The sequence below is a fragment of the Somniosus microcephalus genome, chromosome 24 (assembly GCF_052327205.1).
Source record: "Somniosus microcephalus isolate GS21.2 chromosome 24, FLI_Smic_1.0, whole genome shotgun sequence".
In the NCBI taxonomy this organism is placed as follows: Eukaryota; Metazoa; Chordata; class Chondrichthyes; order Squaliformes; family Somniosidae; genus Somniosus; species Somniosus microcephalus.
In genome coordinates, this window is record NC_141010.1 from 37,159,928 (window position 1) to 37,403,720 (window position 243,793).

Genomic DNA, 243,793 nt, shown 5'->3' on the forward strand with positions numbered 1-243,793 from the left:
AAGCGCTTTACAACCAATGAAGTATTTTTTTTTTGAAGTGTAGTCACTGTTGTAATGTGGGAAACGCGGCAGCCAATTAGCGCACAGCAAGGTCCCACAAACAGCAATGTGATAATGAGCAGGTAATCTGTTTTTGTTATGTTGGTTGAGGGATAGATATTGGCCAGGACACCGGGGATAACTCCCCGAGAGAGCAGACGGGGCCTCGGTTTAACGTCTCATCTGAAAGATGGCACCTCCGACAGGGCAGCATTCCCTCAGTATTGCACTGGAGTGTCGGCCTAGTTTTATGTGCTCAAATTCCTGGAGTGGGACTATGAACCCACAACCTTCTGACTCAGAGGCAAGTGTGCTACCAACTGAGCCACGGTATAAGGGAAATAAAAAGTGAAGCCATCCATGACAGGCTGCTTGTATTGAGAATATCCTGCTGTCGTCATAACATGACGCAACTTGGTGTCACACCTGAAACTAGTGTGGAAGTGGGCTACAAATATTCAGAACCTCACAAGTGGGAAAACTCAGCTTGGCTGCTATTGTAAATGATCGCAAGTCCCAGCCAGAATAGAGATAATTGGGCAATTCACTCATCAATCATGACTGGAGACCGCACTGCTGTAAGTGATTATTTTATTCACCTCATTTGTATTATGTAACTGTCCTCCACTCACTGCATTTTGCTGGCGAAACAATCCTGCTGTACTTGGGAGTCTCAGTTTGCTGACGTTTATGAGTAAACTTAAACGACAAGTTCCGCCTGTAGTGTATGTACCTTTAAGGGGAGAACTACTTTTTACAGCTCCTGTATACTGTAGTACCGGCAGTGACCACAACTGTATATAAACCCTGAGTAGGGATCTGTACAATTAGTTTTAGAGTAACCCTCATCCAGTAAACACCTGTTGATTGTTCCTCTGCAGTCTCTTGTCTAATTATTGAAGGACACACAACATCAAGATACACGGATCTAACATTGGCGACGAGAAGATTCAAACCTACCTGCAACTCTGCATCACCTCCCAGGAATTTGCTCCTGGAGAACAGTGAAAGAAGAAGGCCGAGTCCAGAAGCACGGGAGTCGACCATCCAGCGGAGACTTCAGCATCGCAGGGGAGGCTGTTGAGAGCTGGGCTTGGTTGTCCAGTCACGGTGGTCCAGCGAAACGGGCTGGCAACAGGTACGGCGCAGACCCTTCCCGGACAGCGGCGGCTAGAGCCGACCGACGGCACAGAAAAAGGCCGAGCAGCGTCGACGGGAGAAGAGAGAGGGTAGAGCGCACAGGGCGCAGCCGGTGTTCAGGACCGAGCGGCATCGACGGGAGAAGAGAGAGGGTAGAGCGCACAGGGCGCAGCTGGTGTTCAGGACCGAGCGGCATCAACGAGAGCGAGCAGAGCGTAGCCGGTGTTCAAGGGCCGAGCAGTGTCAACGAGAGAGAGAGGCACGCAGGAAAACGCGCAGAGCGCAGCCGGTGTTCCAGGGCCGAGCAGCATCAGTGGGGAAGAAAGGAAAGCGCGGGAGACGCCATTTTGAGCCACAGCGGAGAAGAAGGGAGAGCGCGGGAGACGCCATTTTGAGCCAGTCTAACCACACCCAGGGATGCCGAAGAGTGGCAGTGTCACAGCGTTCGACAAAGAAGTCGAAGATTGGACGACATATGTCGAACAAATAGAAGTGTACTGCAAGGCGAATGAATTGCCAGATGACAGGAAAGCGCTGGTATTGTTGAATTCAATGGGTGCAAAAACATATGGCTTACTGCGAAACCTAGTAACCCCAGAGAAGCCATTGGAAAAGGATTTTGAAAACAGAGTGTCAATCCTACAGGGCCACTTAGACCCCACACCGCTGCTGATAGCGGAAAGATTTAAGTTTCACAAAAGGAACCAGCATAAAGATGAAAGTAATGCTGAGTTTTTAACGGAACTGCGCAAGCTATCGAAACACTGCCAGTTTGGAACGGGACTAGCAGATACTTTAAGGGACAAGTTTGTGTGTGGGCTTCAAAGTGAAGGAACCCAGAAACGGCTTCTATCAGAAAAGGATCTTACGCTGGACAAGGCTTTCAGCATGGCAGTATCACACGAAGCAGCAGCACGGGGTGCGGCAGAGATACAATGGAGACCGCAAGAATATGGCACAAATGAAATGTCATACGGAACAGTGAAGTGCTATCGCTGCGGCAGAACAACACACGACCATAAGGATTGCTGGTTCAAGGACCAAGTGTGCAGACAGTGTGGAAAAGTAGGACACATAGCAAGAGTCTGCAGGTCGGAAAAGAAAACCAGCAGCAAGAAATCACCACAGGAGAAGTACAAGAAGGTACATAAGGTGACGGAGAGTAGTGCAGATGAACAGAAAAGTGATACAGACTCTGGAAGCAAGGAGCTGGGTTGTCTGAAACTACATAATGTAATCAAAACGGAGGATCACCAAACTATCTGGGTCACGCTCAAGATAGCCGGAGTCCAAGTGAAAATGGAATTGGACACAGGATCAGCCCTAACAGTCATAAACCAAAGGGACTACAAGCGGCTATTCTCACATATACCCTTGAGAGATACAGAGATTGTCTTGAAGACGTACACGGGGCAAAAAGTCTACCCCAAAGGAAAAATAAAGGTGAACGTTATATATAACGGCAAGGAAACACCAAAAATGGACCTATATGTATTGCCAGATGGAGGACCACCACTACTAGGACATGAATGGATCTGGAAGATACAGCTAGATTGGCATTCCATACAAGCACTCACTGTAGATGCCAAAAAGGATGACGACGTCACACCTGGACGACTGTCAAAAATGCTAACTGACGCACAAGAAGTGTTCCAGGAGGGACTCGGAACACTAAAAGGCATAACAGCGACGATCAAAATAGAGGAAAATGCAAGCCCAAAGTTTTTTAAGGCCAAACCGATACCTTATGCGATCCGCCCAGCCGTCGAAGCAGAGCTGGAAGGTTTGGAACGTTCAGGAGTACTGTCCAAAGTGGACTGGAGCGAGTGGGCTACACCCATCATTCCTGTAATGAAGAGGTCGTTGAGTAATACGCCTGGGGAACCAAAGAAGGTTCGCATCTGTGGGGGCTTTAAGGTGACAGTGAACCCAGTCCTTCACACTGTACAATATCCGCTTCCGCGGATTGAAGATATTTTCGCCTCGCTATCTGGAGGGAAACGCTTCACTAAGATTGATCTGGCCCAGGCGTACCTGCAAATGGAGGTAGAAGAAGCCTCGAAACAGTACCTCACGATCAACACTCATAAAGGTCTCTACCAATACAACCGGCTGGTGTTCGGGGTAGCATCAGCTCCGGCTATTTGGCAAAGGGCAATGGAACAAGTCCTGCAAGGGATTCCAGGGACCCAGTGTTATTTGGACGACATCCTGGTCACGGGCGAAAATGACAGTGATCACCTCGCCAACCTGGAGCAGGTGCTCACTAGATTGAAGGAATATGGGCTCCGAGCTAATCGCCACAAATGCGAGTTTTTCCAGAAGCAGATCTCGTATTTGTTAAATCTGGGTATCTTTAGGTAGTGTGTCCTTCATATAATCGACAGAGACTGCAGAGGAACAATCAACAGGTGTTTACTGGATGAGGGTTGCTCTAAAACTAAACAGTACAGATCCCTACTCAGGGTTATATACAGGTGTGGTCACTGCCGGTACTACAATATACAGGAGCTGTAAAAAGTAGTTCTCCCCTTAAAGGTACATACACTACAATTCCTCCCCTTTTAGATTAACAGTACCATAACATTCATTTAACAATTAACACTTTTAACATGCAACATTAACTGAAAATAGTCCATTTATAAATTCAGTCTTTGGGGCGGCTTCCTGATCCTTTCTGGATAGCGCCTTTCCTGAGTGTCTTGCTCTTGGTGCGGAGGCGATTCTGGCCCCCTGTCGTCGGTTGGTTCATCAGCTTCCGATACTACTGTTTCTGAGGTAGATGCTACCTGTATGTCGGGTTCATCACCAGGTACGCGAGACATGGGGTTGACTCGTTCCTGTGACGCTAGGATCTGGTCGACATGGCATCTCACAATGTTCTCCCCAACATCCACTGTGTACATTAGTGGCCCCTGCCGTGTGCATATCATTCCTGGTTGCCATTTCTCTGTTCGGTAGTCACGGGCCAAGACTGGTTGCCCTACATTGAAGCTCCTTGTCGGCTTCTCATTGATGTGCTGGAATTGCTTATTCTCAACATTTCTTCGTACATTTGGTCTGAGCAAATCCAGACGAGATCTCAACCTTCGGTTAAAGAACATCATGGCCGGGGTCTGGTTGGTAACTGCATGTGTCACATTTCTGTAGGCTAACAGGAAATTGTCCACCTTATGCTGCAGTGGAATGTCGCCATCGCACATGGCCCTTACTGCTTTTTTGAAGGTTTGTACGAACCTCTCAGCCAATCCATTTGTGGCTGGATGATACGGGGCGGATGTGTAATGCCTTACCCCATTCCTTCTCATAAATTTCCGAAACTCTTCGGACACAAACTGTGGTCCGTTATCAGAGCAAATCTGCTCTGGCAAGCCGTTCCTGGCAAATGTGGTCCATAGGACTGCAATCGTTTTCTCCGTGGTGGTGGAGGACATTTTGATCACCTCAGGCCATTTCGAGTGCGCATCCACGGCTATTAAGAACATTGGAGGAGCGCAGAGTTCTTGGAGGGCTCTAAGGCTGAAGGAGGTTACAAAGATAGGAAGGGGTGAGGCAATGGAGGGATTTGAACACACTCCATGGTCCCATGAATTCTTTTCACAGGTGCAGGTCCACAAGACCAGTCGCTTGCACCTCCCAGGAGCAAGAGGCACAAGCCACTGGAAAAAAGAATAAATGTGATCCAGTTTACAAACTTCAACAGACAGATACAGCTAGCTTAATCAATGTTAAGCAGACAATTTAGCTACAAGGACAGATTACATTTGGACAGCCTGCCCCTGCACTCACTTGCGTGTGATACAAAACAAGATTGGTGGATGTCAGGAGCAGATCCCCAGTCATCCGCCCCCAAACCCCATCCGCCTGCTTTCTCATGGCCCGAGGAGACTGAAGTGAAAAAAAATGGCTGGTAAATTCCTCAAACTATAACACAGAGTACAGAACAACAGAAATCAGCCAGGATTCTGGGTTAGAATATTCTTCTTGGACCAGTTACTTGCTATAGAAATGATACCTAAAAGATTCTGAATCATCACATTGAACTCACTCATTTTCATTTCCCTCCCTCTATTGCTCTGTTCAACTGGATGTAGCCTGCAGAATTGATATGTTTACTCTGACTAAAACAACATAAGGAAAAGCCTCCAGGCTCCTTTTGTGTTCAAATATAAAATATCTATTTTGTGAGTAAAACAGATTCTTTCTCAACCCTAAGGGATTCAAGAACCATCTGAAGATTTGCAATCCAGCCAATCTTACCCCACACATTAATTGCCCTCTGTCTTTTCCAATTTCATCTTTAACATCCATTAATGCTCATATTGAAATGCCCCCACGGGGATGCAGTCATCTGTTGACATGTGAAAGCGCTGGGGATGAGAGAAGTGGAATGTCTATTCATTGCGTCCTTATGTGAAGCCTCATGATCAACCAGCCATGTACAGGCAGGACTATTTTTAGCCCTTACAGATCTATATTTCAATGAGTGACAGTCAAAACAACAGATAGACCAGCGCATAAAAGCATTCCAATCGGATACCCGCCTAAAAATGTCCAGTTGTCACAGATTGTTCCTGTCCATGTGCAAACCGCATTCGGCATCAATATGGCTGGACAGGGAAATAAGGTACAGCAATATTTTTAAAGGAGTCCTGTCCCAATTTTAAAAAGTGTTTGTCAAGCACACTATGCAATGATGCACTTCATGTCAAAGCATGTTTATCAGGTTACTTGCAGCCAATATCGCTGCCAAAAAGTTATACTTGGCTGTTTTAGTCCTTCTCTCTTCCTTTGACATGCCCCTCTAAAACTATTTTTTCATTTTTTTTTGTTCCTTTTCCTAAGGCTTGCTAGTTGAACCTAGATTAGATTTATACTCTTGTCAGCTTGGCATAGCTGGTAGCACTCTCCCCTCTGTATCAGAAAGTTATGGGTTCAGCCCCCACTGTCCACTTGAGCACATAATCTAGGCCGTCACTTTAGTGCAGTACCTAGGGAGTGCTACATAGCTGGAGGTGCCATCTTTTGGATGATACACTAAATTGAAGCCTGCTCTGCCATTCTCAGGTGGGCGTAAAAGGTCCCATGGCACTATTTGAAGAAGATCAGAACCAGGAATTTTCCTGGTGACCTGGCCAAAATTCCTCCCTCAACCAACATCACCAAAGACAGATTGTGATCATTCATTCAGGTGCTGACTATGGGACCTTGTTGTGTTTAAATTGGCTGTCACATTTGGCTACATTACAACAATGGCTACACTTGAAAGTAATCCTTTATTTGTAATGTACTTTGGGAATTCCTGATAATGTGAAAAGCTCGATATAAATGCAAGAGTTTTCTGTTTTTCTTATTCAAACCATGAGCACTGCAAGGAACACTATCAACACTGCAAGGATCCTCTTAGTCATATAACTTACAAGTAGTAGTTACCTACTCTTCCCAGCTGTCCTTCTCTGCCTATTCTAATTTGTATCTCCAATTTAAAGCAAATATCTTAAATTATCAAAAGTAGAACAGTTATACTATTCAAGGTGTATTGACATCATTAGAAAATCATCAGCTTAACTTGCCAGTGTAGGTTGACTACACTTAACATTCTGACATAGTTTATGTTGCGATGAAATAATTAGCATCAGAAAATGTCATAACAATTGAAAAACATAATTCTGTCAATTAAATGTCATGCAATTGCAAAGAAAATGCCATCTGACTTTTTGGGTTCATTCCCTCCCTGAAATAGTGAAAAGCCCCTTTTAAAATATTTGATTCTTATATACACACAGCAACATATTGGGCTCTCAAGATCTATGTATTTACAAAGAAAGATAAATGTGATCCAGTTTACAAACTTTAACAGACAGATACAGTTAGTTTCATCAATGTTAAGCAGAGAATTTAGCTGCAAGGTCAGATTACATTTGAGCAGCCTGCCCTTGCACGTACTGCTTGGTGTGTGGTAGAAAGCAGCATTGGTGGATGTCAGGAGCAGGTCCCACCATCCGTCCATCCGCCCCTTTTCTCGTGGCCCAAGGAGACTAAAGTGAAAGTATAACACAGAATGCAGATCAACAGAAATCGGGAGAGATTCTAGGTTAGAATAGGATCAGCAACACAGTGCTGAGAGTTCATGCAGCACCAACAAATTAAAGGTCCAATATTCATGAAGAGGTGTAGCCAAGAGCAACAAAATGAATTGAATATCCATATGGCCTGCATTATCAAATCGTCTCATAGAGGAATGGTGTTATACCTAAACGGGAAGATTATATTTGCAACACGGGACACATCAACAACAACAACTTGTATTTATATAGCGCCTTTAACATAGTAAAACGTCCCAAGCGCTTCACAGGAGTGAGATAAGACAAAAAATTTGAAACCGAGTCACATAAGGAGAAATTAGGACAGGTGACCAAAAGTTTGGTCAAAGAGGTAGGTTTTAAGGAGTGTCTTAAAGGAGGAAAGAGAGGTAGAAAGGCAGAGAGGTTTAGGCAGGGAATTCCAAAGCTTAGGGCCTAGACAACAGAAGGCACGGCCACCAATGGTTGAGCGAACAGTAAAATACTAAACACACTAAAGTATATAGCACTATTGCTCCTGCTTTATTATAACATTGTAAATTGTTGCAATTGAAAACATATCTCCATATACATGTTTTTCCAGATATATATATTCATATAAGCATATTCATATAAATATATAATGAGGGCAGTGACTGCAAGATGGACATCTGATCACCAGAAGCTGTGTCATATGGGAAACAGCAAAGCATAAGAGATGATGCAGACAGAGGGAGGAGTGAGGTGAACACAAGCAATCAATCACCTGGTTGGGGAAGGATGTTTTGGAGGAAGTAGAGGAGCCCTTTGCAGGACTGAGAACAAGAGTTGCTGAAACTATTGGTTGATATAGGTTCCATAGCAAATACCTTCTCAGTTATTGGTGCCATTCCTCATTCGTGGACTGGTTTTGGGAACCTTTCTTTAAACTTACCCCACAAGTTTGCCATTACTGAGACAGTTAGTCAACATTACAATTCTTAAATCAACTGATGCTACAACAAACAATTGTCTAATGTGAGAACACTCCTGGATTACATTTTGGCACAGGAACAATTGTTACATAACTGGCTTCTCTCAATGTGGAACTACAGATAAAGACAGTTAATATGAGTGTTTGCTTGCAGAAGCAAAGATCAGATGGAAATGCAAGGTCACCTTGGAATATAAAATTTGATTATCAATAAACAAAATAACATAATCTTTGTGAAAGTGCTTAGCAGATTTGAGATCCCAAACTGCCTGTTAAGCTCCCTTCCCCTCTGTTTTTCAAAGTCCTATAAAAAGTTTTCCTGAACTTGCCCATGCCGGTCCCATTGAAGGGTCCCGCCTGAAACGTTAACCTGTTTTTTCTCTTTCAGAAGCTGACTGACCTGATGTATTTTTCCAGCATTTTCCATTTCAAATACAATGAACTGTCCCTTCCAACAGATGGCTTGATTTGAAACTATTCACACTGAAGCTGTTTTGTGTTTAATTACCTTTTTTTTATTCTCCCTTTTATTCAGGGTGGGAGCTGTGGACGATCCTTTTGCTTTCAGCTTCACAGACCTAAGAAACTGGCAACACTTGTGAAGCCACGACAAAGAACGCTCTGAAAGAACAAGCCATTGCACACATGCATTGAGATCTCTCCCCTTCCCAGCTAACTAGACACCGAGATCAGATGTATACTTAAACCAGACTGCTCTGAATTAGGAGCACACCTACCACGAACTGGTGACATACACCAGCCCACTAATTGCCAAGCATGAAATCGCACCTACTGAACTACCAGGGAAAAGATGTGTGTCCTCAACCTTTTGGTTTCACTGACAGTCCATATCCCTATGGATTAGCAGCACACCCTGTGCTCCTGCAAGCACTTAATCCCACAGTACAGCATGTGGACCATGTACAGCAAGCACCTCAAAGCACTGGAGAGGTACCACCAACGCTGCCTCCGCAAGATCCTGCAAATCCATTGGCAAGATAGGCGCACCAACGTCAATGTTCTCGGTCAGGCCAATATCCCCAGCATCAAAGCTTTGACCACACTCGATCAGCCCAATACGAGACTCCCAAAACAAGCGCTCTACTCGGAGCTCCGACACGGCAAGAGAGCCCCAAGTGGGCAGAGGAAATGTTTCAAGGACACCCTGAAAGCCTCCTTGAAAAAGTGCAACATCCCCACTGACACCTGGGAATCCCTGGCCCAAGACCGCACAAAGTGGAGGAGAAACATCCGGGAAGGCGCCAAACACCTCGAGTCTCTTCGCTGGGAGCAAGCGGAAGCCAAGCGCAAACAGCGGAAGGAGCGCACGTCAACCCAAGCACCCCACCCACTCGCCCCTTCAACCACCGTCTGCCCCACCTGTGACAGAGACTGTATGTCCCACATAGGACTCATCAGTCACATGAGAACTCATTTTTAGTGCGGAAGCAAGTCATCCTCAGTTCCGAGGGACTGCCTAAGAAGAAGAATCCCACAGAAAGCACAACAATTTGCTGCTCCCCAACCTGCAAGATTGAGAAACTTAAGTCGCCTCCGATGATTATAGCTTTAGCCAAAGACAGCAATTGTCAGGTTAACAGATAACATGAGGTAAAATTATGGAAAACAGCCATTCACAGCTAAGGCAATACTGAAATGATCTGATTTGGCCCAATTTCTGGACTTTTGCTATGAAACGAGGCTCCTTGAATATTAACATTCAAACACTTAGCTCATTCATCCTATCTTCTTTGTTTAAAACAAACAGATGAACATTTCTTGTTAAAATAAGAATTTAGTTGTCAGTGTAAATATTTAGACAGACATTCATATTGGAAGTGTCAAATTTCAAGTCACTTTGGTCACTTGACCTGAATTTGTACAACTCCAGGTTTTTCAGTTTTGATCAGCAAGTGATGTGAAAGTCAACTGCTTGCCAACTGTCAGAACCTCTTGGCACCAAAAAGTAAATCAGAAATAAAATGAGCAACTCTTGCAATCTTCCTGCCAAGAGAGTGTTGATTGAGGAGGCGTTTCAGAACCATTCACAAACTGCTCCATTCGCCAACATCACTATTTACTCTCACAGTAAATATAAATACTAAATACTCTGACAGGGCCCGAGATTTTTTTGGCTTGACTGAAATGCAAAAGGATGTCGGCATGATATTTTCAATTAGCCGTAACAATTCCTAAACGAAATACAGTAAAAGGACATGTTAATTCTATCTCATAGTTGCACATCTCTGAAAATTAGTTTCTGTGCATTCGGCTATTCAGAAATCAGGCTGACGGGCATTTACATTCTTAATTTTTTAACAGCATCCAGTGTAGCTCAGAGGTGGGTGGAAGCTGAATCATAAACTGCTGGTCCTCACTACAGCATTAACAGCCCAGGTCTGCAAAAACCATATCTATTTAAGCGTCACTACATTCCAGGCACAACAACTAGGCAGATCTCCAAAACATTTTACAAGAGCTTTGCTAGTCCATGCCACTTGCCTGGCCCAGATCCCATTATTGGGACCCGCATATGCCCTTATGGAGGCCGGTATGCCTGCACAGACACATTGTACCAGCTGCCACACAAACTTGAGTCCCGATTGTGGATCAGGAGAGGGAATAATGAGTCTGTCCTCCAATCCATCATTTGCCTTGTAAGGGGTGGATAGAAGTTCTGTCCCTTGTAAGGTGCTGAGGAAACCAGGGGCAATTATTGGCCGGGCGCAAAGTTTAGCACCTGGCGCTAATTATCGCCTCCGACTGCAAACTTGGCCTTTATCGCCCCTGGAGGTGATTTGAGCACTAAATCAGGTGCTTCACTCCTGTCTTAAGGCGCTAACGCCAAGGAGCGAGGCACTACCTCAGAGTGCAGGCGAAGCTCAGGTGATGTCAGTTAGCAATGGAACACAGACAGACTGGCGACGGCCAGTTCTTAAAGGGGAGGGTCGATCTTGCTCTCCAGCCACACCCTGCTCATTGTAGCCTTGAATCTCGGCCTGGAGAGACCTGTACATCAATTCTGCTGGAACCACCAATGGGGAGGCCCAGGGAAAGAACTCAGCGCTTCAGCGACCAGGCCTTGGTGGCTCTGGTTGGCGCTCTGGAGCGGCGACGGGCAGTGCTCCACCCACAGAGTGGCAGGAGTCCATTGCCCCGCGATTACAGAAGAGTCTGGAGGGAGGTGGCTCAGCACGTCTCCTCCAGGAGCCTGGTGCCGAGGACCCACACCCAATGTCATAAGATGTTCAACAACCTCACTCGGGTGGTCAGGGTGAGTTGCTGCTTTTCAATACCTCTCCATCCCTCCATCTCAACTTCACTCTGTGCCCAGAGGGTTTAAAAACCCCAAATGCCCAACACTCATCCAAGACCTATGGCCATCTCATAAAACACACACGCACATTCCACACCTTGCATACATTAAGGGCTATTCAACTATGGGAGGAACATCAGGCAAGCACATGGCTGCATACATTAAGGGCTATTCAACTATGGGAAGAACATCAGGCAAGCACATGACTGCACATTCACTCAGACGCCGTCCTTTTTCTTGCAGGCCAAGCTAACTCATAACAGGCGCCAGCAGCAACGCACGGGAGGAGGACCGGCTGAGCTACACACCCTCAGCGATTTGGAGGCGCGCGTGCACAGGATCGTTGCCAGCCAGGTGATAGGTGCCGTGGCTGCTGGAGAGGTCGACCTCCTTGGGGACAGCAATGGTATGTTCATCAGCTTTCTCTCCTCTCTCATTCCACTTGCCCCTCACAACGCCAGCCTTTTACACTTTCAATCCAACTTACTAAATGTCTCCAGTCCTTGCTCCCTTACTGCCCCTCTTGTACCTCCCTGCTTTCAGATAGTGAACCACCAGATGATCAGCCTGTCCCTCAACCAACCAGTGGCAGCGACGCCCAAGGCGAGGAGGATGAGGAAGCAGGAGCCTCGCCACCTGCGTCTCCCAAGGGAGCCCATGCCGACACTGGGACCACGCCTTCCCTGGAGGGGAGCAGGGGGGTAGGGTCTGATGAGGACCAAGCTCCGGGACCCAGCGGGCTGCAGCAATGCCATGGGGGTAGGGAAGCTCGGGGGCTATCCCCCTGGAGGGCAAGTAGGCAAGCGAGTCCTGCTGCACTGGACTCAGAGGAGGAGCGTGTCATCACGGCCATGAATAGCCAGGCCTTGAGCATGCACACTGAGCTCATGGGTGCAATGGCAAGGGTGCACGAAAGCATTGATGGACTGACTAGGAGTGTGGAGCAATGGCTTAGTGCTGCAATTCAGTCACTGGCTGCTGCCATCCAGTCTCAGACTGCTCTCATGCAGTCTCAGATTGATGTCACGCAAGCATTGACTGCTGCCATCGTCGCTGGGTCGGCCAAATTGCCCCGGGGCTCTCACGGTGCCGCAGCAGGCCAGCAATCTGTGTTCGAGCAGATTGCTCTGGATGCTGAGGAGCTGCCCCGTGGGAGTGCCAGTGTGTCCGTCAAGCAGGAAGGTGCTGACCTCTCTCAGGATGACAGCATTCCTGCTCCCACCACTGGCACTTCCCCATTGCACTTGCCACCGCCTGCAACACAGCCAGCCCAGACTGCTGCCGCCCATGCAGAGTTGATGCAGTCTGAAGCCGGGCCCTCCAGGCCCAGAGCTGGTCGAGGGTGTCCTTCAAGGGCATCTGTAGTCTCAGCATCTGACATTCAGCAGCCTTCCACCAGCCTTGCTGCAGCCACTGGGGCCCCATTATGGAGGAGCAGTAGGGTGGGAAGGGGGGAAGTGCACAGGGGATGGAGATCACCCTCGAAGGGCAAACAGTAGGAGGTCTAAGTAAATGGTGGGAATGTTTGTAGTAAAGGTCGAGGTTCGTGTGATTACATTTGTTTACTGTTTTGTCGTTTATCTCCATCTTGTGAAAACCAGTTCTGTTAATTCATGATTTGTTGTGTTTGTTTCTAATTGTTTGTCCTGAATAAATGACACACACAGAGTTTGTTAAAGAAAAAAGTTGTATTCAAAATTTACATTTTTGGCCTTTGGAATCATTCCAGCTTTGGCCGGCAATAGGGGGTGCGGGTTGCTTTCCATGATGTTGTTCTCCATGCCAGAAGCCATCTTCTGAGTAGGGGCCTAAAAGCGGCTTGTTATCAGCCGTTGACAGACGGCCCTTGCAATGGCAACATTGTGCGCCTCTCTCGCACGTTGGTGCTGCTGCTGATCATCCTCCTCCTCCTCAGGTGGTGCACCAATTCCTGGTGGCATTGGCTGGGTCCTCAGGATTGCCAGGTTGTGAAGCATGCAGCACACAACTATGAAGAGGGAGACTCGCTCAGGAGAGTACTGCAGGGCTCCTCCTGAGTGGTCCAGACAGCGGAACCATTGCTTGAGCATGCTGATCGTCTGCTCAATTATGTTCCTGGTGGCGATATGGCTCTCATTATACCGCAGCTCGGCAGGGGTGTTGTGGTTAGGAGTGATGTCATCAGCCAGGTGCAGAGTGAATAACCCTTGTCCCCGAGGAGCCAACCACTTGGCTGATGCGGTGCCTGGAAAAGGTCTGGCACACCAGTCTGCCGCAGGATGAAAGCATCGTGGCTGCTGCCAGGATAGCGGGCATTGACGGCGAGTATGAGCTGTCTGTGGTCACATACCAACTGCACATTTAAGGAGTGGCAGCCCTTGCGATTTTGGAATACCTCTGCATTTTCATGCGGCGCCGCAATGCCAATGCGCCCTGCACCATGAGGAAGTCCACTATCCTAGCAAAGCCACATGCGCGTTCATGCTGTTTGGCCCGGGTCTTGGGAAAAGAGATGTACTGGTGTCTCCTTTTATACAGGGCATTTGTCACCTCCCGGACACAACAATGGACAGTGAACTGGGAAATATTGGCGATGTCCCCAGTAGATGCTTGAAAGGAGCTGCTGGCATAAAAATTCAGAGCCACTGTGACCTTCACTGCCACCGACAGAGACGTCCTGGTCCTCAGTTGAGGCTGCAGATCTGGTTGCAGCAGGTGGCATAGCTCAGTGACCACCTCCTTGCTGAAGCGCAGCCTGCGCAAACACTGCTCCTCAGACAAATGAATGTAGGCGAATTGCTCCCGGAATACCCTGGGAGGGTAAAGTCTCCTGTGCAGATGCCTGTTGGCCCTCCTCCCTCTGGCCATGTTTGCCACTCTCTCTCTGCATCTCTGATGCCTCCGATTCTGCAGGTGCAGGACAATGCCCCGAATCAGTGCAGCCCCCATAGTCTCTTCTAAATCGATGCAAGGGAGGTCAAATCAAAATGAACCTGCAAAGTGCTGCTCAATACCCAAAACTCCTTCACACAGCATTGAATCTCTCCAGAAGTCTCTCTCTCTCTCTCAGAATGCGTGGTGCAAAAACATCGCCGATAAAACAAGCAGCCGCCTTTAAATAGCGTTCCCCCAGTCCCTTCCCGAATGCAAAACATTCCCCTCTACCTGTTGTTGCTAGCGGCAGGCGGAAAGGCAGGGGGCGCCACTCAATATCCAGTCCCGGGCGCTACATGCTTGACTAACGTCACGATCTGCGGGCGCAGAAGATCGTGGCGGTAGTGTTTAGCGCCGCCGCAAAATGTCTGGTCAATTTCACGAGCGGCGCAAACATCGCCGCGCTCGGGCGCTAGTTGCTTTGCGCCCCGTTACCGCCCTCTTAGGGCGCTAACGGGAGGCGCTAATCAACTGAATTTTTCCCCCCAGGTCTCTGTCAATTTTTGGGGGGCCCCCAGGTCTCCAGTCAGAATTATGGTGGAAGACAGGTAGAACCTCTGCAGAATCTCAGGGCCTACAAGGATTTGGCTCAGGAAGTTGTCCATGCATTTGGATGAATCCCTGTAAAGACTCCACTACCCTTTGTGGCCTGAGATGCTTTGCCAGGAGGATCCTGGCTAGTCAGAGCAGAATCACTTGGTAAAGTAAGTTGGGACACAGCTGGAGGATGTGGAGAATGCCAGCAAGTCTAGTCATTGTTTATGCAATCAGCCAGATGCTGCCCTGATGTGCTGTATAAACTCATTCCTAACCTCCAGTATGCCTCCGACCATTTTCTTTTCTCCAGCATCTTTCAAATTATCTAACCTCTCTTGTGCTATTAGTGACCTCCTTCATGCCTTTAACTAAGCCTTTCTATATCTTCCTGCTTCATTTCCTTGCCTGTCCCTACCCTCAGCTATTAACTCATGTAATTCTTTCCTCTGCAAATAGCTTTAACTCCAGTCATAGGTCCAACTGCTTCATGCTTCTCTTTCACAGGTCCAATCTTCCTAATAGTCCCAACTATCCCTCAATTGTCTGCTCTCGTTAATTATTTCCTCCCTAATTAGCCTTAATTGAGAGGACCTCTTGCATGGCAAGTCTTCCAGTTCTCTGTTGAATCGATCTATCTATGCCTGTTGCAGGTACAGACCATCAAAAGATGTTCACACAATGTTATTTGCACATCCTTATTGACCTGGCTGCTGGTTATCAGATATCACCCAAGGAATCTTCAAGAAAAAGTTGTGCAAAGGCTGGCCGTATATTATCAAATTTCTTAGGACACGGAACCTACATCAGGGTAGCAGTTGGCTGTATTTCCAAACCTATCAAGTAATTAAAACAATGATGTTTATATTCAACTAGCTGGTGTGCCCGGCAGTGCCAAGGGTTTTTTGAGGGCATGTTGTTATGAAAAAAGTAGAAATAATTTTTATCTATATATATCAATGAGTCTGTCTGTCTGTGTGGGGGAAGGAGAGAGAGAGAGTGGGAAGGAGAGAGAGAGAGTGGGAAGGAGAGAGAGAGAGAGGGAAGGAGAGAGAGAGGGAAAGAGAGAGAGAGGGAAGGAGAGAGAGAGAGGGAAGGCGAGAGAGAGAGAGAGAGAGAGAGAGAGAGGGGGTGAAGGAGAGAGAGAGAGAGGGGAAGGAGAGAGAGAGAGTGGGAAGGAGAGAGAGAGGGGGAAGGAGAGAGAGAGAGAGAGAGGGAAAGAGAGAGAGAGAGGAGAGGGAGAGAGAGGGAATGAGAGGGAGAGAGAGGGAAGGAGAGAGAGAGGGAAGGAGAGAGCGGGAAGGAGAGAGAGAGGGAAGGGGAGAGAGAGAGAGAGAGAGGGGGAAGGAGAGAGAGTGGGAAGGAGAGAGAGAGAGAGAGAGAGGGGGAAGGAGAGAGAGAGAGGGAAGGAGAGAGAGAGAGAGAGGGAAGGAGAGGGAGAGAGAGGGAAGGAGAGGGAGAGAGAGGGAAGGAGAGAGAGAGAGGGAAGGAGAGAGAGAGGGAAGGAGAGAGGGAAGGAGAGAGAGAGGGAAGGAGAGAGAGAGGGAAGGAGAGAGAGAGGGAAGGAGAGAGAGGGAAGGAGAGAGAGAGAGAAAAGAGAGAGAAAGAGAGGGGGAAGGAGAGAGAGAGAGAGAGAGAGGGGGGGAAGGAGAGAGAGAGAGAGGGAGAGGGAAGGAGAGAGAGAGAGAGAGAGAGAGAGAGGGAAGGAGAGAGAGGGAAGGAGAGAGAGAGAGAGAGGGAAGGAGAGAGAGAGGGAAGGAGAGAGGGAAGGAGAGAGAGAGGGGGAAGGAGAGAGGGAGAGAGGGAAGGGGAGGGAGAGAGAGAGAGAGAGAAGGAGAGAGAGAGAGAGGGGAGGAGAGAGAGAGAGAGAGGGGGGGGAAGGAGAGAAAGAGGGGGGGAAGGAGAGAGAGAGGGGGGGAAGGAGAGAGAGAGAGGGGGGGAAGGAGAGAGAGAGAGAGAGGGGGGAAGGAGAGAGAGAGAGAGAGAGAGGGGGGAAGGAGAGAGAGAGAGAGAGAGGGAAGAAGAGAGAGAGAGAGATGGGGGAAGGAGAGAGAGAGAGAGAGAGAGAGGGGGGGAAAGAGAGAGAGAGAGAGGGGGAAGGAGAGAGAGGGGGGAAGGAGAGAGAGGGGGGGAAGGAGAGAGAGAGGGGGGGAAGGAGAGAGAGAGAGAGGGGGGAAGGAGAGAGAGAGCCGCCGCTCCTCCAGTCGATGTGTTGCGGGCCGACCCCTGATGAGCGCCCGATCCGCTGAGCCAGAGCCCTCACCGCTGCTCCCCTCCTCGCTGTCTCTCGGGCCGCGTGGTTCTCTGTTTTCCCGCGCAGCCGGCCAGAGAGAAGAAAAACAAAAGAGATGAAGAGAGACGCGACTAAGTGAACGATCTAATTTAAAGCAGCCTCTCCCCCGCTAAAAGGTGAGAGCCGGAGGGAGATTTTGCGGGTGAAGAAGGGTGGCCGCCATTTAATTTCCCACTCGGGGAAGGGCTTGGAAAATTGAGCCCGGCCGCGGTGGCCATGCGCGGCCTTGCGCTTCAGGCCCGGCCGGGCTCTCGGGCCGTGACTCACCTCAGCTGAGCTCCCGCTTCAGGAGAGAGAGAGGGAGGGGGGGAAGGAGAGAGAGAGAGCGAGAGAGAGAGAGGGGGGGGAAGGACTTAGAGGCAGGCCGCGGTGACCGTGCGCGGCCTCGCGCTTCAGGCCCGGCCGGGCTCTCGGGCCGCGACTCACCTCAGCTGAGCTCCCGCTTCGGGAGGGGGGGGGTGGGGAAGGAGAGAGAGAGAGAGAGAGAGAGAGAGGGGGAAGGAGAGAGAGAGAGAAATTTCTGAATCAATACTAATGAATCAACAAATTCCTCACCTCCATTACCATTTTTTTAGGTTCAGGCCCGGCCGGTCTTTAATGGCCGCCACTCACCTCAGCTCAGCTCCCGCTCGGCAGTTTGAAGGATTAGGCCCCGCCCACAAACACCATGAAACGCCCCCCCGTGCCCCCGTAGGATTGGTCAACCATCAGGTCACTCAACGCTAGTGAGCGGTAGGATTGGTCAACCGCTAATGAGCGGATTTTGTCTGTTTTTTGAACGTTTTTTGTATACTGTCCGAATAATTTTTGTCTGACTAAAAAGTAAATACGCCTATGAGACTCCCCTAATCATAAGCTTTCTTTTGATATAACATATGTGTAGTTACGCTCTATAACTTTTGAGTGATGCCCCAGACAGACAGACAGAGACAGACACCACGATCCTTTTATATATATAAATAAAAGAAGATAGATGAAACACTGAGAAGACCAAAGCCATCGTATTTCTCTTCTGCCATGAACTCCGTACTGTTGCCGCCGATTTCATCTTCCTCCCCAGCCACTGTCTCAAGCTGAACCAGTCTGTTTGCAACCTCAGCATCTTATTCAACCGCGACCTAAGCTTCCGACCCCATTTTCTCTCCACCACTTCCACTTCCGGAACACCACCCACCTCCGCCCCCACCCCACCTCAATTCATCTACTGCTGAAACCATCATCCATACCTTTGTCATCTTCAGACTGGACTATTCCAGTGCTCTCCAGGCCAGCCTCCCATCCACCACCCACTGTAAACTTCGCTTATCCAAAACTCTGCTACCCATATCCTATCCCGCACCAAGTCCTCACTGATCCTCACTGATCTACATTAGCTCTCAGTCCTTTAATACTTCTAATTTAAAATTCTCATCCTCATGTTTAAATTCCTCTAAGGCCTCTTCCTCCCTATCTCTGCAACTTTCTCCAGCACTATTATCCCACCCTAAACTCTCTGTTCCTCTGACTCCAGCCTCTTGTGCATCCCCCCTTTCACCCCACCATTGGTACCCATGGCTTCAGCTGCCTAGGCTCCATGCTATAGAATCCCTTCCCTAAATCCCTCCACCTCCAACTCCTCCTCTAAGACCTTCCTCAAAGCCCACCTCCTTGACAAAGCTATTGGTCGACTCTCCTAATATCTCAAAAGCAAAATACTGCAGATGCTGGAAAACCTCCTAATATCACCTTTAGTTTTACATCCTGTTTTTTTCCTACATATGTCTGTAAAGTGTCTTGGGACGTTTTTCTACATTAAATCCACTATATATATTATGCACAAGTTGTTGCTGTAAATAGTCATTGAAAAATTATACTGGAGAGTAAGATGCATTTACATGTGTACCTGCTCTTCTATGGATATGAATGGACTTCATTGTGATAACAGAAGCATTATGTGCTATATTTCTCAGGGCACTTCTAGTGGCTTGTTGTTAAGTTTACATAGGATTACATAGGATATATGGCACAGAAACAGGCCATTTGGCCCAACCAGTCCATGCCGGTGTTTAGGCTCCACTTGAGCCTCCTCCCGTCTTTCCTCATCTAACTCTATCAGCAAACCCTCTATTCCCTTCTCCCTCATATGCTTATCTAGCCTCCTTTTAAATGCACCGATACTATTTGCCTCAACTACTCCCTGTAGTAGCGAGTTCCACATTCTCACCACTCTCTGGGTAAAGAAGTTTCTTCTGAATTCCCTATTTGATTTCTTGGTGACTATCTTATATTGATGGCTTCTAGTTATGCTCTTCCCCACAAGTAGAAGCATTCTCTTTGTATCCACTAAGAACATAAGAAATAGGAGCAGGAGTAGGCCATTCGGCCCTTCAAGCCTGCTCCGCCATTCAATGAGATCATAGCTGATCTTCTGCCTCAACTCCATTCACCGGCCCTATCGCCATATCCCTTGATGCCCTTACTAGTCAGAAATCTATCGACTTCTGTTTTGAATATACCCAATGACTGAGCATCCACAGCCCTCTGGGGTAGAGAATTCCAAAGATTCACCACCCTCTGTGCGAAGAAATTTCTTCTCATCTCAGTCCTGAATGGCCTACCCTTTATCCTGAGGCTGTGGCCCCTGGTTCTAGACTCCCCAGCCAAGGGAAACATTCTCCCAGCATCCACCGTATCAAGCCCTGTAATAATTTTGTATGTTTCAATGAGATCCCCTCTCATTCTTTTGAATTCAAGAGAATACAGGCCTAGTTTACTCAATCTCTTCTCATACGACAGCCCTGCCATCCCAGGAATCAATCTGGTGAACCTTCGTTGCACTCCCTCTGTGGCAAGTATATCCTTCCTTAGGTCAGGAGACCAAAATTGTACACAGTACTCCAGGTGTGGTCTCACCTAGGCCCTATATAATTGGAGTAAGACTTCTTTACTCCTGTACTCAAATCCTCTTGTAACGAAGGCCAGCATACCACTTGCCTTCCTAATGGCTTGCTGCACCTGCACATTCACTTTCAGTGACTCATGTACAAGGACACCCAGGTCCCTTTGAGCATCTGCATTCCCCAATCTTTCACCATTTAGGAAATACTCTGCCTTTCTGTTTTTTCTACCAAAGTGGATAACTTCACATTTATCCACATTATATTCCATCTGTCATTTTCTCACCCACTCACTGAGCCTGTCGAGATCCCCTTGAAGCCTCTTCACATCCTCTTTGCAACTGACACTGTCACCTAGCTTTGGGTCATCAGCAAATTTGGAAATGTTACATTTAGTCCCCTCATCCAAATCATTGATGTAGATTGTGAATAGCTGGGGCCCAAGCACCAATCCTTGCGGTACCCCACTAGTCACAGCTTGCCATCCTGAAATAGACCCGTTTATCCCTACTCTTTGTTTTCTGTCTGTTAACCAATTCTCAATCCATGCTAGTATATTACAGGTACCCACAATTCCATGTGCCCTAATTTTGTTCACCAACCTCTTGTGTGGGACCTTATTGAAGGCCTTTTGAAAATCCAAATACACCACATCTACCGGTTCCTCTTTGTCTACTCCACTAGTTACATCCTCAAAGAACTCCAATAGGTTTGTTAAACAGGATTTTCCTTTCATAAATCCATGTTGACTCTGCCCAATCTTACTATTAGTTTCTAAGTGCTCAGTTATTGCATCCTTTATAATAGATTCCAGCATTTTCCCAACTACTGATGTGAGGCTTACAGGTCTGTAGTTCCCCGTTTTCTCTCTCCCTCCTTTCTTAAATAGCGGGGTTACATTTGCTGTCCTCCAATCTGCAGGAACCATTCCAGAATCTATAGAATTTTGGAAGATGACAACCAATGCATCCACTATCCCAATGGCCACCTCTTTCAAAACCCTAGGATGTAGGTCATCCGGTCCTTGAGATTTATCGACTTATAGTTAATTTTGCTCGTACTGTTTTTTTACGAATAATAATTTCTTTAAGGTCTTCATTCTCGGCACACCCTTAGTTTCTCATATTTCTGGGAGGTTTTTTGTGTCTTCCTCCGTGAAGACAGAAACAAAGTATTTATTTAATTTCTCTGCCATTTCCTCATTCCCCATTATAAATTCTCCCATCTCTGACTGTAAAGGACCTACATTTACCTTCACCAGTCTTTTCCTTTTCACATACCTATAGAAGCTTTTACAATCCGTTTTTATATTTTTCACTAGTTTGTGCTCATATTCCATTTTCCCTTTCTTTATCAATTTCTTGGTCCCCCTTTGCTGATTTCTAAAAAGATCCCAATCCTCAGACTGACTGTTTTTTCTGGCAACTTTATAAGCTTCCTCCTTTGACTTAATACTAGCTTTAATTTCTTTTGTTAGCCATGGTTGGATCACATTTCCTTTTGGGTTTTTATGCCCTAGAGGAATATATGTTTGTTGCAAATTATGCATTATTTCCTTGAACTCTATCAAAATCTTTCATAATTTTAAAGACCTCAATTAGGTCACCCCTCAGCCTTCTTTTTTCAAGCGAAAAGAGACCCAGCCTGCTCATCCTTTCCTGATAGGTATACCCTTGCATTTCTGGTATCATCGTTGTAAATCTACACTGCACCCTCTCCAGTGCCTCTATATCCTTTTAATAATATGGCGACCAGAACTGTATGTAGTACTCCAAGCTGGTTAGGCCACAACTGGAGTATTGCATTCAGTTCTGGTCACCACACTTTAGGAAGGATGTGTAGGCCCTTGAGAGGGTGCAGAGGAGTTTTACCAGAATGGTTCCGGGGATGAGGGATCTTATACAAGGACAGGTTGGAGAAGCTGGATTTGTTTTCATTAGAGCAAAGGAGGTTGAGGGGTGATTTGATAGAGGTGTACAAGATTATGACGGGTTTGGATAGGCTAGACGGGAAAAGGCTGTTCCCATTAGTTGATGGTACAAGGACCAGGGGACACAGATTTAAGGTTTTGGGCAAGAGATACAGGGGGGATATGAGGAGAAACTTTTTTACGCAGTGAGTGGCGAGGACCTGGAACTCGCTGTAGAAGGAAGTGGTGGAAACGGACACACTCAATGTTTTCAAGGGGAGACTGGATAGGCACTTGAGGGAAATAAACTTGCAGGACTACGGGGATAGAGCGGGAGAATGGGACTGACTCAATTGCTCTGCAGAGAGCCGGCACAGACTTGGTGGGCCGAATGGCCTCCTTCTGTGCTGTTATAACTCTATGTGGTCTAACCAAGGTTTGATACAAGTTTAGCATAACTTCACCACTTTTCAATTCTATTCCTCTAGAAATAAACCCTAGTGCCTGGTTTGCTTTTTTATGGACTTGTTAACCTGTGTCGCTACTTTTAGTGATTTGTGTATTTGTACTCCGAGATCCCTTTGCTCCTCTACCCCACCCAGACTCGCACCCTCCGAGTAATAAGTGATCTCCCTATTCTTCCTACCAAAATGTAATACCTCACATTTATGTGCTGAATTTAATTTGCCAATTATATGCCCATTCTGCAAATTTATTAATGTCTTCCTGTAATTTGTTGCAGTCCTTCTCAGTATTAACTATCCCCCCCAATTTGGTGTCATCCGCAAATTTAGAAATTGTGTTTTTGATTCCAAAGTCTAAATAGTTAATGTAAATTGTGAACAATCCCAGCACTGAACCTTGTGGAACACCGCTACCCACCTTCTGCCACTGTGAATAGCTACCCTTTACACCTACTCTCTGCTTTCTGTCTTGAAGCCAGCTAGCTATCCATTACTGGGATTGCAGGAAGGTCTTCATTTGTGTTGATGGACGGTCCATATGTAGATGCGAGTTACACTGTGCTGCCCAAGCAGAAGTACCAGGATGACGGACAGGTTCCTTCAAGCTGGTATGGATACAGAGGCCAGAATTTTCCAGGGTCCATGTGGGCGCAATCGGAGATGCGTCGGGTGGGAAAGTTGACATTTCTTGGAGCAGGTCGGGAACCCACCGTCATCCCGTCCCCACGGGTGCGTTTGTCAGCGCTGAGCGACCAGACCGCAGAGGCGGGCGACCCAATTTAAAGCATTATTAGCTTGTTCTCAGACCCTTAGGAGTCTTTTTAACATTACCTTTCCAATTTCACTGGCTGCCCACGGGACTCACGCTGCTCGGGAACCACATCTGTCAACCTGAGGCGGGAGTTCAGTGGCCATTGATCCAGCTGATTAGTTGACAGCATCAAATGTGGTATAAAAGCTCCCACCTGTCAGCTGATCACTTTCCTCAGGCAGAAGCTGTTACTGACTGCATTCCCAGCAGATTGAGCTTTCTGCAGGCTTCAACTCTTTCCAGCAAAGTCTCCATCCAGTGTCACCTCATTGGAAGAACCTTTCTCACCATTGACAGATTGCTTCTGTCAACTCTACTTGACCTGCCATCTATTCCATCAGCATGGGTGGTGTTTATACTGTCTCACCTTGGTCCTCAGAATCTGACCACGATGAGCCCCAACATCAGCAGCACCAGGCACACCAGCAGCACCAACAACACCACCACCAACCTTCTCCTCAACGCCCTGATGCTACACAGGACAGAGGGCATCAGCGCAGGGCTGCACCGCACCAGAGGTGATAGCCCCAACACAGGGTATACAGGCAGAGGATTAGCTTCCTCAACATGACAAGCAGCAGTGCCAAAGGAGGCTCAGGCTATCGCGCCAGGTCATCGCAGACATTTGCGCTTTGCTGGAGCAAGACCTGCAGCCCAGAGGAGCAGGTGGACATGCCTTACCAGTGGCTGTCAAAGTCACCAGCACCCTCCAATTCTTCGCCTCAGGCTCCTTCCAGGGATGCACAGCAGAAATCTGTGGCATCTCGCAGTCGGCCGCCCACAGATGTATCACACAGGTCACCAATGCCCTCTTTGAAAAGTCAGCCAATTACATCAGCTTTGCCACTGATGAAGCCAGTGTTACTGAGCAGGCGCTCGGCTTTGCTACTCTGGCTGGCTTCCCACGGGTGCAGGGTGTCATCGACTGCACACATGTGGCCATCAGGGCACCCCATCATTTTTTTAAATATTCGTTCATGGGATGTAGGCATTGCTAGCAAGGCCAGCATTTATTGCCCATCCCTAATTTCCCTTGAGAAGGTGGTGGCGCTGCAGTCCGTGTGGTGAAGGAACTCCCGCAGTGCTGTTAGGGAGGGAGTTCCAGGACTTTGACCCAGCGAGGATGAAGGAATGGCGATATACTTCCAAGTCAGGATGGTGTGTGACTTGGAGGGGAACTTGGAGGTAGTGGTGTTCCCATGCGCCTGCTGCCCTTGTCCTTCAAGGTGGTAGAGGTCGCGGTTTTGGGAGGTGCTGCCAAAGAAGCCTTGGCAAGTTGCTGCAGTGCATCTTGTGGATGGTATACACTGCAGCCACTGTACGCCGGTGGTGGAGGGAGTGCCAATCAAGCGGGCTGCTTTGTCCTGGATGGAGTCAAGCTTCTTGAGTGTTGTTGGAGCTGCACTCATCCAGGCAAGTGGAGAGTATTCCATCACACTCCTTACTTGTGCCTTGCAGGTAGTGGAAAGGCTTTGGGAAGTCAGGAGGTGAGACACTCGCCACAGAATACCTAGCCTCTGACCTGCTCTTGTTGCCGCAGTATTTATGTGGCTGGTCCAGTTAAGTTTCTGGTCAATGGTGACCCCTAGGATGTTGATGGTGGGGGATTAGGCGACGGTAATGCCGTTGAATGTCAAGGGGCGGTGGTTAGAATCTCGCTTGTTGGAGATAGTCATTGCCTGGCACTTGTGTGGCGTGAATGTTACCTGCCACTTATCAGCCCAAGCCTGAACGCCATCCAGGTCTTGTTGCATGCGGGCATGTACTGCTTCATTATCTGAGGAGTTGTGAATGGCAATGAACACTGTGCAGTCATCAGCGAACATCCCCATTTCTGACCTTATGTTGGAGGGAAGGTCATTCATGAAGCAGCTGAAGATGTTTGGGCCTAGGACACTGCCCTGAGGATTTCCTGCAGCGATGTCTTGGGGGGGGTGATGATTGACCTCCAACCACCACAACCAACTTCCTTTATGCTAGGCTAGATATGACTCCAGCCATTGGGGAGTTTTCCCCCCGATTCCCATTGACTTCAGTTTTGCTAGGGCTCCTTGATGCCACACTCGGTCAAATGCCCTGAGGCCTCAGCAGAGGTAGGAGCAGTCTGCTCACTTCCCTGCTGCGACTGCTTAGACACTTTTGGTGGTCGTCCACTGGTTTTGTAGCCTGTGATGTTCCCGATAAAGTCTGCTCCTCCTGCGACTGTGCAGGGACAGATTCGGCCATCACTGTCCGGGGAGGCATCTTGGGCTCTGACCGAGGGGGTGGCAACAGGGGAGAAGTGTGAACACTTTGAGAGGAGCCCCCACTCCCATATCCCCTCTCACCATCATCCATCTCATGGGCCACCCACACTTCCCTGCTAGCAAGGAGCTGGAGAGCACCTTGCTGCACATCAGTGGGGCCAGGAGGACCCACGTCTACACTGACATCCATCGTAGAGAGGAGGTCTATGACCCTCTGCCATCTATTCTCCACAGATAGCCATCTATGCTCCATAGAGACCATGTGCTCCTGTATGTGGCACATTAGCCGCTCCATGTAGGTGGCCATCCTATCCAAGGAGGAGCCTACAGTTGCCATCGCCTGCGACACGGTGGTGCTCATGTTGGAGATGCACTCCTCCATTCTCTGAACATTTGCAGACATCACGCTTACATAACCTGTCAGAGCCTCCTGCACTTGTTCTTGCAGCTCCAGGATCGCCCTCTTTGTGGATGGTCCCCAAGGCTGTGTCTGCATGCAGCTGAGCAGAGCTGGGAGAGTCCTGCGCCCTCCAGCGAGGAGTCTCCACTGCTGTCCCTGTCTCCACCATCTGCTCTTGCTCACTTGTGACAGACCCAATGACAACACTACTCTATCTGGCGAGGGACCCACCAAGGTGTGCGTCTCTGCGCTGGTGCTGGGTGCGTTTCTGTCTGGTGACGCTGTGCCCTAAGAGGCTGGAGGCTCCTCTGAGGAGTCGTCTTTCTCTTGCTCCTGGACAGTGCAGGAGGGCTCTTGATGGACCTGTGGGAGAGTAAAGAGATGTCATATGCAGATTGGCTACAGATACCATTATGCACATGATGACCATTCAATGGTTGCTGACATGAATCTCCATATGAGTGACTGATGTATGCCATGTGGCTGTATGATATGTAATTCTGTCACCAGGTTGCTGAGATGTCCCCCTCTTTCCATCTCCCACCCCCAGGTGCTCGGCAATTCTCGACAGCTCTAATGCAGCCTCATCTGCTGTTGCGAGCATAGCCATTGATGGGGTTCCACCACCAGTTCTCTCCCTCTTACTGTGCGCTCTCTTTTCCTGTGAGGAGGGAAAGAGGTTGAGTGAGAGTGATGAAATGAGTGTAAGGAATGGATGGGTTACATCTGTAGAGGGTGACTATGATGGATTGGGGTGGCAATTCCAAGTGGCCTCCTTGTGTGTTGTTAGTTGGTATGATTGCCTTAGGATGAGGGTGAATGTGAGGGGTGGCTAGTGAGATGGGGATGTGATAATGTAGATAGAGAGAGAGGGATGGGTGGAGGTTCAGGGTAAGTTGGTGTGAGTAAGGATGTGCAGGAGTAGGGTTGGGAAGGCAGTGATGGGGATGTGATGAGAGGCACAGCTGAGTGTGGCTTTGTGCTCACCTTTCCTGATCTAACAAGATCATTGAAATGTTTGCAGTACTGTACCCAGGTCCTCCTGATGACAAGCATATGGAGGGAGTCATCAGAGAACCTGGGTGCAGCCCTCTGCCTCTGCAGTCAGCTTTGCTGGTCTGGGCAGCAGTGGAATTGTGCAGTGCAGTGTCTGCACTATCCTAGATGAACCTTCAAGTGCATCGTGGCCACGGCGCTTTTAAATATTCCAGCTGAAAACGCATCATCGATGACGTCACCAGACCCACACCATTTAATTGGGCCGGGTAACACGTAGGGCGGGTTTAATAGGCCCTATTAACGTAAAGTCGTTTTGTGGCGCGGGATGGAACCAGCAACGGGGTCGCGATCACCATGGCAACCACCCGCACCGGACCCGCCCAGGTAGGCATAATTCCAGCCAGATAGTGCTCCTGCTCCCCTGGTGTAAGTGCTCCTGCTCCCCTGGTGTAAGTCCAATGAATGAGTGTTGGCCCCCACCAGTTCCAGCAAGTTTCCTTTCGATGTAACTAACTTTTCTCTTTCATTTCTGATCATTTCAGCAATTTCTTACCCAATCCTCTTTACGTGAGTGTGTTCATTTACTTGTTTATTAAATGTAAATGGGGATTTTCACTAATATCGTGGACATAGAGCAAATTCTTGCTGTACCAATGGAGCAGCAACTTTAATTTTGAAGGCTATTATGTAAAACTCATGAATCAGTGAAATAGTCGACCTAAGATGTGGCACACTCGCCACTGCTGGCAAAGTCAGCCATTTGATTCCAACATTTGGATATATTAAAATACTATTTCTGTGTCACAAGTGATTGGATAATACATGTAGTAGCCAGTTCTATATGCACCAAACAAGGTAATAAACCACTGGATATGCTGTGCAGCACATGTACTACCACACAATTGTGCACTGTACATTGGCTATGTGTTAGCATTGAAAAAAAAAAACCCACACACTTCTTTCGATATTTTGCGCCTTTGAATTCCTGGTGCTGTGGGGCACTTATTCCTTGCATGGCAGCAGAACGAAAGCATGACCATATCTAAAGTCTTAAAGAGTGATGATACCTCTGGATTAGTGCCAACATCAAATCACATGGAAACAATTGAGAGTCTACAGTAACCTTTCATTGCCAAGGGGATGAGAAGGCGGCAGAAAAGAACTTCCTACTGACATTAATTATTCAGTGGAAAGACACCAGGGCCTTGGCAATGCATGACACGTGGAGAAAGGGGATAATAATTCCTGTGTTGCATCATAAGTTTGGCCTGATAATACTGGAGATGGGAATCTTACTGTCAACAGACTAGATGGAAGAACGGTCCAATGTCACTTCACTTTTAATCTTCTTTACCCAGTGGCATCTGCAGCTCCAGCAGTGTTTTTATCCTCCTGCTTGGTACTTTTACTTCTTTACAAGATAGTCTTGGCTCTGGCAAGTCTCATCGATTTCTGTGGTGATTCTGACCGATCCTTGAGGTTGCTCATTGCAATCTCAGAAACTACCCCGAGTCGTGTTGATTTATCAAAAAATATATACAGCTGGTTTTCACCCGGGGGTTTCACCGGGAGGTGATCGGGGGGGACCCCCCAGAGAATTGGTGCAAATGCCTAAAAACGGCTGTTTACACCATTTTACATGGGGATCTCCCATCGAAGTTAAGGCAGGCGATTGAGAGGACCTGGTGGAAATTTAGGGCGATAGTTACACTGTGTGACCACTGAGCCGATTTAATGTATCGGCTATCTCTGTAACCTCCTCCAGCTCTACAACCCTCCGAGATCTCTGTGCTCCTCTAATTCTGGCCTCTTGCGCATCCCCGATTTTAATCGCTCCACCATTGGCGGCCGTGCCTTCAGCTGCCTATAGCCCATGCTCTGGAATTCCCTCCCTAAACCACTCCGCCTCTCCACCCAATGCTCCCTGTAAGCTGCGCTTTGTTCTGCGGGGCCTGTTTCTTTTGCTGCGCGATCCCTTTAAAGTTATGCGCAGGCGCGGTACTTCCAATGGAAAAGCCTGTGAGTGGCCTGCGCGGGACCTTTCTCATTACTGCTCGACCGCGTGGCCTCGCAGCTTAGAGGGAACATTGTTTCTACCTTTCTCCTTTTATAAGACGCTCCTTAAAACCTAGCTCTTTGACCAAGCTTTTGGTCATCTGTCTTAATATCTCCAGTGGCTCGGTGTCAAATTTTGTTTGATAACCCCTCCTGTGAAGCACCTTGGGGCGTTTTACTACATTAAAGGTGTTATGTAAATGCGAGTTGTTATTGGTGTTGTTGGTATCAATATGCAGCATAATTAAAATTGCAATAAAACCAATTCATGTTGTGCAATACTTTTCTTGTCTGAAGCCCATAATAAATCACTTCAATTGCTCCCACCACTGCCTCTAATACAGTGGTTCTCAAACTGAGGCCCGTAGAGACTTTCCAGGGGATCCGTGGAAGATTGTGAAAGTGCAGCCGGAGGTGGGAGTGGAGTGCGGCCGCCACATGTGCAGCGCAGGCTGTCTCACCTAGGAGGATAGATGCCTGAAGATTACAAACCCGTTTTAGAATCAATTCCCAAATTGTTGTTTACCAACAAAATAGCTTTCCTCGTTGTCCCAAGCTAAAAAAAAAACACCAATAGAATGCTTAGCTTCAGGTTGCAGTTTAGAGGCCAATCAGACCTCCTTTAAATCTGAGGGGTATGGCTAAAAGTTTAATCAGTTCTCTTCCCTGGATAAAATCTCTATTTTACAAAGAAGGAAAACAGACTGGCTCAGCTAACCCATTCGAAGAACCCTCTTTACAACAGATCACAGACTGTGCAATGACACAAAGCAGTACATGGCCAAAACCGTGCCACCTTCTGCAGCTGATACTTTAGCACTGCTATACCAACATTTTCAGGAAATATGGTGGTAGAGTTTAAGCTGTGGAATTAGGGACACTTTCCCCCACTCACCTGGGGAAAAACATCACACCAAGAATAGACAGACTCTGCAGTGAGAAGCAGGCGCACCCATCTCACCGATATCTGTAAATAAATACCTGTTTTCTTAAAAGCATTATTAAAACACTCTTTACATGCAGCACTTTCATATTATGAGTGTTATATAGTATTATAATTTAGATGGGGAGTCCTTGATTACTAATCCATTTGAAAAGGGGTCCTTCAACCGAAAAAGCTTGAGAATTACTGGTCTAATAGACCTATAATTATTAATACTTCATCCTAGTGACTGAGCTACAGTTCAAAATCCTCTCTAAAAGCACAACCTCGGAAGCACAAAGGAATAGGAATTAGCTTGGGCCTGTTTTCGGGCCCGGACTCACTCCATATTGCACTGATGGTATTTGTCATTTCCCATCCCAGCCACAATGTGGCCTCTCTGTCGGAGACTGCCAAACTTGTACCAATCAGTGCAGAATACAGGGGCAACTTTGTGCCCATTGCTAACTGCCTGCCTGTCCTAAGAAAACAGTGTGTGTGACTTGAGGCCATGTACTGTACTGAGAAAGGGAAAAAAAATTAAATCCTTCAGCAAAAAAACGACAACTTGTTTTAGAACTGGAGTTATATTTGAAGAAACAAAATCAGCTGAGCGCAATTCTTCTTTGCATTACGGTGGACTCTAGACAAACAAATAATCCACTCGAAGGAAAATTCCGATCCAATTGCAGAATCCCAATAGACCAAACCGCTTCCCATTTTCTCACATTGTATAGACTTCCCAATCCAAGTATAATATTTAAATACAAAATCTTGACCCTGGCAGAAAATGCTTACTCCATTTTATTAGTGCTCAGTAGGCTGCACAAAGGATTGAATCCACTTCCACAGTTCACCCAAAGTCAACAGGACATTTTAGAACTCTCATTGATTGTGTGTAAAATATATATTTTTTCCCGTGTTTGCTGTTGGTTCAGTTTCAATTGATTTGCAAAACAAATGATTAAAGAGACTGCTGTACAACGACTTGCAAATGGCACTGACAGCAGGCTGGATTGGAACCCAAGTTGCAAAAAATGACGAAGAGTTATCGACCTGAAACGTTGGGGGGAATTTTGCCAGCCCTGGGGAGGCGAGTTTGGACGCAGGACTGCTGGGAAAATGGCAGAATCTGGGGGTGGCTGCCCACCCCGCCCCTAACCCGCCTCCGTGCCATCTTCCCAGGAGGCGGGTACCTGACCCGTGCTGGGAGCCGCCTCCCACTGGGCGGGCTTAACAAGGTCAATCAAGGGAAAATAGCGTGGGTTGGCCAGAAGTCGATGAAGACGGGACTAAAACCCAACAAGTGAGAGTCCCGCCTCCAAAAGCTCCTCATTGGCAAAATCCAGCTCATTGACTCTGTTTCGCTCCCCATGATGCTGCCTGGCCTGCTGGGTGTTTCCAGCATTTTCTGTTGTTATTTCAGATTTCCAGCATCCGCAGTAAATGATTGTTAGCACCAGTTTTTGATGCAACTTTTTTGCCCCATCTCCTGCTCTGTGGTAACAAAGGTGTCATTTTACAAGTGCAGCATTTTCAAACAGGCATGTGCTGACTTCTATTAACGTTTCAGGTCAGTTAACTTTTGTTTCTCTCTCCACAGATGCTGCCTGACCAGCTGAGTATTTCCAGCATTTTCTGTTTTTATTTCAGATTTCCAGCATCCGCAGTATTTTGCTTTTGTATTACTGTAGTGTGCTGACTTCTGTCCAATTGTTCCTTTGGTCTGTGAGGAATGCCTGCTAATACCACAATATCAGATGTACCAGATCCTGTAACTACATCAGTGAAAATATCACAACTCAAGTTATCTGGAAACACTTATCTTTAATATGTACACACATTCCTCCCACCCCCAACAACAGCCCACTGGACTACCAGTGAATCCTGTTCTATGGCAGATGTGAATTATGCATGTTCAGCCTGTGCAATTGTATGTGATGAGAAAACTCTTGTCCCTATTCCACCACCTTTCCCAGCCTTATGTCCCCTTCTGTGCTCTCTACTTTTCTGATTCTGGTCTCATATGCATGCCACCACCAGCCCCCACCCTCCAGCTCTCTTCTCCACTGTAGGTGGTAAAGCATTTTCAATCCCCTCTCTGAAACTCCCTCCCTAATCCCCTTCACATCTTTCTACTTCCCTCCCTACCTTTAAAAGCCTTCTCAAAACCCAGCTCCTCAACCAAGTTTTCAGTTGCCTCGCTTAACTCTCCCACAATGGCTCAACATTCACGTCTTTTCATCCTCTGTTAAGCGTGTTTGAGTTTTTTTAATGTTAAAGGCTGCTGCTTCGTAGGATTGAGGGGAATATGCACGGAAACACATTGGGCTGTATTTTGCGACCCTTACGGGTGCGTACGAAGCGCATGCGCTAAAACCTGGCACTTGCGATCTGTCAATCTTGACAGATCCTCCGCATCCCCGGGAGATGGGCCTCTGCAGGTGGAGAGTTGCGCTATTTGCCCAACTTCCGCCCGCTGAAAGGCCGTGGAATAGTTACGCCTGATAAAAGCAGGCCTGCTTTTACCAGCATAAGAGTTTTAAAAAATAGAAAAATAAAATGTTATCACTCACTTATACGTTAAAAACCCTGTCCAATAAGGTAAGTTTATTTTTAGCCCCATTAAAATTATTTTTCCAAAAAATTAAATTTGTTTAAAATATTTAATTAAATGCCATTTTAATTAATTTTATATATGTAATTTTTTAATTTATTTGATGTGTTCATGTATTTTTTAAGTCATCCCCATTCATCCTTAAGACAGTTCCGTATGTACGGAACTCCAATAAGTATGAATGGGGATTCCCTTCTTTCATTGGTTGGGCTGGCCCACGTGATCCCATGCGCCCCCGGGATAAGTGGGCCTCTACGCATTTCTACCAGGAGAGGCCCAGGATCGCAAGCCTCCGTATCCCCCGAACCACCAGGTAAATGCACAGAAAATCTGATGATCGGAAGCATCCGTCCGCGGGAAGCCTCCGATTGCAAATTCAGGCCCATTATTGTGTCACTTGCACGTACCTTAATTCTGATGAGAATGGCACATAGTTCTTCTAAAATAAAAACAGAATATTCTGGAAATAGAGTGGGTCTGTTAACACCAGGTTAGTGTTTCAATTGCAGTCCGCCAAAAATTCAACACTTAAAATTTGAACCGGTCTGTTCTCTTTTCAGATGCTAATGTCTATATCCCCCAATTTCCGTTATTATTTCAGATTTCTAGCATTTGCAATTTTCACCCTTTATATCTACACAGCTCTTTTAACTCTTGGGCCTTGTAGAATACAGAATGGTTTACCAAATAAATTTAAAAAAATAGAAACATAGGAACAGGAGTAGGTCATTCTGCTCCTCGAGCCTGTTCTTCCATTCAATTAGACCATGGCTGATCTGTAGCTCAACTCCATTTACCCGCCTTGGTCTCACAACTCGTGATTCCCTCACCTAACAAAAATCTATCAATCTCAGTGTTGAAAATGTCACCTCACCCAGCCTTTTGGGGGAGCAAGTTCCAGATTTCCACTACTCGGAGTGGAAAAAGTGCTTCCTGATTTCACTCCTGAATGGCCAAGCTCTAATTTTAAGATTATATCCCCCTGTTCTAGATTCCCCCACCAAAAGAAATAGTTTCTCTCTATATCTATACTATCGAATCTTTATCATTTAAAAACTGCCATCAGATTCCATCACCAGAGGAAATACATTCTCTTTCTCTAATCGACAGTGCCCTTTTTAGAATTAGCTACTGGAAGCGCCCCGCCTCCCTCTTGGGGCGCTGTGAGGGAATATCGCAGTGCTATGTGCCGCAGCGTCATGCGCCGCGGTATTGCAGGCCTTCCTCCCCCTCTTAAAGGGGAGGGGCCTTGCGCAGCGCAACCCGGGGCCCAGCTGGACCACCAGGATAGGAGTGCCGGCAAAAGAGCCCGGCACTCAAGAGAAGTTCCGGGCTCATGGAGCGCAGCTGGCACTCCGCGGCGGGTGGGGGGTGGGGCTGCTCAAGAGGCCGGGGACGGGAGCGGAGGCAGGTGCTGGCAGACGGCCAGCAACAAAAATGTCCGCCCGGCACCTCGCCTTTAATTAGCGTCCGGCGGTAAGTCAGGGGGCGTTACCAAAGATCGCGGCTGGGGCGCAGGCAGGGCGCTGCGCACGGCGATGACGTCATCGACGGCGGCGCAGTGCCACAGGGCGCTAATGGTTACTGCTGCCACTAACCTCCCGCTGAATTTCGCAGGAGGCGTTGGCGGCGCCACGCCCGGGCGCGAGTTGCTTTGCGCCCCGTTAGCGCCCTCTTAGGGTGCAAAGCAACCGAATTTCTCCCCCACAGAATAGTACAGCACAGCAGGATTCTGCTCAGTCGGCTTATCGAGTCTGTGCCGACTCTTTTAAAGAGCAAATCAGTTAGTCCCACTCCCCCGCTCTTTCCCCATATCCCTGCAATTTTTCTCCTTCAAGTATTTATCCAATTCCTTTTTGAAGGCTACTATTCAATCTGTTTCCACCATCCTATCAGGCAGTGCATTCCAAATCCGAACCACTCATTATGTAAAAAAGTTTTTCCTCAGGTCGCCTCTGGTTCTTTGGCCAATCACCTTAAATCTGTGCCCTCTGGTTAGCGGCCCTTCAGCCATTGGAAACAGTTTCTCTTTATTTACTCTATCTAAACCTCTCATGATTTTAAACATCTCAATCAAATCTCCTTTTAACCTTCTCTGCTCTAAGGAGAAAAAGCCCAGCTTCTCCAACCTATCCACGTAAGTGTTTGGAATAGTTTGCATAAATTATAATTCTGTTGCAGCCCAGAAGACAGCAGATCTGAAGTTGCTGGGGTGCAGAGTTCAAGTCATGTTCTGTACTCTGAGAATGATCAAATACTGTTAGCGCTGAATTCACGCCATGTTGTGCTATGGTCCCACGCCCATCAGGAACTGGGCTGAGACTGTTCAACTTTGTTTCAGGTGGGACCCTTAAAGTCAACAGACAGAAAAAGGAGCCTCTCATCCCATCAGACTGGGTTGGTTATAAATCCAGGTCTCGGGAGGAGAGAGGCCAGTCTCTAATGCTTTCCGTGGATGTGAATGAGCACACACACTGCATTCACCAAAATGTTTGCCTATACGGAACATGAACGCAGGATATTTTTTAACATTTTTCTTTTTCAGAAAGAAATGATTGAAGTCAGTGAGCGGCACAGGGGCAGCAATAGGTGATAGTGGGGCGACATAGCGATCAGGAAGAGCAAGCGTGCGATGGGGGAGGGGGGGGGCTTGCTGTGGGCAGTATTCAAGTTGTGATTTCACTACCAGTTTGTCCTGGCATCCATCCGCAGCCATACAAACCCGCACCTGATCTGTGCCCGGTCTGGTTTCTGTGGTGCCAAATTTGAATTTGTAAATGAACGGTTTATACAGTAGCAGCAAACAGGAGGTTCGATTTGTGGGTGAGTCTGAGCTCCGGTTGTCTCTTTCAGTGGGCCACAGTGGGGGTTGATACGATCACTGCTGTATTGCAATCAACTGCTAGACTATCCACAAGATTCTCTGTAAGAGGTGAATTTATCCTGCAGCCCAGGTCTCAACAAAAATGGACTTAGCGGCATCATTATCTCAGAGCGTCACTGCAAACAAGGCGAGCACGCAGTCACCTCCTGGTCAGCAAACTGTAATTTGATGTCATTTAAATGTAAGAGATTTGCTGGCACTGTGATCAATAAGAATGCTACTTGGGAGGACAGACGCAGTTGTGTTCAACACTCCACCCCCACTAGGATCCTGTTTTACATTAAGATTTCTTGGATTCTTTTCGGCAGACACTGGAAACTCCATCTATCTTATACGTGTTTACTCAAGAGTCTCAGTGCGGTAATCTGGGCTCAATATGTGGATCTATGTGTGTGGATTGAGTAGAGCTGCCCATTTAGATATATATATATATATATATCTATTATATATGTGGCTTTCCGCAGAGCAGCAGTACGAATGCTGTCACATTTTAAAGCTCCACCTCCTCTCTCCATTTCCGATGGACAGAAGACAGAGCGGGCTGTAGGCGGCACAGGGAGAATGGAGCCGATGTGGCAATCAATCTGTCAACCATTTTGGCTGCGCTGCATACCAAATTCCTGGGATGAAACTCAGCACGGAAATTGAACCCGTTTGGGAGTGCGAAACTCACAGTGTCGGCATTGTGATTGGATTTTTGCAGCTTTCGCATCCAGCCTGAACTCCCATTGCCCGTAGTGATTGAACTAGAGAATCGAAGACAAACGGAACCCTCCGATATGATTGCCAACACGTACCATCGAAGACATCAGCAGAAGCAAAAACTCCTCTTCAGCCTAACAGTGAGGTGAGAAAGCAGAGGTTGTTGGCATGCCAGCCACAGAGTTGCCAATGGCCCGTGTGCCAGCCTCAACAGAAACACTGTGAACTTCCATGAGGTCAAGATGAATAACATAGGGTTACAACAGCTGGCTTTGTACGGGGCCATATTAATGGGCAGCTAGTATCCATCTCAATGGTGCTTGCTCCTGAAAGATGATAGCTGGAAACCAACTGCAACCCACCTTCCAGTTACGAAATGAAAACTGCAACCAGTAGACATCCCTAACATTGCTGGAAATAAAGGAACAAGACTAACAGTTGAAGGCTTGGAAAAAAGGAAAGCCTTGGATGAACTTGGAAGGCATACATCCCATATAGAAGATGGGTGTACGCTAGAGAAATTGCTCGACATCTTTTATGACAGGGTAGCTAATATAAGAAGGTATACATAGGAAACACTTCTCCACACAAAGAATGGTAGAAGTGTGGAACTCTCTCCCACAAAAAGCAGTCGATGCCAGCTCAAATAAGAAATTTAAATCTGAGATTGATAGCCAAGAGTATTAAGGGATATGGAGCCAAGGCGGGTGGATAGAGATAGGGTACAGATCAGCCATGATCTTATAGAATGGGCAGAACAGGCTCGAGGGGGTGAATGGCCTACTCCTGTTCCCATGTTCCATGTGGAGAGTCAAATATGGCACAGTATGGTTGAAACTCGAGATATAGTGTGGCAATATACCACACCAAAAAATTAGCCAGGAAATTCCTTGAAGCTGCTCCGCTGACGTTACTTCGCCAGAAGTGCGGTGAAAACCCTGTTTAGGGCCATTATCACCTCCGAGGTTGTAAAAGCATTTACAGCAAGTATTGTGATACAAGAACACCTCTTCACAACGGTGCACAAACAGACTCATAAAGGGGCACCGTTGCAAACTATACAAAGTAAAACTATGTGGGATGCCCAGAGGGGCGTGTGCAGATATGGGTGGTGAAGAGCATCCTCCTGATGCCAAATTCTGTTATTGTCTTCCCATACAACTAATTAACGCTTAAACTGTGGCAAATCTGTCCAGGAGTGCAAAATGCTTCAGAGAGCACTCAAGAATTTTCAGGTCAATACAACCCAAACCTAGAACCCAGAACATTCCATAAATAAGCTGCTGGCCTGAATGTTAGGGAAAAACAAACCACATCTGCTGTTGGTTTTGCAGACAGCCAGACCAACATCATTTGTAGTAAGTTAGGTCAATCCATACAAACTAGTACGTACAGGTAGGTTTGAATGTGTATGTAGACATAAGTTTTGATATATTTAAATGAGACCACAGAGACAAATTGTATGCATGCGTGTTTGGATTCAGATGGGCCATTATGCATATTACAAAAGACAGAAAAATAGGTAACATATGTTAAGTGTGGCTCCATTTCGTTAAAAATTAGAATATCAAAATCAGACCACCTTGGCCTTCAGGTTCAGTTCAAGCTTGTCCCCTTGGAGGACAGTGAGCTAGAAATTGCATCTCGCAGCGTTCGTTTTTCAGGACGCCTAAGGTCCTAAAATGACGGGCTAAATGTGTGCCGCCCATCATATTGGGTAAGGACAAAGAAGAGGTGTCCTTTACCCACAGCTGAAGCAGGCGTTACACTCTGCATATGCAAATAAGGGGCCTACGGCTTGCTTGCGCTCCCCCCTCCAAGATTGGTTTGCCCTGAGGCAGCCAGCACCATTGTGGACTGCACTCAGGGAAACCAACCCTGCGGAAAGCCCGTACAGAATCATAGAATGGTTACAGCACAGGAGGCCATTCAGCCCGTCGAGCCTGTGCCGGCTCCCTGCAAGAGCACTTCAGCTAGTCCCACTCCCCTGCCCTTTCCCCGTAGCCCTGCAATTTTTTTCTTTCAGGTACTTATCCAACTCCCTTTTGGGAGCCATGATTGAGTCTGCCCCCACCACCCTTTCAGGCAGTGCATTCCAGATCCTAACCACTCGCTGCATAAAAAAGTTTTTTCTTATGCCGCCTTTGGTTCTTTTGCCAATCACCTTAAATCTGTGTCCTCTGGTTCTCGACCCTTCTGCCAATGGGAACCGTTTCTATCTACTCTGTCCAGACCCCTCATGTAACAAAGAAGGTAAGCAACTTACCAGAATGTGGAGCCGGGAGGAGCAGGAAGGTTCCTTCCAACCCAACATTAAAGGACCCCCGTGATCTCTGCAGCTTCTGTGCCCCGCCCCTGAGATGCCTGACTCTCGATCTCCCATCACCTGGCCCACGCCACCCCAGCTCATTGACAATGGGGTCCAAATAAGGTCCAATGCCCAATATCAGGGGCGTCTCAGAACTCACCATTTTGGCGCAGGGCATTTATCCTGCGCCCCAAGCACCCAAAAATGGGTGATCCTGAATTTTTGGGCCATTACGTGCGGGGAGTGAGATAACATCCCAGCCAGACTCATTCACTATGCCCCAAAGATCACAAAGTATAGATGAGGGAGGTCGTTTGGCCCATTTAGCTCATCCTCCCACAGAAATCTATGATCCTTCTCTCAAAGCATTTCTGTAACGAATCCACTACCCCACTTGGAAGTCCAGTCCAGGTCTTCTTTTTCTTTGAGAAAAATTCTAAAGCATTTGGTTCACATCCAATGGAGGAAAAGAGAAACATGGTTGCATAGAATGCTAAATGTTTCAATGCATAAGAAAACAAAGATGATTTCTGCAGTTAGCCTTTTCTTTTTGAAGTCTTTCAACTTTGCAAGAGGCCCTGACATATGACAAATCCTCTGATTTTATTACAAGGCCACGTCTTACCAGTATCAGGGCTGGAGGAATGGAGATCACCTGTTAGTCGTGGCTCAGTTGGGAGCACTCTTGCCTCTGAGTTCAAAGGTTGTGAGTTCAAGGGCTGGATTTTGCCAATGGGGAGCTTTTGGAGGCGGGACTCCCACTTGTCGGGTTTCAGTCCCGCCTCCATCAACTTTTGGCCAACCCACGCTATTTTCCCTTGATTGACCTTGTTAAGCCCGCCCAGCAGGTTTAGCAGGCCAATTAAGGGAAAGCCGGTTACAGAGAACGTCAACGTATGACGTTTCATCTGTCAAAAATTTTTGACTATGAAGTGTCATCGTTTGACAGCTCTGTGAAGCTGTCAAACACTGTAGTTTGATGAGTTCTTGAATACAAGAACTCATCAAATCTCTTTCTTTTGCAGAAATTAGATGGTTGTTGCATTGGAGAATGCAACAGCCATTCTGTCATCTCTGCCATGGAGGTGCGAGATTCTCCGCATACCCACCGATTGAAGCCTGCAGGAAGAAACAAAGGTAAGTAAACTTTTACTAACACTTTCCACTCATCTCACATACTCACCTCTCCACATTTGCACCCATCACTTACCTTCACAGCGCACTTTTGCACCCCTCCGACCCCGCAGACCCACTACTCGCCTCAGTGACCCTGGCGGGGTTCGCAGCCTTCGGGAAGCCCGCACTTGTGTGGGTAAAATGGGGATAATCCTCTTATCTGCCTAGTAACTACCTGTTAACAGGCAGTTAAGTGGCTGTAATCCCTTCCCGCCTCCAAGGAGACGGGACCCGGCGCAGGACGGCTACCCGCCTCCTGGCAAGATGGCACGAAGGCGGGTTGGGCACCTGCCCCCAGATTCTGCCATTTGCCAACTGTCCCGCCTCCAAACCCGCCTCCCCAGGGCTGGCAAAATCGAGCCCCAAGACCCCCCTCCAAGAATTTAGCATAAAATCTCGGCTGACACTCCAGTGCCGTACTGAGGAAGTGCAGCACTGTTGGCGGTGTCGTCTTTTGAATGAGAAATTAAACTGAGGTCCCCCTCTGCCCTCTCAAGTAGACGAAAAAGATCCCATGACACTATTCCGAAGTTCTCCCTGGTGTCCTGGGGCCAATATTTATGCCTCAACCAGCAACACTAAAACAGATTATCTGGTCATTATCACATCATTTCACATCCGTTCTGATGAAAGGTCATCGACCTGAAACGTTAACTCTGTTTCTCCCTCCACAGATGCTGCCAGACCTGCTGAGTATTTCCAGCATGTTCTATTTTTATTTTACATCACTGTTTGTGGGACCTTGCTGTGCGCAAAGTGGCCGCCGTGTTTACAACACTTTACACTTCAAGAGTACTTCATTGGATGTAAAATGCTTTGCGACGTCCTGAGGTCGTGAAAAGTGCGATACAAATGCAAGTCTTTCTTTCAGAATGGGGCTAAAGCAATATTGTGTTTGCCCTGAGTACAAGCGCATTTTGCCGAGTTTGCCGGATTGTACTGACAAACAAAACTAGGCCCAGTTTACAGACTATGGGCCAAGCAGGAACCCTGCAAATGATGAAAGGATATTTTGGAGGAACACCCTCTTCATGAATATGTGTTTGGCAAGCCTTATTTTTGTTGGAAAAGGGAACAGACCTGAGTAGCTGTGTACTGTTTCAGCAAAGGCCTCACATATATGCATCATGCAATTTACCTCACAGCATCATAGGATTAGAAATTGAGGATATTAGTGGATGAACACTTAACGGGGTAGATTTTGGTCTGGGCCCGTTTTCAGGCCTAGACTCGTCGCTGAACGATCAGCACATGCCCGAGCCGAGAGGCCTGAGGATCAATGGAATTTGTTCCTTGGGCCAAATCAGCATGCTCCGTGTGAGCTGCCGGCGCTGGTCGCATCTGGTCGGAAGTGACTAGTCATGAGGCTCCAGGTATCATGAGTGTGGGGCAGATGTGATGGGCTAGCTGGTCTTTTCCTGCCCGTCATCTTTGTACATTTGTAAGTGTCCCAAGGCACTTAACAGGAGGGGAGGAATCGGACACCAAGCAGGAAATGGGAAATGAGTTACAGGAATTCCTCAGGGCAGTGTCCTAGGCCCAACCATCTTCAGTTGCTTCATCAATGACCTTCCCTCCAACAGGTCAGAAATGGGGATGTTCGCTGGTGATTGCACAGTGTTCAATGCCATTCACAACTCCTCAGATAATGAAGCAGTCCATGCCCGCATGCGACAAGACCTGGACGACGTTCAGGCTTGTGCTGATAAGTAGCAGGTAACATTTGCGCCACAGAAGTGCCAGGCAATGACTATCTCCAACAAGCGAGAGTCTAACCACTGCCCCTTGACATTCAATGGCATTACCATCGTCGAATCCCCCACCATCAACATCCTGTGGGGGTCACCATTGACCAGAAACTTAACTGGACCAGCCACATAAATACTGTGGCAACAAGAGCAGGTCAGAGGCTAGGTATTCTGCGTCGAGTGTCTCACCTCCTGACTCCCCAAAGCCTTTCCACCATCTACAAGGCACAAGTAAGGAGTTTGATGGAATACGCTCCACTTGCCTGGATGAGTGCAGCTCCAACAACACTCAAGAAGTTCGACACCATCCAGGACAAAGCAGCCCGCTTAATTGGCACCTCATCCACCACCTTCAACATTCACTCCCTCCACCACCGGCGTATCGTGGCTGCAGTGTGTACCATCTACAACATGCACTACAGCAACTCGCGAAGCCTTCTTCGGCAGCATCTCCCAAACCCGCGACCTCTTCCACCTAGAAGGACAAGGGCAGCACTACCTCCAAGTGCCCCTCCAAGTCACACACACCATCCTGACTTAGAAGTATATCGCCAATCCTTCATCGTCGCTGGGTCAAAATCCTGGAACTCCCTACCTAACAGCACTGTGGGAGTACCTTCGCCACATGGACTGCAGCGGTTCAAGAAGGCGGCTCACCACCATCTTCTCAAGGGCAATTAGGGGTGGGCAATAAATGCTGGCCTTGCCAGCGACGCCCACATCCAATAAACAAATTTTTTAAAAGGTAACCGTTGGGACGGGCTTCACTTGGCCAGTGCTGGGACTAGAGTCCTGGCGGATCATATAACTAGGGCTGTAGAGAGGGCTTTAAACTAACTAGTGGGGGGGAGGTTCCTAAAGAGCAAATAATAAAAATAACAACAGAGAAGGTCATAGACTTAGGTAGCAGTGGGGAAATTAAAAACCAGAGTGTGTCAGGAAGGGGCAGAAGGTATGGAGTAAAAGGTAAAGTAATAAAAAGGGCAAAATCAGGAACTAAGTGTCACAAAACATATTTGAAAGTTCTCTATCTGAATGCACGTAGCATTCGTAACAAAATAGGTGAGTTAATGGCACAAATAACTACATATGGGTATGATCTTGTGGCCATTACAGAAACATGGCTGCAAGGTGACAATGCCTGGGAATTAAACATACCAGGTTATTTAACGATCAGGAAGGACAGGCAGGAAGGAAGGGGAGGTGGGGTGGCTATGTTAATAAAGGAAGGAATCACTGTAATACAGAGAAATGATACTGGGTCAAAAGATCAGGATAATGAAACAGTTTGGGTGGAGATAAGGAATAATAAGGGGAAAAAAACACTAGTGGGCGTAGTCTATAGGTCTCCGAACAGTTGCAACTCGGTTGGACGGAGTATCAATCAGGAAATAGTTGAGGCTTGTAATAAGGGAACATCTATAATTATGGGGGATTTTAACTATCATATTAATTGGACAAATCAAACTGGGCAGGGCTGCCTTGAGGATGAGTTCATTGAGTGTATTAGGGATGGGTTTCTTGAGCAGTATGTAACTGAACCGACCAGGGGACAAGCAACCTTAGATCTGGTCCTGTGTAACGAGACAGGATTAATTGAAAATGTCCTAGTAAAGGATCCCCTTGGAATGAGTGACCATAACATGGTTGAATTCCATATTCAATTAGAGGGTGAGAAGGTTGGATCTCAAACAAGCGTGCTAAGCTTGAATAAAGGAGACTATGAAGGTATGAGAGCGGAATTGAGTAGAGTGGATTGGGAAAATAGATTAAAGGGTAAGACGATACATGATCAGTGGTGTACATTTAAGGAGTTATTTTACAACTTCCAAAAAATATATATTCCACTGAAAAGAAAAGGGTGTAAAAGAAAAGACAGCCATCCGTGGCTAAGTAAAGAAATTAAGGATAGTATTCGACTAAAAACAAGGGCATATAAGGTAGCCAAATCTAGTGGGAGGACAGAGGATTGGGAAAACTTTAAAAGACAGCAAAAAATAACAAAAAGATTGATTAAGAAAGGGAAGATAGATTATGAAAGTAAATTAGCAAAAAATATAAAAACAGATAGTAAGAGTTTTTATAGTTATATAAAAAGAAAAAGGGTGGCTAAAGTAAATGTTGGTCCCTTAGAGGATGAGACCGGGAAATTAATGGTGGGAAATATGGAGATGGCAAAAACACTGAATGAGTATTTTGTATCAGTCTTTACAGTAGAGGACACTAAGAATATCCCAACACTGGACAAACAGGGGGCTATGGGGGGGAGGAGCTAAACACGATCAAAATCACTAAGGAAGTTGTACTCGGTAAAATAATGGGACTCAAGGCGGATAAATCGCCTGGACCTGATGGCTTACATCCTAGGGTCTTGAGGGAAGTGGCGGTAGGGATTGTGGATGCATTGGTAATAATTTTCCAAAACTCCCTGGACTCAGCAAAGGTCCCGGCAGACTGGAAAACTGCTAATGTAACACCCTTATTTAAAAAGGGCAGTAGACAGAAGGCTGGAAACTATAGACCGGTTAGCCTAACATCTGTGGTAGGTAAAATTTTGGAGTCCATTATTAAGGAGACAGTAACAGGACATTTGGATAATCATAATTTAATAGGACAAAGTCAGCATGGTTTTATGAAGGGGAAGTCATGTTTGACAAATTTGCTGGAGTTCTTTGAGGAAGTAACATATAGGGTGGATAAAGGGGAACCAGTGGACGTAGTGTATTTAGACTTCCAAAAGGCATTTGACAAGGTGCCACACAAAAGATTATTGCTTAAGATAAAAAATCACGGGATTGGGGGTAATATTCTGGCATGGATAGAGGATTGGCTATCTAACAGAAGGCAGAGAGTTGGGATAAATGGTTCATTCTCAGACTGGCAATCAGTAACTAGTGGTGTTCCGCAGGGGTCAGTGCTGGGTCCCCAACTGTTTACAATCTATATTAATGATTTGGAGGAGGGGACCGAGTGTAACATATCAAAGTTTGCAGATGATACGAAGATGGGAGGGAAAGTAGTGAGTGAGGAGGACATAAAAAACCTGCAAGGGGACATAGACAGGCTAAGTAAGTGGGCAGAGATTTGGCAGATGGAATACAATACTGGAAAGTGTGAGGTTATGCACTTTGGCAGGAAAAATCGTAGAGCAAATTATTATCTTAATGGCAAGAAACTGGAAAGTACTGAAGTACAAAGGGATCTGGGGGTCCTGGTGCACGAAACTCAAAAGGTTAGTATGCAGGTGCAGCAAGTGATTAAGAAGGCCAATGGAATGTTGGCTTTCATTGCTAGGGGGATAGAATATAAAAATAGGGAGGTATTGCTTCAGTTGTACAAGGTATTGGTGAGACCGCACCTGGAATACTGCATACAGTTTTGGTGTCCATACTTAAGAAAGGACATACTTGCTCTCGAGTCAGTACAAAGAAGGTTCACTCGGTTAATCCCGGGGATGAGGGGATGGACATATGAGGAGAGGTTGAGTAGATTGGGACTCTACTCATTGGAGTTCAGAAGAATGAGAGGCGATCTTATTGAAACATATAAGATTGTGAAGGGGTTGGATCGGGTGGATGCGGGGAGGATGTTCCCGATGATGGGTGAAACTAGAACTAGGGGGCATAGTCTTAGAATAAGGGGCTGCTCTTTCAAAACTGAGATGAGGAGGAACTACTTCACTCAGAGGGTGGTAGGTCCATGGAATATGCTGCCCCAAAAAGCTGTAGAAGCTACATCATTACATAAATTTAAAACAGAAATAGACAGTTTCCTAGAAGTAAAGGGAATTAAGGGTTACGGGGAGCGGGCAGGAATTTGGACATGAGTCTAGGTTCGGATCGGTCATGGCCCTGTGGGTAGCGGAGCGGGCCCAGGGTTCGTGTAGCCTGATCCTGCTCCTATTTCATGTGTCTAATTCTGTTAGATTCAGGAGATAGTTCTGTGATAGTAGATTGGCGGTTAGGATCAGATCAGCCATGATCTTATTGAATGGCGGAGCAGGCTCGAGGGGCCGATTGGCCTACTCCTGCTCCTATTTCTTATGTTCTTATGGCTTAGCAGGTAGATCTTTAGGAGGCTTCTGAAGATGTTGAGAGATATAGCACAATGGAGGAGCTTAGCTACAGAATTCTAGAGTGCAAGGTTTAGTGGCTAAAGACCTGTTGTGGAATGAAGGCAGTTGGCACGGAGGGAGAGGAGGGAGGAACACAAAAATTAAAATGCACAATTCTAAACATGGAAAAAATATTTTTTTTTGCAGGAGTTAACAGGGTCAGTCATTTATTTTTCCTTAGGAAAGAGACTGCTATTAATACAGGTAGACTATCCTTTATCCGAAAACCTCGGGACCAGCCGTGTTTCAGTTTTTGGAAAATTTCGGATTTCAGAAGATATTTTATAAGACTGGGAAATTTGTCGGGGGTCGGGGTCGGCGGGGGGGGTTGGGGTCGGCGGTGGGGGTCGGGGTCGTGCGCACGACTTACGCTGAACGAAAAAACTTTCGGTTTTCAGAGGATTTCGGTTAAAGGAAGTGCGGATAAAGGATACACTATCCCTTATCCGAAAGGGTGGGGGTCGGGGGGGGGGGGAGAAAAGAATATCGGACAGGCCGCTGCAGCTATCGGACGGGCCACTCTATTGTTGGGTTCACTCTCCCGGTATACCTCCTTCACACTGCCCGGCTCGGCCTGCAATCTCCTACCCAGGAGGGAACTCAGTGACCCTCTGCCCTCCTCAGCGTAAGTCGTGCGCCACTCTGGTCATGTCGTGCGCACGACTTACGCTGAACGAAAAAACTTTCGGTTTTAGAGGGTTTCGGTTTTCGGAAGTTCGGATAAAGGATAGTCTACCTGTATTGCTAGATCAAGCCCTCGTGAGACAAATGACATGACCCAGTAATATCTTCAGATATGCGCAAAGGCCTTCATTGTTTTCTTGGAGACCAGAACATGAAGGAAAATGAGCAATTTCTGTTTGAAGGGTGCGCTCACAGGGGTTTTCAAAGAAATTAGCCAGCTTGAAAATAAATTGCAGAGCAAAGAAACCCATCAATCAGCAACTAACAGCAACCTGTAGTGTTGTCACGTTTAATATGACTGCTGGTAATTTGCAGAGTCAACACAACTTAGAAGTTTTTCATCGGGGAATAAACATTTATCTCTCCCTTATCGTAGCTGCAGCATCCCATTAGTCAATAATTAACCCAGACACTGTTTAAAACTCTTTTCCCACTTGGATGTGTTGAGGTGTATCTCATTTCTCAATTTTTTCTTTGTCCTGCAATTCCCCGGCAGGAATCAGGAACAGGAACCTCGTGCAATTCCCGGCAGGAATCAGGAGCAGGATTCTCGTGCAATTCCTGCCGGGAATCAGGAGCAGGAACCTCATGCAATTCCCAGCAGGAATCAGGAGCAGGAACCTCCGTACATCAGTGTTGCTGATGCCAATTATAGCGTTCCAATTGTTGCTCCAGTGGCAATCTGCTAATTCAGCAGTAAAGAGGAATGAAATCGAGAACCTTCTGGTCTCTATGGCTTTGCACTAAAAAGACTTGCATTTATATAGCACCTTTCACGACCTCAGAATGCCCCAAAGCGCTTTACATCCAATTAAGTTCTTTTGTAGTGTAATCACTGTTGTAACGTAGGAACGCTGCAGTCAATTTGCACACAGCAAGATTCCACAAACAGCGATGAGATAATGACCAGATAATCTGCTTTAATGATGGTTGTGGGATAAATATTGGCCAGGACGTTGGGGAGAACTCCCATGCTCTTCTTCGAAATAGTGCTGTGGGTTCTTTTACGTCCACCTGAGAAGGTAGACAGGGCCTCGGTTTAACGTCTCATCCGAAAGACGGCACCTCCAACAGTGCAGCACTCCCTCAGTCCTGCACTGGCATGTCAGCCTGCATTATGTGCTCAAGTCTCTGGAGTGGGACTTGAACCCACAACCTTCTGACTCAGGGGAGAGAGAGAGTAATATCGACTGAGCCACAGAAGACACTGTAACAGTGGTTAAAGTCTCACTACACTACACAAAACACTGGTTTACCTCTAGGTCATTGAGGAGCTATACAAAAATAATCCATTGACTACGACCGGAAAAGAGGGAAATATAATTAATTAGTCTCCAACCACGAGCCGGTAGAAGTCCCACCCATTATACAGCCATAGATGATTCATTACTAGTTGCTACATCGACAGCACGGTGGCATAGTGGTTAGCACTGTTGCCTCACAGCGCCAGGGACCCGGGTTCAAATCCGGCCTCGGGTGACTGTCTGTGTGGAGTTTGCACATTCTCCCCGTGTTTGCGTGGGTTTCCTCCGGGTGCTCCGGTTTCCTCCCACAGTCCAAAGATGTGCGGGTTAGGTTGATTGGCCATGATAAAAAATTGGCCCTTAGTGTTAGGGGGGGATTAAATACGTGGGGTTATGGGGTTAGGGCTTGGGTGGGATGGCTGTCGGTATAGGGACCGGGTGCTAGGGTTTGGATGATCAGCCATGATCTCGTTGAATGGCGGAGCAGGCTCGAAGGGCCGAATGGCCTACTCCTGTTCCTATCTTCTATGTTTCTATGTTTCAATAGGTACAGTCAGAAGAAAGCTTGTGTGAATGTACAGTTGGTATCCGCATGGGAAGTTGTGTAGCGCCGGGTTCACTGGCTCCCTGATATTCACGAGTATGATTCACAACGCTAGTGTTTAGAGTTAACTGGTATTGGCTAGGAAGGTAGTGGGGCACAATTGCCCCAATGTTGTTAGTCTAAAGGGAAGCAAAGTTAAATCAAATTCTAATAATTGACCAGCGAACCCCACTTGGAACTGGGAACAGGAGCAGATTCAGTTATGATTCCAAATGCAGTGGTGGACTAGCTCACTGTCGAGGCCTACACGTGAAAAATATAGACGGTTGTATGGTACTGAAGGGCTGCCGGTGCCTGTGGAATTGTAACACAGTGAATCAGCACCTTCAGGAGAGAAAGGGAGAAATACAAAGGGGGCGGGGCGGGGCGGGGGGGGGTGCGGTGGTTGGAAATCGGAGGAAGATTCAATAGTGATCACAGAGCAACAAAACAGGGAGAACTAACACAGATTTAAAAACAGAAAATGGTGGAGATACTCAGCAGGTCAGGCAGCATCTGTGAAGAGAGAAACAGAGTTAACGTTTCAGGTTGATGACCTTTCGTCAGATGTTTTTATTTCAGATTTCCAGCATCTACAGTATTTTCTTTTTTTACTATAACAGATTTGTTTTGATGGACACATTTAGAAGTGTGATGCGTGTTATACTTTCAAAATATAACTGTCAGATCTCCGTGCTGCTGCTCACAGTAAGTTGGAGAATGTGCAGTTTTGTAAGGAAAGGCGTATTGTACTATGTAAAAAACATTAATCTGCTGCTAAGAGGCAGCTGTATTTAACCTTTTTAAGGGTGCACACGCTAATTGCTGTAAATAGGAACATCATGAAGTCAATTAGAGGGTAGCTATTTTCTTTGTAGATTGACAAATTCTTGTAATTCCCAAGGTCAGCAGAAAGCAGTAGGAATTATAGAATCATAGAGCCCAGGAGGGGGCCATTCGGCCCATCGTGCCTGTGCCGGCTCTCTGGTAGAGCTATCCAATTAGGCCCACTCCCCTGCTCTTTCCCCATAGCCCTGCAAATCTTTCATTTTTAGGAATGTATAACATAACATTCCTACAAACCTAAATTGTAAGAGCAAGAACGTAACAGTCACAAAGGCAAGTATTAGTGAGGGAGACCATTCAGCCCATCTAGTGCTTCCTTCCAATAGAACCCCCTCCCCATCACAGCATCTGACACACTTAAATTATTGTTTAGTGACATAGAATCATAGAATAATACAGCCCAGAAGGAGGCTATTCGGCCCATCGTGTCTGTGCCGGCTCTCTGGTAGAGCTATCAAATTAGGCCCACTCCCCCGCTCTTTCCCCATTGCCCTGTAAATTTTCTCCTTTCAAGTATTTATCCAATTCTCTTTTGAAAATCACTATTGAATCTGCTTCTGCCACCGTTCCTAGCAGTACATTCCAGATTGTAAAAACTCGCTCCGTAAAAAATTTCTCCTCGTCTCCCCCTTGGCTTTTTTTGCCAATTATCTTAAATCTGTATCCTCTGGTTACCGATCCTCATGCTAGTGAAAACAGTTTCTCCCTAGCTAATCAAACTCCCTCATAATTTTGAGCATCTCTTTCAAATCTCCCCTTCGCTGCTCTAAGGAGAACAATCCTCGGCTGTCTTTCTTTCACAGAATCACAGAAACCCCACAGTGCAGATAGAGGCCATTTCGGCCCATCGAGCCTGCACCGACACATATCCCACCCGATCCCCGTAACCCCTACACCAACACATATCCCACCCTATCCCCGTAACCCCATGTATTTAATCCCCCTAACACTAAGGGTCAATTTATCATAGCCAATCAACCTAACTCGCACATCTTTGGACTGTGGGAGGAAACCGGAGCACCCGGAGAAAACCCACGCAAACACGGGGAGAATGTGCAAACTCCACACAGACAGTCGCCCGAGGCTGGATTCGAACCCGGGTCCCTGGCGCTGTGAGGCAACAGTGCTAACCACTATGCCGTGTTAACATACACAGTGGTGATGCACAGTGGACCTATAGTTCCAGTTGAAGCTGCTGTTGGTGTGACGCTGCTCAGAAATGAGCCTCCAATGACCAACATCTGAAGGCATGGTCATTGGCCATAGTTTAGGTCCGGCTGACTGATGGCCATTGCATTGCCCAAGGTTAGCATCGAAGCATTTCATCAAAACCTCTGGTCCCAGGGCAAACACCATGGGCTGGATTTTCTCAGCCCCGAGGAGGCTGGTATGGAGGTGGGACTGTCGGTAAAGTTGCAGAAAGTGGGGGCGGATGGCACACCAGCCCCCATGCCCTTTTGCCAGGAGGCGAGAAGCCGTCCTGCCCCGGGTCCCTGTCTCCTCAAGGTGGGAAAGGGATTAAATCCTTTTAACTGCCTGTTAACATGTAGTTAACAGGCAGAAAAAGGATTAGTCCCATTTTACCTTTTCGGGTGAAGGCTTCCCGACCTCAGAGAACCCCGCTGGGTTGAAGGAAACATAGAAACATAGAAGATAGGAGCAGGAGTAGGCCATTCGGCCCCCCGAGCCTGCTCCGCCATTCAATGAGATCATGGCTGATCATCCAAACTCAGTACCCGGTCCCTGCCTTCTCCCCATATCCCTTGATCTCTTTAGCCTTAAGAAATATATCTAACTCCTTCTTGAATATATTTAATGAATTGGCCTCAACTGCCTTCTGTGGTGGAGAATTCCACAGGTTCACCACTCTCTGGGTGAAGAAATTCTTCATTTCTGTCCTAAATGGCTTACCCCTTATCTTTAGACTGTGACCCCTGGTTCTGGACTCCCCCACCATCGGGAACATCCTTCCTGCATCCAGTCTGTCCAGTCCTGTTAGAATTTTATAAGTTTCAATGAGATCCCCTCTCATTCTTCTAAACTCCAGTGAGTATAAGCCCAATCGACCCAATCTCTCCTCATACGCCATTCCTGCCATCCCAGGTATCAGTCTGGTGAATCTTCACTGCACTCCCTCCATGGCAAGAACATCCTTCCTCAGATAAGGCAACCAAAACTGCACACAATACTCAAGATGTGGTCTCACCAAGGCCCTGTACAACTGCAGCAAGACATCCTTGTTCCTGTACTCGAACCCTCTTGCTACGAAGACCAACATACCATTTGCCTTCTTAACCGCCTGCTGCACCTGCATGCTTACCTTCAGCGACTGGTGCACAAGGACACCCAGGTCTCGTTGCACTGCCCCTTCTCCCACTCTATTGCCGTTCAGATAATAATCTGCCTTCCTGTTTTTGCCACCAAAGTGGACAACCTCACATTTATCCACATTATACTGCATCTGCCATGCATCTGCCCAATCACCCAACCTGTCCAAATCATACTGGAGTTTCTTGGCATCCTTCTCACAGCACCCTCGCCCACCCAGCTTTGTGTCGTCTGCAAACTTGGAGATAGTACATCTAGTTCCCTCGTCTAGATCATTAATATATATTGGGGGAGAAATTGAATATAGCCCCGTTTGGGGCGCCAGCCTCGCCAGGGCGCTAAAAGTAGCGCCCCAGAAATATTTGCACCCTCGCACCGGAAGTTGAGTTGTTGCGCCTCAAAGGGAAGCGCGGCGCTACTGGAGGCGCCCCGCATCCCTCTTGGGGCGCTGCGAGTGAATATCGTGGCGCAACGTGCCGCAGCGCCACACGTTGCGGCACGTCGCGCTGCGGTATTGCAGGCCTTCCTCCCCTTCCCAGCTGGGCCCCCGAGGATCAGGAGTGCAGGCAAAGGAGCCCGGCACCAAGGAGAAGTGCCGGGCTCTTGGAGCGCAGCCGGCACTCCGCGGGGGAGGGGGGTTCAGGAGGCCGGGGACGGGAGCGCAGGCAGGTGGCCAAGAACAAAAATGACCGCCCCGCACCTCGCCTTTAATTTGTGCCTCCCCGGCCGCAGGTAGGCCCCCCTGAACCGGTCGGACATAGCGTCCGGCGGTAAATCAGGGGGCGCTGCCAAATATTGCGGCGAGAGGCATGGGCAGTGACGCGCCCGGGCGCCAGTTGGCTTGCGACCCACTTAGCACCATCTTAAGGCGCTAACGGGTGGCGCAACCTACTGAATTTCTCCCCCATTGTGAATAGCTCGGGTCCTAGGACCGATCCCTGCGGTACCCCACTAATCACTGCCTGGAGTGAGTAGGTGGTCTGCGGGGGTCGAAGGGGCCTGAAAGTGAGATGTAGAGGTGAGTGATGGGTGCAAGTGTGGAGTTTTAAGTATGTGAGGTAAGTGTTAAGTGTTAGAAAATGTTCACTTACCTTTGTTTCTGCCTACAGCCTTTAGCCGCTGTGGCTCCGGAGTCCCCGACATCTCCATTGTAGATTTCACAGACTGGCTGTTGGATCCTCCGAACCAACAGTCATCTGATTTCTACAAAGTTGAAAGGTTTGATGAGTCTTGAACACAAGGGCTCATCAAACTACACAGAATGTCAGTGTTTGACAGCTTCACAGAGCTGTTAAACGCTGACATTTCTTCTTTCAAGAAGTTTTGACAGATGGCACGTCAGACGTTGATGTGCGCTGTCAGTGACTTCCCCCTAATTGGCCTGCTGAGCCCGCAAGGGCGGGCTTAACAAGGTCAATCAGGGGAAAATCCCTCTGGTCGGCCAGAACATGATGGAGGCGGGACTGAGACCCTACAAGCAGCAGTCCCGCCTCCAGCACGTCTCCATTCACAAAATCCAGCCCCATCTCTCCCCTGCGATACGGAAAGAACAAAATCACCCAAACAATACCGTTAGTTCAACATTTTTTAGGTTAATGCCGTCAACTGTACAACATGCTGGAAAAAAATGTGGAAAATCTTTTTGCTTTGATTTTTGTCCCCTGCGGTTCATGCCTCACGGTTGTTATTTGTAAATCCTGCTTGGTTACAAGACACTCTTGTGTATTGTCGTTCAACAAGGGCCCCAGTGAAAATGACAGCTCCCATTAGGCTTTATTATCTTTCTCACATACAAATTTCACAATATCCAGTGCAAAAAAGTAAGAGTCTATTCTGTCCGGTTTGTCACTGGCTCAGCTGATCCCTGCGTCAAAATCCTCTCTCTGATTGAATGACATGACGTTACATTGCAGTTCCACAGGTGAAAGTGACAACACCCGCGATGCATCACACACACCAGCTGGAAGTGAAATTTCCATCTGAAGCCCAGGCTCTAGAGAGAAGGACAGGCCAATGTGGAGCAATTCCTCACAGGCATTTCTAACATTAACCAATTTTATGCTTATGGTTTAGTGATTTTATTTCCCCACATTTATGTAACCTTATTGGGATTTGTCAGGTTATAAATGTTATTTGTAGTTCTCACTACTAACCTGGTTGAAGAAGGAACGTGGAAGTGAAAGATAACTGATGTGATTTAACTATTCAGGTTTGTGTTGAAACATGAATGCAGCTTTGGAAAAGAAATTGAACAGTTTTGTTTCTTTCCTGGTAATTTGTTTCTCAGTACATTTTATTACTTTTTTGATTTGTTCACATTTAGTCAGTCAGATATCTGATTGGTTACTTAACAGGTAAATGGTTATTTAAGACAATCGTTACATACAGCCCCGTAGATATAACGCTTGGAAGGAGTAACACTTGGGAGGTGTGGCATGTGAGGTATGACACGATGGTCATTTGTTAGATGCAAGACTTTCATTAGAGAGAGATCTTGTAGAATTAAAAAATCTGGCAGAGTTGCCTCAAGACTGAAGATGTTATGCACTCAGTAATTTTAGACAGATCTTGCTGTGCGCAAAATTGGCTGCCATATTTCCTACATTACAACAGTGACTACACCAAAAAAGTACTTCATTGGCTGTAAGGCGCTTTGGGACATCTCGAGGTTGTGAAAGATGCTTTATTAATCCAGGTTCTTTCATTCTTTCTCTTTAAACAGATTTTTATAAGATTCAAGTCTGGAGTGTGACCAATGTGGGACCATGTGACCAGGGCGATGTACTGTATGTCAGAGGGACAAAGCTGACTGCATTTCTCCACAAACTGAATTAAAGTAATGCTGCCACCACACCAACTGTGGAGAGGCAAATCAGCCAGATCACCTTCACTAATATTATCCAACGATCTATGCTGAGAGGTGTGCCTGTACCGACATCAAATAGTCTGCCGTCATTCATTGTCAAGACTTGTACTTGATGAATGGCCACTTAAATACCAGCGAATTTTGATATCTGTGGAACCGTACCCCAGGGCCTTTAGAAGAAAGAAAGTGGAGGGTAAAACAATACTATGCTGGTGCCCAGGTGCAGTACTGATACTGTCTCCAACCCTTCCTTAGTGGCACACCACAAACATCTGCAATTCATGATAGACATGCATGGTTTGCACACTGCACTGCATGAATGCAACACACCGCCATCACTAGAAGAACAACTTATATAGGTCAGAATTGAAAATGTTGCCAGTACCGTTTCACTGCAGTCACAGTACATTGCTGATACCAGCAGTTTTGCGTGACAGGCAGTGACCCTTTGGTCAGTCATGATAGTGCTCACACCGGGTTAATGGAACTATAGGCTGTTCACCTCAATGGAGGTTACATACAGCTGAAGAAATGGAACTCTGACACTGGAGAATGACCAGAGTCAGCAGAATGGCAATATACTAACAGCGATATACTGAATGTTCGCTGCAATGCTTCACTGTCAGTGGACCCAGCGCTAATAGTCATCAAAGTGCAGAAGGTACTGCACCACATCAAAGCAGCCCTGTTGAAAAAATCAGACTTTGACTGCAGTACAACTAACCGTTAATATCTTACATTTATATCATAAACTTCCCCCTAACGTTAGTAGATTTTACTTGAACTTTAGTTAACAGGCAGAATAACAATGTGCTGTAAATATTCCAAACTGCATTTAGGAATTTTAGAATCTAAATATAGTAACAAAGGAATGTACATGACCAGAGGAAGCCATTTTGGTCCATCTGATTGGCCCCAACGTTCAGAAACAGAAAACACAGTTCACTGCCTACATCCCCCAATTGATCTTCTCCCCAAATGCCTGTCCAACTCCCCCTTAAATTACTGATATTAGCAGCTTCATTCACCTACACCTACTCCAAAACATCCACCACCCTCTGTGTGAATTAGTTCTATCTGATCTGTCCATTAACCTTCCTCTTCTGAGCTTCATCTCTTGCCCCCTTGTTGCCCCTCTTGGGGCAACAGTAAACAGTTTCACCTTGTCAATACCATTAAGGATATTGAATACCTCAATGAGATCCCCCCTCAATCTTCAAATTTCTAAAGAACCAATTGATTTCCTCAGGAACAAAAATTATTAAACAGAATATTAAGAATAATCTAACAAATCTATTAAGTTTGGCACCGACGGTTTAAAATAAGTCCAATTGTGCAAAATGACATTTGCCTTTGTGTTTAACAAGGTCCCAGAAAACCCAAGGGTCAGCAATCCCAGCAATTATGTCTCCACTAGTGGGGGAAGGTAATTACAGTGTGACAAGTTTACATACCCAGTTTCCATTATAAATATGGACATAGGAATTTATTATGGAAAAAGTGGCTAGGAAAGCTCGCAGATGTATGTTTGTTTATATATAGACATAGATAGAGATATGCTTACTTTCTTCACGGAATAAATTGTGATTAAATCTAACTTTTTTATTCACAACAACTTGTACTTAGATTTATATTAAAGTAGTCAATCTGTTCACTATACTTTTCAAATAAAGAGAGGGAAAGGACTGAGCGGTGCTGTCTGGGTCATGTGTGGGGCCGGGAGGGAGGAAGGGAGTGGAGTGAACAGTGAAGTGTGGAGATGAGGCTGGACCTGATGCTGAAGAGGGAGAAGTGCTGAGAAAAGGATAGCAGAAAGCAGTCTCGAGTTAATCTGCCAATGAAACAATGAGAGCACAACAGCAGATTAAAAAGTGACAACTGTAAACTGCATACTCAGGGATTCAAATGTTTGAACCTCACAGTTAAAGAAAGAAGAAAGAACTTGCATTTATATAGCATCTTTCATGACCGCAGGACATCCCAAATTGCTTTACAGCCAATAAAGTATTTTTTTGTTGAAGTGTAGTCAGTGTTGTAATCTAGGAAATGCGGCAGATAATTTGCGCACAGCAAGATCCCACAATCCCAATGTCAAAATGACCAGATAATCTGTTTTTAGTGATGTTGGACGAGGGATAAATGTTACCCACGACCCTGGAGAACTCCCTGGCTCTTCGTAAAAGGTCCCACAGCACTATTTCGTTCACCTGAGACAGCAGACGGGGCCTCAGTTTAACGTCTCATCCGAAAGACGGCACCTCCGGCCAGTGCACCATTCCCTCAGTACTGCACTGAAGTGTAAGGCTAGATTAAGTGCTCAAGTCTCTGGTTTTGTTTGATGTATTCATTACTTGTTGGAATTTTAAGGCTTGCCATTAATTCATTCACCTAGGAGTTTACTTTGTGAAGCACCAACCAGGGGAATGAGAAGAATAGAAACATACGAACATACAAATTAGGAGCAGGAGTAGGCCACTCGGCCCTCGAGCCTGCTCCGCCATTCAATAAGATCATGGCTGATCTGATTACTCCACATTCCCGCCTACCCCCGATAACTTTTCACCCCCTTGCTTACCAAGAATCTATCTACCTCTGCCTTAAAAATATTCAAAGACTTTGCTTCTACCGCCCTCTGAGGAAGAGAGTTCCAAAGACTCATGACCCTCTGAGAAAAAATTTCTCCTCATCTCTGTCTTAAATGGGCGACCCCTCATTTTTAAACAGTGACCCCTAGTTCTAGATTCTCCCACAAGAGGAAACATCCTCTCCACATCCACCCTGTCCAGACCCCTCAGGATCTTATATGTTTCAATCAAGTCACCTCTTATTCTTCTAAACTCCAGCGGATACAAGCCTAGCCTGTCCAACCTTTCCTCATAAGACAACCTGCCCATTTCTACATTTTGATAGTAAAACATAAGTGACAGGTGCACAGCACTGCCTTAACCTTCATAAATAGTTAACATTTGTAAAAGCTGGATGCATGCCTACCTCCATCAAGTAACCAGCGCCTGCAGAATTACAAGGGAATCCAACTGCCTGTAACAGTACCTGAAAGATCCGTTGCTGAATTTCAATGTAAATAAACACATGGGGCTGGATTTTGCCAATGGGGAGCTTTTGGAGGCGGGACTCAAACTTGTCAGGCTTTAGTCCCGCCTCGATCAACTTCTGGCCAACCCACGCTATTTCCCCTTGATTGACTTTGTTAAGCCCGCCCAGCAGGCTTAGCAGGCCAATTAAGGGGAAGCTGGTTATAGAGAACGTCAGCGTATGATGTTTCATCTGTCAAAAGTTTTTGACAGATGAATTCTCATCATTTGACAGCTCTGTGAAGCTGTCAAACACTGACATTCTCTGTAGTTTGATGAGTTCTTGAATTCAATACTGATCAAACCTCTTTAACAGAAATTAGATGGTTGTTGCATTGGAGAATGCAGCAGCCATCTGTCATCTCTGCCGCACAGATGCGAGACTCTCCGCATCCCCAACGTTTGAAGCCTGCAGGAAGAAACAAAGGTAAGTAAACATTTTCTATCACTTTCCACTTACCTCTCCACACTTGCACCCATCACTTACCTTCACAGCGCACTTTTGCACCCCGCAGACCCCCGCAGACCCACTGCTCGCCTCGGTGACCCTGGCTGGGTTTGCAGCCTACGGGAAGCACGCATTTGTGTGGATGAAATGGGGATAATCCTCTTAATCGCTAACTATCTGTTAACATGCAGTTAAGTGGCTGTAATCCCCTTCCCACCTCCAAGGAGACGGGGCCCAGCGTGGGTCGACTACCCGCCTCCTGGCAAGATGGCACGGAGGCGGGTTGGGGGCAGGATGGGCACCCGCCCCCAGATTCTGCCATTTTCCCGGCAGTCCCACCTCCATACATGCCTCCCCAGGGCTGGCAAGATCGCGTCCATGGTTTGAGAAAGGCAGGTGACTTGATGGAATAGCTGGAACATATGATCCTTCAGGGGAATGGAGTGCTTAGAAGGGCTGACACCCAAACCCCTTCCAGGAGTGGCACCTATAGGGAATGCAGGCGAGGAAATCAAGGCCCACAGTCGCTGATTTTCTTACCATTCCAAATTAGTAGATGGAATATTAGGTGCTGCAAGGCTGTAATTTCCCATCCAGCGTTCCTTGTGTCCCTGCGCTTCACTAAATCAGCCCTATAGAGTGCAGTCCAGATTCACTTGGATGTTACCAGGGATGAGAGGTTAGAGTTATGAAGAGAGGCTGGAGAAGTTAGGGTTTTTTTTTCCAATAGAGCGAAGAAGCTTAAAGGTTCTTCAGGATTATGAAAGGTTATAAGGCAGATAGTAATAGCTTGTTTCCACTGGTTGCAAGATGGTAATGAGAGGGCACAAGTTTAAGATAATGACAGAAACTAAAGGAGAGGTTAGAAGACATTTCCATACACAGAGGGTGATTAGAATTTGAAATTTTCTACCGCAAACCATTGTTGAAGTTAAGTTATGGCGGGAGGCTAAAAGAAGCTCCATGGATTTTCGGCACCGCTGTGTTCAAAAATGAATTTTATTTCTGGCTTAATAATCTCTTTCCTGATTAATATTTGTCAATAATTTTCCATATCCTTCACCATTTTGACTAGCATTGGTACATCAGGCCATCTCCAAATTCTTGACGATTTTTCCATTGATATTTACTCCATTTTATTTTGCTTTTTACATAGTATCACGTAGAAGTTACAGCACAGAAACAGGCCATTCGACCCAACTGGTCAATGCTGGTGTTTACACTCCACACAAGCCTACTCCCACCCCTCTTCACCTAACCCTAACAGCATAACCCTCGATTCCTTTCTTCCTCATGTGCTTATCTAGCTTCTCCTTAAATGCATCTATGCTATTCACTATCAAATCCCTTCATAATTTTAGAGACCTCGATCAGGTCTTCGCTTTTCTCTTTCAGCTTTCTCTTTTCTAGAGAAAATTTCCCCAGCCTGTTCAGCCTTTCCTGAGAAGTATGACCTCTCAGTTCTGGTATCATCCTTGTAAATCTTTTTTTCCATCTTCTCCAGTGCCTCTATATCCTTCTTATAATATGGAGACCAGGACTGTGCACAGCACTCCAAGTGTGGTCTAACCAAGATTCGATACAATTTAACATAACAGTCGCTCTGGTCAAAATATATTCTAAGAATATGTTGCAGAGGTCTGAGTAAAGTAGAAGATCTGGTGACCTCCAGAAGTCGGTTCAATCTTTGTCAATTCGTCGTGCTCCCTGACCGTTCATACAGAACTTGAAAGATTCCAACACTGTTGGTAGCACATCGCAGCTTAAACAGACCTTGGTCTGACGCAGTGTCAGACCTTCTTGGAGACAGCACAAAAACCATTCAGTTCTTCAACATTTTTTAAACAAATGGTCTTGTGAAACAGCATTATAAGTACGGGAGAGAGAGTGATACTCTTTTTTGAACTAACCTGGTGATCTCATCGTTGTGACAGGGATCTCAACCTGATTACTCACAAAAATGGCTACTTTGTAGCGATGGAAAAAGATGCATTTTGTATTTTAAGATATTTGGTGAGCTTGTATTTTACATTCAGGATAGTGGAGGATCACCGGTAGATTGTGTTTTATTCACATAGGGACCTTTGTTTAAGAGGAACAAAACTAGACAAAGTACCAAATGCCTATGACTATAGACTGGGATGGTTCCGAGGAAGCGTCTCTGATGGTGCAACATCTTGAAAGGTGCAACATCTCAACCCCTTGGAATGAGTGACCATAACATGGTTGAATTCCAAATTCAGTTGGAGGGTGAGAGAGTTGGATCTCAAACCAGCATACTAAGCTTAAATAAAGGAGACTATGAAGGTATGAGAGCAGAGTTGACTAAAGTGGACTGGGAAAAGAGATTAAAGTGTAAGACGGTACATGAGCAGTGGTGTACATTCAAGGAGATATTTCACAACTTTCAAGAAAAATATATTCCACTGAGGAAAAAGGGGCGTAAAAGAAAAGACAGCCATCCGTGGCTAAGTAAAGTAATAAAGGATAGTATCCGACTAAAAACAAGGGCATATAAAGTAGCCAAATCTAGTGGGAGGATAGAAGATTGGGAAGCATTTAAAAGCCAGCAAAGAATAACTAAAAGATTAATTAAGAAAGGGAAGATAGATTATGAAAGTAAACTAGCAAAAAATATAAAAACAGATAGCAAGAGTTTCTACAGTTATATAAAAAGAAAAATGGTGGCTAAAGTGAATGTTGGTCCCTTAGAGGACTAGACCGAGAAATTAGTGGTGGGGAACATGGAGATGGCAAAAACGCTGAACAAATATTTTGTATCAGTCTTTACAGTAGAGGACACTAATAATATCCCAACACTGGACAAACAGGGGGCTATGGGGGGGGGGGGAGGAGCTAAACACGATTAAAATCACTAAGGAGGTGGTACAGGTACTCGGTAAGATAATGGGACTAAAGGCGGATAAATCCCCTGGACCTGATGGCTTACATCCTAGGGTCTTGAGAGAAGTAGCGGTAGGGATTGTGGATGCATTAGTGGTAATTTTCCAAAACTCCCTGGATTCAGGAAAGGTCCCAGCGGATTGGAAAACTGCTAATGTAACGCCCTTATTTAAAAAGGGAAGTAGACAAAAGGCTGGAAACTATAGACCAGTTAGCCTAACATCTGTGGTTGGTAAAATGTTGGAGTCCATTATTAAGGAAGCAGTAACAGGACATTTGGATAAGCATAATTTAATCGGACAGAGTCAGCATGGTTTTATGAAGGGGAAGTCATGTTTGACAAATTTGCTCGAATTCTTTGAGGACGTAACAAACAGGGTGGATAAAGGGGAACCAGTGGATGTGGTGTATTTAGACTTCCAAAAGGCATTTGACAAGGTGCCACACAAAATATTACTGCACAAGATAAAAAAAAATCACAGGATTGGGGGTAATATACTGGCATGGGTGGAAGATTGGCTATCTAACAGAAAACAGAGTTGGGATAAATGGTTCATTCTCGGGTTGGCAATCAGTGACTCGTGGTGTTCCGCAGGGGTCAGTGCTGGGACCCCAACTCTTTACAATCTATACTAACGATTTGGAAGAAGGGACCGAGTGCAACGTATCCAAGTTTGCTGACGATACAAAGATGGGAGGGAAAGCAGTGAGTGAGGAGGACATACAAAACCTGCAAAAGGACATAGACAGGCTAAGTGAGTGGGCAAAAATTTGGCAGATGGAATATAATGTTGGAAAGTGTGAGGTTATGCACTTTGGCAGAAAAAAATCAAAGAGCAAGTTATTATCTAAATGGAGAGAAACTGCAAAGTGCTACAGTACAAAGGAATCTGGGGGTCCTGGTGCATGAAACACAGAAGGTTAGTATGCAGGTACAGCAGGTGATCAGGAAGGCCAATTGAATCTTGGCTTTTATTGCAAGGGGGATGGAGTATAAAAGCAGGGAAGTCTTGCTTCAGTTATACAGGGCACTGGTGAGGCCACACCTGGAGTACTGCGTACAGTTTTGGTTTCCATATTTAAAAGATATACTTGCTCTCAAGGCAGTTCAGAGAAGGTTCACTCGGTTGATTCTGGAGATGAGGGGGTTGACTTATGAGGAAAGGTTGAGTAGGTTGGGCCTCTACTCATTGGAATTCAGAAGAATGAGAGGCGATCTTATCAAAACATATAAGATTGTGAGGGGGCTTGATCGGGTGGATGCGGTGAGGATTTTTCCACTGATGGGTGAGACTAGAACAAGGGGGCATAATCTTAGAATAAGGGGCTGCCCTTTCAAAACTGAAATGAGGAGAAACTTCTTCACTCAGAGGGTAGTAAATCAATGGAATTTGCTACCTCAGAGAGCTGTGGAAGCTGCAACATTAAATAAATTTAAAACGGAGATAGACATAGCTGATAAGGGAATTAGGGGTTACGGGGAGCGGGCAGGGAAGTGGAGGTGAGTGGAGGGGGTGCTCCGGTTTCCTCCCACAGTCCAAAGATGTGCGGGTTAGGTTGATTGGCCATGATAAAAATTGGCCCTTAGTGTTAGGGGGGATTAAATACGTGGGGTTACGGGGTTATGGGGATAGGGCTTGGGTGGGATGGCTGTCGGTGTAGGGGCCGGGTGCTAGGGTTTGGATGATCAGCCATGATCTCGTTGAATGGCGGAGCAGGCTCGAAGGGCCGAATGGCCTACTCCTGCTCCTAGTTTCTATATTTCTATGTAAGTTCGGATCAGCCATGATCCTATTGAATGGCGGCGCAGGCCCGAGGGGCCGTATGGCCTACTCCTGCTCCTACTTATGTTCTTATGTTATCATAGCCTAGAAACTGGATTCCGCAGCCTCCATTTTTCAGCGAAAAATGGGCGCTGAGCGATTCAATATGGCATGCAGCATTGCGCCACGCTCATTCTGCGCCGGGAAAGGGCGATATGCTAAATTGGTTAGGGCCGCACTAGAATCGTCCTGAAACTAGCGTTAGATGCATTTCCTATGCAAATCCAGAGCCCTTTCCGATATTCGATCGCGACTGTCCACCCACCCCCCCATCTCATTGCAGGCTGCGGGCATTTTTTTCCTCGTGGCGGATGTTTTGAAGTGGACTACAGTGTCGGTGAGTTAGAGGGACGGCAAAAAAAAAGGGAAGTTAAAAAAGTGTGTACTTTCCTAAATGTACTCCTCCTGGCTCAATATAGAAACTGCGAGTAGCTACTGGCCACCGATCGCCCTCCCCTGCCGATTTCCTCGAACGGGGCACCGGCCAACCTTTTTCACCCTCGGGCGTCAGTCAGGCTTTTAAACCCCCAGCACGGAGGCCGCGTCCTGGTGACGCACGAGGAGCGGTTGTGCCGTTGCCTCTGGGTTGGCGCCCGAACTGGAGCCGCGAACCAATATCCACCCCTATCCCACCGCGCGGCGACAGCTGGCAGAGCTGTCCGCACCCCTACTCGCTGCCCGCCACTCGCAAAGCAGGGGCGGGGGCATAAGGCGGCCCGGCTATCTGGGCTCAAGCCCCACCTTCTGATCTTAAATCTACTTTGACGGAACGCCAGCTGAAAGAGGTGAGATTTATTTGCGGCGGCGAAATGCGTGGCTTTTAAAAGACACGTCGAGGTTTAAAAAAAAATTCACTCCATTAAAGCTTAAATAGTCCGGACCGATTTTCAAGGCGAAATTATTCAATTGCGCTCAATAAAGCTGTCGTCCCTGCACACCTGCCTCTCGCCTCTTTTGGGTTCTGCGCGTCCACAACAGCCCTGTTCCCTGCAGCCAGCAAACTTACTTTTCAATTCAGCCAGATTTTGTTTTTGCCCAAAGCTGCCTAGATTTTCACAGATTGTCACACAGAAGGCACCAAAAATTATAAAGGTTTGAAAAAAGTGAAAGGAAATTTAGCACTGTTTACCTAAATAAAAGCTATTGAGGTGACAATTTAGTATTGTTCATGAGTGATCAAAGAACTGGTTCGAGTGCATCTGTAAAATCCAGGAGGAAGACAGATCCGATGAAGAAGACCGAAGAAAGAAAGATGGCACATCAGTGGTTTTCTTTTCAAAAAAGGACATGCCTGTTTACAAAAGGAAGCTATTTTCAGATAACGCGGTGTCACAAGAAGTTTAGCTAAAGTCTGAAAATAAAATTTAGAATTCACAAGGCTGATATCCATACACACGCAATCAGACAAAGCATACACCATAACGTAAGTCCCTCAACATCATCAATTCTCCCATCCTCCAGCACCACCAACCCTCGGCATGATGTGCAGCTGCTCTCAAAACTCATTTTAGCCTTTCAGAGCCCACACTAGATTCGTAAGTCTTTTCATTAAATCAGAAAGTCATGTTTTCAATCAATTTTTAAGTCAGTGCAGCATTCAAAAACCTTTTGAGATTCAGTAAGAAGCATTTTATTATCCAACACTAGATAGACTGATGGAAAAAGGGCAGCTTTCTACTTCTGAAATGTATCACTAAAATAAACAGCTTGGGATTTGACACAAACAAACTGATTTGCTTACAAAAAAATGTTTAGTCTAATTGTACTGTTGTGTGATTTGATTACACTCACTATACGGTAAATACAATTAGAAATGCATTCAGTATAAGGGATAATCCATAAGAGACTGCTGTTTTCACCCAACTAATAGATCTCCGGTGACATTGCTCATAATAAGTTGGAGAATGAATTGTATTATAACGACAGAAGCATTACATCATGTAACACATAGGCCTAGAAATTAGGGCTCAGGGAGCTTGGAGAAATCCCTGTGCCATAAATGGTGAGGCCCAAACTGCACCCAATATTGGGCCTCAGGCCTCATTGACATCGAGCCGGTGAGCTGTGGACAGTAAAAGACCTTAGAGTATTATTCTGCTGCTAGAACATAGACGTATATCCCTTTAAGGCTGCAAGGTATAATTACTCAACGTTCTTGAAATCTATGTTTGGATCAGTTACAGGGTACACTGGCTTTCTCTTTTTTTAAGTGTGAGTGTTTATAGAACATTTAGGAATTACAGAAATTCAGCAGGTAACTTTCAACTTACCACTGGAGCGTAAACACGGTTCGGGTGCCTCAGTGGAGGGTATAATCGAACGGTTTCTATAATGGACGCCCGATGGGCAATGCCAATTTGACTCTGTAGCGGTAAGTTGAAAATCACTCCCTCTGACTCCCGCGTCAATGAGGTTTTGTGTATGTTTTTAGTTGTTTCGATTTGTTTTGGCACCACCATCGGAAAAGACGAAGGCTTCAGGAATTTGACTCAATTTGGAAAGAATGGACTGTTAGCTGGTTGCGGACATTGGAGTCCACAGCCAGGTGCATTTACTTTAAAAACAACAGACAACGTATCTTCTGTGTGGGTTTGCCAACTGTCTTGCATGGACGCTGTAAACTGGATAAGCTTGGCTTGCAAAGGGAAACGAGCCAACATATGATAGTGCCATGAAAGTGGCACGCTTCCTGAACAAGTGGAGCATGCCACCAATGCAAATGGTGCACCTGCCACTGTCAGCTTTTACAAGGTGTGTAATGCAAGCCTGAGGATGCCTGCCTTGCCCCAGCCCTAATCCTCCTTCAATTCCACAACAAGCAACCCAAGACAACCAAACAACATTATATTGTTTGGATACAATAACCATCATTATTCAACGGGAAGTGGCTCTGAAACTCGGGGATCTTATTCTATATGAGCCAGCAATATAAGCAAAAATAATAGATTACTTTTAAGATAATAAACAAGAAAGCAGCTTATGATGTCAACTTTGCAACAGAACACGTTGATTCTGAACTAATAGATTCCACTCAGGTCAAGGTAGCCCAAATGGAATTAGATCAATGTACTTATGTGCTTCGGCAGTACCTTAACATTTACATAGAAATTTGGGCATCTGTGGAAATCCAGCTGCTTCTAAATCCATTGTCTGTGAGTGCCAAGCATGTCGCTGTGGTGATCGTGCCAAGTGTGTGGGCTGATGTTGGTACCTTAACTGCACCAACTATCCTGCTGTTCCATTAGTGCCAGCAGTGCTGGTTAATGAGTTAGCGGTATGCCAACTTCACCCACTTCCATCTACACTTCAAAGAGGTGTACACCGAGGGAAAGAGCAGGGCTAAAAAGTGGGGTGAAGGGTGCAATTTGCTTTGCTTAGATACGCTCGCTGTATAATCCATTTGATTTTATTGTCTGGTTTTTGATGTACATAATGCAGAAGAGCATTTCTTAACTTCTTTCAGGTGCTGATTGTCTTGCAGATTTAGTAAAGTCGTGGGGAACTGGGTGGTACAGTGGTCTTTGACCTCTGGGATCTTAGTTCTAATGCAGCCCAGACTGAAGGAATCAATGTTTCCTCAGTCTGCTGGATGTGAGGGGTCACATTGAAATGAGTTTGGGGAATCAGTTCCTTGTGGACATGGGGCCTACAGTACAAAACTGCACTAATTGGCAACCTCACTCAGGGAAGGCATCAGATGGCTGGTATGGGAAATAGAAAAATGTCAGACTGGTGTAATAGGGGCAAGGGATGTTGTTGAGGCAGGGTGTGGAAGCATTTTTACTTTGTAAGGCTCCAGTCACAATGTACAACCTTACTAGTGGCAACCAAGATAGGGCAACAACATTGTGTTCCTGATTTTCCTATCGGTGCTTGCCTCTAGCAAGACTTTGTACTGGGACTTGAACCTTGCAAAATTATCCCTCATCTCTCATGGTGCTATACCTGACATGAGACCTTTTACTGGTGAAGCTGAGCGCCTGAAAAGGAAAATACACCATTCCCCAGCACTAATGTCCCTCACCTTGATGAGCACAAAATTCACAAAAAAGGTCATGATTAGAAATTTTCATGTTGTCATTCAACATCTGCAAGTTTGATTTTCTGGAGCCTTCTAGGAGCAAGATTGTAACCTTGCTATGTGTATCTCTGCTATCATCGACACCAATGGAAAACATGGGTCAAAAATTATGCCTTTTTACATTTGGTTTATTAAATGATTATAGAGAAATCAGACTTTATTTCAAATAAATTATTTACAATAGAACACTACTAGCTGGTCCCTTTGCACAGGCACTTTTTCTCTCTTCAAAAGTACCATTATCGCCTCTTTCCCAAAAATCGCAATCTTGACCTTTCCATTCTCTTCAACTATTGCTCCAGCTCTTACCTTCCTTTCCACTCTAAAAGGTGCTCGAACACATTATTGCTACCCAGTTCTCCACTCTCTGGTAAAATCCTTTCAGTTCAGTTTCTGACCTGCCTACAGCACTGAGACCATCCTGGTGAAATTCACCAATGACATCCTCATTTAAGCCTCTGTCACCTCCCGTCTCAGATTCTCCATTACTCTCCTCACCATTCTATCCTGCACTATACACACTCAACTATCAATCCTGTCCTTTCCAACTTTCATTGGTTCCCCACCTCCCAATGTATTGACTTCAAAGTACTTGACCTTGTTTACAAAGCCCTCCATGGCCTCACACCATCCTACCTCTGCAACCTCCTTCACATCATAAGTGGCAGAAGGAACTATCTTGGCCTTGCACTTTACAACTCACTCCCTAAACCCTTGTGTCTTCCTATCTATCAAAAGCCTCCTCAAAATCTACCTCTTTGACTAAGTCTTTGGTCACTTCCGCTAACTCTTCCCAGAGTGTCTAGATTCCTCTTTTTTACTCCTATGAGGTGCCTCGAGACATTCACTGCATTTAAAGCATAAATACCCTTGTGGCTGTTACTCCCAGCACCCTCCCTCCCTGCATCACAGGGGTCAATGCTATGTACTTATGTATTCACAGGTAATTGCTCAGCCTGTGCTGTAGATGGCACTGTACTTCAGAGTCAATATCTAAGCTAAGTGCTTTAACCTAGCAATTCACTCCTACAGGGACCACTTGTGCCCAGATGATTATTTCATTCTTATGTTTTGCACCAAGGCAAGTGTTACTCTACCAAAGAAGCCATATATTACAACAGTGACTACACTTCAAAAGCACTTCATTGGCTGTAAAGCGCTTTGGGATGTCCTGAGGTCGTGAAAGGCGCTATATAAATGCAAGTCTTTCTTCCTTTACATGGCACCAGTACACACTCAGGCTAAAAACAAAATTAAAAATAGGCACTGGGACCGTTACCCAGTCAAGCATAGGAATTGTTACGCTATGACTTATTTATGGTATTATGGCCTTCTAAATATAGAAATTGCTATCTAGCACCACGATGTGCTCACTTCAAGATGGTATTAAGATTCCCAGGCCCTTGCTAAGCCATAGAACACTTAAAAATATTGTTTTTGGCATTACACTGAAGGGAATTTCCTCTCCTTAAGCTGTCTGTAGTGGCACAGTGTGGAAATTGAGCAGAATGAAGTTCAGTGCTGTGGTGGGTGTGCCATGAAGCAGAATTAGCCACATAACCAGGGATACTAATATACACTTGACTGCAAGTGAAAAAAATCATACGCTACACAAATATTCTGGAACCATCCTTATATAGTAATATATTCATTGTCTGAAATCTGTTTGGCCTCGATGACTTATTTGATCATACTCAAATCTAATGTGAATGTCTCTCTAGTTTATGGGCGTTACCAGGTTTTGCATCTAATTTTTACTAAACAACAAAGGAAAAACAGGTGACACCAGTCAAACCAGAAGATAGTGTCTTGTGCTTCTCTTCTGTGACCTGACCACTGGCTCGAACCCCACTGTGCAGTGAATTCCAACCTAATGGGCAAGCCCACGTACCATCATTCACTGCACCTTTCTCTGGTCGTCTCATTCTTTCTGGGACTAAACACTACCTCGAACCAAAGCCGGCAGGCAGTATAACAAAAATGGCTAAAATTGTCAGCTTCTCCTCTCCGCATGAAATAATGACATCGTGCACGGTTGCAGCAATATCTTGACATATTTTGATCACAGGTACCACAGTTCCAGAGCTGAATTGTTTTCAGGGTATTTTTGATTCCCTTTGGCCAAGAAGTATCTGCAGCCAGGATAGCAAAGGGGACAAAATGTTCCTATGTCTCTGATCGTGCGGCTCAGAACTGACCAATAGAAGATAAACGAGAGTAGCATGCGGAAAACTCTGTTAATGGCCCATATTTTCCGATCGCAGGCCTCCCGCGGGATCTGGAAAAATCTGCGCTCCCGGGACGCGCACAGTTCCGATGCTGGGCCTCACCAAACTTGAAGTATGCAGGACCCGCATATTCCAGAGGCGCATGTAGTTCGCAGCATCCCTGGGATCACGTGGGCCATGGGGAGCCAATCACAGAAGGGAATCTCCCTTCATACATTTGACAGTCAAATATATGAATGGAGATCAATGAAAAAACATTTTAAAACTTTAAATACATTTTTTTTTAAATCACATTTTTAAAATGACTTGAAATTACAATAAATTAAGTCTTTTAAACAAAAATTTAATTTTTTGAAAAAAATAATTAACATATTTTACAGGGCTGAAAATAAACTTACTGTTTTTTTAAAGTATTTTTAAAAGATAAATCAGTGAAATTTTTTTTTAAAACTTTTTTTTTTAACTCTTATCCTGGTAAAAGCAGGCCTTACGCCTGCTTTTACCAGGCGTAAGAATTGAAAGGGTTTTCTGCGGGTGGAGGGTCTCCAAAAAGCAGAACTATCCGCCCGCAGAGGCCCTTCTCCAGGGCAGCCGGAGGATCTGTCAAGACCATTGTTGACAGATCTGAAATGCCGGTTTGCAGTGCATGCCTGAAACCGGCATTGCCGATGTCCCTACAGGTGGGTACACAGCCCGTACTCATCCGTAGGGATCGGAATATCCGGGCCATTATGTTTTTGGATCATTTTAAACTTTTCTACCCTAGATTTTGTTGGCTCTTGTGTCTTAAGTCACTCTCAAGCGTGAGTCCCAACACCCTGTATCTTCAATCGTGTCTAGTTATGTCTTGAGGTCTAGAGAAGCTTTCAGTAACATGCCCAGAGAAATAACCAGTACACCCACTTTAGTAATTATAGGTACTGGACCATCTTATGCTTTCATAACATCTTACTTCAGTCTTTGAAAGTGATAGTACATCACATCAGACCTTGGGGGGGGAAATTCGGCTGGTTAGCGCCTCCGGGGGGGGGGGGGGGGGCGCTAACGGGGTGCTAGGAACTTAGCGCCTGAGCAGTGCGATTTTAGCGCCGCTCGCGAAATTGACCAGTTGTTTTGCGGCAGCGCTAAACACTACCGCCACGATCTCCTGTGCCCACAGATCGTGACATCAGTCAAGCGTGCAACACCCCAGACCGGATATTGAGTCGCACCCCCTGCCTTAGTGCCTGCCGCTAGGAACGACAGGTAGAGGGGAACGTTTTCAAGTCGGGAAGGGGCTGGGGGAGTGCTATTTAAAGGCGGGCGCTTCCTGCCTTTTCTTGTCGGCAAAATTTTTGGTTTTAATGCTGTCCTAAGGAGTTTTGGCCCTCAGCACCACTTTTGAGGTTCCTAAACGCCGAGCTCTTTCCCTGGGCCTATCCATTAGTGCTTCCAACACAATTGCTTTTGAGGTTTCTCCAGGCCGAGATTCAAGGCTGCAATGAGCAGGGTGTGGCTGGCCAGCAAGATAGCCCCTCCCCTTTAAGAACTGGATGGCGCCAGTCTGTCTGAGTTCCATGGTAATTGACATCGCCTGAGTTTCGGTAGCATTGAGGTAGCGCCTCACTTCCTGACGTTTGCGCCTTAAGAGAGGTGTGTAGCACCTGATTTAACGCTCAAATCACCTCCAGGGGTGATAGAGGCAAGTTTTGCAGTCGGAGGTGATAATTAGCGCAGGGCGCTAAACTTTGTGCCCGGCCGATATTAGCGCCCCAAAATGGGCGATAACGACGTGTTTAAATTTAAAATATCAAATAAAGTTATTGAACAGTGAACAAGTGATTAGTCTACAGTGACATAATAGTTATACACCAACAGTAAGAAGTCATATCTACCTCCTTGAGTAGACAAAATCAGAGTCTCAATCTAAGATTATGCTATTCTTTTATAAGTGACTTTTATAAACGTAGTCCTTGCCTTTCTTACAATTTTTTCCTGATTACAGGATTGTTAATTAGTCTTTTCCTGTAACGGTTCCAGCTCACTTCAAACTACTTACTGAGAACTCAACAGATCCACCCACTTAAATAACCTTCCACTAGTTTCCGTTGCTTGTTTAGATTTTGCATAGCTAGAAACATAGAAAAATAGGAGCAGGAGTAGGCCATTCGGCCCTTCGAGCCTGCTCCGCCATTCAATATGATCATGGCTGATCCTCTATCTCAATACCATATTCCTGCTCTCTCCCCATACCCCTTGATGCCTTTTGTGTCTAGAAATCTATCTATCTCCTTCTTAAATATATTCAGTGACTTGGCCTCCACAGCCTTCTGTGGTAGAGAATTCCACAGGTTCACCACCATCTGAGTGAAGAAATTTCTCCTCATCTCAGTCCTAAATGTCCTACCCTGCATCCTGAGACTGTGACCCCTCGTTCTAGACCCCCCAACCAGGGGAAATATCCTCCCTGCATCCAGTCTGTCTAGCCCTGTCAAAATTTTATGGCCTAGAAATTCAGTTGCTTGCGCCAGCCAGTAGCGCCTTAGGAGGAGGAGATGTTGGGCGCTAGGCGGCTAGCGGCCGGGCGCAGCGCGATCTGCGCCTCTCCCCTGTAGTGTATGTACCCGTCTATCTTTAAGGGAACTATTGAATGTAACCGTTCACCTTTAAGGGAACTACTTTAGGTGTGGCACTATTTGTTTGGCTTCTGTATACTGTAATACCGATAGTGACCACACCAGTATATAAGTGTTGTAGCAGGATTGCTGGGGCAGATTCGCCCGGACCTTCGAATAGTAAAGACCTGTTTGTTTGTTACTTCTGAAGTCTGTGTATTTATTAACTGCACAACCCACAGACTTTACAGTGGCGACGAGTCCGATCGTACCCTGCGGCAAGATTACCAAAGCAAGAAGAGCGTCGAAGAGAGGCAACCGCCCTCGTCGTGCTGCTGGAAGAAAACACGAGGCTGCAGCAGGAGAAAGGTGGAAGACTTTAGCAACAAAAGCTTCCATTAGCAACAGGCACTGACTACCCTTCTACCACGGTGCGGAGTGAGCCGATCAGCAGGGAACAAGGCGGCCGAAGAGACTGTGAGTAGGGGAAGGTGTAGAAGTATCCGGAGGATAAGGGCAGAGCACTCGACCTCGGTCGAGGGGGAGCTGTGCCGGCCAAAAGTCGGGTCCAACGGCGTCGGGTGACAGCCAGACCGCGATTGGCGGAAAAAATCCGGGCAGCGACCGCAGCCACGAAGCGCTGAGCCTGCGAGTAGGCGCGGGAAGAGAAACCCAGCCGCAGCCGGGGAGGGTAACACCGGTCTGCGAGAGGGCTGGGGAGGCGAACGGGAACCGTGCGGGTGAGAGCCGGGTGCGGAGAGAGAGACTGCGAGGAGCCAGTCCAGCGGCTGAGCTGTTCTCCACCAACGGGGTACTCAGAGCCGGCAAAACCGAACGTGCGGGAGTGGGTGAGAGACACAGCCGAAAACGGGGTGAGAGACTGCGCGAGAGCCAGTCCAGCGGCTGAACTGTTCTCCACCAACGGGGTACCCAGGGCCGGTAGCACCGAACGTGCGGGTGAGAGAGCGACAGAGCCGGGTACGGAGAGAGAGACTGCGCGAGAGCCAGTCCAGCGGCTGAACTGTCCTCCATTAACGGGGTGTACCCAGCGCCGGTAGAGCCGTGCGGGCGGGAGGAAAAGACATAGCCGAGTAAGGGGAGCTGTGCGGAAGCCAGCCAGCGGCTGAACCTGTCCGCTGTGGGGGAAGCGTACCCCTTCCACCGGGAAGAAACGCGGGAAGCCGCCATTAGGCGGAGAAGACGCCAGAAGCGGGAAACCGCCATTGAAGTGGGCGGGGCGAGAAAGGAAGAGCGGGAAACCGCCATTTTCGCGGGAAAACCGCCATCTTGATTGACATACCGCCATTGAAGTGGGCGGGGAGAGAAGGAAAGAGCGGGAAACCGCCGATTTCGCGGGAAAACTGCCATCTTAGAAACAAACAAATAAATAAGAATACTTAAAGAAATACTGGTGCTGCTCCCAAGGGAAGAAAAATGCCTAAGCGAGGGAATATTAACGACTTTAATTCTGAAATAGAAGACTGGGCCACGTACGTGGAACGCATAGAGATCTATTGCGAAGCCAACAAAATAGAGGAAGACGACAAGGCGATAACATTGCTAAACTTGATGGGGGCAAAAACATACGGGCTCTTGAAGCATCTAATAGCACCAAATAAACCAGCAGATCAGACCTTCGAAGAGATTGTGGCTGTGCTGAAGGACCACTTGAACCCCACACCGCTGATGCTGGCTGAACGATTCAAATTCTACGCAAGAACGCAGAAGAAAGACGAAAGCAATGCAGAATACTTGGTCGAACTGCGTAGGCTAGCGAAATACTGCCAGTTCGGAGGGAATCTGACAGAAGCGCTGCGGGACAAGTTCGTATGCGGATTGTCCAAAGAAGGGACGCAGAAGCGACTACTGGAAGAGAACGACCTCACACTGGACAGGGCTGTCCTTATAGCTGCATCGCACGAAGCCACAGCGAAAGGAACGGCGGAAATGCAACTAAAGGCAGCGGCACTCGGGGTGGACCAAATTACTTCAAGCACAACAAAATGCTACCGTTGTGGGAAGACAACGCATGACCAGAATCAATGCTGGTTTAAGAACCCAGAGTGTAGGAAATGTGGCAAACTGGGTCACATCGCGAAGGTATGCCGGTCTGGGAAAAAGACCAATAATCAAAGAAAGCCACCACAAGAAAAGTACAACAAGGTACACAAGGTGGCTGAGAAGAGTTCAGACGAACAGAATTCAGACTCAGACCCAAACAACCAGGAGCTGGGTAGGCTGAGAATCCACAATGTGGGTAAAGAAACGGATTTACAGGCCATCTGGGTCATACTAAAAATAGCTGGAGTCCAAGTAAGAATGGAGCTGGACACTGGATCAGCTCTATCAGTCATCAACCGAAGGGACTACCACCGGCTATTCTCTCACATACCTTTAAGAAATACCAAGTTCGTATTACAGACATACACGGGGCATAACGTATACCCCGTGGGGAAAATAAGAGTCAAGGTGAGAGATAGGGGTAAAGAACACCCAAGAATGAACTTGTACGTATTACCTGAGGGAGGACCACCACTTCTAGGACGGGAGTGGATTAAGAAAATAGACATGGAATGGCATTACCTAAAAGCCATAATGAGGGAGGACTCGGTGCAAGCTATTAGCTCAGATTCTGAAATGGATGATGATAAGACCAAGTCGAATATGGAAGACAAGGCTAAAAGGGACTTGCCGACGATGGGAAAGAAAACGAAGACATGCAGAAGGACTTATGGTACCAAGAAGAATAAAGCTGCAGAGCAGAACTCCAGGTTGACAGAGAATTCTGAGCCTGTTCAAGCAAAGGATTCATCCATGACGGAAGAACACCGAGCTCGGACGCAAACTTATGTCAAAGTACGACAACAATTAGAACAGTTGAGTGACCGTCTCGTACAAGAGATGAAAAATATGGAAAGGTTCTGGGACACCGAATGGGAGAACCTGGAAAGACTACAGAGACAGCTAGCTCAAGCAGAGAGCGACCATAGAGCCATCGTGGTCAAATACCAATCACATTCCCCGATGCTGTTCAGGAACTAGAATATTTACAGAATGAACCAAAGGAAGAGGAATCTTCAGGGAGCCAGGATTTTATTCCAGTTCTTCTCTACGACTCCTTACAAGCAGAGTGTGAGAAGTTGAAAGAACAGTATGAACAGGCCCAGGCTACAATTCTGGAGGGGGTTAACTCGGCAGCCTCCGAAAAGCTAGTTTCAGTAGAAGCATATGAACAACTAAAGGTTGAACATGAGCAAGAAGTCCAAAGGCTGCAGGAAATTCTTGATGAGCTCAAGGCCAAGACAGACTCATCGGTAGGAGCTCCATCCATAGATGAGAAATTAGAGGTGAAAATCATGGCAGAGCATGAAAGACAGGATGTCCAAGAACTTATAAAAACATTGAAGGACACCCAAGACAAATATGAGGCGGCAATGACCGAGGTTCAACAACTTGAAGAACAGATTCAACTGGGAATCCTTTCAGTGGAAGAACAGGACACTGTAAGAATGGTCCCTGAACATGAACTAGAGAGCATCAGGGCGCAACTTTTCCGAGCGCTGAAAGCCAAAGTTCAAGAGGAACGTAAGGTGGAAGTATTGGAGAAAGAGGTGGAGGAAATGGAGAAGACTCTGATCCACCGTGTTCCCAGGGAAGAGTTAACGGTCAGCCAACTCCTTCATATGCTGAAGGACAAGACTCTGCAAGGGGAACAATCTGAACACGAGCTTCAATCTTCAGGGGGAACGAGTTCGGAGCTCTCAAAAGTCACGGAGATAGCTGAGGTGGCAACACAAATTTTACAAGGATGCCAAAAGTACGTTGAATCACGTCAAGGTGAACAGAAGAATGTGGAAACCGTTACTTCAGTAGAAGGGTTAAATAGCCTGATAACGCAATTACCGATGGAAAGGAAGGTATTGAACTCAGAAATGAGGTCCGTCGTGAAGGAATGGCAGATAACCCAGGAAGAGCGGGATGAATATGAATGCATGAAGAAGGCTTTTCAAGAAAGATGTTTAGGGAAGGAACCACCGTCAGCTAACGTCCAGACGGGTGAGGAGGAAGAAGAAGTCTCTCTTGCTGGCCTAACTCAGGACGAACCCGAATATTACCATGACCTGTTGAGTGACACTGAATATTACGAGGATGTGGTCTGCCCAGCTTGTGATGAAAACTCTCAAAGTGCTGAAATCCGGAGGAAGCACTTAAGGTCTAAGGAACATAGAGAGTTGTTGGCGCTACAGCTGGCAGCCGAGAAAGGAGCTCCGAGAGTTTCAAAAAGGCAGAAAAGAAAAAGAAGAAGCAGAAGATAATAACTGTCTAAAATATTAGCACTTCTACCATTCCAGGCGGGACATTACGAAAGGAGCTAAATTAGTTGAAAAACTGGAAAATGTCAAGACAGCCAGCTGGTTGTAAAAGTCCGCACTGCTGGTTCAACAGGATGAAGGTTCAAGCTGTTACGTCAAGAAAAAGGCTATGGAGGAGTCACGCTAGCCAGGTAATCCGGCTACACCAAAGAAATGTTGTTCGGAACGAGTCAAGATCAGAGACTGAATCTATGAACTGTTTCCGCAGAGACTGAACCTGTGAACTGTTTCCACCGAGATTATATTTGTAAATTGTTTTATATGACATTGACTCCACCGAGATTATATCTGTAATTTGTTTTATAGGAAGTTGAAGATATGTATGTTTAACGGGGTGTAAGTAATAAGCTAAAAAGGGAGGATTGTAGTGTATGTACCCGTCTATCTTTAAGGGAACTATTGAATGTAACCGTTCACCTTTAAGGGAACTACTTTAGGTGTGGCACTATTTGTTTGGCTTCTGTATACTGTAATACCGATAGTGACCACACCAGTATATAAGTGTTGTAGCAGGATTGCTGGGGCAGATTCGCCCGGACCTTCGAATAGTAAAGACCTGTTTGTTTGTTACTTCTGAAGTCTGTGTATTTATTAACTGCACAACCCACAGACTTTACATCCCCAACTTCACTAGAGATTTAGCGTCGGCGCAAAGTCTTTGCGCGCGCTCAGCTGCGCGCGCAGATCCTGACGTCATTTCATCGTGCAACGCCCTTTGTGCGCCCCAAACCGGAACTTCAGTGGCACCGCCCTTCTTTGCGCCTGGCGCCCCCAGCGACTGGTAGAGGGGAACGGTTCCCAGTCGCTGCGGGGTGCGGGGGGCGCTATTTAAAGGGGACTCCTCCTGCATTATAAGTGACAGCCATTTTGTGCCAATCCTTCTGTGTGAGAGACAAAGGCAGAGAGCTTTCTGCTTTGACTCCGCGCTCGCACAGGTACTTCTGGCTTCAGGCCAGAGCTTTGCACTTGGATTTCACTTTCAGTGCCATAGCCTTGAGTCGCCACATATACTGTAATGGGGGCTACAATGGGTGGAAACGTTGGCTTTCTGCATTGCATTCAAAGGGATCAGAGACGCCGTGAGAGAGTGCCAGTCATGGCCAGACGGAGAAGGGCCAACAGGTGTCGGCACAGGAGGCCTTACCCACCCAGGGTATACCGCCAGCAGTTCTCATATCTGAACATGTCTGAGGAGCAGTGTGTTCGGAGGCTGCGATTCAGAAGGGAGGTGGTCACTGAGATCTGCCACCTGCTTCGCAGAGATCTGCAGCCACAGCTGAGGAGCAGGACGTCTCTGTCGGTGGCAGTGAAGGTGACGGTGGCTCTCAACTTCTATGCCACCGGCTCCTTCCAATCCGCTACTGGGGACATTGCCAACATCTCCCAGTTCGCGGTACATTGCTGCATCCGACAGGTGAACAATGCCCTTTTCAGAAGGAGACGTCAGTACATCTCCTTCCCCATGACCCTGGACAAGCAGCAAGAGCGTACAATGGGATTTGGAAGAATAGCGGGCTTCACCATGGTCCAGGGCGTAGAACTGATGAACCAGCATTGGTCAGGCCTTGCTTCAGGGCTGCAGTGCGCAGGGCATGGCAGCCAGACAAGTCCACCCTCCCCCTTTAAGAGCTGACCGGCGCCAGAGTGTCTGCCGTCAATCAGCAACTCGCCGTACCTGCGCTGCGCCCGCCCTCGGGGGTATCGCCCCAGACCGCCGGCTTAGCGCCTAATGATAGTCGTGCATCGCCTGTTTTAGCGCAGCAGCAACCTCTTGGGGCGATGTGACTGAATATCGGCGAAGGTGGCGCGAACTTGTGCCGGGCGCAAACTTTAGCGGCTGCCCGACTGTAGCGCCCCGAACGTGGCTATACTGAATTTCTAGGTCTATATGTTTCAATGAGATCCCCTCTCATTCTTCTAAACTCTAGTGAATACAGGCCTAGTCGACCCAATCTCTCCTCATACGACAGTCCTGCCATCCCAGGAATCAGTTTGGTGAACCTTCGCTGCACTCCCTCTATGGCAAGTACTGCATATCCTTTCTTGGGTAAGGAGACCAAAACTGCACACAGTATTCCAGGTGTGGTCTCACCAAGGCCCTGTATAACTGTAGTAAGACATCCTTGCTCCTATACTCAAATTCTCTTGCAATGAAGGCCAACATACCATTTGCCTTCCTAACTGCTTGCTGCACCTGCATGTTTGCTTTCAGTGACTGGTGTACAAGGACACCCAGGTCCCTCTGTACATCAACATTTCCCAATCTATCACCACTTAAATAATACTCTGCCTTTCTGTTTTTCCTACCGAAGTGGATAACTTCACATTTATCCACGTTGTACTGCGTCTGCCATGTATTTGCCCACTCACTCAACTTGTCTAAATCGCTTTGAAGCCTCTTTGCATCCTCCTCACAACTCACAATCCCACCTAGTTTCGTGTCGTCAGCAAACTTGGAAATATTACATTTGGTTCCCTCATCCAAATCATTGATATCTTTTGTGAATAGCTGGGGCCCAAGCACTGATCCCTACAGTACCCCACTAGTCACTGCCTGCCACCCCGAAAAAGACCCATTTATTCCTACTCTCTGTTTCCTGTCTGTTAACCAATTTTCAATCCATGCCAGTATATTACCCCCAATCCCATGTGCTTTAATTTTGCACACTAACCTCTTATGTGGGACTTTATCAAAGGCCTTCTGAAAATCCAAATACACCACATCCACTGGTTCTCCCTTATCTATTCTACCAGTTACATCCTCAAAAAACTCCAGTACGTTTGTCAAACACAATTTCCCTTTCATAAATCCATGTTGACTTTGTCTAATCCCGTTGATATTTTCTAAGTGTCCTGTTATCAAATCCTTTAAAATAGAGTCTAGCATTTTCCCTACTACTGATGTTAGGCTAACCGGTCTGTAGTTCCCGGTTTTCTCTCTCCCTCCTTTTTTAAATAGTGGGGTTACATTTGCCACCCTCCAATCTGCAGGAACTGTTCCATAATTTATAGAATTTTGGAAGATGACAACCAATGCATCCACTATTTCCATGGCTACCTCTTTTAGTACTCTGGGATGCAGATGATCAGGCCCTGGGGATTTATCGGCTTTCAGTCCCATTAATTTCTCCAGCACTATTTTTTTACTAATACTAATTTCCTTTAATTCCTCCTTCTCACTAGACCCTTGGTTCCCTAGCATTTCTGGGAATTTGTGTCCTCTTCCGTGAAGACAGAACCAAAGTATTTGTTTAATTGCTCTACCATTTCCTTGTTCCCCATTATAAATTCTCCCGTTTCTGACTGTAAGGGATCTACATTTGTCTTCACTAATCTTTTTCTTTTTACATACTTGTAGAAGCTTTTACAGTCCACTTTTATGTTCCTTGCAAGTTTACTCTCATACTCTATTTTTCCCCTCTTAATCAATCGCTTGGTCCTTTTTTGCTGAATTCTAAACTGCTCCTAATCCTCAGGCCTGCTACTTTTTCTGGCAACTTTATGAATCCTCTTTGGATCTAATACTATCCTTAATTTCTTTTGTTAGCCATGGTTGGGCTGCTTTTCCTTTTGTGTTTTTGCACCAGAAAGGAATGTATAACTGTTGCAATTCATGCATTCATTCCTTAAATGTTAGCCATTGCCTATCCACCATCTTGCCTTTTAATGAAGCTCCCCAATTTATCATAGCCAACTCACTCCTCATACCTTCGTAGTTTCCTTTGTTTAGATTTAGGACCCTAGTTTCGGATTGGACTTCTTCACTTTCCATCTTAATGAAGAATTCTATCATGTTATGGTCACTCTTCCCTAAAGGACCCCGCACAACAAGATTACTAATTAACCCCTTCTCATTGCACAATACCCAATCTAGGATAGCCTGTTCCCTAGTTGGCTCCTCAACGTACTGGTCTAAAAAAACATCTCGTACACACTCCAGGAATTCATCCTCCATAGTATTATTGCTAATTTGGTTTGGCCAGTCTATTTGTAGATTAAAGTCACCCATGATTACTGGAGTACCCTTGTTACATGCATCTCTAATTTCCTGTTTGATGCCATCCCCTACATTACCACTACTGTTTGGAGGCCGATAGACAACTCCCACCAATGTTTTCTGCCCCTTGGTGCTTCTTAGCTCCACCCAGACTAATTCTACATCTAACAATTGGATTCAAAATAATTGGCCGGCAGCATTTAACTGAACACATTGCACCACCAAAGTTAGCTTGGTTCCTCCTCCCAAGCCTATAGTTCAAAAAAAAAGATTTAGACAATGTACAACAGATGTATTAAAATATAAGCTTGGTACAGAGATCTGAAGCACAGTCATTTTTTGTTAAGCTGCTGATGTACAGGAACTAAAAAAAAACAGCCATTAATAAAACTAAAGAAAGAAAGAACTTGCATTTATATAATGCCCATCAGATCATCAGGATGTCCCAAAGCGCGTCACAGCCAATGAAGTACTTTTGAAGTGTCATCATTGTTATAATGTAGACAAACGCAGAAGCCAATGTCCACACAGCAAAGTCCCACAAACAGCAATGTGATAAATGACAAGATAGTGGCCTAGAAATTCGTCTTGGGCGGTATTGGATCGGCAGCGCCTGATATTCAGTTCCATCTCCGACAATACTGCACTGGCCTGTCAGTTTAGGTTCTGTGCTCAAATCTCTGGAGTGGGACTTGAACCCACAGCCTTCTGATTCAAACGTGAATGTGCTACCACGGAGCCAAGGCTGACAAAAACTGGACAAAACTACATAATGTTTTGTCACATTCTCCTAACTCCCTTCCCAAACACCCACTTCATGGGAAAAATATCCCTGGCCAGCACTTGGTGCTTCTTATTTCAATGCATCTGGTGTGGAGGAATAAACTTGCACTGCACCTACTGAAGATATTTCAGCACTTTACACTCATATCCCTTTTAAACTGTCAGTTAGAAATGTTATTACAGATTAATTATTTATTCAAAATTTGGAAGAAAGATACAGCACAACAGTATATTTGAGAAAAACATAATGAGCAGAATATAGATAGAATCATAGAATGGTTACAGCACAGAAGATGTAACTGGTAAAATAGATAAGGGAGAACCAGTGGATGTGGTGTATTTGGACTTTCAGAAGGCTTTCGATAAAGTCCCGCATAAGAGATTAGCATGTAAAGTTAAGGCACATGGGATTGGGGACAAGGTACTGACTTGGATAGAGAACTGGTTGGCAGACAGGAAGCAAAGAGTTGGAATAAACGGGTCTTTTTCCGAGTGGCAGGCAGTGACTAGTGCGGTACCGCAGGGATCGGTCCTAGGACCCCAGCTATTCACAATATATATTAATGATGTAGACGAGGGAACTAGATGTAATCTCTCCAAGTTTGCAAACGACACAAAGCTGGGTGGGCGTATGTGCTGTGAGGAGGATGCCGAGAAACTCCAGTATGATTTGGACAGGTTGGGTGATTGGGCAGATGCATGGCAGATGCAGTATAATGTGGATAAATGCGAGGTTATCCACTTTGGTGGCAAAAACAGGAAGGCAGATTATTATCTGAACGGCAATAGATTGGGAGAAGGGGAAGTGCAACGAGACCTGGGTGTCCTTGTGCACCAGTCGCTGAAGGTAAGCATGCAGGTGCAGCAGGCGGTTAAGAAGGCAAATGGTATGTTGGCCTTCGTAGCGAGAGGGTACGAGTACAAGAACAAGGATGTCTTGCTGCAGTTGTACAAGGCCTTGGTGAGACCACATCTTGAGTATTGTGTGCAGTTTTGGTCGTCTTATCTGAGGAAGGATGTTCTTGCCATGGAGGGAGTGCAGCGAAGATTCGCCAGACTGATACCTGGGATGGCAGGAATGAGGCATGAGGAGAGATTGGGTCGATTGGGCTTATACTCGCTGGAGTTTAGAAGAATGAGAGGGGATCTCATTGAAACTTATAAAATTCTAACAGGACTAGACAGACTAAATGCAGAAAGGATGTTCCCGATGGCCGGGGAGTCCAGAACCAGGGGTCACAGTCTAAGGATAAGGGGAAAGCCATTTAGGACAGAAATGAAGAGGAATTTCTTCACCCAGAGAGTGGTGAACCTGTGTAATTCTCTACCACAGAAGGCAGTTGAGGCCAATTCATTAAATATATTCAAGAAGGAGTTAGATATATTTCTTAAGGCTAAAGGGATCAAGGGATATGGGGAGAAGGCAGGGACCGTGTACTGAATTTGGATGTTCAGCCATGATCTCATTGAATGGCAGAGCAGGCTCGAGGGGCCGAATGGCCTACTCCTGCTCCTATCTTCTATGTTTCTATGTTAAGAAGGCCATTCGGCCCAAGGAGCCTGTACCAGCTCTCTGCAAGAGCACTTCAGCTAGTCCCACTCTACCGCCCTTTCCCCGTAGCCCTGCACATTTTTTCCTTCAGGTACTTATCCAACTCCCTTTTGAAAGCCACAATTGAGTCTGCCTCCACCACCCTTTCAGGCAGTGCATTCCAGATCCTAACCGCTCGTTGCGTAAAAAAGTTTTTCCTCATGTCGCCTTTGGTTCTTTTGCCAATCACCTTAAATCTGTGTCCTCTGGTTCTCGACCCTTCCGCCAATGGGAACAGTTTCTCTCTATCTACTCTGTCTAGACCCATCATGAGCACCTCTATCAAATCTCCTCTCAGCCTTCTCTGCTCTAAGGAGAACAACCCCAGCTTCTCCAGTCTATCCACGTAACTGAAATCCTTCATTCCTGGAACCATTCTTGTAAATCTTTTCTGCACTCTCTCTAAAGCCTTCACATCCTTCCTAAAGTGTGGTGCCCAGAATTGGACACAATACTCCAGTTGAGGTCGAACCAGTGTTTTATAAATGATTCATCATAACATAATATGGTAGTAACTGCTCAGTCCTTTACAATGTGTCCATGGCCAATTGGTGAATTGCAATTCCTTTTACGTTTCCCTCTTATCTCTTCAGTAATTACAGCTCTGCCTTTAAGCCTTTTGACCGCAGTAACTTGGGGAATTGACCAAAGTGACCAGGCACAAATGAAGAAAATGTACTGTTAAAGTACACTGGACTTGGGAATCACTGTTTTTGATTACATTCTAGATAAACGGTTCACTGACAAAAACGTTGTAACAATTTAAATGAAACGGACTAGAAGTTTGATTGTGCTCACAATCGGACACACAGGGGGTGCATCGCATACTGCACACGCCTGTTGGTGTTGACTCAGGCAGCGCTACTCATTGGCTGCATGTCTATCGGGGGCGGGAGCGAATGTCGAGCATCTCTGACGCTACTTAAAGGCTGTTAAGAAGATGGGACACCATCTTCATTGTGTTTTTACGTTTTACACATTAAAAAAAAAATCGGTCCTAACAAATAAACACACAGAAGGTGAGAATAAAGATGGCGGCCGCTCACCTCAGTTCAGAACGATAAGGCCCGCCCACACACGCACTGATTGGTTGATCGTCATGTCACCGAAGCATAGGATTGGTCAATCGTCCTGTCACTCGACTGTAGGAGGGCCCGGCCGCACATGCGACGAACCCGCCCCCGCCACGCATTGATTGGTCGACCATCGGGTTGGTCGACCTCAATGTCACTCTATGGTAATGAGTGGATAATGAGCGGAATGTTGAAGGTTTTTCGGATACCGCGGGCGCGATTTTAGCCCGGCCAAAACGTAAATACGCTTAAGACCATTTTGGAAAGGTAAGCTTTGTTTCGACGTAACGCACGCGTAGGTACGCTCTGTAACTTTCGAGCGCATAGCCGGACAGATGCACACCCGAGGACAGACAGAAGGACAGATAGACAGAAGTATCCGTTTATATATATATAGAGATAGATGCGGTTTTCTTTTCCCTTGCGTCAACAACAACAACAACAACCTGTATTTATATAGCGCCTTTAACGTAGTAAAACGTCCCAAGGTGCTGCACAGGAGTATTATAAGACAAAAAATTTGACACCAAGCCACATATGGAGAAATTATGGCAGGTGACCAAAAACTTGGTCAAAGAGGTAGGTTTTAAGGAGTGTCTTAAAGGAGGAAAGAGAGGTAGCGAGGTGGAGAGGTTTAGGCAGGAATACCAGAGCTTAGGGCCTAGGCAACAGATGGCATGGCCACCAATGGTTGAGCGATTATAATCAGGGATGCTCGAGAGGGCAGAATTAGAGGAGAGCAGATATCTCGAGGGGTTGTGGGGCTGGAGGAGTTTACAGAGATAGGGAGGGGCGAGGCCATGGAGGGATTTGAAAACAAGGATGGGAATTTTGAAATTTAGGCGTTGCTTGACTGGGAGCCAATGTAGGTCAGCGAGCACAGGGGTGATGGGTGAACGGGACTTGGTGCGAGTTAGGACACAGGCAGCCGAGTTTTGGATGAGCTCAAGTTTACGTCGGGTAGAATGTGGGAGGCCAGCCAGGAGTGCATTGGAATAGTCAAGTCTAGAGGTAACAAAGGCATGGATGAGGATTTTGAACACCTCTATCAAATCTCTTCTCAATCTTCTCTGCTCTAGTTCTGACAAAAACGCTGTAACAATTTAAATAAAACGGACTAGAAGTTCGATTGTGCTCACAATTGGACACGCAGGGGGTGCATCGCATACTGCACGCGCCTGTTGGTGTTGACTCAGGCAGCGCTACTCATTGGCTGCATGCCTATCGGGGGTGGGAGCAAATGTCGAACATCTCTGACACTACTGAAAGGCAGCCAGCACCTCTTAAAGGGGAGACGCACTCTGGCTAAAGTAAGAAGGAACGACTTGAAAAGGAGAGAGATGGTTGCAAGAAGCACCGAGAGGGAAGCAAGGTTCTCTGATGCTGCCTCGGAGGCCTGGTCCTGGCAGTGGACAGCAGGATGGACATCCTCTTTCCCACCCCCACCTCAGGGGGCAGGAAGCATCAACCCTGGATACAGTGGGAGCAGGTTGCAGATCATGTTAATGCTAGTAGCTTAGCACCCAAGACATGCTGGAAAAGGTTCAATGACCTCACTCGAGTTGTCACGGTAAGAATACTGATCTCTTACTCTCTGTTCACACCTCCACCACCTTGCAGCCTTAATAATCACAATACTCTCCTCCCCCACTTCCCTTCACTTTCCTACAATCACTGCACCTCACATCACTACTTCTGCTCCTCATACTCACCCACTTGCCATTATTCATACACTCACTTCCCCACACCTTACATCTGACATTGTGACAATCTGGGTCCATGTTTTGTGACAAATCCAGACAGCTAGATGATTGACAGCAGCAGTGTTGAGAGAGAGTGTAAACTCATAACACATGAATGAGGAGGATGGTGTAAGGAGCATGCACAATCTATCTGAATGGTTTGAAAGAGAATTTTTTGTATTGCTCCAGGTACCGTGCTAGGTTAGATGTTCTTTAAATTCACAATGAATAGAAAGAACATTTCTTGGACTCTTGAACATTAGCAAAGCACTTTTTCCTTTGTTGGTGTCCTCAGGTAACCCATCAAACCCAGATCATTTAGGTCATCGAATGAGGAACATGGACTGAAACCAACCCAAAGTAAATGTGTAACTCTTTTTCCTTCAGCCGTGCTCTAAACTTGATACAATCATGAATCCCATTTTGTTCTCCCATTGAATGGAAATGTGCTACCAGGTTAGGTGAAGTACTTTTAAAGCAGGAAATTATGGGTGGCTCAGTGAGTTTATCCAGTGAATAGATGAACTGTACAAATCAGAGAAGGTCTCTGGTTTGATTCCCACTTGGTGCTGAGTTAGTTGATCTCTGCCAGCTGGTGGTATGTATGTTATAATTGGCTTCAGTGTTCCTGGGTTAAGGATCCAGCAACCCCTCCTGTGGGTGCTGAACTTACCTGCTGTGCTCCCTCTGGTTGAATAGCCTGCCAACAGTCACTGTCAAGGCTCCAACACATCAACAGTAGCCACTTGGATGAGGTGCTGGAGAATGACTGGTGCCCATTGAACTAACTGTGCCTCAGGAAAGTATCTATGGGGGTGAAATTGGTTAACAACCAGTAACGCAATACGGGCTAAGAATCGCCAGCCAGTTTTACACCGCGCCTGTTTTCTTTTTCAATGACACCCAACTCTACCTCACTACCACGTCTCTTGACCCCTCCACGGTTTCTAAATTGTCAGACTGCTTGTCCGACATCCAGTTCTGGATGGGCAGAAATGTTGTTCAATTAAATATTGGGAAGACCGAAGCCATTGTTTTCGGTCCCCTCCCCAAACTCCATTCCCTAGCCACTAACTCTGTCTCTCTCCCTAACATCTGTCTGAGGCTGAACCACACTGTTCGCAACCTTGGTGTCATATTTGACCCTGAAATGAGCTTCCCACCACATATCGGTAGCATAACTAAGAACGCCTATTTCCACCTCAGTAACATCACCCGTCTCCGCCCCTGCCTCAGCTCATCTGCTGCTGAAACCCTCATCCATGCCTTTGTTACCTCTAGACTTGACTATTCCAATGCACTCCTGGCTGGCCTCCCACATTCTACCCGACGTAAACTTGAGCTCATCCAAAACTCGGCTGCCTGTGTCCTAACTCGCACCAAGTCCCGGTTCACCCATCACCCCTGTGCTCGCTGACCTACATTGGCTCCCAGTCAAGCAACGCCTAAATTTCAAAATTCCCATCCTTGTTTTCAAATCCCTCCATGGCCTCGCCCCTCCCTATCTCTGTAAACTCCTCCAGCCCCACAACCCCTCGAGATATCTGCTCTCCTCTAATTCTGCCCTCTCGAGCATCCCTGATTATAATCGCTCAACCATTGGTGGCCATGCCATCTGTTGCCTAGGCCCTAAGCTCTGGTATTCCCTGCCTAAACCTCTCCACCTCGCTACCTCTCTTTCCTCCTTTAAGACACTCCTTAAAACCTACCTCTTTGACCAAGTTTTTGGTCACCTGCCATAATTTCTCCATATGTGGCTTGGTGTCAAATTTTTTGTCTTATAATACTCCTGTGCAGCACCTTGGGACGTTTTACTACGTTAAAGGCGCTATATAAATACAGGTTGTTGTTGTTGTTGTTGACGCAAGGGAAAAGAAAACCGCATCTATCTCTATATATATATAAACGGATACTTCTGTCTATCTGTCCTTCTGTCTGTCCTCGGGTGTGCATCTGTCCGGCTATGCGCTCGAAAGTTACAGAGTGTACCTACGCGTGCGTTACGTCGAAACAAAGCTTACCTTTCCAAAATGGTCTTAAGCGTATTTACGTTTTGGCCGGGCTAAAATCGCGCCCGCGGTATCCGAAAAACCTTCAACATTCCGCTCATTATCCACTCATTACCATAGAGTGACATTGAGGTCGACCAACCCGATGGTCGACCAATCAATGCGTGGCGGGGGCGGGTTCGTCGCATGTGCGGCCGGGCCCTCCTACAGTCGAGTGACAGGACGATTGACCAATCCTATGCTTCGGTGACATGACGATCAACCAATCAGTGCGTGTGTGGGCGGGCCTTATCGTTCTGAACTGAGGTGAGCGGCCGCCATCTTTATTCTCACCTTCTGTGTGTTTATTTGTTAGGACCGATTTTTTTTTTTTTAATGTGTAAAACGTAAAAACACAATGAAGATGGTGTCCCATCTTCTTAACAGCCGTTTAAAAAAAAATAACTTTTGGTGTTTTCAGCAAGAATGCGCGTTCCTTCTCCGTGGCAGCAAATTTTCTGTTGGTTTCACAGACTGCGCGTTCCTTCTCCGTGGCAGCTTTTTAAAAACATTAAAACACTTTCAACATGGCCTCCCATCTTCGGAGAGCGGGGCTCTCGGGAGTGCGGGGCGGGGCGGCTGGGGCTCGGAGAGCGGGGCTCTCGGGAGTGCGGGGCGGGGCGGCGCGGCCGGTGCTCGGGAGGACGGGGGCTCGGAAGGGGGGGAAGGGTTACCCCGGCAACCGGGCGTGGCCGTCTCTCAGCCTCAAGCCGGCACATGCCTGTTCTCGGGGCTTGGCTCCATTTGCGGCCGCGGGCCACTCGCCCTCTCTCTCTCCTTCCCTCTGTCACTCTCTCTCCCTCCCCCCCTTCTCTCCCCCCTCCCCCTTCTCTCCCCCGCTCCCCCCTTCTCTCCCCCGCTCCCCCCTTCTCACCCCTGCTCCCCCTTCCCCCCAGTCGCTCTCTCTCTTCCCCCCAGTCGCTCTCTCTCTTCCCCCCAGTCGCTCTCTCTCTTACCCCCAGTCGCTCTCTCTCTTACCCCCAGTCGCTCTCTCTCTTACCCCCCAGTCGCTCTCTCTCTTCCCCCCAGTCACTCTCTCTCTTCCCCTCAGGTCGCTCTCTCTCTTCCCCCCAGTCGCTCTCTCTCTTCCCCCCAGTCGCTCTCTCTCTTCCCCCCAGTCGCTCTCTCTCTCTCTTCCCCCCAGTCGCTCTCTCTCTCTCTTCCAACAACAACATGCCCTCGAAAAAGCCTCGGCACCGCCGGGCACTTCAGCTAGTATATAATAAAAGGATCCGTCCGTCTGTATGTCTGTCTGTCTGTCTGTCCGCTGTATGTCTGTCCGCTATACACTCAAAAGTTATAGAGCGTACCAACACATATGTTATATCAAAAGAAAGCTTATGATTAGGGGAGTCTCATAGGCATATTTACTTTTTGGTCAGACAAAAATTGTTCGGACAGTATACAAAAAACGTTCAAAAATCCGCTCATTAACGGTTGACCAATCCTACCACTCATTAGCATTGAGTGACGTGATGGTTGACCAATCCTACAGTTCAGTGACCTGATGGTTGACCAATCGGTGCGTCACGGGGGGCGTTTCATTCCATGTGTGGGCGGGACCTAATCCTGCAGCCTCCTGAAACGTAGCCGCCATTTTTTTCACTGCTTTTACTCAACAGCGAGCGGGGCAGCTGCGGCGGCCCACCGGAGCGGGAGGTGAGTTGGGGGTCACTCGGGCCAGACCTGACAACCGCTCGGCCCGAGACACAGAGCGGGGGAGCGGCAACGGCCGGCCGTCAACCGCGTGGCCCTGTAAACTGCCATTTTACAAAAAAGCCTTGGCAACGCCGGGCTCCCCCAGCTAGTGTAGTATAAAACGTACTGACGACTCGCGATCTGGTTGTTGACTGGTTTCACCCCAGTGCCTTCAAAAGAGCTATGGGGGGGGAGGGGGAAGGGGGGTGGCGGGGAAATCGGCAGGAACATAATCTAAATAGGACAAACCAACAGGTCATTAGGAGTAACTGAATAGCAGAGACGAGTAATTCTCGTAGCTTCTGAGGGGTAGTGGAGCTACGGGATGTCTGTAGTTATCTGGCACCGCAGCGAGTGAAATCATTACAGAATACCAACAAGAAAACAACTGGACCTTCCGCAACACTACTTATGTGTGGTCCAGGGTACAGGCTGGGAAGTACAGCAGTTGAATGGGAATGCAACTCTGGGCAAGGGAGTAGAATAACTGTGCCAAGTTGGAATTGGAGCAGAACGTGAGGCCCCAATATGAAGCAAGGAAGAAGCAGATTTGATTTCCTATTATTTGGCATACTAATTTGAGCAACAAAAAAAAGTCAGCAAGGGTCTAATGATTCCCTTTTTCACTGAATTCGCTCATAATTTCCCCCTCCAAATTCATAGTGAATCATATGGGACAACTAATACTGCAGAGTAATACTGAACAAAATATCCTGATAGTTTGCATACTTTTCATGCACCCAAAAGAGGAGAAACACTTCAAGCAATAGAAGTTAATGCATTAATCACAGGCGAAGGCAGACTGCGATCTGAGTCCATTTAGCACATCACGCAAACCATTCCCACAAGCTATTGTTGCAAAGAATGATGTTATAACAGCAGGCTTCAAAGCCTCAGATGCTTTTTTCTGCCTAAAAGGAAAGGAAAGTGGCCGGACGGTGCACAATCTTCTCAGAAATCACTGCTTTTCATTCTGCGCCTGCTGTGAAGGCAAAACTCCAAACTACAGCGTGGCTTCCCACGTGGAGCCCAATAATCAGCTGCAGCACTGAGCTTGCTTTCTATCCTCCGATGGCCTTGAACATCGAATGACATTGCAGCAACTGCTCGAGGTCTTGCATAACTGTGTTATATAACAGTGACATCGCCTTTCCACAGCCCGAGCCCAGTTTATTTGACTCTTGGGAGAGTGCAGGGGCCGGCAAGAGTGAAACTCCAACAGCCAACTTCTGTTTTCATGCCACAAAATATTATTCCCTTATCAAGTATTTTTTTTTACATAGCATAAATTCAAAGTTTGGAGAAAAAAAATCCCTGCATTGGAATGTGCCGGCTAGGGAGGAATATGTGAAATACAATTTGGTGCTTTTCTACTTCTGCCTTCAGGGAAAAAAAAGTAAATAGTTATGATTAATTGCAACGCCTTTTCGTTTTCTGTTAATTGTTTTCAAGAACATGAATTCTTGCGACATTAGTGGAATCTACAGGGGACGTATGAAGCACCAATTCCAGACCTTGTATCTGCCAGTGCCGTTGAATATGTTTGCTTCAAATTACGCCAGAGTAAACCAGAGTCTGCGAGGTAATGGCCCGGGATTTGCGGTCTGGATGACGGCGAACTGGCAGTGTTCACCGTCATTCCGCCTTTGAAACTGACTGCAACCGCCCCCCCCCACCCCACCCCTACAGCCGGCAATCAGCGTAATCACTCAAATCAGGGAAACTGACGAAATCTTCGGCTCTTCTGCAGTAATTACGCTGTTAAATTCCCCATTAAAAGTTAGACCCAAAGGGTCTCGGTGTAACTGGGATTTTAACAGTGTATTGATTGCTCAACAAAGGTTATGGGCCTGAAAAACTAATTTTAATTTTGTGCAGTATCAAATTTATTCATTTTAATAAAAATTTAAATTTTTAAGGAACTTTAAAATTGTTCATCGTTATTTCAGGTTTGCCTTTTCCCCACGTGAGAGCCACAATCTTTGTTTTCCTCTCTCTAACATTTAAAAAAAGTTAGAATTTTAAGAGCTTACGCACTTCCTTGTTCGCGGTCTGTGAGAATTCTGCGTTTTGATTGGCTGCTTAGACAGCCTATTGACGTCACAGCAGCTCGCACTATGGGATTCCCACTAAACGCCGTTGAATTATGTGTTGGAAAACCAGAACTTCTCGCCACAGGGATCGCGAGATCTTTATGCGAAGCTTACGTCAGGGCCAGTGCCGAATGCCATTGCTTCGCCACTGACCGCAAATTACGGGCCAGTGTGGCTATCGACGTGCTGTACTGCTGTGATGATTCATCCACGGCAATGTAAATAGGGCAGCTCTAATTGAAATTTTAAACACTTCTGGTCAATTGGGTCAGCTATTAGCCAAGTTATTAGAGAGAATGCAAAGCACTGTGCCAGAGACCTCAGGTGTGTCATTCGAATATTGTTTAGAAGTAAATCTAACAATGAAATTTTGAAACTTGGACAGTGATCCCATTATTAAAATGGAATAGTTAGACACTTTCCAAACCTCAATGGCTAAATGTACTGCCTAGTATATTGCTGATAAGGCATGGATGAGGGTTTCAGCAGCAAATGAGCTGAGGCAGGGATGGAGTCGGGCAATGTTATGGAGGTGGAAGTAGGCGGTCTTGGTGATGTAGCAGCTATGTGGTTGGTAGCTCATCATGGTTGCAAGTGGTCTAGTTCAGCCTCAGACAGTTACCAGGGAGAGGGATGTAGTCGGTGGCTAGGAAATGGAGTTTGTGGTGGGGTCCGAAGACAATGGCTTCAGTGTTCCCAATATTTAGCTCATCCTTGTTTTCAAATCCCTCCATGGCCTCGCCCCTCCCTATCTCGGTAACCTCCTCCAGCCCAACGACCCTTCAAGATCTCTGCACTCCTCCAATTATGGCCTCTTGCGCATCCCCGATTTTAATCGCTCAGTTGCCTAGGCCCTAAGCTCTGGAATTGCCTCCCTAAATCTCTCCTCCTTTAAGATGCTCCTTTAAACCTACCTCTTTGACCAAACTTTTGGTCATCAGTCCTAATATCTCCTTATATGGCTTGGTGTCAAATTTTGTTTGATAACGCTCCTGTGAAGCGCCTTGGGACGTTTTTCTACGTTAAAGGCACTATAGAAATGAAAGTTGTTGTTGACCAGGAAGGCCCCAGATTAGCCTCTGGTCTGTGCTCAGTTAGCTAAGTGGTGGTATTATACTTAGTTTCAATGACACTGTCTGAGAGAAAAACACTCAAATCTTAAATCATTGCCCAGCGATTCCATCCCCCTCCCTATTGGTATGTGCTTTTTTTTATTCTTGGGATGTGGGCGTCGCTGGCAAGGCCAGCATTTATTGCCCATCCCTAGTTGCCCTTGAGAAGGTGGTGGTGAGACGCCGCCTTGAACTGCTGCAGTCCGTGTGGTGAAGGTACTCCCACAGTGCTGTTAGGGAGGGAGTTCCAGGATATTGACCCAGCAACGACGAAGGAACAGCGATATATTTCCAAGTCAGGATGATGTGTAACTTGGGAGGGGCACTTAAAGTTCATGGTGTGCTCGTTTCCTTCTCGATGGTAGAGGTTGCAAGTTTGGGAGGTGCTGTCGTAGAAGAGGACGACAGGATGAAAGATGACAATGAGAAGTTCCCATGGTACACTGGCCTGTTAATAACAAATACTTGGAATCATATTATTAATGAATGAGTTTCCAGAGGGCTTCTAGTACTGTGGAATCATAGCCCAACACAAGAGGAGCGGAACAAGTAGAAAAGGGTAAGAAAAATTGATGGTTACTTCAAGAAAATAAAAGCCATTATGTAAAAGTTCACAATCCTGATATTCAGCCAAATCACCAAAATTCCATTGCTCTCCCTTTTCAGTGCCTCTGGATGAAGTCATGGGTTCACACAAATATGAGAAGCATAACTGAGGTCGAACCCTTGTTTACCGATTGCATTATTTGAAACATTTAATCGCAGGAAAAAAAAATCACAATGATTGCCAGATCCCTATAATGTTAGGAATTTTGAAAATAAGTTGTTGGAACAGTTAATTTTCATAAATTTAATCACCCACTTGTTGGCTATGAGGAGAATTTAAGTATTGTACGCATTCTCACCACGTTTGGTGCCTTTAGTCTAGTTACAGCAGAGATATGATCATTAGACTAGTCTCAGGTGCAAGACCTCCAATTAATAGTTGGACGTCCGAGGTGCCCAATCACAACAGACTAATAGCGACAAGCTGCGTCCTTCATGGGCCGTGATGGACAGCCAAGTTGCATTCATTTATTTTTCCTTTTGTTCTTATTTTCGCTCTTGTTCACCGTGCAATTTTCAGCAGGGCGAGTAAATGTGCGAGTAGCACAGCTGCCTGTTTCTGGCGGGAGAATTCGCCACTGGTTGTGGGACCCTGGTTGCAAATTTGAAAGCACAAATAGGTGGAGCACGCAGGGGGCACGTTACGCTCGCTTGTACCATGCGTTGAGCAGCCGAGCCAGCCATGGTGGCAGCTCAAGAGAAAAAGTTTGGGAGAATTTTTGTGAGGCCAGGAAGAGCAGGAGGGCTCCTCCTGGCTCCACAAAAATACAGCAGGTCGCTGATGGCCTATGCTCAACCTCCTCGGAATCAGCTCCCCGCCCACACCCCTCTCTCCAAGGCCCGACCTGACAGTCGGCTCAGCATGGGAGCTGGCCGATTTCCCACTCTCCCCAACCGGCGACAACGGAATGATATCGTTTATCGCTGATGACTGCACAGTGTTCAGTGCTGTTCACAACTCCTCAGATAATGAAGCAGTCCATGCCCGCATGCAACAAGACCTGGATGACGTTCAGATTTGGGCTCATAAATGGCAGGTAACATTCGCGCCACAGATGTTCCAGGCAATGACTATCTCCAACAAGCGAGAATCTAACCACCTCCCCATGACATTCAACAGCATTATCATCGCCGAATCCCCCACCATCAACATCCTGGGGGTCACCATTGACCAGAAACTTAACTGGACCAGCCACATAAATACTATGGCAATAAGAGCAGGTCAGAGGCTGGGTATTCTGCGGCGAGTGTCTCACCTCCTGACGCCCCAAAGCCTTTCCACCATTTACAAGGCACAACAAGTAAGGAGTGTGATGGAATACTCTCCACTTGCCTGGATGAGTGCAGCTCCAACAACACAAGAAGCTCAACACCATCCAGGACAAAGCAGCCCGCTTGATTGGCACCCCACCTTAAACATTCACTCCCTCTACCACCGGCACACCTTGGCTGCAGTGTGTACCTTCGACAAGATGCACTGCAGCAACTCGCCAAGACTTCTTCGGCAGCTCCTCCCAAACCCTTGACCTCTTCCACCTAGAAGGACAAGGGCAGCAGACGCATGGGAACACCACCACCTCCAAGTTCCCCTCCAAGTTACATATCCTGACTTGGAAATATATCGCTGTTCCTTCATTGTCGCTGGGTCAAAATCCTGGAACTCCCTCCCTAACAGCACTGCGGGAGTACCTTCACCTCACAGACTGCAGCGGTTCAAGAAGACAGCTCACCATCACCTTCTCAAGGGCAATTAGGGATGGACAATAAATGCTGGCCTTGCTAGCGATGCCCAGATCCCATAAACTAATAAAATATATAACTTTTATGAAGGACTTCTAATGAAGCCATTGGAAAGCTGAAAAGCATGGGAAAAGAGATTGGAGCATGGGATTTGGCTGAAGGGTAGGAAAGGGTGAGTGTTAGTGGGAAAGGTATTGAGTGGCATTGGGTTGGGGTCAGCGTTTGAAACTCTCTTGTTTCTCATTTGAATAAATGGTCTGGATTCTGAAACCAACTGCAAGATTGTCAAATTTGTTGCTGGCACTAAAAAAACACAGCAAAAGCCATAAAGGGTTTTCTGGGGATTTGCAAAAGGAGGCAAGGGATTATTTATGCAAATGCTCAGACAGCTGGCAGATGAAATTTAATATTGGCAGATGCATAATGTTGTATATTATTTCATCCAATTTACAACATAGGCACAAAACAAATGGAATGGAATTCACACAGTGTAACTCAGAAAGGGACCTGGGAGTGATAGTGGGCTCATCATGGTCAATATCTAGACAATGTGTGAAGCAATTAATAAAAGCTAATAAAATGTTAGGCTGTATAGCTAGACAAGTGCATTACAAGTTTACTGAGGTGTACTGAGACTTTATAATGCACTGCTTAGACTACGACCAGAAAACTGTATAGCTCTGGCTGTTATATTTAAAAAGGAGTGGAGAGTGTCAAGAAAAACAACAAGAAGGATTCCACATGTAATAGGAAAGTTAAACCTCAATCACTAGACAGAAGATGGTTAAAGAGGGACTTTAAAGCATATAAAATGTAATAAATGACAAGATAGTAGCACCAAAAGTCAAAAGTATAAACAGATGAAAAGTAGATTTAGATCAAGCAGTAGATGGACCTTTCTTGTGCTAGGGCTTGGAATAATCCGCCAAGCATGTGAGCAGAGCTACAGACATGGCTACAGACATGGGGCATTCAAAGCACTGTTGGAAGCTTGAGGAATGACTCCAGTGGGATGAATGGCCTTCTCTCATCCTTGTCTTTTCTAATGTTTACATACAATGGCATTCAGCAGCTTACTAAATGACATCTCCAGTCTGGATCTAACCATTTTCTTAATCGCAACAACAGCACTTGCTGTTGTTAAGGGAATATCTCTAAATTTATGTAATTTGCATCATCCCTCCTTCCTTCAAACAAAAACATGAATTTATTTATAACTAAATGATTCCCTGCTTTCTTCCATTTTGATATATTAATAGTAATCCTACAATGCAATATACTTGTAATGCAGGCGGGTAGATTATCAGTTTTCCTTCCATGAGCAGTTGCACTGTTCTTAGCCCACTGCTGCCACTGTGGTAAATAGAAGACTATTATACACGTAATTTCTCATGTTTTAAATCAGATTCCTTACAGTCTATACTGACAACTGTGCAAGTCGATTAGACTGTGGGTAATTTGTACTTGAAGATGTGTGAATGAAATCCCGTCCTTCTGCAAAACGTCTGAACTCAGAACTTGCACGTTGTGGTCCATTGTCATTAAAAACTTCACTGTGTTTCACATCTGGAGAAAATAGCTTTTGTGCAATTCATCACTATTTTGCTGCTGATCGTGTAGACTGACAACATCTCAACATTGCATGGTAGTCAGTAACTATCAACCAATCTTTCCCCTGCAACTTGATTAAAATCTGCAGCAACTTTCTTGTACAGCCAGTGTGGTGCAGAGTGAGGTTTCAGTGATTCTACTCATTAGATTGGGTTACATTTTAACCAATTACGACATGAGCAATGTTCTAATGTAATTTGGTGCGAATGCATGATCCCACATGCCTTGTTTTTTTGTTGCATTTTTCTATTCCATTTGTCCTTTATGCATCTTTTGCAACTTTTTTTTACATAAGCACTGCAGCACTACACTCTCCTCCTTCTCTACTCCATTTATTACTGTAAATTCCTTTTTATAGCTCAAGTACACTTGAATTCCTGGAGAACAATCTCGTTTTACTTATGGTCTTCCCTGAGTTATTGTTGGAGAATCCCAAAGGTCTCTTCCTTCTCTGGCTCAGTGGTAATTAGCTTAAATTTGTCTAATGTAGGTTGTAATGATCCTGAGGGGATGGCTAATGAGTTGTGACTGCTTCAACTCCTGGGGAACGGAAGGGGAAGTTGGATATACAAGACAAAACCTTATTGAAAGAGAGAGAGAAGTCTGTGTGCAGTTGTGTACCAGTTTCTATTTATTATTAAACATACTGGCCTAGAAATTGGGTTTTGGCTTAGCCAGGGCTTTAGCGCCGGAAATTAGTGCCGGCGCTAAGTCCCCTGCGCGCGCCAAAATTTCAGTGGCGCCGCGCCCAAACGGCTGCCGGCGCTACTGAAGGGTCTTAGCGCCTGGAAAAGGGCGCTAACTGCCGTTTCGCGCCGCAATTCCGGCGCTGCAGCACCCGATGCGGTGCGGCAGGCTGGGGAAGTGCAGGCCTCCTCCTTCCGTTAAGGAGGAGCTGCCTGCACCCGGCCGCGGCCCGCGCAAATCTCCTCAAAAATGAGCCCGGCACCTCGGACAAGTGCCGGGCTTGCATCTGTTCCGGGGGGGGGCGGGAGAAGTCCGGGGAGGGAGCTGCGGGCAGGCGGCCGGCGGGAAAGCGGCCGGCCGCCGCGCCTCCTTAAAGCGCCGGCGCAGACTCCGGCAGCACTCGTTTGCCGGAGTCTTAGTTGCGGCTGCCACTGGCGAGGCGGCCGCAACTGAATTTCGGCTTGGGGCCGGGTTACCACGGCAACCGGGACGCTGCGCACACCGATGACGTCATCGGTGCCGGCGCAGCGCTACCGGTCTACCGCCGCGGAAGGGCCCCAGGCAATTTAGGCGCCGGCACCAATTGCAGCGCTAGGCCCTCTAGCGCCGCAAAATCGGTGCTAAGGGCACTGAATTTCTAGGCCACTGTTCTGTATATAACCATGTCTGGCGATGGTTGTAAGAAGATGACTCCATTAATCAGTGCTGTTACATAGAGAACATAAGAAATAGGAGCAGGAGTAGGCCATTTTGCCCTTTGAGCCTGCTCCGCCATTCAGTGAGTTCATGGCTGATCTTCTACCTCAACTCCACTTTCCTGCACTATCCCCATATCCCTTGATTCCCTTAATATTCAAAAATTTATTGATCTCTGTCTTGAAGATACTCAACATCTGAGCCGCCACAGCCCTCTGGGGTAGAGAATTCCAAAGATTCACCACCCTCTGAGTGAAGAAATTTCTCCTCATCTCAGTCCTAAATGGCCAACCCCTTATTCTGCGACTGTGACCCCTGGTTCTAGACTCCCCAGCCAGGGGAAACATCCTCCCTGCATCTACCCTGTCAAGCCCTGTAAGAATTTTGCATGTTTCAATAAGATCACCTCTCATTCTTCTAAACTCCAGAGAATATAGGTCTAGTCTACTCAATCTCTCCTCATAGGACAATCCCCCCATCCCAGGAACCAGTCTGGTGAACCTTTGTTGCACTTCCTCTATGGCAAGTATATCCTTCCTTAGGTAAGGAGACCAAAACTGTATACAATACTCCAGGTGTGGTCTCACCAGGGCCCTATATAATTGCAGTAAGACGTCTTAACTCTTATACTCAAATCCTCTTGTAATAAAGGCCAAAATACCATTTACTTTCCTAATTGCTTGCTGTAGCTGCATGTTAACTTTCAGTGATTCGTGTACAAGGATACCCAGGTCGCTCTGAACACCCAATCTCTCACCATTTAAAAAATACACTGCTTTTCTATTTTTCCGACCAAAGTGGATAATTTCACATTTCTCTACGTTATATTCCATTTGCCATGTTCTTGCCCACTCACTTAGCCTGGCTATATCCCCTTGAAGCTTCTTTGCATCCTCCTCACAACTTACATTCCCACCCAGCTTTGTATCAACAACAAACTTGGATATATTACATTTGGTCTCCTCATCCAACTCATTGATGTAGATTATGTATAGCTGAGGCCCAAGCACTGATCCTTGCGGTACCCCACTAGTTACAGCCTTCCAACCCAGAAACGACCCGTTTATTTCTACTCTCTGTTTTCTGTCCGTTAACCAATCCTCAATCCATGCTAGTATATTACCCCCAATCCCATGAGCCCTAATTTTGTTTAATAACCTCTTGTGTGGCACCTTATCGAATGCCTTCTGAAAATCCAAATACACCACATCCACTGGCTCCCCCTTATCTATTCTGCTAGTTACAACCTCAAAAAATTCTAACAGATTTGTCAAACACGATTTCCCTTTCATAAAACCTATTATTATTTTCTAAGTGCCCTGTTACCATGTCCTTAATAATAGATTCTAGCATTTTTCCTACTACTGATGTCACCTCTTTCAAAACCCTAGGATATAGGCCATCAGGTCCAGGGGATTTATCGGCTTTCAGTCCCATTAATTTCTCCAGTACTATTTTTTTACTAATACTAATTTCTTTCAGTTTCTCATTCTCGCTAGAGCTTTGGTTCTCCACTATTTCCGGGAAGTTTTTTGCGTCTTCTTCCGTGAAGACAGACACAGTATTTGTTTAATTTCCATGCCATTTCCTTATTCCCCATTATAATTTCTCCTGTCTCAGCCTGTAAGGGACCCACATTTATTCTCATGAATCTTTTCCTTTTTACACACCTATTAGAAGCTTTTACAGTCTGTTTTTATGTCTCTCGCTAGTTTACTCTCATTCGATTTTCCTTACTTTATCAATTTCTTGGTCCGCCTTTGCTGAATTCTAAAATCCTCCCAATCTTCAGGCTTACTACTCTTTTTGGCAACATTATAAGCCTCTTCCTTTGATTTCATACTATCTTTAACTACCCTTATTAGCCACGGTTGGACCACTTTTCCTGTGGGGTTTTTGTGCCTTAAAGGAATGTATATTTGTTGTAAATTATGTATTAACTCTTTAAATGCTAGCCATTGCTTGTCTACCATCATACCTTTTAATGTAGTTTCCCAATCTACCGTAGCCAACTCGCCCCTCATACCTACGTAGTTTGCTTTGTTTAGATTTAAGACCCTAGTTTCGGATTTAACTAAATCACTTTCAAACTTAATATAAAATTCTATCATATTAGAGTTACGTAGAATTTACAGCACAGCAACAGGCCATTCAGCCCAACTGGTCTGTGCCAGTGTTTAGGCTCCACACGAGCCAATTCAGTGAGGGCTTTCACTGTCAGAAGAATGTTCCAACTCGTGTTGTTGATTTGTCAGAAAACATTGGCTGGGTGAGGCACCCAGCCATTCAGTTCAAATACATACCATCTATTCAACTGCAAGCTTCCTTCGAATTAAGCAGACCGCTATTTAAATTCACAAGGCTGTTTTTGAAGGTATTTATCAGCTGGCCTTTTTATTAAACATGGGCGTCTGTTTTCGAACCCTTTCAAAGAGGGTTTATCTGAAAACTGCTAAGAGCATTAGTTTATGCAGATAACTTTCATAACTAGAGAGATAAAATAAACAATAAAATAATCACTATGGTTGGAAACATTATGCCATAGTTTAGCACAGCCAAAACCTTTATATTATTTTTTAACTACAAAATAAACTTTGGTGCGCCTGGAGCCCCAGCAGCCGTGCACCTGGAGCCACGACAACCGTGCTCCTGGAGCCCTGGCAACTGTGCGCCTGGAGCCTCGGCAACCATGCGCCTGCAGGCCCGGCAACCGTATGCCTGGAGCCCCGGCAACCGTGCGCCTGCAGGCCCGGCAACGTGCTCCTGGAGCCCCGGCAACTGTGTGCCTGGAGCCCCGGCAACTGTGTGCCTGGAGCCTCGGCAACCATGAGCAGAAAAGCGCAGGAATTGAGGAAGAGGCAGTGGAGTAAGAAATATTGAAACAAATCTCTGGTCCCCACCACCCCCCCCCCCGCTCCATCCTTCACCCCAGTGATTCCATTCTGGGTCCTGAAAAAGGCAGTTGACTATTTCTGTAAAGAGATGGGGAACAGCAGGAGCCCGCGCAAACTGCTCCTTTCACGGGCCGTCAGACAGGCCTTCAAAAGCACCAGAAAGACACCCACTACAGCCCTGAAGCAATCAGGAGGGAATTCTGAATCTTGGTATTTATTACAGTAACACTAATCATTCTTAACAATGAAACTGTTCTCACAAGACAGCCAGAAAGATCAATACAACGGATAGAAAAAAAGTGAAAACAAATGGAAAAGTCAGGCAGACACTTGTGAAACTCCAAAGCTCAGTCGAAGACATGAGTTATTGCGTAACTGCATTTTTCCCCTCTGGTTGCCAGCCATAGTAACAGCCATTAAGTACAGTGGTGTTCACAAGCTGTACTCTTCAGATCATACGTCTGCCACCTGATCATAATGCTTTGGCTTTGCAAAGGGCAATCATTCAGTAATTTCACAAATAGAGAAAGTTATCAGCTTTGGCCTATTCAGCAATGATAGTATGACCACAGCATTAACTTTTCACAAGCAGTTCCTTATCTATCTGTCTATCTTACCTCACGAACAATCAGTGAACAAGAAAGAAAAAAAAGACTTGCGTTTATACATAATAAGAAATAGGAGCAGGAGTAGGCCATATGGCCCCTCGAGCCTGCTCTGCCATTCAATAAGATCATGGCAAATCTTTGGCCTCAACTCCACTTTCCCACCCGATCCCCATATCCCTTGATTACCCCAGAGTACAAAATCTATCGCTCTCAGCCTTGAATATACTCAACGATTCAGCATCCACAGCCTTTGAGGTAGAGAATTCCAAAGATTCACAACCCTCTGAGTGAAGAAATTCCTCCATATCTCAGTCTTAAATGGCTGACCCCTTATCCTGAGACTATGTCCCCTAGTTCCAGACTCTCCAGCCAGGGGAAACAGACTCTCTGGCTGCGGATTTAATGGTGGAGGCAGGATGGTGGTGGGAGAGCTGGTTTCCTGGTTCCGGTCCCGCTTCCGGCTGCAGCCATTCTGTAAACGTGATTCTCCCTTGTTAAGCCTGCCCTGCGGGCTTCTCGGCCAATTAACAGGAAGTGGGTCTGATAACATCATTTGATGACGTGTCATCAGCCAGTTTCCTTAAAGGGACCTCGTCCACATGGAGTTTGACAGTTGTTCTGTCAGTGCTTGACAGCAGTGAGGTGCTGCAAACACTGACAAGCACTGCACAAAGGTGAACGCTTGCACCCAGGCTCTCCAGTGACTCCCTCCATAAGCTTATGGAGGGAGTCAGAGCACGCAGGGAGGTTCTCTTCCCTTCCAAGGGCGGAAGACACCTCCCCATAAGACCAACGCAGCCTGGTTGCACATTGCACAGGAGGGCAAAAGCAGGGATGTCGTCAGGGGTCCCTGGCTGCAGTGGCGCCAACCTTTCAATGGTCTCAGTGGATCACGAAACGTTACTGCAAAGCCACATTCAAACTCACCCTGCTGTGCCACGCATCACATCCCCATCACTCTGCCTTCCCTACCCTACTGCTGCACATCCTTACTCGCACCAACTTACCTTGCAACTCCACCCAACCCTCTCTACTTACTTTATCACTTCCCCAGCTCACTAGCCACCCCTCACACTCACCCTCATCCTACTGTAAGCATACCAAGTAACAACACACAAGAGTGGGCACTTGAGAGGTTTAGCCAATGTCTATGTGAAGTTTCTGGTAATGGGTTGTCATACAGTGAAATCTATTTTTCCAAAAGTGCCCCTTATTGGACAGATCCGAACGCACCTTGAGAAGTGTCTTACTGAGTTCCAGTGATTGTTCTGACATAACTCCCCTCCCCCCCCCCCCCAGCTGCTATAGTGATGAGTGTGCATGGAATGGCTTGGACATTAAAGGGATGCTTCACGGTGCTGGTGTGGGATGGTGCCAACCTGGTGCATCATGTGGCAACCAGGGTTAACAGCGTCAAGTGAAGTAAATCTGGCCATGGTGATGCCATCGCTAGCCTCCCGGGCAGCAATGTTGTCAGGGGCTGATGGCCTTTGTCCTGTGCAGCATCAGGTGATGGCAGAGAAGGTTGGTGATGTTGGTGTGCCTGGTGATGTTGGTGTTGGGGCTGATCATGGAAGGATTCGGAGGACCAATGTCTGATTGTTTCATTGGCTCCAATGTTGCTGGAATCGATGGCAGCTGCAGGCGAGATGACAGAAGCAATCTATCAATGGTGAGAGAGGTTTTCCCAATGAGGTGGCACTGGACATACAGTTGGACCTAAAAACTTGTAAGCTAAAGAAATCTCTATATATGTATTCTGAAACTCACCATCTGCAACATGCCATCCTTGACACCGCTTCTGCAGCTGTCAGCTTTTCACAAACATCAGAGCAGACTCAAAACACGCCAGGTTGCGCTGGCGTGTTCCCCGAACAGCGGTTAACCCGTTAGGGATGCATAAAATTAGAAGTAAGCCTCAAAATAGTCTTAAATTCATTCTTAACAAGCCAGTTAACTAGCTGAATTGTATCCCCCATCACTTGGTGTCGGGTCAGTTCTGCGCTGACAGACCCAACACCTAGGAGACTCGCGTGGAGGTGGGTTGACAGTGGGTTTCCTACCCGCTGTCAATCTTTGTTATTTTGACAGTGAGTCCGCCTCCAAACCCTCCCCCTGAGCGCTATTAAATTCGCAGCCTCATCTACCCTATCAATCCCCCTCAGAATCTTATATGTTTAAATGAGATCACCTCTGTCTTCTAAACTCCAGAGTAGTATAGGCCCAATCTACTCAATCTTTCCTCATAGGACAGCCCTCTCATCCCAGCGCCTTTCATAACCTCAGTACGTCCCATAAACACTTTACAGTCAATGAAATACTTTTGAGGTGTAGTCACTGTTGTAATGTAGGAAACGCAGCAGCCAATTTGCACAAAGCAAGCTCCCACAAACAGCAATGTGAAAATGACCAGATATTTTTTCAGTGATGCTGATTGAGGGATAAGTATTGGCCAGGACACCAGGGATAACTCCCCAGCTCTTCTTCGTAATAATGCCAAGCACATGCAACAAGCTATCACCGATTCAACACACTTATGCAGCAGCAGGATCGATATCCTGTGTCTAATGCAGTGGTTCTCAAACTATTTTTGTTGAAGGGCCCCTTTTCAAAATGATTAGTAATCATGGAACCCCCCATCTAAATTATAATATATAACACTCATAATATGAAAGTGCTGCATGTAAAGAGTGTTTTAATAATGATTTTAAGAAAACAGGTATTTACTTCCAGATATCAGTGAGATGGGTGTGCCTGCTTCTCACACCAATTCTGGGGACTCTGCAGCAACAGATGGCCACTATTAGCCACTTGGTGCTGGACAACTTTTAAAGCTGTCAGCAGGCTGGCCAAGGTGAGTGAGGGCACGAGCGCCCATGCACATGGTCAGAGCTACTGGAAGCACGACTCGCCGCCACACTGTCCCACTGGCAGGTTCTGTAACAGCTGCACTGTGGGATTGTACGTGTTTGCGTGAACACGTTCAGCCACGTGTTTGAAGGGCCCCGCAGGCGCTCTGATCACATGTCAGGAGGATGGCCCAGGGTCGCAGTGCCAGGGAGAGGAATCAGCTCGACCGGCAGGGAGCGCTCGTTGCAAAGCGAGTGAGAGCTGTGGACCTCTGTGAAGAGGTGGGCCCAGCCGTTTTCAATGTTTCGCAAGAACTGAATCAGTGTCGGTTTTATAAAGAGTTACCTCCGGTAATTATTGTTAAAAGGAGGCATCACCCTCCAATTCTCTCCCCATAGAACGTAGCTAATGAGATTTTGAAGGCTCATTCCATCTAGAAACAAAAAGCCAGAAAGAAACTATGGGTCATTTGAATTATCTCTGAGTCACATTTCCAGCAGGTATCCTGCTTGCCTGCTAAAAAGAGTAGGTTAATATTGGGCCCCATGAGAAGGCAGTGGGATCGGAGGAGGTACAGCGAACAGGATATTTTGACTGTGCCCTGCCCGGTTTTTGCTGGGTAGGAAAGGAGGTTGAAAGCCCTTCCATGTGGTTATCCTTCTTTTGTCCTGGTGACCCGTAGCAATTCCCAGTTAAGGGTTACCTTCCCTTGTTATCACAGATCGCGACACAAATTGACTTAACCCTGAGCTTATAAAATTGAAGCTGTGGGCAAAGTGTTTGTAGGCAAAAAAAAAATATGTGCCTGTTTATATTGCAGCAACAGCCAGAGCAGACGATGCTTGAACTGAATGCAAGTGCCAGTGAAAACCACAACCTAATTGGTTGTTCACGGCGATTTAATAATGTGTTGCCATGCTTGTTCCATGCCACAAGACTTCCTGTGCAATTGCATCCTGGCTACAATCTGTGTCTTTATATCTGCTTTAATTTTCTTTAAGACATGTTGGACTTTTTAGTTTTCAACTTTTGAGTTACAGAGCAATATGCACCAATCAATCATTTTAAATTTTAAATTTCCTCCGACCACAGACCCCTCTGGAAAGTCTCTACGGACCCACAGGGGACTGTGGATCCCAGTTTGAGAAACACTGGTGCAATGCATCGGGTGAAATTTTTATTTGGTCTTTCAGGATCATACAACATCAGAACTATCATAACTGTCCCCACCCTACTTCCTGTTCTTGATTCCAGCTCAGTTCAGTAGTCTTTGCTAACAGTTTTCTACAATATGATCCTCTTTCCTGGGAGATTTGGTATGAATCTACCAGGTAGTTGATCAAATCTGGACGTCTTTGCACAACTTTATTCCTTTGTGGACATAGTATGTGCTCAGTGATGCGCTATCAATTACTCATAAAAGACGGAGAGTTAGGAGAGTAACTAAAAGGCTTTTATTAACAAAGAACAGAGCATGCCTCTCGTGGTTGACTGGTTTCCAAGAAAGCAGGGGGCTGCAGAGCAGTCACCTTTATACCTGGGCATGTGGGTGGAGCCAGGGGCGGAGCCAGCTGAGGCATGCATAGATACAACAGTGTGCAACAACAACAACAACGGTGAACAACAATAACAGTGGTTTACCACACTCAGTACGTGAGTGTTTCATAAGGTCAGGCAGAGTGCCTTCACCACTGATAATAACCTCCAGCAAAAGTTAACTCCACAACTTTTATTTGTGTTTAAGCCTCAGGCTAACTTCTCGGCTTTCAAAAGTCTGAAGTCATCACTCTCTTTCAATGAATCCTGTATCTTTTTTTATGTCATCCATTAATGTACTGACACCATCAATGCATTCATATATATCACATGAATGTTTTTGTTCTACTTTGGAGCTAAAGCAACAGCAAGAATCTGTATCTCCTGTAAGGCATACCGAATATGGGTAACTTGGAATTTACTTCATTCATTTCAGTTGCCAGAAACCCTAGCATTCATTAACTCGCTAAAATATTTTGCATTGGCAAACTATGCTATAATTTCCACAGGAGGGTGCTTAGGTCTCTGAAGTCCAAAAATTTACAATTTACCATTTCCTTTGTCAGCAGTTACTAATGAGTTCACTCAATCTGCTGGTTCATCTATTTTCTTTAAGACTTCTTAAGCTCCATTTTCATCTTTCCAGTGCTGATTTTCTGCTCGGGTGTATTACTGGGATAACTTAGTCATCCATCCTGATTCAGTGTTCCCTTGGTCAGCAATCCAATCATTGAACTTGATCCATGTGCTCCTGTATTTGTGTTCTATATTCTGTCCAATCCAAGATTCCCCACAAAAAAATAATGACATATATCATCGAGCTACTCAAATCACATATCTAAGGTCTGGTCCAAGGAAATATCTGAGCTCCTGCAGTGTTTACTGATCGTGCAATATAGGAACATAGGAACAGAGTAGGCCATTCAGCCACTCGAGCCTGTTCCGCCATTCAATTAGATCACGGCTGATCTGTATCTCAACTCTATACATCCACCTTGGTTCCATAAACCTTAATACCCATTGTAGACAATTTTGACTCTCTGTCCAATTGTTCAACACTGACTCTTCTTCTCTTCTTGGGCAGTCCCTCGGAACCGAGGGTGACTTGCTTCCACATTAAAAATGAGTTCTCAGGTGACTGATGAGTCCAATGCGGGACCTACAGTCTCTGTCACAGGTGGGGCAGACTGTGGTTGAAGGGGTGGGTGGGTGGGGTGCTTGGGTTGACGTGCGCTCCTTCCGCTGTTTGCACTTGGCTTCCGCTTGCTCCCGGTGAGACTTGAGGTGTTCGGCGCCTTCCCGGATGCTTCTCCTCCACTTTGCGCGGTCTTGGGCCAGGGATTCCCAGGTGTCGGTGGGGATGTTGCACTTTTTCAAAGAGGCTTTGAAGGTGTCCTTGAAGCGTTTCCTCTGCCCACCTGGGGCTCTCTTGCTGTGTCGGAGCTCCGAGTAGAGCGCTTGTTTTGGGAGTCTCGTATTGGGCATGTGGACGATGTGACCTGTCCATCGGAGCTGATCGAGCGTGGTCAAAGCTTCGATGCTGGGGATGTTGGCCTGAGCGAGAACACTGACGTTGGTGCGCCTATCCTGCCAATGGATTTGTAGGATCTTGCGAAGGCAGCGTTGGTGGTACCTCTCCAGTGCTTTGAGGTGCCTGCTGTACATGGTCCATGTCTCTGAGACATACAGGAGGGCGGGTATTACTACTGCTCTGTAGACTATGAGCTTGGTGCCGGGTTTGAGGTCCTGGTCTTCAAACACTCTCTTCCTCAGACGACCGAAGGCTGCACTGGCACACTGAAGGCGGTGTTGGACTTCGTCATCAACGTCTGCCCATGTTGACAGTAGACTCCCGAGGTATGGAAAGTGGTCCACATTGTCCAAGGCCTTGTCATGGATTTTGATAATCGGGGGGGCAGTACTGTGTGGCGGGGGCAGGTTGGTAGAGGACCTTTGTCTTACGGATGTTTAGTGTAAGACCCATGCACTCGTACGCTTCGGTGAAGGTGTTAACGATGGTTTGGAGTTCGACCTCCGAGTGTGCGCAGATGCAAGCGTCATCTGCATACTGTAATTCAACGACAGAGGAAGGGATGACCTTGGATCTGGACTGGAGGCGACGGAGGTTGAACAGTTTCCTGTTTGTTCTGTAAATTAGCTCCACTCCAGCGGGGAGCTTACTGAGGGTGAGATGGAGCATTGCCGCAAGGAAGATCGAGAAGAGCGTTGGTGCAATGACACAGCCTTGCTTGACCCCGGTCCGTACATGAATTGGGTCTGTGGTGGAACCGTTGGTCAGGATCACGGCTTGCATGTCGTTGCGAAGCAGGCGGAGGATGTCAACACTGACACCATATTGGTAATAGTTATAACTTTATTTGACACAAGTAAGAATGAATACATTACAGTATTTAAGCAGTAGTTTTCAAAGGACAGTTGAGACTAATACTACCCCATTGTTCTTTGGGTAAAAGATGTGACGCCATTCCCCGTTCCCTCTGCTTCGTCCACGTTCACCTTCCCTGGTGAGTAGATTGAGCCAATACTCTCTGGAGTTTAGAAGAATGTGAAGTGATCTCATTTAAACATATAAAATTCTGAGGGGGATTGACAGGGTAGATGCTGAGAGATTATTTCCCCTGGCTGGAGAGTCTAGAACTAGGGGGGTGGCATAGTCTCAGGATAAGGGGTCGGCCATTTAAGACCGAGACCAGGAGGAATTTCTTCACTCAGAGGGTTGTGAATATTTGGAATTCTCTGCCCGAAAGGGCAGTGGACGCTCAGTCGTTATGTATATTCATGGCTGATATGGATAGATTTTTGGACTCTAGCGGAATCAAGGGGTATGGGGATTAGGCGGGAAAGTGGAGTTGAGGTTGAGATCAGCCATGATCTTACTGAATGGCGGAGAAGGCTCGAAGGGCTGTACAGCCTACTCTTGCTCTTAATTCTTATGTTCTTATGTTCTTTCCAGTCTTCTACAAGACCCTCTATTCATTCACTCCCTTATATACCATTCTTTTTCCCCCTCTCTCTCTCTCCGCCTTTCCGCAGCAAATTTCCACCAATCGCCAACTATCCTCTTTGTTCTCTTTGTTGCATACATAGAAACATAGAAGATAGGAGTAGGAGTAGGCCATTCGGCTCCTCGAGCCTGCTCCGCCATTCAATGAGATCATGGCTGATCATCCAAACTCAGTACCCTGTCCCTGCCTTCTCCCCATATCCCTCGATACCTTTAGCCTTAAGAAATATATCTAACTCCTTCTTGAATATATTTAATGAATTGGCCTCAACTACCTTCTGTGGTAGAGAATTCCACAGGTTCACCACTCTCGGTGAAGAAATTCCTCCTCATCTCTGTCCTAAATGGCTTACCCCTTATCTTTAGACTGTGACCGCTGGTTCTGGACTCCCCCGCCATCGGGAACATCCTTCCTGCATCCAGTCTGTCCAGTCCTGTTAGAATTTTATAAGTTTCAATGAGATCCCGTCTCATTCTTCTAAACTCCAGTGAGTTTAAGCCCAATCGACCCAATCTCTCCTCATACGCCATTCCTGCCATCCCAGGTATCAGTCTGGTGAATCTTCGCTGCACTCCCTCCATGGCAAGAACATCCTTCCTCAGATAAGGCGACCAAAACTGCACACAATACTTAAGGGCCTAGAAATTAGGTTTGCCTCCGCCAGGGCTTTTGCGCCCGAAATTTTGCGCCCGCGTTAATTGCCGCTGCGCCCGCCAAAAATTCAGCTGCCCCGCGCCCAGACGGCTGCGGGCGCTAATGGAGGGTTTCAGCGTCTCGCTATGGGCGCTGAATGCAGGTTTGCGGCGCTAATCCCCCGCTGCGGCACCCGATGCGGTGCGGCAGGCTGGGGTACTGCAGGCCTCCTCCTTCTGTTAAGGAGGAGCTGCCTGCAGCCGACCGCTGACCGGTTGATTCGCCCGACAAATGAGCCCGGCACCTCGGAGAAGTGCCGGGCTCGCGGGCCACACACATCAGTGCCGCGGGGGGGTGGTGGAGGAGTCCGGGGAGGGAGGTGCGGGCAGGCGGCCGCCGGGAAAGCGGCCGGCCGCCGCTCCACCTTAATGCGCCGGCGCTACGTGCTGCAACATCCCGTTGAACAATCGTTGGTTGCGGCTGCCACGGGCGAGGCGGCCGCAACTGAATTTGGGCGTCCGGCTGCGTTACCACGGCAACCGGGACGCTGCGCACACCGATGACGTCATCGGTGCCGGCGCAGCGCTACCAGCTAACGCCGATGGTAGGGCCCAACGCAATTTCGATCACGGCTATAATTCCGGCGCAAGGCCCTCTAACGCCTCTAATTGGGCGCTAACCCCACCGAATTTCTAGGCCAAGGTGTGGTCTCACCAAGGCCCTGTACAACTGCAGCAAGACATCCTTGTTCCTGTACTCAAACCCTCTCACTACGAAGGCCAACATACCATTTGCCTTCTTAACCGCCTGCTGCACCTGCATGCTTACCTTCAGCGACTGGTGCACAAGGACACCCAGGTCTCGTTGCACTTCCCCTTCTCCCAATCTATTGCCGTTCAGATAATAATCTGCCTTCCTGTTTTTGCCACCAAAGTGGATAACCTCGCATTTATCCACATTATACTGCATCTGCCATGCATCTGCCCAATCACCCAACCTGTCCAAATCATACTGGAGTTTCTCGGCATCCTCCTCACAGCACACACGCCCACCCAGCTTTGTGTCGTCTGCAAACTTGGAGATATTACATCTAGTTCCCTCGTCTAGATCATTAATATATATTGTGAATAGCTGGGGTCCTAGGACCGATCCCTGCGGTACCCCACTAGTCACTGCCTGCCACTCGGAAAACGACCCGTTTATTCCAACTCTTTGCTTCCTGTCTGCCAACCAGTTCTCTATCCAAGTCAGTACCTTGTCCCCAATCCTATGTGCCTTAACTTTACAAGCTAATCTCTTGTGCGGGACCTTATCGAAAGCCTTCTGAAAGTCCAAATACACCACATCCACTGGTTCTCCCTTATCTATTTTACCAGTTACATCCTCAAAAAATTCCAGTAGATTAGTCAAGCACGATTTACCTTTTGTAACTCCATGTTGACTTTGTCTGATCCTGTCACTGTTTTCCAAGTGCTCTGCTATTACATCTTTTATAATGGACTCTAGCATTTTCCCCACTACCGATGTCAGGCTTACCGGTCTATAATTCCCCGTTTTCTCTCTACCACCCTTTTTTGAACAGTGGGGTAACATGAGCTACCCTCCAATCCATGGGAACTGTTCCAGAGTCTATAGAATTTTGGAAGATGACCAGCATCAATGTGCAAAGTTGTGCTTGGACATCAATGTGCAAAGTTTTACAAACTTTATACTACTCCAGTCATTAGCTATCCTCTGTCTTCAGCATTTAGTTAAAGCACAATTCATCAAAGGGGACAGCAGTTTCAGCTGAAACCCGAGTCATTTAACCCTTTCAACGCCAATCCCTCTAAATACCCTACTAAACCTATAGGGGGAAAAATTCAGTTGTTTGTGCCTCCCGTTAGCGCCTTAAGAGGGCGCCAATTGGGGCGCAAAGCAACTAGAGGCTGGGCGCGGCGATGTTTGTGCCGCTCGTGAAATTAACTAGACATTTTGTGGCGGCGCTAAACACTTCCACCACGATCTCCTGCGCCGGCAGATTGTGACATCAGTCGAGTGCGCAACCATCAGTCGAGTGCGCAACGCCCCGTTAGCGCCCCGGGCCGGATATTGAGTGGCGCCCCCTGCCTTACTGCCTGCCGCTAGCAACGACAGGTTGAGGGGAGCGTTATGCTGTCAGAAAGGGACTGGGGGAGCGCTATTTAAAGGCGACCGCTTCCTGCCTTTTTTTGTCGGTGACATTTTTGCACCATGCATTCTGAGAGAGAGAGAGAGACTTCTGGAGAGATTCAACGCTGTGTGAAGGAGTTTTGAGTACTGAGCAGCACTTTGCAGGTTTATTTTGATTTGCCCTTCCTTGCTTCGCCAGTGCTCTGAGGTAGCGCCTCGCTCCTTGGCCTTTGTGCCTTAAGACATTGTGAAGCGCCTGATTTAGCGCTCCAATCACCTCCAGGGGCGATAAAACCAAGTTTGCTGTCGGAGGCGATAATTAGCGCCAGGCGCTGAACTTTGCGCACGGCCGATAACAGCGCCCCAAATGGGGCGATACCGAATTTTTCCCCCATATTTCCTTACACCTTGCCTAACCTGTATTCCAGAGTCAGCCACATACATCCCAATGCACAAAACATTGGCAAGCAGTTGGATACACCTTGCTCTGTAATCCTGCACCCATTGGACTTGTGATTGCATCAAGCCCAGAGTGCACAAGACTAGCAGCGCCAATGGAAAATGCTAATCTACTGCACATCTAGTCGTCAGAAGTTTGATTTTTTTTAAATAAAAGCAAACTAGTCAGTGTCTGAGTGAGAAGAGTGGGTTAAACTTACAATTTTCTCTCATACTGCTGACTGGCCTGATGTACAATTTACAGCACTATTTTGTTTTATTTCAAATTTCCACCATCCTTTTATCTTTATGCTTTGGTGATTTATTTTTAAAGCCACTGTTATATTTATTTAGAATTGTGAAACTTTTCTGAAAGATTGAACAATCTATTTGATGAACAAATACATCTCGCAGTAGATCAACAGATACTTCAGACTATCTGAACAGATCAAACTCTGATGTAATCCGTTTAATTCCAGTTGTCAGGGCCGAATACAGTAAACACAGAGTGACCTACATAGCGTCAACCTCTGAACATCATCATCCCTTGGAAGTTAAAGGCACTGTTACTTTGATGGTACGCTGCCAATGGCAAGCTTGTAGTATTGCACCTGCTGGCATGGACTGCAAGATAAACACTCTGACCTCCACGACCCCGATGGTAAGTGTTATGGGTCCCACGAATGGAGGACGGAGCCGCGGAAAAACAAAATGCCGCTTTCTCACTGAATCATAGAAACTACAGCATGTTGGCTCCTCACTGTGCCCCTGGGAGAGGGGATATGTCGCAAAAGGAAAAAAAGTATCATTTGGATGCCGTAGGTCTCAACTTGAGCACAGCAGAATTTAAAACTTGGTATAAACGTAACCAGTTAGATACTGCCACAAACTAATTACGGTTCCCAGATTAAAGTGTTGATTTCTACCAATTTTTTGGTTTGCCCCAAACTTGGGTGTATAATTGATATATTTAATTGATTTTCAGTGAAACGTCCACTGTTTTTGTTACTACTTTTAGGGAGACTCTTGTGTTTTGTCCCCACCCTATCCCCTGTCTGGTACTGCTGCTTACTCCTTGACAGAAGAGACATTACACCCCTCACGACAGTGTAAGTACTGCTTCTTGTTTTCGATTCCACTCCATCTAGCTCAAATTTTCAACCACTGAAGGTCTATGCATCCGAATAGGTTGAACTGAGAGAGGGATCCAAAAGGGAAGAAGGTGCCATAGACACTGTATTGAGCTGCGCTGCAGCACCTTCTAATCACATGGAGAAAAACAAGACTACACTTGTTTTTGAGCTTCTTGGGACAAGAACCCAATCTAGGACAGCAAGATAAGTTGGAGATATTTCTTGTACAATGCAAGGCCATTTAAAACACATATTTTTTCGAATATAAACTAGGATATTAGGACCAAATAGGGAAGTGGCACAAAAATATAAGCATCAACAGCAACAATTTATATAGCACCTTTAACATAGTAAAACATCCCAAGGCGCTTCACAGCAGCATTATCAAAAACAAAATTTGACACCGAGCCACATAAGGAGATATTAGGGCAGATGACCGAAAGCTTGGTCAAAGAGGTAGGTTTTAAGGAGCGTCTTAAAGGAGGAAAGAGAAGTAGAGAGACGGAGAGGTTTAGGGATGCAATTCCATAGCTGAAGGCACGGCCACCAATGGTGGAGCGGTTAAAATCGGGGATGTTCAAGACCTACCCTTGGAGGAGGAAAAGAGTCAGTACTACAATTTAATTGTACTGGTCCGCACATCAACTGCAGGATAGAAAGTAACAAGTGGCAGAGAGTGTGTTACAAGGCTTTAACACATCCTTGGAATACAGTCAGGGTCATAAATCATAATGACATCTTGTATGTAATATAGTAATCCAAACCCCCAAAAGTGGGCGATACCCTCCTTTCGGCCTAGAAATTCAGTTGCGTTCGCCAGCCGTTAGCGCCATAAGAGTAGATCTCGAGCGCTAGGCACTTAGCGCCCGGGCGCAGACCGATCTGCGCCTACGCCCAACTTCAGTTGACATTTAGCGCCGGCGCAAAGTGTTTGCGCGCGCTCAGCTGCGCGCGCAGCTTATGACGTCATTTTGTCGTGCAACGCCGTTTGTGCGCCCCAAACCGGAACTTCAGTGGCGCCCGCCCAATGTGGGTATGGCGCTGTTATGAACTGAAGTGGAACGCAGCAGAGGCCCTGCGGGCCTCGGGGAGCGCTAATTAAAGGGCACTTAGACTGAACTATAAAGGCCAGCCATTTTGCTGCAATGACTTTAGTGCTACGGATTTCTGGACAGAGACCAAGGAAGAGACCTTACTGATTTGGGCCAACATAGGAGAGGTATTTTTGGCTTCTGGCCAGAGCTTGGAAATTTGACTCATTGTGATTTCACTGTTTGCAAGTATATTATGGGGGCTGCATGGGGTTCCAACCCTCAGTTCCAGCATTATGTGCGAAGGGCTCGCAGACGCTGTGTGAGAGGGGCAGCCATGCCTAGACGCAGAGGGGCCATCAGGCGTCGGCAACGTAGGCCTTACCCACTCAGGGAATACCGCCAGCAGGTGTCCTATCTCACCATGACTACCGCGCATTGTGTTAAGAGGCTGCGCTTCAGAAGGGAGGTGGTTGCAGAGATCTGCCAGCTGCTTCACAGAGATCTGCGTCCACAGCTGATGTGCAGGACGTCTCTGTCGGTGGAAGTGAAGGTCACGGTGGCTCTGAACTTTTATGCAAGCGGCTCCTTCCAAGCCGCTGCTGGGGACATAGCGAACATCTCCCAGTTCGCCGTGCATCGCTGCATCCGGCAGGTCACCGATGCCCTTTTCGCAAGGAGACACCAATTCATCTCCTTCCCCATGACTCTAGAGAGGCAGGAGCAGCGTGCAGTCGGATTTGCGAGGATCGCCGACTTCCCCATGGTGCAGGGCGCCATTGACTGCACGCATGTGGCTATGCGGGCACCTATCGACAATGCCGAGGATTACCGCAACCGGAAGGGCTACCATTCCCTCAATGTACAGCTGGTGTGTGACCACAGGCAGCGCATCCTAGCTGTCAATGCCCGCTTTCCAGGCAGCAGCCACGATGCATTTATCCTGTGCCAGACTACTGTGGCTGACATGTTCCAGGCACAGCCTCCCCCAAGAGGATGGCTTATCGGGGACAAAGGCTATCCTTTGTGTGCATGGCTCATGACCCCGCTCCGCGCGCCCAGGACCCCTGCTGAGGAGGCATACAACGAAAGCCATCAAGCCACAAGGAACATCATAGAGCAAACGATTGGCGTCCTCAAGCAACGGTTCCGCTGCCTGGATCGTTCCGGCGGATCTCTACAGTATTCGCCGGATAGAGTCTCCCAGTTCGTCGTCGTTTGCTGCATGCTGCACAACCTGGCTATCCGCAGGACTCAGGCACTGCCACCTCACGTTGGACCACCACCTCAGGAGGACGAGCAGGAGGACCATGAGGAGGAGGAGGAGGAGGAGGAGTACCAGCCCAGGAGGGAGCCACAAGGTCCAAGGGCCGTCCGTCGGCGGCTTATTGAACGACACTTCTAGGCCCCCTGTCAGGGAATGGCTTGTGGCAATGAAGGCACATGAATGCAGCCGCTCCGCAAGCCCTCAGCCGGTTAACGCAACAACCACTTGAAACATCACACATGGACAAGCTGAATAAATAAAAAGCTTTATTGAACAAACTCAGGGCCCTTCCCACATGAAACCCAAAAACAGACAAGACCCCCAAAAAACAGTCAAAAACATATCTCACTCCCACAACCTGGGGAGGAATAACAAAACTTGTCCATCCAAATGGCCTTCATCCTCGGCCTTACCAAGACAAACCCCCCCATACAGAACACAAACACCCCCATATAAAAAAACATTTGCCTTCATCTTCGGCCTTACCAAAATAAACCCCCCCCATACAGAACACAAACACCCCCATATAGAAAAACATTTGGCAACACACTCTACTTTGTGTGCAGAGAGGGCGAGTCCTTGTCCAGGCTTTTCCGGCCCCTGGCCGACCTGCTGCTCCGCCTCAACCTGGGCCCTGTGGATGTTGCAAGGCTGTGGGAAGGCTCCTGAGGGGCACAATGCGTGATGGCAGATGCCCTTGGGGGTCGGCCTAGACGAGCTCCGGCCCTGGAGGGGCCGGCTGCTGACTGCTGCAGCTGTGGCTGGGCAGCATCAGTCTCTCCAGCAGCTCGTCGCAGCTTTGCTGGGGGAGTGACAGTGGCGGCTGCAGCAATGGGGGCAAGCTGGCTGATGCCAGGCGCTCGCTGGTCGCCAAAGACACTAGCAGTCGGCCGGGCTGGCACTGCAGCAAGCGCAGCAATCTGGTGAAGGCCAGACCGCTGTGCTGCAGCAGCGCGGCGGGTGCCCTGGCGATGCGTGCGTGACACAGCGAGTGTGGCAGCAGTGAGTGCCCGTACTGCCCTGGTCTGTGCCCGCATCAGACCAGCCAGTGACTGCACGGCACCACTCGTCAACTCTCCACTCGCTGCCTGTGCTGCCCTGAATTCGGACCGACTCGCGTCCTGTGATGCCCTGAATTCTGCCCGACTCGCGTCCTGTGATGCCCCGAATTGTTCGAGACCCCTGGCCTGTGCTGCCGCGAGTTGTTCGAAACCCCTGGCCTGTGAGGCCCCGAAATCGGCCACACTATGAGCCAGGGACTCAATGGCCTCAGGCAACCGTGCCACAACCCCCATGAACTCGGTGTGGCGACGATCCGAGTCCGCGGACATTTGATCAAGGAGGCGCACCTCCTGGGCGAGGACCGTCTCCGGACTGGAGGCCGGACTCTCCCTCTGGGGAGAAGGCCGCTGAGCTGCCCGACCCTTCCCGCGTGGCTGGACGCCACTGGGCCCAGCAACTGCACTCCCCTGCAACACCTCCCCCCTCTGGGGAGAAGGCCGCCGAGTTGTCCGACCCTTCCCGCGTGGCAGGATGCCACTGGGCACAGGAGCTACACTCCCCTGCAACACTTCCCCCCTCTGGGGAGAAGGCAGCCGTGCTGCCCGACCCTTCCCGCGTGGCTGGACGCCACTGGGCACAGGAGCTACACCCCCCTGCAACACTTCCCCCTGGCTCTCCTCCAGGCAAGACGTGTCCCCTCCATTGCCATCCCCTGGCGCGGATGAGGGTTCCCCCGATGTGCCGCCTTCCTCTTGCTCCTCGTCGTCCTCCTCTTCCGAGGGACTGACACTCGCAGCTTCAGGGACCTCCTCCTCACCAGCTGAAAGCAGGAAGGCACAAGAGTAGCTTTAGAGTGAGGACAGGGCATCAGTGAGGGAGGCATGAGTGGTGGCATTATGCGCATTGGTCGGACAGTGGCAAAGGATGTAGATCTGAAGCGCAAGGGGAACGAGAGAGGTCCAAACGGTCATGTCCTTACCATTGGGGCCCAGCACAGGGTCGGCATCTCCAATTGCAACGGGGCCAATCACCCGGGCACCCATGAGTCGACCCACGCGCTCCTCCAGGTCACTGAGCTCCTGGAACTGGGCACGGCCTCCCCCGGTGACAGTCCGGCTCTTCAGATTCTCGGCCAGCTTGGCCTGCAAGAGAAAGGACGGCTTCTAAGTACAGTGTGGTGCCCTGTTGTTGTGTGCACTGCCTCCCATGGTCGAATAGCTTGGCCAGTGTGTAAAGTGCAGAAAGTGCTATTGATGTTCATGCCAGTGCCATAGCTGCTGGAGGAGGGCTGGCCATTAGGCCCTTGAGGTCCCTTTGCCCATAATGTGAGGTGCACATGCAAGGATGAGGAGGACACTGGAAAGGGTACTCACCCTGACCAACCGAATGAGGTCGTTAAACTTTTTCCGGCATTGGTCACCAGTCCTGGGGACATCGCTGTTGACTGTGACCCTCTGGCCGATTTCCCTCCAGGCTCTCTTGTACAGCCTCTTGGGAGCCTTCTTGCCACTGTCCGGGAACAAGATATCTCTTCTCTTCTCCAAAGCCCTAACCAGCACCTTCAAATCATGGGCAGAGAAGCGCTGCGCTCGCTCACGGGCCCTCTGCATCCTTGCTGGCGCTATTTCCCTCCAGCAGCAGTGTTTAGGCCTAGCTGGAGGGCTGCAGTATCCAGGGCGTGGCAGCAGACCAAGTCGACCCTTCCCCCTTTAAGAGCTGGCCGGCGCCAGGGTGTCTGCTGTCAATCAAAACATGACCGCACCTGCGCTGCGCCCGGCCTCGGCGGTATCAGTCTGCACCGCCGGCTTAGCGCCTAAAGATAGGGGTGCAACGCCAGTTTTAGCGCTCGAGCAAACTCCTTGGCCAAGGCTACTGAATATCGGCGAAGTGGCCTCCACTTTCCGGCGGGCGCAAACTTTAGCGCCCGCCCGACTTTACCGCCCCAAAAGTGGCTATACTGAATTTCTAGGCCTTCATTCCTTACAATATGCACTCTTAACTTTTTACCCATGTCTTGAGTTTTTCCTGTTCAAGTGTTGCTGTCAGAGGTCATGATTTCCATTCCTGCTGCCCAATTTCCCCTCATCGCCGGGATTGCCATCCATCCGGCTTTTTGGCTAAACAGTCTGACTTTTGAGTGGGATGTCCAGATATTTCTAAAATATAAATCAATACCAAAAGTCTGGTCTTTGAAACAAGTCCAATATCTTCTACTTCTGTGTCTTAGGGCTCGATTTTAATAGCCGAGGAGGCGGGTTTGGTGGCGGGTCAGCAGCGAAAATTGGAAAAAATAGCTTCAGACACCCAACCCGCCTCCATCCCAACCCCACATGATTTTCGTGAGTGTCGGGCTAGCCGCTCCCAAACTGACCTGACTGGAACCAGTGGGACAGGTAGTTAAGGCAGTTAACAGACTGTTAACTGACTTGCTAATCCCATTTTGATAGTGGTTTCCCATTTTTGTGCCTCTGGCTCCTGTTTTCCATCTTGTCAGAAACAGGCCAGCTGCAAGGAGACGAGTTTTCATGAGGACATGATTTGTAGTCATTGGTGCAGCACTTTAAAAGCATTCCTGTAACATGGCTGACATTCAAATACAACAACTTTGTTGTTGGAGGTTTGGGATAAGATTTTGCAGATCTACTGACCTTGTCACTGTTCAAGCTGACACCCATCTGCAGTGTGACCTGATTGGAATAATTTCAGGCCACTTCGACTCTGCGCTTGCAAGCTTCTTGCCTCAACTGAAATCTATAGCAACGGGATGGGGACCATTTATATCCCCTCATCCTGGTCTTCAGATTCGGAGGAAGAGCAGCTGCGGCAACACCACAACCAGCCACAACAATAGCACTAGCACCAGGAGCGCCACCCTCCTCCTCACCCACCTGATGATGCACAGGGTGGAGGACCTCGGCGCAGGGCTGCACCTCACCACAGGAGTTACCCCCAACACAGGGTTTACAGGCAGAGGATCAGCTTCCTCAGCATGACTAAGCAGCAGTGCCAAAGCAGGCTGAGACTTTTGCGAGACACAGTCGCTGGCATCTGCACAATCCTGCACCAACACCTGGAGCCCAGAGGAGCTGGTGGACACTCCTTACCAGTTGCTGTCAAAGTCACCACCGCACTCAACTTCTTTGCTTCGGGCTCCTTCCAGGGATCAGCTGCAGACATCAGCGGCATCTCCCAGTCGGCCGCACACACCTGCATCACGCAGGTCACCGATGCCCTCTTTGCAAAGACGTACAATTACATCCACTTCTCCACAGATGGCCCAATTGTGACGGCGCATGCGGTTGGCTTTGCCAATATGGCAGGCTTGCCAATGGTGCAGGGCGTCGTAGACTGCACACATGTAGCCATTAGGGCCCCCTATCACAACCCAGCTGTATTTGTCAACTGCAAGGGATTCCACTCCATGAACATCCAGCTGGTGTGTAACCACAGGACGATCATCATGCATGTTTGCGCAAGGTACCCTGGCAGCTGCCATGACTCCTTCATCCTGCGCCAGTCTACTGTGCCTCAGCTCTTCCATCTGCCAAACCAACTTTCCTGATGGCTTCTTGGCGACAAGGGCTATCTCCTGAAAAAGTGGCTTATGACACTGATGAGGAGGCCATCAAACAATGCTGAGGAGCGGTACAATGTGAGTCACATATCCACCAGAAGCATCATCGAGCAAACCATCGGCTTACTCAAAATGCGCTTCCGATGCCTAGACAGATCTGGAGGAGCCTTGCAATATGCATCAGCCAGGGTGTCCAGAATCGTCGTAGTCTGCTGTGCCCTGCACAACAGCGCGGCTTAGTGCTGCCGGATGAACAAGTGGCTCTGCACACAGCCTCCTCGGAGGAAGAGGAGCAAGATGAGGAGGAGGACGGGGAGCAACGCCTTGCGGGTCCGCATGTGGCCAATCCAGCAGCAGGCGACCACAATGCTGACCGTCAGGCAAGGGATGCACTCATCTATGCCAGATTCGCGTACGGTTACGCTTCAACCACAGGTGGCTGGCACATGGAGATTAATATAAGACCGACATTCTCAAAACTCCAGGCATCATCTGTCCAATAAACGGTGGTTTGCGCTCAGTGTCACCACCAACATTCTACATGGAAATCTCCCTGAGCCCTCACTCTTGAACTTCCATTTCCCAGAACACAGAGGCCACACTTTAGGTGATCTCAGCAGATCATTAAACCTTTTTCGACACTGAACCCATGTGCATCTGCACACAGACCTCGAACTCACCTCCTCAGCAATTTGCAGCCAAGCTGCCTTGGTTTGCTGAGGAGGCCTCCTCCTTCCGTTTCCAGGGAAGAGGAACTCCTAACGTCCTCTAACTCCCTCAACAAGAGCACGGAGAGAGCCCTCATTGAACCTGGGTGCAGCCTTTAACTTTTGGGACTGCCTTTCCTGCAGCAGCCAGCACCTTTAAGAGGAAAAACCTAATGTCTTTTGCAAAGGGGACATGGCCCCTTTAAATTTTTACCTGAAACAACGCGTTGTCAGAGGCGAGAATCTGACGCGCTGCAACCACCTGCCTGGAGGGACCCGCACGTCGGCCGTACGAGGCCAATCAAATGAAAATAGTAACTGCTGGGAGGCGGCATCCGGGAGTGGGTCCGAAAGCTGCCGAGCAGCGGGCCCACCCTCAACCCGCCTCCTCTATAAAGATCGCGGCCTTAGATTCTCAGTCATTAAGTTGCGACTGATTTAAGTGGAGTTTCATCAGCAAAGAAATCAAGGGATGATTTCACTACTGATAATAACTACCTGTCGATCATTTAAGTCAGAGAGGTAAATAAATTGGTTCGTGTTTTGAAGTGCATGGTGTGTGTGCAGAATGCAGTCAACAAACCTGGTAGCGTACGTAATGTGGCCAAAAATTGATCCACTTGACAATAGTTTACAGCCAAAATGGTTCAATTCACAGGAGTGAAAATTAAGGGTCCAGGATGAAAATGATTTAGCATATTTTAATTTCCAGTTACTTACTCAGAATATTCATTAACTGGAGTTAAGTATAGCAAAATGCTCCTGTGCACCGGCTAAACAGAAGCCAATCAGGACTTGGTGTATTATTAGTGACACATCTGTTTATTGCCTTCTGTGTGATTCTTACATTTATTGCTTAATTAGATGTCGAGTTCGCCCCCTGGGAATGTTTGTAGTGAATATTGTGTCAGTCTTGAGTCCATGTAGGGCCTTTGCATTTTTTTTTTTAAAGCTGTTAAGTAACCTAGCTTTTTATTTGTGTTTTGATACCACCTGGACGTTATTCCTACCACCTGGACGTTATTCCTACCTTGGTCTCTGTCAGTGGGAAAGATTGTGGTCAACGCCATGCCTTGAATCAGCTGGCTCAGGGGCAACTGAAATGGGAGAAGCCGAGCAACGCTGAAAGGGAACAGTATAGTTCAGATGGGAATTCCAACTGAAGGTCTGGTTGCCCAGCAAAACTGACCAAATGGGCTGGATTTTGTCAATGGGAAGCTTTGGGAGGCGGGACTGCTGCTTGTCGGCTTTCAATCCCGCCTCCTTCAGCGTCTGGCCAACCAGCGGGATTTTCCCGACTGACTTTGTTAAGCCTGCCCAGTGGGTTCAGCAGGCCAATTAGAGGGAAGTCACTGACAGAGCACGTCAACGTATGACCTGCCATCTGTCAAGATTTTTTGAAAGAAGAAATGTCAGCGTTTGACAGCTCTGTGAAGCTGTCAAACACTGACATTCTGTGTAGTTTGATGAGCCCTTGTGTTCAGGACTCATCAAACCTTTCAACTTTGCAGAAATCACCTGGCTGCTGGTTTGGAGGATCTAACAGCCAGTCTGTGAAATCTACAATGGAGATGTTGGGACTCCGGCTCCACAGCGGCTGAAGGCTGTAGGCAGAAACAAAGGTAAGTGAACATTTTCTAACACTTTACACTCACCTTACATAATTACCACTCCACACTTGCACCCATCACTCACCTCTACATAGCACGTTCAGATCCCTCCGACCCCCGCAGACCTCCTACTCATCTCCTACACCCTGGCGGGGTTCCCCCAGGTCAGGAAGCCTGCACTTCGGATGGAAAAATGGGGCTAATCCTATTTTCTGCCTGTTAACTACCTGTGAATAGGCAGTTAATAGGATTTAATCCCTTTCCCGCCTCGAGGAGACGGGACCTGGGGCAGGATGGCTTCCCGCCTCCTGGCAAGGGGGCACGGAGGCGGGTTGGGGGCGGGCTTGCCACCCGCGCCCAAATTCTGCAACTTTACTGGCAGTCCCACCTCCATACCCGCCTCCTCGGGGCTGAGAAAATCCAGCCCAATGAGTTTGAATTACAGGCAGCAATGGGACTTGAACTCGTGATTGTCTAGTTTAGCAACAAGTGCCAAAACCACTTGATTACAAATAGTGTAGCCTAAGTGCCGAGTATCTTCTGTATAGAATAACAGACGTGTTTAAGTGTCTTGCAAAATACTTCAACAGATTTTCAAAAGCAATTTGTCGTGATATGATCCACCACGTTGCAAACTTCTGCTAGCCAAAGTAGCTGAGTGGAGTTCTTTGAGTCGGACATTTAGCATCTTAGCCAGCCCATAAACTCTCCTACCTCCTCCCCTTACAATTATTGGATCCTTTTGGAGCAATGAGCAATGTGACTAACTGATAAGTAAGCATTCCATGGAAAGATGATGTGCTATTGGAATTAAATGTTAATTGAAAACTGAATAGATTTCAGAAATCATGGCCCACTGCAAATAGGGTAAATAAAATTCTTCCAAGGTATCATTTTTCATCAACTGGCCCTTTCAGTCAAATATATGCTAATAAGCCCATCCAGAGATCTCCCATGCAGAGTGTCAGAGTTTAATCCCAATCAACTGTTGTTTGAATTTGTATGTCCCTGAACACGGTTGATTAGCTCAGGAACATGTTGTAAGAACAGAAAGCATTAAGAATACACAGCAGGGCACTTGAAAAGGGAAGAAAGGTTAATATTTCAAAGCCTTTAGTTATAACTGGAAAAGGCCGGGGTGAAGGGAAGGAAAAGACAATTAGAGAGTAATGTCAAGTAGTGTTGGGTGACAGAAGCTAGATACCATAGTATGTGTTATAAATCTCATCATCAAGAAACTACTTATGAAATAACGCTGGATGGCCAGCTGGTGGCGCCGTCCAAGGAGTATAAATACTCGGGCGTGGGCCCAGCTTACCAGGGACATTTTGTAAGACAAGGAACTAGTGAAGTACAACTAGACCTCCATGTTCTGAAACAAGTTGATTAAAGCCTTGCTTTATGCTCAAACCAAGTGCGTAGTGAGTTTTATTACGTCAGTATGTATGGAAGGAGGGTTTATAATTAAATCAAATGTAATAAGCTCTTATTAAAAGTTATTCATAGTAGTAAATGTTTTAAACAAATTCATCCAAATTAACTTACTTTTGAACTTTTAACTGGAGGAACTAAATTTAAAAATATAAATATAGTGCACTGCTGGCAAGTGTTAGTAGAAATTGGTGGAGTAAGAAAACAGATGCTACAAGTTGGAAGAGATCAGTTGCAAATGCTGATAAAGAACCCACGAAGGGCTGGAGATGAAGGAATAAATGCATTTATATCACTCACAACCTGGTGAGTGACTTCAACTGTTCAGTTCAAGCAAAGTGGTAAACCAACACAACTCTGGCAAGTGTAAATTTTCACCTATTGTTATAATCGACCCTTGTATGTGTTAACAACAATGGGAGCACAATATGACTGTTTTTTAGGTGCACAGTCCAGTTTGGAGCCGAGACATACCAGGAATGTCCCAGGTTCGATCGCCAGTATGCGCTGACTTAGCTTATTTCAGCAGAGGCGTCAGTAAAAAGAACAATGGGTCTAAACGCCCCTGGTCGTGACTAAGTACGAGGGTGGAGGGGCACAATCCCTACTCATGTGATAGCAAAATACTGCGAATGCTGGAAATCCGAAATAACAACAGAAAACGCTGGAAAAACTCAACAGGCCAGGCAACATCCGTGGAGAGAGAAACAGAGTTAACGTTTCAGGTCGAAGAGACGTCTCGCCTTGAATATCTCTCAATGTCTCTTCACCTCACACAGACCTTCCCTTTTGTTCTTTCATCCCCTCCCCCATTTCCCAGCTCCCAAACTTGCTTTTTCGTCCGTTTCATTTCCTGCTTTTTTCTCAGTTCTGACGAAGGGTCTTCGACCTGAAACGTCTCTGTCCACGGATGTTGCCTGGTCTGCTGAGTTTTTCCAGTGTTTTCTGTTGTTAATCCCTACTCATTGTTGTTCAGCAGCTGCTACTGGCAAGTGCACATCTGTCGATGTTGAGCAAGGACAGGATCTGGCTTGGCTATGATGCCAATTTCTGAAAACACTCATTATCGAGACTCGCACAAGAAGAATTGACTACTTCAGCAGGGTACCACAGGATGCCAGGTGCCTGTGGAATTGTGCTCCAGAATAGTCAATGCCTTAAGGAATGGAAGGGGAAAAAATTGGAAAATGGATAATTTCCTGAGGCAAATGACTTTCAAGTGTGCCCTTGTATTATTATTTAAGATGTTTGTGGCCACCCTGCCATGTTACAGGAAAAAATGTGAGAGAGATTTCTGTTACTGGTAATTGTGGCTGAAAACTTAACATGTTCATGAGAGTGCACTGTCCCCTTTCAGTGGAGATGTTAATGACCCCTTGAAATAGCAGACAGAGGACTATCATGCAAATGTGTTAAGCGTTTGGCTCTTACACCAACTGTAATTTCTAAAGTGTCATTTTTTTTACAATGTATTCCTTGTAAAAATATAAACCGGATATTTTTGTATAGGATGCCATAGAGGCTGGGGTATGTTTCAAGGCACCAACTTACTGAAGGCTTGGGATGATGTTGTACACAGTGAGAATTGAGCTCATGCATTTTATCAGCATTGCCTTAGCCATGCCTAGATGTAGAGACATTTAGTGCTATGCTTTATAATACCGGTGACGTTTGTGGGTGAAGGGGCTTTTCTCTGCTCCAATTTTCTGCTCTCTTCTCTTGCTGGATTATAACTTCATGGGCCCCAGCTGCTTTCCCTTACCTAACCTAACCCAACTGACCATTCTTCATGGGTGAACCAAGACAAGTGAGCCAGGCTATTTGAATACGGGAGGCATTACTGCTGAACCTGACATGCAATTTCCAACAGGAATTACTTGTTGGCAAGCAGGAATGGGAATCTTATTACTTTTTCTCAATCATAACTTAGGGGTGCTGAGCACAGACATAGCGAGCTCTTAAGCCCTAGATTTCCCCGTCCCAAAACACTTACAACTACAGATTATCATATTAAAAGGAGAAAGCCAGTATACAGTGAGTATAATCATTGTATATGAGCTATTGGTTTGCAGAAAATAACCAGATGTATACTAAGTCTTATTCAAAGACTCCATTGGTGCCAGTGGTTTCTGAGTTCTGTCTCAGGATTAGTAATGTAGTTAATATAATGCACATATTTTTGCTGCGGTTAATACTCGGACATAGATGCTAATATTTCCTGGTGAGATACATTAAGGAATTCTCAAAAATAAATAAGCAGCAAAGACAAACATGCTCTTAACCAAAATTATTCTTATGAGCATTTTACTTTCTCATAACTGACATTTGACCCTAACATTAATACAGCTTTTATTGTTAAGTCATGGAATGCATCTTATCCAACAAAAAGTTCCTAGGTTTCTCCCCTCCTCTCCTGAAGGTGGCGGCTTTTGTTGGGGTATGATTCCCAAGTCCCAGCAGTCCTTCCGCACCTTGCCCAAGAGGCGGTTGACCAGGTGTGAACCTGGATAGTGAGTGCTGGCAGGCTCTCAAATCATGGAGTGCTTCTCACCTGAACCTGAACTTGTCCTCAACTGCCATCCATGCACACATACTTTATGGCAGGGCCACAGTATAGCAGTCAGGAGTTGAAACTCGAGCTGATTATTCCCTTCCTTGGCCTAAGGGAATTAAGGCCAATTGTGGTGGTCCTATTCCTTCCGCCGCATTAGTTAGATAAAAGAAGGAAGCGTTTTACAGCCAATGAAGTACTTTTGAAGTGTAGTCACTGTTGTAATGTACAAGGAAAACTCAGCAGCCAATTTGCGCACAGCGAGATCCCACAAACAACAATGTGCTAATAATCAGACAGTCTGTTTCAGTGATGTGGGTTGAGGGATAAATATTGGCCAGGACACCGGGGAGAACTCCCCCGACCTTTTTCAAAATAGTGCTGTGAGATATTTTACACCCACCTGAGAGAGAAGACAGGGCCTCGGTTTAATGTCTTACACGAAAGACGCACCTCTGACAGTGCAGCACTCTCTCAGTACTGCACTGGAGTGTCAGCCTGGGTTTTGTGCTCAAGTCTCTGAAGTGGGACTTGAACCCCTGACCTTCTAGACTCAGAGGCGAGAGTGCTACCAACTAAGCCATGTCTGGCACCAGATAACTCAACACAGACTATATCAAGCCTGCTACCTTCCTGGTCTGTAGCGCACCTGGCAATGTATTTACCAAACAAGCCATCAGGAAACTATGGAATACACTTTTTCAAGACATTTTCCTGTATAAAAGTTTCTTCCCTACCTAACACAATGTGGCACTATCACAACAAGGATGGAGATGTTCAAGAAGGCCCACCACTACTTTCTAAGGACAACTAAGGATGGGCAATCAATGCAGCCTTGCCAGTGTTGCCCACATCCCAAGAACAAATAAAGAAAATTACATTTTATATGCACGTGCTCTCCTTCACATGCTATCAATCTCCAGACCCTCTTGTTTTACCGAAGTATTGAATCATTTTTGAAGTCTTTTGCACCCTCAAATGGTCGTTACTGCTGGTCTCTGTAGTTGTACAGGCCCAGTGTTTCTGGTAATTCACCTGAAATCGGCCAAATCCGCATAAACAACAGAGGAATTTTAAGTGCAAGTTACGTCAAGCGTAAATCGAGTTTCTGCGATCTTTAACGCTGGTTTAAAAAAAAATCATGCTGGAAGTTGGCCCCGCCCACAAAAACTGGCCATGCCCCAGATTGAAATAATGAGCATTGTGAGTTTCCGCCAATTGCGAACGTTCAAGGGGGCTCTTCAAATTAAGCTCGCTTTTTTTAGACACAAAGGTAGGTTTTAAGAGTTTTTAAATATTAAAAATATTTAATTTACTAAGAAACTGACTAGCGTAGACCAATGAAACCAGTAAATGGTTCAGTATAGTTTTTTTTAAAGTAATTTTCTGTGATTTAAAATCAAGTTACTCCCAGGTGGGGGACTAGACACTCTTATTAAAAATGCTTCTTTATTGTGATAAACCTATTTTCAGCTGTATTAATCAAACTGCACCAGTTTACCACTCTTAAATACATCAATGAATATTTTTTAATGCAAGGGAAAAAAATAAACAATTACATCCTATTACGCTGCCCGATTGCGCTGGTTTATGGAAGATATTAAGTTTGTGATTATGCGAATGAGTTTGAGCAGAAACTTAACTTCACTCTGGAAAACCAACGCAATTTCAAAGGCAGTTTGCGCCCAGATTGCCGATTGCGCCTAAAGCGGAAACGCCACCTCACAGAGTTTACGTAGCAGCATAGCTGATAATACGTTCCTGAACACCAGCATATGCTACGAGGGCAACGGCGTCAATCAGGAAACAAGTAGAAGCTCACAGCTACAGATCCCCATTTACCTACACAACAGCAATCGCTACACTCCTTGTGTGAAGCATTTTGTAGATGCGTCAACATGAGAAAACACGATATAAATGCAAGTATTTTATCCTCGAGTAGCACAGTTATGAGACAGCAAGCCTGGCAAAAGCTTCTTTCTTATGGGTTTCACATTTTACTATTAGTGAGGTGGTTTGGTTTTATTTCTGGGCTTCTGATTTTCTATTTTGTTTTAGCGAAATGTGAATGAAGTGACAGCAGCATAATGATGCCTGGTCACATGAATGACCTGGTAACCTTCAGTTGACAGCTGCAGCCTTATTATTGAGATAATACCTATCTAACAATTGTAGTCAACTCCTAAATTAATTCACAAGATAGGTTAGGAAGGCATTTTGAATCATCGATCCAAGAAGCTTCTCCAATCCTCCCATCACAGAATCCAACCATTTCCTAAATCTTAATTGAGTTTTTTCTTTCTACTACTCTATCTGGAAGTCTAATCCATGTGTTGAGCCCTCTTTGTGTGAAGTACTTCCTGATATCAATCTTAAGTTTTCCGTTCACTAGTTTGAACTTGTTCTTACACCCCCCCACCCCCCCCCGCCCCCACTAACGCCACCTTCTCCTATTGGCAGTTTAATTTGTAGTGTTCAAGATTTAGCTTCTCTATACACTTTACTGTCTTATACACCGTGACAAAGTCTCCTCCCAGTCATCACCTTTCAAGACACCCAAGTTTCTCAGGTTTCCCTTGTACCTCAGTCCCCTGGTGCCAGGGGATCAGTTTCGTGCCTTTTGCCTGCAATTCCTCCGAGGCTCGATTGTATAGTCTTGCATTGCAGACTAGCAGTGGACCTAATAATTCCAAGCTTGGACTGACCACAGCATTGTACAATTTAAACACAACTTTCTCCACCTTGAGCTTAGTATTGTAACTGCTTAGTTCAGCATTCTACCTGCAATGACTTTTATTGTGCAAAGTGCTTCAGCATGATAACGGGCTGTATAAATTAAGTATTATCTAGGTGAATTCCTGTGATGATAGGGTTGTCCTATGATGAGAGATTGAGTAGATTAGGCCTATACTCTCTGGAGTTTAGAAGAATGAGAGGTGATCTCATTGAAACATACAAAATTCTGAGGGGGATTGACAGGGTAGCTGCTGAGACGTTTCCCCTAGCTGGGGAGTCTAGAACTAGGGGACATGGTCTCAGGATAAGGGGTTGGCCATTTAAGACTGAGATGAGGAGCAATTTCTTCACTCGGAGGGTTGTGAATCTTTGGAATTCTCTGCCCCAGAGGGCTGTGAATGCTGAGTCTTTGAGTATATTCAAAGCTGAGATCGATAGATTTTTGAATTCTAGGGGAATCAAGGGATATGGAGATCGGGCGGGAAAGTGGAGTTGAGGTCGATGATCAGCCATGATCTTACTGAATGGCGGAGCAGGCTCGAGGGCCCGTATGGCCTACTCCTGCTCCTATTTCTTATGTTCTTATCTATCCAGAAATAATTCTGATACATGCCAAGTTCAATTATAATACTTGCAAGTTTCTGTATCAGAGTTGGGTTTTTTCTCTCAAAAAGAGAGGCAGCAATTCCCTGCTAGTTTCTGGAGAACTCTAATTGGCCTTGAGAATCTGCTTAAGAGCAACTGGTCTTTGACAGAGTTAAGTTGGCACAGAAATGAAAGCGTCCACAGGTGTACGCGTTAGCAGCAGAATAATACATTGTGCAGCATATGAAAACGATGGCCCAGTCCCGACAATGCTGGCGCATCCTCCAACCGAACTGCGAGCCACGCCACACGAGTGTGGCCGGTTTGTATTTTTAAAGTGCAAGTGCTGCAACTCTGAAATAAAACACCCGCCAGGTCTGTCAGCATCCGAAAAAGAGAAAGAAGTTCTTAAAAGTCTGGTTGTGGGACCTTTGGTCCGAGCCCTTATTACTCTGCCTGAAATGTTGACCTGTTTCCCCCCGGCTGCTCTTTCAGCTGATCCGCTCTGCATTTTTCTCCCAACAAATGTGCGGATTTTATTTGACATCAGTCTCCCCGAGTGTCAACATATCGTACTCACCGACCATTGAAGGCTTCCCCCCACCCCAGCCTGGGCACGTGCCCGAATGATGTGCCAATGCCAACCGGGGGAGGGAGGGTTTAAGACTTGGAGCGAACCAGATTTTTTTTACAAAAGTTGTCCGGTTGCTAAAGGTCACATCAGCTCCTGATGACCAGCGGTCGAGCACCGGTGCCAGAGTGTGTTCAATTAATAGCATGAAGTTTAAAAAAAACACACACATACACACACACTGATTTCAAAACAGGCGACGGCGCTGCGACCCCGAGACACTCACGCGGGGGGGAAGTGAAAAAGTATCCACTTCAGGAAATCCTATATTGCAACAAACAAGCTTCTAAACTGTATCAAGTCCCCGATGTCATTGACAAAAAAAAACTCGGCGGAGAACGGACTGCGCTTCGGAAGTTCAATCTCTCTATTTCAGGATTATTTTAAATCTTTGGGCCAAGTTGATAGATTAAAACAAGAGCGAGTTGGTGTTTGTGCACTTACCGCAGTTTCCTGCTGTCTTTCCCGGGCTTGTCAGTTTCTCCCGGACTTGGCAGGTTTCAGAGTGTAAGGTGTTGGTTAATTTCACTCGGGTGCTTTATGTCAAGCTTGTAGCTGTTTCTTTCCCTCCCTCCCCCCCTTTTTCCCACCCCCCCACTACCCTGCTTCTCGCCTCTGTTTGTCCTGATCTCTCTTTTCTCGCTGTCAAACCGAAAGTAGGCTCCAGACTCCGCCTCTTGGCTGTCTCTCAGACACCCAGTCGTTTCTGCACGATTTGGCGCTCTCTTGTTGAACTGGCTCGCTTAAAAAGGGCACAGAGCCTCTTTATTTTTTTTAACCACATACGCACTGAAACGTGCTTTCACAATCAGTGGTTAGATGAAATAGCTAGTGAGAGAGACGTGTGGGGTCGGTGTGCTCGGAGCTGCTGAGGCAGTAGGGTCGAATATTTAACACCTGGCAGCTCGATATCCATGTGAGTGCGTCAGTATTAAGACCACCGCTGCCATCTGGAGGCAACCAGGACGGTCGTACTGAGATTTTTTTTTCAATCTGGAAGATCAGTGCCGATTTCAGAGCCACTGGCAGCGACAGATCCGTGTTCGAATTGAACACGGAAGCCTCATCGACGCACACGTGGGACCCGAACTCCTGTTGCATTCTTTCGGTCAGATGTTGTGCTAATAGGATCAAAGCTGTTTCCCCAAAGTGTGCCCTGCAGTCAGTGATATTCCCGGTAGGCACCCCGCGGAAAGGCGTTTTGTCCAGTTTGTCAGTGCCAGGGCCACAACCCACCGAGCTTCAATTCCCCACCCCCAGGTTTGCCCAATCCAATAGGTGTATGAAATAGTACTGTTATGCAAAATACGTACCGATGGGCTCTTTATTTGATAACAACAACCTGCATTTATATAGCGCCTTTAACGTAGTGAAACGTCCCAAGGCGCTTGACTGTGACCTGTTTTCCAGCACTTGGCCTTTGGCAAACTATCAGCAGATAAGATTTACATTCACTTTACATAACTCGGGATTATTCGGTACACACGGAGTACTGTCTTCACAGAAAAGAGGGATAACTTTCCTCAGATTAGATTATAAAAAGATCAATGCGACAGAAGGCTGAAAGTATCTTCTTCCCATGTGCAAGTCTTCACAAACCAATCAAAGGAAAAATCTCTGATTTGGATTATTATAGCATTGAGAATCATCATATAAATCAGGATAACAATGTCTTGTGCATCTGCCTAGCTTTATGTGTACATGTGTGTACAATGCCATAAAAATGCCTTCATATCACAATCAGTCTTTTCCTAACTCCTTGCTGATTTTCCTTCACTTTTTCCTGTTTACCCATGTGGTAAACCACTTTTATCGTTCACTATCGTTACACTATAGTTATCACTGTTATATCGTTACTCTATGGTTATCACTGTTCACACTGTTGTATCACTATACGAGGTCGCCTCTTGTCACGCTGCTATACCTGGGCTGACCACTGCTGACTCCGCCCATGACTCCACCTACCTGCCCAGGTATAAAGGTAGTCGACTGGCTGGCATTCCTCCTTGTTGTATCCGATCACCCACGAGGGTGGGCTCTGTTATTTAGCCAATAAAAACCTATAGTTACCTTCTTAACTCGTCGCTTTTCATTGGATGAATTGATAGGTATATCAATTTTATTGGCTAAATTTTAAAATGTCGACACCTGAGCAGTCAAACGACCAGCCAAGCGACCAGCCAGACGCCCAGCTACAACAGCCACAGCAGCCGGCCTGGCTGCGAGCCCTCAGACCACCGTACCTGGATCTAAACCCACAGGCAGCAAACTCAGCCCTCGACTTCGAACACTGGCTGAGCTGCTTCGAAGCCTACCTGGGAGAATCCGGCGTGCCTCAGAAATCCATGCTAAGAGTTCTGAACGCCCAAGTGAGCCCTAAAGTATTCGCACTCATCCGGGACCTTAAAACATACGAGGACGCCATCAACCGGCTGAAAAGACAGTACCAAACCCCGGTAAATTCCATGTATGCCAGACACCTCCTAAGATCCCGCCCGCAACAGCCAGGAGAGCCCGTGGAGGAATTTTTACGGGTGCTACAAGCACTCGGCAGAGACTGTAACTTTAAAGCGGTAACGGCGGCAGAAAATACTGAAGACAATGTCCGCGATGCCTTCGTGAAAGGCCTGCGGTCCGACTACTCACGGCAAAGACTACTGGAAGCAAGGGACCTCGACCTGGACAAAGCTGCAGCCCTCGCTCTCTCTCTAGAGGTGGCCCATCGGGACCTCGAGGCATACTCAAGGTACTGTAACTCGCGACCCTGGGACTTGGGACCGACCCCGACCGCGATACCCCCCGCAGCAACCCCCCTGGGACCTACCTCAGCGTCGGCGTCCCGGACCCGATTGAGACCGCCACCCCCGGTACCGGCTCCGACATCGGACCCCCGTGATCGGGCCGCCGGCTGCTTCTTCTGCGGCCAGGCGAAACACCCGAGGTCGCGCTGCCCAGCCAGGAACTCTACCTGCTCAAACTGCATGAAGAAAGGCCACTTCGCTAAGGCCTGCAGAGGTGGATCATCAGAGGCCAGCAGTGCCTCATGCGAGCTGTGGGGGCGGCCATCTTCCTTCAAGGCAACAGAGGCCAGCATCCCCACATGTGAGTCATGGGGCGGCCATCTTTGATACAGGCAACCGACACCAGCAGTGCCTCATGTGAGTTATGGGGGCAGCCATCTTCTCCGCCATTTTGTCCAACCTCGTGGGAGACGCCATTTTACCCACCACGCCCGACCGCCACCATGCCTCTAGACCCGACTACCGCCTCAACCGCAGACTACAACAACTCGCTCAGCTATACACTAGCCTCCGTCACACTGGACCAGGCCCGCCCGCATCACCTGTCCAAGTCGATGATGGACATCAAAATAAACGGCCACGCCACGACCTGCCTGTTCGACAGCGGAAGCACGGAGAGCTTCATCCACCCAGACACGGTGAGCCACTACTCCCTCCCTGTCCTGCCAACACGCAACCGGATCTCAATGGCATCGAGGTCACACGCCACAGACATCAGCGGCTACTGTGTTGTGACCCTGTCGGTTAAGGGTACGGAGTATAAAAATTTTAAACTCCTCGTCCTGCCCCAGCTATGCGCTGCCGTCCTACTAGGCCTAGACTTCCAATCCCACCTCCAAAGCGTCACGCTAGCATACGGCGGACCCCTCCCCCCACTCACAGTCGACAACCAGCAGATTTTAAACCGCCCACCGCGTAACACCTGCGGCCTATCCACCCTCAAGGTCCCGCCACCTTCCCTGTTCGCTAACCTCACCCCCGACTGCAAACCCGTCGCTACCAAGAGCAGGCGGTACAGCGCCGGGGACAGAGATTTCATTAGCTCTGAGGTGCAGCGTCTCCTGAAGGAGGGCATCATCGAGGGGAGCACCAGCCCCTGGCGTGCCCAGGTCGTGGTCGTTAAGACCGGCAATAAAAACCGCCTGGTCATCGACTACAGCCAGACCATAAACAGGTACACCCAGCTGGACGCATACCCCCTTCCCCGCATATCTGATATGGTCAATCAGATTGCGCAGTACCGGGTATTCTCCACCATCGACCTTAAGTCGGCCTATCACCAACTCCCTATCCGCCCTGAGGACCGCCAGTATACAGCCTTCGAGGCGAACGGCCGCCTCTACCACTTCCTTAGGGTTCCCTTCGGCGTCACCAACGGGGTTTCGGTCTTCCAAAGGGAGATGGACCGGATGGTTGACCAGAACGGGCTGCACGCCACGTTCCCCTATCTAGATAACGTCACCATCTGCGGCCGCGACCGGCAGGACCACGATGTTAATCTGGAGAGATTCCTCCGTACGGCCCAACGGCTGAACCTCACCTACAATAAGGATAAATGTGTGTTTAACACCTCGCGCCTTGCCATCCTCGGCTGTGTAGTAGAGAACGGAGTCATCGGCCCCGACCCCGAAAGAATGCGCCCCCTCATGGAGCTACCCCTCCCCCACTGTCCAAAGGCACTGAAGAGAACCCTGGGGCTCTTCGCCTACTATGCCCAATGGGTGCCCAATTATGCGGACAAAGCCAGACCCCTCATGAAGTCCACATCCTTCCCCCTTACGGAGGAAGCGTGCGCAGCCTTCTCCCTCATTAAGGGAGACATTGCCAAGGCCACAATGCACGCAGTGGATGAGTCCATCCCCTTCCAAGTCGAGAGCGATGCATCCGACTTCGCCCTAGCCGCCACCCTTAACCAGGAGGGGAGACCGGTGGCCTTCTTCTCAAGGACCCTACAGGGCCCTGAGATCCGACACTCGTCGGTCGAGAAGGAGGCCCAGGCGATTGTGGAGGCGGTACGACGCTGGAGGCACTACCTGGCAGGCAAACGATTTACCCTCCTTACCGACCAACGTTCGGTCGCTTTTATGTTTAATAACAAGCTGAGGGGCAAAATCAAGAATGACAAGATCTTGAGGTGGAGAATTGAGCTCTCCACCTACGATTATGATATCTTGTACCGGCCAGGTAAGCTGAACGAACCCCCCGATGCTCTGTCATAGTGACCGGGGCTCCTCATTCATGAGCGAGGAACTCCGTCAGTTCCTACTAGCGAGAGGTATTGCTGCAAGCAGGACCACCAGCTACAACCCCCGAGGGAACGGCCAGGTAGAAAGAGAGAACGCGACGGTATGGAAGGCCGTCCTCTTAGCCTTAAAGTCTAAGGGCCTCCCAACCTCCCGCTGGCAGGAAGTCCTCCCGGCAGCGCTGCATTCCACCCGGTCACTACTTTGCACTGCCATCAACGCCACCCCCCATGAACGAATGTTTGCTTTCCCCAGGAAGTCGACTACGGGAACCACGCTACCAACCTGGCTGACCTCTCCGGGGCCCGTCTTGCTGCGAAAGCACGTGAGGGCCCATAAAACGGACCCCCTGGTCGAGAGGGTGGACCACCTGCACGCCAACCCCCAGTACGCCTATGTGGCATACCCAGACGGGCGGGAGGACACAGTCTCCTTACGAGACCTCGCACCCTCGGGCACTCCGGAGACACCACCTTCACCACCCCCCACCACCCCCCCAATTCCAGACCAGGTAGACGGCATGCCGGAACCCCACGAGCCTTCGCCGACCACGCAGACACCAGCATTAACACCGGATAATGCAACACCGCCGCTGCGACGATCAGAAAGGCTTACGAGGCCTCCGGACAGACTGACATACCAGAACTGGTAGTACACTTCACCCCGCCGGACTCAAATCTAAACAAGGGGTGAATGTGGTAAACCACTTTTATCGTTCACTATCGTTACACTATAGTTATCACTGTTATATCGTTACTCTATGGTTATCACTGTTCACACTGTTGTATCACTATACGAGGTCGCCTCTTGTCACGCTGCTATACCTGGGCTGACCACTGCTGACTCCACCCATGACTCCACCTACCTGCCCAGGTATAAAGGTAGTCGACTGGCTGGCATTCCTCCTTGTTGTATCCGATCACCCACGAGGGTGGGCTCTGTTATTTAGCCAATAAAAACCTATAGTTACCTTCTTAACTCGTCGCTTTTCATTGGATGAATTGATAGGTATATCAACCCACAAGAGCGAAACAGCCCATAGCAAAGAAACCGCTAAATTGTCAGGATATTTTGTTTGACAGTAAATATACTATGATGTCCCCTCCCAAACTAGCGCTCTCCCATTACACCCTGCACCTCCTTCCCCATCTTCAGTCCTTGGCCACATTAGTCTCATTACCTCAGTGAAACCCACCATCCAATTCCTTGCCCCTCTTCCAAGCCAACAGCTGATTGTCCAACTTTCCCTACACAGTCCCATGCTTACTGACATGGTCAACCTATCCCTTTCATCAGGGATTGTTTCCAACCCCTTACAAATTCCACCTTCAACCCTATTATCCTCTACTGTCCTGGCTCAAACCTGTACTTTCCCACTAAGGTTCTTAGAAATTACCACCCAACTACGTGTCTCGTCTTATCTCTTCCTGTGTGAGTTCCTCCAATCCAGCTTCCAACCACTCCTATGATTGCAACAGCCCTAGTCAGAGTTACCAATGACAGCATATATAACTGCGACCACAGATCACTATCCCTCCTCTTCATTCTTTAACTCTCTCCTGCTCTCCACTTCAATTAATTCACTGTCACTTTTCCATTGTCCACTTAAGTATTACTGTTCTCTTGTGATTTCACTTTTACATGTCTGAATGTAGTCATTACATCTCAAAGGTGTGCCCCTGGGCTCCATCTTTGTACTTCTCCTATTCATCGTCTGCATTCCATCACTCACCAACATCATCCTCAAGAACATGTTTGTTGATGTCACCCAGGTGTGTCACCACTGTTGACTCCAGGGTTGTACAATCTGATTACCTGCCCACCAGACAGCAAGACCTGAGTCAAAGCTTCCTTCAGCTAAATGTTGGCAAACCTGAAGACATTCAGTTCATCTCTTACCAGGACCAAAGTGTGTCTTACACTGACTTCATGAATTTCTTTGGCTACCTGCTCACAGTTGAGCTAATGTTGCACAGCTTTTCCATTCTCTGCAGCCCTGAGTTGAATTTTCTACCCAAACCGGTGCATGACAGAGACTGCTTTCTTTCACCTGCCGAATATTACATCCCTAGTTCACCCTTTCTGCTACTAAAAATCTCATCTATGCCTTCATCATTTTGAGAATCGATTTCTCTCACGCTCTTTTTACTGGCTTCTGTCTCCATCCTACACAAACTCCATACAATCCAGGTCTCTATGCCCAAGTCCTCTCCAACTGAGACCCACACATCTATGACTCCCAACCATGTCCCGATCTATTGGCTGTATGTGCCTTGCAAATCAATTTCAAGATCCTTGCCTCATTTTCTCATCTCTCTGCGTCTACACTTGGTTGAGATGGGCATGAGTCTTTGACCATTGTTTGTTTGGGTTATTGGTTGCATCCCAACATATATCTTGCAAGTTTTGTTTCATGAATCCTGTAATGGTCTGTCGTACTATCACTTCAGTCTGTACATGGGTTAATATGCACACATGCTCCCTATGTCTCTGTCCCTAATTACCCTGTAGATTTAGGATCCTGATAGCTATCAATTGATGGGCTGCTGGAATATATGTCTGTGTGGATAATGGACAAGGACAGGATTAAGTCCAACAGTGATGCCAAAACATTCTTCTTCCTCATTTAGCCCCACACCACACCCAATGAGACTAGATGAGCTTTGGCAGGCTACATGTGAAGAGTGGATATATTGGTGAGCTACAGTAGGCCTGCTGGCACCACCAGGGCAGGTAAATGGAGTTAAGATACAGATCAGTCATGATCTAATTGAATGGTGGAATGGGCTCAAGGGGCTAAATGGGCTACTCCTGTTCCTATGTATGAGTGCCTGTTTTAAGGAGATGATAAAAAAAACAAGTGCCAAATTCTCTTTTTTCCTTTTTATACTGTTTTATGGGATATTACTTACTTGAGAATAAATCTCAATAATTAAACTATTCTAGGAACTGTGCACTCAGAAGCACGCTTGGCATTTCTCAGTATTCAGATTATTTCTTAATTATCATCTCGTCATAACAATATTTCTTAATGAAAACCTATTGGTTAGAGTTAAGAAATAATAGAGGTGCCATTACACTAGTAGGTATATTCTATAGGCCACCAACTAGTGGGAAGGATATAGAGGAGCAAATTTGCAGGGAAATTACAGAGAGGTGCAAGAACTATAGAGTAGTGATAATGGGGGACTTCAACTATCCTAATATAGACTGGGATAGTAATAGTGTAAAGGACAGCGAGGGGCAAGAATTTCTGAAGTGTGTTCAGGAGAAATTTCTTGATCAGTATGTTTCCAGCCCAACGAGGAAGGAGGCGTTGCTGGATTTGGTTTTGGGGAATGAGGTGGGGCAAGTGTCAGTAGGGGAACATTTAGGGAACAGTGATCATTGTATCATAAGGTTTAGATTAGCTATGGAAAAGGACAGGGAGCAATCTAAAGTAAAAATACTTAATTGGAGGAAGGCCAATTTCAGTGGGTTGTGAACGGATCTGGCCCAGGTAAATTGGAATCAAAGATTGGCAGGCACAACTGTAATTGAACAATGGACTGCTTTTAAAGAGGAGATGGTTCAGGAACAGTCGAGGTACATTCCCAAAAGGGGGAAAGGTAGGGCAACCAAAGTCAGAGCTCCCTGGATGACGAAAGAGATAGAGTAAGACGAAGCAGAAAAAGAGCACCTATGACAGATGTCAGGTTGAGAATACAAGTGAGAATCAGGCTGAATATAGAAAGTTCAGAGGGGAAATGAAAAATAAGAGGGGCAAAGAGAGAGTATGAGAATAGATTGGCAGCTATCATAAAAGGGAATTCAAAAGTCTTCTATAAGCATATAAATAGTAAACGGGTAATAAGAGGAGGGGTGGGGCTGATTAGGGACCAAAAAACATGGAGGCAGAAGGCATGGCTGAGGTACTAAATGAGTGCTTTGCATCTGCACCAAGGAAGAGGATGCTGCCAAAATCATAGTGAAAGATAGTGGAGACATTGGATGGGATAACAATTGATAAAGAGGAGGTACTAGAAAGGCTGGCTGTACTTAAAGTAGATAAGTCACCAGGACCAGATGGGATGCATCCTAGGATGTTGAGGGAGGTTAAGATGGAAATCACGGAGCCATAACCTTGCAATCCTTCATAGATACAGGGGTGGCGCCAGAGGACTAGAGAATTGCAAATGTTGCACCCTTGTTCAAAAAAGGGTGTAAGGATAAACCCGGCAACTACAGGCCAGTCAGTTTAACCTCGGTAGTTGGGAAGTTTTTAGAAACGATAATCAGGGATTAAATTAACAGTCACTTGGACACATGCGAATTAATTAAGGGAAGCCAGCACGGATTTGTTAAAGGCAAATCGTGTTTAACTAACTTGATTGAGTTTTTTTGATGAGGTAACAGAGAGGGTTGAGGAGGGCAATGCAGTTGATGTGGTGCACATGGACTTCCAAAAGGCATTTAATAAAGTGCCACATAATAGGCTTGCCAGCAAAGTTGTAGCCCACGGAATAAAAGGGACAGTGGCAGCATGGATACAAAATTGGCTAAGTGCTAGGGAACAGAGAGTAGTGGTGAACTGTTGTTTCTCGGACTGGAGGAAGGTATACAGTGGTGTTCCCCAAGGGTCGGTTTTAGGACCACTGCTTTTCTTGATATATATTAATGACTTGGACATGGATGTACAGGGCACAATTTCAAAATTTGTAGTTGACACAAAACTTGGAAGTATAGTGAACAGTGAGGAGGATAGTGATAGACTTCAAGAAGGCATAGACAGGCTGGTGAAATGGGCGGACACATGGCAGATGAAATTTAACGCAGAAAAGTGCGAAGTAATACATTTTGGTAGGAAGAATGAGGAGAGGCAATATAAAGTAAAGGGTACAATTCTAAAGGGGGTGCATGAACAGAGAGACCTGGGGGTATATGTGCACAAATTGTTGAAGGTGGCAAGGCAGGTTGAGAAAGCGGTTAAAAAAGCATACGGGATCCCGGGCTTCATAAATAGAAGCATAGAGTACAGAAGCAAGGAAGTTATGATGAACCTTTATAAAACATTGGTTCGGCCTGAACTGGAGTATTGTGTCCAATTCTGGGCACTGCACTTTAGGGAGGATGTGAAGGCCTTAGAGAGGGTGCAGAAAAGATTTACAAGAATGGTTCCATGGATGAGGGACTTCAGTTACGTGGATAGACTAGAGAAGCTGGGGTTGTTCTCTTTAGAACAGAGAAGGTTGAGCGGATATTTGAAAGAGGTATTCAAAATCATGAGGGGTCTAGACAGAGTAGAAAGCAAGAAACTGTTCCCATTGGCGTAAGGGTCGAGAACCAGAGGACACAGATTTAAGGTGATTGGCAAAAGAACCAAAGGCGACATGAGGAAAAACTTTTTTACACAGCGAGTGGTTAGGATCTGGAATGCACTACCTGAAAGGGTGGTGGAGGCAGACTCAATCATGGCTTTCAAAAGGGAGTTGGATAAGTACCTGAATGAAAAAAAATTGCAGGGCTACGGGGAAAGGGTGGGGAAGTCGGACTAACTGAAGAGGGACTAGCTGAAGAGCCTGCACAGGCTCGATGGGCTGAATGGCTTCCTTCTGTGCTGTAACCATTCTATGATTCTATCTATATTCTGCTCACCTATGTTTTTCTCAAATATACTGTTGAGTATTAAGGCTGTAGGTGGTGGAGGTGTGAGCAGAGAGTAAGAGATCAGTATTCATACCTTGACAACTCGAGTGAGGTCATTGAACCTTTTCCAGCATTGTTCCAGCATGTCCTGGGTGCTAAGCTACTGGCATTGACATAATCTGCGACCTCCCACTGTATCCAGGGTTGATGCTTCCTGCCCCCTGAGGTGGGGGTGGGTGGGTGGGGGTGGGAAAGAGGATGTCCATCCTGCTGTCCACTGCCAGGACCAGGCCTCCGAGGCAGCATCAGAGAACCTTGCTTCCCTCTCGGTGCTTCTTGCAACCATCTCTCTCCTTTTCAAGTCGTTCCTTCTTACTTTAGCCAGAGTGCGTCTCCCCTTTAAGAGGTGCTGGCTGCCTTTCAGTAGTGTCAGAGATGTTCGACATTTGCTCCCACCCCCGATAGGCATGCAGCCAATGAGTAGCGCTGCCTGAGTCAACACCAACAGGCGCGTGCAGTATGCGATGCACCCTCTGCGTGTCCAATTGTGAGCACAATCGAACTTCTAGTCCGTTTTATTTAAATTGTTACAGCGTTTTTGTCAGAACTAGAGCAGAGAAGATTGAGAAGAGATTTGATAGAGGTGTTCAAAATCATGAGGGGTCTAGACAGAGTAGCTAGCGAGAAACTGTTCCCATGATTCTGTGAAAAGATATCCCATCCATTTAAAAAGGTGCTAATTGTACATTTTGGCTTTTTTATGTTATCTCCTTGGGTGAAAGAGCCTGGAAATAAGACAAGACAGTTCAACTTCCTAGTTGGCCAACATGTATGCAAGGAAATTTTGAGGATTGCATCCAGAATTCTGCAAAAAATAAGCAAGATTGAATTTTTTTCACTTTATTTGAAATATGCTTTGAATTACAAAATGCTCTCTGGGTTTTCATAACTCAAATGATATGAAGCTTCATTCTGTCAGGATAAAAATGTCATCAAGTCAGTCTTTGGCTAATTTATGTTAGTTATAGACAGGTTGGTGAGACAGAGAAACAGTACGCTTTAACTGGTTACATACCACTGCTTAAATAAAAGCAGAAAATGCTGGGATCTGTCAGCCTTTGGGTTTCAGGTAGAGCCCTTCATAAGAATATTTTTTAAAAATTTAATGAATTCTCGGGATGTGGATGTTACTGGCAAGGATGGGATTTATTGCCCATCCATAGTTACAGTGAGAAGGTGAAGGTGTTGGGCAACCTTCTTGAACTGCTATTTGTAATGGTTTAATACAACTGACTGGCTTGCCAGGCCACTTCTGTGGGTAGTTAAGAATCAGCCCTGTAGGCCAGACTGGGTAAGGATGGCAGGTATTCTTCCTTAAAAGACCAGATGGGCTTTTACGACAATCTGATAGCTTCATGGGCACTTTTTCTTTTACTGATACCAGCTTTTTATTTCCAGATATTGTTTGAATTCAAACTCTCAAACGGCCATGGTGGGATTAGAACTCATATTCTCTGAATTATCAATTCAGGCCTTTGGCTTACTAGTCCAGTAGCATAACCACTACAGTACCGTACCTACTACAAAAGCAAAATACTGTGGATGCTGGAAATCTGAAATAAAAACAGAAAATGCTGGAAATACTCAGCAGGTCAGGCAGCAACTGTGGAGAGAGAAACAGAGTTAACTTTTCAGATCGATGAGCTTTCGTCAGAACTCTGATGAAAGATCATCGACCTGAAACGTTAACTCTGTTTCTCTCTCAACAGATGCTGCCTGACCTGCTGAGTATTTCCAGCATTTTCTGTTTTTATTACAGTACTGTACCTACTACAGTACTGTATTTTAAGAATAGTTCTGATGAAGACTCCCACCTGAAGCAGTAGAAAGATCTTATATTGAGCATGCCCTCAGGATGTTCCAAAATGATTGAAAATCAATTGTTACCCTTTGAAGTATAGTTATTATGTTTTATGTAGGCAAACACGCACAGAAAAATTCCACAAATTGCAAATGAATTTATGATTAGTTAATCTGCTTTGGCTGCATTGGTTCAGGCTCGGTTTCGGCTGGGATTTATGCTTCTGTACTGCCCAGCCTGTGATGTTCCACCCAGTTATTCAAATGGACAGAAAATCATGAGTGAGGGAGCACAGCCACAGAAAATCCCAACTTTAATGTCTCATTCGAAGCAGGTGCCTCCGACTATGTGGCACTGAGGAGCCAGCTTCGATTATGTACTCGTGTTCACAGAGGCATTTGAGGTAAGAGTGCTACGAGCTGACGCTTATCTATATACTCATTATTATTATACTTTATTAGATTGTCTTTCTCGGTCGCTGCCTGAGCTGCTATGCATCTCTGACATTTTTGTTTATTTTAGATTTACAGCTATCTCGCAGAAAAGTTTTGTCATCCTGATTCTCTTAACTGCTTCTTGAACTATGGTAGATTTTCTGCTTCTTCAGCTCGTGAACTGGGTCTGAAGTTGATTGCATGTCTCACAAGGGCAGCTGAAATCTATTTCCTGTGATTTGCACACATTTGAAAGTTGCTATGTTAGAAATTGTAGCTCTGTGGGCAACTACCATCGCAGCTAAGTACTTCTACATATATTTTTAAAAAAAGCAATCCTTGATTTGTCTTGGAGAAATCTTCATTGACTGGCAGGCACCTCAGTGTCACGCGATACACTTTGGCCCATAATTTCCGATAGGAGGCTTCCTGCGTGCGGAGGCCTCCTATCGGAAAGAAATCTACGAACTTACCTGAGGGCTCCCGAGGTCCGGACACTTCTGCTCTTGGGCCTCTGGGCCAGGCAAGCCAATGAAAGAAGGGAATCTCCCTTCATACTTTTGACATTTTTAAAATGAGTTAAAATTACATTAAATTAAATATTTTAAACAAAAATTAAATTAAAAAAAAATAGTTAAAGTTTTTTACAGGGCTAAAAATAAGCTTAGTATTTTTAAATAAATTAGTGAATTTTTTTTTTTTAAACTTTTTTAAACTCTTATGCTGGTAAAAGCAGGCCTTACGCTTTTACCAGGCATAAGATTTCTAAGGGTTTTCAGCGGGCGGAGGTTCTGCAGAAAGCGGAACTCTCTCCCCCCACAGAGGCCCTTCTCCAGGGCAGAGCAATCTTGACAGATCGGAAATGCCGGTTTTCAGCACATGTGCTTCGCATGCCTGAAACCGGCATTTCCGATGTCCCTACGAGTGTGTACACAGCTCGTACACACCCGTAGGCATCGGAAAATATGGGCCTTTGATTTTTCCCAGCCATGTTTGCAATTGGCTGTGGAAATTCACATTGTAGAATCACTGAAGAAGCTCTACTGTTTTCTTCAGATACGAATCATTCTTAACCAGAAATAGTGTGACTCCTTTGGTGTTTTTCCTAAATACTTGTTCTATAGATGGCGCCCATGGAGAGTCTAACTTGGGTAACCTACAGTTTAATTTTAGGAAAATGATCACCTATTACAAATAGCCTCTATTTAAGTAAGAAAAGTGGTCTATAAATAACCTAACCTTCCTATAGTCCATACGGTTGACAGCCAGAGGCTTGTTCAGTAAGGCATGTGCAAGTGCATGAGAATTCACGTCCAACTTGAGCTCTCGAGCAATGTTAATACAGACTTGAAATAAAGTATAGTGAAGGTCAGCCATGTGGAATGAAGCAAAATGAAACTGAAGCAAAAGAGAGTCAAGTAGAGCAAAATAAAGTGATGTATTTAAAAAGATCGACAACATCCGTTCAACTGTTTCTGCTTTCAATTCCTTCCCTTCCCCTAGCCCACCGGACCTTACTTCCTCTCCATTTGCCCCCTGCCCTAACCCTAAATATGTATATTTCTCTCCTAGCTCTCCTCTTGCCCTTTCAAAGCTCATCTTGTCAATGAGACTGGCCTCCTGCTCACTCGACCCTATTCCTACTAAATTGCTGACAACCCAACTTTCCTTCCTGGCTCCCATGTTAGCGGATATTGTAAACGGTTCTCTCTCCTCCAGTATTCTCCCCCTTTCCTTCAAATCTACCACCATTACCCCTCTTTTCAAAAAAAACAACCCTTGACCCCTCCATCCTTGCAAACAATCACCCCATCTCCAACCTCCCTTTCCTCTCCAAAGTTCTTGAACGTATTGTCGCCTCCCAAATCCGTGCCCATCTTTCCCAGAACTCCTTGTTTGAATCCCTCCAATCAGGCTTCGGCCCCGCCACAGTACTGAAACGGCTCTTACCAAGGTCACAAATTACATCCTAATTGACTGCGACAAAAGTAACCTATCCCTTCTCGTCCTTCTGGACCTGTCTGACCACAAAATTCTGCTCCAACGCCTCTCCACTGTCGACCAGCTAGATGGGACTGCACTCCCCTGGTTTCATTTCTATCTTTCCAGCTGTAACCATAGAATCACCTGCAATGGCTTCTCTTCCCGATCCCACACTGTCACCTCTGGTGTTCCCCAAGGATCTATCCTTGCCCCCTCCTATTTCTCATCTACATGCTGCCCCTCGGTAACATCATCCAGCAACTCGACGTCAGTTTTCACATGTACATTGATGATACCCAGCCCTACCTCTCCTCCACCTCTCTCGAACACTTCACCATCTCTATACTATCAGACTGCATGTCCAACATCCAGCACTGGATGTGTAGAAATTTCCTCTAATTAAGTATCAGGAAGACTGAAGCCATTGTCTTCGGTTCACGCCACAAACTCCATTCCCTTTCCACTGATTTGATCTCTCTCCCTGGCAACTGTTTAAGGCTGACCAAGTCTGTTCGCAACCTTGGTGTCATATTTGATCACAAATTGAGCTTCCTACCTCATATCCGTTCTATCACTAAGACTGCCCATTTGCTCCTTAGTAATATCGTCTATCTCCGCCCTTACCTCAACTCATCCATGTCTTTATCACCTCTAGACTTGACTATTCCAATGCACTCCTGGCCGGCCTCCCTAGTTCTACCCTCCATAAACTTGAGGTCATCCAAAACTCTGCCGCCCGTGTGCTAACGCGCACCAAGTCTCACTCACCCATCTCACCTGTGCTTGCTGACCTACATTGGCTCCCAGTTAAACAACGCCTCAATTTTAAAATTCTCATCCTTGTTTTCAAATCCCTCCTTGGCCTCACCCCTCCTTATCTCTGTAATCTCCTCCAGCCCTATAATCCCCCTAGACCTCTGCACTCCACCTATTCTGGCCTTTTGAACATCCTTGATTTTAAATGCTCCACCATTGGCGGTCGTGCCTTCAGCTGCCTAGGTCCTAAGCTCTGGAATTCCCTCCTTAAATCTCCACCTCTCCACTGGAGTGGAGTGTTTACGGGATGGTTTCCTGGACCAATATGTCGAGGAACCAACCAGAGATCAGGCCATCTTAGATTGGGTATTATGTAACAAGAAAGGATTAATTAGCAATCTTGTTGTACGAGGCCCCTTGGGTCGGAGCGATCATAATATGATCGAATTCTTCATTAAGATGGAGAATGAAGTAGTTGACTCAGAGACAAGGGTCCTCAATTTAAATAAAGGAAACTACGATAGTCTGAGGAGCGAGTTGGGTAGGATTGATTGGGGAATGGCACTCAAACGGTTGATGGTGGATAGGCAATGGCAAACGAATGGATGAGCTACAGAATTTGTTCATCCCAGTTTGGCATAAAAATAAAACAAAAAAGGTGACTCAACCGTGGCTAACAAGGGAAATTAGGGATAGCATAAGATCCAAGGAGAGGGCATATAAATTGGCTAGAAAAAGCAATAATCCTGAGGATTGGGAGCAGTTTAGGAGTCAACAAAGGAGGACAAAGGGATTAATTAAGAAAGGGAAATAGAATATGAAAGTAAGCTAGCAGGGAACATAAAAACTGACTGTAAAAGCTTTTATAGATATGTGAAGAGAAAAAGATTGGTGAAGTCAAGCGTAGGTCCCTTACAGTCAGAATCAGGGGAATTTATAATGGGAAACAAGGAAATGGCAGACCAACTAAATACATACTTTGGTTCTGTCTTCACAAAGGAGGACACAAATAACCTCCCAGAGCTGCCGGGGAACATAGGGTCTGATGAAAGGGAGGAACTGAAAGAAATCAGTATTTGTAGGGAAATGGTGTTAGGAAAATTGATGGGACTGAAGGCCGATAAATCCCCAGGGCCTGATGGTCTACATCCCAGGGTACTTAAGGAAGTGGCCCTAGAGATAGTAGATGCATTGCTGGTCATCTTCCAGAACTCGATAGACTCTGGAACAGTACCCATGGATTGGAGGGTAGCTAATGTTACCCCACTATTCAAAAAAGGTGGTAGAGAAAAAGCGGGGAATTATAGACCGGTAAGCCTGACATCGGTAGTGGGGAAAATGCTAGACTCCATTATAAAAGATGTAATAGCAGAGCACTTGGAAAGCAGTGACAGGATCGGACAAAGTCAACATGGATTTACAAAAGGTAAATCATGCTTGACTAATCTGCTGGAATTTTTCTGAGGATGTAACTGGTAAAATAGATGAGGGAGAACCAGTGGATGTGGTGTATTTGGACTTTCAGAAGGCTTTCGATAAGGTCCCACATAAGAGATTAGCATGCAAAATTAAGGCATATGGGATTGGGGGCAAGGTATTGACTTGGATAGAGAACTGGTTGGTGGACAGAAAGCAAAGAGTTGGAATAAACGGGTCGTTTTCCGAGTGGCAGGCAGTGACTAGTGGGGTACCGCAAGGATCAGTCCTAGGATCCCAGCTGTTCACAATATATATTAATGATCTGGACGAGGGAATTGGATGTAATATCTCCAAATTTGCAGACGGCACAAAGCTGGGTGGGAGGGTAAGCTGTGAGGAGGATGTCGTGAAACTCCAGTACGATTTGGACAGGTTGGGTGATTGGGCAGAAACATGGCAAATGCACTATAATGTGGATAAATGTGAGGTTATCCACTTTGGTGGCAAAAACAGGAAGGCAGATTATTATTTGAATGGCAATAGATTGGGAGAAGGGGAAATGCAAAGAGACCTGGGTGTTATTGTGCACCAGTCGCTGAAGGTAAGCATGCAGGTGCAGCAGGCGGTTAAGAAGGCAAATGGTATGTTGGCCTTCGTAGCAAGAGGGTTCGAGTACAGGAACAAGGATGTCTTGCTACAGTTGTACAGGGCCTTGGTGAGACCGCACCTTGAGTATTGTGTGCAGTTTTGGTCACCTTACCTGAGGAAGGACGTTCTTGCCATGCAGGGAGTGCAGCGAAGATTCACCAGGCTGATACCTGGGATGGCAGGAATGATGTATGAGGAGAGATTGTGTCGATTGGGCTTATAGTCACTGGAGTTTAGAAGATTGAGAGGGGATCTCATCGAAACCTATAAAATTCTGTCAGGTCTGGACAGACTAGATGCAGGAACGATGTTTCTGATGGCCGGGGAGTCTAGAACCAGGGGTCATAGTCTAAGGATAAGGGGTAAGCCATTTAGGACTGAAATGAGGAGGAATTTCTTCACCCAGAGAGTGGTGAACCTGTGGAATTCTCTGCCACAGAGGGTGGAGGCCAGTTCATTAAATATATTCAAGAAAGAGTTGGATATATTTCTTGAGGCTAAAGGGATCAAGGGATATGGGGAGAAGGCAGGGACAGGGTACTGAATTTGGATGATCAGCCATGATCTCATTGAATGGCGGAGTAGGCTCGAAGGGCCGAATGGCCTACTCCTGCTCCTATCTTCTATGTTTCTATGTTTCTCTTTGCTCCTTTAAGATGCTCCTTAAAACCTACCTCTTCAGCCAAGCTTTTGGTCATTTGTCCTAGCATCATCTTATATGACTCAGTGTCAATTTTTTGTTGTTGATAACACTACTGTGAAGCGCCTTGGGACGTTTTATTACTAAAGGCACTATATAAATATAAGTTGTTGTTGTAGTGTAGATTGAAGCAAAATGGAATCATGGAACATAGGAAGTGGAGTAACAGAGAGAAGTAGCATCTTAGGGAGTGACATGCTTTCCACATGAGGCAGAACATGATTCACAGAGTGCAGCAGAATGATTGGGGTTAATTCTAATGATTCTGTTCCATCTGATGGTAGATTTCTGCCCCACTACAGGTGTTGAGCACATAATCTAAGGTTTGAGACTGACCTTTCAGTGTCGTACTGAGAAAGTTCTGCATTGTCTGAGGTGCAGTCTTTTGGATGAGATGTTAAACTAAGACCCTGTTTGCCTGTTCAGTGGATTTAAAAGGTTCAAGGCCACTATTTAAAGAAGATCAGGAAGTTCTCCCTGTGTTGAGTCCAATGTTCATCCCTCAACCAACACCACTTGAAAAATAAGATTAACTGGTCATTTATCTCATTTGCTGTTTGTGAGACCTTGCTGTGTGCAAATTGGCTGCCTACATAACAATAGAAAAACACGTCAACATTCTGAATCATGTATTCCTCAGAATAATCAACTCTGAAATTCAATTGGGAATCATATTAACTAGAAGAGATATAGGGGGAAAAATTGGCTTGCGCCCCCTTTGGGGCGCTAATTTTGCCGGGTTGCGCCCCGGCAAAGTTAGCGCCCCTTCGCCCAAAATTGAATGGTAGCACCTCAAGCAGGAGGCGGGGCATTACTGGAAATGCTCCCCCTCTATCTTAGGGCACTCCAGTTCAATATCGTGGCGCTACGTGCCACGTGCGCCGGCACGTAGTGCCACAGTATTGCAGGCCTCCCTCCCCTTATTAAAGGGGAGGGGACTTACGCAGTGCGAACTGGAGCCCTGCTGGGCCACCAGGGAGCGGAGTGCTGGCAAAAGAGCCCGGCACTCAAGAGGAGTGCCGGGCTGACAGATCGCGGCCGACACCCCGTGGGAGGAGAGCAGAGGGGGCAGGTGCTGGCAGGCGGCCCGCAAAAAAATGGCCGCCCGGCACCTCCCCTTTAAATATCGCCACCCCGGCTGCAAGTACGCCCCCCGACCCTGTCGGACATAGCGTCCGGCGGTACATCAGGGGGCGCGATCCAAGTTTGTGGCCAGGGCATGTGCGGGGCGCTGCGCACGGCGATGACGTAATTTCGCGGGAGGTGTTAGCGGTGCTGCGCCCGGGCGCTAGTTGCTTTGCGCCCTGTTCACGCTCCCTTGGCACGCTAACGGGAAACACAAAGCAACCGAATTTTGCCCCCATAATTTTTCATAATCACTATAATAATTTATTCATTGTTTAGTTATTTGATTAGAACCCTATTATCTGTATATATAAATCGGTACTTCTGTCATTCTGTCTATCTGTCTATCTGTCTGTCATCGCGTGTGCGTTGCGGGTATGCACTCGAAAGTTACAGGGCGTACCTACGCGCGCGTTACCTCCAAAGAAAGCTTACGCTTCCGAGACGGTTTTAAGCGTATTTACGTTTCAGCCGGGCTAAAATTGCGCCCGCGGCATCCCAAAAACCTTCAACATTCCGCTCATTAGCATCTCATTATCCGCTCATTAGCGACAGAGTGACCTCGAGCTCGACCAATCGTACGCCGGGTTGCTGGCGTGTGCCGCCGGGCCAATCGGTGCGCGTGTGGCCGGGCTTTATCGTTCTGAACCGAGGTGAGTCGCCGCCATCTTGATTCCAAACTTTTCCTTTCTTTTTCCCGCTTTCTGCGTCTTAAAAAAAAAAGTTGCTTTTAAAACACATATTGTTTTAAAAAAAAATGATTTAGAAAGTAATTAACTTATCTAATCTCATTAATTTTCCTACCTTTCCCCGTTTTTCCAGGTAGGCCTAGAAGCCTCGGCGTCTCCTCCGCACTCACGCCCGAGCAAGGCACCTCCCGGCCCCACTCGAAGGCTGGAGGGCCGAGCCTCAGCCCAGCGCCGCTAGGGTGCGCGCGCAGCAGGAGCTGAGACGTCTCTCTCTGCCGGGGCTTGCTGAGCGTCCAGCGTTACCCTGGCAACGGGCGCAATCGGCGGTCTTCACCTCGGGGGGAGCGGGGGGCGGCCGCGACCCTCGGGGGGGGGGCCGCGACCCTCGGGGGGGCCGCGCGCGCAGCAGGAGCAGCTGAGACGCGGCGTCTCTCTCTCTGGCTTGGTCAGCGTCACGGTTGCCCTGGCAAACGGGCCCGCCGGCCGAGAGAGACGCTGCGTCTCAGCTCCTGCTGCGCGCGCAATCGGCGGTCTTCACCTCTGGGGGGGGTCGCTACCCTCGGGGGCCGCGACCCTCGGGGGGGCGCCCGCCGCCCTCCCTCCCCTCCCTCCCCTCCATCCCCCCCTCCCCTCCCCCGCCCTTCCCCCCCGCCCTCCCCCCCTGCCCTCCCCCCCGCCCTCCCTTCCCCGCCCTCCCTTCCCCTCCCTCCCCTCCCCCCCGCCCTCCCTTCCCCCCCTCCCTCCCTTCCTTCCCCCCTCCCCTCCCCCCGCCCGCCCTCCCCCTCCCTCCATTCCCCGCCCTCCCCCTCCCCTCCCTCCCTCCTCCCCTCCCCTCCCTCTCTTCCCCCCACTCCTCCCCTCCCTCTCTTCCCCCCAGTCGCTCTCTCTCTTCCCCCCAGTCGCTCTCTCTTCCCCCCAGTCGCTCCCTCTCTCTCTTCCAACAACAACATTCCCTCGAAAAAGCCTCGGCACCGCCGGGCACTTCAGCTAGTTAAACTATATATAACCTACATTCATCGTCACAATTTCAGGCAAGAATAGATCAGCAGGCCATCTAGTCGACCCATTTAATTTCCCATAAGATTACCTTGATTAATTTCTAAGTCTAATAATCTTGAATCCTATTTATTAACAGGAATTTATCTTGTTGATGCTTTGTTCCATGTGTTTATCACTCTTTTACTGAAAAGAATTTGCCTAATTTCCCATTTTCCTTTGCAATCCGAAGTTGAAACCCTGGTTTAAAAAAGTCAGTTGAATCGACTTTTTCCAAACACCTCATCATCTTAAATACTGCTATCAAATCATCCTACATGGATAAATTGCTTTAGTATCTTACAAAAAAATCTTTAAAGCTTCCTCATTTTTCTTCAATATCCTTCCTCTAAATATTTCTTCCCATTTTAATGTTTTTATGCGTAATGTCATACCTTCAAATTTAGATTGTCTAAAATTTAGTTTCTTCATAAGCTTACTTTTCTGTTCCATACTCACGTTGACCCTGAAAACAGCTGTATAGATTGGGACTTTTATCTGTAGATATGTGTTGCTGGTGTGAAGAACCAGCTGACACCTTATGTCGTCAACCAGCACAATTTTGTGGCACGCTTGATAGAGTCATCACATGGTACCATCTGTATAAACATCATTTGGTGTCTTGTAAAACCTTCTTTCAGCACAGCGCAGTCAAAATGCCTTGAAGGACCAAAATAATGTTTGTAATGTTTCACCTTTGGTCGCAAGTGAAATAGTGACTGCGATCCTCTTTGTGGACAGCAAGTGAGTTTTCTGACTGACATTAATGGCTTGAAATCAGAGGTGGAATTGGGGTGGAAGAATAAGGAAATTAGAGGAAATATCAATATAGAAAGAGGATTATAAAAGAGCACTATCTTAGGAATTAACATAGGAAAAGGAGTCGGCCATTCAGCACCTTGAGCCTGTAGCACCATTCAATTAGATCACGGCTGATCTGTATCTTCAAGAAAAAGTGCTTGGCAAACTCAGATAATGAAGCAGTCCATGCCCGCATGCAACAAGACCTGGACGACATTCAGGCTTAGGCTGGTAAGTGGCAGGTAACATTCGCGCCACAGAAGTGCCAGCCAATGACTATCTCCAACAAGCGAGAGTCTAACCACCGCCCCTTGACATTCAATAGCATTACCATCGCCGAATCCCCCACCATCAACATCCTGGGGGTCACCATTGACCAGAAACTTAACTGGACCAGCCACATAAATACTGTGGCAACAAGAGCAGGTCAGAAGCTAGGTATTCTGCGGCAAGTGTTTCACCTCCTGACTCCCCAAAGACTTTCTACTATCTACAAGGCACAAGTAAGGAGTGTGATGGAATACTCTCCACTTGCCTGGATAAGTGCAGCTCCAACAACACTCAAGAAGCTGGACACCATCCAGGACAAAGCAGCCTGCTTGATTGGCACCCCGTCCACCACCTTAAACATTCACTCCCTCCACCACCGGCGTACCGTGGCTGCAGTGTGTACCATCTACAAGATGCACTGCAGCAACTCACCAAGGTTTCTTCAGCAGCACCTCCCAAATCCGCGACCTCTTCCACCTAGAAGGACAAGGGCAGCAGACGCATGGGAACACCACCACCTCCAAGTTCCCCTCCAAGTCACAATCCATCCTGACTTAGAAGTATATCGCCGATCCTTCATCGTCACTGGGTCAAAATCCTGGAACTCCCTACCTAACAGTACTGTAGGAGTACTTTCACCACACGGACTGCAGCGGTTCAAGAAAGCGGCTCACCACCACCTTCTCAAGGGCAATTAGGGATGGGCAATAAATGCTGGCATTGCCAGCGACGTCCACATCCCATAAACGAACAAATTAAAAAAATTATTGTTTGAAGAACCAGGAGAGACATGAGCCATTTTTATCGTAATAACATTGTGTCTTGTTGGTACAATGATGCATTTCAACACGATTTAGGTCACCACATCACGTGCTTGGAAACAAGCATGAACGGTTCGCCAAACACTTTTACATGAAGATGGTGCCCCTTTCAGAAGAGATCAGCTGAATCTACTGCTGAGCAACAAGCACAACATATAGGAGTTAATACACCCTGTTAACAAGCAAATAGGAATGTATGCATTCCGAATCCCAAGAGAACTGGTATAAATTTCTCTGTTCCATTGGTCACGCTTAATGAGTTTGACCTATATAACCAGGAATTATGCCACTTAATTTGCTATTCATGGTTCACATAGTTACATGAATATAATGACTGGATCTGCTCGATTGCAATGATGCAACATTTCTTTTGGCAGGGGATCAATTAAAATTGTTCGAATGATTGCAGATTACAGCTTGCAACAAAAGATAAGGATATAATGAAAGACTTGTTCCTGTCAACAGCAACAGTTTAGTTTTCCTGTGTTGTACACTGCAATCCATTCACTGGATTTGCACTATATTAATACTCCAATGGGTTGACAATATTCCAACTGGCAGCTTTAATCGGTTAATACACAAAGACAACTAATGTAAAAAGTTAGGCCTAGAAATTCAGTTGTTTGTGCCAGCCGCTAGCGCCTTAGGAGGAGGAGAAGTGGGGCGCTAAGTGGCTCTCGCGAAATTCAGTTAAGATTTAGCGGCGGCGCAAAACCTTTGCGCGCGCTCAGCTGCGCGCGCAGATCCTGACGTCATTTCATGGTGCAACGCCCTTTGTGCGCCCCGAACTGGAAATTCAGTGGCGCCGGCCTATTGTGCGCCTGGCGCCCCCCGCGACTGGTAGAGGGGAACGGTTCCCAGTCGCTGCGGGGCGTGGGGGGTGCTAATTAAAGGGGACTCCTCCTGCAGTATAAATGGCAGCCATTTTGCCCCACTCCTTCTTTGTGAGAGACGGATATTTGGAGAGAGACAAAGGGAGAGAGCTTTCTGGTTTGGCTCAACACTCGCACAGTTACTTGTGGCTTCAGGCCAGAGCTTGGCACTTGTCTTTAACTTCAGTGTCATAGCATTGATTGGAAACATATAATGGGGGCTACAATGGGTGGAAACGTTGGGTTTCTCCATTGCATTCAAAGGGCTCAGAGACGCCGTGAGAGAGTGCCAGTCATTGCCAGACGGAGAAGGGCCAACAGGCGTCGGCAAAGGAGGCTTTACCCACCCAGGGTATACCGCCAGCAGTTCTCATATCTGAACATGTCGCTGCGATTCAGAAGGGAGGTGGTCACTGAGATCTGCCACCTGCTTCAGAGAGATCTGCAGCCACAGCTGAGGAGCAGGACGTCTCTGTCGGTGGCAGTGAAGGTGACGGTGGCTCTCAACTTCTATGCCACCGGCTCCTTCCAATCCGCTACTGGGGACATTTCCAACATCTCCCAGTTCGCGGTACATTGCTGCATCTGCCAGGTGACCAATGCCCTTTTCAGAAGGAGACGTCAGTTCATCTCCTTCCCCATGACTGTGGACAAGCAGCAAGAGCATGCAATGGGCTTTGCAGTATTAGCGGGCTTCCCCATGGTGCAGGGCGCCATTGACTGCACGCATGTGGCTTTGCGGGCACCTCTAGAGAATGCTGAGGATTACCGCAACCGGAAGGGCTACCATTCGCTCAACGTGCAGTTGGTGTGTGACCACAGGTAGCTCATCCTAGCTGTCAATGCCCGCTTTCCAGGCAGCAGCCACGATGCCTTCATCCTGCGCCAGACTTCTGTGGCAGACATGTTCGAGGCCCAGCCTCACCCACGAGGATGGCTTCTCGGGGACAAAGGCTATCCTTTGTGCACCTGGCTGATGACCCCGCTCCGTGTGCCCAGCACCCCTGCTGAAGAGTGATACAATGACAGCCATCAAGCAACCAGTAACATCATTGAGCAAACAATTGGCGTGCTGAAGCAACGGTTCCGCTGTCTGGATCGTTCCGGGGGTGCCCTACAGTACTCGCCTGAGCGAGTCTCCCATTTCGTTGTCGTGTGCTGCATGCTGCACAACCTGGCTATCCGCAGGACTCAGCCACTGCCAGCAGACATTGGAGGACCACCAGAGGAGGAGGAGGAGGAGGACCAGCACAGGAGGGAGGCAGAAAGTGCAAGGGCCGCCCGTCAGCGGCTTATTGCAACTCGGTTCTAGGCCCCCTCTCAGGGAATGGCTTGTGCCAATGGCAGAAGATGAATGTAGCCGCTCCACAAGCCCTCAGCCGAGCAGGGCAACCAGGACTTCCAAAAGAAAACATGGACAGTGCGATTTAAGAAAATGTTTTACTGTGATACCTCTGTGCCCTTCCCACATGACAAACTAATGGAGAGAAACCCCCCCAAAAACACAAATACACCAGTCTCGGCCTTTATATATAAAAGAAATACACCAGTCTCGGCCTTTATAAATAAAACAAAACATTTGGCCACACCTTCTACTTTTTCCCCTGCGAGGGTGATCCGTCTCGCTTCCGTGACTGGCCCCTACCCGCCCTGCAGCTCCTCCTCAATGGGACCCCAGTGGCTGCAGCAAGGCTGGGGGAAGGCTGCTGAGGGTCAGATGGTGAGACGGCAGATGCCCTTGGGGGTCGGCCTGGACCAGCTCTGGGCCTGGAGGGGCCGGCTGCTGACTGCTCCAACTCTGCTTGGGCGGCATCAGTCTGTCCAACGGCTGGTGGCAGCTGCAATGGAGGAGTGACAGTGTTGGCTGCAGGAATGCTGCCATCCTGACAGATCACAGGCACTCCCTGGTCGGCTGATACATTGGCACTCGCACGGGCCAGCACTGCAGCATGCGCAGCAATCTGCTGAAGCCCAGACTGCTGGGCTGCTGCGGCGCAGCGAGTGCCCCAGCGATGCCTGGCCGATCCAGCGAGGGTGGCAGCAGTTAGTGCCCGTGTGACCCTGGTCTGTGCCTGCATGACACCAGCCAGTGAATGCACGGCACGACTGAGCACTTGACTAGAAGCCGCCTGTGCTGCCGCGAAGTCCTGCAGACTCCTGGCCTGTGCTGCACTGAATTGTTGCAGACTCCTGGCCTGTGCTGCACTGAATTGTTGCAGACTCCTGGCCTGTGCTGCCCCGAATTCCTGCACACTCCTTGCCAGTGACTCTATGGAGTCAGACATCCTTGCCACTGCAGCCATGAGCTCAGTGTGCCTGCGCTCAGCCTGGGCGCCCATTTCCGCTAGGAGCCGCAGCTCCTCTGCGCTCACCGTAGCAGGACTGGAGGCCGCACTCACCCTCCGGGGAGAAGGCCGCTGAGCTTCCCCACCCCTCCCGCATTGCTGCAGCCCGCTGGTCCCCGGAGCTTCACTCTCCTCTGACCCTTCCCCGCTGCTCCCCTCCAGGGAAGACGTGTCACCATCATGGCCATGGGCTGCCTCGGCTGAGGGTGTCCCTGATGGGCAGGCTTCCTCTTCCTCCTCCTCTATGTCTGACTTGGGCACAGTGCCAGCTTGAGGGGCCGCCTCCTCACCTGGCGAGTCACCATCTGAAAGCAGGGAGGCACAAGAGTTGCTTTAGAGTGAGGACAGGGTGGCAGCGAGGGAGGCATGAGTGCTGCTATGCACTGCATTGGTTCGATAGTGGCAAAGGATGGTGGTGTGAGGTGCAAGTGGAAAGAGAGAGGTCAAAAAGGTGATGACCTTACCATTGGTGCCCAGAACAGGGTCAGCATCTCCAGTGGCGACGGGGCCACTCAGCCGGCCTGCCATGATCCGCTCCACTCGCTGCTCGAGGTCGCTCAGCTGTTTCAGGTCAGGACGGCCTCCCCCGGTCTGTTGCTGCTGTCTTCTGTTATGCGCCAGCTTGCCCTGCAAGAGAAAGGACGGCCTCTAAGTACAGTGCCAAGCCCTGATCTTGCCCGCACTGCCTCCCATGGTCGAATAGCCCTGACAGTGTCAAGCCCTGATCTTGCCCGCACTGCCTCCCATGGTCGAATAGCCCTGACAGTGTCAAGCCCTGATCTTGCCCGCACTGCCTCCCATGGTCGAATAGCCCTGACAGTGTCTAAAGTCCTGAATCTGCAAGTGCTTTTCATGACAGTCCCGTAGCTGCTGGATGAAGGCTGGCCATTAGGGCTTTCAGGCCCCTTTGGCCATAAAGTGAGGTGCACATGCAGGGATGAGGAGGATACTGGAAAGGGTACTCACCCTGACAACCCGAGTGAGGTCATAAGAACATAAGAATATAAGAAATAGGAGCAGGAGTAGGCCAATTGGCCCCTCGAGCCTGCTCCGCCATTCAATAAGATCATGGCTGATCTGATCCTAACCGCCAATCTACTATCACAGAACCATCTCCTGAATCTAACAGAATTAGACACGAAATAGGAGCAGGTTCAGGCTACACGGCCCCTGGGCCCGCTCTGCTACCCACAGGGCCATGACCGATCCGAACCTAGACTCATGTCCAAATTCCTGCCCGCTCCCCGTAACCCTTAATTCCCTTTACTTCTAGGAAACTGTCTATTTCTGTTTTAAATTTATGTAATGATGTAGCTTCTACAGCTTTTTGGGGCAGCATATTCCATGGACCTACCACCCTCTGAGTGAAGTAGTTCCTCCTCATCTCAGTTTTGAAAGAGCAGCCCCTTATTCTAAGACTATGCCCCCTAGTTCTAGTTTCACCCATCATCGGGAACATTCTCCCCGCATCCACCCGATCCAACCCCTTCACAATCTTATATGTTTCAATAAGATCGCCTCTCATTCTTCTGAACTCCAATGAGTAGAGTCCCAATCTACTCAACCTCTCCTCTTATGTCCATCCCCTCATCCCCGGGATTAACCGAGTGAACCTTCTTTGTACTGACTCGAGAGCAAGTATGTCTTTTCTTAAGTATGGACACCAAAACTGTATGCAGTATTCCAGGTGCGGTCTCACCAATACCTTGTACAACTGAAGCAATACCTCCCTATTTTTATATTCTATCCCCCTAGCAATGAAAGCCAACATTCCATTGGCCTTCTTAATCACTTGCTGCACCTGCATACTAACCTTTTGAGTTTCGTGCACCAGGACCCCCAGATCCCTTTGTACTTCAGTACTTTCCAGTTTCTTGCCATTAAGATAATAACTTGCTCTACGATTTTTCCTGCCAAAGTGCATAACCTCACACTTTCCAGTATTGTATTCCATCTGCCAAATCTCTGCCCACTTACTTAGCCTGTCTATGTCCCCTTGCAGGTTTTTTATGTCCTCCTCACTCACTACTTTCCCCCCCAATCTGCAAACCTTGATATGTTACACTCGGTCCCCTCCTCCAAATCGTTAATATAGATTGTAAAGAGTTGGGGACCCAGCACCGGCCCCTGCAGAACACCACTAGTTACTGATTGCCAGTCTGAGAATGAACCATTTATCCCAACTCTCTGCCTTCTGTTAGATAGCCAATCCTCTATCCATGCCAGAATATTACCCCCAATCCCGTGATTTTTTATCTTAAGCAATAATCTTTTGTGTGGCACCTTGTCAAATGCCTTTTGGAAGTCTAAATACACTACGTCCACTGGTTCCCCTTTATCCACCCTATATGTTACTTCCTCAAAGAACTCCAGCAAATTTGTCAAACATGACTTCCCCTTCATAAAACCATGCTGACTTTGTCCTATTAAATTTTGATTATCCAAATGTCCTGTTACTGTCTCCTTAATAATGGTCTCCAAAGTTTTACCGGCACTGGGTTGGTGTCCTGCCAACCACACTGTTGGACGTGACCCTGTTTGCCACATTCCCTCCATGCTTTCTGATATTCGGCGGGCAGCGGCCTCCTGCCACCCTCAGGGAAGAGGATATGGCGCCTGCGGTCCACTGCGCCAACCAGCAGCCTCAGGTCACCCTCGCCGAAGCGCTGCGCTCTCTCCCTGGCCTTCTCCATTCTCCTGGGCGTGGAGCAGTTCCAGAAGCAATGTTCAGGCCTTGCCTTAGGGCTGCAGTTTGCAGGGCATGGCAGCCAAACAATTTCACCCTCCCCCTTTAAGTGCTGACCGGCGCCTGACTGTCTGCCCTCAATGAGCAACTCGCCGCACCTGCGCTGCACCCGCCTTCGGTGTTTGCGCCCCGGATCGCCGGCTTAGCGCCTAATGATAGTCGTGCATTGCCTGCTTTAGCGCAGCAGCAACCTCTTGGGGCGATGCAACTGAATATCGGCGAAGGTGGCGCTAAGTTGCGCCGGGCGCAAAAGTTAGCGAACGCCATGCTGTAGCGCCCCAAACGTGGCTATACTGAATTTCTAGGCCTTAGAGTGTAAAAAAAACGCATGAATAAGTGCTCATCAGTCACTTAAATTGTTAATCAGAACATTCAGTCAGAGCAGGTGCCATTCCACGAGGATGAGGCAAAGGACAACTCAAATTTACTTCAGTATTGCAGACTTCGGGCTGAATTTTGCCGGCGCTCAAAGGGCGGGTTCAGAGGCGGGTGCACTGTCAAAATCTAAAAGATTGACAGCGGGTCGGAATCCCTCTCTGAACCCGCCTCCGTGTCAGTTTCCCAAATGCAGGGCCTGCCTGCGCTTTGCAGACCCGGCACTAAGTGGCGGGTCAGGCAATTGAGATACTTAAGAAGCTGCTTAAAGGTATTTAAGCAGCATTTTACCAGGTCGTAACGATTTTTCTGTTTTTTACAAGGTTCCCGGCGCTTGGGGATCACGCCAGTTAAGTGTGTCAGTTTCTCAATGACTCTCCATTGCTGTGAATAGTTGACAGCTACAAAGGTGGTATAAAAGCTACCATTTCACAGCTGTTCAATTTCCAATCTTAGAAGCTGGAGCCTTCAGGATTTGGAATACACATTTCAGCTCTATGGAGGTTTGAAGTGTTTGGAGCAAACTCTCTATCCAGTGTCACCTCCTTGGAGCAAGCTCTCTCACCATCGACAGATCGCTTCTGTCACCTCAACTTCAGCTGCCATCTATTCCAGCAACATCGATGGCCTTGAAAAAATCTCACCTTGGTCCTCAGAATCCCACCACGATCAGCCCCAACACCAACATCACCAGGCACATCAGCAGCACCAACAACAACACCAACCTTCTCCGCAATCACCTGATGCTGCACAAGGCATCAGCACCCGACCACATTGCTGCCTGGGATGCCAGCGATGGCCTCACCATGGCCAGATTTACTTCACTTGACGCTGTACACCCTGGCTACCGGTGATGCGCCAAGTTGGCACCATCCCACACCAGCACCATAAAGCATCCCATAAAGCATGTCCAAGCCATTCCTTTCATACTCATCACCATTGTGGGGGGGTACCGTTATGTCTCACCATGCACTGCAACTTACTAAGACGCTTCCAAAGGTGCACACAAATCTGTCCAAGAACGCAAAGTGTTGAAAATAAAGGTTTCAATGTTTGACACCACATGAACAGAAACTTCACATGAACATTGCATAAAACATCCAAGTGCCCACTCTTGTGTGTTGTTAGTTGGTATGATTGGACTAGGATGAGGGTGAGTGTGAGGGGTGCCGAGTGAGATGGGGAAGTGATCATGTAGATAGAGAGGGATGAGTGGAGTTGCAAGGTAAGTTGGTGTGAGTAAGGATGTGCAGGAGTAGGGTAGGGATGGCAGAGTGATGGGAATGTGATGAGTGGCACAGCAAGATGAGGTTGACTGTGGCTTTGCAGTAACGTTTCATGATCTACTGAGATCATTGAAAGGTTTGCGCCACTGCAGCTTAGTCCTCCTGATGACATTCTTGCTTGTGTTCTCCTGTGCAATGTGCAACCAGGCTGCATTGGTGTCCTGGGGAGGTCTTCCGCCCATTGGAAGGGAAGAGAACTTCCCTGCGTGCTGTGACTCCCTCGATAAGCATATGGAGGGAGTCATGGGAGAGCCTGGGTGCAGCCGTGCACCTTTGTGCAGGGATTGTCAGGGTTTGCAGCACCTCAATGCTGCAGAACACTGACAGCACAACTGTCAAAATCAATTTGGACATGGCCCCTTTAAGGAAACCGGCTAACTGATGTCATCAGACCCACTTCCTATTAATTGGCTGGGAACCTCACAGGGTGGGCTTAACAAGCCCTATTAACGTAAAATCTTGTTGGAGGCCGGGATCGAGACAGATGAGATCCCCACACGCCACGGACGTTGCCAGCCATGGACCCGCCGAGGTTGGAAAAATCCAGCCCTTACAATGCAGTGAGGAGAAAATTGAGGGTTTTTTTAAATGAAGAAGAGAATTGAAAAAAAATTGGTATCGATGAATTGTTCAGTATAAGCAAAAGATTCAAATAATGGGGGACACGCTTGGAAGGTAGCAGGGAAATCAGGCAGAACCTTTTTATCCAAAGGCCAACAGGTTTGCAGAATAAGTTACAGTAAAGAGATATAAATGGATTGAAAAGGAAATTGTGTATGTTTCTGGTGAGAGAAGAGGTTTGGTGAGCAGGACATGGTTGGCTTATTAAAAAAAGAAGTGGTTCATTAGGCATAAATGGCCTTTTCCTGTTCTTACTCTATTCTGCAGTGAACAGGTTAATCAATCTACAGTAATGAGACCTTTATTTATTTAGATTTTGACAAGGGGGCAACAGCTTAGGAACATGAGTAGGCCTTCAGCCCCTCGAGCCTGTTCTGCCATTCAGTTAGATCACAGCTGATCTGTACAAAGTCCTCAGGCTTTGTCTCCACTCCTGACGAATGGATGAAAGGCTAAAATGCCGGGGACTCCTAATGTGCCCTGGGAGTTGGCAGCTATTTGGTCACCAGGTTTCACAGAATTTGTTTCCTTTTGGGACTGCAACGGGATACTAGCAAACTATTTCTGTCATGACCCTCGGATACTTTCTGTTGTTGCAGTTGTACTTCAGTAAGCTCCTGACGCACGCTCTATTGAAAAGGGTATTAATTTATGTGTTTCCATCACTATCAATAAATTCCCAATTCAAGCCACTGACAATTTTTTTTGAAGTATAATATAAAATTCAGTGCTTGATGAGGGAGGGGGGCTGGATTTGAAGAATACAGTGAGATAAGGAGATGATGTGTAAGTGTGGCTACGCTAAGCAGCAAGATTGGGAATTCATCCACTAAAGGCTGAAACGATCTATAACCACCACACTTAAGACTGCAAAATTGGAACTATTTTGTTTTCCTGATGACAGGAACTTCTGTGGAGACGTAGGATGTGAAATTCGGCCCGTTTGCGCAGGCTGCTAAGGCCAGTTTGGATGAAAAAATGGCAGCCGCCTTGCTTCTGCCCACTTCCAGCACGGAACGCGGCGGCCGCCACTTTGGGCAGGTCGGCAGCGCTGCCATTGCCTGCGCTCGCTCCAGATATGGAAATGAGTTGGATTGTGACCTCAATCAGCGTGCAACGCTGAACTGACGCACGATCTGGTATTTTGGACGTCGCCGCTCCTTTTAATGCCCTCTCCAAAGCACCGGACCCCGACCAACACATCTTAAAGGGACACACACAACTTTCAGATAAGTTTACATTTTTGCTTTTGTAGTGGTTTCCTTACATTTTATTGGAGTAATGGCTTGGTGTAAGACATTTAAAAAGTTGTTAAAGTGTGCAGGGAGTGCTGCTGGATGTTTGCAAGGCTTTGGCTCTTAAAGGAAGGCCTCTGAGAACACCACTTGTTCCCAGTCCTGGGGCTCGAGTTGTAGTTCCCCTTGGGCTGCAGCATGACATGGAGATGGAGCAGGGGCAGCAAAGGGGACAAGCTGCTCGCAGAAGGAGGAGGAGGAGGAGGAGGAAGAGGAAAAAGCAGAAGAGGAGGAAGCGGAAGGAAGGAGGCAACCCAGACAGCCCCTTCCTGGCTGGGATATCCGGGATCGAATCAGCAACCTCAATTCCCCTTTCAACGTTTGTCCCACACCTTACCGGAGCCCTCTGTTACTGACCATCACAGCCTCCTCTTGGCCACAATGCTGAAATAAAAGCCACCACAAAGCAAACTTTCACATCCAACTTTATCCATATATGCATCCAATATAACATCAAAAAAATCAACTAATCACCCTTGTGCATTCCCTTAGTGACTGTCTTGCATGTGCCTTTGCCTATTCTAGTGCTGTCATGCAATGCTACCCCAGTGGCTGCAGCATGGCTGGTGGAAGGCTGCTGACTTTAAGTGGGGGAGACTGCAGATGGCCTTGCAGGAGGACCTCGAGGAGCCGGTGGCTGAGAGTGTGAAATCGAGTGACGGTGTTTCTTCTTCTTCACTCTCCTCTCCCTCTTGGTCAACCACTAGCTGGGCAGGCTGGATTTCTTGGGTGTCTGAAATGAGGAAGGCACAAGGGTAGAGCTGTGGTGAGGGGAGAGGGGTAAAGCAAGAGGTGCATACTTACACCATGTGCAGTTTGTAAATCAGGAGAGATTGTGGGATGAGGGGGAAGAAGGAGGCTAACATATGAGGATACCGACATCTTGTATTCTTTCAGCCCCGCCGCTGGCCAAGGGCTCAGCCATGCCCCTGCCAAGAATGGCCAGCACCGTCTCCTTCAAGGGGGTGAGGTGAAGCTAGGAATGTGAGGTGTGCCTTGTGTTTGGTAGAGATTGTTGATAGGTGAGTGGGGGGCGGAGGGGGCGGGGTGGGTACATTGAGTAGTGTGTGAGGTTAGTGGTGCAGTTGGTAGGAGACGGTTTTGGAAGATGCGTTCACTGACCTTGACCACTCGCCTGAGGTCATGAAACCTTTTTGGGCACTGGAGCTAGGTCTGACAATGTTGGCAAAAAAATCGGCATATAAACAGGCGCTAATACCTCTGCATATGCAAATAAGGGGCCTAATGTCTGTTTGAAGCCCCCAATGCATTATTGGTTTGCCTTAACATGTGAACCTGAATGAGTGTCAGCATAGTATTTGGTCGGGGGAACATCTCAACCAAGTCCTATCCTTTTCTTACTTGACACCTACACAGATATAGTTTCCAGGAGTTGGAAGCTGATCCGAGCACCACATCAAGTGGTGCATTTACCCACTGAGTTATCATAAGAGCCCATGATACTGAATCTTTAAGCATTGTTTTTTAAAATTAACAATAACTGCGCTGGCAGTAGATGATCAATGCCATGGTGGCGATGCCACGTACAATACCAATTAACAAAATCTACAGATGACGGTGGAAGGATCATACTCAAATGGCAACGTGGCACATTCAATATATGTTGTAAATAAGAGCTGGATTGGATAGTGTTACAAGGCTGTAACACAACCTTGGAGCTTGAATAAATTTATAAGCAATTTGAGCTTCACTCACAGTTTATGGATCCAGGAGAACTGTGTCCTAGTGAAGGACATCTGCGAAGATGTTTTGTACACTTTCACTATTAATTAGGGAGCCACATAGAACACAAATGTATAGAAGTCTGTAATCGTTTTCTTTTTATGTAAATTTTCTGCTCCTTCTCCTCTTCTACCTCCCCCAAGATATTGTGGCTGATTTTCCTTGGCCCCCTCTCCTCGGGCATCAAATGGGAGCAGTGCACCTGAAGTTTGCTACACCTGTCCAGCCCTGGGATACTTCGTTAACGCAGGAGATCTGCTGCATAATAAAGGAAAATTGAAGCCTCTGCAGAACGACCTAATTCTACCTTTCCTGTCCCGGGCCAGTTAACAGCTGCTCACATCTCATTTACATTGTTCCATCTGGCCGGAGCTTTCTGCTTTGTTCCCACAGGTCACCACACTTTAGGATGGATGTGAAGGCCCTTGAGAGGGTGCAGAGGAGATTTACCAGAATGGCTCTGGGGATGGGGGATCTTAGCTACAAGGACAGGTTGGAGAAGCTGGATTTGTTTTCATTAGAGCAAAGGAGGTTGAGGGGTGATTTGATATAAGTGTATAAGATTATGACGGGTTTGGATAGGCTAGATGGGGAAAGGCTGTTCCCACTAGTTGATGGTACAAGGACTAGGGGACACAGAGTTAAGGTTTTGGGCAAGAGATTCAGGGGGGATGTGAGGAAAACCTTTTTTACGCAGCGAGTGGTGAGGACCTGGAACTCACTGCCGACGGAAGCGGTGGAAGCAGACACACTCAATGCTTTCAAGGGGAGACTGGATAGGTACTTGAGGGAAATAAACTTGCAGGGCTAAGGGGATAGAGCGGGGGATGGGGCTGACTGGATTGCTCTGCAGAGAGCTGGCGTGGACGCGATGGGCCGAATGGCCTCCTTCTGTGCCGTTATGACTCTAGGACTCGATGAAAGCATCAGGAATCTTGGGGTAGTGTTGAAGAGGTGGAGATCCAGCCCTTTCTTTCCAATTGTTTTGCCCATGTAAAGCTCAGTTCTTGGGTGCCAGAAAAATTGGCCGCATTCACTCCTTACTGGAGTACAATTCCATGGGTGTTGGGCACCCTCTGGTTCCTCACCTGAGGAGCAATTCTTCATCTGTGTCAGTGGGCTATTTAATCGTGGATCCATCCTCGCAGAGCCTGATCCAAACTGCACTGAAAGTCCACACATACCCAGTGACTTGTGGATAACGATCTAGAATTGGAAGCCAGTCTGATTTGATTCATGTTTATTTATTCTTCATTTCCCTGAGGAGCATTATAATGTTCTACCACTGCCCTGACTGAGAACAGTTAACTTGACAAACTGTCAAATCTGGAGGCTACATAATTTCTGGGGCTCAGCTACTACTGTCTTAGCCAGGTGAGCCATTATGAATGCATGCTGGCGTAAATTAAGAGACTGTTTTGGTGAAAGGTTATTATAACAGTGCATTCAATTAATTTAATGTTATAATTGCTACATTTCTTTTGCAACACCGATCCATCAAAAATTGTTAGTCTTTTTTGTTATTGTTAGTCAGTAATTCTCTGCCCTTCATTTGGTAACTGGTTGCTATATTTGTTTGATACACATCCACAACTCACTCCTCTTTCCAGCATTTAAAAATCTATTAACTCACCAAGGTTTCTTCGACAGCACCTCCCAAATCCACGTCCTCCACTACCTAGAAGGACAAGGGCAGCAGGTGCATGAGAACAACATCACCTTCAGGTTCCTCTCCAAGTCATTGCACCATCCTAACTTGGACATATATCGCCGTTCCTTCATCGTAAATCCTGGAACTGCCTACTTAACAGCACTGTGGGAGTACCTTCACCACACGGACTGCAGCGGTTCTAGAATAAGGCTCCCAACTGCCTTCTCAAGGACAATTAGGGATGGTCAATAAATGCTAGTAAAAAAAATCAACTAACAAACCCAATAGCTGCATAGTAGACATGAACTCCTATCTTCTACCTGCTGTTTTTAGCTCCATTTTCCTTTCTTAGCAATGGCCTGACTTTGTCCTGGCCAATCCTATATAATGAGCTTCTCCATGGTACCCTACCAGTTCTAATGAAGGGTCCCATCTGAAAGTGTAATCGGTATCGCTGGTCAACCTGCTGTGCTTTTTTTTAATGTTCTTGTGTTTTTTTAAATTAGCGCTGTATCGTGAGTTTCACTCCAAACTATCCACTTTTCGATTTTTCCTATGAACAGCTCACATCAATCCAGACTGCCAGGGCTTTGCAATGTGCTTCATACTCTTATTTGTATTGTCAAGTTCCTGCTGAGACTGCATTCCAATCTGAAATTGGTCGTGCAAGCCTTGCCAAGTTGTGTATTCTGACATTATACAGGCACCAAACTACCCTGCAGTTGTACCCTGCCGATGGTTGGATAGAGCAGGAATTCGAACAGGGATCAGGCCAGGCACGGATTTAACTGTTGCGTGCACTGGAAGAACTGAAATCAACAGGGTGAAAGCGACAGGATTCTGTCGCTGAAGCATCGAGGGGGAAAAACTAGGGATCAGCTGCTCTCTTTCAAAGCATTTTAAAATGAGGAGCAAAAACTGCACTTCACGAGACAGCCCTCCTAACTGATTGATGGCCTCCTTGAGTTGCACGATTACAATTACAGGACATTTTGACCAAGACCTCTTTTTCTAAAAAGCAAAATGTTAAAAAGAATTCTAATTGTCCTTGAGAATCTTTTATTTATTTTTCTTTCCCGACCAAATGTCCCGAAAATCTTTCTTTAAATGGCTGGGAATGGGGATAGCGCCTGGAAGCGATAAAAAATTAATGGAGATTAATTTAATATGGTTTTGGCACCTAAGCACCATAAAGGCAAAAAACAGCCTCAATAAAGTGCTGTGAAAACTGGAACAGGCAAGCAGTTACAGTTTTAAGCAAGGAAAATGACTGAAGCCATTATAATGCTTCTGTTTTGGTCAGTAAGTGAGGTAAGCATATAGTTTTGTAAAAAAAAAGGAAAAGTGACTTTGCAACAATCTGCCAGTCATTTAACAAGTTTGTAACGACCTAGCATTATATAAAATGCTAGTCCCAGTGCCTCAAGCATGTGACCTCTTTTGTTTTGTCCTAACATCCAGCAGAAGACATGTTCAATAGCGAGAGAGGGCACCATACCACCCAAGGCATGTTTACATTGGCAAACAGCATCCCTGAACAACTCAGCTTCCACAGGCAATTGGATGGGCTGGAAATCTTCTCCTAATGTCAGCTGTGGCTCAGTGGGTAGCACCCTTGCCTTGGAGTCTCGAAGGTTGTGGGTTCATAGTCCCACTCCAGGGACTTGAGCACATAAAGCTAGGCTGACACTCCAGTGCAGTGCTGAGGGAGTGTTGCACCGTCGGAGGTGCCGTCGTTCGGATAAGACGTTAAAACCGAGGCCCCGTCTGCTCTCTCAGGTGGACGTAAAAGATCCCATGGCACCATTTTGAAGAAGAGCAGGGGAGTTATCCCCGGTGTCCTGGCCAATACTTATCCCTCAACCAACATAACAAAAACAGATTATCTGGTCATTATCACATTGCTGTTTGTGGGAGCTTGCTCTGCGCAAATTGGCTGCTGCATTTCTCACATTACAACAGTGACTCCACTTCAAAAAGCACTTCATTGGCTGTAAAAGCGCTTTGAGACGTTCAGTGGTCATGAAAGGCGCTATATAAATGCAAGTCTTTCTTTCTAGATCTCTGCCAATACCATTCAATAGGCAGCACCTTAAAGGCACAGGAGAGAGCAGCATAAGGCCATAAGCAGCATCCGGGATGGGGGGGGTGGATTGGGGATAGACGGGAGGGTCATCAGCCATGCAGTATTCCCTCCACCTCTGTGGGAAACAGGGCTCGATGTGTCCGCACAGTGACACAGTTGAGCTCACTATATCAGAGACACTTGCTATACATTGCTCTAGATTATTGCATTGATCTTTGCATCATCATCATTTCATCCAGTGATGTAAACACAGGTATTTTGAAGCTGTTGCAACACAAATGAAGCTTTTGTCTTGTAAAGATTAAGAATAAAGGCCCTTCTTGGCTGGGTAAGGATTATAATCAGTTTTTTTATGAAAGGTTAATAATTGTACCAAACTTCAAAAAATAAGGGCCTAGAAATTCAGTCGCGCCACTTTCGGGGCGCTAAAGTCGGGCGGTCGCTAAAGTTAGCGCCCGCCGGAAAGTGTAGGCCACTTCGCCGAAATTCAGTAGATTTGGCCAAGGAGTTTGGGCGAGCGCTGAAACTGGCGTTGCAGTCCTATCTTTAGGCGCTAAGCCGGCGGTGCGGACTGATAACGCCGAGGCTGGGCGCAGCGCAGGTGCAGTCATGTTTTGATTGACAGCAGACACCCTGACGCCGGCCAGCTCTTAAAGGGGGAAGGGTCGACTTTGTCTGCTGCCACGCCCTGGATAGTGGAGCCCTGCAGCTAGGCCTCAACACTGCTGGTGGACCCAAATAGCGCCTGAAGCCATGCAGAAGGCCCGTGAACGAGCGCAGCGCTTCTCAGAGCCTGCTTTGTGGGTGCTGCTTAAGGGTTTGGAAAAGAGAAGAGAGATCTTGTGCCCGGACAGTGGCAAGAAGGCTCCCAGGAGGCAGTTCAGGAGAGCCTGGAGGGAAATCGCCCACAGGGTGTCAGCCACCAGCGATGTCCCCAGGACTGGTGACCAATGCCGCAAGAAGTACAACGACCTCACTCGGTTGGTCAAGGTGAGTAGCCTTTCCAGTGTCCTCCTCATCCTTGCATGTGCACCTCACATTATGGGCAAAGGGACCTCAAAGGCCTAATGGCCATCCCTCCTCCCGCAGCTATGGCACTGGCATGATCATCAATAGCACTTTCTGCACTTTACACACTGGCCAAGCTATTCGACCATGGGAGGCAGTGCACACAACAACAGGGCACCACACTGGCCAAGCTATTCCACCATGGGAGGCAGTGCACACAACAACAGGGCACCACACTGTACTTAGAGGCCGTCCTTTCTCTTGCAGGCCAAGCTGGCCCAGAATATGAAGAGCCGGAATGTCACCGGGGGAGGCCGTGCCCAGTTCCAGGAGCTCAGTGAGCTGGAGGAGCGCGTGGCTCGACTCATGCGTGGCCGGGTGGTTGGCCCCGTTGCTATTGGTGATGCGGACCCTGTGCTGGGCCCCAATGGTAAGGACATGACCGTTTGGACCTCTCTCGTTGCCCTTGCGCTTCAGATCTACATCCTTTGCCACTGTCCGACCAATGCGCATAATGCCACCACTCATGCCTCCCTCGCTGACGCCCTGTCCTCACTCTAAAGCTACTCTTGTGCCTTCCTGCTTTCAGCTGGTGAGGAGGAGGTCCATGAAGCTGAGAGTGCCAGTCCCTCGGAAGAGGAGGACGACGAGGACCAAGAGGAAGGCGGCACATCGGGGGAACCCTCATCCGCGCCAGGGGATGGCAATGGAGGGGAGACGTCTTGCCTGGAGGAGAGCCAGGGGGAAGTGTTGCAGGGGGGTGTAGCTCCTGGGCCCAGTGGCGTCCAGGCACGCGGGAAGGGTCGGGCAGCACGGCTGCCTTCTCCCCAGAGGGGGGAAGTGTTGCAGGGGGGTGTAGCTCCTGGGCCCAGTGGCGTCCAGGCACGTGGGAAGGGTCGGGCAGCTCGGCGGCCTTCTCCCCAGAGGGAGAGTCCGCCCTCCAGTCCGGAGACGGTCCTCGCCCAGGAGGTGCGCCTCCTTGATGAAATGTCCGCGGCCTCGGAGCGGCGCCACAACGAGTTCATGGGGGTTGTGGGACAGATGCCTCAGGCCATTGAGTCCCTGGCTCATAGTGTGGCCGCTTTCGGGGACTCACAGGCCAGGGGTGTCGACCAACTCGTGGCAGCACAGGACGCGAGTCGTGAGTTCATGAGTGGTGCCGTGCAGACACTGGCTGATCTGATGCGGGCACAGACCAGGGCAGTTCGGGCACTCACTTCTGCCACACTCGCGGTGTCACGGAAGCATCGCCAGGGCACCCGCCGCCCTGCTGCAGCACAGCGGTCTGGCCTCCACCAGATTGCTGCGCTTGCTGCAGTGCCAGCCCGGCCGAGTGCCAGTGTCTCTGGCGACCAGCGAGCGCCTGGCATCAGCCAGCTTGCCCCCATTGCTGCAGCCGCCACTGCCACTCCCCCAGCCAAGGTGCGACGAGCTGATGCAGAGACTGATGCTGCCCAGCCACAGCTGCAGCAGTCAGCAGCCGGCCCCTCCAGGGCCGGACCTCGTCTAGGCCGACCCCCAAGGGCATCTGCCGTCACGCAGTGTGCCCCTCAGGAGCCTTCCCCCAACCTTGCCACACCCACAGGGCCCAGGTTGAGGCGGAGCAACAGGTCGGGCAGGGGCCGGAGAAGCCTGCACAAGGACTCGCCCTCTCGGTACACCAAGTAGAGTGTGTTGCCAACTGTTTTTTTTATATGGGGGTGTTTGTGTTCTGGAGGGGGGGGGCTTATTTTGGGAAGGCCGAGGATGAAGGCAAATGTTATTGACAAGTTTTGTTATTCCTCCCAGAGTGAGAGATGTTTTTGACTGTTTTTTGGGGGTCTTGTCTGTTTCTCTGTTTCATGTGGGAAGGGCCCTCAGTTTGTTAAATAAAGCTTTTTATTTATTCAGGTTGTCCAGGTGTCATGTTTCAAGTGGTTGTTGCGTTAACCGGCTGAGGGCTTGCGGAGCGGCTGCATTCAGGTGCGTTCATTGCCACAAGCCATTCCCTGACAGGGGGCCTAGAAGTGCCGTTCAATAAGCCGCCGGCGGACGGCCCTTGGACCTTGTGGCTCCCTCCTGGGCTGGTACTCCTCCTCCTCCTCCTCCTCCTCATGGTCCTCCTGCTCGTCCTCCTGAGGTGGTGGTCCAACGTGAGGTGGCAGTGCCTGAGTCCTGCGGATAGCCAAGTTGTGCAGCATGCAGCAAACGACGACGAACTGGGAGACTCTATCCGGCGAATACTGTAGAGATCCGCCGGAACGATCCAGGCAGCGGAACCGTTGCTTGAGGACGCCAATCGTTTTCTCTATGATGTTCCTTGTGGCTTGATGGCTTTCGTTGTATGCCTCCTCCGCAGGGGTCCTGGGCGCGCGGAGCGGGGTCATGAGCCATGTACACAAAGGGTAGCCCTTGTCCCCAATAAGCCATCCCCTTGGTGGAGGCTGTGCCTCGAACATGTCAGCCACAGTAGTCTGGCGCAGGATAAATGCATCGTGGCTGCTTCCTGGAAAGCGGGCATTGACAGCTAGGATGCGCTGCCTGTGGTCACACACCAGCTGTACATTGAGGGAATGGTAGCCCTTCCGGTTGCGGTAATCCTCGGCATTGTCGATAGGTGCCCGCATAGCCACATGTGTGCAGTCAATGGCGCCCTGCACCATGGGGAAGTCGGCGATCCTGGCAAATCCGACTGCACGCTGCTCCTGCCTCTCTAGGGTCATGGGGAAGGAGATGAATTGGTGTCTCCTTGCGAAAAGGGCATCGGTGACCTGCCGGATGCAGCGATGCACGGCGAACTGGGAGATGTTCGCTATGTCCCCAGCAGCGGCTTGGAAGGAGCCGCTTGCATAAAAGTTCAGAGCCACCGTGACCTTCACTTCCACCGACAGAGAGGTCCTGCACATCAGCTGTGGACGCAGATCTCTGTGAAGCAGCTGGCAGATCTCTGCAACCACCTCCCTTCTGAAGCGCAGCCTCCTAACACAATGCGCGGCAGTCATGGTGAGTTAGGACACCTGCTGCCGGTATTCCCTGAGTGGATAAGGCCTACGTTGCCGACGCCTGATGGCCCCTCTGCGTCTAGGCATGGCTGCCCCTCTCACACAGCGTCTGCGAGCCCTTCGCACATAATGCTGGAACTGAGGGTTGGAACCCCATGCAGCCCCCATAATAAACTTGCAAACAGTGAAATCACAAGAGTCAAATTTCCAAGCTCTGGCCAGAAGCCAAAAATACCTCTCCTATGTTGTCCCAAATCAGTAAGGTCTGTTCCTTGGTCTCTGTACAGAAATCCAAAGCACTGAAGTCATTGCAGCAAAATGGCTGGCCTTTATAGTTCAGTGTAAGTGCCCTTTAATTAGTGCTCCCCGAGGCCCACAGGGCCTCTGCTGCGTTCCACTTCACAGTTCTTAACAGCGCCACGCCCACGTTGGGCGGGCGCCACTGAATTTCCGGTTTGGGGCGCACAAACAGCGTTGCACGACGAAATGACGTCAGAAGCTGCGCGCGCAGCTGAGCGCGCGCAAACACTTTGCGCCGGCGCTAAATGTCAACTGAAGTTGGGCGTAGGCGCAGATTGACCTGCGCCCGGGCGCTAAGTGCTTAGCGCTGGAAATCTACCCCTCTTATGGCGTTAACGGCTGGCGAACGCAACTGAATTTCTAGGCCAAGTACTTTTTTAAATGTGCAACTATATAGGATTACATAGGATATATGGCACAGAAACAGGCCATTCGGCCCAACCAGTCCATGCGGGCATTTATGCTTCACTCGAGCCTCCTCCCGTCTTTCCTCATCTAAATCTATCAGCATAACCCTCTATTCCCTTCTCCCTCATATGCTTGTCCAGCCTCCCCTTAAATGCATCTATACTATTCGCTTCCACCACTCCCTGTGGTAGCGAGTTCCACATTCTCACCACTCTTTGGGTAAAGAAGTTTCTTCTAAATTCCCTATTGGATTTCTTGGTGACTATCTTATATTGATGGCCTCTAGTTATGCTCTTCCCCACATTCTCCCTGTATCCACTCTATCAAAATTTTTCATAATTTTAAAGACCTCCATTAGGTCACCCCTCCGCCTTCCTTTTACAAGAGAAAAGAGACCCAGCCTGTTCATCCTTTCCTGATATATATACCCTCGCATTTCTGGTTTCATCCTTGTAAATCTTCTCTGCACCCTCTCTAGTGCCTCAATATCCTTTTTATAATATGGCGACCAGAACTGTACGCAGCACTCTAAGTGTGGTCTAACTAAGGTTTGATACAGGTTTAGCATAACTTCACTACTTTTCAGTTCTATACCTCTGGAAATAAACCCTAGTGCTTGGTTTGCTTTTTTTATGGCCTTGCTAACCTGTGTCGCAACTTTTAGTGATTTGTGTATTTGTACTCCTAGATCCCTTTGTTCGTCTACCCCACCTAGACTCGCACCCCCCAAGTGATAAGTGACCTCCCTATTCTTCTTACCAAAATGTAATACCTTACATTTATCTGTGTTGAACTTCATTTCCTGTACACATTGTAGGAACTCCATTTTCTTATCCCCTTTACCTAGCTCTTCTATCCAATTAATATCTGAGTAGTTGAAATCCCCCATGATTATTATTCTATGATTTTTACTCATTTACCTAATTTGTCTGCATATTTCTTCCTCCACCTCCCTTCCACTACAATGTTGACTATTATTTTAGAACATCTTATTACCAGGAAGAAATGCTACTGTTCTTCCATACTGAGCGTGCTCTATTTGTAACCTATGAGAGCTGAATTAAATCGGACGTATTCAAATGTTGATTTATTTAGAAACTGTGCCAAGTCTACAAACAATGTGGGGTTTGGTGAAAATGTCTGATCTATCTGCAATGAAGCTGCCACAAAGGTAGGCGGGTTGGAGGCAGGAGGGGGGGCCTCCGAGGCGGGCGGGAAACCCGGGAGGCCGGGTCCTGCCGACTTTAACGGCAGAGCCTGATTTGCATGTGAGGCCTTGGATTCCCGCCTGCAGCCAGCCAGATTGAGAAGCTGTCTGTCTGCGGACGGGTAGGCCTGCAGCTGCAGAGAGGGAGCGAGGGTTCGGTCTGGGGGACGGATGGGGCAAGGAGCAGTCGGGGCTCGCGGTAGGAGTCGGTCGGTGATCGTGAAGGGTTGGCCAGGGATTGGGGAGGGTCGGCCAGGGATCGGAGAGGGTCAGCCAGGGATCAGGGAGGATCGGCCAGGGATCGGAGAGGGTCGGCCAGGGATCAGGGAGGATCGGCCAGGGATCAGGGGGTCGATCGGGGCGGATTGGCCAGGGATCGGGGAGGGTTGGCCAGGGATCGGAGAGGGTCGGCCAGGGATCGGAGAGGGTCAGCCAGGGATCAGGGAGGATCGGCCAGGGATCGGAGAGGGTCGGTCAGGGATCAGGGAGGATCGGCCAGGGATCAGGGGGTCGATCGGGGCGGATTGGCCAGGGATCGGGGAGGGTTGGCCAGGGATCAGGGAGAATCGGCCAGGGATCGGGGAGGGTTGGCCAGTGATTGGCGGTGGCAGGGAGGGAGTGGGGGTGGAGAGAGGATCGGGGCCGGCCATCGGCGGATTGTGGCCAGCCTCATCGTCATCGGTGGGGTGGGGGCGGAGTCCTCATGGTTGGGATCAGAGGCCTCGTGGTGGGGTCTCTGATCGCAGGGGGTGGGTTAGGCAGGGACCCTGGATCCAGGAGGTGGGTATAAAGCCACTTACCTCCTGGATCCAGCAGTCCCTGCCTTGCTTTAACTGCCAGGTTTCACAAATTGTGTGAAATCTGTCCGCATACCTCATTATAATATTAAAATTGACGTTCCGCCCCCTGGGCGTGGGTTGGTCGCCTGCCCCCCCGTCCGCCTCCGTTAAAACCTGAAGTGGGCGGGTTGGAGGCGGGAATCCCAATTTTAACAATTTAACTGCCCGCACACTCCAAACCCACCCATTTTTTTAGCTTAAATTTCCGGCTATAGTGTTTTTCCAAAGCTGCTTATATTGCCTTTTTTTGTATTATCACATGTCCATTGCTGAACCATGTTTCAAAATGGCTGTTGAAGTGTCCAGAAAATTGCCTGGCAGATAGCTGTCATCTACATAGTGCCTCAGTCTGGTGTAATTCAGCCATATATAGCTCTTTATAAAGACAGTTAGGCATTTCAAAGGACGGCTTTGAGTTGTGCATTGAATTAGATAACTGACCTTTTGCGAATGGTAATTGAGCCCATTTTTTATTCAGATTACTTCTCTTTGAAACGTCTTGTGATGTTTTCCTATATTAAAAGTGATATATACATTCAAGTTGGAGCTGTTCAGCCAATCAAGAGTAAGCATGATGGATACTTTGCACGTGTCACATTTTCACTCCCTTTGCGTTATTTTAATAATTGCAAAGGGATTAAATACTGAATGGATTAACTCTAGTTATCCAGGGGTTGCAGAAGAACTAATTTAAGCTATAATACATTGGAACGCTTGATGCTATACTACATCTATATTTGTTGCAGCAGTAATAAACCTGCTTAAGTTCATTATCATTTAATGAACAGTAGGACTGATAATCCAGTGCAGCATATTCTATTTCCTCAGCTGTGTGCTGAACGCCCTTTTCAGTGTGTTAAATGGCCATTATCCTCCAGACAGAAAATGTGATTCCAGCAATTCTGCTCTGCCCTTTGTCTGGCTCATAAAACTGGTACAGGAAAGTACTGAAAGCCTTTCAGCGATATACCTTTCCTTGCTCTAATGTTCTGTTATCCACATTGGGGGGAAAATTTGGTTGCTTTGCGCCTCCTGTTAGCGCCCTAAGAGGCGCAAAGCAACTAGCACCTGGGCGCAGCAATGTTTGCGCCACTCGTGAAAATAACCAGACATTCTGCGGCGGCGCTAAACACTACCACCACAATCACCTGCACCTGCAGATCGTGACGTCAGTCAAGCGTGCAACGCCCCAGTAGCGCCCCGGACCGGATATTGAGTGGTGCCCCCTGCCTTACCGCCTGCCGTTAGCAACGACATGTTGAGGGGAGCGTTTTGCAGTCGGGAAGGGACTGGGGAAGCGCTATTTAAAGGCGACCGCTTCCTGCCTTTTTTTGTTGGCGACATTTTTGCACCACGCATTCTGAGAGAGAGAATGAGACTTCTGGAGAGATTCAATGCTGTGTGAAGGAGTTTTGGGTACTGAGCAGCATTTGCAGGTTCATTTTGATTTGATCTTCCTTGCATCGATTTAGAAGAGACTATGGGGGCTGCACTCTGAGCTCTTTCCCTGAGCCTCTCCATTGTTCTTTCCATCAGATTTGATGTACAGGTCTCTCCAGGCCGAGATTCAAGGCTGCAATGAGCAGGGTGTGGATGGAGAGCAAGGTCGACCCTCCCCTTTAAGAACTGGCCAGCGCCAGTGTGTCTGTGTTCCATTGCTGACTGACATTACATGAGCTTCGCCAGCGCTCTGAGGTAGCGCCTTGCTCCTCGGCGTTAGCGCCTTAAGAGAGGTGTGTAGCGCCTGATTTAGCGCTCCAATCACCTCCGGGGCGATAGAAGCTACGTTTGCAGTCGGAGGCGATAATTAGCGCCAGGCGCTAAACTTTGCGCCCGGCCGATAATTGCACCCCAAACGGGGCGATGCTGAATTTCTCCCCCATTGTCTTTATTCTAAAGGACTTTGGCTCCAAACTTTTCTGTGCTGCATTTTATTCTGTTGTAGAAAAGCATTTGTGATTTATGAGCCTTTCACCCTTAATCAAATTCCAGTCTCGCTTACTTCAAATATCCCCAAATTAAGGAAATACTGGCCTGTATTTTCCGATGCCTACGGGTGTGTACGGGCTGTGTACACACACGTAGGGACATCGTAAATGCCGGTTTCAGGCATCCGAAGCGTTTGCGCTGAAAGCCGGCATTTCCGATCTGTCAAGAAACCTCTTGACAGATCGGACGTCTGCCCTGGAGAAGGGCCTCTGTGGGTGGAGAGTTCCACTTTCTGCAGAACCTCCGCCCACTGAAAACCCTTAGAAATCTTACGCCTGGTAAAAGCATGGTATGAGTTGAAAAAAAGAAAAAAAAATTTCACTCATTTATAATTTAAAAATACTTTTACAAAAGGTAAGTTTATTTTTAGCCCCGTCAATGATTTTTAATTTTTTTTAAATTTTGGTTAAAATATTTACTTTATTGTCATTTTAACTCATTTTAAAAGCACGATGGTTATTTTTTAATTTATTTAATGTTTGAGGGGGAAAAATTCAGTTGGCAGCGCCTCCCGTTAGCACCTTAAGAGGGCGCTAAGAGGGGCGCAAAGCAACTAGCGCCCGGGCGCGGCACTGCCCACGCCTCCCGCAAAATTCAGTGGGAGGTTAGTGGTGGCACTAACCGGTAGCGTCCTGCGGCGCTGTGCCACTGGCGATGACAGCATTGTTGTGCGCAGTGCCCCGCTCACGCCCCAGCCATGATCTTCGGGAGCGCCCCCTGATTTACTGCCGGACGCCATGTCCGACGGGGTCAGGGGGGCTTACCTGCGGCCGGGAAGGCGCAATTTAAAGGCGAGGTGCGGAGCGGCCATTTTTGTTGCTGGCCGCCTGCCAGCACCTGCCTGCGCTCCCGTCCCCGGCCACCTGAACCCCCCCCCCCCCGCCACCCCGCGGAGTGCCGGCTGCGCTCCAAGAGCCCGGCACTTCTCTTGGGTGTCGGGCTCTTTTGCCTGCACTCCCGATCCCCGGGGGCCCAGCTGGGCCCCAGGTCGCACTGCACAAGGGCCCTCCCCTTTAAGAAGGGGAGGAAGGTCTGCAATACCGCGGCGCGACGTGCCGCAGTGTGTGGCGCTGCCCCACTGTTCAAAAAGGGTGGTAGAGAGAAAACGGGGAATTACAGACCTGTCATTGGTAGTAGGGAAAATGCTAGAGTCCATTATAAAGAATATAACAGCAGAACACTTGGAAAAAAGTGACCGGATTGGACAAAGTCAACATGGATTTACAAAAGGTAAATCGTGCTTGACTAATCTACTGGAATCTTTTGAGGATGTAACTGGTAAAATAGATAAGGGAGAACCAGTGGATGTGGTATATTTGGATTTTCAAAAGGCTTTCGATAAGGTCCCGCTGTGGTAAACCACTGTTTGTATTCCACTGTGTACATGCCTCGGCTGACTCCTCCCACGAATCCAGGTATAAAGGTGACTGCTCCACAGCCCCTTTGTATTCTGGACCGGTCGACCACTCGAGGCACACCTTCATTCTCTTGTTAATAAAAGCCTGTTAATTACTCGATTAATCTCAGTCTTTTGAGTTATTGATAGCGCATCACCCGCATAAGAAATTAGCGTGTAAAATTAAGGCACATGGGATTGGGGGCAAGGTATTGACTTGGATAGAGTACTCTTTTTCCGAGTGGCAGGCAGTGACTAGTGGGGTACCGCAGGGATCGGTCCTTGGACCCCAGCTATTCACAATATATATTAATGATCTGGATGAGGGAACTAGATGTAATATCTCCAGGTTTGCAGACGACACAAAGCTGGGTGGGCGTGTGTGCTGTGAGGAGGATACCAAGAAACTCCAGTGTGATTTGGACAGGTTGGGTGATTGGGCAGAAGCATGGCAGATGCAATATAACGTGGATAAATGCAAGGTTATCCACTTTGGTGTCAAAAACAGGAAGGCAGATTATTATCTGAATGGCAATAGATTGGGAGAAGGGGAAGTGCAACGAGACCTGGGCGTCCTTGTGTACCAGTCGCTGAAAGTAAGCATGCAGGTGCAGCAGGCGGTTAAGAAGGCAAATGGTATGTTGGCCTTCGTAGCAAGAGGGTTTGAGTACAGGAACAAGGATGTCTTGCTGCAGTTGTACAGGGCCTTGGTGAGACCACATCTGGAGTATTGTGTGCAGTTCTGGTCGCCATATCTGAGGAAGGATGTTCTTGCCATGGAGGGAGTGCAGCGAAGATTCACCAGGCTGATACCTGGGATGGCAGGAATGACGTATGAGGAAAGATTGGGTCGATTGGGCTTGTACTCGCTGGAGTTTAGAAGAATGAGAGGGGATCTCATCGAAACTTATAAAATTCTAACAGGACTGGACAGACTAGATGCAGGAAGGATGTTCCCGCTGGTCGGGGAGTCCAGAACCAGGGGTCACAGTCTAAGGATAAGGGGTAAGCCATTTAGGACAGAGATGAGGAGGAATTTCTTCACCCAGAGAGTGGTGAACCTGTGGAATTCTCTACCACAGAAGGCAGTAGAGGCCAATTCATTAAATATATTCAAGAAGGAGTTGGATATATTTCTTAAAGCTAGGGTGATCAAGGGATATGGAGAGAAGGCAGGAACAGGGTACTGAATTTGGATGATCAGCCATGATCTCATTGAATGGCGGAGCAGGCTCGAGGGGCCGAATAGCCTACTCCTGCTCCTATCTTCTATGTTTCTATGTAAGAGGGAGGCGGGGCGCTTCCAGTAGCGCCCCAATTCCCTCTTGGGGCGCAACCACTCAATTTCCGGTGCAGGGGTGCTAATTTTTCTGGGGCGCTACTTTTAGCGCCCCGGCGAAGTTAGCGCCTCAATTGGGGCGCTACTCAATTTTTAGCCCTGAGTATTTTTGGAGTGATCTCCATTCATATATTTGACAGTTATATCTGTCAAAAGTATGAAGGGAGATTCCCTTCTCCTATTAGCTGGCCTGGCCCACGTGATCCTAGGGACGCTTGCGAACTGCATGCGTCCCCGGGATACGTGGACCCTGATCATTTTGACTTTGGAGGGGCCCAGGAGCAGAAGTGTCCGGACCTCAGGGGCCCTCAGGTAAGTTTGTAGATTTTTTTCCGATAGGAGGCATCCGCACACAGGAACCCTCCTATCGGAAATTATGGGCCATTGAGTTCTAGCACAAAAATTCCACATAGCGTTTAAGTGGTTTTAAAGACACAAAACATGCTTTATAAACAGTGCACGGTTGTACGGTTACATTTGTATGCATTTGGTTGGGTTTTTATTTGGTACGTACTAGCTTTGTATCCAGAATCATGGGATTTCACCACACAATTGGAGGCCATTTGGCCCATCATGCCTGTGTCGACTCTCTGAAAGCGCTGTCCATTCAATTCCATTCACCTGCCCTTTCCCCAAAGTTTTTTTATTGTTCTGTTTCAAATATTCATCCACTTCCCTTTTCAAAGCTATTAAGAATTCTGCTTTCCTGATTCTGGTGGGGCATTTCATGTCCTAACATCCCTCTACAGAATAAAAGACAATGCTCTTTCCCTTTTCCTTTGTTCTTTAGATAAATTTATACCCTCTAGTTAACTGACCCACTGAACAGCGGAAATAGTTTTTCTCTATTTACTTACTAAGCCCCTTTACAATTTTGAACCCTTCTATCAGATCTCTTAATCTTCTCTATTCCACTGTAAAGAGCTCCAGTAACTCTCATCTCTCTTCATAACTATAACCTCTCAACTCTGGTATCAGCTCAGCAAATCTTTTTTGTATCCTCTCTATGGCATCAAGCCAACTCAATTAGTATCGTACTTTTTGTTGTAATTCTACAGACATTTTGGGCTGGATTTTGATACTGGGGCGGGCTGGGGTCGTGTAATCCACATTTCGTGTTAACCACCCGATTCTAAATCGATGCGGGAAAATGATGCCATTTTAACTTAATTGGCCAACGAGTGGGAACCCACGGCCAATGAGTTTTTCCAGCCTGAAAGTCGCCTCCGATGACGTCCTCATTGCTGCTGCATTTAAGGTATGCAACAAGCCTTGCTTCTTCTGCAGACTGCCAAGCTTTTGCCCTTGCATGTTAGAGGCACCTGCAGGAAGAATGGCCAGCCAAAGACCTAGGTCTGCACCCCACTTTGATGACGTTGCCCTGCAGGCTTTAGCAGAGGGAGCAAGAGCAAATAAAGAGGTGCTCTTCCTGTAATGTATATACCTTTAAGGGGGAACTACTTTTTACAGCTCATGTATACTGTAGTACCGGCAGTGACCACACCTGTATATAGCACTGAGTAGCAATCTGTACAATCAGTTCCAGAGTGAGCCACGTTGAGTAAACACCTGTTGTACCGTTCTCCTGCAGTCTTGTGTCTTACTACTGACAGACACAACATTGGCGATGAGGCAAATTCGATCCTACCTGCAACTCTGCATCACCTCCCAGGGATTCGTTCCTGGAGACCAGTAGATTGGAGGTCAAGGCCAGAGACACGGGCGTCGACCACGGGCAACCACCCAGTCATCCAGCAGAGACTCGAGAATTGCGGGGGAGGCTGTTGAGAGCCAGGCTTGGCTTTCCAGTCGCAGTGGTCCAGCGAAACGGGCTGGCAACAGGTAGTGCGCAGACCCTTCCCGGACAGCGGCGGGCTAGAGCCCGACCGAGCGGCACAGCAAAGGGCCGAGCAGCGTCGACGGGAGAGAGAGAGAGAGGGCACAGCGCACAGGGCGCAGCCGGTGTTCAGGGGCCGAGCAGCGTCGAGGAGAGGGAGAGAGACGCGCAGAAACCCGCGAGGCGCCGCCATTGCCACGAGGACCGCCGAGAGCGGCGTTGGCAGCAGCGCAGGAGAAGCGCGCGAAACCTACAGGGCGCCGCCATTGCCACGAGGACCGCCGAGAGCGGTGTTGGCAGCAGCGGGGGAGGAAGGAAAGCACGGGAGACGCCATTTTAAGCCACACCCAAAATGCCGAAGTGTGGCAGTATCACCGCATTTGACAATGAAGTCGAAGATTGGACTACATATGTCGAACGAATAGAGGTATACTGCAAGGCAAATGAGGTGTCAGATGACAAGAAAGTGCCGGTATTGTTAAATTTAATGGGTGCAAAGATGTATGGCTTATTACGAAATCTAGTAACCCCAGCGAAGCCAGTGGAAAAGAGTTTTGGAGACATAGTGACGATACTACAGGAACATTTAAACCCCACACCGCTGCTGATAGCAGAAAGATTCAAGTTTCACAAACGGAACCAGCATAACGATGAAAGCAATGCTGAATATTTAACAGAACTGTGCAAACTATTGAAACACTGTCAGTTGGAACGGGACTGGCAGATACCTTAAGGGACAAGTTTGTGTGTGGGCTTCAAAGTGAAGGAACCCAGAAACGGCTTTTATCTGAAAAGGACCTTACGCTGGACAAGGCTTTCAGCATTGTGGTATTATATGAAGCAGCAGCACAGGGCGCTGCAGAGATACAACAGAGACCGCAAGAATATGGCACAAACGAAATGTCATACAGAACAGAGAAGTGCTATCGCGGCGGCAGAACAACACACGACCACAATGATTGCTGGTTCAAAGACAAAGTGTGCAGACAGTGTGGAAAAGTAGGACACATAGCACGAGTCTGCAGGTCGGGAAAGAAAACCAGCAATAAGAAATCTCCAAAAGAAAAGTACAAGAAGGTACATAAGGTGATGGAGAATAGTTCAGACGAACAAAAGAGTGATACCAACTCCGAAAACAGGGAGCTGAGTTGTCTGAAACTACATAATGTGATCAAAACGGAGGATCACCGAACCATTTGGGTCACTCTCAAGATAGCAGGAGTCCAGGTAAAGATGGAATTGGACACAGGATCAGCCCTAACAGTCATAAACCGACGGGACTACGAGCGGCTATTCTCACACATACCCTTGAGAGACACAAAAATTATTTTGAAGACGTACACGGGGCAAAAAGTCTACCCCAAAGGAAAAATAAGGGTGACCGTTATATATAACGGTAAGGAAACACCAAAACTAGACCTGTATGTATTGCAAGATGGAGGACCACCATTACTGGGACGTGAATGGATCCGGAAAATACAACTGGATTGGCATTCCATACAGGCACTGACTGTGGCTGCCAAAAAGGATGACGACGTCACACCTGGGCGACTGTCAAAGATCCTAACCGACGCGCAAGAAGTGTTCCAGCAAGGACTCGGAACACTAAAAGGCATGACAGCAACAATTAAAATCGAAGAAAACGCAAGCCCAAAGTTTTTTAAGGCCTTATGCGATCCGCCCAGCTGTCAAAGCAGAGCTGGAGAGTTTGGAACGTTCAGGAGTACTGTCCAAGGTAGACTGGAGTGAGTGGGCTACAACCATCGTCCCTGTGATGAAAATGTCGTTGAGCAGCACGCCTGGGGAACCAAGGAAGGTTCGCATCTGTGGGGACTTTAAGGTAACAGTGAACCCAGTCCTTCACATCGTACAATATCCACTTCCGCGGATTGAAGATATTTTCGGCTCACTATCTGGAGGGAAACGCTTCACTAAGATTGATCTGGCACAGGCGTATCTGCAAATGGAGGTAGAAGAAGCATCAAAAAAATACCTCACAATCAACACCCATAAAGGTCTCTACCAATACAACCGGCTGGTATTCGGGGTAGCATCAGCTCCGGCTATTTGGCAAAGGGCAATGGAACAAGTCCTGCAAGGGATCCCAGGGACCCAGTGTTATTTGGACGACATCCTGGTCACGGGCGAAAATGACAGTGATCACCTCGCCAACCTGGAGCAGGTGCTCACTAGATTGCAGGAATATGGGCTCCGAGCTGCTAACCGCCCCAAATGCGAGTTTTAAAAAAAACAGATCTCGTATTGTGGCCACGTTATCGATAAAGAGGGGTTACATAAGTCCCCAGAGAAGATTGAGGCAGTAGTCAAGGCTCCAGCACCGGAAAACGTGTCACAACTGAGGTCGTTCCTCAGGCTGGTAAACAACTACCATAAGTTCTTGCCAAATTTGTCTGCAATACTACACCCACTGAACACCCTGCTGCAAACTGGAGTGCCATGGAAGTGGAGTGACGAATGTGAACGAGCTTTCCAGAAGAGCAAAACACTAATCACATCGAAAGAGGTATTGGCCCATTTCAACCCAGCACTACCAATTCGGTTGGCGTGTGATGCGTCACCCTACGGCATTGGAGCGGTGCTGTCGCACAAATTCTCGGACGGCTCAGAGAGGCCAATATCCTTTGCGTCACGATCACTAACCTCAGCCGAGCGTAACTACGCCCAGATTGACAGGGAGGCCCTCAGCCTAGTGTGGGGAGTGAAAAAGTTCAATCACTATCTGCACGGGCAGAAATTCACCTTGCTGACTGATCACCAGCCTCTTGTCTCCATTTTTAATCCGAAGAAGGGCGTTCCGGTGATGACTGTGCAACGACTACAAAGATGGTCACTTTTTCTAGGGGCGCACCACTATGAGATTGAATATAAGGGCACGAAACAGCATGGAAATGCTGATGGGCTATCACGCCTGCCACTGCCTACTACGGAGGAAGCACTAGCAGTGGATCCTGTCGAAATATTCCATTCGACGATAGTTGAATACCTACCGGTAACTAACGCTTGTATCGAAAATGAAACCCGAAATGACCCAACACTGTCTCGGGTATATGATTTGACGGTGAAGGGATGGCCAGCACATGGCGACTCACTGTTGCCAGCATTCTCGACAAGAAGAGAACAGCTGTCAGTGTGCCGGGGGACCTTGATGTGTGGATCCCGAGTGGTAATTCCACCCAAGTTAAGGGATAGAGTGCTCAATGAGCTTCATGAGGGTCATCTGGGAGGGGTAAAAATGAAAAGCCTAGCCAGGGCTTATGTGTGGTGGCCGGGAATCGATAAACAAATCGAGGACCTGACCAAGAGCTGCTCAGGATGCCAGAGAGTCCAAAATGCACCACCACATGCCCCTCTACACCCATGGGAGTGGCCCTCATCTCCATGGCAATGGGTGCATATTGATTTTGCTGGTCCATTCATGGACTCAATGTTTTTAATAGCCGTGGGTGCGCACTCGAAATGGCCTGAGGTCATCAAAATGTCCTCCACCACCACGGAGAAAACTATTGCAGTCCTACGGACCATTTTTGCCAGGAACGGCTTGCCAGAACAGATTTGCTCCGATAACGGACCACAGTTTGTGTCCGAAGAGTTCCGGAGGTTTATGCAGAAGAATGGGGTAAGGCATTACACATCCGCCCCATATCATCCAGCCACAAATGGATTGGCTGAGAGGTTTGTACAAACCTTTAAGAAGGCAATAAAGGCTATGTAGAATGACAACATTCCGCTGCAGCATAAGGTGGACAATTTCCTGTTCGCCAACGGAATGCGACACATGCAGTCACCAACCAGGCCCCGGCCATGATGCTCTTTAACCGAAGATTAAGATCTCGCCTGGATTTGCTCAGACCAAACGTACGAAGAGATGTTGAGAGTAAGCAATTCCAGCACATCCATGAGAAGCCAACAAGGAGCTTCAATGTAGGGCAACCAGTCTTGGCCCGTGAAATAAAGAGTAGATTGCCTTTCAAAAGCTAGGCTTTATTAACCTTAAAAAAACAGCAAGTACATGTTGAGCACCCAGTCTCAACCAAACTGTAGAAAACTGAATTTAAGATGGCCACCACAGGTCACATGGAATCAACTAACCAATAAGTTTACAGCATATATCTCAAGGCAGGAAAACAGGCAACCAATTACAATGCTTCTTATAAAACAAGAATAATCACCACAGCCCGCGACTACCGAACAGAAAAATGGCAGCCAGGAACGATATGCACATGGCAGGACCCACTAATGTACACAGTGGACGTTGGGGAGAACATCGTGAGACGCCATGCTGACCAGATCCTAGAGTCACAGGAACAAGTCAACCCCATGCCTCGCCCATACGTACCTGGTGAGGAACCCGACGTACAGGTCCCATCTACCCCAGAAACAGTAGCATCGGAAGCTGATGACCCAACCGACGACAGGGTGCCAGAATCGCCTCCGCACCAAGAGCGAGACACTCGGGAAAGGCGCTATCCAGAAAGGATCAGGAAGCCTCCCCAAAGACTGAATATATAAATGGACTATTTTCAGCTAACGTTGTATGTTAAAAGTGTTAATTGTAATTAGTTTGATATTTAATTGTTAAATGAGTGTTATGGTACTGTTAATCTAAAAGGGGAGGAATTGTAATGTATATACCTTTAAGGGGGGAACTACTTTTTACAGCTCATGTATACAGTAGTACCGGCAGTGACCACACCTGTATATAGCACTGAGTAGTAATCTGTAAAGTCAGTTCCAGAGTGAGCCACGTTGAGTAAACACCTGTTGTACCGTTCTCCTGCAGTCTTGTGTCTTACTACTGACAGACACAACACTTCCCTTCTTCAGGGAGGAAGAAGCCTCCCCAGCAAACCAAGGCTGTGTGGATCCAGGTGGCAGAGGAGGTCAACTCTTTGTCAATAACCCGCAGAACCTGGCTTCAGTGCAGGAAGAGGTTTCATGACCTTCTGCACACTGGAAAAGTGAGTATGAATTTCCCATCACCCTCAATCTGATCCCCATTGCCTCTCCTCACCAGCACTGAGCTTTAGCAATCTCTTCCTCCACATCCCACTTGACACTGACATCCATGCACCCTTACCCATTCCCTCTCTTTCTATGGTCACATTCACCTAACTATTCAACTATGCAGCCCTCACACTCCCTATCACTGTGATGCTATGAAAACAACTTACAACACACAGGGAGGGCCCTTGGTCTTGCCACCTCACTCCATCTTTGTCTCCTCCTAAGCATCTATGCTATGGATTCTCTGCACTCACTCCTTCATTCTCACTCAAACTCCACTTGTCTCCCTCATTGCAGGAAAAGAGAGCTCACAATAAGATAGAAAGAGCGAGAACAGGAGGAGGGCCACCCTCAGTAGCCCAGCTCACCACCTGGCAGGAGGTGGTCCTGGAGATTGTGGGAGTGGAGGAAGATTCCCAAGTGGGGGACGGACAGATGGGCGCATCACAGCAAGCTGGTGACAGTATAGTTTTCCATCTCTCTCAAGGACATTGCATGAGCCGCTGATAATGATTCTGAAGCTCTAACAGATGGACATGATCATCTGCAATATGCAATGTGCATGTAACCTTGGCCTCACATCTCTGACTCTTTCCTTTACTCCCACACAGGACCATCGCAAGCACCCGTCCCCACTATCCAGGAGGAAGAGCATGAGCCTCAAGACTCCTCAGAGGAAGCTGCAACCTCTGAGGGCGCAGCGTCGGCAGAATTCACCGCACCCTGCATCAGCGCAGACACTCACACCTCGGAGGGAGCATCGCGAGATAGAGTAGTGTTGTCACCTGGTGTATCACAGCTCACAAGTGAGCATCAACAGATTGTGGAGACAGGGACAGCAGTGCAGAGTCCTAGTCGGAGGGCGAAGGACTCTGCCAGCTTGGCTCAGCTGCATGTCGACCCTCTGGGTCCATCCATAAGATCAGCGGTGCTGGAACTCCAGGAACAGATGCAAGAGTCTCTGGCAGGTTTTGTCCCCAAGTTTGCTGCGAGTGTGGAGCGAATGGAGGAGTCCATTGCAAGCATGAGCAGAGCCTTTGTGGAGTCATTGACGCATGAACGCATCACCATGGAAAGGATGGCAACCTCCATGGAGGTGATAAGTCGCCAGAGTGCAGAAAACATGGTGAGTGTTCTGAATAGACTGACATCTCTGGAGGAGCGATGGTCATCTATTGAACAGAGAAACCAGACCTTCATGGAAGTCCTTCTGAGTAGGACTGCCAGTGCAGATACGGGTCCCCATGGCCCCCCCTTATGTGCAGCAAGGTAGAACTTAAAACAAAAAGGGGGCAAGCACTTTGCTGGGAGTGTACTATAGGCCCCCAAACAGTCAGGGGGAGATCGAGGAACAGATATGTAGGCAAATCTCAGAGAAGTGCGAAAATAATAGGGTAATAATAGTGGGGGATTTCAACTTCCCCAATATAAATTGGGATAGTCAGAGTGTGAAAGGCTTAGAGGGTGCAGAATTCTTAAAGTGCATCCAGGAGAGCTTTTTGAGCCAACATGTAGAAAGTCCTACAAGAGAGGGGGCGGTACTGGACCTAATTCTGGGGAATGTAGCCGGGCAAGTGGTGGAAGTATCAGTAGGAGAGCATTTTGGCGACAGTGACCATAATTCGGTGAGATTTAAGGTGGTCATGGAAAAAGACAAAGACGGCCCGGAAATAAGGGTTCTAAATTGGGGGAAGGCCGATTTTAATATGATAAGGCAGGATCTGGCCAAAGTGGACTGGGAGCAGCTACTTATAGGAAAATCCACATCAAAACAGTGGGAGACTTTCAGAAGGGAAATAGAGAGAGTACAGCGCCAACATGTTCCTGTAAAGGTCAAGGGTGGGACCAACAAGCAAAGGGAACCTTGGATGACAAGGGATATACAAAAATGCATTAGAAATAAAAGGGGGGCTTTTGGCAGTTACAAAAGACTAAAGACGAAAGAAGCCCTAGAGGAGTATAAAAAGTGCAGGGGCATACTTAAAAAAGAAATTAGGAGGGCGAGGAGGGGCCATGAAATAACACTGGCGAGCAAAATAAAGGAAAATCCTAAGATGTTTTATAAGTATATTAAGGGCAAGAGGATAACCAGGGAAAGGGTAGGGCCCATTAGGGACCAAAGTGGCAATCTGTGTGTAGAGCCAGATGATGTAGGCGGGGTTTTAAATGAATTTTTTGCATCTGTGTTCACTATGGAGAAAGACGATGCAGACATAGAAATCGGGCAAGGGGACTGTGACATACTTGAACATATTAGCATCGAGAGGGAGGAGGTGCTAGCGGTTTTAGCAGGCCAAAAAGTGGATAAATCCCCAGGCCCGGACGAGATGTATCCCAGGCTGCTGTGGGAGGCAAAGGAGGAGATTGCAGGGGCTCTGACACAAATTTTCAGAACCTCTCTGGCCACAGGGGATGTACCAGAGGACTGGAGAACAGCTAATGTAGTACCACTATACAAGAAGGGTAGCAGGGATAAACCAGGGAATTACAGGCCAGTGAGCCTAACATCTGTGGTAGGGAAATTATTGGAAAAAATTCTGAGGGACAAAATTAGTCTCCACTTGGAGAGGCAAGGATTAATCGGGGATAGTCAGCATGGCTTTGTCAAGGGTAAATCATGTCTGACAAATCTGATTGAATTTTTCGAGGGGGTGACTAGGGGGGTGGATGAGGGAAATGCTGTGGATGTGGTTTACATGGACTTCAGTAAAGCCTTTGACAAAGTCCCGCATAGGAGACTGGTCAAGAAGGTAAGAGCCCATGGGATCCAGGGTGCCTTGGCGCGTTGGATCCTAAACTGGCTGAGTGGCAGGAGGCAGAGGGTGATGGTCGAAGGTTGCTTTTGTGACTGGAAGCCTGTGTCCAGTGGGGTACCTCAGGGATCGGTGCTGGGTCCCTTGTTGTTTGTGATCTACATAAATGATTTGGATGAGAATGTAAAAGGTATGATCAGCAAGTTCGCAGATGACACGAAAATTGGTGGGGTGGTCAATTGCGAGGAGGAAAGCCTTAGGCTACACAGGACGATATAAACGGGTTGGTCAGATGGGCGGAAAAGTGGCAAATGGAATTTAACCCTGAAAAGTGCGAGGTGATGCATTTTGGACGGACAAATAAGGCAAGGGAATACACAATGAGTGGTAGGACCCTAGGAAGTACAGAGGGTCAGAGGGACCTTGGTGTACATGTACATAGATCCCTGAAGGCAGCGGAACAGGTAGATAAGGTGGTTAAAAAGGCATATGGGATACTTGCCTTCATTAGCCGAGGCATAGAATATAAGAGCAGGGAGGTTATGATGGAGCTGTACAAAACGCTGGTGAGGCCACAGCTGGAGTACTGTGTGCAGTTCTGGTCGCCTCACTATAGGAAGAATGTGATTGCTTTGGAGAGGGTGCAGAGAAGATTCACCAGGATGTTACCTGGGATGGAGCGCCTCAGCTATGAAGAAAGACTAAACAGGCTGGGGTTGTTTTCCTTGGAGCAAAGAAGGCTGAGGGGGGACCTGATTGAGGTATACAAAATGATGAGGGGCATAGATAGGGTAGACAAAGAGGAACTTTTCCCCTTAGTAGGGGGGTCAATAACAAGGGGGCATAGATTCAGGGTAAGGGGCAGGAGATTTAGAGGGGATTTGAGGAGGAACTTTTTCACCCAGAGGGTGGTTGGAATGTGGAACTCAATGCCCAAAAGGGTGGTAGAGGCAGGAACCCTCACAACATTCAAGAAGCATTTGGATGAGCACTTGGAATGCCATTGCATACAAGGCTATGGACCAAATGCTGGAAAATGGGATTAGACTGGACAGGGATGGATGGGCGGCGCAGACACGATGGGCCGAAGGGCCTCTTTCTGTGCTGTAAAACTCTATGACTCTATGACTCTATGACACTGAGGGGGACCTGACCCATGAGAGGGAAGTTGGTGGCAGACATCAAGGAAGTGGGGGCTCCTCTCCAAGCACTCACACTTCCATGCCACTGCAGAGCCCTCGGTCAGAGCCCCACACCAAACTGAGATCGGCATCTCAACCCCTGCACAGCCACAGGAGCAGCAGACTGTTGGCGAGCCCTCAGAGGTTCGCAACCCCAGAGGACGCCCACCAAAGGTGTCGAGACAGGAGCAGCAAGAAACTGAGCAAGGGGCCTCCACATCTGCTGAAGCCACAGGGGAAGCACCACGTAGGAGCACGCGTAAGAGAAAGATACTGCACAAATATTCACAAGGGTAGTCACTTGGGTGAAATTTGATGTTTTATGTTAAAAAGCCATCTGATGATTACTGTAAATAAAAAACCTGATGGCTACTGCTGTAGTTGTGGCGTGTGTCATTTCGCGAATGGGACTTCCACATTGAGGGCTTAGGATTACTTGCAATTGTCAGTATGGTGTTCAAATTGCTAGGAATCAGCTGGTTCTTGGCCATTGTCGATGCTCAGGTAAGAAGCTGCGAGGCAAAAGTGCTTGATTGGCTAGGCTGAGCAAATCTGGCCAAGATGAGTGCGTTCCTTGCATCCCGGGCAGCAATGTTCTCGCGTACTGCTGCCGCTGGTTGATGGGCCTCTGCAAGATGTTCGTTTTCGCTCTCCTCCTCCTCCTCATCTGAGGAGGATATGTGACGAGCCACTTGGTCCTCAGGAATCTGCAAGCCACAACGCTGTGCCATGTTGTGAAGTGCACAGCAAACCACGACGATTCTGGAGACCCTGGCTGCTGAGTACTGCAGTGCTCCACCTGATCTATCCAGGCATCTGAAGCGCATCTTCAGCAAACCAATGGTTGGCTCGATTATGGCTCTGGTGGACATGTGGCTGGAGTTGTAGCTCTCCTCAGCTTCGTTGGATGGGCTCCTCAACGGCGTCATTAGCCACATCTTCAGGGGATAGCCCTTGTCTTCAAGTATCCATCCGTTAAGTTGGTCTGGCGGACTGAATAGCGGAGGCACACTAGACTGGCGCAGTATGAAGGAGTCATGGCAACTGCCAGGGTACTTGGCACAAACATGCAAAATTTCCTTCTTGTGGTCACACACCAGCTGAACGTTAAGGGAGTGGAAGCCCTTGCGGTTGACAAAAATACCTGGATTGTGATGGAGTGCCTTAAGGACCACGTGTGCAGTCAACAACGCCCTACACCCTTGGAAAGCCTGCCAGATTAGCTAATCCAACTGCACGCGCCGTGACACTTGCTTGATCCTTGGTGAAATGGATGTGATTGTGCGCAATGGCAAAGAGGGCATCGGTACCTGCGTGATGCAACTGTATGCAGTCGCCTGGGAGATGCCGCTGATCCCTGGAATGAACCTGAGGCAAAAAAGTTGAGTGCGGTGCTGACTTTGACGGCCACTGGTAAAGGTTGTCCACCTGGTCCTCTGGGCTGCAGGTATTGTTGCAGCATTGCGCAGATGTCACCCACTACCTCTCGCGAAAGTCGGAGCCGCCTTTGGCACTGCTGCTCAGACATGTTGAGGTAGCTGACCCTGTGTCTGTAGACCCTGTTTGGGGGGTATCTCCTGCGCCAACGGGCTTCCATGCGCTGGCCCCTTCTGGCCTGTGCAGCTTCTGGTGGGTGAGCAGCAGCTTGACGCTCCTGTTGTTGCTGCTGCTGTTGGTGCTGCTGTTGTTCACGGTTCTGCTGGTGCCGCAGCTGGTCTTCGTCCTCATCTGATGTTCAGAAGGGAAGGAAATAAATGGTTCCCATGCTTCTGGTAGATGCCTCAGTTGAGGAAGCGCTCAGTGAAGGTGGCAAGAGGGGTTTCCCAGGAGGTCACACTGGAGATGGGTGTCAGGCTCCAAACTTCCACAGCTGTGGTTATGCCTTCTAAAAGTTCCCCCAGACCTGAGACTACAAAGTCCTGCCACCTGCAAATGATGGCTGATCAAATCTCCTATTTAATGGTTGAGCTGCAGCTTATAGTAAACAATCCAATTGTGCTACCGCCAGGTTTCACCGTCGTGTTTCAGAAAAGGCGTGTTTCACGTGGGAAAAAGGTTAAAATCACCAAGGCCTATCAAAATGACATTATAGAGGCAATTTAGTGCTTGTTAAGGGCCTTAATGGCCTATCCCGCCTCTTGGAGGCGGGACGGAGACGGGACCAGTAGACACGATTTAATGAAAATGGCTTGGAGGCGGGGTTGGGCCCACCCGCCAGTTTTTGCAATTTTAACCCCGCACATGCCTCCAATCCCGCCTCAACGGCCCGATGAAATTCGAGCCCTTGAAGTCACCTAGAAAGTGTGGCCCCCAAAATCTGTGGGGCTGCGATCCAGGCACTTCTGCTGGGATCCACCCACCGTGGAGCTCTGTCAGTGACCCCGCCAAAGTTGGCGTGGTCAGAGGGAGGCGTGGACCTTTGGCGGCATGGAAGCATCTGCAGCATCCTCCCGTTGAAGACCCCAGAAACACTGGCAGTAGCTGGCCGGCCCAGGGTTGGAGAGTGCTGGGTCCAGCCCTCTAGTAAAAAGTTTGGGTGGCCCCCTTACAAAAGAAACCACTTAAAATCGCCTGTCTCCAAAAATAATCTTTCAGGGTCTAAATCCCTACTCCAATCTGGACACCCAGGTAGGTCCCACTTCTGCCCTTTTGGTCAGGTACACCTGGTGAGTACCTGTACCGATTGTACACTCGATCCCAACTAAGTCCCGAGGAGTGGGAGCTCACAACATAGAGTCCCCACTATAACAACAGAAAATGCTGGAAAAACTCAGCAGGCCAGGCAACATCCATGGAGAGAAATTAAGAGTCGACGTTTCGGGTGAAGCCTTTTTCACAGCTGTTTGAAACTGTCAAACATTGACAGTCTTACTTCTAACCTGAGTCCTTCTACGCAGACTCAGTTAGAAATCTCGCCGGCACTGAAAGCTGCAGGCTGTCGCTTTTGACAGATCGCGGCCATTCTGCTTTCTGTGCCGGGCGAATGATGGACTCCCGAAGCCTAGAGGAAGGAAGGCTGTAAAGGTAAGTACAGGTAATTTAAACTTCTTTACACACTTTAGACACACCAAACACACTTACCTTTGCACTCATGCACCCATCACTCACCTGAACACTGACATCTCGACCCCTCCAAGTCCTTCAACCCGACGGCCCGACTCCTCTAACCTGACGTGGTTTGGAGCTGTTGGGAATCCCACACGACAACCTTCAAAATAGGGATTAGGCTAAAAACTGCCTGTTAACTACCTGTTAACAGGCAGTTAATTGGCACTAATCCCTTCCCGACTCGGGTCGGCGGGTCCCAGTGCGGGGCGGGTACCTGCCTCCTTTGAAACTTACATGGAGGCGGCTTTTGGGCGGGATGGTGTCGGGACCCCTGAATTTGGGATTTTAGCCCCCCGCACGCCTAAAAGCCCGCCTCACGGCACACTGAAAATCGACCCCATTGTTTGTCTCGTAAGTTTGTTGTGATAGTAACAGCGAAATTGGACAGAACCACATATCATTTCTGAAATACTGTATGCTATTCTTAAATTACAAATTCATTTGTTACATTTGTGCCACTCCCTTGTGGATATGGCTGCTGGAACGCGTTCTGTATAAAGACGCAATATTTTTGTTGAAAACACACATCGCAGACTCTGTCTCAAATTGCAAATCTCATTCCAAGATGGATCCAACATCGTCTAGTCCTTTCCAGGTGTATCACTTCTCAGTAACTTGATGGCTACTGTAGATCGCCGCCTCAGATTTACATTAGTAAAGACACAGAGCATTAATCTTCTGCAGTGAAGCATTGGATGCAAAATAATTCAAGAAAAGCTTTTGTCCAATTTTACAAGCAAGCTCCCGGGATGATGATAAGCATCGTTCTTTTTGAAACTGAGATAGAAATCTGGAACGTAGTGAAGCCCCAACTGGAAGGTGCACAAAATCACCACAAGAAAGACTATGTGAGGCCATTCCAGGCTCTGCCTTGGTTTCTGTATACAATTCTACGCAGCGAGCCAAATGAATAGTGATAAGATTTCCCTTCAGGATCTGTTTGAAGATCGCACAGAGTATTGCATGTCCGACTGCTCTGTTAGGCCAAGAGGTGAGTGGCTATGCAAATGATGGGCTTGGGGCCTTTGAGCTAAATGCCTGCAAATTTCAAGCTAGAGACAGGGCTGAAGGGAAGGTGATGTTCTTCACGGTGAGGTGATATAAAAGAGGAGATAAAGTCTAAGGGGGAAAAATTCGGTTGGTTGCGCCACCCATTAGCGCCTAAAGAGGTCGAGAAGTGGGGCGCTAACCAACTAGCGCCCGGGCTCAGCGAACCTTGCGCCTCTTCCCAAATTGAGCGGACATTTAGCGCCGGCACTAAACCGTAGCGCCCGCTCACCGGCGCACGCAGATCATGACGTCATTTCAGTGTGCAACGCCCTTGGGGCGCCCCGGACCGGAAATTCAGTGGCGCCCCCCTCCGTTCCGCCTGTCGCTACCAACGACAGGTTACCTGGAACGTTTCCCAGTCGCTGTCGGGCTGGGGGGGGTGCTATTTAAAGGGGACTCTTCCTGGATTATTAGTGGTAGCCATTTTTGGACCACACCTTCTGTGAGAGAGAGAGAGAGTTGCTCAGAGACAAACGGAGAGCCATTTCTGCAGTGAGCCAGCGCTGCCTGAGGAACTTTAGCCTTCTGAACATAACTTTGCAGTTGGTAAGCTTCTCAACCGGCATAACTTTCAGTGCACACTTACTATGGGGGCTGCATTGGATGGGAACATCGTCCTTCTCAATCATATTGACAAGGCACAGAGATGCAGGGATAGAGTGGCAGGCATGGCCAGACGGAGGAGGGCCAACAGACGTCGGCACACGAGCCCTTACGCTGCCAGGGTTTTCCGCCAACGGTTTTCATATATCAACATGTCGGAGGAGCAGTGTTTCCGAAGGCTGCGCTTCAGTAAGGAGGTGGTCACTGAGCTCTGCCACCTGCTTCAGCCAGATCTGCAGCCTCAACTAAGGTGCAGGACATCTCTGTCGGTGGCTGTGAAGATCACTGTGGCTCTAAACTTCTATGCCAGCGGCTCCTTTCAGGCCACTGCTGGGGACATTGCCAACATCTCACAGTTCGCGGTGCATTGCTGCATCCGTCAAGTGACTAATGCCCTCTTTAAAAGGAGACGGCAGTACATCTCCTTCCCAATGACCCCGGACAAGCAGCGAGAGTGCGCAGAGGGCTTCGCAAGGATAGCGGGCTTCCCCATGGTGCAGGGCGCCATTGACTGCACGCATGTGGCTTTGCGGGCGCCTCTAGAGAATGCGGAGGATTTCCGCAACCGAAAGAGGTTCCATTCTTTGAATGTGCAGCTGGTCTGTGACCACCAACAGCTGATACTTGCTGTCAATGCCCACTTTCCAGACAGCAGCCACGACGCCTTCATCCTACGCCAGACTTCTGTGGCAGACCTTTTCAAAGCCCCGGCTCACCCAGGAGGCTGGCTTCTCGGGGACAAGGGCTATCATCTGTGCCCCTGGCTGCTGACCCCACTCCGTTTGTCCAGCACCCCTGCTGAAGAACGATACAACGAGAGCCATCAAGCGACCAGGAACATTGTGGAGCACACAATCGGCATGCTGAAGCAACGGTTCCGCTGTCTGGACCATTCCGGAGGAGCTCTTCAGTACTCACCTGAGCGAGTCTCCCACTTCGTGGTTGTGTGTTGCATGCTGCATAACCTGGCAATCCTCAGGACCCAGCCAATGCCACCAGACATTGAAGCACCAGCAGAGGAGGAGGAGGAGGAGCAGCACCAAGATGGGAGGGAGGCACAAACTGCAAGGGCCGTCCGTCAGAGGCTTATAGCAAGTCGCTTCTAGGCCCCTCTGAGGGAATGCTTTCTGCCATTCCAAGAACATGAATGGAACCGTTCTGCTACCCCTAAGCCGGTCAAGGCAACAATTTGTGCAAAGAACAGACATGGACATTGTGAATAAACAAACTTCTTTATTTAACAAACTGTGTATCCTTCCTGCATGACAAAGCAATGGAAACAAACACCAAAACAAACAGACTGCCAAATAACTGGCTCTCTCAATGTCCAAAACATAACTGGCTCTCACACCCTGGAGACAATGTCCAAAACATAACCAACATTCAGACCTGTAAAGTCCGCGCCTCACTAATACACGGACTTCGGGAGAACAGTTTAACAGGTACTTTACTGAATAACAGGCAGATTGAAACTGAAACTACAGAAGCCTGCTAGGGCCTTTTATACAGGGGTGGTCACTGCCGGTACTGCAGTCTAAGACCAGTTATTCCCTTAAAGGTACATACACAACAAGACCAGCATCCTCGGCCTTGAATGAAAGAAATAACATCATTTAGCAACACCTCCTACTTTTTGCCCCTCGATGGTGATCTGCTTCCCTTGTGGAATTGCCCCCTTCCTGCCCTGCAGCTCCTCCATAATGGGACCCCAGTGGCTGCAGCAAGGCTGGGGGAGGCCTGCTGACTGTCCGAAACTGAGACCGCAGATGCCCTTGAGGTACGGCCTGGACCAGCTCTGGGCCTGGAGGGCCCGGCTGCTGACTGCTCCAACTCTGCATGGGTGGCAGCAGTCTGTCCTACAGGTGGTGGCAGCTGCAGTGGAGAAGTGCCAGTGGTGGCATCAGGAATGCTGTCATCCTGAGAGTGGACAGCAGCTCCCTGGTCGGCCGACACACTGGCACTCTGACGGGGCAGCACCGCAGCGTGCGCAGCAATCGGCTGGTGCACAGATTGCTGGCCTGCTGTGGCGCGGCGAGGGCCCCGGGGAATCCTGCCCGATCCAGCGAGGGTGGCAGCAGTCAGTGCTCGCGTGGCCTCAATCTGCATCTGCATGAGACCAGCCACTGACTGCGTGGCAGCATTCAGCACTTGCGTGGCAGGTGCCAGTGCTGCGCCGAAGTCCTGCACACTCCTTGCCTGTGCTGCGCCGAAGTCCTGGACACTCCTTGCCAGTGTCTCAATGCAATCGGGCATCCTTGCCACTGCAGCCATGAGCTCAGTGTGCCTCTGCCCAGCCTGGGCGCTCATTTCTGCGCGGGCACGCACCTCATCTGTGTTCTGTGCAGCAGCACTCGCGGCCTGACTTGCCCTCCGGGGAGACGTGCCCCCAAGCTTCCCTACCCCCCTCGCATTGCTGCAGGCCGCTGGGTCCTGGAGCTGCATCCTCCTCAGACCATTACCCCCCCCCCCCCGCTCCCCTCCAGGGAAGGCGTCTCCCCAGTCTGGACATGGGCTGGCTCGCCTGAGGGTGGCACGGATGGTCCGGCTTCCTCCTCCTCGTCGCCTCCAGAGTCACTCGCACTGGCAGCTTGAGGGCCCGCCTCCCGAGCTGGTGATGCAGCATCTGAAAGCTGGGAGGTTCAAGAGTGGCTTTAGTGAAAGGACAGGGTGGCAGCAAGGGATGCATGAGTGCTGCAATGCTCTGAGTTGGCTCGAGAGTGAAAAAGCATGCTGGTGTGGGGAACAAGTGGAAGGAGAGAGATGACCTTACCATTGCTGTCCACAATGGGGTCGGCATCTCCAGAGGCGACGGGGCCAATCATCCGGCTTGCCACAATCCGATGGACTCGCTCCTCCAGGTCTGTGAGGGTCTGCAGGTGAGGCCGGCCTCCTCCAGTCCGATGCTGTTGCCTTCTATTATGGGCCAGCTTGGCCTGCAAGAGAAAGGATGGGGTGTGAGGAAACCTGCGGCCCTGATCTGGGATGACATGCCTCCCATAGTCGATTAGCCCTTAAATTATGCAGCCCTGATCTGGGATGACATGCCTCCCATGGTCGATTAGCCCTTACATTATGCAGACCTGATCTGGGATGACATGTCTCCCATGGTCCAAGAGCCCTTACATTATGCACAGAGCTAAATGTGTGTGTGTGTTTCCAGAAAGGGCCATGGGTGCTGGATGACAGCTGGCCATTGGGGCTTTGTACACCCTCTGGCCATAAAGTGAGGTCCAGATGGAGGGATGAAGATAATTCTGAAAAAGGCACTCACCCTGACGACCCGAGTGAGGTCATTGAACTAAGTCCTGCATTGCACAGGAGTCCTGGGAACCATGCTGCTGGAGGTGACTCTGTTGGAAACCTCCCTCCAAGCTCTGCGATAGTCGCTGTGCTGAGGCCTCCTGCCATTCTCTGGGTAGAGTACAGATCGCCTGCGCTCCACCGCGCCAACCAGAGCATCCAATGCCCCCTCGCTGAAACGCTGCGCTCCCTCCCTGGCCCTCTCCATGTTCAGGCAGTTGTCGACGCCACAGGTAGGTTACCGCCAAGTTTGAGGCCTACGATGCGCAGGGTGCGGCTGGAGATGATGATCGATCCGCCCCTTTAAGAGCTGTCCGACGCCAGCGTGTCTGGCTGCACTCAATAATTGACAGCACCTGCGCTGCGCCCGCCCGCGGAGATATTGCGTCGCGCCGCCGGATTAGCGCCTTAAGACTGTTGTGCAGCGCCTGATTTAGCGCCGCAATCACCTTCAGGGGCGCAGGTACCCAATATCGCTTGATGTGGCGATAATTTGCACCTGGCGCTAAACTTTGCGCACCGCCAATACTAGCGCCCCAAACGGGGCGATACCGAATTTCTCCCCCTAAGCCTCTGGCGTCCAGTTTACTATTGATATTACATAGATTGTGCATCACGGAAACAGGCCATTCGGCCCAACTGGCCATACCTTGCTCCACAAGAGCCACCTCCCACCTACTTCAACATCATATCCTTCTATTCCTTTCTCCCTCATGTGTTTATCTAGCTTCCCCTTAAATATTCTCTATATGTGTGCAGAGTTTTGCCTTTCCATGGATGAAGACAATAAAACGCTACAGCAAAAGGCTTTAATTCCCTCAGTGTTATAGTGCAACTGTTAGTGTGTTTCTCTGTTATTTTAATGGTCATTAACCCATTTATTTTAAACCAGTTAATGACTGGGTTAAATTAGCGCCGATGGGAACTTAACACTACAGTAATATGCTGACTAACGCACTGAATGCAGCACACAGAGGGAGAAAACCCTGAGACTACGCCCACTCCTCAGATGCTGATATAAGCACATCCTTTACAACTGTATGGGTTTGCCCGAGCTGTTTTCACAGCTAATCTACGCTAACTGCTTAACATTTGCCAGCCTTGACCTTACGGTTTTTGTGGTTTCTATTTCGTGGAAATGGCCTCAAAGAAATGTGCAGGAAAATGCTCCATTTTTCACCGCCAGGAACACTGTTGCAGTCTTTGTACAGTCATTGTGCAGAGCGATATTACCCTCCATTTGTGGTTTACAAACTAGAGGCCCGGTCTTCAAAAATTCTTGCATTGTAGTGGGAAAAAAATGTCATTGCTTGGTTCAAAGATTATGGAGCAGAACTGCAATGTGCAAATCTAGGTCTAACATGGCACGGAGCAGAGCTGCTGAGCAGCATTGTGATGGGATTTTATTACTACTGTCACAGGCTCTGGGGTCCTATAAATGTCCCCAAAGAGCTTTGGCTGAAATTCAGTGTTATCAAATTAAGATCAGAGTCCTCGATTAAAATGGGGAAAATGAAGTTAACATGAGGAGGATGTGGGAAATAACAGGTTTGTACTTTTTAATCTAAACATATTTGTACCACCTTTAGGCCAGTATTTTGCCGGCACTCAGAGTGTGGGTTTGGAGGTGGGTCCACTGTCAAAATCACAAAGATTGAGAGCGGGTCGGTATCCCGCTGTAAATCCGCCTCCTTGTCAGTTTCCCAAGTGTCAGGTCAGTCACCCCTGAACAGGCCCGACACCAAGCAGCGGGTCAGCCAATTTAGATATTTAAAAGCTTGTTAAAAGGTAGTTAAGCGCCATTTTCCCATGTACTTCCCATTTTACCAGGTTTTTAACGAGGTTCCTGGAGAGCGGGTATCACATCAGGTAAGTATGCTGGGTTCACAGTCACTCTCCATTGCTGTGAATAGGTAAAAGCTGCAAAAGTGGTATAAAATCTATCATTTCACAGCTGTACACTTCCCAATCTTAGAAGCTGGAGCCTTCATGATTTAGAATCCACTTTTGAGCTTTATGCAGTTTGGAAGTGTTTGGAGTAAACTCTCTATTCACTGTCACCTCCTTGGAGCAACCTCTCTCACCATTGACAGATCGTCTCTGTCATCTCAACTTCAGCTGCCATCTATTCCAGCAACATCGGTGCCCTTGAAAATATCTCAACTTGGTCCTCAGAATCCCAACACGATCAGCCCCAAAAAACCAACATCACCTGGCGCACCAGCATCACCAACAACAACACCAACCTTCTCCACAATCATCTGATGCTGCACAGGACACAGGGCATCAGCACCCTACCACATTGCTGGCCAGAATGCCAGCAATGGCCTCACCATGGCCAGATTTACTTCACTTGACGCTGTACACCCTGGCTGCCACATGATGCGCCAGGTTGGTACCAACCCACACCAGCACCATAAAGCATCCCTAAAATTTTTTGAGGATGTAACTGGTAGAATAGATAAGGGAGAACCAGTGGATGTGGTGTATTTGGACTTTCAGAAGGCTTTCGATAAGGTCCCGCATAAGAGAATAGCATGTAAAGTTAAGGTACATGGGATTGGGGGCAAGGTACTGACTTGGATAGAGAACTGGTTGGCAGACAGGAAGCAAAGAGTTGGAATAAACAGGTCTTTTTCCGAGTGGCAGGCAGTGACTAGTGGTATACCGCAGGGATCGGTCCTAGGACACCAGCTATTCACAATATATATAAATGATCTAGACGAAGGAACTAGGTGTAATATCTCCAAGTTTGCAGACAACACAAAGCTGGGTGGGCGTGTGTGCTGTAAGGAGGATGCTGAGAAACTCCAGTGTGATTTGGACAGGTTGGGTGATTGGGCAGAAGCATGGCAGATGCAGTATAATGTGGATAAATGCGAGGTTATCCACTTTGATGGCAAAAACAGGAAGGCAGATTATTATCTGAACGGCAATAGATTGGGAGAAGGGGAAGTGCAACGAGACCTGGGTGTCCTTGTGCACCAGTCGCTGAAGGTAAGCATGCAGGTGCAGCAGGCGGTTAAGAAGGCAAATGGTATGTTGGCCTTCGTAGCGAGAGGGTTCGAGTACAAGAACAAGGATGTCTTGCTGCAGTTGTACAGGGCCTTGGTGAGACCACACCTTGAGTATTGTGTGCAGTTTTGGTCGCCTTATCTAAGGAAGGATGTTCTTGCCATGGAGGGAGTGCAGCGAAGATTCACCAGACTGATACCTGGGATGGCAGGAATGACGTATGAGGAGAGATTGGGTCAATTGGGCTTATACTTGCTGGAGTTTAGAAGAATGAGAGGGGATCTCATTGAAACTTATAAAATTCTAACAGGACTGGACAGACTGGATGCAGGAAGGATGTTCCCGATGGCCGGGGTGTCCAGAACCAGGGGTCACAGTCTAAGGATAAGGGGTAAGCCATTTAGGACAGAGATGAGGAGGAATTTCTTCACCCAGAGAGTGGTGAACCTGTGGAATTCTCTACCACAGAAGGCAGTGGAGGCCAATTCATTAAATACATTCAAGAAGGAGTTGGATATATTCCTTAAGGCTAAAGGGATCAAGGTATATGGGGAGAAGGCAGGGACAGGGTACTGAATTTGGATGATCAGCCATGAGCTCATTGAATGGCGGAGCAGGCTCGAGGGGCTGAATGGCCTACTCCTGCTCCTATCTTCTATGTTTCTAATGCCCAAGCCATTCCTTTCGCACTCATCACCATTGCGGGAGGTACTGTTATGTCTCATCATTCACTGCAACTCACTAAGCCATTTCCAAAGGTGCACACAAATCTGATCAAGAATGCAAAGTGTTGATAATAAAGACTTCAATGTTTGACAGCAGAAATTTCACATGAACATTGGCTAAACCACCCAAGTCCCTACCCTTGTGTGTTCTTAGTTGGTATGCTTGGATGAGGGTGAGTGTGAGGGGTGACTAGTGAGATGGAGAAGTGATAATGTGGATAGAGAGAGATGGGTGGAGGTGCAAGGTAAGTTGGTGTGAGTAAAGATGTGCAGGAGTAGGGTAGGGAAGGCAGAGTGATGGGGATGTGATGAGAGGCACAGCAGGATGAGGTTGAGAGTGGCTTGGCAGTAACATTTCGTGATCTACCGAAATCATTGAAAGGTTTGCACCACTGCACTCAGGTCCTCCTGACCACATCCCTGCTTGTGCCCTCCTGTGCAATGTGCAACCAGGCTGCGTTGGTGTCCTGGGGAGGTCTCTGCGTGCTGTGACTCCCTCCATAAGCAAATGGAGGGAGTCATGGGAGAGCCTGGATGCAGCCCTGTGCCTTTGTGCAGTGCTTGTCAGTGTTTGCAGCACCTCAATGCTGCAGAACACTGACAGCACAGCTGTCAAAATAAATTTGGACATGGCCTTTTAAGGAAGCAGGGTTTGTAACGTAAGCTCTAGGTATACCCAACATTCTTTCTCTTTATTGGAGCAAAAAACCCATAATTACATGCAAGTCTGAAGAGGGAGCTCCCAATGTTGAAGCGACAAAGTCAATGGTACATTTGTAGTGAAGTGGGGAGAGGGTGAGGTGGGGAGGGGGTGAGGTGGGGAGGGGGTTGTTGTGTATGTACCTTTAAGGGAATAACTGGTCTCAGACTGCAGTACCGGCAGTGACCACCCTTGTATAAAAGGCCCTAGCAAACTTCTGTAGTTTCAGTTTCCAGGTTGTCTCCATTCAGTAAAGACTTGTTATAATCAACTCCTGCAGTCCGTGTCTCAATTATACACGGACATAATACTGGCGACGAGTAAGAAACGAACTTACCTGCAACTCGGCAGCACCTCAGACGACGTTATTGAAGGTCGAAGCCAGAAGAAAGAAAAAAAAATAATCCAAAGAAACTCGAGAAACGGGCGTCGACCGTGGGCAACCGCCCTCCAAATCATCGAATTGAAAAGTGCAGGAGAGACTGTCGAGAGCCAGGCTTGGTTCTCCAGTCTGTGGTTTCCCAGCTAATCGGGCTGGTGGCAGGTAGTGCACTGATCCTTCCTGGGCTGCGGCGGGCTAGAGCTCGATCGGGTGGCTCTGCAACGGGGCCGGGCAGCGAGCCGGGAAGCAAAGAGAGAGAGAGAGGGTGGAGCACACAGGGCGCGGCCGGTGCTTCGAAGCCGGGCAGCGTTCGGACCTAAGAAGAGGGAGGGAAGTGTCCCAGAGGGTCCGCTCCACGACGGGAACAGTTCTTCAATTAACGGAGCAAATATTGAAGCGCGATAGAAAAATAAAAATACCGCGGAGAGCGGCGTTGGCAGCAGCGATCGGGGAGGCGCGAAGACCATAGGGCGTCGCCATTACAGGATAGTAAAATAAATATAATTGCCAGCAACAGCGTTGGCAGCAGCGGGAAAGCGCGGGAGGCGCCATCTTAACTCGGCGGGGCAGAAGGAAAAGCGCGGGAGGCGCCATTTTGATCCATCGGGGACGAAGGCACAGCGCGGGAGGCGCCATCTTAGATTTTCAAGATGCCAAAGACTGGCGATATAACTGCCTTCGATAATGCAATAGAAGACTGGACCACGTATGTGGAAAGAGTCGAGGTATATTGCGAGGCAAACGAAATAGCCGATGAGAAAAAGGCGTCGGTATTGCTAAATTTAATGGGCGCAAGAACGTACGGCCTATTGCGGGACCTGATTACTCCAGCCAAACCGAAGGCGAAGAGTTTTAACGAAATTGTTGCTATCCTACAGGAACACCTAAATCCTACACCGCTACTGATAGCAGAAAGATTTATATTCCACAGGAGAAATCAGCATAAAAATGAGAGCAATGCTGATTACCTTACGGAACTACGCAAGCTATCAAAGCACTGCCAGTTCGGAGCTGGACTGGCAGATACCTTACGGGACAAATTTGTCTGTGGACTCCTGAGTGAAGGAACTCAGAAGAGGTTACTCTCAGAGAAAGAGCTGACGCTAGATAAGGCTTTCAGCGTGGCAGTATCGTACGAAGCAGCAGCAAGGGGAGCTGCGGAAATACAACAAAAGCCACAGGAATACGGCACCCACGAAATGACACGGGGATTTGCAAAATGTTATCGCTGCGGCAGAACAAACCATGACCAGAAGGACTGCTGGTCCAAGGACAAAATATGCAGGCAATGCGGAAAGATGGGACACATTGCACGAGTTTGCAGGTCTGGGAAGAAGACCAACAACAACAAAAAGGCTACTAAGGAACCGTACAGGAAAGTACAAAAGATGACGGCCAGTAGTTCCGAAGACCAGATGAGCGATAGTGAATCCGGGAACAAGAGACTAAGCTGTCTCAAACTTCACAACGTAACCGCAAAAGAGGATCACCGAACCATTTGGGTCACCCTCACGATAGCAGGGTCCCAAGTCAAAATGGAATTGGATACAGGATCAGCTCTAACCGTCATGAATAGACGAGACTACGAGCGGCTATTCTCACACATACCCTTGAGAGAGACATCCATTGTCTTGAGGACGTATACGGGGCAAAAAGTATACCCCAGAGGAAAAATAAGGGTGCCTGTCGAATACAACAGCAAGAAAATACGGAAATTGTATCTATACATTCTGCAAGATGGTGGACCACCGTTATTGGGACGTGAATGGATCAGAAAGATAAGTTTAGACTCGCACTCCATTCAGGCACTGACGGTGGCTGGTAAAAAGGATGACGACATCACTCCTGGACAATTGTCAACAATCTTAGCTGACGCCAAAGAGGTATTTCAACAAGAACTGGGCACTCTTAAAGGCGTAACCGCCTCGATAAAAATAGAGGAGAATGCAATTCCCAAGTTTTTCAAAGCAAGACCGTTTACCATATGCAATTCGCCCAGCCGTCGAGGCAGGGCTGGAGAATCTGGAGAATGCAGGCGTGCTATCTAAGGTAGACTGGAGCGAGTGGGCGACACCCATCGTTCCTGTCATGAAGAAAACGTTAAACAATAAGTCTGAGGAGCCAAGGAAGGTTCGCATCTGTGGGGACTTCAAGGTGACGGTGAACCCAGTCCTTCACACAGTACAATATCCTCTTCCAAGGGTAGAAGATATCTTCACCTCACTAACTGGAGGGAAGCGTTTTGCAAAAATTGACCTAGCATAAGCATACTTGCAGATGGAGGTTGAAGAATCCTCTAGGAAGTATCTCACGATAAACACTCACAAAGGTCTTTACCAGTATAATCGACTGGTATTCGGAGTAGCATCAGCTCCGGCGATATGGCAAAGAGCGATGGAACAAGTCCTGCAAGGGATTCCGGGGACTCAGTGTTACTTGGACGACATCCTAGTGACAGGTGAAGATGAGGTGAAGATGACAGTGAACACCTTGCCAACCTAAAGCAGGTGCTCCCTAGACTACGTGAACATGGGCTACGAGCCAATCGCCCCAAGTGCGAGTTTTTTAAGAAACAGATATCGTATTGTGGCCACGTGATTGATGAAGAGGGGTTGCATAAGTCCCCTGACAAAATTGAAGCGGTAGTTAAGGCTCCAGCGCCTGAAAATGTGTTGCAACTGAGGTCATTCCTCGGATTGGTGAATTACTACCATAAGTTTTTGCCGAATTTGTCCACAATTCTGCATCCACTGAATGCCCTACTACGAACGGGAGTAGCATGGAAATGGAGCGATGAATGTAAACGGGCCTTTCAGAAGAGTAAGGACCTAATCACTTCAAGAGAAGTATTGGCTCACTACAACCCATCACTACCGATAAGACTGGTGTGTGATGCGTCTCCCTACAGCATTGGGGCGGTACTGTCACATAAATTCCTTGATGGTTCAGAGAGGCCGATAGCTTTTGCGTCACGCTCATTAACTTCAGCCGAGTGTAACTACGCCCAGATTGACAGAGAGGCCCTCAGCCTGGTGTGGGGGGTGAAGAAGTTCAATCACTACCTGCACGGTCAAAAATTTACTCTACTAACTGATCATCAACCTCTCGTCTCCATTTTCAACCCTCAGAAGGGCGTACCGATAATGACGGCACAACGGCTACAGAGGTGGTCCCTTTTCCTAGGGGCACACCAATATGACATCGAGTACAAAGGAACTAAACAGCATGGGAATGCTGATGGGTTGTCGCGCCTACCGTTGCCGACGGTGGAAGAAGAACTGGCAGTGGATCCAGTGGAGTTATTCCACTCGACCATAGTCGAATGTCTCCCTGTGACGAATGCAAACATAGAAAAGGAAACACGAAATGACCCGACACTCTCCTGGGTCTATGATTTAATGGTGAAGGGATGGCCAGCACATGGCGAACCACTGCTGCCAGCATTCTCGCCGAGAAGAGAACAGCTGTCAGTGTGCAGAGGAACCTTGATGTGTGGATCCAGAGTAGTAATTCCACCCAAATTGAAGGATAGAGTGCTCAATGAGCTTCATGAGGGTCATCTGGGAGGGGTAAAAATGAAGAACTTAGCCAGAGCGTTTGTGTGGTGGCCGGGAATCGATAGAGAAATCGAAGAGATGACCAAGAGCTGTACAGGATGCCAGAAGGTCCAAAACGCCCCACCACAAGCCCCTCTACATCCATGGGAGTGGCACTCATCTCCATGGCAAAGGGTGCACATTGATTTTGCTGGTCCCTTTATGGACTCGATGTTTTTAATTGCAGCGGATGCACATTCAAAGTGGCCAGAGGTAATAAAAATGTCCTCAACCACCACAGAAAAAACTATCACAGTCTTACGAACCATATTCGCCAGGAATGGGCTGCCTGAACAGATTTGCTCTGACAATGGACCACAGTTTGTGTCTGAAGAGTTCCGGAGGTTCTTAAAGAACAATGGTGTTAAGCATTACACATCCGCCCCATATCATCCAGCCACTAATGGATTGGCCGAGACGTTTGTTCAAACATTCAAGAAGGCTATCAAGGCAATGTGTAATGAAGATATACCCCTACAACACAAGGTGGATAATTTCTTGTTTGCCTACCGGAATGCGACACATGCGGTTACCAACCAAACTCCAGCCATGATGTTCTTCAATCGAAGACTACGATGCCGCTTGGATTTGGTTAAGCCAAATGTCAGAAGAGATGTGGAGAACAGGCAGTTTCAGAATATGAATGAAAGGCCGACCAGGAGTTTTAAGATAGGTCAACCAGTTTTGGCCCGGGACTACCGCACAGAGAAATGGCAGCCAGGAACGATCTGTACATGGCAAGGACCTCTAATGTATACCATGGACGTTGGAGAGAGCATTGTAAGACGCCATGCTGACCAGATTCTAGAGTCACTGGAAAATGTCAACTCCACACCACGATCTGATACACCTGGCGATGAAACCGAAGTACCAATTGCATCTACCGCAGAATCGGTGATATTGGAAGCAGACGAACCAAACAATGACATTGATCCCGACTCAACCTTGCCAGAAGAACCTGATATCCCAAAGAGGCGTTATCCAGACAGAATCAGGAAGCCTCCTCAAAGACTGAACTTATAATTGCTTAACTTCAACCAATGTATCTAGCAACCGCAATTGTAATTGTAATTAGTTATTATTTAGTTGTTAAATGAATGTTATGTACTGTTTATCTAAAAGGGGAGGAATTGTTGTGTATATACCTTTAAGGGAATAACTGGTCTCAGACTGCAGTACCGGCAGTGACCACCCCTGTATAAAAGGCCCTAGCAGGCTTCTGTAGTTTCAGTTTCCAGGTTGTCTCCATTCAGTAAAGACTTGTTATAATCAACTCCTGCAGTCCGTGTCTCCATTATACACGGACATAATAGGGGTGAGGTGGGCAGAGGGTGAGGTGGGGAGGGGGTGAGGTGGGGAGGGGGTGAGGTGAGGTGGGAAGAGGGTGTGGTGGGGAGAGGGTAGTTTGGGGAGGGGGTGAGGTGGGCAGGGGTTGGTTTGGGGAGGGGGTAAGGTGGGCAGAGGGTCAGTTGGGCAGAGGGTGAGGTGGGCAGGGGGTGAGGTGGGGAGGGGGTGAGGTGGGGAGGGGGTGAGGTGGGGAGAGGGTGAGGTGGGGAGGGGGTGAGGTGGGGAGGGGGTGAGGTGGGGTGGGGGTGAGGTGGGGAGAGAGGGCCTGTTGCCTTCTGCAATGTTGAACTTTTTCATTAAAATATTATGGGGGAGAAATTGAGTCGCGCACCCTTTGGGGCGCTAACTTCGCCGTGTTAGCACCCCGGACAAATGAGCGCCCCCGCGGCCGAAATTGAGTGGTAGCGCCCCAAGAGGGAAGCGGGGTGCTACTGGAAGCACCCCGTTTCCCTCTTGGGGTGCTGCAAGGGAATATCGCGGCGCTACATGCCGCAGCGCCGCGGTATTGCAGGCCTTCCTCCCCTTCTTAAAGGGGAGGGGCCTTGCGCAGCGCGACCCAGGACCCAGCCGGGCTACCAGGGATCGGAGTGCTGGCAAAAGAGCTCGGCACTCAAGAGAAGTGCCAGTCTCATGGAGCGCAGCCGGCACTCCGCGGGAGGGGCAGGTCAGGGGGCCGGGGACGGGAGCGGAGGCAGGTGCTGGCAGGCGACCAGCAACAAAATGGCTGCCCGGCACCTCGCCTTTAAATAGCGCCACCCCAGCCACAGGTAGGCCGCCCTGACCCTGTCGGACATAGTGTCCGGCGGTAAGTCAGGGGCGCTCCCGAAGATCGCGGCCAGGGCGCGAGGGGGGGCGCTGCGCACGGCGATGGGGCGCTAACTGTTACCGCAGCCGCTAACCTGCTGAATTTTGCGGGAGGCGTTGGCGGCGCCGCGCCCGGGCGCTAGTTGCTTTGCGCCCCGTTACGGGAGGCGCAAAGCAACCAAATTTTTCCCCCTGTGTATTCTGGTTTTACAATTGATAGTTTTTTAATCTTCAAAGGGGAAAACAAGGAACATTTGGATTTTCAACAGACCAACCAGACCATCACTTCCCTAAAAGTTATCTCAAAGGTCACACTCCCACATCCAACCCCCTGCCCCAATTCAGAGACATCGCACCCTGTCTAACTCCCCATCCTTTCACAGAGGCACTCTCTCCTCAGAAATTTAGGTTCTTAAACATGCTGATAGGTTTGTGAGTGTCAAACACTGAAAGTGTTACCAAAAGTACTGACGCAGGTTATGAAGGCCATAAAAAAGCAAACCAAGCACTGGGTTTATTTCTAGAGGGATAGAATTGAAAAGCAGAGACGTTATGTTAAGCCTGTATTGAACCTTGGTTAGACCACAGAGAGTACTGTGCACAGTTTTGGTCTCCATATTATAAAAAGGATATAGAGGCATTGGAGAAAGTGCAAAAAATATTCACAAGGATGACACCAGAACTGGTAGAAGACACTAACAACATCCCAGTAATGGATAATCAAGGGGCCACAGGGAGGGGGGAGCTAAAGGCAATCACTATCACTAAGGAAACAGTACTTGGTAAAATAATGGGACTAAAAGATGACAAGTCCCCTGGACCAGATGGCCTGCATCCCAGGGTCTTAAAAGAAGTGGCTGCAGAGATAGTGGATGCATTGGTTGCAACATACCAAAATTCCCTGGACTCTGGAGAGGTCACAGTGGATTAGAAAATCGCAAATGTAACAGCCCTATTTAAGAAAGGAGGGAGACAGAAAACAGGAAACTATAGACCAGTTAGCCTAACATCTGTCATTGGGAAAATGCTGGAGTCCTTCATTAAGGAAGCAGTAGCAGGGCATTTGGAAAATCATAATGCAGTCAAGCAGAGTCAGCATGGTTTTATGAAAGGGAAATCATGTTTAACAAATTTGCTGGAGTTCTTTGAGGATGTAGCGAGCAGGGTGGACAAAGGTAAACCAGTAGATGTGGTGTATTTGGATTTCCAGAAGGCATTTGATAAGGTGCCACATAAAAGGTTACTGCATAAGATAAGAGCTCACGGAATTGCGGGTATTAGCATGAATAGAGAATTGGCTAACTAACAGAAAGCAGAGTCGGGATAAATGGGTCATTTTCTGGTTGGCAAACGGTAGCTACTGGGGTGCCACAGGGATTGGTGCTGGGGCCTCAACTATTTACAATCTACATTAATGACTTGGATGAAGGGACCGAGTGTAATGTAGCCAAGTTTGCGGATGATGCAAAGATGGGTGGGAAAGCAAGTTGTGCAGAGGACTCAACGAATCTGCAAAGGGATATAGACAGGCTAAGTGAGTGGGCAAACATTTGGCAGATGGAGTATAATGTGGGAAAGTGCGAGGTTATACACTTTGGCAGGAAAAATAAAAAAGCAAATTATTATTTAAATGGAGATATATTACAAAATGCTACAGTTCAGAGAGACCTGGGGGTCCTTGTGCATGAAACGCAAAAAGTTAACATGCAGGTACAGCAAGTAATCAAAAAGGCAAATAGAATGTTGGCCTTTATTTCAAAGGGGTTGGAGTATAAAAGCAGGGAAGTCCTGCTACAACTGTACACGGTATTGGTGAGACCACACCTTGAGTACTGCGTACAGTTTTGGTCTCCTTATTTAAGGAAGGATATACTTGCATTGGCGGCAGTTCAGAGACGATTCACTAGGTTAATTCCAGTGATGAGAGGGTTGACTTATGAGGAAAGGTTGAGCAGGCTGGGCCTATGCTCATTGGAATTTAGAAGAATGAGAGGTGATCTTATTGAAACATATAAGATACTGAGGGGGCTCGACAAGGTAGATGCAGAGAGGATTTTTCCCCTCGTGGGGAAATCTAGAACTCGGGGGCACAGTTTCAGAATAAAGGGTCACCCTTTTAGAACTGAGATGAGAAGGAATTTCTTCTCTCAGAGGGTTGTAAATCTGTGGAATTCTCTGCCCCAGAGAGCCGTGGAGGTTGGGTCATTAAATACATTTAAGGTGGAGATAAACAGATTTTTGCAAGATAAGGGAGTGAAGGGTTATGGTGAGCGGGCAAGGAAGTGGCTTTGAGCCCAAGATCAGCCATGATCTTATTGAATGGCGGAGCAGGCTCGAGGGGCCAAGTGGCCTATTCCTGCTCCTATTTCTTATGTTCTTAACTGAGGATATACTCATCAGGAAAGGCTGATCAGGCTGGAACTCTTTTCTGTAGGAAAGAGAAGGCTGCAGGGTGACCTGATAGATGTCTTTAAGATTATGAAGGGGTTTGATAAGGTAGACGTAGAGAAGCTGAATCTGCTGGTGGGGAAGACCAAAACCAAGGGCCATCAATATAAGATAGTCACTAATAAATCAAATGGAGAATTCAGGAGAAACTGTTTTACCCAAAGAGTGGTAAGAATGTGGTACTTGCTACCACAGGGAGTAGTTGAGGCCAATGGCATAGATGCATTTAAGGGGAAGTTAGATAAGCACATGAGGGAGAAAGGAATAGAAGGATATATTGATACGGTTAGATGAAGAGGGGTAGGAGGAAGCTCGTGTGGAGCATTACAGCCGGCATAGACTAGTCGGGCCGAATGGCCTGTTTTTGTGCTGTGGACTCCATGGGCTGGATTTTCCCAGCCCTGAGGAGGCGGGTTTGAAGGCGGGACTGCTGGGAAAGTCAAAAAGAATGGGAGTGGGTCCCGAACCTGCTCCCAACCCGCCTCCAACCAACCTTCCCAGGAGCCGGATCAGTTAAGAGGCTTTTCCCAATTTTTCGACTGCTGCTGCGGGCTTCCTGACGTCGGGGATCCCCGCCAGGGTAAGTGAGGCGTGCTGTGGGTCTATTGTTATGTTGGTGTTTGGATGACAGCTGCAGAAGTGGTGTGAAGGATGCAATGGGACAATGGTTAGTATAAGAGGTAAGGAAATGTTATGAAAGTAATTTTTAATGTGGTTAGATGTTTCTGCAGGTGACAAGCTGTGAAGTGTTTGTGTAGCCTCATCTCAGCAGGAGAAGTGACAGATGGCTTCTGCAATCTCAGCTGCAGCTGCCATCTGTTTTATCCGAAGGAGGGAGTAATTGGAGCGCCTGGGTGCAAGGGCTCACCTGTGCACCTCAATGCTGTCAAACACTGACATTCATCTGTCAAACAAGTGCGGTGCATATTCCTTTAAGAAAACCGGCAGATGAAGCGTCATCAACTGACGTCATCTGACACTGGCTTTCCCTTAATTGGCTGGCAAGCCCGCAGGGCGGGTTTAACAAGGCCAATCAGGGCAAAATCGCGTCTGTTTGTCAGACGTCACTGGGGGCAGCAGTCCCGCCCCCAACTCATCTTGGTAAGTAAAGCCCAGCCCCGTGTAACTCTGTAAGCACTCCAGCTGACCAAAATTGCTACTCTTATGAAGTCATTCAGCCACTTTATTTTTTCCACCGTGTTTTGCATCTCTCTCGGTTTCAGAGACTTTAGCCTGTGTTTTTGGGCCAACCTTAGCTCAGACAGTTGTCTTTCTGGAGACCATTTTAATGAATTCTTCCACTTGCAAACTGATGCTCCTGCTCTCTAAATTGCTGCCAACGTATTAATGGGGTTTTGGTGAGCACTCTTGATTCAGTTGTTGCCAGCAAAGACAATAACTAGGTCAGGTGGGCTATTTCTGGATATTAAGCCATTTAATTAACATTATTACATCCTGTACATCAGCTGATGGCATCATTTACTAAATTAACAGGAGAAAAAAGTAGAAAATTGCACACTAATGCAAGGCAGTAGTTATGTGTAATTGCCCATTTCCAACAAAATAGCCATAATAGCTACAATTCCATTCTTAATGTCTCATTTGAGGCAACTTGAAGTCCAACACATAATTGAATAAAAGCATAATTTTAAAATAAAGCATGGCTATAAGACCATTTTCTTCCCCCTCCTCTTCAAAAGATAATGAAGCTCCATTGGCAACGTTATAATTCCTACTTCACGGAATACTCTGGCCTGAAGGATTGGATGGTGCCATGGATTACCACAGTGTCCCTTTTTGGTTTTTAAATCCAGCTCTGACTCTGATAGAAGTTGACACTCTCTCCAGGCTGTCAGGATCCATCAGAAATAAAGTTGAGCAATTCAGCCCAGTTCCTTGTGGGCCCCAAGCCTGTAACTAAAAATAATTCAGCACAGCATTTTCCGCTGTTGTTACTCCGGCTCCTCAGTGTAACGAAAGCAGACATGGGAGGGACTCACTCCGAAAGTTTCAGCACCAACTACCTGCTATCCCCTGCCACTTCAGGAAATGATTTGGGACATAAAATAGGAAGATAGCAGGGGCGATTTTGCCAATGGGGGCGCGTTGGAGGCGGGACTGCTGCTTGTCAGGTTTTAGTCCCACCTCCATCGACTTCTGGCCAACCCACACTATTTTCCCTTGATTGACCTTGTTAAACCCGCCCAGCGGGCTTAACAAACCAATTAAGGGGAAGCCGGTTACAGAGAACGTCAGCGTATGACGGTTCCTCTGTCAAAAAGTTTTGACAAATGAATTGTCATCGTTTGACAGCTCTGTGAAGCTGTCAAGCACTGACATTCTCTGTTGTTTGATGAGTCCTTGTATTCAAGACTTATCAAACCTCTTTCTTTAGCAGAAATTAGATGGCTGTTGCATCGGAGAATGCAGCAGCCGTCTGTCATCTCTGCCAGTGAGATGCGAGACTCTCCGCATCCCCAACTCTTGAAGCCTGCAGGGAGAAACAAAGGTAAGTAAACATTTTCCACTCACCTCACATGCTTACCTCTCCACACTTACCTCCACAGTGCACTTTTGCACCCCTCCGACCCCCGCAGACCCACTGCTCGCCTCGGTGACCCTGGCGGGGTTTCCCGACGTCGGGAAGCCCGCATTTGTGTTGGAAAAATGGGGATAATCCTCTTAACTGCCTGTTAACTACCTGTTAACAGGCAGTTAAGTGGTTGTAATCCCCTTCCCACCTCCAGGAGACGGGACCCGGCGCAGGTCGGCTACCCGTCTCCTGGGAAGATGGCACGGAGGTGAGTTGGGGGCGGGATGGGTACCCGCCCCCAGATTCTGCCATTTTCCCAGCAATCCCGCCTCCCCAGGGCTGGCAAAATTGCACCCAGGAATTGCTAGATGACAAAAGACCAAAGTCCGTCTAGTTCACCTTCTACCATCCTGGTAGTCACATGATATGACGATAATGGAGTTATTGCCTAATCATAGCAATCAGTCTCTATCGATTAGTCTGCAATAGACCCAGACATGAGGTGAGGAAACCAGCCCCCCCCAGTGGTGGAGAGCTTTGGTAACCATAGATCCAAAGTCACCATTTTCCTCCCAAGCACGCTACATTTACCACACGTCATGTCTCAACTTACTCATACACTGCATCCCAAAATGTTAGGTTTTTTCAGAAAATAACCAATCTGTATTGAATTGAATCAATTCTAACTGCTTCCTAGGAAGCCTGTTCCATTGATTGTCCACTAGCTTACTGATATATTGGCCCCCATATTTACGTGGAGGCAGGGAGGGAGCAGGAACGTGTGCCTGTGGCTGGGAAACCCAGGAACCCCGGGAAGACGGCGGTCCTGCCAAATTTAATGGTAGGACCACATTAGATATTTTTTAATCTGTTTCCCGCCCGGCAACCAGCCAGATTGAAAGGCTGGCCAGCTGCTGTGCGGGAAGGACGCTATTGGAGAAGATTGGAGGTTTGGTAGGGGGAGCTCGCAGCGCAGCCACAAGGAGAGAGGGAGAGATCACAGGGGTGGGTGAGATCGAGGGGAGGCGAGATCGCAGGGTGGGGGAGTTAGACCCATCACGGGTTGGGGGGGGGAGGGGAGAGATCCTGGCAGAAGATTTGCTTGAGGGGCCGAGGGGAAGCACTCCTACTTCTCCTGGCTCACAAGCACTGCTGGTAAAGCACTTGCCTGCTGGTTCAGGCAACTCCCACCTCCCTTCAGCTGCCGGGTTTCCCGAACCCTGGGTTTTATGAACAGAACAAAGTATCCCTGCAACTGAAATTGAGGACGTGAAATGAAGTGGGGCCGTGGGCCCTTTAAATATACAAGCAAAAGAAGCGTCAGCACTGACGTCACCTGACCCGCACTGTGAACTAGGGTCGGGGAACGCAAAAGGTGGGCTTAACAAGGCCCATTGACGCAAAATCTTTTTTCTCGGCGGGATGTAGACGGCAGCGGGCTCATAGCCCGACAACGACCTCACCCGCCATGGACCCACCTCGGTCGGCCAAATCGCAGCCCTAGTGTTGCTATGATGAGTGGAAGGGAGATTTAAATTTTAAAGGGCCTGGATGGGAGTTCAGTTGATCGCCCTAGAACCAGCTGAACTCCCCAGCCCCTCAAAATTTTAATTGCTTATTTAGTACAGTTGGAAGTTTCCCACAGCCCTGATACAGTGCAACCTTTATTTAGTCCCTTTCATGACCTCAGGACATCCCAAAACGTTTTATAGCCAATTAAGTACTTATATAGTGTAGTCACCATTGTAATGTAGGAAACATGGCAGCCAATTTGCACACAGCAAGGTCCCACAAACAGCAGTGTGATAATGACCAGACAATCTGTTTTCATAGATGTTGGTTGAGGGATAAATATTGGCCAGGATACCAGGGAAAACTCCCCTGCTCTTCTTTGAAAGAGTGCCGTGGGATCTTTTACGTTCACCTGGCAGGCAGATGGGGCCTCGGTTTAACGTCTTATCCAACAGTGTCAAACTCACTCAGTAGTGCACTGGGAGTGTCAGCCTAGATTTTGTGCTCAAGTCTCAGGAGCGGGACTTGAACCCACAACCTTCTGAGGCAGGAGTGCTGCAGCCACTGAGCCATAGCGGACACCTGCCTGCAGCAACGATTTTACCTCCCCTCCTGTGGCTTGTTTCTCAGTGAAACTGGGAATCCTGCCTGGAGCCTGACCCTTGAAAACGAGGCAGGTCAGTGGTGGGCCATTGGGCCGGCGGAACTCTTGCCCTGACTAAGAGGCGCCGGGATTCTGCCAAAGCAAAAAATAAATAAATCCTGGCCAGTGTTTCTGAGCTTGCAGTCTCACTAAGAGGTTTTAGAGATCACTGGTGTAGGAAATAAAGAAAAAAAATGACACCAACTCGGGATGAGCAATACTGAGGTTTGGAATGAAGATGTGTTGCTGAGTGGGGTTGCTGTAGATTTGGCGCATGCAACCAGTCCTGGACTGCTTTCCTAAAAAAATGGAAAGTCTTTCCCCAACCCTGACATTCTTCACTTTTTATACAAGCATCAAAAAGTAATAATATAAAAGTTTTGAAATGATTCCGATCCTTGGCTATTTAAGACACCTGTGGTTCTTGCCAAGGATTATGGGTAAATATGTTGTCAAGGATAAGAGGCCCATGAAGGGCTTCTGGCAGCGTGTCCTGTGCTTAGACCTTAAGAATTTCATGGGCTACCAGCCAGGCCCAGCCGTGACGATATTATCTGAGCACGTCAGGCCAGATCGTATATCATTAAAGTCAAACTTAAGTAGGAACAGCTGCATTGCGTTCAAGCAATGAGCAAAGAAGATATGGTAAAATACATTTTGTTCTATCTGAATTCAGCAAAATCAGAAGTAAAGCAATTAAATGATTATGTCTTTCCCATAAGATACTTACTTAAATACATTGGCCCCGATTTTAACTTGTGGGGTGCGGGTATGGTGCACGTGAGCCCCGAAGCGGGTGGCGTGCACCAGGGAATCCAGGGACATGGACAGGTTTTCTCCTGCTTGAATCCGGCCAGATTCACTCCCTGGCTGGCAGGCCAGAATTCGGGCAGCAGGAGGCCGCAGCCAGGGGGCTCGCGGGAAAGGTGCCCGGCAGTCAGATAAGTGGTGGGGGGAGAGGCTCTGGACACGATCGGGAAGGGAGGGAGGGGGTTGGCAGTGAAGGGGGCAAGGGCGGCCCACGGCTGCCTTGTGGATCCCAGAGGAGCATTCCTGCTCCTCCTGGCCCACAAGGACACCTAAAATGGAATTTTACAAACTTATCTGCTTGGGTCTCTTCTGGCCCACAATCCAGCTTCTGACAGGTTGGGCCTGACAGTGAAGCCATCACTGCTCCACAGCTCAGGCCTCAGGTTAAGATAGCAGATCAGGTAACGATGACGTCACCGGGTCCCGATCTGCATATTTAAACAACACCCTGCCAGCTTGGGGCGGGTGTCCTGCTCAAAATACCAGGTTAACATCGGGACAGGACGGAAAGGCAGTGGGATAAGAGGAAGTAAGTCACTTTTTAACGAGCACACCCCCGCCACCCCACTGCCCGGTTTCTGCCAGGCAACTGGAGTTAGAATCAAGGCTGGTCACTGAGTTTGTATATAAATGTTAAACAATAAATTATATGTGCCACAGCAATTGCATTCATACTTACCATCTACAGCCATATAAATCCAGACTTTAAAGAGTTTTTCAGGCTAACAAAAAGCAGGAGGTCTATCAATCAGATTGCTAGATTTTCTTGGTTTTCGTGTTCGAAAGCAATGCTGATAGGATTTTTCAAGCAAATTGTGAGTACTTCAATGTGTAGGAATGGTGTCAATATATTAGGAATGAGAAGGCAAACATGTACTCCATTACTGTGAAATGTATTGTTGTGTTGGGCTAGATTGGAATGAAGCCTAAAATTCAACAGTACAGACAAAGCAGAAGCTGAGTTCAATTCCTTAGATCATAACGTGGGCAAGTCTTTAAAATCTATGAAAGTTTGGAGGGCTTTTATCGAGGACTCACATGGGTGTGAAATCTCTCTAATGCAAATACAGGAGAAGGCCCCTTACAAATTTTGGTGCTACTTTAGGTATTCGCTTCATTTCAACAGTACTGGTCGCCCGTTAACAGGCTGAGCGGCCCATTCAAAATTCCGCGCATTCGCGGTTGTTCCCTTTAAGAGCCGGTGAGCCGGCTGCGTGGGACTTCCAGAGCGATGTGCGGCCACACAGCTTAAAGAGAACATTGCCGGTCACTCCTGTAAATGGTCTCTGCAACTTGTATTCAGGAGTCTGCCTGTACTGCCCAATATGTAATGATGTAATATCATCACCCAGGGGTGTAGCAATAAGATCACTTTGTGAGCTGAGCTGGGTGCCAAGGGTAGACTTTCAGCAGTGGCAGTAGACTGGTGGTAGCAATTTGGCCAATCGTTATACACCCTGCCCAAATTTTCCTTTCCATTAAAGTCAATGCTTAAGCACATACAGAGTAACAGTTGTAATCGAATCTCAGTTATTTTGCTTTACTCCACCTTCCTTTGCATACATAAGAAAACTACTGACACACAGACCCACTTTAGCACACTAACTTGACTTTTGCTTCTCTGGACAGCCTTCTTGTTGTGGCCAGCGCTGAGCTTAAGATAATTGAGCTTTCCCTCACTTAGCTTGGCTCCTTCTCCATACCTAACTGGATGGACTGACTGACCTCCTTTGTCCTTGTTCCTTCGTGTTTACAGGAAGTAGGAGGGCTGTTCCCACCCCTAGTTACTTCCTCATTAAGGTATTGGCCTGTAGGCATGTTAATAAAACTGGCTACCTCTTCTTTTTCCCACCCCCCACCCTTGGGGTGTAGATTCCTAGAAACTATCTTCCACTATTCTCAAAATTAATGGGGCCATTTTGACTCATTTATACTGTTCACTTAAAATATTATCTCCTGGTAACATATTCCAGAAGATTATAAGCCTTTCTGTAAAAATGTTTTATCCAGCTTCCCTCTTACTCCTTTTTGACCCTTTTATTATAGAATCATTGAATGATACAGCACACAAGACTTATGAAGCTACAGGAAACTCTTTTTTATCTGGCACCGACGGGACCGACGTGGTGCCGGTTTATCAAAAAGTCCGGATACAGAGAGGTATAGTTAAAAGGTACGAGAGCTCCGTACACAGCAACAAATCCAGGCTTGCCTGTTGCTTAGCAACAGCTGCAGGAACCCCGGTCACAGACAAAGCGTCCCTGTTGCTTAGCAACAAGTGCAGGAAGCCCGATTACATGCCACAGATCCAGGAACGGCCACTAATATGAAGTAAAACTTACCTGAACCTACTCCTGAATTTTGCTGGTTAACAGAGATTTCCGGTTATTTAGGTGCCGGTAAATTGAGAGTTTCCTGTATTGGCTATTTTGCCTTCCTGCCTAGGATTGTGCTGTTTTGCCCAACTCCGCTCCCTACATTAATTGAGAGATCAGACGGGACACTTGTTCCTGGCTCTACATTCCTGGATCAATGGTTTTCAAATCCCTCCATGGTCTCGCCCCTCCCTATCTCTGTAATCTTCTTCAGCCCCACAACCCCCCGAGATATCTGCGCTCCTCTAAATTCTGCCCTCTTGAGCATCCCTGATTATAATCGTTCAAGCATTGGTGGCCGTGCCTTCTGTTGCCTAGGTCCTAAGCTCTGGAATTCCCAGCCTAAACCTCTCCGCCTCGCTACCTCTCTCTTACCTCCTTTAAGACGCTCCTTAAAACCTACCTCTTTGACCAAGCTTTTGGTCACCTGCCCTCATTTCTCCTTATGTGTCAAAGTTTTTGTTTTTTAATACTCCTGTGAAGCACCTTGGAACATTTTACTATGTTAAAGATGCTATATAAGTACAAGTTGTTGTTGTTGTTAGGAGGTGTGCAGGATTGGGCTGGGTTGACTTTATTTTCTGATGTTTCTTCCTCTTTTTTTTGAACTCCCTCCCTTAGGGTAAGTTTCCCATCGTGCCTGTGCCAGCTCTTTGGCAGAGCTTTCCAATTAAACCCACTCCCCTGCTCTTTCCCCATAGTGTAGAAAGTATATACAGATTAATATTTCTTGAAATACTTTGCCAGGCAAAAAGGTTTTACAAAGTGAACTAAAGTTGGTGAATGTAACGAGCAGTCTTTCACTGATAAGGCAGGAACCATGGTTGTGACGGCAGGGGGTAGTGAGAGTCAACAGAGATAAACAAACCCCCTGAGTATTGTAGACATGGTGGGCAGGATTTTCATTGGGCCGTGGAGGCGGGATTGGAGGCATGTGGGAGGTTAAAATCCCGAAATCGGGGGGCACGAACCCATCCCGTCCCCAACCCGCCTCCATGCCAGTTTCAAAGGAGGCGGGTACCCGACCCACACTGGGATCCGCCTCCCCGACCCGCACTGGAACCCGCCTCCCCGAGGCGGGAAGAGGATTAGTGCCACCAAAAGGTCTTGACAGATGAAATATCAATCTGTGACGTCACTTGTTGTCAACCCCGAAAGTTGTAGTCCTGCCTCCAACCACCTCTTCAATGAAAATCCAGCCCGGTGTCTCTGGTGACTTTTCTGAGGTGAGAAGTCAAACCTTTGAAGCTTTGAAATGCAGAATACGACGTAACTCATGAACCTAATCAAGTGGTTTTCTGCCACCTTTGTAAACTTTAGGAGCGAATGAACAATTTTGGGCTGTGATAAGGATAGCCGCACAGGATGTGTGAGTGTGAAAGTTTGACAGCTCAAACAGCTCAGACCAACATTAAAGTAACATTTCACTATCTCTGAATGATTGGTTTAAGGAAAAGGGCACGGAAAGCTGTATAAAGCACAGCGGCTAAAGAAAGCAGCACTGCAGTCAGAAGAAGGTGGCTTGGCAGTCATCTCACCTACGAGGATCAGGCTGCAGTCGGAAGGAGCGGCCTGGCCAGTCCTTTCGCTTACGAGGACCTACAATCAACGCTGGACCGATCATCGGCGGGTGGGTGTATGTCTGATTTCTTGCAATATTATTGGCGAACTGCTCGAATAGTGGTTGGGGTTTTGAATCTGTCTTAGGAACAATAAAAGGTTAACGGCAGAACCCGTGTGTCTGGTGTAATTTCTCATAAGTCTCAAGTCCGAACTCTATAACCTGTTGGACGGGGCGAGGGGTAATTCCGCACCTCTTACAATAGCCCTGCAAATTTTCTCCCTTCAAGTATTTATCCAATTCTCTTTTGAATGTCACTATTGAATCTGCTTTCACCACACTTTCAGTCAATGCATTGTCATTTGCCTTGATCCATTTTGTCATTCCCTTCATAGCCGTGAAAATTTCAATTAGGGCGCCTTCAAAGTCTTCTCCGTTCGAAAGACAGGGAAAAGAGGAGGAGAAATTAACTCGGGGTGGGGGGGGGAGCGGGTGGCCGGGGGGGCGGTGAACACAGAAAGACAGCTTTATCCCTTCGTGAAAATAAAAGAGTATAATGTCACGTGGGACAAACTTCAAAGAGCTGTCGGTTCACAGTGACTCCGCTTACTTGTACTTCTAAACAGGAAAAATCAGCAAGGAAACTGAGTAACTGAGCACAGAGTGTTCTAAGAGGATAAGTAAAGGTTGAGAAAAAAAAATCATTGGGGCAAAGAAAAAATGGTCTTTATTTCTTTCAATTGGTGTCCCCCACCCCGCTCTAATAAAACATATATTGGGGGATAAATTCGGGAGAGCCCATTTTTCAGCCCTTCACCTACCACGTGATAACAGCTCACACTCAAATGGTGATGTCCGAGGAGCCCCTAATTTTGGGCCTTGGACCTCATCATACTGTAGCTGGCGCTGCGGAGGAGCCCGCACAGGTTAGTGCTCCAATTCCCAGGTAAGTGGTTGGGTTGGATTGTGGTGATCGAGAGGAAGAACGGGTGGGCCTCAGAGTCCGCGATCGGGGTTCGGTGGGGCATATGCAAATGCAGTAACGCCTGCTTCAGACGCGGGTAAAGGACGCCTCATTTGTCCTTTACCAAGATGGTGTCCTGCGCACTTCCTGCAGGAAGTGAGCATGAGCATCTCAGACCCTATTTTCAATCCTTATGTGGCCGTGCAGTGCCTAAGAAACGGGTGCTACACGGCCCAATTTAGCCCCCACTATTTCCAAAACTCCATTTTTTTTTCAATATCGCAGCACTACATGACGCAGCGCCATGCGCTGCGGCACGTCGCACCGCAGTACTGCAGGCCTTCCTCCTCTTATTAAAGGGGAGCGGCCTAGCGCAGCACGACCCGGGGTTCAGTTGGGCCACCAGGGATCGGCGTGCCGGCAAAAGAGTCGCGTGGCGCTAACAGTTACTGCCGCCACTAACCTCCCGCTGAATTTCGCGGGAGGCAGTAGCGGCGCTGTGCCCAGGCGCTAGTTGCCTTGCGCCCCATTTGCGCCCTCTTAGGGCGCTAATGGGAGGTGCAAATCAACCGAATTTTTCCCCCAATTATCTACAGTCTAATCGACTTGCACCTTTTTTTTATTCATTCATGGGATGTGGGCATCGCTGGCAAGGCCAGCATTTATTACCCATTCCCAATTGCCCTTGAGAAGGTGGTGGTGAGCCACCTTCTGGAACCGCTGCAGTCCGTGTGGTGAAGGTACTCCCAGAATGTTGTTGGGGAGGGAGTTCCAGGATTTTGACCCAGCGACGATGAAGGATCGGCGATATATTTTCAAGTCAGGAATGTGTGCAACTTCGAGGGGAAATTGAAGGTGGTGCCATCCTGCTGAATTTGTCCTTCTAGGTGACAGAGGTCACGGGTTTGGGGGGTGCTGTTGAAGAAGCCTTGGTGAGTTTCTGCAGTACATTTGTAGATGGTACGCACTGCAGACATTCACTCTGAAGGGAGTGAATGTTTAAGGTGGTGGATGGGGTGCCAATCAAGTGGGTTGCTTTATCCTGGATGCTGTTGAGTTTCTTGACTGCTGTTGGAGCTGCACTCATCCAGGCAAGAGGAGAGTATTCCATCACACTCCTGACTTGTGCCTTGTAGATGGTGGAAAGGCTTTGGGGAATCAGGAGGTGAATCACTCGCTGCAGAATAGCCAGCCTCTGACCTGCTTTTGTAGCCACAATATTTATGTGGAAGGTCCAGTTAGGTTTCTAGTCAATGGTGACCCCAGGATGTTGATGGTGGGGGATTCGACGATGGTAATGCCATTGAATGTCAAGGGGTGGTGGTTAGACTCTCTCTTGTTGGAGATGGTCATAAACTGGCACTTGTGTGGCACGAATGTTACTTGCCAATTGTCAGCCCAAGCCTGAATGTTGTCCAGGTCTTGCTGCATGCGGGCATGAACTGCTTCATTATCTGAGGAGTTGTGAATGGCATTGAACACTGTGCAATCATCAACGAACATCCCCACTTCTGACCTTATGATGGAGGGGAGGTCATTGATGAAGCAACTGAAGATGGTTAGGCCTAGGACACTGCCCTGAGGAACTCCTGCAGCGATGTCCTGGGGCTGAGATGATTGGCCTCCAACAATCACAACCATCTTCCTTTGTGCTAGGTAGGACTCCAGCCAGTGGAGAGTTTTCCCCCTGCTTCCCATTGACTTCAATTTTACTAGGGCTCCTTGATGCCACGCTCAGTCAAATGCTGTCTTGATGTCAAGGGCAGTCACTCTCACCTCACCTCTGGAATTCAGCTTTGTCCATGTTTGGACCAAGGCTGTAATGAGGCCTGGAGTCGAGTGGTCCTGGTGGAACCCAAACTGGGCATCAGTGAACAGGTTATTAGTGAGTAAGTGCCGCTTGATAGCACTGCCGACGACACCTTCCATCACTTTGCTGATGGTTGAGAGTAGACTGATGGCGGCGGTAATTGGCCGGATTGGATTTCTCCTGCTTTTTGTGGACAGGACATACCTGGGCAGTTTTCCACATTGTTGGGTAGATGCCCGTGTTGTAGCTGCACTGGAACAGCTTGGCTAGACACGCAGTTAGTTCTGGAGCACAAGTCTTCAGCACGATGTTGTCGGGGCCCATAGATTTTGCTGTATCCAGTGCGCTGAGCCGTTTCTTGATATCACGTGGAGTGAATCGAATTGGCTGAAGACTGGCTTCTGTGATGGTGGGGACCTCAGGAGGAGGCCGATATGGATCATCCACTCGGCACTTCTGGCTGAAGATGGTTGCAAACGCTTCAGCCTTGTCTTTTGCACTCACGTGCTGGGCTCCGCCATCATTGAGGATGAGGATATTCATGGAGCCTCCTCCTCCCATTAGTTGTTTAATTGTCCACCACCATTCACGACTAGATGTGACAGGACTGCAGAGCTTTCATCTGATCCATTGATTGTGGGATCGCTCAGCCCTGTCTATAGCATGCTGCTTCTGCTATTTAGCATGCATGTAGTCCTGTGTTGCAGCTTCACCTGGTTGGCACCTCATTTTTAGGTACACCTGGTGCTGCTCCTGGCATGCTCTTCTACACTCCTCATTGAATCAGAGTTGGTCTCCTGGCTAGATGGTAATGGTAGAGTGAGGGATAAACCAGGCCGTGATGTGACAGATTGTGGTGGGATACAATTCTGCTGCTGCTGATGGCCTACAGCGCCTCATGGATGCCCAGTTTTGAGCTGCTAGATCTGTTCTGTATCCCATTTAGCACAGTGGTAGACAGCTGCGGCTTATACACTGGATTTACAGTAGATGGAAGGTTAAAACGCAGACATATTTATGGCAAAAAAGCCTCCGAGGGACATGATTCTGTCTTTCAATAAAATTGTTTGTTTTAAAAACTCCTTGGGGCTCTATGGACTCTAATGGAACCAGTAACCTTTCTGCTCTTAGCAGACATTGCAAGCAGGTCAAGCAAGCATGTTTTGTACAGGGAGCCGATTCACTGATGGAATAAGGAGTGAAGGGACATTGATTCTCCCTTATTTTCCTGGCTCCTTGTTTCTGTAGAAAGGTCACTGTGATGTCCATACACTGTGGTGAGTCATGCTCACTGCTTGCATGGGCAGTGGTTGATGATGAGACGCCAGCCCAGTGGCTTGCTCCTGTCACTGGGATCATCTGGTCTAAGCAGAATGCCTCCTGGACAATTAGCCTGCAGTTAACGATGCTCTTTTTCATTCCTGTGCCATTGATACAAACCACATTTGTTCAGCATTCTGTGTATATCTGATACATCCGTTATTGAAAACAATGACCTGCCAATTTAAAAGAAAAATGACCTACAAAAGCTAATGTTAAAGTTATGGAGGTCAATTTTAACTAGGGGAGCCCAATGGGGCGGGTAGGGCTGTGGGGCGGGAAGGAAACCCCGACGGGAAGCTCAGTGTGAGGTCCGGGCCATTTTAACTCCCAGGCTTCATTTAAATAATCCAGATCAGTTTCCCGCCCAAAACCAGCAGGAATTACATCACAGCCGGTGGACGGAAGCCGAAATCGGGCTGGGAGTTCGAGGACACAGGGAACTAAAGGGATTGGTCCCCGGCATAAAGTTAGCACTGGGCAGGGACTTTGGCAGCTGATGCTGGCTCTGGTACAAGAGGCAAAGCTGGAGCTGGAGAAACCCAAGGACTCCTTGCAAGGCCCAGAGAAGCGCACCTGCTCATGGAGAGTTTTCCCCTAAATCCCCATTGACTTCAAGTTTTACTAGGGCTCCTTGGTGCCTCGGTGTCAAAGGCAGTCACTCTCACCTCATCTCTGGAATTCAGCTCTCGTGTCCATGTTTGGACCAAGGCTGTAATGAGGTCTGGAGCTGAGTGGTCCTGGCGGAACCCAAACTGGCACAAACAAAGATAGTTGTGGTCGTTGCAGGCCAATTATTTCAGCCCCAAGACATTGCTCCTCAGGACAGTCTCTTAGCTGCGTTATCAAGTCAGAAGTGGGGCTGTTAACTGATGATTGCACAGTGTTAAGTTCCATTCACAATTCCTCAGATAATGAAGCAGTTCATGTTTGCATGCAGCAAGACCTAGACAACATCTAGGCTTGTGCTGATAAGTGGCATGTAACATTTGCGCCACATGTGCCAGGCAGTGACCAGCCCCAACAGGAGAAAGAGTAACCAGCTGCCCTTGACATTCAATGGCATCAACATCCTGGGGCTCAGCATTGACCAGAAACATAACTGGACCAGCCACATAAATGCTGTGGCTACAAGAGCAGGTCGGAGGCTGGGTAATCTGCGGCGAGTGGCTCACCTGCTGACTTCCCAAAGCTTCTCCAACACCTACAAGGCACATGTCAGGAGTGTGTTGGAATACTCTCCACTTGCTTCAATGGGTGCAGCTGCAATTACATTCAAGAAGCTCAACACCATCCAGGACAAAATAATCTGCTTGATCAGCACCCCATCAACCAGGTTAAATATCCATTTCCTCCATCACCAATGTACCGTGGCTGCAGTGCTGACTATCAGCAACTCACCAAAGCTTCTTCGGCAGCACCTCACAAATCCATGACCTCCACTACCTAGAAATACAAGGGCAGCAGGTGCATCTCCAAGTTTCTCTCACCACCCTGACTTGGACGTATATTGACGTTCTTTCATTGTCACTGGGTCAAAATCCTGGAACTCCCTACCTAATAGCATTGTAGAAATACCTTCACCACATAGACTGCAACGGTTCAAGAAGAAAGCCCATCACCACCACCTTCTCGAGGGCAACTAAGGAGGGTCTGCCTTGCCAGCGACGCCCATATCCCAAGAATAAATTATAAAACATTTTAAATGTCACAATACATCACTATTCCTGGCTGCTTTACTCCAGTTAACTACCCCTATAATCCTGCTATCTACTATTACCAGATACAGACCCTTTCATCGTGGTTTGAGACTTGCACAGTTCCCTTCCTGTTTGTGGTTAAATAGCAACAGAAATCTGACCAAATTCAACCATGAAAAATGTAGCTGTAAAATGAAGTTAAATAACATTGCAGGGTATAACATATTTAGAAAAGATAGGGAGGGGAAAAGGTGAGGTGGAGTAGCTGTACTTATTAGGGATAACATAATGGCAGTAGAAAAAAGTGATGCAGATATCAACGAGACAAAAATAGAATCCATATGGATACAGATAAAAGATAATAAAGGATCAATCACACTGATAGGCATGGGGGATTTCAACTACCCTGATATTAATTGGACAGACGGGGTAGGTAAAGGGGATAAGGGAATGGAGTTCCTACAATGTATACAGGACTCCTTTCTAAACCAATATGTAAAAAGCCCAGCAAGGGAGGGTTCGCTATTGGATCTAGTAATGGGGAATGAACCACAGCAAATAAGAGAAGTAAAGGTAGGGGAACATATAGGCAGTAGTGACCATAGTATAATACGCTTTAAGATGATAATTGAGAAGGACATAAGTATGACGAAAACCAGGTTAATAGATTGGAGAAAAGTTGATTTTATGGGGCTGAGAATAGACCTTGGGAAAACAATATTGGCAAACAATGATATACAACAGCAATGGGAAATATTTAAAACGGTGTTCAACAGAGTGCAGGAAAAATATATTCCGCTAAAAGGAAAGAACAAACTAAACAATAATGAGACTCCATGGATGAATAAAGCCATACAAAAAGATTAGGAGAGAAGCCAAAAAAACAATTCGGGAGGCAAAGAGGAACTATGAAATTAAATTATCAAGGAGCATAAAACAAAATAGTAATATATTTTATAGGCACATCAATAAAAAAGGAAGGTTGGGATGGGAATAGGGTCATTAAGGGATAGTCAGGATAATACCACAGTTAACAATAGAGAGATGGCAGGAATATTAAATAATTATTTTGCTTCAGTATTTACCAGGGAGATAGAACAGGTGGACATGACATTGGATGATGAGATTAGTAATGAGATAAACGCATCTAAAATGAAAAAAGGCAATATATTAAATAAATTAATCAAACTCAAAGAGGATAAAACCCCTGGTTCCTCGTTGCCTCCCGAATTGTTTTTTGACTTCTCTCCTAATCTTTTTGTATTCTCTCTTATCATTCACTCCCCTGCTGTCTATGTACTTAATGTATGCCTCCACGCATTTTAAAAGAATCTAGAGAAGAAAAAGCAAAGGCATTACTACACATATTTAATAATTCGTTAGAAAAAGGTGAAGTGCCAGAGGACTGGCGGATATCTAACGTAATACAGATATTTAAGAAGGGGGATAGAACATGTCCAGGGAATTATAGACCAGTCAGCTTAACATCAGTGGTAGGAAAATAAAAGGAATCTCTACTAAAGGAGAAAATAGAAGTACATCTAGAAACCAAAAATATAATAATGAATCGTCAACATGGATTTCAAAAGGGAAAGTCTTGCTTAACCAACCTTATTGAATTTTTTGAAGAGGTAACAGAGAGAGTAGACAATGGTAATGCAGTGGATGTAATTTATCTGGATTTTCAAAAGGCCTTCGATAAGGTACCCCATAATAGACTGATGAACAAGGTCAGAGAATGCGGAGTCAGGGGCCAAGTAACAGAATGGATTGCTGGCTAGCTTCAGGACAGAAATCAGAGAGTGGGAGTAAAGGGTAGCTATTCACAGTGGCAGAAGGTGGGTAGTGGTATTCCACAAGGATCAGTGCTGGGACCACTGTTGTTCACAATTTACATTAACGATTTAGACTTAGGAATCAAAAACACAATTTCTAAATTGCAGATGACACTAAGTTGGGGGGGGGGGGCAGTCAATACTGAGGAGGACTGCAACAAATTACAAGTGGACATTAATAAACTTGCAGAATGGGCATATAATTGGCAAATGAAGTTCAACACAGATAAATGTGAGGTATTACATTTTGGTAGGAAGAATAGGGAGGTCACTTATCACTTGGAGGGTGCGAGTCTAGGTGGGGTAGAGGAACAAAGGGATCTAGGAGTACAAATACGCAAATCACTAAACGTTGTGACACAGGTTAGCAAGGCCATAAAAAAAGCAAACCAAGCACTAGGGTTTATTTCTAGAGGGATAGAATTGAAAAGTAGGGATGTTATGCTAAACCTGTATTGAACCTTGGTTAGACCACACTTAGAGTACTGCGTACAATTCTGGTCGCCATATTATAAAAAGGATATAGAGGCATTGGAGAGGGTGCAGAGAAGATTTACAAGGATGATACCAGAAATGAAAGTGTATACATATCAGGAAAGGATGAACAGGCTGGGTCTCTTTTCTCTTGAAAAAAGAAGGCTGAGGGGTGACCTAATAGAGGTCTTTAAAATTATGGAAAATTTTGATAGAGTGGATACAGAGAGAATGTTTCCACTTGTGGGGAAGAGCATAACTAGAGGCCATCAATATAAGACAGTCACCAAGAAATCCAATATCGAATTCAGAAGAAACTTCTTTAGCCAAAGAGTGGTGAGAATGTGGAACTCGCTATCACAGGGAGTGGTTGAAGCGACTAGTATAGATGCATTTAAGGGGAGGCTAGACAAGCATATGAGGGAAAAGGGAATAGAGGGTTATGCTGATAGATTTAGATAAAGAAACACAGGCATGGACTGGTTGTGCCGAATGGCCTGTTTCTGTGCCATATATCCTATATAATCCTATGTAACCAAATGAATCTAAGATGCAGTTCTCTGGATCAGGGTGACCTCATCATTGTATTTACTTCAATCCTCATGCAGTTGCTCATTTCAAAGGCACTTTGAGTTCTGTCCAATTATCATGTCTTTGCTTAACCATCTACATGATTTTGGCCTTATTCTGAAACACCTCCAAGTGCTCATGATTGTGCTCCCCCAATCCTTCAATCCTCCCTTCGCTGGACCACAGTTAATCAAAACAAAAAGGTGGTAAGCTGTTTCATATCACTTAAGGTCAATATCTGATTACCCTATTTATCAGGCAGTTGTGATCCTGCACGAGCATCTGATAGATGCAAAATTTGAGGTTATGGTGCAATGTTCCCCATTCCCCTCTCCCCTCCTCTCGGGAAGGTGCTGATTCATTGCTGATTCAGTGTCAGCTGCCCTGTGGCACTTTGCCCAAGTAGACATTCTTCACGTGTGAGGTCAACAGTGAGTCAATTCTCATCCAATGCCCGCACATGCGTACATACCACGAGGGTCACTAGAAAACTAGTCGGTCTCCCGGCCGGTTAGTTCAGTGGTGTTCAGTCCAATTGTAGGAATGTCGCTGCCCCACCCTCCCTGCTTGAGAATAGGCAACTAAGCACAGATGGCAGATCGGATTTACGTGGATTTCATTTTCAGAATGTCATAGAGGTGCTATTTTATTGTTTAAAGAACAAGATGTGAGGAGGAAGTTGAAATGAGAGGTTGGCATAATTGATGCCATTTGATGGTGCTCATACTTTATGCTGGAAATGTTGATGCTCAGGGCTTGCTCGAAGCCAGACATCTTGTGCACAAAGTTCCTACATAGTGATGAGTGGCATAAATTAAAATGAAGTGAGCAATTCATGTGGCTAACTGTCTCTCCACATTTTCCATATGGATGAGATAAGTAACATCAACCACTTTGGAGCGTTAACCAATTACTTTGAACAAACAGCACCCATTCATTTCAATACCAGAGGAACTTTCCATAATAATATATACAATCTGTTGAACACTGCCCTGATCTGCTACTAACGCTCCATGACTTCACCATCCAGTGTTGTGGATATGGTTATTCTGAACCACTGTTCAATAATGTTGCCTTTGATGTTCATTCCCTTGGTTGTCATAGTAGTACATTATAACATCGGCACCATCTTCAAAGCCTAAAGCTAAACAAAATTTCATTATAGAAGAAAATGTAAAAGAAAATCCTGAACTGCCTGAAGCAGGAACTGTCTTAACCTTGAGTGTAATTACATCAAAAGTTCTGAATGCATTGATCTCAGTTCAAGAGACAGCATTGATACCCTCTCACGAGGAAAATAGCTGCAGTCACTCACAAATGGTGAGATTGAAGTTATTAAATTAGCCCTCGCAAGAATGACATAGCTAGGCTACCACCCTGAGCTGGTGATCCCTAATAAATGGTTAGAAAAACGTCAACAAAAAATGTTAGAAGAAAGATTTGTAGAATTACTATTTGGACGGTATTTTATCTCTCAACCAACATCATTAAAAAAAATTTTAACTGATCATTATCATATTGCTGTTTTTGGGACCTTGTTAAATTAACTACCGCTTTTCCTACATTACAACAATGGTTACACTTCAAAAGCACTTCATTAGTTATAAAGAGCTTTCGAACATCCTGAGATCATGAAAAGCGCTATATAAATGCAAGCTCTTTCTTTCATCATGCTGGTGATAGCCTGATGAATGCACTAAATTAGCAACATTGCTGAATTTCCCAACCCAGTTTCATGAGCTGCATATGGTGTTAATAAAAGCCACTGGAACTGGATCTTAAAGGGGCCACTCTCTTCATATTTGGCAAACCCTTTTTTCACTTGTTGCAAAAAAAAACCAATGGGATGGTTCAAATTGAAATGTGTCATTGTGTCACTTGCTTGTGGCAGGGTAGACTTTTAGGAATGAACACTCCTGGCTCAGAGCTTTGCCCAATCACAGGGCATCAGAGGTCAGTGTGCTCCACATGATATTCCATCCGTTATAATTAATAGATGGAACATTGTGCGGGGCATGATGACCTCAGTGCAAGAATTCCCAATACGCATTCCTATTGCACAAAGCCATTTTGGCTATTTAGGATTGCGATGAGGAGAAATTTCTTCACTCAAAGGGGTGTGAATCTTTGGAATTCTCTACCCCAGATGGCTGTGGATGCGTATATTCAAGACAGAGATCGATAGATTTTTGAATACTAAAGGAATCAAAGGATATTGGGATAGTGTGCGAAGGTGGAGTTGAGGTAGAAGATCAGCCATGATCTTATTGAATGGTGGAGCGGGCTCGAGGGGCCGAATGGCCTACTCCTGCTCCTAGTTCTTATGTTGTTATGAAGTTGAGCACTAGGAGAGCTCAGTTTCAAAACCTACTCTTTGGCATCATGATAAAAATGGTGTAAATCTCATAACTCTTAACTCTTTTAAAAACAAAATAAAAGGCTGCCAGACACTATTTTGTGGTGACTGCGTCTTTTTAAATATGGGCAATATGTACTTGGTTACTCCATCTGAGATATGAGACAAGGAACAAAAGGTGAAAAGGGTCAATTAAACATAATCCGACGAAAGGTCACTGATTTGAAACGTTAACTCTGTTTCTTTCTCCACAGATGCTGCCTGACCTGCTGAGTATGTCCAGCATTTACTGTTTTTATTAAACATAATCATGTGCGTGTGTTGAATATGGGCATTCCATCTAGGTTTGGAGAAAATAATCTCCATATATTTTAATTTTTAGTGGTACGATCACACTTTCTGCTCGAGTCTTGATACAACCCTTGCATGGCCAGATGTATTTGCGGGGAATGGGGAAAATACATATTTTATATAGGGGTTTGTAAAACCACAACTGGAGGGAACTGGCAGCGCCCAGTAACTTGCCACAGCTTTCCTTGAAGGGCACAGGAAGTGGCCTTCCTTTGGAAGTCAAGCTGCCCTCTTTCTTTGGAACATAATAGAACAGGCCCTTCAGCTGTGAATCTGGCAGAAACATGGTGTTACTAGAACTATCAGAGTACATGAAGGAGCTGCTAGATTCTTGTGATTGAGGAATCCCATCTGTTCTGAGCCTGTTTGTAGTCTTCGCTGCGACTGGAAGGAGTTACAGCACATTCTTAAAGTGGCTATTGCTTTAGATTTGTTATTTACAACATGGTGAATATGAGCACATTTGTTTGACTTAATGTAAGGTTTTTACATAATTACTCAATCTATGTGTAATTTATAATGTGCCTAAGACACTTGTCCAGTTGCCATTCCACCTCAGCACTCCCTCTCCCACTTGATATACCTTCATACAAAATATCACTGCTCCTTCTTGTTTTTACTCTCTCAATAAAAAAGATACTGGGGGCGGGGGGCGGGTGGTGTGAGTGGGGTTACCAGTCCCAACCCTGCTCCTGCTCTAAAACTAGTCTATTCCCACTATAGGTAACAGACCAGTTTCAAAGCATTAGGGAAGTTAACATAGAAACATAGAAGATAGGAGCAGGAGTAGGCCATTCGGCCCCTCGAGCCTGCTCCGCCATTCAATGAGATCATGGCTGATCATCCAAACTCAGTACCCTGCCCCTGCTTTCTCCCCATATCCCTTGATCCCTTTAGCCTTAAGAAATATATCTAACTCCTTCTTGAATATAATGAATTGGTCTCAACTGACTTCTGTGGTAGAGAATTCCACAGGTTCACCACTCTCTGGGTGAAAAAATTTCTCCTTATCTCTATCCTAAATGGCTTACCCCTTATCCTTAGACTATGACCCCTGGTTCTGGACTCCCCCAGCATCGGGAACATCCTTCCTGTATCTAGTCTGTCTAGTCCTGTTAGAATTTTATAAGTTGAGCTGAATCTCTTACTGCAGCTGTATTTTACAAGGAGACACATCAGGCAGGAGGGAAGTCCCAAAGACACGTTTGGCTATTGGGAGTTGAAAGTTACATTGGCCAGATAGGGGGAACTTGGGGCAATTAAGGTGGGTGAAAGGACTTTAAAGCTTGAGGGTCATGAAGCTCAGTAGGGCCTGTGGTGGACAAGACCACCAGATGCAAGAATGATGGCCACATTTTCATAAAATCTTCACTCCTAATTAAAAGGGTTGGTGGAGTAAAGGCATAGAATGGGCTTGAAGGCCAACTAGTTTTTTTATTGTTCCTGTGTCTTGATTTGTAAACAAGCCATCCACATGACAGTTAGCAATTTCCTCACAGCACATCAAATGAATTTTCCACATATTTCCACTTTGAAGCTGCCAGCCTATTCAGTTTATTCCATGCTGCTATAAAGCAGTGACCTCAACTACAGAAAATCCACTTTTTCATCTTTACTCAGCTCCTATTTCGAGAAGGTTCCCCTTAAAATACTTTTTCTGATGAATACAGGTCTGTTTTCCAGGAACATCACTGCGCACTTCCATCCCATTCAAGTGGCAGTTTGGCTCAGTTGGTAGCACTCATGCCTCTGAGGCTGTGGGTTCCAGCCCCATTCCAGGACATCAGCATATAATCTACAACACCAACAACAACAACAACTTGTATTTATATAGCGCTTTTAACGTAGTAAAACGTCCCAAGGCGTTTCACAGGAGTATTAAAAGAAAATAAAAATCTAGGCTGAGGTATTGCTGCATTTCTGAAGGTACCATCGTTTGGATGATTTGTTTAAATTGTAGTCCTATCTGTGGGTTCAGGTGGACTATTCAATATTGAAAGCAGAGGAGGTAGTTCTGATGTCCTGGACAACATTCTCCTCTCACTATTCAAAGAACACAGGAATATACAGGGTCGGAAAAGACCACTGCGATTCATCTGGCCAGTCCCAATGGCTAGGAAATCTATGCCACAATACCGCTCAATCAAGTTTTTTTTCAGGTACTCATCCAACTCAGCCCCTTTTGATAGTCCTTTGATAATCCATCCCATGTGTTCATCACTCAACAACAACAACTTGCATTTATCTAGCGTCTTTACCATAGTAAAATGGCCCAAGGCGCTTCACAGGAGTGTTATCAAACAAAATTTGACACCGAACCACATAAGACGATATTAGGACAGATTGGTCAAAGAGGTAGGTTTTAAGCAGCGTTTTAAAGGAGGAAAGAGAGGTAGAGAGGCAGAGAGATTTAGGGAGGGAATTCCAGCGCTTAGGGTCTCAGCAGCTGAATGCACGGCCACCAATGATGGAGCAATTAAAATCAGGGATGCACAAGATGCCAGAATTGGCGGAGCACAGATATCTCGGAGGGCTGTAGGAGGTTACAGAGATAGGGAGGGACGAGTCCATGGAGGGATTTAAAAACAGGGACGAGAATTTTAAAATTGAGGTGTTGCTGGACCAGGAGCCAATGTAGGTCAGCGAGCACTGAGGTGATGGGTGAACGGGACTTGGTGCATGTTAGGATACGGGCAGCAGAGTTTTGGATGAGTGTAAGTTTATGGAGGGTGTAAAATTGGAGGCTGGCCAGGAGAGCATTGGAATAGTCAAGCCTAGAGGTAACAAAGGCCTGGGGATGTTCAAGAGGCCAGAATTGGAAGAGCGCAGAGAGCTCGGAGGGCTGTAGGGATGCATAGAGTAGTGGGGATGGAATTTCCATGGGCGGTCTCCTGATTTTCCGCAAAAGCTTCGGCAGAGGATCTGTGGAAACCTCAGAGTAATGACGTAAATGCTGTTTGTACCATTTCTCCGGGGCTTCTGTGGATCTTCCACTATAATTACGGTGGATGATTGGGATAACCCTGTGGAAATTCTACCTCATTAAGTCTAAATTGTTTTTTCACCCTCTTCCTTTTTAGTTTGGGGCTATTCCTTCTTGTTGTAGAAGAGCAGGGAGACCTCCTAGTGTCATGGCCAACATTCTTCCCTCAATCAACACCACCAAAAACAGATGAAATGGTCATGGTGCTCAATAAATGCAAGTCTATTTTCTTTCTCTCAAACACAGCAAGACCATCACAATGACATCTTGAACGATTCTTCAAAGATCATCTGTTGGCAAGTGTAGGGTTTTTTTTCCTGCTCTCTTGCCCGTTCTGGCCCCCTGCCAGGCTTCGTGCAAGAATTACCCTTGAGTGGTTTGACCCACCCCCCCCTACGGTTCTAGACCTTGGACTTAGATGCAGAGAACAGTAATGCAGAGAAGAGGACTCAATAGACCAGGCTGAATAGCACGAAATGGATGCTTTTATTTTTGAACAGTTGGAAGCATTACAAAATACATGTCATAGGCACAGATTAAAGTAACTACAATCATGCACAAATTTATGAACTTGACTATGGAAATGGGGAACACACGGCACATCGAAAAAGGGGAAACACATTACGATTTCCCTTAACTCCCTCCCCTATACCTAAACTAAGTTTCGACCTGGGGAACTTGGGATCATGCTCACCACTCTCGAAATTGCGAAAAGGGGTTCGCAGCCTTTTTGACACCGCTTCCCGTCGTCACGTGGATTGGAAGCTTCTGGCGCAGTCGATATTCTCTCCTCCCTGGAGGCGGTGGGGTAGACCCAGCCTCGATGAGCGCTCGTCAAGGTTGAGATCCACTAGGCCTGTCATGGATTTTTGTTCGTGGAGTAGACCTAGATGCAGGTTATGCACATGGGAGAATCTTGTGGCATCGATCGCCGGTTCTCCAGAGGGTTTCTTCTCCGTCGGCCTGGGTCGTCGATGATCTCCCGACCCCAGTACCCAGGCCACCCTTGTCGTCTTCTCGTCGTGGCCGAGCCTTGTTTGGCTGAACACCGGCCACGTTGTCCTTTTTCCGAAACCGTCCGTCTTTAAAAAGACGAAAACGTTTTCATCGATCTGCCGAAGTGGAAGAGGCGCCGATCCGGGCACCGTCCGCCCTTCGTTCGTTCCTCGTAGAAGAAAGTTCTTGAAGAAATGGAAGCCTGAAGTCGCCCAACAAGAAGCCGTAGCAGTGAAGAAGTAACCCAGATGGACTTTTAATCCATAGTTATACTCTTTTGGGACAGTCCTATCTCCCGCCAAATCATAGTCCCGTCTTTGTATCAATTTTGGCGGGCAGAGATCTCTGCAGGGGCGCTTTGTCTTGTAACGGAGCCGGTGATAACTTGAACTGGCCTTCCTGGCCGATAATGTCTGTTAATGTCCTTTGCATTGTTACCGCGGCTCGGTTCGCATATTGATCGGTCCGGACATTTTCCTTGATGGCTGCTAAACGGTTTTTCCTTTGTACAATAAATGGGTATAAGTGTTTTTACATTGTCCGCCCATATCTTGATGGGCCCCATCCTGTACTTATAACCCATTGAATATGTATGCTGTTGCTCTGAGTTTCGGTTCCCAGATACTGGCTTTCGCGGGTTTACTGTCTTCAATCCACAAGCCTGTCTAGCTTGCAGTAACAGAAATAAACTGGTTCAGAAACTGATCACGGGGCCTGGCGGCCATTTTGTCTGCCCTTTTATCAAAGGTTTTTCTGTGCAAGCTTACTTTGGTCAATAAACAGTCTTATTTTATCCAGTTTTCTTGCTTGATTTTTGCTGAAAATTTTCGAATCTTACAGGCCCCCCTGTGATACTGATAGCTTGCTTAAAGTATCAATCCTTGATGAGCAAATTTTCCCTGATTCCCCACATCCAAACATTCCTGGCACTTAACTATCTATGCCCCTCACGACACATGCAGTTCCCATTTCCGGAGAAAATGAAAATTACCTCATGCACATTTGGAATCATAGACAGCAAATCTTAAACTATAACACCTTCACCTGTCAGATGGGCAGGGGTTGATACCCTTTTGCGCCATCTGCATACACCTTTTATTAATCAAAACTTAATAACGACTAATAACATAACAATACTTAATTCCTTATAACCCAAACCAAATGCAAAAGAAAACACGGATGTTCAAAAGAGAAACAAAAACCAAAAAAAAAAAATCTTAAAATGGATGGACTCTTAATCTTCTACTAGCAGCTTAAAGTGGGGTGTCTTCTACCCCCATTCGCACATAGCGTTCTTTCCATTCGCCCGCGTTCTCGTGCCTCTGGAGGCGTTTGCCTCTCTTACAATGCACGAAGAGCAAAAATATCACAATTAAAACCTGACATCCTACTAGGGTATGGGATGCTATTCTAATCCAGGCTGGGATTTCTATGTTGGTGAACAAGTCCCACCATGGTGGGATGGTTATGTCCAATATGTCTTTTCCTATCTCTAAAGTCTTCTGCTCCAGTGTGTAGAAATGTTTCTGCGAAATTATAACGGCTTTTAAAATCTTGGTGAGGTGTTCGGGAAGAGGGGGAATGACATAACCAAAATGTGCGACAAATCGTTGTAAGTCTGTGAAATTCTCTTTGATAGCGATGTGTACGGTGGAGGGCGCAGGAATGGGAACAATTCGTTGTTGTGCCACTTGAACCTCGGCCCTGGGTTTGAAACAGAAACTGCTATCACCGACCGAACACCACTCGTGTTGTCCATATCGGTACTGAGGCGCTGCAGTGGTGACGCAGTATGTCCCACCCCCGATATATGCTACCTGTGGGGGCACATGGTCCTCTGCCATTGCCTCCATGGTGCAATTCACCGGCTTCGCGCTAGCGGTTCTGAACCCGCACTGTGGTTTCAAAAATGCATTCAAGTGCTGGGGACACAGGATGATGTGTGCTCCCCGGCTCCGACATCCCGAGAGGTCGGTGCCTGCCATCGTACGCTCCCATCTGATGACGTAAGGCGGGACCACTGCGTAACGAATGTGTGCGCCCCCCTGAATGACTCCAATGTTCTCTACTCTGTATACCGGGGCGGGCTTTGCTGCGGGACCCAACACCGGCATTCTTACTACTATTCCCATAATAGTGTGATTCGAATGTCCGCAGTCCACTGGAACTGGGTATGCTTCTGCGGCTAGCCTGAGCTGGCACGGGCTTAATGCATTCTCAAAAGGGTGGAGCGCTTGCAAGTGCTTGTTGCTGATCCAGGACGGGACCAAACCCTGTTTTAAATCCTCAAGATTACTGCGGCCCTCGCCCAATAACCACGCCCCGTACAGCACACAGGCCTCGTTTTGCGCAGCTTGATCGGACGCATTCCGATCCTCCTTAATGAGTGCATTTACCGTTCTCGCGTGTTTCTCCAGCTCAGCAATTATGTCCTTAAAGTGTAGTGTCATGGCCTGGTCCTCATGCAACTCAGAACCCACTACCTTGTTTTCGTCTGCCAATATGTTCCTTAACTGGGCTTTTAAACCGTTGATCTGTGTCTGCAGCTCCACGTTATCTAGAGCGTTGACAACAGATGTCCCGGTATTAAAAGCAGTGAATATGTCATTTACAGTACCCCTTCTTTGCCTCCCGACTCGATCCAAAACTTCTGGCGGTGTGGTGTATAATTTGTCTCTGTCGATGTCGGCAAAGTCAAATTCGTAAAATTGTCTAAACATACGGGTTAACAGGACCTGGTATAATTGTTCCGTTTCTTTGGGACACCACTCCGGCAATCTTACCTCAGTGAGATTTAAAATCACTGAGGCCACCGCGTAGTGTACCCCTTGGTACAGCACCTGACCGGTGGGTACCAATACTAAACCGTTCCCGGGTCCCTTGGTGGTGGTTGGGCACCCTCCTTTCTGGGCTAGTGCTACCGGAAGTGTGGGCAGGGGCTTGCGTGGGCGGGTGATGAGTTCAGTGGCGTTCACCGGAATAGGGGAGTATGGGGCTCCGCACGCTCGAGTGCTAACATCCCATCTCATCCCCTTCCCTTCATCCTGCCACTGCCTCTGGAAGAAGATGGACACGCCCTTGGGGCAGACGTGTCTCGAACCCTACATACAGACATATATTCCCTCATCTGGTTCCCACCATTTGTCCCAACACACACGTAATTGTCCGTGAGTTCCCGTAATAGTCCGATGGGTGTTATTACCCAGTCGCTCCCACTCGACCGTAGAGTTTCTCATGTCCTTTCCCAGCTTTCGTAACCACCACCATCGCCTTGGTGGTACGTTCCCATTGCACACCAGACAAATCCTCTTTCCCACGGTAACGCTGACTCTGGGCGCTAGGATCCTCACTCGAGGGCACGTTAATGAAGTCTCTTGGTAGGCAAAACCGAAATTGCTGGAATATTCCGTAGAATTCGTTCCCAGCCAACCTGGCCATCTCCCTTGGTGGAAGTAGGTGGCGGTTTCCTCTACCTCTCGCTCCCCCGTCCCATCCGTTGCGATGGGGGCCGTGTCCCCGGAGCACCCGAAAATGATGACGTCCTTGGTGCGGCCTCGGTAGGCCCACCCGCACCCGATCGCCATGAACGCGACGACAATCCTTTCCATCGTATCCCAGGTTTCTGTAACCAACAAAACGATGTAGCCGGGCTCCCGATAGGTGCTGGCCTAAATTAATTGGACGCGCGGGTTCCTGGACCCCGCTCCCTAACAAACACACATACCGGGCAGACCTCAAAATTGTACTCTTAACACCATATACTTTACATTCCTTAAACTATGACCATAATTACCTAACTTAACTTATGTACAGCGCCGCCCTCCGTGGGGCAGCTTTCCGAATCCCTGTGAGGTCTGTCGTGTGCCACACCCTGCGGTGGGGCTGCATTGATCTTTGGCTTTGATCCCCCGCAGCCTGTCGCTGCTGAACGGGGATCATGTCTTCCTGGGGCTGCTTTAAACCGTGGTTGGGAAGGATGGGGAGAATCTGGCCAAAATTTTCTGGGCTGGGGCGCTCGAGCCGACCTACGAGGGGCTGCTTTGGGTTGGGCTCCCGGGGCCGATGGACCGGGGGTTGGGACTGTTACCGTTACAGCCTGTGGTTCCTCCACAGCTGCCGGCTCCAGCTCCCCTCCCTCAGGCTCCGCCCCCCCGGGGTCGGGATCTGTGGCTTCTGACTCCACCTCACCTGTCCCTACAGGTAACGAGTCTCCGCCCCCACTCCCTACCTCCCCCAAGCTTGAGTCGAGGGCGGGACTGCCGTCCTCTGACTCTTTCTCCTCCGTGATTGGGTCTAAAGCGAGGTTGAGCTGTTCGGGCTCTCCCCTGCCTAAATCCCATTCAAAAGATGAGACCTCCCACTCCAATGGGATGGCCTCTCCCTTCACGCAGGCTACTGCTCCAGCCTGTGTGGTCTGTGACTCTGTTACAGGCTGAGGATCTTTGTTCTCAGACCTGGTCCCCTTTGGTGGCCCTTGTGTACCCGGTTTAAACAGTTTACACTGGTTGATGTGAAACCATTTGGTACGTCGGGGCGTCTTCACTGCATAAACCATGGGGCTGGCCTTGTCTACAATGCTGTATGGCCCCATGTACAGTGGTTCAAAACTCCCTACCCTGGCGTAGTTTCGGACCATGACCTGGTCTCCGACTACCCACTCTTGTTGTTTCCGAGGTTCCAACAACAGTTTATTTCCCTGGTGCTGTCTTCCCATGTTCCGAGCCGCCTGTCCATAAATCTGTCTCAGGCGCTCCAAGAGGGTTTGGGCGAATTTGTCCCGTTTCACCTCTCGGAGCTGGCCCTCAGTGAGCACCGGGGCTAGCACATGGGTGGGTGTTCGCATGATCCTTCCAGTCATTAACTCGTGCGGGGAATACCCCGTGCTTTTGGACTGGCTGGCTCGGATCCCCATGAGGACTAAAGGCAGGACCTCCGCCCATTTCTGGGGCGAGCCCATTGTCTCTTTCCTCAGCTTTTCCTTGAGGGTCCGATTCATGCGCTCAACAATCCCGGATGACTGGGGATTGTATGCTACGTGCCACTTTCCCTCAATGCCCAAAAGCATGAGGGCGTTCTGCATTACTTGACCAGTGAACTGACTCCCTTGGTCGGACTCTACAAAACGGGGGAGTCCCCACCGTGAGAACACTTCCCGAATTAAGATCTTAGCAGTACCCAGTGCCGTAGCTGTTCTGCACGGGAAGGCTTCTACCCATTTGGTGAACACATCTACCAGGACAAGGCAGTACTTATAGCCTCCCTGGGCAGCGGGCAGGGGCCCTATGTAGTCGACCTGAATCGACTGCCATGGTCCCTCTACCCTCCTGATGTGCCCCATGGGCACCTTCCTTTTGTGGGGGTCTGGGTTGTTAGCAGCACACACAAGACAGCTTGCGCAGAACTCGCGGACATCGTCCCGAAGTCCCGGCCACCATCCCGCCTGCTCCACCCGTTGCCAGGTGACCTCAGGTCCGGGGTGTCCCGCTCCTGGACCCTCGTGGGCCAATTGCAGGAATTCCCTTCGGTGCTGCTGCGGCACAACCCACTGCTCCTCTCGGAACAGCATACCTTCTTTGACTGTGAGGGCTGCCGTACTGTACGGAACTTCTACCTGTTTGCCCTCTGTGATGGCTTTTAGGACTGCTTTTAGGGCGGGATCCAGGGTTTGGACGGTCTTTAGGTCTGGGGGCGGTGTCACCCCTGTGTTCCCGGGAATTCCCTCCCTGCCTTGGATCGTCGCCACGGGTCCGGGTTCGTATGGGTCCCAGAGAATGCCGTTGCGGGCACCCTCCCTGGCTAGCGCATCCGCCTGCTGGTTGCCCTGACTGCGGGGTTCTGTAGTGGAGTGAGCCTTCACCTTATGGATGAACACCTCTCCTTTCTCCCCCACAGCTGCTAGGATCTTCTCCAGCAAGGGCTTAACTGTTAAAGGCCTCCCGTCCGCGGAGGTGTACCCGCGTCGGGACCAGATGGCGAGGTACTCTGTACACGAATTGCACGTGAACATGCTGTCTGAGCAAATCGTGTATGGGGTTGGGAAAATCTCGGGGTGGGTGACCACTTACGCCACCGCGGACAGTTCAGCCTGCTGCGCGCTCATAGTGCTGGGGAGCTTAATTGCCAGGGCAATGTTTGCCGCAGGGTCATAAACTCCATACCCTGTGAGTCGCTTGCCGTCAGCTACAGTGCTAGAACCGTCTACGTAGATCTCGCGGCCTGTGGGATGTATCCCGGCCCGTAAACCTATGTTAACTTCCCATACCCCTTCTACGGAACATTGATGGGCTGTCCCGGGATATGCCATATTGGCTGCGAGCCTTGGCGCGCAGAGGCCTTTAACTTTGAGATCCATCTGGGAAAGGAGGAGGGTCCAGCGCGCAATCCGAGTGCTGCTTACGGTCCCATCCTTAATCCTCCCGTCCAGAAGCATCTTCGTGGGGGTGTGATGGGTGAGGAGCGTAATGGGAGAGGTCCCTGTGAAGATCACTGATCTGTTCACAGCCCAATGCGTGGCCAGGAGATGCCGTTCGCAATTGGGGAAACTCCTCTCCACATCCGTGAGCACCCTGGAGGAATAAACTACTGGTCTTAGCTTGCCGTGCCGCTCTTGGAGCAGCACTGCGCTCAGGCTGTCCCCACTAGCGGCTACCTCCAGAAAGAACTCCTCTCCCCCATCTATGGCCCCTAGGGCTGGCGCGGTCTGCAGATCTCTTTTCAACTTCTCGAATGCTGCCTGGCACCCCTCGTCCCAAGACCACTCGACTCCCTTGTGTAAGAGTCGAAGTAGCGGGGCCGCTGTGGCAGCATAGTCCTCGATGAAATCTCTGCAGTACCCGGTCAATCCCAAAAAGGACCTTACACCCGTTACTGTGTTGGGAATCGGCAGATCTTGTATAGATTCCCGTCTGGCCTTATCTATGGCTCTTTCCCCAGCGCGGATGGCCAGACCCAGGAATTTAACTTCCTGCTGGCCGATCTGGGCTTTCTTTGGGTTTACTTTGAAACCCTTCCTTTCTAACAGTTCCAACAATTCGGCTAACAGTGGGCCGTGCTGCTCCCTTGTATCTGTGAACAGGAGTAAGTCGTCCACATACTGCACTATCTGGTTGGGCTGGCTGAACTCTTTCAAACTCCCCGCCATGCACTGATGGAAAATGCTGGGGCTTTTGTGAAAACCCTGTGGTAAGCAGTTCCAAGTGTACTGTTGCCCTTTGAAAGTAAAGGCAAACTTGTACTGGTCCTCCCGCCGCAGCGGAATGGACCAAAAACCGTTCGAGATGTCCAGCACCGTGAATGTGGTCGCCGATGCTGGAATACTCCCTATTAAGTCTGCAACTGCTGCTACCGTGGGCGCGCAGGCTGGGATATTACTATTGAGGACTCTGTAGTCCACCGTGGCTCTCCACGAATTGTCCGGTTTCTTTACCGGCCATAATGGGGAGTTCACGTGGGTGGCTATCGTCCTCAACACGCCCTGCTGTACCAATGAAGATATTGCTGTCTCCATGTCGGGTTCTGCCTCCTTGGGGAAATTATACTGCTTTTGGGGTCGGATCATGGGGTCCCCGTCTACGCTGACTTCAAACCCAGTGACTCTCCCACAGTCGTGCTTGTGGGTGGCGAACGCGGTCAGATTTTCTGACACACGCGCCTGCAAGTCCGTTGGGACGTTTGTTACCATGAGCTCGAGATCGTAACCTCCTGACGGCTTCATAGTGCACAGGGCCCCCTTTTCTTCCTTCCCCGGGATTACGACTACCTTACCTAAACCGCCCTCGGCTCCCCAGAGACAGTGATTTCTCAGGTCCACGAGGATCCCGTGTTCCACCAAGAAATCAGCCCCGAGGATGCCTTTCCCCCCCCCCTCATTCCACTTCAATAGGATGCACGTCCATGTGGTGTGGAGCGCTCCCAACTGAATGGAGAGCGGGAGGGAGTACGCGCCAGCCTGTTCTCTACCTG

General features: G+C 47.7%; 1 long non-coding RNA gene across 1 annotated transcript; it reads left to right on the plus strand.

The window, feature by feature from the left end:
- Positions 1-62,895: 62,895 nt before the first annotated feature.
- Positions 62,896-220,643, plus strand: LOC147101242 (uncharacterized). Its single transcript, XR_015073467.1, has 3 exons — positions 62,896-63,104; positions 218,583-218,709; positions 220,363-220,643. It is a non-coding gene; the product is annotated as an uncharacterized LOC147101242 (long non-coding RNA).
- Positions 220,644-243,793: the final 23,150 nt, after the last annotated feature.